The sequence below is a fragment of the Scomber japonicus genome, chromosome 22 (genome assembly GCF_027409825.1).
Source record: "Scomber japonicus isolate fScoJap1 chromosome 22, fScoJap1.pri, whole genome shotgun sequence".
Classification (NCBI taxonomy): domain Eukaryota; kingdom Metazoa; phylum Chordata; class Actinopteri; order Scombriformes; family Scombridae; genus Scomber; species Scomber japonicus.
In genome coordinates this window covers 16,162,238-16,397,574 of record NC_070599.1, presented here as the reverse complement: position 1 = coordinate 16,397,574, position 235,337 = coordinate 16,162,238, and the positions used below count along the sequence as shown (strand labels likewise).

Sequence of the window (235,337 nt, the reverse complement as noted above, 5' to 3'; positions counted from 1 at the left end):
AAATGCTATTTTATGTCATGTTACAGGCCAAAAAGTGTAATAAAGGAGGCTGAGATGGTGGTTTTGTGTATGCACTAACCTTCAAGTGGCACTCAAGTTAATATGAACATGTTTTACTTGTTTAACCACAAACAAAACCTCAGCACAGCCAACACAGTGAAGGTTTTGTCGATTTAGTGTTTGAGGAAAGAACGAAGTGAAGGAAATCCCCTTCTATCCTATTAGAGTGAGAGTGAGAAGGTTTTAGTCTCTGATGGATCAAACGTACCGAGAAGAACTAACAAGTTTATGACACTTCAGGTGAATACTGTATTCTAGTGTCCATCTAAGTCCCTTCCTCATTGTCCCTTTGACAAAAAAAGACACCTTACAGACTACAAGGCACCCAGAAAGCACTTTATTTCAATAGATGCAAATGTGACGACAGTATATAAAAAGAATGAGTGTCATTCTCTGATAGTCTAAGAATAAATTGTTATGTCAGGAATCAATTTAAATCAGCCTCAACTTGTATTCACTCATTTTTTGACTCAGTTCCACTTAATCTCATGTATATATCTGCTCAGTGTTATGAGGCAGCATGTTGAGAGCAATATAAGGTAACTGGCAAGGGCATAAGCATAGCCTTCTCAGTAGAAATTAGTTATGCTTTCAAGGAATAAAGGTGTGGCCAGGTGCTTTTTCTTGGTCACTGGCACTCTTCTTGCCGAGCTGGTTGCTGCCTGCGGGCTGAGATTGTTTTACCCTCATGTCCATATGCAACGTACAGAACGGCAGAGATGTTCCAGGTTTATCTCAAAATGGCCCAAATTGCATCAACTGAAGTTACACTGAAGTCCAGTGTTGGGGAGTAACTTGTTAGATGAAATGACGTTATGTAGTTTAATAACAAAATAAATGTAACTGTAATTTGTTACAGTTACTGAGACATAATGTGTCATTAAATTAGTTATGAAAATGTTGATGGTTACAAAGGGGGTTACATCTGAAATTAGACCTGAAAGATTTGGCTCAGTAGGGTTTTTTCCTAATTTTTAAATATTCAACATGTTACTGAATACATATATTGCTGTTTTTAATTCTTTGAAATCAATGTTTTTTTTATATTTTGTAAATAAATCAGGACCTGGGCTTAAATTGTGTCACAGTAACAATTCAATCCATGCCAGAGTTTAGACTTTTTAAATAAAATATCTTTATTTTATATTCCAAACTCTTCATGAACTAATAAACACATTTTCTAATGAGGGATAAATCTTGCTTTATAAGAAATGATCTCCCTTATAAATCATGTCAGTATCCATGAAAAACACCTGAACTTTGATTTTGGTGCTTAATGGGAACACTTACCCTAACAGTGGAAAACATTAGTTAGAAAATTAGAAAAGTACTCAAATGTAATAAGTTACATTACTTTGATTAAGTAATTGAAATAGTTACATTACTTATTACATTTTCAAATAGGAAGACTAGTAATCTGTAACCTTCCCAATCCTGTCAAAGTCACACCCAAAAGCAGGATTTGCAGGGACATGCAGAAAGATAGCTGACATGCAGCTGGAAACCAAAACTTTGGTCATGTTATCAAGAGGAAAAACCTGAGCCAGCATTGAAAATGAATTCAAATCTGCAGACATAAGAAGAGTATGCACACATACCCAAGGCCAAGGCATTATAGTTTCTAATATTAAACACTTCATATTCTAAAAATGGTTGTAATGGGCTTCCTGACCGAACTCTTTTCTTTGTGTCCATTAAACTGTGTAACACACTAATGGATGTGGCTACTTTCCCCATGAGATGTTTTATTGCTGTTTATTAGCTCTCTGGCCTGGACTCACTGAGGCTTATTGAGGGCGGTTCACTGGTTGGAGGGATTTGTCCTGGTGGAAATTTACCCAGATGAGTTCTCAGAGAGAGTCCGAGCCTGCCTGTTAGAAATCCCCCAGGAAACAGTCCACATAACAGCAGGCACGTTTTCTAAAGCCCAATCCTGTACTGTGAACTGCAACAGGGACTCACATGTAGATGAGCCTTTTATTGCACTGATAAACCATTCAAATGATATTTAAAGCATATGTGCACACATAATTATAAGTAAAAGGATGACAACTTTCACATATTCTGTCATTGTGCAAAAGAAGCTATTTAATCTTATAGCATGAGGAAAAGTCTCAATATTACACTGAATTCAGTTCTTGTGCAACATGCCATCACTATATTTTCCCATGTTCCTTATCATAATTTAACTCTTAAGAGCACATGTAGTGTTGATGTACCTGAGTTGCTCAATGTTTGCTCCAAATCTACACGATATCAAACTAAATTAAATTGTATGAACAAAATTTGTCAGCACAGTGTAAGTTAAAATGCGTATTAATTTCACATTCTGCATTATTATTGCACCAGTTTGGTTGTCCTGTGTGCCAAAGGTGAGGTGAAAACACTCTAAAGGGCGGCCAGTTTATCTGGGCTTTCTCCATCATTCTTCTGCCTCATTTAGTTATGTAGAATTCATCAAAATGGGCATTTTAGCTAAGTTCCAACTTGAATATGAGCAAAATCTGTTATTTGGACTGACATGAAATGTACTGAAGTTGATCTTTAACAGTCTGTCAGTGTAATAAAAAGTTATAACTCCAACTTTTGCACGTATATTCAGCATAGCCTCAAATTCTCAGAGTGAGTCTTTCATTCATTCAGTATGTGCATGATCACATACGCACATACAGATTTACACCTGTGGATGTGGGTGAAGGGCAGACATGCTTCAGTGGGACATTGTCTCTAATTTTAAATCGACTGTGTGGATGATTAACAGCAGGGCAGCTGGGTTTTCTTTTACCTGGAGTTATAGGGTTAGACCCTCATGACATCAAAGAGGAAATATTGGATTTTATTTAAGTGTAGACTAATTAGTAGCCTTTTTGTCACTGTTTATAATGAAGAGGCTCATATAATTAGGACTTTTTGCCTTATTTCCCTCTTTGTTTCTCATTTCATGAACTGAACACTGGGAATTATGCAATCACATTAAACAACTCTTTCTCCAAACTAGAAATGAGGTTGCCATGCCTTCACAGACTCAATTGGTCCCCTCTGTGCATTCATACACTTGTTCCTCTCCATGTAAGGTGTCCCTGCCAGTCTGCTGGTGGGCCGAGTATGATTATGAGCCAACACAGTAGCTTCCTGTGTACCCATGAAGTGGCTCAGATATCAGGGACTGAACCACGCCTCAAGTGCCATCGTGATATCAGACACTTTCAGCCAGAGGTACAAACTAGATGTCAAGTGGAAAGTAGCATTGTCATAATACTGACATCATACCTTGTGAATTTTTTGCCTCCCTGGTAATGTAATCCCTCTGTGCCCCACTGGCCAAGAGACAGGAATAGCAGGACTGTGAATGTGCAGCAATGTTGAAGACTGAAAAAGAAAGAGTCACGAGAAGGTTACAAGGGTGACCTGAAGTCAAAGTAGGCCATCCATAATAAGAAAATACTTAATCTGATGTAAGATGTCCATTTAAATGTTTTGCAGAATTTTAGATGTACATGTCCTTTAAATGTAGTGGAGCAAAATTAGCTGTACAGAGCAGATTGGCCATTAATTATACTGGGTTGGTGCTTTGATCCGACGCTCCTCCTGGCTATATGTTAAAGGGCCCTTGAGCAAGATAATCAAACGCCAAATCCCTCCTCAGAAAGAACAGAAAAATGCTCCATAGGACGAGAAAACTTTTGGACAAATAATTTAAAAATGTAACAGTCTCATAGAATTGAAGTAATCAAGTAAAATGCCCAAATCTCAACATTTTTGTTAGATTAAAAAAATGGAGAAGTGTTTAAACTAACCCTAACCCTAACCCTAACCCTTTAATTTAACTATTAATAACATGATTTATTTATTAGACCATTTAAAAAGTCTTCATCACCGCTTTAAAGAAGGAGAAAACACCTCAGAATGACCTTTTTACACATTCAGTGAATAAGGGATGTGTCTTGATTGGATGTCTGATACAACAGGTGGTGACGATAACTTTCAATCAAACATTACCGCTCCTGAATTCATCAATCTGAAGTCCTGAAGGCTTCCATATGTACTGTATGATTGTTCTGACACGTTGCATCAACTTTAAATATATTGGTTAAGGAAAATTATATGTTTTCTAAGCTGTTGGGTTACTTCTCAGCTTGAATCACAGGTTACCAACCATTGCGGCTCGTGACCATTAATAAGCAACCTTACCTCTCAGGCTGCAGGTGTTGATGTGTATAACAGTTGAATGTAATGTAAGATATGCTAAAAGGCTGAAAAAAATATGCATGACTCAAGTTGATTTGTCTTTCCCAGGCAACTTGTTTTATGTGAATCGTCAAGCGCCTGTATTGCATCAGGAAAAACAAAAACATCATAAACAGTCTACGAAAGGGTTTATTGTCATTGCCTCATGGACTTCGGACTTAGTATTTTAGTGCAGTCCTTTTGATCATTTGGTTTTTGCTTGTTTATATATTTGGGTTATGTAAGTATTTCCTTCCTCCTGTGTTAATATGCTTCCTCCACACCTGCCCTGCATCAGGTTTATTAGTCCTACCTTGCCCTCAGTGTTTTTCCGTATAGCCTCTTCACACCTGTCATGTATCATTCTCGTATCAGTCAGCCCGGCCCTGTCTGTCTCCAGTGTCCTCCCAGTCTGTACCTGTGCCCCATTCCCTCGTTAGTTCTGTTAGTATTTAAGTCTTTCTAGTTTTTTCGTCAGTTTTTGTCAAGTTCTTCTCTGTTGCTTTCTGCTCTGCACTTTTTGGTTTTATTATAAATCCAAATAATAAAGACATTTTTTTCTGCAGCCTTGCATTTGGGTCCACGTGCTCTTTTCTTGGCTGTCAATGACATTTATGAGTTCTCGGAGCTCAAAACTCTAGTCACACACCCATCTAATGACATCTAAATCCAGGTTTATTTGATTTTTAAATTGCCTCCATACCTTTTGAGACTAATATATTAAAGCAGGAACTTTTAAAAAATGGCATGGTCTTCCACCTATGCAGTCCTTGTCCACTTATCATGTCTAAACAAATTGTAATGAAGTTATTGCAGGATCAAGCCAGCCTGAGTGTATGTTTACTGCTCCCCACCAGGACTCACTGTCCACTCTCCAACTCCTCTTGTCTCCTCCCTCATCTCACAGACCTCCAGACATTCCCACACCCAGGGTTTGTTGATTCTCTGTTGATGTTGGCATGCTTGTGTGGAGCCAGGACCGGGACTGACTGGCTGAGGTCGCTTTGGCCAGTTTCGCTGTCCTCATTGTGCTCCTCTCTCTAAGTGCAGTAATGTCACCTTTTTTTCTTTTTTTTTTGAATCTCTACGTCATCAAGAGAAATTCCTGCATATTTATTGTTATCAGTGATTACATTAAACTGCACACTGGAAGGGGCGTGACCCATGACTGTTTCCTACATACCATGCAAACTAGCTGATAAAACTGGATTTAGTAAATAGACAATCAGAGGGCAAAGAGCAGCAGACTGTCTTTACTGCTGTCTTTTTATTCAAATGCTTTAATTTAAAGTTTCAAAGTCTCTTATATAATAAACTCCTTATTTTACTCATATCACAGAGGAAAGGAGGGAAGCAGTGAAGTTTAGAAAATAGGGTTGAAATTTTAAGGCTGGTAAGGAAACTGCATATGAGAGGAAAAAGTTGTGATGCCTTCATTTAATGCCTATCATTTCATTATTTTACCCCCAAACAATCATAGTTCCCAAAAAAATGTAGATATTGAAGTCTTTTGATATTCTTCAGCAGTATTCACCAATAAAATGTGCTTTCTCAGCTCAAGTACACTTTATTTGGTTGTAGCTGATAGGAAGCAAATGCATCTGTATTGCTCTGTGTCCGTGTGTCTACAATAAATATATATTATTAAATGTGCAATTTGAATGTAAATATGTGATTTTAAAGTTGGCTTAACCAAACTAAATACCATTAATTTAAAAGCTGAGGTGACACTGACACTGAGATGATGAATACTGATTTAGTTACTGACTCATTTGTGGAATAAGACGTTGGTTCTTCAGTCATTTACATATAACTAAAGGCTAAAACTACATACACAGCTTCATCGGAGACAGGTCTTAACTCAGCTTTGAATATGTTGTTTTCCTTTCAGATTTTCCTTCACATGACTTGCTTTATCCTACTGGACATAAATCCCTCAGCTCCATGCATACAAAGTAGAGCCGATGGATTTGTGTCACTCAGCTCTGTTACGCTTTGTCCATATTCATGTGCGAGCTGCCATTAAGCAGTGATGTAAAATGAGAAATATGACATGATGTCTTGTTGGTAATCTGAGCGTTGAATGTCACGTCTCCGAGTCAGTGAGGCGGGTACTGTCAGCATTTTTTAAGCAATTCATGTTTTTGTTTGTGTGATTTAAACTCAATAATCAGATATAAAGATGGAAGCATGAACCGTTAAAAAGAAAACTATTGCAAACAAGTAAAGGAATGTGGCCAACATTTCTGAAAATACTTATTTGATTGCTATCTGACTTTTCCCAACTTCCCCTGTTGCTGTTTCCATTTGAGGCAAGACAGCGGACTGCCCACCCTAGAGACATATTTAATCAGATTTAGATATAAATAGATAGGAGAGTGGATCAGTTCTCTTATCTGAGTCTTGGTATTCCCCCAAATGTCAAATTATTCCTTTTTAAGTCAAGTCAGTGTACTTATAGATCATGTGTAAAGTAACACATGTTGACCAAAGAGGTTAAAAGTACAGCTAAATAAGTAACAGGGTACAAATTGAGCTTGAAAATTAATTGATTTTGGACTCTTTGGCTCACACTCTTGTACACAAACTGCTCACAGACCTGCTGAATGTGCCTGACTGTCAACTTTGTGGCGTGGCTTGAGCCATTCGTAGTGTGGTTCATATAATAACAGGGTGTTGGACGCTGCTGAGTTATCAGTTACGTGTGTCTGGGTTGAAATTTGTGTTTGTTTGGCCGACGGTTAGAGCATGACTGTTGCTTTTGAATGATGCTGCGGTTGTGGGCGTGATGAAGAGATCTCATCCAGAGATGAGATAAGAAAAGTAAAAGGGGAGCACAGGCATGCTGTTGTAGGAGCAGCAGGTTAATAAAAAGCATATTAACGTTATCATCATCATCAGTTGTTGCTGTATCGCCGTCCATCTCTGTCTGAACTATTCCAGTCCGTGCCGGCCAGTTCTGCTTCAGTGTCCTGCATTTCTCTTTTGCCTCCTCTCTGTTTTGTCAGTCAAGCTTGAAAAGAGGGGATAAAGCAGACAGGAGGGGCTCACTTTTGGGAAGGGGGTACATTTCTAAATAATGGCCTCACCACAGGGTCTAAATGAGTTCACAAGGCGAATAATAAGAATTTTGCGCTGGAACGACTGTTCTTTTGACCTGTTGTCTTTCTTTCGCCTTCCTCCCCTCTCTATTTTTGAGGAACCTCCTTCAAGTCTCAGTACATGTGTGTTTGTCCACCACACCATTAAAAAGCACTTCTTTGCCTCTCTCGGGATTCTTTCAGAGTGGCTACGATTTGCATTAGAAGTGGCTGAGAATGGGCCCCCTTCCCGTTTTCCTCCCTTTGTCCCACCATTCTTTTATTCCTGATTCTTCTCACTTATGCGCCTTCCTCGCTTTGTGCTGTGCATTATATAAGAGAGCTACGTAACACCGGCCAATCAGTCAGCCAAGATGGTCACAGTGCTGGGCACATGCTTTTTTTTCACTCAGCAACATAAATTTCCTTCCTGTTCTGGAAATATGTGAATGCAAACATCAGATCTGTGAGAAACTTTTGAATTTAAAAGCAAAACATGGAGCAGATGATTTCCTCTAAAAGCTCATTTGTTTGTCCACTAACCTGATTCACCTGGCCGCATACACAACCCTCACTCTTGCTGAGGCTGCTACTGAAAAAGGGTAAAAATGAGGCCACTCAAGCAGTATTAATCTGTACTCCCAGGGACGTTAGGCTTTAGCTTTGAGCTACAGCTTTGGACTATTTGGTGTCTCTCAAGACATACTGTGTCTATATTTACCTGGGTGCAGCTCTGCAACAGGCTTTTAACTCGAAAGTTAGGTAACAATTACCACGAAGTCGCTCCATGGCAACAAAAGATTATGGGCTTAACCTGGACCTAGGCTAACAGGCGCTGGTCCAGATTGTGTACTGTTTATGCAGCTGTAATGTTCTCAGTGTCCACAGGGGGTTCTGACCTTTGACCCTGTCTCGATGTGCAACAATCCTGTTAGATCTGGCTGTCTGGCTGCATGGGCACAGCAAGAGGTAATTAATTTAGAAAGAGTCTGATTCTGCAGAAGTTCTTCACCTAGATAATCAGAGTTAATGAGTGCGTGTGAGGGCAAATAACGCTGGCGAAGTTCACATCTGGAGACAGTTTTTAACTTAGTTAATTAGTTAAGATCAAGTTGTCAGATTTAATATAAACCATTGTGCAAAAGAGCTCGTCAGAAAGGTTTTTAATGTTGACAGTTACACAGAATTGAAATAACTTGACTTCCCCTGAGAGGTCACACAAGTCATGAACAAATCCAAGAATGAAAACTTCATCAAATCGTAAACAATTTAATATAATTAATTAATATACTGTATCATTGGCTTCTGTTGTGATGTCACAAACATCTGATATACAGCCTGCTAAAAAAGCTGGGAAGCATATAAAAGAAACAAAAAGGATTATTTACATTTACAGTTTAATTCACATTTGGTCCCACTGCACGCTCCAGAAGGGAAATTACAAAATCAAGCAATTATTTTAACAACAAATTCAACCAAAACAAATAAAATCAGGCAATACACACAAACTTTCAGCCACAGTAAATCATATACACTAATGGAGTAAGGAGTAAAGTAAGTAAGACTTCTCTCTACAATTGATGTGAAACGAAAGCATCAGAAAGTTTCATAGAGAAGTTTCCCTGAATGTGAAAATTGTGGAACGGATGAAGTGCAGAAATGCGTCTCGGCCCTCGTGAAAGTGCAGCCGGGTGATCTTCTCCATTTTCACAATCCACCATCCTCCTGCAACAGGTCAGAAGTCATGTGGTTATTTAAGGTTTTGGACAGGAAGCAAGCTCTCAGATGACTTACAGAGCTGATTACAAATGTGAGCTGTGTGTTAATGTGTACACAGTTGTTGATACGATACACATGTGGATACGTCTACATTTCTTTAGAAAACTTCTAATCCTGTACTAAATTGTAGTTATAGGCTACGCAAAGCCCTGTTTTGTAAGTGTCATGTCCTTCAAATCAACATATGTCAAATTAATTATTCTGGTCTCCATGACTACCATACTAATGTACATATACTGTATGTGTTGAAGTCCATTTGCAACTCTGCAAAAAAAATTACATTTTTAGCAATCCTCCTCACTATACGTTCAACCATGTGCTAAATCTGAGCTTAATCTTCAACCTGTATGTGCAAATGTTTCTGTTAAAAAGTACATACAGTTCTAATCTATTTTCACTAGGCCAGTTTACTTATTGTCCCTGTGAGAAGAATTGGGGTTAAAATCAGGCATCATATTGTGTTTATCTAGTAAATTAACACATTTGTTATAGTGCATGGGAAGGAATTTGAATATATGAAAAAGTTTAACAGGAGAAGCAAACTTTCTTGGCGGTATAAGAGAGTGAAGTATCAAAAAATACTACATCCTAGTGACATCTGAGGTTTTGATTTTAGATCTCTGTATCTAATGTCCCCGAATACATTTGACCAAGTACCATGGTCTTACTATGGGACAGATAATGTGGTGCTTTTGCAAGTCCTATGGTTCACACTATAGTATGCACCATGGTACATTAATTAGGTACAACTTTCTATACATACCATAGTAAGCAGAAGGATATTTACTATGGTACAACTACCATGTACTGCTATGGTACACTGTTGTATGTACTATAGTTTACCACAGTATGTACCATGGAGACATTTCTTATTGGTTTGGATTTTATGTGTGTACAATCACTGATTGTGATCAAATAAAACATGAATTCATTGAAGGAATAATACAGCATTTTGGGACATATGATAATTCACTTTCTTGCCAAGTGTTAGATGAGAAGATTGATACTACTCTCATGTCTCTATGCTAAATTTGGTATACAATGCCAGCAGCTGGTTAGCTTAAAGACTGAAAAAGGCGGGAAACAGTTGTCCGAAACTGCCGAAATGCACCGTCCAGCACCTCCAAACTCACTTGAGTCTAGTTTGTTTAACCCACACAAAAAACTAAAGTGTAAAAATTAAAATGCAATGGTTTTTAAACTTTTGTCAAACTGCTGAACTATTTCGTTAAACAACCTTAATTCCTAGTAGGAGCAACCATCCAGTTTAGTGCTGCTACTCCATTTGCCACAGTCCCATTTAAACACTTCCTTGCACATTTTATCAACAAAGGATCAAAATTACACACAGCAAACATTTTCCTTTTCCTGTTTCCCTTCATTGGAAGACCTGACAGAATCCCATAATTGCAATCAAAACAGCAATAAACAGTACTGTAGGAAGCTAGTGTAAGGCCGAGCTAAAGAATAGCTGGCTCACCTCCACCAGCCAAACCAGTCACTCCAGATCATGTTGGTTCATGTTGGCTCACTGCAGCTGGATAACATTGTTTCATATTGTTTTGCTCCTCCTTTTTATTAACTGTTTTATTATCTGGTGAGGTTTCATGACCTCCAGGGATTAGACACCTCATTAAAAACTCTGCGTGTGCTTGCATTCCCTCATATCCTCCAACCTTAGTTTACTTTTTTGGAGTTTTAAAGAGTTTTAGAGGGTTTGTTAACTTACATCATCGCTGTCCCGACAGTCCCCACAGAGGCATCCCAAGCAGCCGTTGACCACCTGGATGCCACAGAGCACCGTCTGTATCACACCCATGGCCAGCAGTATGGAGAACAGAACAACGTGCCACATTACTGCATTCTTAGGGAACACGCAATCTGACCAGATATCCTGGTCCAAGAGGTAGCTGGTGTTACCCCTGTGAGGCAAAACAAAAGAGGAGCATTAGCTTATACGGGACAGCATTAATACAGCTTTTTGGGGTGAAGCAGGTCCAGTTTGGAGTGCAGGAGGAAGTCATGTGATGACTGAGTTGAAGAAAAATGTGTCAGTAAGGAGGTAAATGGAACAAGTGAGGAGTGGAGAAAGAAAGCACATGGAAAGCAGAAAGGAGAGGAAGTGAGAAAAAAAGTTCTTGATGGAAAAAAAAAGTTTTGTTGAAGAAGACATGTATTCATCATTGCATCATGACTTTGGGAAATAAGCTGGCTCTGTCCACCTTTTGTTATAATATTGGAATCCACCCAATGCTTCTTTTAAGCACACATAAGTGGCCACAAAGTTGGGACATTTTCAACAATGCCATACAACACAGCATTACAACTTTATTGGCTAATAAAAGTCATGGGATATGATCAGGAGGTCCAGACACCTTGTGGTTAGATTGCTTTGTCATATTATTAGCAGTTTGACACTGATAGATAATATTCTGGGTTCAAGGTTAGAGCTACAAATAACAAATATATTAATCTCAGCAGCATCTCTCTCAAACTCTAGATTCTTTTTTTTATGAATCAATACATTTTTGTCCAGAAAATGCCAGAAAATGATGAAATATGCCTATTACAATTGGCTTGTTTGTGTCCAATAAACAAGCCGAAACTCAAAGATATTCAATCGACAACGACATAAAGCAACAAATCTTCACACTTGAGGGGCTGAAACAAGCAAATGATTAGCATTGTTGCTTAATAAATGTCTCAAAACCACTAGATAGTAAGACAGTAGAAAGGGAGTGTGTAAGAGCAATACTTGGAAAAAGGGAAACAGAAAAAGGGGAAGCTGAAGTTTAATGTAGGGAGGACAAGCTGAAGTTCAATATTAATATAGCGCACCATGTATTGTGTAACCAAACTTGTTTCCCTTCCTGTAAACACCGGTGCCCTTTAAACTGCTGTAATCATGGACTTCATAGCCAACATATTAACAACATGCTCATATATATTACCTTGTTCTCCCAATCACCTGTTGGCCCATCATCAGATGAGTCACTTTTTCCTGTCTTCATATGCAACAAGGCTTACCTCAGTAAGCATATCTTAATGTTTTAGGACACAAAGTATTTACTACATCAACTGTCCCTCCGCTTAAAGTTTTTATAAGGTATGAAAACTCAAGTCTGTAGCTAAATACGGCCTCTAAGCAAAGGACATTGTCATTTAAGGTTTTACATTTGTCACATTTTGAAATAAAGTTATAAAAGCAGAAAAGCAGAAAAGGACTTTGGAGGAACTGTAGTAGTTTTCTGCCAAAATATCATTAAAAAGACAGAGCAGGTTCAGTCTGCCACCTACTGGAATATAATGGTATTACATTGTTTTGTTTTTACAAGAACTGAAATCGTTGTGCAGCTCTAACAAAGATAAGAAAGATAAATATAACTGAATATAAGATAGCACAGATAACAAAGGAGTGTAGAGACAGCAGTATACCTCAAAGAACAAGGAAGGACTGCAGTGGGCGATGACCTATTTTTAGTTTGTTTAATAAAAGGCTGCAGCAGCATTATCTACATGCCTAAAAAGAGTACATTTAAATGACTCATGTTGGAGGAAACACTCACGTGCCGAGGTTTTCAAAGGGGTATTCCCATTTGCCACTTGCCACTTCACACTTTGGTCCAATAGCCATACCAGCCGAGGCAACGCTGGTGCAGTAAATCGCTCCAACCAGGCCGAAAGCAGAGGAGAACACCGAGTTCAGCATCTAAGGCAGAAATGGGAACACATTTTGAAATCATTTTGCTTATTCTTTTTATTTGGATTATTTTTTCCTGTAAATGTTTATTTTTTAACATGTTGTTTTGAGGATTGTCAATATTTTCTTGTAAAATGTCAAACTTTGACTTGACGTGATTAAGAGCAGGCACAAACACAATTACATGCAACCTGGTTTCATTAGTAAAATGATCTGAAATCATAATTGAATTAAATACACTTTTAGTGTGTTGAAACTTTGGAAGTGGTAAAAAGAATAGACATACTGTTACTTTGCTAATAAGAAAAAGTATTTTTGGCTCACATATTCTTAAAATACCAGTAATACCTGATATACCATACCATAAACCTTTGTAAAATAAATAAAAATATAAGCTAAGAATAAAAATCTTGCTCAGGATCCGCTTACTAGCCTTTTCCATTTGCATTTCTTCCATTGAGTTTGCTCAGTTGTCATGGGGATTAAATAAACATTATGCTCAGATATATAGGTACTGATCTCTCTTCATGACAGCTAATCAATCTGAAAGCTCCAGAAAAAGCAAGTAAGTGGACACTGAGTTAATGTTTTAATTCTTACAAGGTCGAGAATGAACTTTCATGCTCAACAAAAATCAAAAATCTCTAAATGTAGAAAGTTAAAACTATATTTCCTTAAGAAAAACATATTAGTCATGCAAGAAGTAAAGGCAGATTACACAGTTTTTCCTTTGCTGTCCGAAATGGCTCAACAACCCGCCAATTAACAGTCTGGTGGTTGCTGATAATTCAACAGACACAATTTTTCACTCTGCTATTGCAGTGAAAGTGCACTGTACATTAATAATGTTCTATAGTAATAAATTAAATAAGTGAACCGTAGTGTATTGCAAATAAAACACTTGTTAATTGTCTTTGAAATGACGTCTTTGCCTTTTACCACCCATCATTATCTAAGTACAGTGGGTGTAAATCTTTCAAATTACTCACCCTGCAACGGTTCCCACAGCAACCTGTTCCACAGCAACCCTTGCCCCCGGCCCTGATAGCTGAGCAGCTCGGGCACAGCATCTGAAAAATTGGGACGAGGAAGTGTTGACTCATTAATCAAGGAAGAAGTTTAGTTTAAAGTTTGATTGATTGAACTTTTGAATATTATAAATGCAACTTTGAGCTTATCAAAAGCATTGTATATGTATGTATGTATGGGGTGCGTGTGTTTGGTGTGTTATCTTATCTCTTTAGCCAAATATTTGTGAATCATGCAGTGAATTTTTACTGTCTTGTCCCAAAAGGCAATGGCACCCATACACAGTCAGACAAGGTAAAGAGGAGAGTTCAAACTTCCTTGTCACTGTTTCCACCCGCGATATCACGGTCATAAAGACTTACCCTTCAACAAGGCTCAAAGTTCACTGTGGTGCCCTTATTAGATTATGTGTTTATGAATTAGGAAGTACGTTTATCTATAAATGGTCAGCGCCATCACAGTTTACCTAAAATTTCTCTTCATGGAAAAACCTAATTTTAACACCATGAGAATCTGTCACACAAACACTGATCTTTATTTAAAGTCAAATGGGGAAGCAGCATAGTGTAAAAATATTCCTTTACTAGTAAAAGACTAAAAAGTATGTACGCGTTATCGGCAACATGTATCAAAAGGGAAATGTACTCCACTCAGAAAAATGGCCGAGGTGTAACTAATTGGATCTGTTTTATATACAATATGTTAGGTAGTTTAATAGCTATAACAATAAACACACATACATATTTTCAAGGTTTCATCAAATGTTTTGTGTCTAAAAGCTTAGTTTAATAACTTTAATTGACATATAAATGTAGCGATGAATAGAAAATAATACATTTTCCTTTCAGTGAGGTATTAGTTGTACAAAGTGGCAGTAAAAGTACCTCAGTGTTATACTCACTATTAAAGTAAATGTCCTTTTCTTGTTTTAAGTTTGTTACAGAGGCAACATTTTGCTTTTCGGATGTTTAATATTCAATTTCAAGATGACCTTTTGTATGACTGCATCATAAATCAAATGGAAAATCCTCAATAACAAAGTTTTATTGGTGTGGACTTAAACTGATATAACTACCCACCACACATTTAAGTACAGTTTAAGAGTTACTTAAATGAAAAATATATATGGCAGTGAAATACTTATACTCCACGTGAAGGTAAGACATAGTTATTCCTTAAAATGTACACACTCAATAAAAAGAAAAAACAAATAAACTTTACAGGTTTACACAGAGCTGAGTTAATGGCAGAAAAACTCAATAAAAAATGCAATAAAACAGCAAACCAGACTTTGTAGATGTACACAGATGAGAATTACTCACAAAGAGGCCTCCTCCGATGATCCCCCCCATGAGCCAAGCCTGGAGGGTGATTTGGTCATTATCCAGACTGTTCCCATCGGGGAAGAACAGCAGCAGGTTGGCGATCATGCAGATGAAGGCTGAAGGCAGGAGGATCAGGCCTATCAGGCGGGAACACTTCCCAGTACAACACATGGTTTTTATCTTTCTTTCTTTCTTTCTTTCTTTCTTTTTGTCTCTCTTTCTCCTCTCCTCTTTGGAGTGTCTTCTTCAAAAGGAAGTCGGTGAAAAGCAGGTGAAACTATAAAAAAAAAGGAGGAGGAGGCGAACGACAGCGGGACCGCTCACCAATGACAAGCTCGAGCTCTCAACACTGAGAAAGTCAAACACGACCAGTGACAGTTATAGCAGGAAGGAGACAGGGAACAAAGGCCACGGGTTGGTGTGGCCGCCTCCGGTCCCATATCAGACCTGCGTATCTACTTATAGGTTTAGATAAAGATTTTTTTTTTTTATTGCTTCCTTTAGCAGTGTTGCAGTCAAAATGTAGGACAAAAAGGAAACCTAAACCAAGCATACACAAATGAGAGGGGTACATGTGTGTGTGTTTGTGCTTCAGGGCTCTATGTTTTACCTGGATGCCCTTTGATACCTGCGGATGATGATACCAGACTGTTTGTTCTATTTATGGCCTAAACAAACAGTACAGAGGGCTTGGCTTACAGGACAAGCTTAATATGAACTAAAAATACAGAAACTGACCTCGTGTTTTAGTGTATGATGTAATTAGATGAGCTCATTGGGTTGATTTTTAGCATCACGAGTAGGAATGTGCAAATATTTGCTTTATCTGAAACCAATACACTAAAATTGATGTTATGTTTAGAGGCAGCTCATTTTAGCGTTAACCCTCCTGTAGTCTTGCTGTTGACCGTGCAACTTTTGTGCTTCCAGGTCAATTTTGACTGGTTTGACTGTTAATAAATTATAAGTATAAATTATCACCCAATTCTGTGATAGACATTTTTATCCAACTTATTACTACAGGTTTTACACTTTGGAGATGATGGTCGATAGGCCTCATTTAAATGAAATAATTTATTAGTTAAAAAAGCAGAAAACATTTAAACTAAATTCAAGATCAGAGGAAAACATCTTGATGGATTATCACAAACTGGTATATATCACAAAGTTCAGTCAGGATACTGTTCTGAAACCATTTTAAATGTTTGAATGGCAGCACTTAATCACACCTGTTGTCCTCCTGGGTCAAAACTGACCTTATTTAACTGTTCATAATAAAGCATAAAGTACTAATGGCCAGTTCAATGAGAGTAGTGATGATCATACTTGCAAATAATGTAGTATGGAACCATCCATGTAATTTTTAGGCAATTAGATGAAATAAATCCATATCTGATATAAAAAAACAACAACAAATGTGATCCGAGGACAACAGTTGGGGTAAGTGCTCTGCAGATATTCAGTATTATCATTTATAAATTTGTTGTTGTGATGACATGAACACATCATTTTACCATTCCACAAAAATATACTGTCCAACAAAATGAGTTACTGCACTTTTCATCACACATATTAACATATTGATCTTGTGTTATAGAAGAGTACTGTTTAATTAATTGAACATTAGTTTGATTATTTCATTTGTGTTTTTTCGTATCATACGTTCCTCATTAATGTTGTGATCATTATTTTTTTAAGCACATCATCCAGCCTTGGATACAAAACATATCACAGTGATAAGTTGACAAAGTAATGATTTGAAAATATGATTCACAATGCTCGATACCAAAACACCAAAGCAAGCCTCGGACCCTCTGGTGTCTCTAATTCCAGTTTGGTATTTGGCACCACAAATATACACTTAAAGGATGCATGCTTTAAAGGTGGCTCCTGCATCTTAATACTTTCAGTATTTCTGGTGAACATTTAACTGTAATTATTCTAAATGTTCTTCATGTTAGTTGAGAAAATATATATATAAAGAATTGCTTTGGAGGAATAATTTTTACTTTCACTTTAATGGCAGTGTTTTTGTGATGTAATTGTGTAAACATACTCTTCCTGTTCAGCGACAACCTCTTTATCAAAACATCAGATCTCAGAAATCCTTATCTCTTCTTTAAAGTCTCGTTGTAGTGCTGCAGTTTAGTCATATGACAAATCGTTCAGGGAGAGAAAACTTAAATAATCTGAAATGGCAGGTAAGTGAGTTTTATACATTTTTGAATATGTATTTGATATCGATATTCACTGATAATACCTGTGTTTATACTTATATGAACAATGCCTAATGTTACTAAAATAGGAAATAATATTCTAACGTCACTCAAATTAGGAGCAAAGCACTACGTTAGAGATTATTTATTTTCATTCTTCATTTAATTTGCATATTGTTTTTTAAATAAAACTTTTAGAGAGTTTAAACAGAGATCAACAAAAGAGCTCACACTTGCTTTCACTTTTGGATTGAGCATGTAAACATTTTAAAGGAGGATATTATGAAGACATTGTACTTGCTTCTGTATTAAAGATGGTGATTATGATTATTATTCTATACCTGAAATCTCATTAATAATTGAGAACAACAAACATTAATTAAAATAAGTGAGGACTTGCGAGAAAAAATAAAAAAATAACAATGCTGTGTCTCCATGTCCCTCGCCTTTTCTTCCCTCAACTATCACCTTTGTCTTTTTTTTTCTCCTCACTCCTCATACTTGTTCTTTTGCCTCTTCTCTTTTTTTCCTTTCAGTTTCTGGTTTCTGATATAAGTGAACAGCAGATTCTCAAATCAATCAATCAATTCAAGTTCTTTAATCTAACCCTTTTTTCCATTTAGATTATTATTATTACTACAATATTATGAATTAAAATGTTCTTTTACGGCACTTATTAATTCAGTTTATGCACTTTATCCTATTTATTTAGCACCTTGCACTCATATTGGACATATTATTTGCATAAGTCTACAATGCAGCAGTTTTGAGAAGAGATTTAAACTAATCTGAGTTTTGCTCTCTAGCCCACTCTGAAAGCCGCCCCGTCATGGTAACTTTTGGTACCGTTTGGAGGATTCAACTGAACCCCCAAACATCCAGACCCCGACGATTATCAGGTGAGTGTTTGAGTCTGTAAATCTGTTAAATATTTTTAACAAATATGGTGAATACGTCTCATAATATATCATAAATACCAATTACTCAAATTATAGTATCACATCCTATAAAAGAAATGACAGATAACTACACAGTTTCAGTCAGTTTTTAGGTTCATATGGTTTGGAAAAATATTTATGTAAAAACTACCTTTGACTTTTTCATCCTATATTTAATATACAGGGGCCACCAACTGGGATCTTACTACTGTAAAAAAATGTTTTAAAACAACCATCACAGTAAAATGTTGTAATTTCTTGTGAAAACATTATTAGTGGTAATAGTAATGTAATTCATTCCATATAAATATGCACTTTTCTTTCATATAAATAACAGCTTTTAACCCAAGTGCAATCTTTCCACACGCCTTTAAAATGACTGACAGAGTGCCCCTACCCCCCTGATAGTGTATGATGCTTTAAATTAGGACCCATGGCAAACATGAACTGCATATTGTAATGCTTGTGAAAATTCAATAAAGAGTATAAAAAAGCAAACATGAACTCAATGAATAGTTCCAGTTGGAGAGGCAGAATTTTAGGTGCTTTTGACCAAGGACCTCAATACATTGGTAATTTTCAAAAGCACTAATTAAATGAGAAAAGAACAACTTTATGAAGATGTTTCATGAAGTCGCTATGAAACATCTTCATTGATAAAGTCATGAAAAATGGGGAAGGTGGAATAAAATACCTGTCAGGTATGATAAAAGGTACACCTGTGGGCTCTGCAGGTACCCCAGATGGTAGGATTAGGGTCAAAGGTGAAAGTTTCAACTTTCTCTAATTAGGTTTAAGTTGCTGATTTAAAACTGAGGTTGTTGTTTTGCTTTGTCTCTCCCTTTTAGTTTGTGGCACAGTAGGTAGGGTCATCATAATTGTGGCTCGAACGGTCTTTGGTCAGTATCCTCTTTGTCAAACACATGTATAACTTTCAACAACCTTCAGCTGTCCTGCACCTTAACACTTCCTGTCGCTGCAGGTGCGGCATATTTAAAGGACTGCCCTCAGCAGCCAAACATCCCCATCTACCTTTTAGGGCTGGCTTTGGTACACCTGATCATCATACAGTATATGACCTTCCCTTGTGAGAGAGACACAGGCCAGCCACAGCAGCGCCCTGGTTTTGTCAAATCCTGTGTGCTGTTTTTAGCATGCCTGTTTCTGCTTATGTGGATGCTGGCAGGTAAGGATGAAAAAATGCACTAACTTTTTTTAATAAAAAGTTTTTCTAGAAAACACAAACTTCTGTTCAGTCTTTTATATCATGGATGCTCCATCTTTAAGACAATACTGATATTTTTTCCCAAAAAGGACAACAGATTCAAACTTGTCTGTTTTTATCTTCTGTCCCTCATCTCCACCTACATACAGGAAGCGTTTGGGTGTTTTCCGTCTACCAGCCCAACTATGATCCTGCAGCTGCTGATGGTCTTTACTGCAATAAGACTCTGTACACCTTTGCTTTCTGGACTGTAGTGTGGGAGTTTTTTTCACTGTTCGTCGCGCTGGCCAAATTCTGCAAAGGGCTGCTGTGTTACATGGTAATGACTCCTGTACCAACACAGAGAGAGTTTTATGGGAATGTTTAAAACATGGATGTAGAAGAACTGTTAATTATCTACATGATTAACTGTGAACTTAAAAAAATGTGAAGTAGGTTTCACTATACTCACCGAAAGTGGAAATCAGTTTTATTTTATCACATTTTATTGTAAGAAATGCTAATTCTCTATACATACAGTAGGTGTCAGGTTTGATCTGAAGTAGATATCATTGTTTCCTTCAATCTTTGCATTAAGTGGTAACACTGCTATTATTCTATATTTATCTTATTGTCAATGAATCTGATAAAAAAATTATAAAGTATATTTCACTATACTCTTTGAAATTTTTTTTGATCACACTTTGTTGTGTGGGATGATTATTTTAGCTGCGGGTAACGTGGGTATTGGGTGTTGGTGACCTGGACAAGATATTTTCAAATGTACTATTTCCAATGGGAAAAGGTCACAAAAGTCAAAAAACAAGAAAGAATCCACTCATTGCCTATGGAGATGATGTATTCATATTCCCTGTATTTCTGTTTGTATCTTAATAAAGAGACAGAAAAATGAATATGGATGGTCATTAAATCTTTGCTAAAACAACAAAGCTAATGGTGGCCTAAGACTTTTGCACAGGACTGTGTATTACAGATTTATATAATTGCAGATTATTTTACGCAAAGATTGTGTATATTTTATTAGGGCCCAAGCACTACAGTGCGAAGGCCCTATTGTTTTTCGTTCGATTATTATTAGGGCCCGAGCGCTGACCAGCGCGAAGCCCTATTGTATCTGTCAAGATTATTATTATTATTATTTTTCTTTTTCTTGCACGACGACGGCCTTTTTGCCCCCCTGAACGTGCCCCGATACTCACCAAAGTTTGCACGCAAGCCAGACCTGGCGAAAATTTCGATATTTTATGGTTTGCACAAATGGGCATGCCAAAATGGCTCTCTAGCGCCACCTGCAAAATCAATAAAAGCGAGCCCCTCGTGACAGATTGATATAGAGAAACGAAACTTGGTACACATGTTCAACATGTCAAGACGCACCAAAAAGTCTCTTGGACACATACCCTAACACCAACAGGAAGTCGGCCATTTTGAATCAAAATATTGATTTTAATGCAAATTGTGGCATCATATTTGAATGCACTACTCCTAGAGTTTTCTTCCATTCCACTTCAAATTCACACAGAGTCATCTTGAGACATTGGAGATGAAAATTTATCAAAAGGTTTTTCCCCCCGTCATTCCTGGTTGCCGTGGTGATGCGGCGAATTTCGATGCTTCGCCATGAAATTTCAAACCCTCATAACTTGACTCCACATTGTCTGAGCTTTTCCACATTTCAGATGCCTGTTCAGTGTCCTGCTCTGAACACATGTACAGTCTCGTATTTAGTGACAGTCATAGCGCCCCCTACTGGCAACAGGAAGTCACTTGCTTCATTCTTTCACTAATTACTCCCATAATCTTCATCCCACCCACTTCAAATTCACACAGGATCATCTTGAGACATTGGAGATGAATACTTATCAAAAGCTTTTTCCCTCGTCATTCCTGGTTGCCGTGGTGACGTGGCGAATTTCGATCCTTCGCCATGAAAATTCAAACCCTCATAACTTGACTCCACATGGTCTGAGCTTTTCCAAATTTAATATGCTTGTTCAGTGTCCCCGTCTGAACACATGTACAGTCTCATATTTAGTGACAGTCATAGCGCCCCCTACTGGCAACAGGAAGTCACTTGCTTCATTCTTTCACTAATTACTCCCATAATTGTAAGTATTTACACCTGAAATTGACTCAGCTGAGACATAAGACCTTGGTGATGCTACATTCTGCAACTCGTGACCCATCATCAAATACTGTTGCCATGACAACGCATTCAACGCCATGAAATACGATTACAGTTTTCAGAGGCAAAGGATGCCTCCACGGTAACGAAACTCAACACACACGTCTGGAGTGGGGTCATTTCACATCCTATATACTTCAATGGGATGGCCGTGACTAAATGGCTCAATAGCGCCCCCTTGAATATTTCATAATTGAACCTCAGACTTCCCGATTGACATAGAAGAATGAAATTCGGTAGGTTTATGTATCATCTCCAGACGCACAAAACCGCCATTTGGACCCATACCCTAAGTCCAACAGGAAGTCAGCCATCTTGGGAAAAATGCTCAATTTTGGTGAGTTTTGTGGTCATTTCCAGGCCTCATATTTGAACCAACTACTCCTAGGGATTTCATCCCATCCACTTCAAATTCACACCGAGTCATCTTGAGACATTGGAGATGACAAGTTATCAAAAGCTTTTTTATGACTTCTTCCTGTTGGGCGTGGCTGTGCAAACAATTTCGATGCTTCGCCATAAAGCAGGAAGTCCTTATAACTCCTACAGACATTGTCCCACCTACACCAAATTGATCACACATGTAGAGGGTCCCGCCCTGAACACATCTATGCATCAATACTGCTTCATATACACAGCGCCACCTACTGGACACAGGAAGTCAGCCTCATATGACAAACATTATCCGATTTACATGAAATTTAGAGGATGTGTTCTCTACATCATACACTGCAACATGACATGTAATTGGTGGATGATCTCTAGCGCCACCTAGTGGACACATGCAATGTGACTTAGCCCCATCACACAGTGTTCATTACAAGCCCCGGTGCCAAGACGTCTACGTGCCCGCTGTGTCTGCCATGTGACTGCAGCATGCACCGACATGCGCGTACAAGGCGGTACATGGGGGCGCGAGGGCCCGTTCATCACTGCTTGCAGTTTTAATTAGGGCCCGAGCGCTGACCAGCGCGAAGCCCTATTGTTTTTGCCATGATTATTATTATTATTATTTTTTTTCTCTCCCGACGACGGCCTTTTTGCCCCCCTGAACGTGCCCCGAAACTCACCACAGTCTGCACGCAAGCCAGACCCGGCGAAAATTTCGATATTTTGTGGTTTGCACAAATGGGCGTGCCAAAATGGCTCTCTAGCGCCCCCTACAAAATCAATAAAAGCGAGCCCCTCGTGACAGATTGACATAGAGAAACGAAACTTGGTACACATGTTCAACATGTCAAGACGCACCAAAAAGTCTCTTGGACACATACCCTAACACCAACAGGAAGTCGGCCATTTTGAATCAAAATATTGATTTTAATGCAAATTGTGGCATCATATTTGAACGCACTACTCCTACAGTTTTCTTCCCATCCACTTCAAATTCACACAGAGTCATCTTGAGACATTGGAGATGACAAGTTATCAAAAGCTTTTTCCCCCGTCATTCCTGGTTGCCGTGGTGACGCGGCGAATTTCGATCCTTCGCCATGAAAATTCAAACCCTCATAACTTGACTTCACATGGTCTGAGTTTTACCAAATTTCACATGCTTGTTCAAGGTCCTAGTCTGAACACATGTACAGTCTCATATTTAGTGACAGTCATAGCGCCACCTACTGGCAACAGGAAGTCACTTGCTTCATTCTTTCACTAATTACTCCCATAATCTTCATCCCATCCACTTCAAATTCACACAGGATCATCTTGAGACATTGGAGATGACAAGTTATCAAAAGCTTTTTCCCTCGTCATTCCTGGTTGCCGTGGTGACGCGACGAATTTCGATCCTTCGCCATGAAAATTCAAACCCTCATAACTTGACTCCACATGGTCTGAGCTTCTCCGAATTTCAGATGCTTGTTCAGTGTCCCACTCTGAACAAATGTACAGTCTCATATTTTGTGACAGTCATAGCGCCCCCTACTGGCAACAGGAAGTCACTTGCTTCATTCTTTCACTAATTACTCCCATAATCTTAAGTATTTCCACCTGAAATCGACTCAGCTGAGACATAAGACCTTGGTGATGCTACATTCTGCAACTCGTGACCCATCATCAAATACTGTTGCCATGACAACGCATTCAACGCCATGAAATACGATTACACTTTTCAGGGGCAAAGGATGCCTCCACGGTAACGAAACTCAACACACACGTCTGGAGTGTGGTCATTTAACATCCTATATACTTCAATGGGATGGCCGTGACTAAATGGCTCAATAGCGCCCCCTTGAATATTTCAAAATTGAACCTCAGACTTCCCCATTGACATAGAAGAATGAAATTCGGTAGGTTTATGTATCATCTCCAGACGCACAAAAACGCCATTTGGACCCATACCCTAAGACCAACAGGAAGTCGGCCATCTTGGGAAAAATGCTCAATTTTGGTGAGTGTTTTGGTCATTTCCACGCCTCACATTTGAACGAACTACTCCTAGAGATTTAATCCCATCCACTTCAAATTCACACAGAGTCAGCTTGAGACATTGGAGATGACAAGTTATCAAAAGCTTTTTTATGACTTCTTCCTGTTGGGCGTGGCTGTGCGGACAATTTCAATGCTTCGCCATAAGTAAGGAAGTCCTTATAACTCCTACAGACATTGTCCTGTCTACACCAAATTCATCACGCATGTAGAGGGTCCCGCCCTGAACACATCTATGCATCAATACTGTGTCAAATACACAGCGCCACCTACTGGACACAGGAAGTCAGCCTCATATGACAAACATTATCCAATTTACATGAAATTTACAGGATGTGTTCTCCACATCATACACTGCAACATGACATATAATTGGTGGGTGATCTCTAGTGCCACCTAGTGGACACATGCAATGTGACTTAGCCCCATCACACAACATTCATTACAAGCCCAGGTGCCAAGACGTCTACGTGCCCGCTGTGTCTACCGTGTGACTGCAGCACGCACCGACATGCGAGTACGGGGCGGTGCATGGGGGCGCGAGGGCCCGTTCATCACTGCTTGCAGTTTTAATTAGGGCCCGAGCGCTGACAAGCGCGAAGCCCTATTGTATCTGTCCGGATTATTCATTTTTTTTTTCTTCTGACAAAGTAACGGCCTTTTTGCCCCCCTAAACGTGCCTTAAAAGTCACCAAAGTTTGCATGCAAGCCAGACCCGGCGAAAAATTTGATATTTTATGGTTTGCATAAATGGGCGAGGCAAAATGGCTCTCTAGCGCCCCCTGCAAAATCAAGAAAATCGAGCCCCTCGCCACAGATTGACATAGAGAAACGAAACTTGGTACACATGTTCATCATGTCAAGACGCACCAAAAAGTCTCTTGGACACATACTCTAACACCAACAGGAAGTCGGCCATTTTGAATCAAAATATTGATTTTAATGCTGAATCTGGCATCATATTTGAACAAACTAGTCCTAGAGATTTCATCCCATCCACTTGAAATTCACACAGAGTCATCTTGAGACATTGGAGAAGAAAAGTTATCAAAAGCTTTTTTGTCCGTCATTCCTGGTTGCCGTGGTGACGCGGCGAATTTCGATGCTTCGCCATGAAATTTCAAACCCTCATAACTTGACTCCACATGGTCTGAGCTTTCCCAAATTTGAGATGCTTGTTCAGTGTCCCGGTCTGAACACATGTACAGTCTCATATTTAGTGACAGTCATAGCGCCACCTACTGGCAACAGGAAGTCACTTGCGTCATTTGTTCATTAATTACTCCCATAATCTTAAGTATTTCCACCTGAAATTCACTCAGCTGAGACATAAGACCTTGGTGATGCTACATTCTGCAACTCATGACCCATCATCAAATACTGTTGCCATGACAACGCATTCAACGCCATGAAAATACGATTACAGTTTTCAGAGGCAAAGGATGCCTCCACGGTAACGAAACTCAACACACACGTCTGGAGTGGGGTCATTTAACATCCTATATACTTCAATGGGATGGGCGTGGCTAAACGGCTCAATAGCGCCCCCTTGAATATTTCAAAATTGAACCCCAGCCTTCCCGATTGACATAGAAGAATGAAATTCGGTAGGTTTATGTATCATCTCCAGACGCACAAAAACGCCATTAGACCCATACCCTAAGTCCAACAGGAAGTCGGCCATCTTGGCTCAATGCTCAATTTTGGTGAGTGTTGTGGTCATTTCCACGCATCATACTTGAACGAACTAGTCCTAGGGATTTCATCCCATCCTCTTCAAATTCACACAGAATCATCTTGAGACATTGGAAATGAAAAGTTATCAAAAGCTTTTTCGTCCGTCATTCCTGGTTGCCATGGTGACATGGCGAATTTCGATGTCTCGCCATGACATTTCAAACCCTCATAACTTGACTCCACATGGTCTGAGCTTTTCCAAACTTAATATGCTTGTTCAGCGTCCTGGTCTGAACACATGTACAGTCTCATATTTAGTGACAGTCATAGCGCCACCTACTGGCAACAGGAAGTCACTTGCTTCAGTCGTTCACTAATTACTCCCATAATCTTAAGTATTTATACCTGAAATTAACTCAGCTGAGACATAACACCAGTTATCAAAAGCTTTTTTATGACTTCTTCCTGTTGGGCGTGGCTGTGCAGACAATTTCGATGCTTCGCCATTAGGCAGGAAGTCCTTATAACTCCTACAGACATTGTCCTGTCTACACCAAATTCATCATGCATGTAGAGGGTCCCGCCCTGAACACATCTATGCATCAATACTGTGTCAAATACACAGCGCTACCTACTGGACACAGGAAGTCAGCCTCATATGACAAACATTATCCGATTTACATGAAATTTACAGGGTGTGTTCTCCACATCACACACTGCAACATGACATGTAATTGGTGGGTGATCTCTAGCGCCACCTAGTGGACACATGCAATGTGACTTAGCCCCATCACACAGTGTTCATTACAAGCCCCGGTGCCAAGACTTCTACGTGCCCGCTGTGTCTGCCATGTGACTGCAGTATGCACCGACATGCGCGTACAAGGCGGTGCATGGGGCGCGAGGGCCCGTTCATCACTGCTTGCAGTTTTAATTAGGGCCCGAGCGCTGACCAGCGCGAAGCCCTATTGTATCTGTCCGGATTATTAGGGCCCGAGCGCTGACCAGCGCGAAGCCCTATTGTATCTGTCCGAAGCCCTATTGTATCTGTCCGGATTATTCTTTTTTTTTTTCTTCTGACAAAGTAACGGCCTTTTTGCCCCCCTGAACGTGCCTTAAAAGTCACCAAAGTTTCCACGCAAGCCAGACCCGGCGAAAAATTTGATATTTTATGGTTTGCATAAACGGGCGTGGCAAAATGGCTCTGTAGCGCCCCCTACAAAATCAAGAAAATCGAGCCCCTCGCCACAGATTGACATAGAGAAACGAAACTTGGTACACATGTTTAACATGTCAGGACGCACCAAAAAGTCTCTTGGACACATACCCTAACTCCAACAGGAAGTCGGCCATTTTGAATCAAATTATTGATTTTAATGCTGAATCTGGCATCATATTTGAACAAACTAGTCCTACAGATTTCATCCCATCCACTTCAAATTCACACAGAGTCATCTTGAGACATTGGAGATGAAAAGTTATCAAAAGCTTTTTTGCCCGTCATTCCTGGTTGCCGTGGTGACGCGGCGAATTTCGATGCTTCGCCATGAAATTTCAAACCCTCATAACTTGACTCCACATGGTCTGAGCTTTTCCAAATTTAATATGCTTGTTCAGTGTCCCGGTCTGAACACATGTACAGTCTCATATTTAGTGACAGTCATAGCGCCACCTACTGGCAACAGGAAGTCACTTGCGTCATTTGTTCATTAATTACTTCCATAATCTTAAGTATTTCCACCTGAAATTCACTCAGCTGAGACATAAGACCTTGGTGATGCTACATTCTGCAACTCATGACCCATCATCAAATACTGTTGCCATGACAACGCATTCAACGCCATGAAAATACGATTACAGTTTTCAGAGGCAAAGGATGCCTCCACGGTAACGAAACTCAACACACACGTCTGGAGTGGGGTCATTTAACATCCTATATACTTCAATGGGATGGGCGTGACTAAATGGCTCAATAGCGCCCCCTTGAATATTTCAAAATTGAACCTCAGCCTTCCCGATTGACATAGAAGAATGAAATTCGGTAGGTTCATGTATCATTTCCAGACGCACAAAAACGCCATTTGGACCCATACCCTAAGTCCAACAGGAAGTCGGCCATCTTGGGAAAAATGCTCAATTTTGGTGCATTTTTTGGTCATTTCCACGCATCATATTTTAACGAACTACTCCTAGGGATTTCATCCCATCCTCTTCAAATTCACACAGAATCATCTTGAGACATTGGAGATGACAAGTTATCAAAAGCTTTTTGCCCCGCCATTCCTGGTTGCCGTGGTGAAGCGGCGAATTTCGATGCTTCGCCATGAAATTTCAAACCCTCATAACTTGACTCCACATGGTCTCAGCTTTTCCAAATTTAATATGCTTGTTCAGCATCCTGGTCTGAACACATGTACAGTCTGATATTTACTGACAGTCATAGCGCCACCTACTGGCAACAGGAAGTCACTTGCTTCATTCTTTCACTAATTACTCCCATAATCATAAGTATTTACAACTGAAATTGACAAAGCTGAGACATGAGACCTTGGTGATGCTACATTCTCCGACCGAGACACAGCCCGACATGCGTGGGGGCGCGAGGGCCCGTTCATCACTGCTTGCAGTTTTAATTAGGGCCCGAGCGCTGACCAGCGCGAAGCCCTATTGTTTTTGCCATGATTATTATTAGGGCCCAAGCACTACAGTGCGAAGGCCCTATTGTAATCGTAGAGATTATTATTATAGTTCCTATAAAGTAAACGCCTTTTTGACAGCCTAAACGTGCCCGAAAAGTCACCAAAATGTGCAATCATGTTCGGCCCGGCGAAAAATTTGATATTTTATGGTTTGCATGAATGGGCGTGGCAAAATGGCTCTGTAGCGCCCCCTAGAAAATTCAAAAAAGCGAGCCCCACTGCTGAGATTGTCCTAGACAACCGAAATTCGCTACACATATGTATCGTGTAAAGACGCACAAAAAAGTCTCTTGGACCCATACCCTCACTCCTACAGGAAGTCGGCCATTTTGTATTGAATATGCGTTTTTGCCGCGATTTCGGCGATTTCCACGCATCGCATTTGAGCGAACTCCTCCTAGAGATTTAATCCGACCGACTTCAAATTCACTCAGAAACATCTTGAGACATTGGAGATGAAAAGTTATCAAAAACTTTCTGATTAGGGATCCGGTTTGGCCGTGGCGGCGCCGACAATTTCCTTAACCATTCGATCCTTCGCCATGAAATTTCAAACCCTCATAACTTGACTCCACATGGTCTGAGCTTTTCCAAATTTAATGTGCTTGTTCAGTGTCCCGGTCTGAACACATGTACACTCTCATATTAAGTGACAGTCATAGCGCCACCTACTGGCAACAGGAAGTCACTTGCTTCAGTCTTTCACTGATTACTCCCATAATCTTAAGTATTTATACATGACATTAACTCAGCTGAGACATAAGACCTTGGTGATGCTACATTCTGCAACTCATGACCCATCATCAAATACCGTTGCCATGACAACACATTCAACGCCATGAAAATACGATTACAGTTTTCAGGGGCAAAGGATGCCTCCACGGTGACGAAACTCAACACACACATCTGGAGTGCGATCATTTAACATCCTATATACTTCAATGGTATGGGCGTGGCTTAACGGCTCAATAGCGCCCCCTTGAATATTTCAAAATTGAACCTCAGCCTTCCCGATTGACATAGAAGAATGAAACTCGGTAGGTTTATGTATCATTTCCAGACGCACAAAAACGCCCTTGGACCCATACCCTAAGTCCAACAGGAAGTCGGCCATCTTGGGAAAAATGCTATATTTTGCTGAGTTTTTTGGTCATTTCCAGTCCTCATATTTGAACGAACTAGTCCCAGAGATTTCATCCCATCCACTTCAAATTCACACAGAGTCATCTTGAGACATTGGAGATGACAAGTTATCAAAAGCTTTTTTATGAATTCTTCCTGTTGGGCGTGGCTGTGCAAACAATTTCGATGCTTCGCCATAAAGCAGGAAGTCAGTATAACTCCTACAGACATTGTCCCGTCTACACCAAATTGAACACGCATGTAGAGGGTCCCGCCCTGAACACATCTATGCATCAATACTGCTTCATATACACAACGCCACCTACTGGACACAGGAAGTCAGCCTCATATGACAAACATTATCCTATTTACATGAAATTTACAGGATGTGTTCTCCACATCACACACTGCAACATGATATATAATTGGTGGGTGATCTCTAGCGCCACCTAGTGGACACATGCAATGTGACTTAGCCCCATCCCACAACGTTCATTGCAAGCCCGGGTGCCAAGACGTCTACGTGCCCGCTGTGTCTGCCGTGTAACTGCAGCACGCACCGACATGCGCGTACGGGCGGTGCGTGGGGGGGCTTGGGCCCGATCATCGCTGCTTGCAGCTTTAATTCTTCTTCTTTTTCTCTCACAACGACGGCCTTTTTGCCCCCCTGAACGTGCCTTAAAAGTCACCAAAGTTTGCACGCAAGCCAGACCTGGCGAAAATTTCGATATTTTATGGTCTGCACAAATGGGCGTGTCAAAATGGCTCTCTAGCGCCCCCTACAAAATCAATAAAAGCGAGCCCCTCGTGACAGATTGACATAGAGAAACGAAACTTGGTACACATGTTCAACATGTCAATACGCACCAAAAAGTCTCTTGGACACATACCCTAACACCAACAGGAAGTCGGCCATTTTGAATCGAAATATTGATTTTAATGCAAATTGTGGCATCATATTTGAACGCACTACTCCTACAGTTTTCTTCCCATCCACTTCAAATTCGCACAGAGTCATCTTGAGACATTGGAGATGAAAAGTTATCAAAAGGTTTTTCCCCCGTCATTCCTGGTTGCCGTGGTGACGCGGCGAATTTCGATCCTTCGCCATGAAATTTCAAACCCTCATAACTTGACTCCACATTGTCTGAGCTTTTCCAAATTTCAGATGCCTGTTCAGTGTCCCAGTCTGAACAAATGTACAGTCTCATATTTAGTGACAGTCATAGCGCCCCCTGCTGGCAACAGGAAGTCACTTGCTTCATTGTTTCACTAATTACTCCCATAATCTTCATCCCATCCACTTCAAATTCACACAGGATCATCTTGAGACATTGGAGATGAAAAGTCATCAAAAGCTTTTTCCCTCGTCATTCCTGGTTGCCGTGGTGACGCGGCGAATTTCGATCCTTCGCCATGAAAATTCAAACCCTCATAACTTGACTCCACATGGTCTGAGCTTTTCCAAATTTAATATGCTTGTTCAGTGTCCCAGTCTGAACAAATGTACAGTCTCATATTTAGTGACAGTCATAGCGCCCCCTACTGGCAACAGGAAGTCACTTGCTTCATTCTTTCACTAATTACTCCCATAATATTAAGTATTTCCACCTGAAATTGACTCAGCTGAGACATAAGACCTTGGTGATGCTACATTCTGCAACTCGTGACCCATCATCAAATACTGTTGCCATGACAACGCATTCAACGCCATGAAATACGATTACACTTTTCAGGGGCAAAGGATGCCTCCACGGTAACGAAACTCAACACACACGTCTGGAGTGGTTTCATTTAACATCCTATATACTTCAATGGGATGGCCGTGACTAAATGGCTCAATAGCGCCCCCTTGAATATTTCAAAATTGAACCTCAGACTTCCCGATTGACATAGAAGAATGAAACTCGCTAGGTTTATGTATCATCTCCAGACGCACAAAAACGCCATTTGGACCCATACCCTAAGTCCAACAGGAATTCGGCCATCTTGGGAAAAATGCTATATTTTGGTGAGTGTTTTGGTCATTTCCACGCCTCATATTTGAACGCACTAGTCCTAGAGATTTCATCCCATCCACTTCACATTCGCACAGAGTCAGCTTGAGACATTGGAGATGACAAGTTATCAAAAGCTTTTTTATGACTTCTTCCTGTTGGGCGTGGCTGTGCAAACAATTTCGATGCTTCGCCATGAAGCAGGAAGTCCATATAACTCCTACAGACATTGTCCCGTCTACACCAAATTGATCACACATGTAGAGGGTCCCGCCCTGAACACATCTATGCATCAATACTGTGTCAAATACACAGCGCCACCTACTGGACACAGGAAGTCAGCCTCACATGACAAACATTATCCGATTTACATGAAATTTACAGGATGTGTTCTCCACATCACACACTGCAACATGACATATAATTGGTGGGTGATCTCTAGCGCCACCTAGTGGACACATGCAATGTGACTTAGCCCCATCACACAACATTCATTACAAGCCCGAGTGCCAAGACGTCTACGTACCCGCTGTGTCTGCCGTGTGACTGCAGCATGCACCGACATGCGCGTACAAGGCGGTGCATGGGGGCGCGAGGGCCCGTTCATCACTGCTTGCAGTTTTAATTATTATTATAGTTCCTATAAAGTAAACGCGTTTTTGCCCCCCTGAACGTGCCCCAAAAGTCACCAAAATGTGCAATCATGTTCGGCCCGGCGAAAAATTTGATATTTTATGGTTTGCATAAATGGGCGTAGCAAAATGGCTCTGTAGCGCCCCCTACAAAATTAAAAAAAGCGAGCCCCACCCCTGAGATTGTCCTAGACAAACGAAATTCAGTACACATATGTATCGTGTAAAGACGCACAAAAAAGTCTCTTGTACCCATACCCTCACTCCTACAGGAAGTCTGCCATTTTGTATCGAATATGCGTTTTTGGCGATTTCCACGCCTCGCATTTGAGCGAACTCGTCCTAGGGATTTAATCCGACCGACTTCAAATTCACTCAGAACCATCTTGAGACATTGGAGATGAAAAGTTATCAAAAACTTTCTGATTAGGGATCCGGTTTGGCCGTGGCGGCGCCGACAATTTCCTTCACCATTCGATCCTTCGCCATGAAATTTCAAACCCTCATAACTTGACTCCACATGGTCTGAGCTTTTCCAAATTTAATATGCTTGTTCAGCGTCCCGGTCTGAACACATGTACAGTCTCATATTTAGTGACAGTCATAGCGCCACCTACTGGCAACAGGAAGTCACTTGCTTCAGTCTTTCACTGATTACTCCCATAATCTTAAGTATTTATACCTGAAATTAACTCAGCTGAGACATAAGACCTTGGTGATGCTACATTCTGCAACTCATGACCCATCATCAAATACTATTGGCATGACAACGCATTCAACGCCATGAAAATACGATTACAGTTTTCAGAGGCAAAGGATGCGTCCATGGTAATGAAACTCAACACACACGTCTGGAGTGGGGTCATTTAACATCCTATATACTTCAATTGGATGGGCGTGGCTAAACGGCTCAATAGCGCCCCCTTGAATATTTCAAAATTGAACCTCAGCCTTCCCGATTGACATAGAAGAATGAAATTCGGTAGGTTTATGTATCATCTCCAGACGCACAAAAACGCCATTTGGACCCATACCCTAAGTCCAACAGGAAGTCGGCCATCTTGGGAAAAATATTCAATTTTGGAGAGTTTTTTGGTCATTTCCAGGCCTCATATTTTAACGAACAGATTGACATACAGAAACGAAACTCGGTACACATGTTCATCATGTCAAGACGCACAAAAAAGTCTAGGGGTTCCATGACGTCACTCCAACAGGAAGTCGGCCATTTTGAATCAAAGTATTGATTTTAATGCAAATTGTGGCATCATATTTGAACGAACTCGTCCTAGAGTTTTCATCCCATCCATTTCAAATTCACACACAATCATCTTCAGACATTGGAGATGAAAAGTTATGAAAAGCTTTTTCGCCCGTCTTTCCTGGTTGCCGTGGTGACGCGGCGAATTTCGATGCTTCGCCATGAAATTTCAAACCCTCATAACTTGACTCCACGTGGTCTCAGCTTTTCCAAATTTCAGATGCTTGTTCAGCCTCCTGGTCTGAACACATGTACAGTCTCATATTTAGTGACTGTCATAGCGCCACCTACTGGCAACAGGAAGTCACTTGCTTCATTCTTTCACTAATTACTCCCATAATCTTAAGTATTTACACCTGAAATTGACTCAGCTAAGACATAACGCCAGTCATCAAAAGCTTTTTTATGACTTCTTCCTGTTGGGCGTGGCTGTGCAAACAATTTCGATGCTTCGCCATAAAGCAGGAAGTCCTTATAACTCCTACAGACATTGTCCCACCTACACCAAATTGATCACACATGTAGAGGGTCCAGCCCTGAACACATCTATGCATCAATACTGCTTCATATACACAGCGCCACCTACTGGACACAGGAAGTCAGCCTCATATGACAAACATTATCTGATTTACATGAAATTTACAGGATGTGTTCTCCACATCACACACTGCAACATGACATGTAATTGGTGGGTGATCTCTAGCGCCGCCTCGTGGACACATGCAATGTGACTTAGCCCCATCACACAATGTTCATTACGAGCCCGGGTGCCAAGAAGTCTACGTGCCCGCTGTGTCTGCCGTGTAACTGCAGCACGCACCGACATGCGCGTACGGGGCGGTGCGTGGGGGGGCTTGGGCCCGATCATCGCTGCTTGCAGCTTTAATTAGGGCCCGAGCGCTGACCAGCGCGAAGCCCTATTGTTTTTGCCATGATTATTATTCTTCTTCTTCTCCCAAAACAACGCCCTTTTTGCCCCCCTGAACGTGCCTTAAAAGTCACCAAAGTTTGCACGCAAGCCAGACCCGGCGAAAATTTTGATATTTTATGGTTTGCAGAAATGGGCGTGGCAAAATGGCTCTCTAGCGCCCCCTATTGAATATAAAAATGTGAGAGATTGACGTACATGAACGAAATTTGGTATATATATGTATCATGTCCAGACGCACAAAAAAGTCACTGGGGCCCATGACGTCACTCCAACAGGAAGTCGGCCATTTTGAAAAATATGTGCGATTTTGGCGTTTTCCACTCCTCGTACATTAACGAACTAGTCCTAGAGATTTCATCTCATCCACTTCAAATTCACACAGAGTCATCTTGAGACATTGGAGATGAAAAGTTATCAAAAGCTTTTTCGCCAGTCATTCCTGGTTGCCGTGGTGACGCGGCGAAATTCGATCCTTCGCCATGAAATTTCAAACCCTCATAACTTGACTCCACATGGTCTCAGCTTTTCCAAATTTAATATACTTGTTCAGCGTCCTGATCTGAACACATGTACAGTCTCATATTTAGTGACAGTCATAGCGCCCCCTACTGGCAACAGGAAGTCACTTGCGTCATTTGTTCATTAATTACTCCCATAATCTTAAGTATTTCCACCTGAAATTGACTCAGCTGAGACATGAGACCTTGGTGATGCTACATTCTGCAACTCATGACCCATCATCAAATACCGTTGCCATGACAACACATTCAACGCCATGAAAATACGATTACAGTTTTCAGGGGCAAAGGATGCCTCCACGGTAACGAAACTCAACACACACGTCTGGAGTGGGGTCATTTAACATCCTATGTACTTCAATGGGATGGACGAGACTAAACAGCTCAATAGCGCCCCCTTGAATATTTCAAAATTGAACCTCAGCCTTCCCGATTGACATAGAAGAATGAAATTCGGTAGGTTTATGTATCATCTCCAGACGCACAAAAACACCATTTGGACCCATACACTAAGTCCAACAGGAAGTCGGCCATCTTGGAAAAATGCTCAATTCTGTTGAGTTTTTTGATGATTTCAAGGCCACATATTTTAACGAACTAGTCCTAGGGATTTCATCCCATCCACTTCAAATTCACACAGAGTCATCTTGACACATTGGAGATGAAAAGTTATCAAAAGCTTTTTCGCCCGCCATTCCTGGTTGCCGTGGTGAAGTGGCGAATTTCGATGCTTCGCCATGAAATTTCAAACCCTCACAACTTGACTCCACATGGTCTGAGCTTTTCCAAATTTCAGATGCTTGTTCAGGGTCCTGCTCTGAACACATGTACAGTCTCATATTTAGTGACAGTCATAGCGCCACCTACTGGCAACAGGAAGTCACTTGCTTCATTCTTTCACTAATTACTCCCATAATCTTAAGTATTTACACCTGAAATTGACTCAGCTAAGACATAACACCAGTTATCAAAATGTTTTTTATGACTTCTTCCTGTTGGGCGTGGCTGTGCAGACAATTTCGATGCTTCGCCATTAGGCAGGAAGTCCTTATAACTCCTACAGGCATTGTCTGATCTACACCAAATTCATCATGCATGTAGAGGGTCCCGCCCTGAACACATCTACGCATCAATACTGTGTCAAATACACAGCACCACCTACTGGACACAGAAAGTAAGCCTCACATGATAAACATTATCCTATTTACATGAAATTTACAGGATGTGTTCTCTTCATCATACACTGCAACATGACATGTAATTGGTGGGTGATCTCTAGCGCCACCTAGTGGACACATGCAATGTGACTTAGCCCCATCACACAGTGTTCATTACAAGCCCCAGTGCCAAGACGTCTACGTGCCCGCTGTGTCTGCCATGTGACTGCAGCATGCACCGACATGCGCGTACAATGCGGTGCGTGGGGGCGCGAGGGCCCGTTCATCACTGCTTGCAGTTTTAATTATTATTTTTCTTCTCCCACAACAACGGCCTTTTTGACCCCCTGAACGTGCTCGAAAAGTCACCAAAGTTTGCACGCCAGCCAGACCTGGCGAAAATTTTGATATTTTATGGTCTGCACAAATGGGCGTGGCAAAATGGCTCTCTAGCGCCACCTGCAAAATCAAGAACATCGAGCCCCTCGCGACAGATTGACATAGAGAAACGAAACTCGGTACACATGTTCATCATGTCAATACGCACAAAAAAGTCTATGGGTTCCATGACGTCACTCCAACAGGAAGTCGGCCATTTTGAATCAAAATATTGATTTTAATGCAAATTGTGGCATCATATTTGAACAAACTACTCCTAGAGTTTTCATCCCATCCACTTCAAATTCACACAGAATCATCTTGAGACATTGGAGATGAAAAGTTATCAAAAGCTTTTTCCCCCGTCATTCCTGGTTGCCGTGGTGACGCGGCGAATTTCGATGCGTCGCCATGAAATTTCAAACCCTCATAACTTGACTCCACATGGTCTCAGCTTTTCCAAATTTAATATGCTTGTTCAGCGTCCCGGTCTGAACACATGTACAGTCTCATATTTAGTGACAGTCATAGCGCCACCTAGTGGCAACAGGAAGTCACTTGCGTCATTTGTTCATTAATTACTCCCATAATCTTAAGTATTTATACCTGAAATTAACTCAGCTGAGACATAAGACCTTGGTGATGCTATATTCTGCAACTCATGACCCATCATCAAATACTGTTGCCATGACAACGCATTCAACGCCATGAAAATACGATTACAGTTTTCAGAGGCAAAGGATGCCTCCACGGTAACGAAACTCAACACACACGTCTGGAGTGGGTTCATTTAACATCCTATATACTTCAATGGGATGGGCGTGACTAAATGGCTCAATAGCGCCCCCTTGAATATTTCAAAATTGAACCTCAGACTTCCCCATTGACATAGAAGAATCAAATTCGGTAGGTTTATGTATCATCTCCAGACGCACAAAAACGCCATTTGGACCCATACCCTAAGACCAACAGGAAGTCGGCCATCTTGGGAAAAATGCTCAATTTTGGTGAGTGTTTTGGTCATTTCCAGGCCTCATATTTGAACACACTAGTCCTAGAGATTTCATCCCATCCACTTCAAATTCACACAGAGTCAGCTTGAGACATTGGAGATGACAAGTTATCAAAAGCTTTTTTATGACTTCTTCCTGTTGGGCGTGGCTGTGCAAACAATTTCGATGCTTCGCCATGAAGCAGGAAGTCCTTATAACTCCTACAGGCATTGTCTGATCTACACCAAATTCATCATGCATGTAGAGGGTCCCGCCCTGAACACATCTATGCATCAATACTGCTTCATATACACAGCGCCACCTACTGGACACAGGAAGTCAGCCTCATATGACAAACATTATCCGATTTACATGAAATTTAGAAGATGTGTTCTCTACATCATACACTGCAACATGACATGTAATTGGTGGGTGATCTCTAGCGCCACCTAGTGGACACATGCAATGTGACTTAGCCCCATCACACAGTGTTCATTACAAGCCCCGGTGCCAAGACGTCTACGTGCCCGCTGTGTCTGCCATGTGACTGCAGCATGCACCGACATGCGCGTAGAAGGCGGTGCGTGGGGGCGCGAGGGCCCGTTCATCACTGCTTGCAGTTTTAATTAGGGCCCAAGCACTACAGTGCGAAGGCCCTATTGTAATCGTACCGATTATTATTATTATCGTTCTGCCTAAACAAACGCGTTTTTGCCCCCCTAAACGTGCCCAAAAAGTCACCAAAATGTGCAATCATGTTCGGCCCGGCGAAAAATTTGATATTTTAAGGTCCGCCAAAATGGCGGTGGCAAAATGGCTCTGTAGCGCCCCCTAGAAAATTTAAAAAAGCGAGCCCCACCCCTGAGATTGTCCTAGACAAACGAAATTCGGTACACATATGTATCGTGTCAAGACACACAAAAAAGTCTCTTGGACCCATACCCTCACTCCTACAGGAAGTCGGCCATTTTGTATCGAATCTGCGTTTTTGCCGCGATTTCGGCGATTTCCACGCATCGCATTTGAGCGAACTCGTCCTAGGGATTTAATCCGACCGACTTCAAATTCACTCAGAAACATCTTGAGACATTGGAGATGAAAAGTTATCAAAAACTTTCTGATTAGGGATCCGGTTTGGCCGTGGCGGCGCCGACAATTTCCTTCACCATTCGATCCTTCGCCATGAAATTTCAAACCCTCATAACTTGACTCCACATGGTCTCAGCTTTTCCAAATTTAATATGCTTGTACAGTGTCCCGGTCTGAACACATGTACAGTCTCATATTTAGTGACAGTCATAGCGCCACCTACTGGCAACAGGAAGTCACTTGCTTCAGTCTTTCACTGATTACTCCCATAATCTTAAGTATTTATACCTGAAATTAACTCAGCTGAGACATAAGACCTTGGTGATGCTACATTCTGCAACTCATGACCCATCATCAAATACCGTTGCCATGACAACACATTCAACGCCATGAAAATACGATTACAGTTTTTAGGGGCAAAGGATGCGTCCACGGTAATGAAACTCAACACACACGTCTGGAGTGGGTTCATTCAACATCCTATATACTTCAATGGGATGGGTGTGACTAAACGGCTCAATAGCGCCCCCTTGAATATTTCAAAATTGAACCTCAGCCTTCCCGATTGACATAGAAGAATGAAATTCGGTAGGTTTATGTATCATCTCCAGACGCACAAAAACGCCATTTGGACCCATACCCTAAGTCCAACAGGAAGTCGGCCATCTTGGGAAAAATGCTATATTTTGGTTAATTTTTTTGTCATTTCCAGGCATCATATTTGAACAAACTAGTCCTACAGATTTCATCCCATCCACTTCAAATTCGCACAGAGTCATCTTGAGACATTGGAGATGAAAAGTTATCAAAAGCTTTTTCACCCGTCATTCCTGGTTGCCGTGGTGACGCGGCGAATTTCGATGCCTCGCCATGAAATTTCAAACCCTCATAACTTGACTCCACATGGTCTGAGCTTTTCCAAATCCACCAAAGCAAGCCAGACTTGCCCAAAAATTTCATATTTTATGGTTTTTGTAAATGGGCGTGGCAAAATGGCTCTGTAGCGCCCCCTTGAGAAATGAAAAACATCGATCCCCTCGCCACAGATTGACATAGAGAAACGAAACTTGGTACACATGTTCATCATGTCAAGACGCACAAAAAAGTCTGGGGTGCCCATGACGTCACTCCAACAGGAAGTCGGCCATTTTGAATCAAAGTATTGATTTTAATGCCGATTGTGGCATCATATTTGAACGAACTAGTCCTAGAGATTTCATCCCATCCACTTCAAATTCACACATAGTCATCTTGAGACATTGGAGATGAAAAGTTATCAAAAGCTTTTTTGTCCGTCATTCCTGGTTGCCGTGGTGACGTGGCGATTTTCGATGTCTCGCCATGAAATTTCAAACCCTCATAACTTGACTCCACATGGTCTGAGCTTTTCCAAATTTAATATGCTTGTTCAGCGTCCTGCTCTGAACACATGTACAGTCTCATATTTAGTGACAGTCATAGCGCCACCTACTAGCAAGAGGAAGTCACTTGCTTCATTCTTTCACTAATTACTCCCATAATCTTAAGTATTTACACCTGAAATTGACTCAGCTGAGACATAACGCCAGTCATCAAAATCTTTTTTATGACTTCTTCCTGTTAAGCATGGCTGTGCAAACAATTTCGATGCTTCGCCATAAAGCAGGAAGTCGTTATAACTCCTACAGACATTGTCCCACCTACACCAAATTGATCACACATGTAGAGGGTCCCGCCCTGAACACATCTATGCATCAATACTGCTTCATATACACAGCGCCACCTAGTGGACACAGGAAGTCAGCCTCATATGACAAACATTATCCGATTTACATGAAATTTACAGGATGTGTTCTCCACATCACACACTGCAACATGACATATAATTGGTGGGTGATCTCTAGCGCCACCTAGTGGACACATGCGATATGACTTAGCCCCATCACACAACGTTCAATACAAGCCCGGGTGCCAAGACGTCTACGTGCCCGCTGCGTCTGCCGTGTAACTGCAGCACGCACCGACATGCGCGTACGGGGCGGTGCATGGGGGGGCTTGGGCCCGATCATCGCTGCTTGCAGCTTTAATTAGGGCCCGAGCGCTGACCAGCGCGAAGCCCTATTGTTTTTGCCATGATTATTAGGGCCCGAGCGCTGACCAGCGCGAAGCCCTATTGTTTTTGCCATGATTATTATTATTCTTCTTTTTCTTCTTGCACGACGACGGCCTTTTTGCCCCCCTGAACGTGCCCCGAAACTCACCAAAGTTTGCACGCAAGCCAGACCCGGCGAAAATTTCGATATTTTATGGTTTGCACAAATGGGCGTGGCAAAATGGCTCTCTAGCGCCCCCTACAAAATCAATAAAAGCGAGCCCCTCGTGACAGATTGACATAGAGAAACGAAACTTGGTACACATGTTCAACATGTCAAGACGCACCAAAAAGTCTCTTGGACACATACCCTAACACCAACAGGAAGTCGGCCATTTTGAATCAAATATTGATTTTAATGCAAATTGTGGCATCATATTTGAACGCACTACTCCTAGAGTTTTCTTCCCATCCACTTCAAATTCACACAGAGTCATCTTGAGACATTGGAGATGAAAAGTTATCAAAAGCTTTTTCCCACGTCATTCCTGGTTGCCGTGGTGACGTGGCGAATTTCGATCCTTCGCCATGAAATTTCAAACCCTCATAACTTCACTCCACATGGTCTGAGCTTTTCCAAATTTAATATGCTTGTACAGTGTCCCCGTCTGAACACATGTACAGTCTCATATTTAGTGACAGTCATAGCGCCACCTACTGGCGACAGGAAGTCACTTGCTTCATTCTTTCACTAATTACTCCCATAATCTTCATCCCATCCACTTCAAATTCACACAGGATCATCTTGAGACATTGGAGATGAAAAGTTATCAAAAGCTTTTTCCCTCGTCATTCCTGGTTGCCGTGGTGACGTGGCGAATTTCGATCCTTCGCCATGAAAATTCAAACCCTCATAACTTGACTCCACATGGTCTGAGCTTTTCCAAATTTAATATGCTTGTACAGTGTCCCCGTCTGAACATATGTACAGTCTCATATTTAGTGACAGTCATAGCGCCCCCTACTGGCAACAGGAAGTCACTTGCTTCATTCTTTCACTAATTACTCCCATAATCTTAAGTATTTACACCTGAAATTGACTCAGCTGAGACATAAGACCTTGGTGATGCTACATTCTGCAACTCGTGACCCATCATCAAATACTGTTGCCATGACAACGCATTCAACGCCATGAAATACGATTACACTTTTCAGGGGCAAAGGATGCCTCCATGGTAACGAAACTCAACACACACGTCTGGAGTGGGGTCATTTAACATCCTATATACTTCAATGGGATGGCCGTGACTAAATGGCTCAATAGCGCCCCCTTGAATATTTCAAAATTGAACCTCAGACTTCCCGATTGACATAGAAGAATGAAATTCGGTAGGTTTATGTATCATCTCCAGACGCACAAAAATGCCATTTGGACCCATACCCTAAGTCCAACAGGAAGTCGGCCATCTTGGGAAAAATGCTCAATTTTGGTGAGTGTTTTGGTCATTTCCACGCCTCATATTTGAACGAACTACTCCTAGAGATTTCATCCCATCCACTTCAAATTCACACAGAGTCATCTTGAGACATTGGAGATGACAAGTTATCAAAATCTTTTTTATGACTTCTTCCTGTTGGGCGTGGCTGTGCAGACAATTTCGATGCTTCGCCATAAAGCAGGAAGTCCTTATAACTCCTACAGGCATTGTCTGATCTACACCAAATTAATCATGCATGTAGAGGGTCCCGCCCTGAACACATCTATGCATCAATACTGTGTCAAATACACAGCACCACCTACTGGACACAGGAAGTCAGCCTCATATGACAAACATTTTCCGATTTACATGAAATTTACAGGATGTGTTCTCCACATCATACACTGCAACATGACATGTAATTGGTGGGTGATCTCTAGCCCCACCTAGTGGACACATGCAATGTGACTTAGCCCCATCACACAGTGTTCATTACAAGCCCCGGTGCCAAGACGTCTACGTGCCCGCTGTGTCTGCCGTGTGACTGCAGCATGCACCGACATGCGCGTACAAGGCGGTGCATGGGGGCGCGAGGGCCCGTTCATCACTGCTTGCAGTTTTAATTATTCTTTTTTTTCTTCTCTCCCAACAACGGGCTTTTTGCCCCCCTGAACGTGCCTTAAAAGTCACCAAAGTTTGCACGCAAGCCAGACTTGGCGAAAATTTTGATATTTTATGGTTTGCATAAATGGCCGAGGCAAAATGGCTCTCTAGCGCCCCCTGCAAAATCAATAAAAGCGAGCCCCTCGTGACAGATTGACATAGAGAAACGAAACTTGGTACACATGTTCATCATGCCAAGACGCACCAAAAAGTCTCTTGGACACATACCCTAACACCAACAGGAAGTCGGCCATTTTGAATCAAAATATTGATTTTAATGCAAATTGTGGCATCATATTTGAACATACTACTCCTACAGTTTTCTTCCCATCCACTTCAAATTCACACACAATCATCTTGAGACAATGAAGATGAAAAGTTATCCAAAGCTTTTTCCCCTGTCATTCCTGGTTGCCGTGGTGACGCGGTGAATTTCGATGCTTCGCCATGAAATTTCAAACCCTCATAACTTGGCTCCACATGGTCTGAGCTTTTCCAAATTTCAGATGCTTGTTCAGTGTCCTGGTCTGAACACATGTGCAGTCTCATATTTAGTGACAGTCATAGCGCCACCTAGTGGCGACAGGAAGTGACTTGCTTAATTCGTTCACTAATTACTCCCATAATCTTAAATATTTACACCTGAAATTTACTCAGCTGAGACATAAGACCTTGGTGATGCTACATTCTGCAACTCATGACCCATCATCAAATACCGTTGCCATGACAACGCATTCAACGCCATGAAAATACGATTACAGTTTTCAGGGGCAAAGGATGCCTCCACGGTATCGAAACTCAACACACACGTCTGGAGTGGGGTCCTTTAACATCCTATATACTTCAATGGGATGGGCGTGACTAAATGGCTCAATAGCGCCCCCTTGAATATTTCAAAATTGAACCTCAGCCTTCCCGATTGACATAGAAGAATGAAATTCGGTAGGTTTATGTATCATCTCAAGACGCACAAAAACGCCATTTGGACCTATACCCTAAGTCCAACAGGAAGTCGGCCATCTTGGGAAAAATTCTCAATTTTGGTGCATTTTTTGGTCATTTCCACGCATCATATTTGAACTAACTAGTCCTAGAGATTTCATCCCATCCCCTTCAAATTCACACAGAATCATCTTGAGACATTGGAGATGAAAAGTTATCAAAAGCTTTTTCCCCCGTCATTCCTGGTTGCCATGGTGACACAGCGAATTTCGATGCTTCGCCATGAAATTTCAAACCCTCATAACTTGACTCCACATGGTCTGAGCTTTACCAAATTTAATATGCTTGTTCAGCGTCCTGGTCTGAACACATGTACACTCTCATATTTAGTGGCAGCCATAGCGCCACCTACTGGCAACAGGAAGTCACTTGCGTCATTTGTACATTAATTACTCCCATAATGTTAAGTATTTCCACCTGAAATTGACTCAGCTGAGACATAACACCAGTTATCAAAATCTTTTTTATGACTTCTTCCTGTTGGGCGTGGCTGTGCGGACAATTTCGATGCTTCGCCATTAAGCAGGAAGTCCTTATAACTCCTACAGGCATTGTCTGATCTACACCAAATTCATCATGCATGTAGAGGGTCCCGCCCTGAACACATCTACGCATCAATACTGCGTCAAATAGACAGCGCCACCTACTGGACACAGGAAGTCAGCCTCATATGACAAACATTATCCGATTTATATGAAATTTACAGGATGTGTTCTCTACATCATACACTGCAACATGACATGTAATTGGTGGGTGATCTCTAGCGCCACCTACTGGACACATGCAATGTGACTTAGCCCCATCACACAGTGTTCATTACAAGCCCCGGTGCCAAGACGTCTACGTGCCCGCTGTGTCTGCCGTGTGACTGCAGCATGCACCGACATGCGCGTACAAGGCGGTGCGTGGGGGCGCGAGGGCCCGTTCATCACTGCTTGCAGTTTTAATTATTATTATTATTTTTATTTTTCTTGCACGACGACGGCCTTTTTGCCCCCCTGAACGTGCCCCGATACTCACCAAAGTTTGCACGCAAGCCAGACCCGGCGAAAATTTCGATATTTTATGGTTTGCACAAATGGGCGTGACAAAATGGCTCTCTAGCGCCCCCTACAAAATCAATAAAAGCGAGCCCCTCGTGACAGATTGACATAGAGAAACGAAACTTGGTACACATGTTCAACATGTCAAGACGCACCAAAAAGTCTCTTGGACACATACCCTAACACCAACAGGAAGTCGGCCATTTTGAATCAAAATATTGATTTTAATGCAAATTGTGGCATCATATTTGAATGCACTACTCCTAGAAATTTCATCCCATCCACTTCAAATTCACACAGAGTCATCTTGAGACATTGGAGATGAAAAGTTATCAAAAGGTTTTTCCCCCCGTCATTCCTGGTTGCCGTGGTGATGCGGCGAATTTCGATGCTTCGCCATGAAATTTCAAACCCTCATAACTTGACTCCACATTGTCTGAGCTTTTCCAAATTTCAGATGCCTGTTCAGGGTCCTGCTCTGAACACATGTACAGTCTCATATTTAGTGACAGTCATAGCGCCCCCTACTGGCAACAGGAAGTCACTTGCTTCATTCTTTCACTAATTACTCCCATAATCTTCATTCCATCCACTTCAAATTCACACAGGATCATCTTGAGACATTGGAGATGAAAAGTTATCAAAAGCTTTTTCCCTCGTCATTCCTGGTTGCCGTGGTGACGTGGCGAATTTCGATCCTTCGCCATGAAAATTCAAACCCTCATAACTTGACTCCACATGGTCTGAGCTTTTCCAAATTTAATATGCTTGTTCAGTGTCCTGGTCTGAACACATGTACAGTCTCATATTTAGTGACAGTCATAGCGCCACCTACTGGCAACAGGAAGTCACTTGCTTCATTCTTTCACTAATTACTCCCATAATCTTAAGTATTTACACCTGAAATTGACTCAGCTGAGACATAAGACTTTGGTGATGCTACATTCTGCAACTCGTGACCCATCATCAAATACTGTTGCCATGACAACGCATTCAACGCCATGAAATACGATTACAGTTTTCAGAGGCAAAGGATGCCTCCACGGTAACGAAACTCAACACACACGTCTGGAGTGGGGTCATTTAACATCCTATATACTTCAATGGGATGGCCGTGACTAAATGGCTCAATAGCGCCCCCTTGAATATTTCATAATTGAACCTCAGACTTCCCGATTGACATAGAAGAATGAAATTCGGTAGGTTTATGTATCATCTCCAGACGCACAAAAACGCCATTTGGACCCATACCCTAAGTCCAACAGGAAGTCGGCCATCTTGGGAAAAATGCTCAATTTTGGTGAGTTTTGTGGTCATTTCCAGGCCTCATATTTGAACGCACTATTCCTAGAGATTTCATCCCATCCACTTCAAATTCACACAGAGTCATCTTGAGACATTGGAGATGAAAAGTTATCAAAAGCTTTTTTATGACTTCTTCCTGTTGGGCGTGGCTGTGCAAACAATTTCGATGCTTCGCCATGAAGCAGGAAGTCCTTATAACTCCTACAGACATTGTCCCACCTACACCAAATTGCTCACGCATGTAGAGGGTCCCGCCCTGAACACATCTATGCATCAATACTGCTTCATATACACAGCGCCACCTACTGGACACAGGAAGTCTGCCTCATATGACAAACATTATCCGATTTACATGAAATTTAGAGGATGTGTTCTCTACATCATACACTGCAACATGACATGTAATTGGTGGGTGATCTCTAGCGCCACCTAGTGGACACATGCAATGTGCCTTAGCCCCATCACACAGTGTTCATTACAAGCCCCGGTGCCAAGACGTCTACGTGCCCGCTGTGTCTGCCATGTGACTGCAGCATGCACCGACATGCGCGTACAAGGCGGTGCGTGGGGGCGCGAGGGCCCGTTCATCACTGCTTGCAGTTTTAATTAGGGCCCGAGCGCTGACCAGCGCGAAGCCCTATTGTTTTTGCCATGATTATTAGGGCCCGAGCGCTGACCAGCGCGAAGCCCTATTGTATCTGTCAAGATTATTATTATTTTTCTTCTCCCACAACAACGGCCTTTTTGACCCCCTGAACGTGCTCGAAAAGTCACCAAAGTTTGCACGCAAGCCAGACCCGGCGAAAATTTTGATATTTTATGGTCTGCACAAATGGGCGTGGCAAAATGGCTCTCTAGCGCCACCTGCAAAATCAAGAACATCGAGCCCCTCGCGACAGATTGACATAGAGAAACGAAAGTCGGTACACATGTTCATCATGTCAAGACGCACAAAAAAGTCTATGGGTTCCATGACGTCACTCCAACAGGAAGTCGGCCATTTTGAATCAAAATATTGATTTTAATGCAAATTGTGGCATCATATTTGAGCGAACTAGTCCTAGAGATTTCATCCCATCCACTTCAAATTCACACAGAGTCATCTTGAGACATTGGAGATGAAAAGTTATCAAAAGCTTTTTCCCACGTCATTCCTGGTTGCCGTGGTGACGCGGCGAATTTCGATGCTTCGCCATGAAATTTCAAACCCTCATAACTTGACTCCACATGGTCTGAGCTTTCCCAAATTTAATATGCTTGTTCAGCGTCCTGGTCTGAACACATATACAGTCTCATATTTAGTGACAGCCATAGCACCCCCTACTGGCAACAGGAAGTCACTTACGTCATTTGTTTATTAATTACTCCCATAATCTTAAGTATTTCCACCTGAAATTGACTCAGCTGAGACATAAGACCTTGGTGATGCTACATTCTGCAACTCGTGACCCATCATCAAATACTGTTGCCATGACAACGCATTCAACGCCATGAAAATACGATTACAGTTTTCAGAGGCAAAGGATGCCTTTACGGTAACGAAACTCAACACACACGTCTGGAGTGGGTTCATTGAACGTCCTATATACTTCAATGGGATGGGCGTGGCTAAACGGCTCAATAGCGCCCCCTTGAATATTTCAAAATTGAACCTCAGCCTTCCCGATTGACATAGAAGAATGAAATTCGGTAGGTTTATGTATCATCTCCAGACGCACAAAAACGCCATTTAGACCCATACCCTAAGTCCAACAGGAAGTCGGCCATCTATGGAAAAATGCTCAATTTTGGTGAGTGTTTTGGTCATTTCCACGCATCATACTTGAACGAACTAGTCCTAGGGATTTCATCCCATCCACTTCAAATTCACACAAAATCATCTTGAGACATTGGAGATGAAAAGTTATCAAAAGCTTTTTCGTCCGTCATTCCTGGTTGCCATGGTGACATGGCGAATTTCGATGTCTCGCCATGAAATTTCAAACCCTCATAACTTGACTCCACATAGTCTGAGCTTTTCGAAATTTAATATGCTTGTTCAGCGTCCTGGTCTGAACACATGTACAGTCTCATATTTAGTGACAGTCATAGCGCCACCTACTGGCAACAGGAAGTCACTTGCTTCATTCTTTCACTAATTACTCCCATAATCTTAAGTATTTACACCTGAATTTGACTCAGCTGAGACATAACACCTTGGTGATGCTACATTCTGCAACTCGTGACCCATCATCAAATACTGTTGCCATGACAACGCATTCAACGCCATGAAATACGATTACAGTTTTCAGGGGCAAAGGATGCCTCCACGGTAACGAAACTCAACACACACGTCTGGAGTGGGGTCATTTCACATCCTATATACTTCAATGGGATGGCCGTGACTAAACGGCTCAATAGCGCCCCCTTGAATATTTCATAATTGAACCTCAGACTTCCCGATTGACATAGAAGAATGAAATTCGGTAGGTTTATGTATCATCTCCAGACGCACAAAAACGCCATTTGGACCCATACCCTAAGTCCAACAGGAAGTCGGCCATCTTGGGAAAAATGCTCAATTTTGGTGAGTTTTGTGGTCATTTCCAGGCCTCATATTTGAACGCACTAGTCCTAGAGATTTCAACCCATCCACTTCAAATTCACACAGAGTCAGCTTGAGACATTGGAGATGACAAGTTATCAAACTCTTTTTTATGACTTCTTCCTGTTGGGCGTGGCTGTGCAAACAATTTCGATGCTTCGCCATGAAGCAGGAAGTCCTTATAACTCCTACAGACATTGTCCCACCTACACCAAATTGCTCACACATGTAGAGGGTCCCGCCCTGAACACATCTATGCATCAATACTGCTTCATATACACAGCGCCACCTACTGGACACAGGAAGTCAGCCTCATATGACAAACATTATCCGATTTACATGAAATTTAGAGGATGTGTTCTCTACATCATACACTGCAACATGACATGTAATTGGTTGGTGATCTCTAGCGCCACCTAGTGGACACATGCAATGTGACTTAGCCCCATCACACAGTGTTCATTACAAGCCCCGGTGCCAAGACGTCTACGTGCCCGCTGTGTCTGCCATGTGACTGCAGCATGCACCGACATGCGCGTACAAGGCGGTGCGTGGGGGCGCGAGGGCCCGTTCATCACTGCTTGCAGTTTTAATTATTAGGGCCCGAGCGCTGACCAGCGCGAAGCCCTATTGTTTTTGCCATGATTATTAGGGCCCGAGCGCTGACCAGCGCGAAGCCCTATTGTTTTTGCCATGATTATTATTATTATTATTATTTTTTTTCTCTCCCGACGACGGCCTTTTTGCCCCCCTGAACGTGCCCCGAAACTCACCAAAGTCTGCACGCAAGCCAGACCCGGCGAAAATTTCGATATTTTATGGTTTGCACAAATGGGCGTGCCAAAATGGCTCTCTAGCGCCCCCTACAAAATCAATAAAAGCGAGCCCCTCGTGACAGATTGACATAGAGAAACGAAACTTGGTACACATGTTCAACATGTCAAGACGCACCAAAAAGTCTCTTGGACACATACCCTAACACCAACAGGAAGTCGGCCATTTTGAATCAAAATATTGATTTTAATGCAAATTGTGGCATCATATTTGAACGCACTACTCCTACAGTTTTCTTCCCATCCACTTCAAATTCACACAGAGTCATCTTGAGACATTGGAGATGACAAGTTATCAAAAGCTTTTTCCCCCGTCATTCCTGGTTGCCGTGGTGACGCAGCGAATTTCGATCCTTCGCCATGAAAATTCAAACCCTCATAACTTGACTTCACATGGTCTGAGCTTTACCAAATTTCACATGCTTGTTCAGGGTCCTGCTCTGAACACATGTACAGTCTCATATTTAGTGACAGTCATAGCGCCACCTACTGGCAACAGGAAGTCACTTGCTTCATTCTTTCACTAATTACTCCCATAATCTTCATCCCATCCACTTCAAATTCACACAGGATCATCTTGAGACATTGGAGATGAAAAGTTATCAAAAGCTTTTTCCCTCGTCATTCCTGGTTGCCGTGGTGACGCGACGAATTTCGATCCTTCGCCATGAAAATTCAAACCCTCATAACTTGACTCCACATGGTCTGAGCTTCTCCGAATTTCAGACGCTTGTTCAGTGTCCCAGTCTGAACACATGTGCAGTCTCATATTTTGTGACAGTCATAGCGCCCCCTACTGGCAACAGGAAGTCACTTGCTTCATTCTTTCACTAATTACTCCCATAATCTTAAGTATTTCCACCTGAAATCGACTCAGCTGAGACATAAGACCTTGGTGATGCTATATTCTGCAACTCGTGACCCATCATCAAATACTGTTGCCATGACAACGCATTCAACGCCATGAAATACGATTACACTTTTCAGGGGCAAAGGATGCCTCCACGGTAACGAAACTCAACACACACGTCTGGAGTGTGGTCATTTAACATCCTATATACTTCAATGGGATGGCCGTGACTAAATGGCTCAATAGCGCCCCCTTGAATATTTCAAAATTGAACCTCAGACTTCCCGATTGACGTAGAAGAATGAAACTCGGTAGGTTTATGTATCATCTCCAGAAGCACAAAAACGCCATTTGGACCCATACCCTAAGTCCAACAGGAAGTCGGCCATCTTGGGAAGAATGCTCAATTTTGGTGCATTTTTGGGTCATTTCCAGGCCTCATATTTGAACGCACTAGTCCTAGGGATTCCATCCCATCCACTTCAAATTCACACAGAATCATCTTGAGACATTGGAGATGAAAAGTTATCAAAAGCTTTTTTATGACTTCTTCCTGTTGGGCGTGGCTGTGCAAACAATTTCGATTCTTCGCCATGAAGCAGGAAGTCTTTATAACTCCTACAGACATTGTCCTGTCTACACCAAATTGATCACGCATGTAGAGGGTCCCGCCCTGAACACATCTATGCATCAATACTGCTTCATATACACAGCGCCACCTACTGGACACAGGAAGTCAGCCTCACATGACAAACATTATCCGATTTACATGAAATTTACAGGATGTGTTCTCCACAGCACACACTGCAACATGACATGTAATTGGTGGGTGATCTCTAGCGCCACCTCGTGGACACATGCAATTTGACTTAGCCCCATCACACAACATTCATTACAAGCCCAGGTGCCAAGACGTCTACGTGCCCGCTGTGTCTGCCGTGTGACTGCAGCACGCACCGACATGCGAGTACGGGGCGGTGCATGGGGGCGCGAGGGCCCGTTCATCACTGCTTGCAGTTTTAATTAGGGCCCGAGCGCTGACCAGCGCGAAGCCCTATTGTTTTTGCCATGATTATTATTCTTCTTCTTCTCCCAAAACAACGCCCTTTTTGCCCCCCTGAACGTGCCTTAAAAGTCATCAAAGTTTGCACGCAAGCCAGACCCGGCGAAAATTTTGATATTTTATGGTTTGCACAAATGGGCGTGGCAAAATGGCTCTCTAGCGCCCCCTACAAAATCAATAAAAGCGAGCCCCTCGAGACAGATTGACATAGAGAAACGAAATTCGGTACACATGTTCATCATGTCAAGACGCACGAAAAAGTCTCTTGGACCCATACCCTAACACCAACAGGAAGTCGGCCATTTTGAATCAAAATATTGATTTTAATGCCAAATTTGCTATCATATTTGAACAAACTAGTACTAGAGATTTCATCCCATCCACTTCAAATTCACACAGAGTCATCTTGAGACATTGGAGATGAAAAGTTATCAAAAGCTTTTTCCCTCGTCATTCCTGGTTGCCGTGGTGACGTGGCGAATTTCGATCCTTCGCCATGAAAATTCAAACCCTCATAACTTGACTCCACATGGTCTCAGCTTTTCCAAATTTAATATGCTTGTTCAGCGTCCTGGTCTGAACACATGTACAGTCTCATATTTAGTGACAGTCATAGCGCCACCTACTGGCAACAGGAAGTCACTTGCGTTATTTGTTCATTAATTACTCCCATAATCTTAAGTATTTCCACCTGAAATTCACTCAGCTGAGACATAAGACCTTGGTGATGCTACATTCTGCAACTCATGACCCATCATCAAATACTGTTGCCATGACAACGCATTCAACGCCATGAAAATACGATTACAGTTTTTAGAGGCAAAGGATGCCTCCATGGTAACGAAACTTAACACACACGTCTGGAGTTGGTTCATTTAACATCCTATATACTTCAATGGGATGGGCGTGACTAAATGGCTCAATAGCGCCCCCTTGAATATTTCAAAATTGAACCTCTGCCTTCCCGATTGACATAGAAGAATGAAATTCGGTAGGTTTATGTATCATCTCCAGACGCACAAAAACACCATTTGGAGCCATACCCTAAGTTCAACAGGAAGTCGGCCATCTTGGGAAACATGCTGAATTTTGGTGCATTTTTTGGTCATTTCCACGCATCACATTTGAACGAACTAGTCCTAGGGATTTCATCCCATCCACTTCCAATTTACACACAGTCATCTTGAGACATTGGAGATGACAAGTTATCAAAAGCTTTTTCCTCCGTCATTCCTGGTTGCCATGTTGACATGGCGAATTTCGATGTCTCGCCATGAAATTTCAAACCCTCATAACTTGACTCCACATGGTCTGAGCTTTTCCAAATTTCATATGCTTGTTCAGTGTCCCGGTCTGAACACATGTACAGTCTCATATTTAGTGACAGTCATAGCGCCACCTACTGGTAACAGGAAGTCACTTGCTTCAGTCTTTCACTGATTACTCCCATAATCTTAAGTATTTACACCTGAAATTGACTCAGCTAAGACATAACGCGAGTCATCAAAATCTTTTTTAAGACTTCTTCTTGTTGGGCGTGGCTGTGCGGACAATTTCGATGCTTCACCATGAGGCAGGAAGTCCTTATAACTCCTACAGACATTGTCCTGTCTACACCAAATTCATCATGCATGTAGAGGGTCCCGCCCTGAACACATCTATGCATCCATACTGTGTGAAATACACAGCGCCACCTACTGAACACAGGAAGTCAGCCTCACATGACAAACATTATCCTATTTACATGAAATTTACAGGATGTGTTCTCCACATCATACACTGCAACATGACATCTAATTGGTGGGTGATCTCTAGCTCCACCTAGTGGACACATGCAATGTGAGTTAGCCCCATCACACAACGTTCATTACAAGCCCAGGTGCCAAGACCTCTACGTGCCCGCTGTGTCTGCCGTGTGACTGCAGCACGCACCGACATGCGAGTACGGGGCGGTGCATGGGGGCGCGAGGGCCCGTTCATCACTGCTTGCAGTTTTAATTATTATTATTTTTTTTTTTCTCTCCCGACGACGGCCTTTTTGCCCCCCTGAACGTGCCCCGAAACTCACCAAAGTTAGCACGCAAGCCAGACCCGGCGAAAATTTCGATATTTTATGGTTTGCACAAATGGGCGTGCCAAAATGGCTCTCTAGCGCCCCCTACAAAATCAATAAAAGCGAGCCCCTCGTGACAGATTGACATAGAGAAACGAAACTTGGTACACATGTTCAACATGTCAAGACGCACCAAAAAGTCTCTTGGACACATACCCTAACACCAACAGGAAGTCGGCCATTTTCAATCAAAATATTGATTTTAATGCAAATTGTGGCATCATATTTGAACGCACTACTCCTACAGTTTTCTTCCCATCCACTTCAAATTCACACAGAGTCATCTTGAGACATTGGAGATGACAAGTTATCAAAAGCTTTTTCCCCCGTCATTCCTGGTTGCCGTGGTGACGCGGCGAATTTCGATCCTTCGCCAAGAAAATTCAAACCCTCATAACTTGCCTTCACATGGTCTCAGCTTTACCAAATTTCACATGCTTGTTCAGGGTCCCAGTCTGAACACATGTACAGTCTCATATTTAGTGACAGTCATAGCGCCACCTACTGGCAACAGGAAGTCACTTGCTTCATTCTTTCACTAATTACTCCCATAATCTTCATCCCATCCACTTCAAATTCACACAGAGTCATCTTGAGACATTGGAGATGACAAGTTATCAAAAGCTTTTTCCCCCGTCATTCCTGGTTGCCGTGGTGACGCGGCGAATTTCGATCCTTCGCCATGAAAATTCAAACCCTCATAACTTGACTCCACATGGTCTGAGCTTCTCCGAATTTCAGATGCTTGTTCAGTGTCCCAGTCTGAACACATGTGCAGTCTCATATTTTGTGACAGTCATAGCGCCCCCTACTGGCAACAGGAAGTCACTTGCTTCATTCTTTCACTAATTACTCCCATAATCTTAAGTATTTCCACCTGAAATTGACTCAGCTGAGACATAAGACCTTGGTGATGCTACATTCTGCAACTCGTGACCCATCATCAAATACTGTTGCCATGACAACGCATTCAACGCCATGAAATACGATTACACTTTTCAGGGGCAAAGGATGCCTCCACGGTAACGAAACTCAACACACACGTCTGGAGTGTGGTCATTTAACATCCTATATACTTCAATGGGATGGCCGTGACTAAATGGCTCAATAGCGCCCCCTTGAATATTTCAAAATTGAACCTCAGACTTCCCCATTGACATAGAAGAATGAAATTCGGTAGGTTTATGTATCATCTCCAGACGCACAAAAATGCCATTTGGACCCATACCCTAAGACCAACAGGAAGTCGGCCATCTTGGGAAAAATGCTCAATTTTGATGAGTGTTTTGGTCATTTCCAGGCCTCATATTTGAACGCACTAGTCCTAGAGATTTCATCCCATCCACTTCACATTCGCACAGACTCATCTTGAGACATTGGAGATGACAAGTTATCAAAAGCTTTTTTATGACTTCTTCCTGTTGGGCGTGGCTGTGCAAACAATTTCGATGCTTCGCCATAAAGCAGGAAGTCCTTATAACTCCTACAGACATTGTCCCACCTACACCAAATTGATCACACATGTAGAGGGTCCCGCCCTGAACACATCTATGCATCAATACAGCTTCATATACACAGCGCCACCTACTGGACACAGGAAGTCAGCCTCATATGACAAACATTATCCGATTTACATGAAATTTAGAGGATGTGTTCTCCACATCACACACTGCAACATGACATGTAATTGGTGGGTGATCTCTAGCGCCACCTAGTGGACACATGCAATGTGACTTAGCCCCATCACACCATGTTCATTACAAGCCCAGGTGCCAAGACGTCTACGTGCCCGCTGTGTCTTCCGTGTGACTGCAGCACGCACCGACATGCGAGTACGGGGCGGTGCATGGGGGCGCGAGGGCCCGTTCATCACTGCTTGCAGTTTTAATTATTATTTTTTTTCTCTCCCGATGACGGCCTTTTTGCCCCCCTGAACGTGCCTTAAAAGTCACCAAAGTTTGCACGCAAGCCAGACCCGGCGAAAATTTTGATATTTTATGGTTTGCAGAAATGGGCGTGGCAAAATGGCTCTCTAGCGCCCCCTACAAAATCAATAAAAGCGAGCCCCTCGTGACAGATTGACATAGAGAAACGAAACTTGGTACACATATTCATCATGTCAAGACGCACGAAAAAGTCTCTTGGACACATACCCTAACACCAACAGGAAGTCGGCCATTTTGAATCAAAATATTGATTTTAATGCAAATTGTGGCATCATATTTGAACAAACTACTCCTACAGTTTTCTTCCCATCCACTTCAAATTCACACAGAATCATCTTGACACATTGGAGATGCAAAATTATCAAAAGCTTTTTCCCACGTCATTCCTGGTTGCCGTGGTGACGCGGCGAATTTCGATGCTTCGCCATGAAATTTCAAACCCTCATAACTTGACTCCACATGCTCTGAGCTTTCCCAAATTTCAGATGCTTGTTCAGCGTCCTGGTCTGAACACATGTACAGTCTCATATTTAGTGACAGTCATAGCGCCACCTAGTGGCGACAGGAAGTCACTTGCTTCATTCTTTCACTAAGTACTCCCATAATCTTCATCCCATCCACTTCAAATTCACACAGGATCATCTTGAGACATTGGAGATGAATAGTTATCAAAAGCTTTTTCCCTCGTCATTCCTGGTTGCCGTGGTGACGTGGCGAATTTCGATCCTTCGCCATGAAAATTCAAACCCTCATAACTTGACTCCACATGGTCTGAGCTTTTCCAAATTTAATATGCTTGTACAGTGTCCCCGTCTGAACACATGTACAGTCTCATATTTAGTGACAGTCATAGCGCCCCCTACTGGCAACAGGAAGTCACTTGCTTCATTCTTTCACTAATTACTCCCATAATCTTAAGTATTTACACCTGAAATTGACTCAGCTGAGACATAAGACCTTGGTGATGCTACATTCTGCAACTCGTGACCCATCATCAAATACTGTTGCCATGACAACGCATTCAACGCCATGAAATACGATTACAGTTTTCAGAGGCAAAGGATGCCTCCACGGTAACGAAACTCAACACACACGTCTGGAGTGGGGTCATTTCACATCCTATATACTTCAATGGGATGGCCGTGACTAAATGGCTCAATAGCGCCCCCTTGAATATTTCATAATTGAACCTCAGACTTCCCGATTGACATAGAAGAATGAAATTCGGTAGGTTTATGTATCATCTCCAGACGCACAAAAACGCCATTTGGACCCATACCCTAAGTCCAACAGGAAGTCGGCCATCTTGGGAAAAATGCTCAATTTTGGTGAGTTTTGTGGTCATTTCCAGGCCTCATATTTGAACGCACTAGTCCTAGAGATTTCATCCCATCCACTTCAAATTCACACAGAGTCAGCTTGAGACATTGGAGATGAAAAGTTATCAAAAGCTTTTTTATGACTTCTTCCTGTTGGGCGTGGCTGTGCAAACCATTTCGATGCTTCGCCATGAAGCAGGAAGTCCTTATAACTCCTACAGACATTGTCCCGTCTACACCAAATTCATCACACATGTAGAGGGTCCTGCCCTGAACACATCTATGCATCAATACTGCGTCAAATACACAGCGCCACCTACTGGACACAGGAAGTCAGCCTCATATGACAAACATTATCCGATTTACATGAAATTTACAGGATGTGTTCTCCACATCACACACTGCAACATGACATGTCATTGGTGGGTCATCTCTAGCGCCACCTAGTGGACACATGCAATGTGACTTAGCCCCATCACACAACATTCATTACGAGCCCGGGTGCCAAGACGTCTACGTGCCCGCTGTGTCTGCCATGTGCCTGCAGCACGCACCGGCATGCGCGTACGAGGCGGTGCATGGGGGCGCGAGGGCCCGTTCATCACTGCTTGCAGTTTTAATTCTTCTTCTTCTCCCACAACAATGGCCTTTTTGCCCCCCTGAACGTGCCTTAAAAGTCACCAAAGTTTGCACGCAAGCCAGACCCGGCGAAAATTTTGATATTTTATGGTTTGCAGAAATGGGCGTGGCAAAATGGCTCTCTAGCGCCCCCTATTGAATATAAAAATGTGAGAGATTGACGTACATGAACGAAATTTGGTATATATATGTATCATGTCCAGACGCACAAAAAAGTCACTTGGGCCCATGACGTCACTCCAACAGGAAGTCGGCCATTTTGAAAAATATGTGCGATTTTGGCGTTTTCCACTCCTCGTACTTTAACGAACTAGTCCTAGAGATTTCATCCCATCCACTTCAAATTCACACAGAGTCATCTTGAGACATTGGAGATGAAAAGTTATCAAAAGCTTTTTCGCCGGTCATTCCTGGTTGCCGTGGTGAAGCGGCGAATTTCGATGCTTCGCCATGAACTTTCAAACCCTCATAACTTGACTCCACATGGTCTCAGCTTTTCCAAATTTAATATACTTGTTCAGCGTCCTGATCTGAACACATGTACAGTCTCATATTTAGTGACAGTCATAGCGCCCCCTACTGGCAACAGGAAGTCACTTGCGTCATTTGTTCATTAATTACTCCCATAATCTTAAGTATTTCCACCTGAAATTGACTCAGCTGAGACATGAGACCTTGGTGATGCTACATTCTGCAACTCATGACCCATCATCAAATACCGTTGCCATGACAACACATTCAACGCCATGAAAATGTGACGTGACTAAACAGCTCAATAGCGCCCCCTTGAATATTTCAAAATTGAACCTCAGCCTTCCCGATTGACATAGAAGAATGAAATTCGGTAGGTTTATGTATCATCTCCAGACGCACAAAAACACCATTTGGACCCATACACTAAGTCCAACAGGAAGTCGGCCATCTTGGAAAAATGCTCAATTCTGTTGAGTTTTTTCATGATTTCAAGGCCACATATTTTAACGAACTAGTCCTAGGGATTTCATCCCATCCACTTCAAATTCACACAGAGTCATCTTGAGACATTGGAGATGAAAAGTTATCAAAAGCTTTTTCGCCCGCCATTCCTGGTTGCCGTGGTGAAGTGGCGAATTTCGATGCTTCGCCATGAAATTTCAAACCCTCACAACTTGACTCCACATGGTCTGAGCTTTTCCAAATTTCATATGCTTGTTCAGTGTCCCGGTCTGAACACATGTACAGTCTCATATTTAGTGACAGTCATAGCGCCACCTACTGGCAACAGGAAGTCACTTGCTTCATTCTTTCACTAATTACTCCCATAATCTTAAGTATTTACACCTGAAATTGAATCAGCTAAGACATAACGCCAGTTATCAAAATCTTTTTTATGACTTCTTCCTGTTGGGCGTGACTGTGCGGACAATTTCGATGCTTCGCCATTAGGCAGGAAGTCCTTATAACTCCTACAGACATTGTCCTGTCTACACCAAATTCATCACGCATGTAGAGGGTCCCGCCCTGAACACATCTATGCATCAATACTGTGTCAAATACACAGCGCCACCTACTGGACACAGGAAGTCAGCCTCATATGACAAACATTATCCGATTTACATGAAATGTACAGGATGTGTTCTCCACATCACACACTGCAACATGACATGTAATTGGTGGGTGATCTCTAGCGCCACCAAGTGGACACATGCAATGTGACTTAGCCCCATCACACAATATTCATTACAAGCCCAGGTGCCAAGAAGTCTACGTGCCCGCCGTGTCTGCCATGTAACTGCAGCATGCACCGACATGTGCGTACGGCGCGGTGCGTGGGGGCGCGAGGGCCCGTTCATCACTGCTTGCAGTTTTAATTTTATTTATTTTTGTCACTTTCACCATTACGCAGCTACTGTCAAGGGACCAATAAAGATACATCACCTTATATTATATGCCATTCTAAGTCTCTTCCACTAGAGGTCACTTCACTCTACACACTGCACCTTTAATCAATTTGAAGTAAAATCTGCTTGAGACACAGGTGTAATTCTTAACTTTGGGAATTTAGGAGGGAATTTCTTGCTTTTTTCTTTTTGGAGAACTTTACTTGAATTCAACTAAATGAATTCATGCAGTGTTACTTGGATCATGTTTTAACTCATTATTGCATTTTTTCTTATGGTAGCTTTATATTCTGTGTGATGCTCTGCTTTCTTAATAGTTACATCCTGAATACATTTAACTGTAATTATTCTAAATGTTCTTCATGTTAGTTGAGAAAATATAAAATATAGAATTGCTTTGGAGGAATAATTTTTACTTTCACTTTAATGGCAGTGTTTTTGTGATGTAATCATGTAAACATTTTCTTCCTGTTCAGTGACAACCTCTTTATCAAAACATCAGATCTCAGAAATCCTTATCTCTTCTTTAAAGTCTCGTTGTAGTGCTGCAGTTTAGTCATATGACAAATCGTTCAGGGAGAGAAAATTTAAATAATCTGAAATGGCAGGTAAGTGAGTTTTATACATTTTTGAATATGTATTTGATATCGATATTCACTGATAATACCTGTGTTTATACTTATATGAACAATGCCTAATGTTACTAAAATAAGAAATAATATTCTAACGTCAAATTAAGAGCAAAGCAGTAAGTCAGTGATTAATTCTTTTCATTTTTCATTTCATTTGCATATTGTTGAGTCTAAATCAGCTGTACACAGTTCCTCTTTTTAAATAAAACTTTTAGAGAGTTTAAACAGAGATCAACAAAAGAGCTCACACTTGCTTTCACTTTTGGATTGAGCATGAAAACATTTTAAAGGATGATATTATGAAGACATTGTACTTGCTTCTGTATTAAAGATGGTGATTATGATTATTATTCTGTACCTGAAATCTCATTAATAATTGAGAACAACAAACATTAATTAAAATAAGTGAGGACTTGCTATAAAAAAATAATAATAACAATGCTGTGTCTCCATGTCCCTCCCCTTTTCTTCCCTCAACTATCACCTTTGTCTTTTTTTTTCTCCTCACTCCTCATACTTGTTCTTTTGCCTCTTCTCTTTTCTTCCTTTCAGTTTCTTGTTTCTGATATAAGTGTCAGTGTGATTATTAACAGCAGATTCTTAAATCAATCAATCAATTCAAGTTCTTTAATCTAACCCTTTTTTCCATTTAGATTATTATTATTACTACAATATTATGAATTAAAATGTTCTTTTACGGCACTTATAAATTCATTTTATGCACTTTATCCTGTTTATTTAGCACCTTGCACTCATATTGGCCATATTATTTGCATAAGTCTACAATGCAGCAGTTTTGAGAAGAGATTTAAACTAATCTGAGTTTTACTCTCTAGCCCCTTCTGAAAGCCGCCCCGTCATGGTAACTTTTGGTACCGTTTGGAGGATTCAACTCAACCCCCAAATATCCAGACCCCGATTATCAGGTGAGTGTTTGAGTCTGTAAATCTGTACAATATTTTTAACAGATATGGTGAATATGTCTCATAATATATCATAAATACCAATTACTCAAATTATAGTATCACATCCTATAAAAGAAATGACAGATAACTACACAGTTTCAGTCAGTTTTTAGGTTCATATGGTTTACCTCTAATAATGCTTTCTTTTGAAAGCATTATTAGAGGTAATAGTAATGTAATTCATTCCATATAAATATGCACTTTTCTTTCATATAAATAACAGCTTTTAACTCAAGTGCAATCTTTCCACAAAGCCTTTAAAATGACTGACAGAGTGCCCCTACCCCCCTGATAGTGTATGATACTTTAAATTAGGACCCATGGCAAACATGAACTGCATATTGTAATGCTTGTGAAAATTCAATAAAGAGTATAAAAAAGCAAACATGAACTCAATGAATAGGTCCAGCTGGAGAGGCAGGTACTTTTGACCAAGGACCTCAATACATTGGTAATTTTCAAAAGCACTAATTAAATGAGAAAAGAACAACTTTATGAAGATGTTTCATGAAGTCGCTATGAAACATCTTCATTGATAAAGTCATGAAAAATGGGGAAGGTGGAATAAAATACCTGTCAGGTATAATAAAGGTACACCTGTGGACTCTGCAGGTACCCCTGATGGTAGGATTAAGGTCAAAGGTGAAAGTTTCAACTTTCTCTAATTAGGTTTAAGTTGCTGATTTAAAACTGAGGTTGTTGTTTTGCTTTGTCTCTCCCTTTTAGTTTCTGCCACAGTAGTTAATGTCATCATAATTGTGGCTCAAACGGTCTTTGGTCAGTATCCTCTTTGTCAAACACATGTATAACTTTCAACAACCTTCAGCTGTCCTGCACCTTAACACTTCCTGTCGCTGCAGGTGCGGTGTATTTTAAGGACTGCCCTCAGCAGCCAAACATCCCCAACTTCCTGTTAGGGCTGGCTTTGGTACACCTGATCATCATACAGTATAAGACCTTCCCTTGTGAGATCCAGTTCCAGCCATACGAGCGCCCTGGTTTTGTCAAACCCTGTCTGCTGTTTTTAGCATGCCTGTTTAAGCTTATGTGGATCCTGGCAGGTAAGGATGAAACTTTTTTTAATAAAGTTTTTCTAGAAAACACAAAATTCTGTTCAGTCTTTTATATTCTGGATGCTCCATCTTTAAGACAATACTGATATTTTTTCCCAAAAAGGACAACAGATTCAAACTTGTCTGTTTTTATCTTCTGTCCCTCATCTCCACCTACATACAGGAAGCGTTTGGGTGTTGTCCGTCTACCAGCCCAACTATGATCCTGCAGCTGCTGATGGTCTTTACTGCAATAAGACTCTGTACACCTTTGCTTTCTGGACTGTAGTGTGGGAGGTATTTGCACTGTTCAACAGGCTGGCCAAATTCTGCAAAGGGCTGCTCTGTTACATGGTAGTGACTCCTGTACCAACACAGAGAGAGTTTTATGCGAATGTTTAAAACATGGATGTAGAAGAACTGTTAATTATCTACATGATTAACTGTGAACTTAAAAAAAATGTGAAGTAGGTTTTCACTATACTCACTGAATGTGGAAATCAGTTTTATTTTATCACACTTTATTGTAAGAAATGCTAATTCTCTATACATACAGTAGGTGTCAGGTTTGATCTGAAGTAGATATCATTGTTTCCTTCAATCTTTGCATTAAGTGGTAACGCTGCTATTATTCTATATTTATCTTATTATCAATGAATCTCATAAAAAGAGCAACAATGTGTTAGTCTGTTTCTTAGTGCTTATACATTTCCTTCAGTCTTTCGGACACAAACCAGGCCAAAAATATAGTTTCATCCTTTAAATTAAGCAATTTCCCAAAGTAACTGGCACTGTAGACTTCATCAAATGTTGGTCAACCAGGAGTGAACTGTACATTTGTAGTAAATATTTTCAGCTGTGGATAACACTGTTTGTTCCTGGTGTTGGGTGTTATTTCCTTAATGGTACCTAAAAAATATAGAACATTTCTATCATTCAGTCTTTATGGTAGCATGATGTATGTGGGATTGACTCAGAATAAACCACTGTGCCAATGTTCATCAGATTATCCATTTTCTGTTATTCATTTGTTGTTTTTGGAAAAAGTCTTCATTTTCAAATGAATTATAATTATTTATTATAATTAATGAAGGTTTGCAAACTATAAGATTTTTGCTGTATATTGATTGTAAATTATCTTTTATTTGTCATATTTGTTTATTTTACATGTGCATGTTATATTAAATAAAATTGTGGATTAACATGTTACCACTTCATGAATATTGTGTCCTACATTAATGCAATTTCTATTTCAGCATTGCAGATATTTATATCATAATATAAAACATCATATTGTTATACTGTGGTACCTTCAATGTTGCAGCCAAGTTATTCTGGTTAAAGTTAATTTGGATGCAGAGACGTTTTGTCATCGTCATCGCCAATCCCTTTTCTCGCGAGACACGTTGTTGAAGCACAGCTGTTCCCATCCGATCAGTGGTCTCACTGGAGTCCCAAACTGGTGGATGACGCTCCGTCCAGACAGCCAATACCGTGTAGGTAAACAATGCGCGCGGCCAGCTGGTCTCGCTCCGGTCAGCAAACTTGAGTCCAAATCAGTTTTTAAAACATTAACAGGACCGTCACCCATTTATCCATCACATGACGCTCCAGCTTGTAAGGGTGACATAGTCCAAAAACTGCCCACCGTCTTCATCTGCAATGACAGGCAAGTCCACCTCTCTCCACCTCAACCACGTTTATCATTATTGCAGGCTTTTACATTTCATTTGACACCTGATGTACTGAATGTTAACCAGCCTTCATTTGTGAACTTATGGTGGTTTATCTACCGCTTAGATAAGGTAAAAGAGCTCGTTTCCAAGTGCCTGCAGGCCCGGGACATGGCATACTGCCCCTACAGCCGCTTCCCTGTCGGTGCTGCCATACTGACAACAGATGGCGCTATAATCACAGGTAATAACCCAGCTGATGACTTCTGGCTTCCTGTGGTTTAAAGGACGGGTTCACATTTTTTTCAAGGCTGTCTTCAAATGAACATTAAAATAAGTTGTAATCATTCCTCCTGTTTATATTGACCGTTTGAAGATGCACTTACATATTAAGTGATAGGAACCAAAATCCACAGTGGGTCCACATCAATGCATTCAAGATTTTATCATGACACTAATATGAAGTTTCAGTCATTCAAATTAGTCAAATTAAGTAGATATCGTTAAACATCGCTGTCTTTATAGTACGAAAGTCCCTTTATTGTTAAAGACTGTAAATGTGTCATATATCCACTTAGTATGATTAACTCAGACTGCTGAAGCCTCATATAAGCTTCAGATCAACTTTTAGATCGATGCCCACTTTTGATTTTGACCCCTTATCACTTACATTGAAAGCACATTTGAAGGGGATCTTTTAATATTGAGTATGATCAGGAGTAAAACCTCTGTAATTGTTAATATGGACACCTGACTGTTGTTTTAAGACACATTTGAAAAACTACCAAACTATCCTTTAAATGTAAGAGCCTTGAGTATTTCTGTATCTTCAGGCTGTAATGTGGAGAACGCTTCCTACGGTCTGACAGTGTGTGCTGAGCGGACGGCCATCCAGAGGGCCGTGGTGGAGGGACACAGGCAATTCACTGCCATCGCTGTCACATGGTGAGAAAGCCAGTAAAATGACAATGATGAGACTTTAACACACAGCAAATATTCTTATCTATTCCCTCTGTCCTTTCCCGTCTGTATAGTGACATCAAAGACCGCTTCGTCGGGCCGTGTGGAGCATGTCGACAGGTTCTTATGGAGGTGAGACGCCTTTTTTTATGATCAGGGCAAACAATCATTATCTCCTGATGAAAATGACTCACTGTAAAACATTGTAGCTTATCAAGATATGTAAGCCAATAATTGCATCCTAAAAATCTTACTTTCTTTAAACGAGATTTCAAAATGTACAGTGAGAATATTTCAATTTGTCTCCAATATTAATCTGCTAGTTTAAAGAACTTTCAAGGACATTTTAAACTTGTTTTAAGAAAAATAAACTTTAATAATTGAATTACATACAAAAAGTTATTCCATAAAAGTAGATTTTTTTTGTGTTTTACAGGCATGTTAAACATTACATGTTTCAAATAACCTAGCACAGTAACATCTGACAGCTTTCCTGGAGAGGGTCAGTATATTAGATTATTATTTTGAAGCGAGGTATCCCAAATGAATATGGTTTTACTGTCTTTTCCCTCTCACAGTGTTTTGGAAGATCTTTAAAATAACTCCAATAGGCTACAAATAGTCTCTTTTTCAATAGGAGGAGGATGATAATCAGTCATGAAGATTATAATAAAGCAAAATGAGTCCATTAGCTACAACCTATGTTTAATAAGTGGTACCTATAGCTCAGCTTGTTGGAGCAAATATATACATGTACTTATTCTATATGGCTCACATGTCTGTATTTACCCTTGTGCATCTCTCTCTCTTCTTCATCAGTTTGGATCAGAGTGGATTGTATACCTGACCAAGCCGGACGGATCTTACAAACAGACCAGCCTTAATGAACTGTTGCCACTCGCCTTTACCCCAGCTCACCTGAACAACTGATGAAGCATCAACAGCATCATCGGACGTAGCTTTTTCTTGAGTATTTTTGTGCTTTTTTTGCTGCGATGTCTGTTGAATTGTGTTTATGGCAATACTGCACATTTGGTAAACAATAAAACATTTTTTCTCAACAACATAAATTTGAATTTTTTGTTGTTATTATTATTATTATTATTATTATTATTATCATTATTATTATCATCATTCGAGTAAAGTTAAACTTTATTTGTATACAGTGTTGGGAAGTAACTAGTTACATTTAATTAGTTAGATATGACAGTGTTACATAATTTAATTATAGAATATAAGTAACTGTAATCTGTTATTGAGAAAATAAAAGTGTAGTTAAATTACAGATACTTAGGAAAATGTTGATGATTACAAATGGGGTACATCTTAAGTCAGACCTTTAAGATTTTGCTCAGGAGGGTTTTTACCTTATTTATTAATTTATAAATGTTACTATATATATTGCTGTTGTTAATATTTTTAAAATATATTTTGTAAATAAATCATGATGTGGGCTTATTTGGAGCATACATGGACTTAAATGGTATCACAGTACCAATGGAGCCCATGCCAGACTTTTGACTTTATTCATGAAATATCTTTATTTTATATTACAAAATCTACATGAACTAATGAATACATTAGAGATAAATCTTGTTTTATAAGAAATTATTTGCTTTATACATCAGCAATTTTTTAATATTCTGTATTATTTTGAGCCATTGCTACGAAATTTCGTTTGGATGTGCACTGTATAGTTTATAATCTAAATGACTAAAATCTGTCTTATTTGATTATCTATCTTATATCATTATCAATGGAAAAACACCTGAACTTAGATTTTGGTGCTTAATGGGTACACTTACCTACCCTAACAGCAAAAAATATTAATTAGAAAATCAAAAAGGTATCAAAAAGTAATCAAATGTAGTAAGTTACATTATTTTGATTAATTGAAACAGTTACATTACTTATTATATTTTTAATAAAGTAACTTTTAATCTGTAAACTATTACATTTCCAAAATAACCTTCCCAACCCTGTTTGTGTAACACATTTAAAACAACCTCAGTTGACCAAAGGGCTGAACAAGCGAAACAAATTATTATTATTATTATTATTATTATTATTATTATTATTATTATTATTATTATTATTATTATCATCGTATATGAATATGATGATGATTATTATTGATATTATTATTGTCATCAGTATTATGATTATTTACTAGAAAGCTCTAAAGTGACGTAACGTATCGCTCGTCACATGATGAGAGTGGGCGGCTCTGTCGTCTGTTTCCGGAAACATGGAGGCCGTGCTAAGTGATGTGGTAGCTCCTGAAGACCTTTTAGTAAGTTTTTCACGTCATTAAACCTCTTCTTCCTCACACAAAAACATACACAAGCCCGCGACAGACTCACACTGACTTTATCACGGCATCTCTTCACTTCATAAAAGCTGAAAGTTTGATTTAAAGGCGACGTGACTGAGCGTAACATGACGCGTCATCTAGCCTGCTAATGCTAATGATCATGTTTTTGATCAATAACTCATCACAGGGTCGTCGTCATTGACTTTGACAGACTTATTTATGACTTATGGCAACCACAGAGTCAGAATAAGGTGTAATATTGTGACATTGATATTAAAAAACCCTCGCTATTACCTAGTTAGTGTCTCATCTACGCAATGACACGCACTTACTTGAATATACTAATGTCATGGCAACATGTTTCTGTTTTACTTTCATTGTCTGATTATGTTATTGTTGAGTATTAAACAAATATATTATTCTGCTTTGTTTTGACAGAAATTTGAGAAGAAGTACAACAATGAGCTGGTGAAGGGAGCTGTGTCCAAAGAAACAAAGTTTGAATATGCTTGGTGTCTGATCAGGAGCAAATACACAGATGATATCAGGAAGGGAACTGTTCTCTTGGGAGGTGAGTTAATTTATTAAAAAATGTTTTATTAGAGTATTTTATTATTGTGTAAAATGGCTAGATTCCTACTTGTAAACATAACATCACAACATCCTACTTTTTACATAAAGGGCAAACTGTAGTTAATTTATGTCCTTTTATTTAGTGTAAAGTGATGTAATGGATTGTTTTTCTGGTCATGTAAATTGTAGTTTTCAGTAGGCGTAATAACTAATGATTTACTCAATTAATATATGTTGTTTGGGCTATAAATAGTCACTATTTACTGAGGCTGAACGATTTAAAAAAACAAAACAATAGTGATTAGTTTGACTGATATTACAAATGCGATTTTGATAAAATTGTGATTATAATTATCGAGCCCTACTATTCACTATTTCCCAAAGCTGAAGGTGATTCAGTTTATTATCAAAGAAGAATTAATGAACCAGAAAACATTCACTTTTGAGAAAATGGAGATTTCTCAAGTTCAAGTTCAAGTTTCAAGTTTATTTTATTTATAAAGTACTTTCAAACAGACTTTGCACCAAAGTGCTTCACAAACACACACATAGAAGCATAAAAGGATCAAAATATAAACAAAATTTAAGTACAAATTTAAAACCCAAAGAAATTTAAACAGATTAAACACAATTAAAATCCAGAGAATAAAAGTGAGTCTTACTCTTTTTAGGTCGGAGGGTGAGAGGAAGATATTTTTCTTCTTGAAACAATGAATCAGTTATCAAAATATTTGCAGATTTAATGTTCTTTCAATCACAGAATTGCTGCAGCTCAAGTCTGTTTTCTGCTTTAAAATTACAATCATCATTTTACTCTGTATGGAGATTTACTTTAGAGTAAAAGTCAGACTCTAGACATCTATAGAGCATATTATTGTTAGCGCTGCAGCTAACAATTATTTTAATAGGTTGATTTGTTGACTAAATGTCAGGTCTGTAAAATCATGTTTTCTGAAAGCTACTCACAGATAGTCCAAAACCAAATTCACTCTGATATCACAGAGTACTAAAATCAAACAAAACATATTTACATTTGTGGAGCTGGAGCTTGCAAAATGTTCCCATTCTGTTGAAATCATGGATTATCATTTATTGCTGCTGATTCATATTGTGTTGATTAACAAATCATTAAATCGTGCATTTGTTTAAGCCCATGTTTGGTTGATGTGTACATTTATTTTTTAAAGGGTATTTTTGGTATAATTAATGCTGAAGAATGATTACATGAAGGATTTGAATTCAACACATTTTTTATTAATAGTTACATGCACAGAACAGCAGAAACTTGAATTTGAATGGTGTTATTATGGAGTACATGGCAGCTTTAGTGATGATTGCTGTAATAAATTAGCTTGTATTTTTTAATAATTCCTTGTTGTTGTTTTGTCTTGTAGAGCTTGTTCAGAAAGCATCGAAGGAAGACTCCCGCGACTTCCTGTTCTACCTTGCAGTGGCCAACTACAGACTCAAAGTGAGTGACATTTTCAGAGATGAGTACATGAAAATTGTTATATTGGTAGGTTTTTACATGAACACTTTAATAAATAAACAACATTGTGCTTCCTCCAGGAATATGAAAAGGCGCTGAAATACATCCGAACTCTTCTAAAGAACGAGCCGGGGAACAAGCAGGCTCTGGAGATGGAGAAACTCATCGACAAGGCTCTAAAGAAAGGTAACACTCACCCAGGTCCAGTTATTTGACACTGCTGTTTGAGCGAATAAATCCAGACTGCTGACACTCACATGTTGTCATTTAGATGGCTTGGTCGGCATGGCGATCGTCGGGGGAATCGGTCTCGGCGTGGCCGGCCTAGCGGGCCTCATCGGCTTGGCCGTGTCGAAGGGAGCTGCCAAATCCTAACCTGGACATCAGCAGGCGTGTCTTTATTTTGCTGGACTGATACATTGACCCTCTGCCCGCTTAATTAACATTTAAACGTGTGGAAACAAGCTTGAAGGACGAAACACTTTTTGGTTTGAAGTTTAATTAAAGTACCCCAACACATTAAAGGGTTTGAATAATGCCGGTGTGAATAACCTGTTTGCATATTTTAACAGGGTTGACATTCACCATTCATATGACATCATTTAGCTGTCTACTCACACTATAGCATGGCACTTTCTCTGTATTTGTGTAAATAAATAACAATAGATGAGGTGCAGCTCAATTTTATGTAATTTCTTAGTTATGCACCTTTGCCTAAACTTTCTAAGTTGACATTTACATTTTGTAAAAAGAAAAATGATTTCTGAAAGTGCAGTTGTGGTTCTGTAAATGTCTGTTAAATTATTTTTGACATTTAAAAAATGCATTGTTAAGGAAAGTGTTACTGGTGCAGTTGGATGTGTAGCTTGTAATGCCAAAAAGCGATAGTGTATAATTAGTTTGCTGGCGAGGTTGGAGTGACTCATCCTCCAACATACTGCTGTAAGATGTACTGTACGTCCAGCTGTGGAGGCAACAAAGACACATGTTTGTGCTGGTTGTAAATTGAAGGTAAGGAAGGGAAAACAATTATTGGAAATTAATACATTATTTTCATGTGAAGCGCATTTCTGAACATTTACCTGTGCTACATTTAATGGGTTGTGTTTTGCATATTGTTAAATAAAATGATTTTGAACAGACAGGAAGTGAGTGCGGAGCTGCTGAATGATGACCTCAATGGCTTTATGTTTCACACACTCAGGTTTGTATCTCTTCACTGATCTCCGTTGCAAGAGAGACAATCAGGCATAATTAGAAAGTTAAAAATCTGCCGGTTCAATGAGGTGATCCAAGTTTTAAAGTCCTTTTTTGGTTCATTCAGTTTATATGAATTACTGCAAAGCTGTATTCCCAAGAGTTCAGTATTTACTCCTTAGGTATCAGGAATGGTCCTTTATCAGCTTTATCAACAAAATACTGTTTAGTTCCCTTTTTTTTCTTTGTCTCATGAAGACCAGCCCACTTCATAAAATACAGTGGTGAAAAAACAATCTCTGCTTAGAGAACCAGAGTTACACACATAACCTTCCATGTTTAAAATAACAAATAAAATGCATTATTAAATAAATACAGAGAAAAATGTAATACAAACACATAATTGTGAAATAAACCTGCTTCTCTTTGCAATACTTCTCTTTCTGTCTTTCAGCATTTTCCCCCTCTTTACTTGACTGACAGACAAAGCTTTTATAATGAAGAGGCATTGTAAACATAAAGATAATTGGAATTAATTAAAAATAATGATCTCCAATAAACAATATCATTGAAAAACTGGACCTAATAACACTTCATAATAGTAAGCTGAGTTTTAAATAAAATATTGGATAATGTCATAATTTCATGCTTATATATTTTGTCTATATATTCCTAGAATAATTATTTCATAATGTCTTATTTTTTTTATTATAAGATTAAGATTTTATATTGTGATTTAAAAAAAGATCTTTCATTTTTGAGTTGCTCCAAATTAAGTTTTAAAGTAAGACATTATAACTGAATGTTCTAATATTTATGAGATCCAACCAATTAGACTTCCGAATCATTACAGATCCCCTCCAGACATCATCACACATATAAAAATACTCTTTTAAAATACTGTTTTTAATAATAATTTGCATCTGATATGGTTTTCCGCACACTGAAGCACTATCAGCTTCCAGACAGGTTGTGATGTTCCTGCTCATAGGTCCTTTAACTCAGATTTAAGTCAAAGAGGCAAAGAGAAACTTTCCTCCTTTACTGTGAAAACCACTTTATAGTGTCAAACTCTGCACAATAAAATTCAAACATCCAACTGAAGTAACAACCAAAACACATTTTCTTAGCGGAGAGGGACTTTAACTTGCTGTCTATAGTCTACATTGGTTTCTCAGCAGCACACGTTCAGTACATGGCAGACTGTACTCTTGGTTTGAGGGGGCAGGAGAACAGAACAGGACAGACAGTAAAACAACTGAGTCATCCACCTGAAATATAGATAAGTGTCTCTTGTGTTTGTGCTTGTCATGAATTAACAGGAAACTTTCCATGTATGTCAAAACCCATTTATCAAAGTCATGTTTATAAGAATGTTTTATTGACGTTGAACAAAGTCCATTATCCTAGAATCCCATTCTTATCACTGTCATTTATTGACTATTAAATTTACAATTAGGTTTTGGTGGATATTGTGAAAGAGAATGTGTTATAATCATTAGCTAAGTGTATAGCACAGAGATTTTTGTTTGAACAACAAAAAAAAGGAAAAAAAACGTGCCTGGCCTTATTCACTCCATCGGTCATCCTCTCATCTCGTCTCAAGACTCGGCACCTTTGTACGACAGGAAGACTTATGGAGGCTATCAGTAGTGTGTGGTGTTATCAGCCTCGTGGGATGTTACTCATTAACTCACCTGACAGGACCGAAACTTCCCAGGGAACATATTAGTGAAAACAATAATCTTTGGTGTGAAAGAGGTGATTGAGTGAAGAAAGAAAAAACAGCAGATATTAGGGTTTGATAACAACCCCCCTACCGAAAAATGAATCTAATAACTAAAACAGAAGAGCAGAACATGAATTCAAAAATTAAATATCTGACCAAAGCTGGTGATGTCTGAATACTCGTCCCATGCTTAATTTAAAGAACCTTTAACAGCAGTGTAATTCAGATCAGCTTCAGTGAGTTTCAGTTAAGAGGGCCAATGTTCGTTGAGTATCCGCACACACACATTGGTGAGGGATATTAATGTGTAATCACCACGACTGTCTGGGAACACGAAGCGTTGGCTGAGTTACACCCTGTATACATGTCATAAAAGTAATTTGAAGTTACTGTATAATCCAGAGAGAGAGAGAGAGAGCAGACATTTATGTTACCGTTCAGTGACAATAAATTTAGAGTTTCATCACACTTTTATGCGCAGGCTTTGATTAATTCCTTTCCTCTTTTCATTGTACTGATCTCACGTCTGGTTTTATTTGCATCAGGGCTTACAGATAGAAAGAAGAAAACTACTTTAAAAGTACATTAATATCCATTTACTTGTAAGATGACTTCTGGATCTGACTGCACACAAAAATAATCTTTTAGGTAACACAAATAGAGAAAAGGCAGTATTTTAGAAGCCCAAAAAAGATCTGAGCGGCTTTTGCAGGGTCCAGATTCTGTCATGTATGTGTAACGCTGACATGACTTCTTACCACAACAGCATCATTTCATCTCTAAAGATCTAATGAAATCAAGTTCAAACTGCCTATTGACAACATATTATAAACTCTCATCCACTAAACCATTTGGCCTAGATAAATGTGACGGTGGAAACTTAATTAATCAGCTTCGTATCTGATCAACAGTGACGCAGCAATAACACAAATAACCCCAATACTGTCACCAGATTATGATTTGAATGTTGCTAAAGTCTGATTGGTGCATGGGACTTTGTGACGTCACATTTTCCAACCAAGCCCCACGACTATAAACTAAAAAAAACAAGGACAGAGACATCTCTCAAATGAAATAACTAAAACTATTCTTTTGGCTGGAAATTGTGTGTTGGTGAGAGAAACCGTCGCTCACAGTAATACTCATGTTGAGAAAATATGTTTTCAGGGTCTTTAAGGATCTTTTCAGGAGAGGAGAAAAGCATAACATGTAGAAAATATTCAGAATATGATCAGAAACATAGAATGATTTCTATATAAGGAAATATGTGTGAGAGTTAGTACACTTAAAGTACAGTTAGTACAGTTAAAAGTATATTGAATTAGCTTTTAATAAGCTTTTAAAATCTAATTAAATGTTTTCCTACATCATGCCTATGTTGTAAGTTGCATTATCAATTACTATCAACCAATTTGTGCATTTTAAGAGATCTAGACTATAAATTAACAAAATCTTTGAAAACACTTTTTTTCCTCTTGTGAATAAACCAGAGCACACAAACATGCTTCAGTATAATCACTTTCTGTGCAGTCATCCTTGTCTCTCCTCATCACGTGCCCATCCAACCTCTCTTTAATGTGTTTTTCTTAGAAAGCTCAGGAAGAAGTTGCTTTTTTTCCAGGTAACACATTTTAAAAAATCACATAAAGTTTTGTTTTCACAGACAAAACCTATACATCTTAAAACATACAATAACACAAACACGGCCGAAGCAAGTGCGCAGTAAAAACGGGCTTTGTAAACGGTTAGGCCATAAAATGAGGCGCTTATTGCGGGGCAGGGTCCACTTTTCAGAGGACCTCGGGTGGAAGTGAAGCAGATGAAGCAGGGCACTGAGTTTAGATGTCTGCTTTTCCTTCACTTAACAAGTGGTTAAAACAAAGCTGACCCTCAAAATAACACCTGATTTCTATATTTGTGAACCTGGACCATTTTTACTTGACTGGAATAGCAAAAATGAGACTTAAAATATCAAAACAGATTGTTAAAGGATATATTTTATCTTATTGTCAACAAATCCCATGTGTAGAGCCAAACCAACATTTAATTGATCAAGTATTGTATGTGTATCCAAACCTTGATATATCTTAAACTGAAGTTCACACCCAGATAGCAGATGTGCTGTTGCCCACATCCAGCTCACACCTGACACTTTTGGCCCACATACACTGTGGAACGATGGCACTTGGGTGGTCCGCTCCCGCTTCCCAGATCTGGACCACAAGCAAGCCATAGATATACCATATGTCAACTAAAAAAAGATAGTTAAACCAGAATTGACCCACATCCTGAATACATATACCTGAGAGTACCGCTTCTTACCAAAAAAGGTAAATTGGGATATTTGGGCCATATTTGCTATTTTACATGTGGGCCACTCCAGGCTCACATCCATTTTTTCCCCGGGCCAGAACAAGGCAAGTAGAGCTGTGTCATTACCTGAAGTGGCCCATTTCCATATGCTATCTGGGCATGCACAGCCAGTATTTGTGATCAGGTGCTGGTCAGTCGCAGGAACATCTTATGTAGAGGTCAACCACCTGCACACCTAATTGACTTGACTGTGACTTTATTAGGCGCAAACAATGCATTTCGTCAGGTTCAGATTCACTCAGCAAAATGACATGTGTACGATATCTGAATAAGTACATATGGGTCACATGACTTATTATTACAGTCTTCTTCTTGATATATCTTCACAGAGTAGTTCTGTTCAATTTTCAAAAAAGAGGAAACTGTTTTTGAAGACTTAACTCAAGCAGCAACAGCCATGCTAACACTTCTGTAAGCGCAGCAGTGCTTTGAGGTAAACGCTAACGTTAGCATGCAAAGATTCAAGAGTCAGGAAACATCATTGTCTGTCACATACAAGCTAACGTTTACCACTGTGCGATACTTTTTATTTGAATGAGACATTATCAACATGGTATTAATCAAAAATATAACCATTCAATTTATTGTGTGTATACTAGAAAAACATTAAATCATTAAAGGCTTAATTTTCCTCTTTTTATTTTCTATTCATACACATCAGTAGTCACCTTTGACCAGGTGCAATGAGATTGATCAATACAATTTTGAGAATATATACACTTTATCTATCAAGAATAAATCACATAGTCACAATAATTTAACTAGAAGGAGTAAAAAGTATTTTATTTCAACTTTATGGCAACAGTGTATATTGTGAGAGCTCCAGGCAACGCAAAATGGGAAGCTCGGTCACTATGACCTGGCTGTGAACACACCACGAAACCTTATCGAGACTGAAAATGATGGTGAACAGAACTAGATGATACGGGCATGTACTGATGTTACTGCTGATCATGGTGGAAGGTAAGATAAGGGAATATATAACAACCCACTGATTTTTGAACAGCTAAGCAGGAATGAAACTAACAGGTATATAAGACAGAATAGATTTGGTTTTAGCTGCTCCATGGAGCGGCTCTGTATATATTTGTATATATTTTTGACAGTTGACAATTTGTCTGTAGTAATTTATAGTAAATAAACAGTGTGGTTAGAGAACCTGAAGGTATCTGGCCCAGCTGAAGGTTTTACAATACCATCTTCAATTTGTATGTTAGTATGCTACAGCTGGGGCTGATGGGAATGTCTTACATTTAGTAACCCAGTAAGATGCATCCATTGTGGTCCAAGAATATCACACATTTTCAAATTTGTACAAATTTTCATGGCAGACCATCCAATAGTTGTTGACATATTCAGCGGCCCAACATCACCATCCGTGGTGCACTACAGTTTTGCATCTTTGATTTAATCTATTAAGCAAAAAGTAGTTCTTTCACATTTAAGGGATGATAAACATACTTCAAGACAAAAAGAAATTACATTTTAAAAATCTGGTGTGCAATCATGTATACGAGGTACTTTATAGTGTATAATAGGTATGAGTTGTCTCAATAACTGCATTGTGTTTTATGTTGAAATTTTGATTAAATTGTACAACTGTCTGTGCAACTGATTAACATTCGGCAAACTTTAATTTGCTCTCACTTCCTTACCAAAAACTAATGAACAGCTCAAGTCAGGTTTACTGTTAGTGAGCTGAAGTCTATTTTTGGATCCTTATTCTTCACCTTTATACAAATGAGTTGGGCAGTTTACAAATCTCCTCACTGTTAAACCTGAAGGCTTGTCTGACATTAGGCTAAGATTTATCTCAATATTATCAGTTAGGTGAACACTGTGTGACCTGGATTTGGTAACGCTGTGGCCCAGCTAACAAGAGGATTATTAATCAAGACACACAAACACAGAGGCTACAGGATGAACTAGATAACTTTAGACCATTGTTATTTGCTTGTGGCTGAGACATTTAGTCCTCAAATGAAACCAGTTACAATTTGGAAACCTTCCAGACATCCTGGGTGTGACACTCAATTATTGTGACCTTGTGTCTTATGGCCTTGAGATCATTTAAAACATAAGCATACAATAAAATTAACATTTTGCAGCTGGCTCTGTTACAACAGCTTAAGCCCAAACTGTATAAACTTTTAGGGATTAAGACACATATAACATCTTCTTGAAGCAACATCACAAAAAAAAACAAGTTATAGATAGCTTATAATGTTAGATTGTTCTTCAAATCGCACCAATTATCAAAATCTGCTCATAATTATGACCAAACCTTTATAATCTAATATGTTTTAAAAGAAGATACATGCTCAGAAAAGTCTTCTAAACATGACTTAAAACATACACAGTTCAGTGTCATTAAGAGCGACAGATGACCATTGGACCTTGGGTGATCCGATAAACACCTGTTCAGTTTCAGGGGTGTAAAATGCAAAAAAAAAAAAAATGTGTGAGAGGCGAGAGGGGTGGAGAGAAAGCAAGTCATATAAATCATTATAGATATCTGCTGAGGTGGACACATCTCACAGTGGCAGACCAGACATCGCACTCTCAGAGATCCACAGACTTTCTGTCACACCAAAATCAAATATTCTGACTTTTATGAAAAGTTTTATTGAATTATAAAAACCAAGATCTGGATATACTTTTCTTTTTGCCTTTTGGACCGAGGAGGGGTCATGGATCCAATTGTGGAAGTAGTGGCTTTGTTGCTGGGGTTCATCGGCTGGGTGATGGTAGGGGTTGCCCTGCCGAACCGTTACTGGAGAACCTCCACCGTTGATGGCAATGTCATCACCACCTCCACCATCTATGAAAACTTGTGGATGTCCTGTGCGACAGATTCGACAGGGGTGCACAACTGCAGGGAGTTCCCGTCGCTGCTCGCCTTGAGTGGTATGTTGACCTAAAAAAATCTAATACTTATGCTGAAAGACGATAAGATTTTCTTTCAAATATCTGACCTACAAAACAATAATTGTAGATAATTTTAAGTGTAAAAAAGTTGAAAGTAGCTAAATTACATTAAATGCTGATTTTCCTTGACAAGAAAATATGCATATGCAATGATACATGACTGTTAAAGGAACATTTCAAGATTTTAAAAGTTTAAATATTGTCCCTTTAATGCTGTTAAACTCATTTCTAGACTTGTTTACAGGCAAAAATGTAATCTTTTAAACTGGGCATTATCTCATGACCCTTGTGACAGTGAACTGATATTGAATTCGATGAATTATTTCCTTCTCGTGTACAGGTTACGTCCAGGCATCGCGTGCGTTGATGATCACGTCAGTAGTACTTGGCACCTTTGGACTGCTGGGGGCCCTGATAGGAATACAGTGCTCTAAGGCTGGAGGAGAAAACTACACCCTCAAAGGGAGGATTGCTGGCACTGCTGGAGTCCTTTTCATACTTCAAGGTAACAAAAGACAAATGAAGTGCATTCAAAAAGTCGAAAAAGGCGTATCTTAGGATGAAGTAAATCAGTGAAGGAAAACACATTTTTAAGGTAGAAATGTATCTGTTTTTAGCTTGTAGTGTTTCTGTCTGAATTATAATGACTCTCTAATATATTACCCTAAAGGAACTTAATAATAAATTATGAGCAATTTATTACACATTCAAATAATTCCTGCTGGTTTCCTGTGACACTGGCTCTGAATCTGGTAGCTTCCTCACTGCAATGATTAAAAGTACTTTTTTTCTTCTTCTACTAAAAGGTGTGTGCACAATGGTCGCAGTGTCCTGGTACGCCTTCAACATCACGCAGGAATTCTTTAACCCTCTCTATCCTGGCATTAGGTGAGTTGGTGGTGTTTGTGTAGAGGGGGGGGGGGACTGGAAATTACCCAAAAGACCATGAGTGTTAGCTGACCGCACTCTGCTGTGTGTCTGTCGCAGGTATGAAATAGGAGAAGGATTGTACATTGGCTGGTGCTCTGCTGTGCTCGCCATCGCCGGAGGAGCTGTTCTCACCTGTTCCTGCAAACTGGGCACAGAGGAAAAATAGTAAGTTCATACTAACATAATCTCTCCCTATCCAAAAAAAGTAAAATAATGTGGATTTAGCAGCTTTTGTGCATGGAAAAATAATACAATTTGATGTGATTAAAGAGATAAAATAATAGACATGATAATTTATTCAGGCTATCATATTAAAAAGGATGTGTATAAATAAAACAAGGTGGAGTAATACCAACATATAAAGTCATTTCTAAGTCAATAGACGGGTTAAAAATAAATACAGAAGGATTGCGCTTAAATAAATGCAAGAAAAATAATGTGTAAGTAACATTTACATGAGGAATATTCAAAGGAGGACTCTTTACTTCAGTTTCCATGGTTTTATTCAAATCATCTCGGATATACACACACACACATTGAAAACGTGTATGTTTTGCAACCTTGAGAACTTTAAGAAAACTGTTAAGAGAACGCATCATGGCTCTTTGGCGCCTCGTCGTGGTAAAACTTAGTGAATCAACCAAGCAGGATGTAACAGGAGCTTTCAGCAGATAAGATCATCTTAGCTTGTTGCATGTTCCCGTCCATTGTTGACACTTTTTATTGAGGCTCTATTTAATGTGTCATATGCAAAATAAATAAGGTCGTAATAAACCAGTCAGTTAATCAGATTACCTGTCAACAGACACATCCTGGTTAAAGCCACTATGTGCAGGATGTAAAGAATTTGAACATTTCTTCCTTTGGCACCCCCTAGTGGAAGAATAAAAAAAGACACTTTCACTGGAATTGCACAGAGATTCAAATGACACTTCTCACACTTAAAAATGATATTTTAACATATCCCAGCACAAAAAAACACTGGTTTAAATTATAAAGTAATTGGCTGGATTCCATTCAGCTGCTTCAGTTTTAGGACCCTGCTATTGTGCGTCACTGTCACACCTTCAGGACATAATGGGACCTCTTAACTAGAACGAGACATCATTAGTGGCATAAGGAACTCCTATGCGTTTGTCACTTTAAATTTCAATAACCTGTCTGAAAGGTGCTATACATATACAATTTGATTGATTGATAAATGTGTGTATTATTACTGATGTTTTTGTTTAACTGTCTTATTTTGCAGCCCTATGCCTTATCAAGCCAGGGGAACCGTATACTCTGGAGCAGACATGGCTAGAAGCGTAGCCGCCAGTACTTACGGCCGAAACGCCTACGTTTGAGCACGGAGGGAAAAACGAACTTTTGTCGGTGGCAATGGACATTTAGCACCTTTACATTTAAGCTAAGGGAGCTTTTCGTCCACAACTATCAATGAGGGAAATGTCCGTCACACTGGATGTCTACTAATGAATGTAATATAGCACCACTGAACTGTATATATAACTACAATCAATCAAATATGTATCCTGTACAAATGATTAATCAGCTGCTTATTCTAAATATTAGGGACAGCTACTATTTTCAGCTAGTGCAGATGATCCATTAATGATTAATTTGCCTCAGTGGACAAAAGTAGATGTAGAAAGGAGAGCTGGAGAAGGATTTTTAAAATTGTCCCTAATACTTTAGCATTAAGTTGTACAAACATACTGTATGCTTGCAGTGATTTTTATTTATGTTTCCCTCGTCATGTCAGCACTTAATACATTTATAGTCACTTGTTTTCAAAGAAATCTATAAATCCGATGATCTGCGTGGGATTATTACACACTTCTATTTTAAGTGGAAGGTCAAAATGTGACGATCCAGATGTTTGTTTGTGTTGTTTGGTACTGTTTTATAGTCGTGTAAGAGGACGGTGGATGAGTTATCTTTGTGTTGATGTTTCTTGTTCTTTTTTTTTTTTTTTTTTTTTACAATTGTGCACAATAAAACATTTTATGCTTAACATCCTAGCTTGTTTTGTTCTTCCTCTTTTCAGTAAAGTATCGACTACGTTCTGTTATAGGAAAGTCATGAAGATGGGGGCGTTATAAAAATGTATTTCCATTTCCAACAAGCTTTGACTGTTAAGATAGGGCTTTGTCTTTTTCTGTGTATAAAATTTACACTAGTTTTGACTTTGTGATTAAAAAAAAGTCACATTGAGATGAAACTGGTTGTGAAACAAATATAGACATTGGAAAAAGTTTTAAATAAAAGTGTCAACAAAAACAAGTTAATGTGAAGCAGGATTAAATAACATTTTGCTGGGGACCCCTGGGACCCCGGACTCCACTTTGAGAGTAGTATCAGGACTGAAAAAGGTAGATCTGTGCATCCCTACTCTTTTTGTCATTCATGTTAATACCAAATACAATATTATGTCTTCTGAGAGGGGAAATAGTTGGATTTTGGTTGATAGGAAGTCCTGTGAACCCCCCAAGCATGTCACAGAGCCAGTCAATGGAGAAAGCTTAGTAACAGTGCAAGCTGTCAGTCCATGCAGGGACATGTGGGAGTGCCTCTAGTGTTAAAATAGTCTCTCCAATGAGAGCTGCACACGTCTTTAGACGAACACGGATGTACACTGAGTGGACCAACCACGGAAATGTAGGACAGAAAAGCGACACCAGACAGCAAGGTTTCGTTTTACAAAGTGTGCAAGCTCGTCAGCTGTTCAACTGCTCCATCATCATTTTGTGTGGAGGGTGCTTTAAGTTCAAGTGAAGCCCAAATGATCCGCGGCTCAGTAAAGGAAGGGCAGGTTAAAAAAAAAGAAGGAGGGGGAACCTTTGAGCTGAGTGTCTTCTTTTCCACCCGGAGTACAGTCAGACCAGGACCGTAAATACACCATCGTAGCTGCAGGAGGAAGCGATGAGGACCTAACAAATATTATCGCTGTTTCAATGACACAAATCAGCGGTTTTCGCCCGACGTAAGAAAAGCAGAAGAGTTAAAGGTAGCTGGTATCAGAGTGTGAATCGTTTTATCTATGGAGTCGTGCCGGCGGGGCGGAGTCAGCGGGGTCCTGTGCTCCCTGTCACTGCTGTGTGTGATCCTAGACCTCCAGCTGGACGGTGAGACCTCCTTTAAAGTCAGATATGCTGTTTTAGAAAGACTTCTCAAACGCTAGTGTTGTTTTTAGACGTTTCTACAATGTTTCTGTCTGTGTAAAGGTTTAAAAAAAGAAAGTGTTCATGAAAGCTAACACGCCCTTCCTCAGACTTCCTCAGAAATGAAACTGAATTTGCATATTGTGCTATTATTCTTATGAATGCACTTTCACACAATGAGTATAACTTTAATAACTATGTGTAAGCAGCCTTTACAGTGTGTTAAAGAGTTGGGGAGCTAGTTAAAGGTGTGTGTGTGTTGACAGAGGCGTTGCCAGGATTGACAGATCATTTTTAATCATTGATTAATTATCATAAATCACGAATTAGTCAAACAGTTTTAGTAATTAGATAATCACAGTGGAGAGAAACGAACTAAGATCCTTTACTAGGGCAAAAAATACCAATACAGCAGTGCGAAAATACTCTATTGCAAGTAAAAGTCCTGCAGGAAAAATGATTGTATTGTGAGTGATGTAGTTAAAGTATTACAGTATAAGTACATAGTAAGATTTTTGTATTAGAGCTGCAGTGATTAGTTCATTAGATAATCATTTTATTCAATAAAAATGTCAAAATGTTCTGATTTGAGCTTCTCAAACATAAATATTTTTGGTTTCTTTAGTTTTCTGTGACAGTAAACTAAATATCTTTGGGTTGTGGACTGTTGGTCGGGACAAAACACTTGAGGAAGTCACTTTGGACTTTTGGAAACTGACATTTTTCACTGACATATTTATTGACATTTTACAGACCAACGACAACTCAATGAAGTTGTCAGTTGCAGCCCTAATATTTATTATTTTCTTACATTTTTAGACCAAACATTTTCAATTAATGAAATATAATCACAAAGACAGACTGATCAGTAATGATAATAATGACATGTTTTGGCTTATCACTATTTAAATGTTTAGATTTGATTTAAAACTTGTATCACACACATATTGGTGTAATTGGATGTATAAGCACATGCATATAAAATCTGGGGCTGAAACTAAAGATTATTTTCATTTGACTCATCTGCTGCTTATTTTCTTCAGTGAGCATTTGATCTATAAAATATCAGAAGTTAGTGAAAGATGACATCTTCAGTGATCTTGACCCCCCCCCCCCCAAAAAAAAATCAGTTTTTAATGTTATGAATGTCTATGAAAAGCATTATCATATTTAAGAAATTAACTTTTGGCACTGAGTTGCGACCATATTTGAGGTTCTGGTGATGTAGGAATGTAATATAATAAGTACATGATCTGCTTTTATCATTACGGCGCTCATCCTTTTGGCAGCGGTATACATCTGTCATGGCTGAATTAACACTGTTTATATGCTACAGGTGTTTTGGGGGCAACTCATGTCGAGATCGAGCACCACTTGGAGATGGGCCGTAAACTTCTGGCAGCCGGTCAGCTGGCTGAAGCCTTGTCCCACTATCACTCTGCTGTGGGTAAGGTGACACACACACACACACACACACACACACACACATTTATATTCTCTCCGCTGGCTGACATTTTCAGGGCACAGTATCCGTGCTGAGTGTTTTATCATATGTGTGTTCAAATAAAGTGTTATTCCATTATTTTCCAGAGGGAGACTCTAAGAATTACCTGACGTACTACAAGCGAGCCGCGGTGTTCCTGGCGATGGGAAAATCCAAATCTGCTCTGCCAGATCTGACCAGAGCCATCCAGCTCAAGCCTGACTTCCTTGCTGTGAGTTCACCTGATCACAAGTAGAAAGAATATATTGTATTAAAAGTCATTATTCTGTGTCCATGTGCACCTCTTGGGTCACTCCTCTGCTCTCCCTCACCTCCTCCTCCTCCTCCTCCTCCTCATGTCATCTCATCTCTTCATTTCCAGGCCAGGCTCCAGAGAGGGAATATCCTTTTAAAGCAGGGCAACACGCAGGAGGCCAAGGAGGACTTTGAAGTAGTGGTAAGTTCACTGATCCTGTATGCTGACTAGTTGTTTCCTTCATAGAAGTGAATCACATAGAAGTTGATAAATCCGCTTTTTTTTTTTTTTTTAGCTGTATCGCTCTCCAGACCACGAAGAGGCTCAGGATCAGCTGATGAGAGCAAACGAGCTGGAGGAGCTGCAGGAGGAGGCCCATGCTGCATACCACCAGGGGGACTACAGCGCAACCATCTCCGTGCTGGAGCGAGTCATTGAGGTACGTATGAGCTCGGCGGTGGGATTTACCTGTGATCTCTCTCACTGCAGAATCCTAGGGGTAGAGAGTAATTCAGGAATTTTATTAGACAGGCTAGAAAACTGAGTGGGATTTTCTGGCATAGTACTAAACTGGTTTGAATCCTACTTAAAAGACAGGGGTTACTTCATGTTTATAGGACGTTACACAACTGAGTGGACAAAAAAGACCTGTGGAGTTCCCCAAGACTCCATTCTGGGTCCTCCGCTTTTCAACACCTACATGCTCCCACTAGCTCACATTATGGAAATCAACAAAATATATTATGCAGACATTTACATAACCTTACCACCAGGGGACTGTGGTCCAATATAAGTGTGTGTTGTGTAAGTGCATTGAACAAACCAACGATTGGATGTGCCAGAATATTCTTCAATGAAACAAAGATAAAACTGAAGTTATTGTTTTTGGAGCCAAGGAGGAACAATCTAAAGCAGGGGTGTCAAACATGCGGCCCGTGGGCCAGAACCGGCTCGCCGAGGGGTCCACTTCGGCCCACTTTCCTTCCCTGTCTTTTTTTTCTTCCTTCCTTCCATCTGTCCTTCCTTCCTTCCTTCCTTCCTTCCTTCCATCTTTCCTTCCTGTCTTTTTCTCCTTCCTTCCTTCCATCTGTTCTTCCTTCCTTCCTTCCTTCCATCTTTCCTTCCTGTCTTCTTCTCCTTCCTTCCTTCCATCTGTCCTTCCTTCGTTACTTCCTTCCATCTTTCCATCCTTCCATCTGTCCTTCCTCCCTTCCTTTCTTCCATCTTTCCTTCCTGTCTTCTTTTCCAATCTTTCCTTTCTTCCTTCTTCACTTTTATTCTTTCCTTCCTTCCACCTGTCCTTTCTTCCTTCTCCTTATCTTTCCTTCTCACCTTCCTTCCTTTCTGCCTTCCTTCTTTTCCTTCCTTTCTTCCTTCTTCTTAATAATCTGGCCCACATGAGATCAAATTGGGCTGTTTGTGGCCCTCGAATGAAAATGAGTTTGACACCCCTGATCTAAAGCATTCAGTAGACTACAGTCGACCACTGTAACAGTATCTTTACAGATCTCCCTAAAAAAATCAATCAGACAGTCGCTGCTACTTGAGTCCTCAATAAGACTAAGAAAGGTGATCACATCACTACAGTTCTCAGATCTTTACACTGGCGCCCTGTCTGTCGACCAATTGATTTTAAAATACTGCTGATGGTTTATAAAGCACTAAATGTTTCAAGGCTAGAATACATTTCTGATATATGTTGTAATATCATCCAGACCTCTCAGTTCATCTGGGACACCACTGCCGGTTCCATTATTTAAAATATTTTAGCTGATACAGCTCCTCCATCATGTAGTTAAATATGTCCTCCAATAGCAGGAAGGATTATGAAGTGCTTCCTGACTCTCTTTCCTGTCAAATTAGGATTTAAACATTTAAAACAATCTTTTAAGAGGGAGAATCATTCTCTGAGAGTTCCTGCTTTTACGTTTGTCAGTTCATTCTTTTTAATAGTTTCCATCTTTCCTCAGCTCTCTCCATGGGATCCGGAGTCACGGGAGCTTCGTGCGGACTGTTACATCCGGATGGGGGATCCGCAGAAAGCCATTCAGGATCTAACGCCGACCACGAGACTACGCAACGACAACCGCGCGGCTTTCCTGAAGCTCAGCTTGCTACACTACAGCCTGGGAGAACACCACGATTCACTCAAGTGAGCTGCCTTGCTGGAATAAACAAACTACTTCTAAGTGGCATGCAAATTCAGCTGATTTTCATCTTGAGAGCAGCCTTGGCACTCACCATGTTGATTTAGCGATACCTTTGTAATGGATATCTGTCCTTTTCTGTGCAGCCACATCCGTGAGTGTTTGAAACTGGACCAGGATGACAAGGAGTGTTTCAGCCACTACAAGCTGGTGAAAAAGCTCAGTAAGCAGCTGGACTCTGCAGAGGAGCTTATTCAGGAGGAGAGGTCAGTGTCTAGAAACTGATGGTGCTTTTGTAACTTATCATCCTCCTGGGACCAGAGTGTGTGCTTCAAAACAGTTTGAAAACAAATAAATTATTTTGAAGATGCTCAATAGTGGAATCTTGGCACATACTGCACCTTATTATTCACAACCTGAATGTCTTCCTGGCTCTTAGTATCTTGTTTCCTGACTCTCAACAAAACAACAACAGGGAAACATTTTTGGTTTTACTCATCTATTATGTTCTCTTATTGCAATTAGGTATCAGGATGCTATTGAGAAGTATGAATCAGTGATGAAGACAGAGCCGAATGTCCTGCACTACACCAACCTGGCCAAAGAGAGGATCTGCCACAGCCTCTTGAAGGTGAGAGTGATCGAGTGATCATCCCTTTTATATTTGACGCTCTGGAGCAGGAATTATAGCCAAGTTTAAAAAGACATTATTATTTCAGCTGGCATCAAATTTTCCAGTCCCATTGCTCTGCTGCTTCACAGTAAAGTGTTTTTCCTCCTCGTCATTCTTGACAATTGTAGGATAAACTGGCTCATGAGGCGATCGACGCATGCTCAGAGGCCCACCAGAGAGATCCACGCAACACCAACGTCCTCCGAGACCGAGCAGAGGCTTACATCCTCAACCAGGACTACGAGAAAGGTAGTGGCACCCACCTTGTTCAACCACAGTTAACTATAATAAACAGCACCGAAGACATTAGCATACACACATGGTATATTAATGTAATCTTTTTCATTTTAACCCCATCTTCAGCTGTGGCCGACTACCAGGAGGCGAAAGAGTTTGACAGCGAAAGTAACGAAATTAGAGAAGGGTTGGATAGAGCACAGAAGCTACTCAAGGTCTCTCGCAAGCGGGACTACTATAAGATCCTCGGTGTGGGAAGGTAACCGGTCCAACTAGTTTTTAATCACAAACATTGACACTGCTTTACTATCAACACTAAATTCCATGCATTGTAGATCATGTCATAGAAACACATTCCATAAACTTTGAATGTGTTTTATCCTCAGGAGCGCCAACAAGCAGGAGATCATCAAGGCGTACAGGAAACTGGCACAGCAGTGGCACCCCGATAACTTCCAGTTGGAGTCAGAGAAGAAGGAGGCGGAAAAGAAATTTATCGACATTGCGTCGGCTAAAGAGGTCCTCACCGACCCAGGTCAGGAGCTGAGATGGTTACATGTACACGGGACACCGCTTACGTTGTGGTTTTAGGCATTTGGGAGACGTGTATTCAGAATAAACTTTGTAAACATTTAGCATTATAGAAGTATCAAAAATATGTTATGCTAATGAATCATTTAAAATAATAGTTAACATTTTTTTTTCAAAGTTGCAAAGTTCGGGAAGTGTATACAGTAAATATAAAAGCAGCCAGTTAGCGTAGCTTAGCACAAACGGTGGGGAAGTGCTAGCTTTTAGGTAATAGTTAACATTTTTGGCTGTATTTTTTTTCAGTTCAGGAAGTGTATACAGTAGAAATGAAAACAGCCCGTTAGCGTAGCTTAGCACAAAGACTGTAAACGGTGGGAAAGTGCTAGCTGGTTAGCTTCACAGATGCCCTTAGATGGATTTTGTTAGTTTCAGACAAAGCTAGGCTCTCTACTTCCAGCCATGTTAAACATAAAGATACAAGAGTGGTGTCGATCTTCTTGTCTAACTCTCAGCAGGAAAGCAAATGAGCATTTATGAGAGGAAAACTGGCTTATTCATGTTCCTCCAACTGTCTTTCCAGAAATGCGGCAGAAGTTTGACGCGGGCGAGGATCCACTGGACCCGGAGAACCAGCAGGGCGGAGGCGGAGGACAGGGTCAACCCTGGCCATTTCACTTCAACCCCTTCGAGTCCGGCGGCAGCTTCCACTTCAAGTTCCAGTACAACTAGGTGGGGGGAAGACTTTAAGAACATGGGGGGGAGGCGGGGGACAACGGGGGAGGAAGATTGATGAAGGAACGCTGGAGTCTTCTTCACAACTCGTGCTTCAGCTTGGACGCAGTTTTGTGAGTTATTTGATCATTTTCACTTTTAATGCAGTGTAAGCACAGCACAGTGGAGGCTTGTGCTGAACTGTGAAAAAAAACTGGACTTCTGACCACAATAACGAAGGACCCTAACTGTGGCTACTGTTTGAATAACTTCTCGCTGTGGTTGAAGAAAATAAAAAGTCTTCGCTTCCTTTAGGAATGGGAAGGTGGTGGTTGAAAGCAGTCAATGTGGGACAGTTTCTCTTTCGGGATGTCTGCTCTTATTACTCATTTCTTTCTTTGTGCCATTCTTTGAACTTTTTACCTGGGGAATCTTTGTTTTTTTTTTCCTTTTTCTTTTCTTCTAAATGCAGTAACGTTTCCTCGGGACATTACATAGGAGGACTGTCAGTTGGTTTCTGCTCACAGTATTCTTTAAAAAGTGGGAATCTAAAAAACAAAAAAAGGAATCACGTTTACTGATCATCTTCCTTCTATTTTTGATCATGTCGAACCTTTTCTCCGTACTTTGAGAACAAAGATTTTTTATATTTGACCATCAAGAGACACATTTTGTTGAGCTTTTACATGGATGGGTAAGTAGGTAAGACTTAAGCACTATTACATGAAACGTGTGGGTGTAAAAGTTTTGAAAATCCTATGGATCTTAAATCATCGTAGCCGCTCTCTGTGATTGGTTTTCTATACAGCTATATAATTTGAATAATGTGTGAATTCTGTATTTGGGTGGATATATTATATTTTCAACAATATCTTAACAGCTGCATACATGGATGTAACTTAATTTGTATTGTTGAGTCTATAAGAGCATAACATGGAGGAAAAAAATATTATAATATTCTGGATAAAAGCATCACAACTAATGACTGAATCAAGAGTTGGAAGCATAAACTCTTCCTGTTTTCACTCCTTTTAAAGCACTTTTACCCTTTTTTTTTGTTTTTAAGTTTTCTACACTCCTGAAATGTTACTGCAAACACTCTACAAACCAAGCGTGTCTTTAATAGATGTCCCAAGAGCCTCATTTGTGTACTTGAATTATTACAAATATCACACATAACAAGGTGTGTATGCAAAATGTTACTGTATTAAATGAAAGTAGCGGCACGGTACATTGGTGCAGGTCTGTATACAAAATCAATTCAAATAGAAAAAATACTTGATTAATGCTCCACTTCCTGAAGCATACTGTATAAAATTTAATAAGGAAATGTGTGTATAACTTTTGAATAGGTCAAACTGAAAATTGAAATTATTAAATTGCAGATAAAAATGTGCAACTTTGTAAAAAAATGAGGCTCCAATTTGGTTGCCATGGTGAAGGCACACAACAGTATAACCATAAATAAATGAAAACTGGTATTCTCGCTAAAGGTTTTGTTTTGAGCACAAATTAAGTTATTTTGTCAGGTAATGGTTCTGAATTTTAACCGAATGTGACAGGCTCTTTGTTTTTCAATAAACTGTTTCTGAGTTTCTTTTTAGGGTGTTTTTTTTTTTTTTTTTTTTTGTCATTAGTGGCATCAGTTCTTCCGTTGCCAAACTGAATCAGCTGACATGCTCAAATGTATTAAAAATATTGAAACAAGTGAGTTTGTCTGAATTTTTTTATACCGTCACTTCACCAGATTTCTTGATGATTATTTGGCACTTTGCATATTAATATTTACACTTATAAATAAGCCAAAATAGGAGAAATATCAAACTTAACTATAACTTAAGTCACTGACAAACACAAAGTCTCAAATACAGGAATTTATTTCAAAATGTTAAAGAAAGAGGTTTACTGTACACAACACTGAGACACCTTATTCACACTCATCTAGCACACACACATACACACACGCAGACACACACGTGCTGTATTGTACAGCCGTCACTGCAGAAGGAGACTTCCTCACATATGAAGGGAATGGCTAAATCCAGAACACTGACGCACTGACTTCTGCGTCCATAGCGGAGAAGTGACTGATAAAAATCCACATAGTCAAAGCCGTCCGTTCTCCTCTGAGCTCTGCCGCAGCCGTGCAACATCAGGCTGAGTGGGATTCAGGCACGCTTGAACGCTGCTCCTCTGGGCAGGTGAGGCGTCATCAATGGTCAGCTCCGTACCCTTGTGTGTCTTCCAGACTGTCGGCCTCCACCTCGATGGAGACCACGTGGTGACCGGGGATCATGGCCAGACCTAAGACTCTGGGTTCACCCTGGGAGAAAGTATCTGGTGAAAAAATGTAATAAAAAAGACATTAAAGTAAATTTTCTTTGGTTACACACACAATTCCACACATGTACCAACAAGATATTACTCAGATTCTTCTATTTTAGATCAAATTTTGCAGCTGAAAGTTCAAATAAAGTAATAAAAAAGCACAACAATGACAGAGACTTCTTCTTCACAGCCGCCCCCTCCCTCTGAAACTCTCCCCAAACACATCCAACACTGCTCTGACTCATCTGTGTTTAATAATAAATAATAATAACTTTATTTTGGAACAAAAGTGCCTTTTCAACAATGATTTAAAATTGTCCAGAGTTGGTGCTTGGCGAATATTAGGAGGGAGTGTAGGAGCTACCACACTGAAGGCCCTGCTCCCGAAGGTTTGCCTTCTGGTGCGGGGGATGGACAGGAGGCCCAAGTCGGCGGAGCGCAGGTCCCGTGAAGGGTGGTAAACATGGAGGAGGTCCATTAGGTACTGGGGTGCAACGGCATGAAGCGATTTATAGGTGAGGAGAAGAAGTTTAAAAGTGATGCGGAACTTAATTGGAAGCCAGTGCAGCTGTTTGAGTGTGTGTGGGGGGGGTGGGGGGGTGGGGGGGAGGCGTGATGTGCTGCCAGGGTTTAGTTCGAGTGAGAACCCTGGCAGCTGAGTTTTGGACGTGTTGGAGCCTGTCCAGCGTTTTATTGGGGACCCCATACAAGATGGCATTACAATAGTCCAGACGTGAGGTGATGAATGCATGTATGAGAGTCTCGGCAACTGAGTCAGAGAGTGAAGGACGGAGTCTTGAAATGTTCCTTAGGTGGAAGGAGGCGGATTTGGTGACAGATTTAATGTGTGTGTCATATGAGAGTGTGGAGTCCAAAATAACACCAAGACTGCTCACCTCCGAGGACAGCGAGATGCAGGAGCCATCAACTTGTGTTTGTGTTCAAAACATTAATCACAGCTCACATTTTCAGACCTGCTTTTAATGTGTGATTAATATCAAGTGTTTGACCTTCTGCTTCAGTGTGTTGTTTGTTTTGCCCCTCTCTTATATGTTAATGGAGCGGATATTATCGTGGCTGTTTGTTCCTCTCTGGTCTTCACCTACCTGTCGATTTGAGGAATTCCTGAGCTGAGCCGAGGATGACGTTGCAGTCCCGGTCTGTGCAAAGAAAAAGCCCCACCAGAGTCCGTCCGTCTGTCATGCGGATCCTCATGTTCTTGTTCAGGAGCCCCTCTAGTTTCAGCATGGCCTGGGACGGCGAGGACACTTCAGGCTGCTCCTGGTTCGAGGACAGAAAGGTGCAACAGATTTTACTTTCACCGAGTTTAATGCTGAAACAATCAATCTTATCCTCATTGATTAGCTGATCAATAAACAACACTTTATTGTCTATTACCTCATTTTGAAGAGTTGATTGATATTTTTCATTTTATATCATTATGAATTAAACACATGAGGTTTTTGGCTGCTGGTCAGATCAGATGAGCAATATTGAGACTTTGGACTCTGATGAAGACATTAACAGTGTCACTTTACAAATGTCTTCCTATGCTAGAAGTAGAGTGTCTAGTAACATGTAGTCGTGTTACATAATGTATTTACAAAATAAATGTAACTGTAATATGTTACAGTTACTAAGAAAAAATAAGTAATTAAATGAGTTACTTCTGAAGGGGATTACATCTGAAGTCAGACCTTTAAGATATTGCTTTTCTCATCATTTAATTGTTTAACATGTTTTTAATTCCTTGAAATCAATATATTCTGTAAATAAATCATGACTGAGCTTATTTGGAGCACACATGGGTTTAAATGCTGTGACAGTACCTATTAATCCCACGTCAGACTTTTGACTTTATTCATCAAATATTTTTATTTTATATTCCAAAATCTACATGAACTAAATGAATACATTTTCAAATGAGAGATAAATCTTGCTTTATTATAAATGGTCTCCCTTATAGATCATGTCAGTGTCCATTTAAAACACCTGAACTTAGATTTTGGTGCTTAATGGGTAACTTACACTAACAGTGGAAAACATTGGTTAGAAAATTAAAAAGGTAATCGCATATAATAAAATGCATTATTTTAATTAAGTAATTGAAACAGTTACATTACTTATTAAATGTTAAATAGGGTAACTAACTAGTAATCTATAACCTATTACATTTCCACAGCAACCTGGCTAGAAGCTATGCATTAAAAGGTATGTTTCTTAGGCCAATATAGTAAATAACCGATGCTTATCTTAAAAAATGATGAGTCTGTAATTACTGTCTGATAAATGATGTTTAAACAGGTGACAGAAGAGCAGCTACAGCTAATTTAACACAAAGCTAACACTGAAGCCATGTTTAAAGATTAAATACAGCGAGCTTTTAATAACCTGACCATGTTTTCTTCACTTATATTACACCCAAAACAACACGAGCAACGATTAAAACACTACAAGTTTAAATAAATAAATACATACACGAGACGAGGGACCATTTTCAGCGATCATCGTTGCCATTCCTCCTCTTCCTCTTCTTCTTCTTCTACTACATTTACTGTCGGAGGGATTTCAGGGGAGGACCAGCTGGACCGGAAACGGTGATTTTTGCTCGTTTGTTGTTTTTAAAGGGGTCATAATATATTTTGGGGTCGGGTTATTACACGAAAAGTATAAAATAGTTATAAGTTATAACACTGACAGCATATATGTGGTTAACAGCGGAGGCAGCTAATAGTGGTGAGGAACATTATATTAAATGTTATTATCATTAAAGCTGACCTGCTGTGTGGTTTCAGCAACATTATGACAACCTACTCAAAGCTGCAGGACACTTGTTGACTCCGCTATCAAATGTATTATTTTAATGCACTTTTTGAAATATTGTACGGCATCTGAGACTGTGTTAAATGCTGCTTAACACCGCCCTCTGTGGTCACAAGTGGTAATTACAGGTGAGACAGCTGCATTTAAGGACATTTTTTAAAGTCTTATCTGTCTTAAAACAACAATCAGGAGCCTAAATTAACATTGTAATATGTTTTCTTAGCCATAGTCTTTCCGCGTGTTCATACTGACTATTACAAGACTGAATGAGTGATGGGGGCCAAAATCCACAGCCCCCATCCCGTTATCTGAAGCTAATATGAAGCTCCCAAATGAGTCAAATCAACTATATATTCTTCAATGTAACAGTCTTTTTAATGCCAAAGTCCTCTTTTTGTTACTATACTTTCACTACAGTTCAACAGGGAAACACAAAGAGGGAATTTGATGCTAAAATGACTGTAATTGTGGCAGATATCCACTTGATATGACTAACTCAGACTGCTGAAGCCTCATATAAGCTTCAGATCAACTTTTAAATGCATTTTTGTGCAAAATTGTGTGAATTTTGACCTCCATCACTTACATCAAAAGGACATTTGAAGGGGATATTTTAACAGCCAGTATGAACAGGAAGTTACAGTGAAAGAAAAAAACCTACACTGTTCACATGGACACCTGACTGTTGTTTTAAGACACACTTGAAAAACTGTAAACCTGTCCTTTAAAGGCATCAACATACATTAGTTAGTTCCTACACATGCCAACACACCACCGAACAGTCTCACCATGATTTTTTAAGTGTCATTTCTATAGTAGAACTCTCAGGTCTGAAATGCTGAGTGAGCTAATGAACTATTGATTTGACCCTGAAACTAAAGTTGTCAGTGTTAATAGGCCAAATCAATTAATACTTTTGATTCAGATGTACTCCTTCTCTCTACAGACTCATATGACCCATATGATCACAGACCGTGTGATCTCCGCGCTGCAGAGTGCATGTGCCCCCTCTCGGCTCTGTCAGTTACCGGGAAAATGACTTTGGAGAGGCCTGGTGGAAGAATAAACGGTGTGAGGAGGAGGACTGACCACACAATACGCGAGCAACAGGTGGAGGTGAGCAGTATATTCCACATTCATTTTTTATGGTTTTGTTGACTTTTAATCCTTTCAAAATAAAGCAATGTCTACTTGTAACACCTTAGTTACACACATCTGCCATTTGTCAGTACATATCTTTGCATGTAGAAGCAAAATTATTATTCATTTTACAAGAAGTAGCTGTCTTGTATCTGTTGTGGACAAGTCAGCTGAGTTTAGGAGGTTTGTTATACACGCAGCAGAGTTGACTTGGGGTCCTGCAACTGTACATTTACTCTACAAAGCATAGTAAAGTAAAAAAAATGCAAGACTGTCGAATAAGCAACTCCTCCAGAAGCTGCACCTCTCAAGGGAAATATCCATTAAATGATTCATGCATGCCTAAACACAAGAAGAATACATCATACTTGCATTTAAAACACTTTGGCAGGATGTGTGAGGTGTGAAAGAATGGGAGGACACGGATCAATGTGAGCTAACTTCCTCTACTCCTTCTACTCCTTAGTAGTCCCCTTTTTTTCTCCACAGGCCCCTTGTGAAGCATTATCGGCTCTCTGGGCTGCCTCGATTCAGACGGCTCAGCTCTCTGAATGGAGAACAGGAGCTGGTGTCTTCCTCTGTGTGTTGTGTCACACTGCATAAAATGTGGGTTAGCTAGAGCGCAGCACCCAGGGGAGGCGCTTCTCCCTCTCATCCTCGGCATATCTGGGGTGGGAGGGAGGTTAGAGGGTGGTGGTGTGTGTGTGTGTGTGGGGGGGGGGGGGGGGGGTTAATCTCAGCACAGCACAGGACAGCACAGACAGTAGTGCAGTGTGTCAGGGCCTGCAGCATATGAGAGTCCTGGCTAGTTTCATCCTTTTTTTTTTGCACAGTCATGGCTGTAAATACCTCACACACACACATAATCACACACACACACACACACACATGGATGCTGTTGGTGAGGGTATGTAAACTACACACACACACACACAGCGCAGCCCAGCCGTCCAATCTGGCAACAGCAGTCTCCTCAGTGGCCAGAGGCTTAGTAGGGGGCTCCAGTCACACACTCGGATGCACTTTCCCTTGCACAGACACACACACACACACACACACACTCACACACACACACACACACATCTCCTCCTCCTGTGTGTCTTGCATTGCCGCCGTGTCTCTCTTCTTGGCAGATGTGGCCATTGGATCAGGCACTAACAAATTCCTCTCGCCTCATTTGTGGGCGCGGGGAAGCCGAGCTGGAGCGACTCAGACACCTGTTGCAGCAGGGGGGGGGGGGGAGAGAGAGAGGGAGAGAGAGAGAGAGAGAGAGAGAGAGAGAGAGAGAGAAGAGGCGTAATTGAAATGCTTGTTTACGTACACGATATCCAGTTATTGGTGTGAAAGCCACAGATGTCAGGGTTCACACATACAGACAGAACGAGGAGAGGATAGGGAAAAACAAATCGGATGCTTTACGCCGCGTTGCGGCCGCGTGCCACACGCTCTAGATGACTCAATCAAAGCCCCTCACTCTCTGTCACCCCCCCTCCCACCCCCACCTACTGCTCTTCTCACTGTTTCTAATCAAATAAGGCGACATATATTAACATTTAAATCCAACACACTCCTTCTATCAATGTTCAGTTATCATGTTTAATGCCACTATTGCCTGGTTACACTAGTATGGAAAAGCTCTCAAATTAAGGCTCAGAATTTATAATAATTAGGCTTACAGTGAGTCCAGGCTCGTTAAGCCCCTCGTTAAGCCCAGCTGTGTCCAATAAAGTAATTGTGTCGCCCGTGCACTTGACTCAGAGTATTAACATCTGATTTATTATACTTTTATATGAGTTGATTGGACAATATTCAGCAGATAAGTTTGTGAAAGAGGCACTCTGGCTTTTGACTTCAGGTCATTTGAGAATTGTGACACTTTATTTGTTAGAGACTTCCTCTTTGTTGTGTTCTCAGGTGTAACAGGAGCTTTAATGGAGTCAGGACCCTGAACGTCCCAGACAAGGATGAGGACCCCAAGCTTTTCACCCTCTTCTTCCTTCTCTGCTTCCACTAAAAAAAAAAGGTAATTTCCACACAAAGACAGATTTTTTGACGTGTCACAGTAGGAAAATCACATTAAGGCCGTGACAGATGGAGAGCCCGGTATGCACACACAATACCACATGAACCTGAAGCACCATTCACCTGAGATTTTTTCCCTCCTGTCACTTGTCAGAATATCAACAGGTGTCTTGACCCCTTGGCCTTTTGACATTAGTGCTAACCTCTTAGGTCACCTCAGGCTGCTTGTATGACATTAACAACACAGACTGTATTTCTTCTTTGAGGTTTCAGCTGCATCTCATCATTCCTCAGTTTGCTCCGAGGGGGCCAAAAGGAAAGGCACAGCTGAATGCTCCAAAAAAAAGCAAATAAGTGCATCATGTTTTAAGATTTTTTTTTTTTTTTTTACTATTTACTGTTTCCTACATCGGTAACTTATTTAAAAACAGAAAAGCTGTCACCTCTGCCTGCAAAATACTGATTTATTTCCTTCTGTCTCATGCAGCTGCTCTGTTGCTGCTTTTATCTTCCTTTTCAAACAGTTTTTACAGCGAATAAATGCAATAAAATGACTTCAAGCTGCAAAAAAAAGAGACCCTAGGGATTTGTTTAACTATATAGAGTTTTTTTTTAACTTATTCTTTTTTTTATGCCTAAAATGGTCCAGAAGCTCAGTCGGATGCAGATGTTTTAATACAGTGCAGCCCATTTTTTCCATATTTTTTTTTTTTTTTACCTAGAGCAGCACCACTGCTTCTCCTGTCTGACCCCCCCCCCCTCCCACTGTTACGTCGAGAGGTTTGAATGCGAAAAGGCAAATCAAAATTCCTTTTGTCAAAACAAAAAAGTGCCCCCGAGCAGCCGCTGAGGGGCTGGCTGGGGTCTAGGGATTCCCATGGCCTTACTGCCATCCAGTTGACACTGCCTGCTGCTCCAGAGAGGGCCGATATTACAGTGAAGCGTTCACTAAATAGCTCCTGTTTGCTTTCAAACGTGTGCAGGGGAGACAGATTGTGAGCCCTGAGCTGTTTAATAAGACCATTTCAAAGTGGGGGGCTGTAGTTTGAATACTGTGAATTGTTTTCATCCCCACCACAAGTAGTTAATTTTTAAGCAATACAATCTGATGTAAGTCTGGGCATGGCTGCGGCAGATTTTCCCAACCCCCCTCTCTCTCTCTCAATCCCTCCCCAGCTCTCTCTCTCTCTCTCTCTCTTACACACACACACACACACACACACACACACACACAACCCTGCTGCTGAGGCTCCAAAATAATTTTTTATACAACGGTGGGGGCTCTGGAGAATATAAGGTGGCCATATTTGATAGATTTGTGTGTCGGGCTCTGCAATGCAGAAAGCGAGAGTTGTTGCGTGTGATCTTTTGCAAAGTGACAGTGACACCCAGGCGAGTGTGTCGGATTCGTGACTGATCCGGACTTGGGGAGGGAAAGAGGAAAAAAGATAGAGAGAGAGAGAGAGAGAGAGAGAGAGAGAGAGAGAGAGAAAAGAGGAGGTGGTAGTGGTGGAGGTGGAGGGTGGATGTGTGGATGAGGTTGGGGAGGAAGAGGGGGGGGGGCAGACAGAAAAGAAACAAACAAGTAACAATGTAACTTACATGCAGTCACACACCCCTTTTTTCTTGTAACAATGTGTACGTTTTTAAGGAGGGAGGGGGCGCTCAGAGGGAGAAAGAGAGACGGAGAGAGACTGAGAAAGGAGGAGGGGGGTGCGTTCTGAAATAATATAGTCAGCCATTTTTTATGTAAGGGGATTTTTTCTTATTGGGGGGGTTGTTAAAAAATAAATATAAGAGGGCGGCCATCTTTGTTGCTCTGCCTAGTGTAAAATATTCCAAAACGCCCCCCACTTTTTTCTGTGCCGATTTGAATATTAAATAAATATCATATATTCGGAGCAAGAATACGCTTTTTTGAATACAAGGACGGATCCAATGACAGGATTATAATGTCCTCTCCTCTCCGGTCCTGTGAGGAAGACGAGGGCATGGTGGTTAATTCCGAGGGAGGAGATTTTGATGAAGAAGACGACGACGGAGACCTAGACGAGAACGTAAGCGACATAAACTCGCCGGCGGCTCCTCGGGAAACTGCAACACCAGCCCCGCCAGGTACAGTAAAAAACTGGCGGACAAAAAAAAGTCGGGAGCGCGCACAAGCAAATACCAAAAAAAAAACAACAACCAAAACACTCTCTCTGTTTTTTTTAGTCGTGTTACAAAATGTGGAAGAAAAATGGCATGCTGGAAGTAGACGAAACCCGCAGTTTGTGTTGCCCCCATAATCTGTGCTTCTCCAGGTCCTGTGTGGTACAGTAGAGGAGCAGAGGAGTCGGGTGCGCGCTTTGCAAAATAGATACTTACTAAAGCCTTGATTTTTTTCTTTTCTTTTTTTTTTTTAAGAGGTGGCACATGTTTAACCACCTTTTAAAAAAACACTATTCATCAGTAAGGTTATATGTCATAGTCCCGTATTTGCAGCTGTAAGAGCGGTTGAGGAAGAAAAGAGGGAAAAAAAAAAAAAACAACAGACGAGAGCGCGCTTGCAAAAACAGAAACTCCAGTCCAGTTTGTAACAAAATGCATAAAAAAATCTCTCTCTTCCCCCCTCTCTCTCTCTCTCTCTCTCAATCTGCCAGATGTGTTTCTGTGTTGTTTCACATGTTTCCATTCTGCCTACTCCACTTCCTCTTCACCTCCAAAGCGCATCCCAACAAAGTTTAAACTTAACTTGGCACAGCAGGATTTTTTCGTTGCGCTTCAACCACAATAAAAAAAAAAAAAAAAGAAAAGTTGCAGCTTGTGTTTTGTCTCTTAAATCCCATCTGACAGGTCCTAGACATTCATGACATGTAAATGAGCTCGGTCTGCGGGGGTAATAAGGTCACCCTGAAGGGTAAAAAAAAAAAAAAAGCTCACGTCGAGAAACACTGGCATAAACATGGACTCCTCTGGCCGTAGGCTACATTTGATACCCATGTCGAGAGGAGATGCTGCGCTGTGCTGTGCTGTGCTGTGCTGCGCTGTGCTGTGGAGACATGAAAGCCGGGTGATGGTGTGAAAAATTGTGGGAGATAGAAACTTGCCCCCTCTAAGCCTCTTTTTGTCGCTATGACAGGTCAATATAGGACACTGCTGCAGCTGCATGCCTCTCACTTATAACGGGACAGAAAGGTGTGACTGTATTCCTTTTTTTTTTTTTTTTTTTTTTTAGCCCCCTCTGGTAGCTTTGCATACCTGGTCCATAATTATCTGAATAACAATTTGCATTACGCGTCTTACTCCTCAGATCTGGAGGTTATTGCTGCAGCAGTATGTAGTAGCTAGCAGTATTGATCATGTCAGGGAGGAGGGGGGGGGGGGGGAGAGGAGAGAAAAGGTGACTGTTTGAGTGTATTTTGCATTCTGGATGTTTCTGTGACAGTGAAGTTGTTGCAGTGAAACTCAAGGGTGCAGAAAGTGGTGCTTGGTTAACCACACACACACACACACACACACACACACGCACAGTGCTACAGTAGACATTAAAAATAGTGCTGCAGCCTTAAGGTTGCAGTTTATTCATAACAGGAACTAGTGACATAAGGTTTGGATGCAATGCAGATGTGACAGAAAGACGTAAAAGTCACAGTGCAGATGTGACAAGAGAGGGGGGGGGATCATTAGCCTATGCGTAATTTTCCAAATGTAAATATCATCCATTGCTTTGCCTTAAACACTTTTTATCAGCTCGACTCCAAAGCTGCCGCCATGCCGTGCCAGACAGATACATTATTGTCGGGTTTCCAGTCGAGGACTTTAACCCCCCCCCCCCGTCCCACGACCTCTAACAGCGGGCACAGCGGTGGTCGAGGTCCCGGTGTGGGGGAACGTGCAGGGCGGGAAGGAGTCGTTCCAGTTCACCGAGCCGTCCCGCTGGCGGCCTTTGAATCACCGAGTACTGCGTGCGTGCTGCTGCCGACCCCGGCGTGCTTTCAGCGGCTGCACGCTGCACCGATACGCGGGAAGCGGGGTTGGCTGGTTTTGGTTGGACGGGGTGGGAGTGAGGAGAAGGCGGCGGTGGTGGTGGTGGTGGTGGGGAGGGGAGTGTGTGTTTCTGCCGCTGGTGGGAGCGCGCACCAACAAAAGGCAGGCAGACAATAAAAACGGACAAAAACGCAGCCGATCAAACAGGCTGTTTGCATGGAGGAGACCGCAGCCCATATTTTGGTTATGCTTTAACGCTTTGCTGCATTTTCTCTGAAGCTGAGGTTGCAGCTGTCTTTCTTGTGTGTGTATGAGAGAGAGAGACTCTTTTTTTTTTTAAAACTCCAGGCCAGGTCAGATTGCAGGTTAAATTGCTTTCCCTGAGGTTGTGATATTGCCCAGGTACCAGGGGGAATAACTGACCTAATATTTTCACATCATTTATTCCCTGAAAGCAGTCATGTATTTTAGATGCACTGAGGCTGAGAGTCCTCTATGCAATAAGATAAGCGAAGGGTTTAAACTCTTTGTGTTTCCCTTAAATCAAAAGCTTTTAAATATAGATAATCACCAGATTTGTATTGTTATTACACATCAGGATAAACCAATTATCCTCATGCTATGCAGTCGCCAACACCAGCTGTCAAATCTCTTTAAAGCGCCACTGACAAACTGTATCTAATTCAGCATGTGTCACAATTCAGACAAGGTCAGAGGTCACCGAAGCCACCTTGGGGTATCATACAGCTTCTGTTGTGCACAATTATGTTCAGCAGGGGGATTAGCTGGAAGCCTTTTGAGAAGATTATTGTTCATTTGATTCTGATAGCTGTCTTTCTTTCACGCTCCGTTTGACCTGTCTCTCCTCTGCGCTTCCTTCCAAGACGAAGAGGCGGAAATATCCGACAGGGAAGTCCCGTGCAGGAAGAAAGGACGGCCGAAGAAAAAGAAGGACGCCAAGAAGAAAGACAAAGAGGGGAAACCCGTCAAAGCAAAGAAGCGCAAGAAGATTGTAAGTTTGTACAGCTGTCACGCTCAGGATTTGTCACTTTTGCTGTGTCTTCATAATCAGATGTCTTCCTCTTCTGTTCAGGACAGTGATGTAGAGAGAGACTCGGACAGAGAAAGAGACTACGGTGAGAACTCAGACAGCGTCGCCAGCGACTATGGGTCTGGTGAGAAAAAGAAAAAGAGGAAACATAAAGAAAGGAAGGAGAAGAAAACCAAGAAGAAGAAAAAAGACGATGGAGATCGAGACAGCAGTCAGGAGGAAACAACGAAGGTAAAGAATTCAATCTTGTCCTTTCTTTAAAGCTTAAACATATAAAAGTTGATGACCTTCCTCATCTTACTGCTTTTTATTGGTTTCTACTCAGCAACCTATAGAGCAGAAGACCTCATCCCAGCTGGCAAAGGAGTGGGGTCTGGAGGATGTTGATCATACCTTCACTGAGGAAGACTACAGGGAACTCACCAACTACAAAGCCTTCAGCCAGTTCATGAGGTACGACTGTCTAAATTGTCAGATTGTGTGGATGTGGTTTACTGGATGTAGCTGGGTAAAAGATTTTTTTTAAGAGGTAACTGAACTCGAAGACACAAATAATATTTCTTTAAGCTTTAAGTTTTCATATCTTCAAGTGTTTTTTTAAGTCTTGATTCAAATTTTTAAATGTCCCATAGTGTTTTTCAGAAGTTGTTAAATATACTTTTGAAGACTTGAGACATTTGCAAATATTTCAGGGATTAAAAGGAAGGTTTTTACAGCAGACCGTGTAAGATGGTGAGTCTGTGCTCCAGGCCTCTGCAGTCCGTCAGATCTAAAATTCAAAATTCAACAGAGAAGCCGGTGTGCTCCTGCAGAGAGAGCGTATCCCACAGTGTCTAAATGTACTCATGGACGTGTGTGCAAGGTTAATGTCAATGTCTAACTCTTAAGGCAGGTCTAGTTTGGAAAGCAAGTATACTCATATGAATACTTGTCATGTTTTCTGCATTGAGAGCAAGCATGTATGCATACCTGACTAATGTGAAACCAGACATTACGTGTGCTTTCTCAGCATACAGTACAGCAGCTCTGCTCAGTCACTGAATACATGATTTATAACAGTATTAGCCGAAAGCAACTTTAGAGATGCCTTTAAAAATACTTTGAAAATAATCATAGAGACTTTTGCTATGTTCTGCTCTCACTGATCAAAGACCTACTTTAACATCTCTATTAATAAGCAAGTGTTGTCTAGTTGCCACTTTGTTCTCCACCCCTGTTTTCATTTCTTCTACATTAGGTACAGCTGTTTTCCTGTTTCTATTTAAGTTTGTGTAAAGTTTCAAGTCCAGGTCCACCAACGTTTCACTTGAGCTTTGTTTCTGTGGTGGAGGGGGGGGGGGTTAGGGTTGGGTTAGGATGGTGGGGGGAGAGCGTATTTCAGTTGTACTTATTATTGTTCATAATACAATGAGCTGTATTCGTGGCAATTGACCCACTTGACCTGTCTCTGGCCAGGTTTTGTGCTGCACTGCTGCGATAACTTTACTTACCGTACGCTCTGTAGGTTTTAAAGTGGTGAAACAAACTTGTAAATGTAATAGATAGTTGGGGGGGGGGGGGGGGGGGGGGGGGGTGAAGGGGTCCTCTCCAGGAAAAAGCAACAACTGTAATTTAAAACAAATTTCCTGCATTTCTACAACACCTCACATCTTGGATTAAGTCAAGAAGCACGCACCTGTACTAGTTTACATTAGTAAAATTAGTATGAAAAGTAAGAATGCATCAAGACCTGTTTATAATTGGGTGGATCAGAACGATTTCATATTTGAAAGTATCTTTATAAAACCATCCATCCATCCATCCATCCATCCATCTTCTTGCCGCTTATCCGGGGTCGGGTCGCGGGGGCAGCAGCGTAATGTTTATAAAACATTACGTGAAAGTTTCAGAGCAACAGAGACACACAGCATCCCCATAACCATAGTAACTCCCTCTCACTCCTGCCAACGTGCGCACAGTGCGAGAGGAGATGGAGAGACGCTGTGCTGCTGCCAGAAGAACGGCTGACTGAGATTACTCTGAGCAGCATGCATGGGAATACATAACAATATAATAGATTTGTGTTTATTTATCACTTTTCCCCCGATGGTGTGAATAACTGGCTGCTGTTGCACTGTGCTGCTCCGTCTTGCCTGTCTGTGTCTTCTTTCTGTGCCACGACGTTATCAGTCATGAATTTGTTTGTTCACTGTGTGAGAAGATGATGTGTGGTTTGAGAGCTTTGCATGAGTCTCACAGTCAATGCGTGAGAGTTGGCAGCCATGCAAGCCTCTTATTCTCACACACAGCAGTCTCTGTCTACATTGACTTCACCATTCATAGCACAAAATGCAGCCATGGCATAGTAACATAGATACAGATGGCATGGGTTGGGCACAGCAGAAGTACTATGACTTGCATTTGTCTTCTTTTGGGATCCTGGCCAGCAATGCTAGCCATGCAGCAGCGTTGTCAATGTGTCAGTGTCAGCCTGACCCTCTGTGGCTCACCTGCTTTGACTCTGATAACAGGAAGTTATCCATAATGCCCGCTGACTGTATCTGTTGGCACATAATTTGGCAGTCCCGACTCTTTCACTGCCTGTAGAAGAAAACTAAACTCTTTTCAGTGCTTCTGCCAAATGACTGCAGTTACCACAGAGAGCTATAGACAAACATTTCCTATGACTAATTCCTGGAAGACATGGAAGTATGATTAATGCTCATATGCTGAAAAAGTGCATGTCGCCTACATAGTTTATCTCTCCACAACATTTCAGTGATCGTAACCTCTCTCTCTCTCGTTCTCTCTCACTCGTTCTCTCTCTCTCTCATAGGCCCATGATAGCCAAGAAGAACCCTAAGATCCCCATGTCAAAGATGATGACCATCCTGGGGGCTAAATGGAGGGAGTTCAGCTCCAACAACCCCTTTAAGGGCAACGCTGCCGCCGTCGCTGCGGCTGCTGCAGCCGCCGCCATTGCTGTCGCCGAGCAGGTCTCTGCAGCAACCGCCTCGCCTGAGCCGCCACCGCAACCGCCGCCAATCCGGAAGGCCAAGACTAAAGAGGGCAAAGGTGAGTAGGGTTGACTGTGGACCATGCTTTGGTTGCAGCATCGGTGACTGCACGCAATCCAGTGGTTTCATTTCATAGGAGGAGATTTTCTAGTAGTGATTGTTGACCTCAGACTCTGTCTCTAACACATGCTGACCAGCTGTTGTTTGCTTGTGTTGTAGTTTACATGCAAGTCAATAAATGAAGTGTACTATTTGTCCACAACTTCCTGCTCACTCTTACTTTTTCGCTTATCTTTCCTTTCTTTTGTGTCCAATGTTGCATGCTCTTGCTGTCTGTCCAGGCCCAGGCTACAAGAAGCGTAGTAAAAGTCCTCGAGTCCCAGACAAGAAAAAGGCTTCGGCTGTAGCCAAGGCAAAAAAGATGGCACCCATTCGTATCAAACTATCACCCATAGGTGCCAAGAGGAAGAAGAGCTGCTCAGTGAGTAAAACGTTCATAGCGTGCTGAAAACAGTGGGGTCTTTCGATATATATCACCAAGATATGTTGCTTTCACTCACTCCCTTGACTCTCTCTCGTTGTCTGTCAGAGCGAGGACATGGACGAGGATGAGTCTGAGCAGGAGGACTCCAGCGTCCACAGCTCCTCGGTTCGATCTGACAGCTCTGGCCGTGTGAAAAAGAACAAGCGAGGACGGCCGGCCAAGAAGAAGAAGAAAAGTGAGTACAGCCCGCTCATTAAATATACTATACATGACATAATTATAGATGACGTTTGGTATTTTACTTGTAGACATATGTCCGTCCTTTGTCTTCTGTCTTTCTAACCACATTTCTGTCGTATGCTGCAGTCCCAGGTGGTGAAGAGGAAGGTGACGGCTATGAGACTGACCATCAGGACTACTGCGAGGTGTGTCAGCAGGGTGGCGAGATCATCCTGTGTGACACTTGTCCCCGAGCTTACCACCTCGTCTGCCTTGAGCCTGAGCTCGACAAGGCCCCCGAGGGCAAGTGGAGCTGCCCGCACTGCGTAAGTCCAGCTACATGAGAATGTGTCTGTTCCAGCTTCATTTGAAGATTTATCTCAAAGCTACACGGCTAAACCCGAGAGAAAAAGAAAACAGTTAAAAGTGGAGTCTATTTATACTTGCTTGGAGGACCACATGAATAGAGGTTTAGTAGTTGCAAATCTCAGCAGAGCTGCTCTCACAGTACAAACACAATCACGCTCAGGCACCTGAAGCGGTGGTAGTGTGGGTGTTAATCCATTCAGTAATGTCACAAATAAAAACTGAATGCTCATTTTTTTGGTTACCTTGACACTGTTTTTTTTCTGTGATGCAAAACGACTTAGATTCGTCAGCATAATTAGACTGAACGTGATCAGCACTTCAGCAAAGATGGCCTGAAACTGCTGAATAGACGGCTAGTTTAGAAAAGTAGTCATGCAAAGTTTAACATTTGCTTGCTTGCCCAGACTAACGCCAACGTCTACCAGATCACATTTGTTCATCATTGATTTTTATACCCAATAATGCCCTTTACTCATTAACAGCTGTTGTTGCTCAAATGGTAGAATACAAATATGACTTGAGTGTTACTAACTGGTGTTGTATAAGTCAGGTTGTTCTTTTTTAATTAGGCAACTATCAATCATTACCTGATTACAGCCATTTGTGAGGATTTGCTGCTTTTATTAGTCTTATGTGATAGTAAACTGAATATCTTTGGGTTTTGGACTGGTTGTCTGACAAACCAGGCCGTTTGAAGACATCACCTTGGTTTAAAGAAGCTACATTTTTTACTTGTTCATGGATGTTTAGAGAAAAAAGTTGCCAGATTAGATGATACAATTGAAATGATCATTACTTGCAGCTCTACTTTATTCACTCTGGGTTGTTTCAGTGGAAGGAATGCATTATTTTTGGAGAAATTCCACATTCATCACTCACATTGGAGATGTTTGGTTTTGTCACATCAGCCGTGGTTACAAGGGAAGGACAACTGCTGCTCCTTCACTCTCTGCTCTAGATTTAACCTCTTGCTTTGTTTTCTAACTACTCTCAGTCATGGTTACTTAAAATAAACAAGAAATCATAGCCATCACCTGGATTCACCTTAACAGTAAAATGAATCAAAGAAGAAGTTATTAGTTCACTCTTTTGGGATCTTTATGTAGTCAGGATTCTCGTGTTTCCCTCTCGGTCACGCAGGAAAAAGAGGGAATCCAGTGGGAAGCAAAAGACGAGGACTTTGAGGATTTCGAGGAGGACAGCGAGGACAGAGTCATTTCAGAGGTCGGGGTTGGGATCCCCATCGGCGCGGAGGAGGAGGATGACGACCACATGGAGTTCTGTCGAGTGTGTAAAGATGGAGGTGAACTGTTGTGCTGTGACACCTGCACATCCTCGTATCACATCCACTGTCTAAACCCTCCGCTGCCAGAGATCCCCAACGGAGAGTGGTTGTGTCCGCGATGCACGGTTAGTAACTCTTCTCTTCTCTGTTTTATTTCATCACTGATTAAAAGAGCCTCTACCTTTTTTTATTTACAGTTTTCTGATTTATTCATTGACTGTTTTTTTCTTGTTTCTGTTGCTGTATTAAACTGTGAAGTCTTAAAAAAAGCATGTGTGCTCAGTCAAGCTACTGCATATAAATTATGCCCCTCAACGGTGGATATGGTTGGATGAAATCTACAAATATATCACATCACTTTAGTTTTTAGTTTCATAAGATATTAAAGTCAGTCACACACTTTAGAAGACAATTTCACCTCATTTAAGTCAGCATATTATCACTGAAGCTGTTATAGCAAGGTCTGATTCATCACCTTATTCCCCCTCTAGTGTCCACCAATCAAAGGGCGCGTCCAGAAGATCCTCCACTGGCGGTGGGGTGAACCTCCGCCTCCCATTCCTGTGCCCCTGGCTCCTGATGCCCCACCCGACGCCCCGCTGCCACCGCCTATGAAGGGCAGAGCCGAGAGGGAGTTCTTTGTCAAGTTGACCGGACAGTCCTACTGGCACTGTACATGGATCACTGAGCTGCAGGTGAGACAATGAGTGCAAAGTGACATTAAAATCCCAGAATTATATGGCGAGAGAGTTCAAGAAGAAACTCAAGAATACAAAGATGGAGTATCTTAAAATTAGAGATGGGATTATCATCAACTCAGAAATATGAATATTTATTTCCCCAGGCAGTTTAACTTTCACTGCACTTTAAATGTTACTGCCATTTGGACATCTTGGGATTCAATGCAAGAACCATCTGTGCTCAAAAAATATTATTTTTTCCAATTTCTCACTAATTTTGCTTATTTCTTGAGATACTTGATTCCTCTCAGGTCTTTAAAAATCTATCAAATGAAACAATCCAGGACAGAATAGTTCTCATTTCTCATTTCCACTCTAAACCCATAACCTATGATAAAGGGTCCCAAGTATATATATTTTATTTCATTTTAACAAGCCAGAGACAGAAAATGTGCTTTAGCCATTAGATGTTATGTTTATCTTACAAATGTTCGAGAATATAAAATGCAAATGACTTTGAAGTTTGGCAGAAGCATTTAGTGTCTTACTTCTCCTTTTATGTACTTCTTCCCTCCAGCTGGAGATCTTCCACTCAGTGATGTACAGAAACTACCAGAGGAAGACGGACATGGACGAGCCTCCGAGCCTGGACTACGGGTCAGGCGGGGAGGACGAAAATGGAGTGGGAAAGAGCGAGAAGCGGAGGGCGAAAGACCCCCAGTATGCCATCATGGAGGACAAGTATTATAGATATGGCATTAAGCCTGAATGGATGATGATCCACCGCATCATCAACCACAGGTAAGGGTCTGAGTAAAAGTGAATTCATATTGCAATCTGGAGTTAGCCAATGTCATTTATTTGCAATATATTTGTAAATGCAGATTACAGATGCTCAATTTGCTGTTTGCTGTTTCACTTATTGCACTGTACTGTATGTGTCTTTATGTCAGTGTGGACAAGAAGGGGATGTACCACTACCTGGTCAAGTGGAGAGACCTGACCTATGACCAGTGTACCTGGGAGAGAGACGACATGGAGATCCCCGACTTTGTCATTTACAAGACCAATTACTGGAGACACAGGTAGGAGAATTAACTGTATATAAAGATGGATGAAGTGTTTCCACCTCTTACCACTATGCAAAAGTGAAGCCAAATGATCTCTTTTCTGGGAGCTGCCATCTTGCTTATGTGACATTATTTGGAGACAGAGTCTGCACAGTTTAGAGTTACACTGTCCTGCTTCCTGACAGAGGTTTGAGAGCTGCTAGCAAGGCTGTCAATCATGATGTCACACCCCATTGTTATATCGTCAACTTACTTGTTAAAAGCAAACTCATTGGTAGGACCAATGACTGAATATGTCAGCTGTCAATGGCTTAATTATAGGAATAAAACACCCTAATTTCGATACTAGATGTTATTATATTCATAGATTTTTAAGCATCTAAAACTTTAATGTGGAGGTATGCTTTTGTTTATTTTCTTGCTCTCCTGATTAATTCATTAACACAGTCACATCTGTATTGCTGTTTAACAGAGACAACATAATGAAGGAGGACCCAGACAAACCCAGGAAGATGAGGAGCAAGAGCCAGGAGGGTGAAGATGAATCTCCTGCCTCACCGGTCACTGATGTGAGTTTGACTCAAAGTCTGCATTTCTATTTCCAGCAGATGATTTTTTAAATGAAACCAATGTTTATTTTAATTCATTCCTTTACTACTTTACTATTTGCATACAACTGTGTACCAATCACATCTCTCATCTCTCTTCTCTCCTTTGTTTTTTCCAGCCAACGATAAAATACGAGGAGCAGCCAGACTTCGTTACATCGACAGGCGGTACACTGCACCTGTACCAGCTGGAGGGTCTGAACTGGCTTCGGTTTTCCTGGGCTCAGGGCACAGACACCATCCTAGCAGATGAGATGGGGCTGGGCAAGACCATCCAGACCATCGTCTTTCTTTATTCACTCTTTAAAGAGGTGATGGTTCTGTTATTGTCTCGTTCCACCGTCTTACTGAGGTTGAAGTTGAGGTTGAAACGTTAATGTGAATGTTCCTTCTCTCCTTCAGGGTCACACTAAGGGTCCGTTTCTGGTCAGCGCCCCGCTCTCCACCATCATCAACTGGGAGAGGGAGTTTGAGATGTGGGCGCCCGACTTCTACGTGGTGACGTACACGGGAGACAAGGACAGCCGAGCCATCATCAGAGAGAACGAGTTCTCATTTGATGACACGGCTGTCAAAGGAGGAAAGAAAACCTTCAAGCTGAGGGTGAGGAGCGAAGAGTGAAGATGTTTAAACTAAAGCAGTTGTCAGAGATTTTTTTACCCAGTGATTTGATGTGATGGAAGGAAGTGGATCACACATTTGTTTGTCCTTCTCCTTCCTGCAGAGAGAAGCTCCTATTAAATTCCATGTGCTGCTGACGTCCTACGAGTTGGTGACCATCGACCAGACGGCGCTGAAGTCTATCGACTGGGCCTGTCTGGTGGTAGATGAGGCTCACCGCCTGAAGAATAACCAGTCCAAGGTACAATAGCCATCTCTTCAATTAGTTTTTAAACTTTGTAGACTTGTGATTTGTTTGGGGTAGAACATTTTAAATTTGAAAACCATGTCGGTGCTCTCTGGTGGACAAACTATGTTAAGACAATACTGTTTCTAAATTAACTTTTTATTATCTTTAACACATTTTTGCCATTACTATTCCATTAATAAAAATTAATTACTTATTTTATTCTACAAGAATCATTTTGATTACCATTGCAATACCTTTTAATTATATAGAGATTTATTTATGCTGCTTTTATTTATTTTTGACTGCTATGCTTGTTTGGTTGTGTGTACTGGTTCTCTCTTCACGGATGAAGAACTAATAGAAAAATAACATTGTTTGAACTGAATTTGATTAATCTGCTCAGTATCAGTAATGCCTTCCAGGTACACTACATACACTAAACACAAGCAATAAACCTCTCAGACAATTAGAACTCAATAAACACTAGTACTAATCTGCAGTCTGTTGATCAATTGTACTAATTGTACTATACACAGATCTCGTCATATATATCAGTTATTAGATAAAACAAGCCATGCAGATATATCAGTTAGGAGATAGTATGGCTTTTATCGATGTGATTTTATATGTATTTCATATAATTTATAGGAATATAAATGTTGAAATAATTATTATATTGATAGTGACAACCAAAATGGCAATACAAATGTTGAGGAATGCACAGTTATTTATTTCAAGATTGTCTGATGTAGCAATTCCATCCTTTGGGAAAAATATTGATGTACATACAGTAAATATAACAGACGTTGTATAACTTTGTCTCCAGTTTTTCAGGCGTCTGAACGACTATAAGATCGACCACAAGCTGCTGCTGACAGGAACTCCACTACAGAACAACCTGGAGGAGCTTTTTCACCTGCTCAACTTCCTCACCCCCAACCGCTTCAAGTAAGACTTCTCTCTTCTTCTTTTCTCTCTCACACACACTCTTATTTCCTGCAATCCTTCACTGAGTCCCCCTCTCTCTCTCTCTTCCTTTGTGCAGTAACCTAGAGGGCTTCCTTGAAGAGTTCGCTGACATCTCCAAGGAAGACCAGATCAAAAAGCTCCATGACCTGCTGGGGCCTCACATGCTGCGGAGGCTGAAGGCCGACGTTTTCAAGAATATGCCCGCCAAGACTGAGCTGATTGTCAGAGTGGAGCTGAGCCCGATGCAGAAGTACGGAACCGGGGGGAGGGTTGATGTGGTTGTAAATGAACATGTACTGGATGAGAGAAACTAGGCAGTAAACTCTCTCCTCTTTCTCAACATCTGTGGCCACTAATCATTCTTTTGAGCAAAATATTTGTCAACCAGTTGTTGTGTCGTCAACAAATACACCCAGTTGTTATTGTGAAGATGCTTGGTGGTTAGTTGGTGGTGAACAATGGAAGACTTTAATACTTCCCAGTCCTCAGTAAGCATGGTGATTTCTGGGTGGCGTCTATGCTACATTATTAAGTGACAGGGTTTTTTATTTATTTCTATGTTACAAAAAACATTGTTTCAACTGATTTTCAATGACCATATAAGGAGATTTGACACATGTGACCTAGGCATCTGAAGACCTGCAAATCACCCAAATCATACTTAATCGGTTGTGATTGTTTGAATTTGGAAGAGCACAGTGGCTGCTACTGGATGTCAGCATTGGAATAGAAAATAATTGTCACAATTAATTAAAATCAGCAACCACAACACTAAAAATAGCATTGGAATACAAAAATGAATTTAGTGATTCAATTAAAAATAACTTGATTTTAAGCTGATTAATGAACCAATACAGACCTTTTATATTTCCAACAACCAGTGCAATTGTGTGTACGAATGTAGATATTGGCTTTTGCATTTCTATATATTGTATATTATAAATGTAACAAGTGATACTAAAGTAGAAAGTGAAAATCCCTATACAACAATAAGATATATAATTAAAAAAATTTCATGTCTTTGTGTTTGAAAAAAGGAAATACTACAAGCTGATCCTGACCAAGAACTTTGAGGCTCTGAACTCTAAAGGGGGAGGAAACCAGGTCTCCCTGCTCAACATCATGATGGACCTAAAGAAGTGTTGCAACCATCCCTACCTCTTCCCGGTCGCCTCCATGGTGAGAACAGACGACTTGGGTCCTTGACCATTAAAATACAGCTGAGCAAAGTTTTACAGGAATATGAGGACAAAAAGATCAGTAAACACTTTCTTGTTTTAAATTCAAATAATGTGCTGTTGTGTTTGATCACACAGACAGTTTAAATCCTTCATTCACTGCTAGAATTTCACTTCTTTTTAAACAATTTGCTTGCATTATTTCTCAATTGCATAACAGTGACACCCTGTGGTGATGTAAGGTTGTATCATATTTGTACTTTTATTAAGTCATCATCAGTGCAGCCAGTTAAAGACTATTTGTGTTTTATTCTCCATGTGGTTTTGTTTATGTGCGTTTGTAGGAAGCCCAAAAAACACCGAGCGGTGCTTACGAAGGGTCGGCCCTAACTAAGTCTTCTGGGAAACTGACGCTGTTGCAGAAGATGCTGAGGAAACTGAAAGAGCAGGGGCACCGAGTACTGGTCTTCTCTCAGGTACACACTCACACGGACACACACACACAACAGATGGTCACCTCTCGTCACAGATGTTCAATGAGTCCCATGATGCCTCCAGACGGGCTCAAGGACAGCAGGCTGTGATTGCAGCTGTGTGTGTATGTGTGTGGGTAATGAAGTATAGATAAAAATATACACACATGAGCAGCTTTCTGACTCTTCTTTCTGTTTGTAGATGACTAAAATGTTGGACTTACTAGAAGATTTCTTGGACTATGAAGGTTATAAGTATGAAAGAATTGATGGCGGCATCACAGGAGCGCTTAGACAGGAGGCCATCGACCGCTTCAATGGTGAGTTTTGGATGTGCAGTTGGTCATCCATGTCCTTTATTGACCTCTGTTGGTGATACTCTGGCATACATTATACATTCCTTATGTTGTATTGAAACAAAGTTGCAGTGAATTGACAGAAATAAGATAGTAAACAGAAACAGCCTACTGAATAAGGCATAAATCATAAAGGAATGGCTATTGAAGAGGAGTTAAATGACCATGCAGAATATTGTAAAATGAGACATTATGAAAAATCTGTAATGTTTTCATGTAAAACTTCACTCTATTCACACTATTATGCTAAAACCCACAGGGAAATGGAGATTAAACATCCTTAGCTTCCATAATACAGCAGATTTCAGAGTGAGTGTGTGGGTGGGGTGTAGTTATGAAAGAGATTTGATCCAATTAAATTGAATTAGATCAAGATACTGTTGAGAGACATAAAGCAGCACAGGACTGTTTTCCTCCACTCAGACCTCCCTCACAAGCGTTGTTAGATTGTGAGGGAGTAAATGCAGAGCAAATTTTTACAAGTAGTTCAAGAGCAGCCATAAAAAATGTTACACATTTTACAGAATGAGAAAAGGAAGGGTTTGATATAAAAACATGATGGATTTTTGGCATATTTAGTAATAACTTGGAAAAATACATATCACACTGGAAGAAATATTTTTTACTTTACTGCATCTTTGGGAGTTTGTTGGCAATTAATAACAATAAATTATACATTATGAATAATAGCCAAAGGTGTTACCTAAGGTCAACATTGAAATGTAAAAACCTTTTTGTAAACACATGAGGAATTCTGTTTTTCTATTTCAGATTCTGATTATGCAGAAGTTATTAGTAAATGTTTATCTAAATGAACACCATAAAACCTGTATTCTTGTGTGTTATTTTTCTTTATCAAAAAAGATTGATAACATACGTTTTGCTTAGTCTTTATTAAACAATGACCATGCATAAAAAAACATAAATCTCAAAATGAAGAGGTGATTTATGCCAGATATAGCTATCACCTGATTTCCATCTGCAGTCCCTGGGCAGGGACACACATAACAATCAGCAGACACTAAAAGTGTTAATAGTGTTGTATGTAAAATTAATTTACATACAACACTATTAAATAGTCTTTATCACACCAACAATTATACAGACAAATCTAAAAATACATATCAATTGCTCAGTATTGTTTTTTGCACCCTTAATATTGTATTATTGGGGATTGGGATTGATACCATAAGAAAATATCATATCTTTTTAGTCCCTGGCATCAATAGTATTCTGTCGTTAAAGTTATTCTTATTATCGTCTGTTTGTCTGTGTCTCTCTTTCTCCAGCTCCTGGTGCTTGTCAGTTTTGTTTCCTGCTCTCCACCAGAGCCGGAGGATTAGGCATCAACTTGGCCACAGCAGACACCGTCGTCATCTTCGACTCTGACTGGAACCCTCACAACGACATACAGGTACTGTAGACTGGCAGGTTTTGGAAGATGATTAACAACTTCATAAACGTCCCTGTATCAAAAAACGTATAAGTTCCTTGTCTTTGTCCCTATCTGTTCAGGCGTTCAGTCGAGCTCACCGCATCGGGCAGGCCAACAAAGTGATGATCTACCGCTTTGTGACGCGAGCCAGCGTGGAGGAGCGCATCACCCAGGTGGCCAAGAGGAAGATGATGCTGACCCACCTGGTGGTCCGGCCGGGCCTGGGATCCAAGGCTGGCTCAATGTCCAAGCAGGAACTGGACGACATCCTCAAATTTGGAACAGAAGAGCTTTTCAAGGATGAAGTAGAAGGTAACAACATTTAGTGTTCAATGTGGAAATTAAAAGTCAAGTGAAATTAGGATTTTCAGTAAAATATAATAATTTGGAGCTTTGGAGGTTTGAAGTTTGGGTCAAAGTTGGTAACGTTTGGCAGGCTGCTTCTCCTGAATGAGATTACTTTGTCAAACGCACTCACTCTAATATCTTTTCATCTTGACAAACTTGGCCAGAGAACATAATCGGCTTATCCTTGTTTTATTGATGATATAAATGATGATGATACGACAGAACAGGACAAATCATTTTTCACTTCTCAGGTATGAAGAACTCTTCAGGGGATAAAGTTGAGGATGAAGGTAGCGTGATCCACTATGACAGCACCGCCATCGAGAGGCTGCTCGACCGAAGCCAAGACGCCACGGACGACACGGACGTCCAGAACATGAACGAGTACCTCAGCTCCTTTAAAGTGGCCCAGTACATGGTCCGAGAGGAGGATAAGGTGAGAGACAGAGGGAAGAAAAGAGGAGGAACAGAATAGCACAAATACTACCAAAGATTTCATCTCTTAAATGACCTTTTTAGATTTTTTTTTACTGTCCGAATAATCTGCTCACATCCTGACATCCCCAATTTCTGGGTAAAGCAAGTCAAAACTCTTGCATTGGAGTTCCTTATTTAATTTAGAGGAACATGTCAGTGCATGTTAATAATAGAGTCGAGTGATATGGTGATCCATCTATACCTTATTATACTGTGTATCTGCTTAGGTCAACCTTGCTTTATGAGGATTGATGTTACCTTGCGAGGCAGCTGGATTTGCAACATCACCAGATCACACAAATCCAGCTGCCTGGAGATAACAATGATAGATAGATAGTTCATCCAATCACCTCCCAAGAATTTTGCCCTTTTCCAGCAGCTTCCATGGACCACATCTTAGGTAGTTCTGTGTAACAAACCATCTGGTGCATCAGGTTGCAATTGTTGCACCACAGTGATGAAATGCCTTGATTTGCCAAGTATTTCAGTGTCTGGATCAGCCAGAAACAGACATTCCCATCTGGTTATTTTATCTACAAATTTATAAACGGTCTCTCTATTGAGTGTCCAGAAAATGTAGTGTATCACCATACCCCCTGTGTCTTTATAGTACTTTATAGTGGTGTAGTGCAAGATATAATATCTGTCTCTTTCAATTCAATTCAATTCAATTCAAAACACTTTATTTGTCCCCAAGGGGCAATTTAAAAGGCACGGGAAGCAGCATCATTAAAAAAGGACAAACAGAACATCAGACAACATAAAATGATATAAAGTGCTATAGTCAGTATTTTCAGCGACCGTCACAGTCAAAGTGCTCTGTGCTTCATGCTAAAGTGCTAAAGTGCTGTGTGCTATGTGCATTCAGTCAGTCAAAGGGCAATGATATTGGGACAGGGAGGGGTCAGTGTTCAGGAGCTGGACTGCTGTGGGGACAAAGGTAGCCCTCCTCCTTTGTGTTCTGCAGCGTGGAGCCACTCAAGCACTGAGTGTAGAGTGTGTAAGGGGTCGTGTAGGATCCTGTGAGCAGTTCGGATTATTTGTTGGTCACAGAAAGCAGACAGAGCTCTAACAGGGTGTCCAATGATTTTAGAGCAGACTTTGGTGATGCAAGATGTGTCCGACCTTGCAGGCTGATGTAATAAAACCAGAAAGAGAATGCTAGGATGCTCTCAATGAAGGAGTGGTAAAAGGTCAGGAGAATGAGAAGGAGTCTTTATTCACTCCAAACGATCTCAGCTTCCTGAGCAGATATTGTCTCTGGTGGCACTTTTTCAGGATCTCTTCACTGTTGGAGGAAAACCTCAGAAGGCCGTACCTGTACTCCTCCACCACCTCCACAGGCTCCCCCCAGATGGTGGTAGTGAAGGCCTCTGCCAGTTTTCTCTGCTTGCTGGAGAATGTCACAATCACCTCTTTAGTCTTTGTTGAGTTCAGCTGGAGACAGGCGCCCTCATACCAGGTGATAAAGTCCTGAAGAACAGAGCTATGGTGTAGGTTGAGGGTAGAGAGCAGAGATAGCAGGACTGTGTCGTCAACAAATTTAACCAGGTGATAATTTGGCTGGGTGGACCTGCAGTCATCGGTGTAGAGGATGTAAAGCAGAGGCGATAGGACACAGCCCTGCGGGGAGCCGGTGGAGGTGTGGAGGATGCCACAGTAGGAGACATTAACAAGCACCCTCTGTGACTGGTTGGTTAAAAAGTCAGTAATCCACATGGTGAGCTGGTGATCCAAATTGAACCGGGTTAGATGTGTGGCTGCATGATATTGAATGCAGAAGAGAAGTCCGCAAACAGGATCCTGGCGGTGGTGTTGGGGGTCTCCAGATGTTTGTGGATGGTCTCCAAGATGAATATCTTGGTGTCGTCCACTCCCCTGCCGGCCCTGTATGTGAACTGCAGTGGGTCCATCAATGGCTCAACAGAGTTGGTGATGGAGTTTTTGACAATCCTCTCCATCGCCTTCATCACCAAGGAGGTCAGGGGCACGGGCCTCAGGTCATTTAGTACCTTGGTGGGGCCCTTCTTGGGGATGGGGATGACCATGGAATGTTTCCACTTCTTGAGCGCTGTGCTGCAGCGCATGGATGTCTGGAACAGCTGCTGGAATACCTCCCCCAGCTGCTTAGCACAGTGCTTCAGGGTCCACCCACAGATGTTGTCGAGTGCTTGTTTTAGTTCTTTAGTGACCTAGGGTTTATTGTTAGGGAATATTGTAATGGTTTTGGTTGGGATTATACTGTCCACACAAAAGGAGATGTATGCTGTCACTGTGTCCACCTGCTCATCAATGTTGCTAGACAATTCCGGTCAGTGGTTTCAAAACAGCCCTGTAGTCTGTCAATACTGTCTGGAGTCCGTTGTTTGATTTTCTTAGTTATTTTGTCTGACTTCTTGACTACAGGTAGATAAGCCAGAGAAAGCCAAATACTATTATGGTGTGCAGAGCCTGGGGGGACCCTTTCCAAATTGTGTGGTACAGTCAGTATACTGATCAAACCCTTTAAGGGATTTGTCAAGTGAACAGGGGGTTAAGATCATCTGTAAGGAATTTGGGAGGATCTGGAGAAACTGATTCTAACCTGTTCAGAGTGTTCTTGACATGCTCAGTAGCAACAGAAGCTTTTGCTTTGGTTTGGATGTAAACCAGGATGATAAAAATTTTAGCTGCTAAATGCTCTGATATGTTCACAAGCTAGTCGCTAACTTTGTTAGTTTGCCATGTGATGCTGGGCAGGTATCAGCGTTCTGTTTTTAATCTAGTGCACTGGTTATTTGTTATTTATTATACACAATGTTTTATTTATATTTTTTTAGCCTGTGTCTGTGATTTATTTATTATAGCTTTTATATATATATATATATATATATATATATATCAAAAGTGCAGCAACATAGATTTTGTAGTATCACAACTGGTAGCGGTTACCAGTTGTGATACTACAAAATCTATTCAATACAATCTAAATCTAAATACCTTGGAGACATCTTATCTTTGTGCAGACATCTGCAAATACAACATAAATATATTACCAATACAAGTGTGATCATTGCAACATCTTTAATCTTTGTTCTGAGGCCAAGTGCTACTACACTGAGCACAGTCTCTTTCTTTGCTCTCCAACATGCTTAGAAAACAACACTTTATCTTTTCTTACCTGTGCGTACTTATCTTGTGCTCCAGATCGAGGAGATCGAGCGGGAGATCATCAAACAGGAGGAGAACGTGGATCCAGATTACTGGGAGAAACTGTTGCGGCATCACTACGAGCAGCAACAAGAGGACCTGGCCAGCAAACTGGGGAAAGGCAAGAGGAACCGCAAGCCCGTCAACTATAACGACGCAGCGCAGGAAGACCAAGGTAGGGAGTGGGTTTGGATCTAGTGGTCTCTTGGGTAGAGTAAACTCATCTGAGCTGTGTTATGTCTTAGACACCTCAGTATTACAATCATGAAATAAAAGAGCAGTTTAAGATTCTTTTGGGTAATCCAGGATTTAAAAGTGAAGCCTGATTCGGTATTTATTGCTAAGATTTATTATTTTTAATCTTGTGATTTTAGATGACATGTCTTGTGTTTGAGTTATTGCTTGCACAGTGGAAGTGAATGGGCCTGGCCTATTGACAAACCACCATGTGCTGTTTCAGAGTGGCATGCTGACATTTCAGATAACCAGTCCGAGTACTCGGTGGGCTCCGAGGAGGAGGACGAGGACTTTGACGATCGGCCAGAGGGTAAGGAGAGATTTAAAAAAAAAAAAAAAAAAAGAAAGAAAGAAAGAGAGAGACATCAAACAGAGTTGCTCACGAACAATGAAAGTCGGCTGCTTTAGTGAACCACACGAACACACACACACTCGGGCCTGTGTTGAATTACTGGTCGAAATTGATTTAGTTGTTACAGTTGCCTGGCACAGTCGAACGCATCTGTTTGCCAAGAAATGCAAACCGCCATCCACCTTCAGACAGCTGGAGCTCAAAAGCAACTATAAATGTCAAGGGAAAGATAGATTTATACTTTCCGCACTGTGTTCCTAATCTTACTTTCACGAGATTAGAAAATCTGAGAATGTGAGAAATTATACTCACCTCTTTTCCGTTTTCTGCCCCCTTTTTACCTGCAGGTCGAAGGCAGTCACGTCGCCAGTTGAGGAATGAGAAGGACAAACCTCTGCCTCCTCTTCTGGCCAGAGTTGGAGGCAACCTTGAGGTCTGTAAATCTCGCTGGAACTTGTCCTCCTTTCATTTTGCGTGTGTTTTTTTTAAATTACGATATTGCTAGAGCCTGTCAACTTTATTTTAAGTTTAACTCGCACCCCCAGTTATTTTTCTAACAATCTAGCAATGTCTGATTGGAGATGGCAGCAAGGCTATTACATCTCCAACAAGCTCATCTATCATCCTGATAATGGTAGACGTGATTATAATGGCCTGCAATGTTCGAGCTAGTTTATTTTAGTATTAGGCACTTAGACCGATTCACAAAGGCCTTGGGATGTTTGAGAAACACTCTGCAGGAAAAAGAAAAATGAACCTTAAATTTTCTCATCCTGACATTTTCATTTACAGTCTAACAGAAGAATAACCATACACAGACACATTTTAAGAAAAGGACAGACAGTGCCAGTTTCACTCCATAATATCTAAAATACGCTGTAATTTCCATTGATAGGTGCTGGGCTTTAACACACGCCAGAGAAAGGCTTTCCTGAACGCAGTGATGCGCTGGGGGATGCCATCTCAAGACGCCTTTTCCTCTCAGTGGCTTGTCAGAGACCTCAGGGGCAAGACTGAGAAAGAATTCAAGTAAGAAACGAATACAAAGAAAAATGTTTAACAGAAACTTTTATTATTCCTCTCCTTTAACCACAGCTTCCTATCCCCTTCCTCCTCTCCACCAGAGCTTACGTGTCTCTTTTTATGCGTCACTTGTGCGAGCCGGTGGCCGATGGGGCCGAGACGTTCGCAGACGGCGTCCCGCGGGAGGGGTTGTGTCGGCAGCCGGTCCTCACTCGAATCGGCGTCATGTCCCTCGTCAAGAAGAAGGTCAGCCTGACAAATGCGCAGAGTTATATAAATGGTGTCTAAATAGGGTGTCAACAAATCTTTAATTCAACAAACTACAAAGACAATATCGTTTTGTGGTCTTAAATAAAACGCCAGAGCATGAATTATGTTTTTCTAGTTCATGCTTCATTATGTTTTTCTAGTGAAGAAATCCACCATTACATCTTGAAAGATGTTCTGATTGCCGACTACTTTCAGTTTGCCAGCTTATTTTAGTTTATCCAAACATCTTAAATCCAGTCTGCAGTCCAACTTGTTGAAACCTGCTGACATCCTGATTTGCTATCTATGCTAGGGGGGATGTATGATATACTGCCAGGCAAAAAAGGGCATGTGGGTGGTGAGTTTAAGTAAGGTACTATTAGGTAAGTCGGGTGTGTGCCAAGTTTTTTTTTTTTTTCTTTTTGTTTAGTGTTTTGATGTTTTGTGTGCAGATCCAGGAATTTGAACACATCAACGGGCGGTGGAGTCTTCCAGAGCTCAAGCCAGAAGTCAGCATAGAGAAATCCTCCTCCAGGGCTTCCTCTCCTGCCGTGAAGACCGCCACTCCCACTCCTGATGCCAGCTATAACACCACGCCATGCACCTCTAAGCCAGGTAACCAAATACACACAATCACACTGCCCAAATCCAGCAGGGGGCACTCCATGTACTGTAAAGGGCACCAGATCGTGTTCATTTTGATGTGATCTAGTTTTATGTGTGTGTTTGTGTGTGTGTACGTGTATTTTAATGCATTTTGATTTGTCCATGCATGTGCAGCAACTCCTGCTCCAGCAGACAAGCTAGAAAAGAATGGGAAAGAGGGAGAGAAGGAGGAGAAAGAGGAAGGTGAGGCCTCGTCGGAGAAAGAGAAAGCAAAGGAGAAAGACAAAGATGAAGGGAAAGAGGTTGACGGCAACAAGGCCGCTGACCCTGAAGAGGTGGGACATGTCTCTCTAAATAAAGTTTTTTTCTTTTCTTTTTTTTGCATATTTCAACCCATTTACCACAAAGCTCTGTCCTTTTTCTTTTTTTTTGAGGTGTACCACAGTGTGTTTTATATATCTTCCCCTTTTGAGGAGCCATACGTTTTGTATGGTGTGATGTAGCCAGTTATAACTACCTGAAATGCACTTTAAAGCTGATATTTTCAACACAGGCTTTCATCATAAAACAGTAAAACACAGCAAAGGCCAGCTTGTTGACTGATGACAAGTTTGGCTTCTTCCCTTTAGCTTTCCTCATCACAAAATGCATCTCCTGGTCAAAAAACTGAAGGCAAAGACGAGAGCGACGTGAAAGAGGAGGAGAAGAAAGAAACAACTGACGCTCCACCCGCCACAACAGAGGAGAAAAAAACACAGGAGGAGAGCAAAGGGGAATCAAAACAAACAACTAAGCAAGACACGGAGGTCAAAGAAGAGAAGTCAGGTGAAAAACAAAAAAAGGAAACTTGATGAGCTGATAAGGCACAGCTTCACCTTTGCCTCTCAGCAACAGATGAGGCACATTTTAACGATGTGTTTGTTTAACATTCGTCATGATTTTCTTACCAGATGCAGAAAAGACAAGCGAGGAGAAGGACAAAGAAAAAGAAAAGCGAGAGGAGACGCCCGCCGCAACGGAAGCAACAGACGCCAAGGATAAGAGCGAGGCTGCTGACATGAAGAAAGGTACATCTCACAATCTGAAGAGCCTCAAGAAACAGCTATTTTTTACTATATGATGCCTTTGCTTGTCTTTCTCAATAACAGAGGAGGTCAAAGGGGAAAAGGATGCTGGGAAAGAAATCAAAGCAGCTAAGGAGGAGGTGCCCAAAGGTAATGGGAGGCCCCCCATTGAGCGACCTCGCTTCATGTTCAACATCGCTGATGGAGGCTTCACTGGTTAGTGCCGACGTACCGTCATCCATCTGTAAAGAGAGAATGTCCAAATCTAGCAGTCAGGTTGAAGTATGCTTGAAAGATTGATTTATAGATTAGGTAGGACTCCACGTTATGAAATTTCCTCTGATGTCACGGTTCTTCAACAAGAGCCGTGAAGAAGATCGCTGACGAATCAAAACATCAAAACATTGAGTGCTAATAAAAGCTCCAAAAAAGATCCAGACAGATAAGGACAGTTCAGTTATATTTTGTACTTTAATATCTCAAGCAAAGACTCCAACCCTGATTATTTGATATAGACTGGGCAGGAAATTGTATAAATGATTTAAAAACATAGCTGTAGTTGTATCAGAGGCAGTAAAATTGAGAAGGCTTTTCTTAAATAATAAAACTACAAAATGCATGAAAGATGAGGACAGAAAAGTGAAAAGGTAAGTAGTCCAAGTAATAAATTCACCGCTAAAACCTTTTGCTTTTCAGGGCTTCTGCACAAAGTCAGCAATGAATTAAAATCCATCTTCCCCTTGATCACAAAGCCAGAAAAGCTCTGCGCGCCATGAAAACACCTGCAGCCAGGTTTTAGCTAGCTAAGCACTTTTGAGACCGACTTCATTTTTTTTACTTTCTGCTGGCTTCATCCCCACAGAGCTTCACACTCTCTGGCAGAACGAGGAGCGGGCTGCCATCTCCTCAGGGAAGATGAACGAGATCTGGCACCGCCGACACGACTTCTGGCTTCTGGCGGGAATCGTGATGTATCCTTGACAGCAGTTGCCCGGGCGATGACCCCAGCGTGTTTATTTTTCTGTCGGCCGGCAGAAGCCCAGTGTAATAAGTCAACAAGCCAGCCAGAGCTCAGTAAACAGCAAACTGTGTCTGCTGGAAGCTGATGTAGTGGGTCATTTAGTTCATGTTGTTCCCTCTATTATGTTAATTAAGGGCGTGTAGCATTCATATAAAACTGTTTTCATTACTCTGCAATTTACACTAACGTAAGGGAAGTTATATTTCTCATTTCACAAGCTGCCTGAAAACTATTTTGTGCCCAAAAATAAACTCCCATTTTGAATTTAAAGTGGGTGAAGATAGAAACATATCAATGTCAGTTTTTAGCTAAAGTTAATTCTAATGTGGTTTAGCTATACGTTGTTACATGAAAACCCTCAATGCTTGGTTTCACTGTAATGGTGCAAGGTAGGAAGATGACTTCACTGTGATGAAAAGCTCAGTACCACTTGCTTTTTTGTGTCAAATATGGAACTGGAGCCAGGAGATTAGCTTAGCTTAGTTTAGCATAAACACTGGAAAAAGAGCGGCTAGCTTGGCTGTGCCTGAAGCTCAAAAATACACCAGCACATCTAAAGCTCCCTAATTAAGACGTATCTCAAAATATAAAAGTACAAAACGTACAACAATTTCTACTTTTATGGGGAGTTAATTGCTATTTATGCTACATGTGCTATTAAATAGCTCTTGCAGGCTCAGTAACTTTTTGGATTATTTTCAAAACCACAAATTGTTGGTTTTACATGTGGGTTCATGTACAGATGAAATAAACGAGGCGCAACGTGTTAATTGTCGAGTTTTAGAGATATCTTTTTAACTTGTTTCCACCTGCTTCCAGCTTTAATGCTAAGCTAGGCTAATTGCATCCTGGCTCCAATCTCAGATTTAAAATGAGAGTGGTATCAAACTTCTAATCTAATTCCCAGCAACAAAGAGAATAATATTTTCCAAAATGTTGAACTATTCCTCAAAGTTCATGCAGTTCATAACTTTTTCACTACTACAAAAAAAAATCTCCCTGTTTAGCTTCATTGTCACATTATGATGTTTGGTTGGAAAGTCGGCCCACTGGCTGTTCAACACTTTTTCTTTACTGGTGTTTCATGACCCTTGACCCCTGCGTCAGTCACGGCTACGCTCGGTGGCAGGACATCCAGAACGATCCACAGTTTGCCATCGTCAACGAGCCTTTCAAGTCACAGGCGAATAAGGGCAACTTCCTGGAGATGAAGAACAAGTTCCTGGCACGGCGCTTCAAGGTAGGACGAGACGCTGCTACAGCTTCAACTTGACTCAGTAAACATACACAAGATTAATTTGTCCCTTTTTATTTTACGGTGAGGCCTCTTATATAGGGCGGGAAATTGACAATATGCTTGATTTTTTTTCTTCTCTTTTCAATATCTCACTGTGACAAATTAAACATGTTTTTTAAATCATTTTTAACAAAGAAAGCAAATGTTCTCAAATGTCATCAATAGCCTGAACTAAATGAACCACATGATAATTAAAAATTATAAATCCATACATTCGAACCTGCAACTTTAGGTACTTCGCAGCGTCTTCGATCACCTGACTTCTTCGGTGGGTCGGATGACAGATGCCCCTAGACCCACTTATTGGGTGGATGGTATTGCTGACCGCTGCATTTCTGGAACAGCTCTCATCCTGTTTTTGAGCGGCTCACATGTTTCAGATCCTGCCCTCAACATCCTCATTTACTGTATCCCCTTCTGTCTCGCTCTCTTGACTCCTCGTCATCTCTCTTGCTAAAATTGCCTGCCGTCACTGTTAATTTGCTGTCGAAACAACACAAAAGTAAATTCTTTCACAAAATAACAAGTGGTAATTGGTTGTGCAACACGATAACGTCTTTTGCAACGCATTTGCAACAAATAACCTTTATTTTCCAGGAACACACACACGCACACAACTGAATCACAGTATGAAGCTTAATTTCCCATGAAATACTTGCTTAACTGTCGCCATGCCAACAGAGTCATTGAAATATTGCTTAAAAACATCATAAAGAGAATATGAGAAATGCTTGGAGCAGTATAATGAGAGTAAGGGGCAAAATCAATAATACATGTATCATTTTTGCAAGAAAAAGGGGAGATTACTTTTCTACATATGTTTAAATGACACATTTTTCAGTTTTCCTTTGATGTGATCTAAAATCACATCATTTCTTAATGATAATATCTTGAACATGAGTTGATGTGTTAAGCTGTTATATTAAGGACATGCTGAGTAGTTCATGTTCAGATTTTTATTGTAAGGGGATTTAGTTTTTTTGTCTTTAGATTCATTGCGATGCATGACTTCTTATCCTGAGCTTAAGTTATAAATAGTGTCTGAAAAAGGTTCAAACGGACTAAAATGGTAGTTTGGTGTGCTGACTTGATAAATTTCTGAAGCACCTGCATAAACTTCAAAGTCTTATTCACACCTGCTATAAATACACCAATTGTACATTCAAATAAATCACACGGAAATACTTAAAAGCTTAAAAGTTTCACCCTCCCTCATTTGATGTCTCATACTTTATAGTCACCCTTTTTACCCAAATGAAACATGAAAGTAGAGAAATGAATATTTCAATTATTAAGACAGCAGCGGAGTCCAAATTTTATGTTAGGTCCTAATTTTAAGAAGGTTTTAAGTATTACGTATGTTGACACTGTGAAATAGACATAATTAAATTAACAACACCTTATTTATGAGTGCGGCTATGGATGGGAATTAACAACACAATGCACAAGAGAAATGTAGGATCTTCTCAGAGCTGCTGAACATTAAGTGGTTCATGTTGGTGAGATCAAACACAAACCATTTCAATTAGTGTCTGTTCTTGTTTATTGTTTGACTTTTTAAAAACTTTGCAATCATAGCTTACATATAAAAATAAAAAAGAAGTCAGGAAAGAAAGCTGTTTGGTAGATGTTATCAGTTGTTTAGGTACTTCCTTTATTTCTTTTAGTTTAGCACATGTAAGTTAAACAAGGTTTTGTTTTAATAAATGGACATTTGTGAATGAAAAATGAAAACATTTACAATGATATTAATCTGTTGGTCCTTATACTTATAAACAATCTTAAACAATGAGCTCATTGTAGGAAATAACACCAAGTCTCATTCAGAAAGAGATCAATTATTCTGGTTTAACAAAAAGCTACAGTTGACATTAGCATCAAAGCACAACATAAAAACCTGATTACAGTATATTGTCATTACACAGGTAAAATGATTTGTTGTTAAGCCTAGGGGATTTAATTATCATCCTCTCTATAAACAGTCTTTATCAGCAGCACGCCACTCTCGTGTGTTCCTATTTTTACTCTTTGTCTCTCTGGCGTCTGACAACTTGCGCCCATGGCAATTATATTTTGAATCCAAAGCCGCAATTTGATGACAGTGGCAATTTCCTGCAGGTACAGAATTATAAATTATATTGATTTTACTGCAAAAACAGTAACATTGACTAATATGTAGTTTGTTATCAGGACACATTTAAGGCTTAAACAGTAAGCAAGCACTTAGGAAATGTGGACTCACCTATGTTATGTCTCGCACCTCAATTTCAACATGTTATGCTCTGAAGCATTACAGATCAGCTGGGGGGGGGGGTAATATGTGCAAAGTTCAAGTTTTGGAGTTCAAAATGTGCAAAAATACCAACATATAACACAGTAGATGGACAAATATTAATTTCGTTGACATGAATACATTTATTTCTATACTTTCTCCTGTCTTTCCATGACTCCATCTCCCTCCGTCCTGCAGCTGTTGGAGCAGGCGCTGGTGATAGAGGAGCAGCTCCGACGTGCAGCCTACCTGAACATGACCCAGGACCCCAGCCACCCGGCCATGGCGCTCAACGCACGCTTCACTGAGGTGGAGTGCCTGGCTGAGTCGCACCAGCACCTCAGCAAGGAGTCACTGGCGGGCAACAAGCCAGCCAATGCTGTCCTGCACAAAGGTCGGCGGAGATGGGGTGATGCCTGCAAAAAAAACAACAAAAAAACACATTTTTTGTCTGTTCAGTTAACAAAAACAAAACAAATGCAAAGTGAGTGAAAGAAAAGACACAACACGTTTTAGGGGGAAAATAAAACACCAGTCTGATTTGGAAAAAGTGGGAGAGATTGGAAGTCAGATAATCACAAGCACACAACGAAAGAGAGCTCGACATTTCACCAGCAGCGTTGTGCAATCGCGGTCTTTCCTGCCGCAGTGACTCTATCGTTCTGCCTGGAGCTGACTTTAGCAAAGCCGAGCAGATAAGCTTACACGATGTTAAGTGATAGCTCCAAACATTTCCTCACTGGCTCGTTGGCAAGTCTGTCCATGTTTATATAGTTTTGTCGAAAGGAAAACATGCTCGGCACACTACTGTTCTTGTTGCCGTCTCTTATTTCCTCATGTAACGGCACTGAACTTAACGAGAGAGCTCTGAATTGACTCTGAGAGTCTGAAATCAGTCTTCCATGTAGGGATGTGATGACAGAGAGGCAAGAGAGTAAAGCATGGGAACAGCAAACTTCTGTTAAAATAGAAAGATGTGTGCTATATGTGATTATGTCAGACCCAAAGCTCTGTCCAAACTTTTAAACAGACTGCACATTGAATTTGAAAATGTTAATAATGAAGTTGCTGAATCCCTGCCATGACTTTGGGTGAGACACAAAGGCACATTTTTGTGAATTAAGTATCAAAATAAAGCATCCACAAGTTAATAAAAAAGCCAAAACAAACTAGGGTAAAAGCTAAAATAATAAAACATGGAGTAGAAATAGTTGTTTTTAATAGAGAATGTGTTGAAGGTGATGTTTATTGTTGTTATTGCAGTGCTGAACCAGTTGGAGGAGCTCCTGAGCGACATGAAGGCTGACGTGACCCGGCTACCGGCCACACTGTCCAGAGTCCCACCCATCGCCGCCCGCCTGCAAATGTCCGAGAGGAGCATCCTCAGCAGACTGGCCAGCAAGGGCACCGAGACGCACACACCCCCGGTCAGCAGCCTGCTTTTTAAAACACAACACAATACACACACACACGCACACACACAAATAGCCACACTCACAAGTCGAAACCTGCTCGAACTGCCTGCGCTTACTGGAAAAATAATACATGGAGGGCGGCCAATGAAAATAAAGAGCCCATTATCTTGTCACCCACCTGCGCTTTTCTGCGCTGCACAGCTGCTTAGTCAGCAGATTTTTTTTGCCAGGTTACATAACTTCAAAGCGGTTCTTTGTAGTTTTTTTTATATGCCTTTTTAAAGAAAGAAATATATATATATATATAAATTAATCTCACATGTACACAATTCCTAAAAAAAACCCTCTCTCTGTGCAGCCCATCCCTCCAGGACCTTACGCCACCCCTCAGAACTACGGAGCCCCCTTCACCCCCGCCCCCCCGAGCGCCCTACACATGGGAGGGGCCAACTACAGTCAGATGCCGCCAGGATCCTTCATATCAGGTCAGTGCACGGCGCTGCAATGACATTAACATCTTCTATGACATGAAATAACGGAGCGGTCAGCAGATGGACCCTGTGGTAGGTCCGTCATTACAAAATAAGAGGTTATTACTTTAATATGTCAGACTAAATTAGCAGCGAATATGTGTAAATTTATGCCCTAGACGTCTGGAATTTCCCTTTTTTATGTAAAAGCACAGCCATAAAAGAAATTGCTCTTTTAGATTTTAATATTTCAATCATCATCATTTTTAATTTGAGGTGTGTGTTATCTAACTTTGAAACCACTTTAGAGGAATTCTTCTTCTTTTTTTGCAACTTCATAGTTCAAACAGTACAAAGCGTCTCTGTCTGTGAATGTGTGGAAAACTTGTGTGAGTGTGCGGGAGAGATGTGAATGTATTTACAGCCCACAATAATAAAGATCATAACGTGATAAGGCATCAATAATCACAGTGTTCAAGGTAATTTACAGAATAAGAAGGATACCAATTTGTTTGATATGTTTGACACTTGGCAAGTGGATGATAAATGTCAGATTTATGCCTCTTCATTGAGGTGTTTTTTACGGTCTCTCTGTAGTTGCCTCTGGCACAGGAACTGATTTATAGCCGCCGGAGAATTCAACCCGTCGATCGTCACAACAGTGCTGCAACATTAAGTTTTGCACATTGTAAGGTCATGTTGTGAATTCATTATATAACCAAAGTAACACTGTGTACATTATTTGATTTATTTGGTGATCTTGGCAAAGATTTGCAGCATATAAGTCAACGTATGTATGTTTAAAGGTGCATTACACCACCTTTATGCATGCATTTCAGTTTACTTGTCATGAGGAGTACTTCTTAGCCTGTTAGCATGTAGCATATAATATAGAGACTATAGTCAGTATAGCTACTGTCTTCTGTGGCTCTAAGAGGAGCTTTGTCAAGCCTGAAAAAATAACCCTGATTATGTCATAGGGATGCCATCAATAGGAAGTAGCATTTTGTAGAGTTTGACTCATACTAGAAACAGAAAAATCAGGATATCCTGCCCTCTGAATCACAGATTTCAACTATTTTTAACATGTTTCTTGCGAATTGCCCAACTTTGTGAGAGTATATCAAATCCTCTTATTCCACTTTGTGAGAGCAATGATTTCATATTCAGATCATCGAGCCTTTCTTCAAGTTGCTCTGCATTTTCTTTACCATCCATAATCTCAACCAGCATCAGAAACTCGTCTATATGTTGTATTTCTGTAGCTTCAGTGCAGCAGAGAGGACACCCCCAACCAAGAAGCACAAATCAGGCTTTTTTAGAAATCTGGACTTGATTACTTGGCAACCTGCACTGATGGTCAAACCAAAATGTTGCTCTCTATTTAAAGATAGCATCCGAGGAATTCCATCTTTATATGGTTATGTTGTTGTGGGAAAAAACATTTAGCAAAAGCAAATTAAAAAAAAAAAGAAAAGAAGAATGTCCAGGCTTCATCAAAACCGAGTGCTGACTCTGGGAGTTTGAGAAACATTTTTTTTGATGCCCTATTTTTAGCTTTGTAATCAAACACAGCTCAATTTAACTCTTAAATTTCACTATAATCCTTAAATGTGAGGAGTAAAGAGCTACCTGATGGCTTCTAAAGCAGGACTGTTTTAAGCACTTGGAACAGACACTTCAGTTCCCCCGAGCAGCTTAGTTGTGAAACCCTCAAAATCCGTATCGGAAAAAAAACATCTGTGGCAGAGTTTCTGATGTGGCTGCCAGATAGACACCTGAAATAGACATTACCCAAATCAAATACAAACGTGCTGCTCTGCTATATTAAGGCGTTTTCATCTCTTAACATGTCCAACCTCGAAAACCTCAATACTCAGTGCTCAGCAGTAACGACACATTGTGCAACAGCGAAGCACAGTCTGGAGTGCTATCAAACCTGTCTGAGGAGTAGTATTTTTCATTTTCAAGCATGTTTATTTTCTCCTGTGAAGTCATATTGCGGCTCATTATTTATTGGGTTAAAAGCTTTAAAATTAAAATCGTAAAGGAAAAATGTTTTGGGTTCCTCGTGTCCAACTCTCCTCGCCTGCAGTCTGTCAGAGCATACTGGCAGTTTGTGAATTTATTTTCTCATAATTAGATTGGTAACAGCATATGCTCACCAGACGCACACTCTCCGCTCTGCGTGTGCATTCGTGTTTGGAGATGTTTAGATAGCAGAGATGTGGCAGAGATAACTGGTAAAACCTGATATTTCCCAATAGCTCTACCCTAAAAAACCACAACACCCAGCTCTCTCAGTGCTGCGCCTGACTCTCACTCAGTGTATCTTGATTTATGTAATTGTAGACTGAGACATCTGTCAAAGGCATTGCATTTTAGAGAGCCAGGGCCTATCTCTGAAAATGTCATTATGCTCAGCCTGTCTGAATCCGGCCATGCCAAGAAAACATTCGGACTTTGTACCAAGGTATTTTGAGAGGGGCAGAAACCGCAGAAGCCGTTTGGTTGTGTAAACGTCGTGTTGTGACTTGTGAACTGACGGGAGGGCTGGGCTGAACGCCGCGCTGTGCAGAAATAGTCGCGCACGAGTTGTGTTGCCCCGTGGGTTCGCTTGCGGGGGCCTCGCAGCAAGCAGCTGAGGTGAGTGCAGGCCGAGCTGATCCGAGTGCAGTCTGAGGCAGGGCACAAGTACGCAGCAAATGAGGCCACATTTGTGGTCTTGATTGGGGTCGAGCTGGTTCCTGACCTTTTTAGACTCAGCCATAGAGGGAAAAAAGTCAGCAGGAGAAACGGACCGAGTTAAAACAACAAAATGCTCTGATTTGGCGACCTCTGAGCCCGACTCGTTTTAATAGCCCTCTCCTGAGAGAAGCTCCAATCTCACTGCCTCACTTGAGTACACAAAACATGTCCAAAAATATGCATGTCTGCCGTGGCACTTTTTAACTACACATCTACTACTTTAGCTGCACTCTGTGAACCTCAAAACAAAATGCGATGATTCACCAAAGGCTCCAGTGGAGGATTGTTTTGTGCTGCAACACACACAGTGGTTTCTCAGCATTTGCTCAATGCTTTGAATTGCATTTTGGAAAACCTGTTTCATCCATCATTACAGGCATGAGGAAGCTACACATCTGCACTAAAAGGAGTCCCACACTCTAGACAATACTTCATCTTTTAGTGGCATAGAAGTAGGGAGATTTCCCTTCACGTGGAGCACATGGGTTCAAGCCCTCATGTCTGCAAGCACCTGCCCTGCTGAAGTGTCCCTGAGCAGTGCGCTGAACCCCCTCCCCTGCCAGCTCCAGTAGCTCCCCCCTGACCTCTGACCTCCCTACACAGGAGGGACACACTATAAGAGAATTCCCTACGGGGATCAGTAAAGTGTCACATTATCCTGCTCCCCCCTCCCCCCCTCTCCAAGTCTCCACTACAGTCTGCCGCTTGTCTGCCCCCACAGAAGCCGCCGCCGCTGCTGGGGCCACCGGGGGAGCTGCTGGGGGAGCTGCCGGAGGGCCAACCGCCGCCGGCGTTTGCCAGAAGACCAAGGAGCACGATGTGGGGCAGCGGCAGCGAGTGGTGGACCTCTGGAAGGACGGCAAGTCAGAGGGGGCCATCGGCCTGGAGCTGAGGATGCCCAAGTCCACGGTGCACAGCATCATCGTCAAGTATCGGCTCAGCAACACCGTGGAGAATCTGCCGCGCAATGGGCGACCAAAGAAACCCTGAAGGGAAGTGGTGGAGACTCACTTTTTGGATAAAACATGCACAATCCTGGAATGTAACAAAAATGGAGAGTGAAAAAAAGACAATAAAAAGCTGAAAAAGGAGAGACGAAGTGAAGGCCAAGATGGGACGGATGGAGAAAGAGCACTTTTGACACTGCAGGAATGTGAGGAATATAAAGGGAGACAGAAACCCGAGCAGAGAGGAGAGTCGAGACTGCAGAAGCAAAACTCTACTGGATAAATCGAACAAAGACAGGAGGCAAGAAAGATGTGGCGGCACTGTGATCCATAAAAGAAAACAAGCAATCAACTGCAGCTAAGAGAGAGAGGGAAGGGGGGAGACATGTCCAAAATAAGAAGGGAGAGGTGAAAAAATGGCCCCAAGATCAAGCACTAATGATGCGTGGGGGGAGAAATGAGGCAAAGAGACAGAAGTAAGAGAGATGACCTGTCTGGAACAAAGAAATCCTCAAGCAAGGAGAAAAAGCGGGGAGGAGGAGGGAGAGGGGCAGTATGTTAATGCAATCACAGGTTTTCAGGAATTCAGAGAGAAATTCTCAAACAAAAGAGGATTTTTTTTTCTTTATTCCACTGACAGATTCTTTCTTTTTTTGTTTCTCCTTCTGTGCCGAAAAGATTTCCCCGCGGATCAATTCTTCATCCGCCGACTGCCTGAACAAGCCTGTCGCCTCGCTCTGACCCTGTACTCCCTCATTCCTCCACAATCCTCCACTCCTCTGTCTCGCTCTCTCAGTCTTTTACACACAGACACATACACACACACACACACAGATATACACATATATATTTACACTGTGGACCTCACACACAACCTGAAAACCTACAAAGAACTTAATTTATCTGCCGAGCGTAAGCAGATAAAACGCCGACTCAAAATAGAAAGGGATGAACTTACAAAAAAGGAAAGGGAATGAAGAGAGGAGTTAAAACACTATTTTAAAACACTACTTTCCCTGAACTCTGTTGCCATGGCATTCCTAAGCCCAATCACGCGTAGAAGCAAGAAGCATAGACATAAAAAACTGCAACGTTGCCTTTAGTCCAACTTTCAATCCGTAGCAACATTGCTGTGACCCAATCTGATGGGCTGGCATTGAGTTATGTACTGTATTACAAAGCATATTTACTATTGCACCTTTTGTGAAGGGGGGGGGGGCAGGGGGGGGTTACTATCCATCCATTGAAGAATTTACATTTCCTGTTTTTTTTTAAGCCTCATCACAGCAAAAAAACAGTATTTATGAGCAGCTCTTCTCCAAAGCTAAAGACTGTAATCTGTCATCGAAGGGGGGGGGAGGGGGGGGACTCACTTTGAAGCCCGAGAAGAAATTTTTCGTTCCTCGAGCTTCTTTATTGTGACAGCGTGATGGACTCCAAGCTGGAAAATGTCCCCTGATCCCCCCAGAAAATAAAACACTCTGGACTCTGTCATCGTTTTTTCCAGCTCAGTGTGTGTGTGTGTGTGTGTGTCTGTGTCTGTGTCTGTGTCTGTGCGTGTGTGTGTGTGTGCGTGTGTGTGTGTGTGTGTGCGTGCAGTAGAGCTGTACATCAGTGTGACATCCCCAAGTACTGTAGGGAGCAGGATGAACTCTACTTCCTCGTTTGTGGAACAAAAGAAAAGTGGACCATCCGTTACACAGTCCATACTTTTCTTTTGGAGTATTTTTAAGCTAATATACTGAGTGGGATGTAAAGGCAGTGAAGTGGAGTACAAGCATGGCCTGCAATGAGAATATACTGTATGTGTGTGTAGACTGAAAATGCAGGTGTGTTTCTGCTCTGTATGTGTGTGTGTGTGTGGTAGCACTGCCATTTCTATTAAACTAGAGCCAAGTATCATTAACAACATAGCGATATCGGTGCCGATACAATACCTGAAGGGTTTTTTTACTGATTCCAAAACAACTTTTTTTGGATACCTTACTTTCAGGATTATAGTTTTTCTACAAAACCCATTTTTCTATTGAACAAATAAGCAAAGCTTCCTAAACGCATCAGTGTTTTTAATTTTGTTTTCACGCAAATCAGCCAGGCAAGAATTGACCCTAAATACAGACTTGATATAGCAACATTTAAGCTGCACTAATGAATATTTTAATGTGAACAAAAGATCAACTTATTATGTGTAATGTAGAAGATGTCGCTCTTTGTCAAACCCACAGATAATAATCCTCTATTTCTGCAGTTCCCCTCAACTCTATGGAGCGTGTTAGCATCTCTCAGCTCATTAATTTTGTTTTACGGCCCGTCACTTTACTATTTTGATTCATTTCACTGCTCATCAACCTTCCAGCTGCAGGCAGCTGTTTTTAAGCAAAAAAGCTCAGATAAACCACTGTAAACTATCTTTCCAGCAACGTTAGCAACTAGCTGGTGAACATAGTTGAGCGTTTAGCAGCTAAAGAGACAGACATTTCCCTCAGGAGATGGTGGAGACCAAAACAGGAGTGAATATTGAGTTTAGATTCATCAGCCAGCCAGAGACATAATTAAAAATGAATGTTAATGTTGCTCCATGTGTGTTGGATGTGTATAGCGGTGTAAATAGGCATCTGTTTGGCTCAGTGTTGTGCTTACTGTTTGATGTGCCAAAACAAACACTGAATGCATATTTAAATCAGAAAATACCTGATCCAAATGAAGTATTTCCATGTTAACTTTCCATAGCTTACAGTTTTCAATACCACATACTATACTATAAGTTCATTTTGATCAGAATCCAAACATGTGCGTGCATACAGAGGAGCGTAGACATGCATGCAAGTCACTTGAACCTGATGATTTTACCACCAGTTGAACGATTTTCTACTCCTCAGACCGACTGAAAACTCCTGCAACACATGGATTTATGAAACCCCTTTCAAGTCCCAGTTGGACCGACTCTTAATTCTAAAATCAAGCCTGTGTTTTTTAAGTTTCTTAACAGTTGACAGTCCAGAGACACAGGGTTGTTCCTGATGAAAGCTTTTGGCATTGATACACTCACGCAAAGCTTTTCAGCAAGCAAATATGCTGTGTTTTCTGCCAAGATGGCAGCGCTCGCTTCTATCAGATAGTAGGCAGGACCCACAGGGGAGAGACTCGGGCTGACATGTTGGCTGGGAATGTTTTTTATGGGTGTTTTGGACCTGAGATGCCTCATCTAGTGTGATCCCAGAGTTTTAAGCCTTGTAGAGGAGTTTTAAGAATTCTTAGAGATATGTCCAAGTGTGTCCTGCTGGATTTATCATATTACTGTAAGTCCAAATAACTCACTGCCAACCTTATTTGGGACTAGATAATGTTTACAGTGTTCTCCTGCTACTGTGAAGATGCAGGCAGGCTGGCAAGAGATTTGTATGAAAAAAACGTGAGAGAGGAGGATTTGGACTGAGGTGAAGTATTTCACAGTGAATCTGGCAGCTGAGTGAAATGTACTATGTTGGACGTCACAGAGGGAATCTTTTATCTGGTATAATAACAAGATATTAGTTTCATTCCTCCACCCGTTTTTTATCTCTATTTTTACCTCATGTGACTTTTTAGAGTCTGGTGCCGAGGTCTTGTGAGACCAATACAAATGTCAGTATTTAAAATTATTATGTTCAAGATTTCCGTCCTGGTTGATTTGGTGCCACCTGTGAACAGGTGCTAGCAGCGAGTGTGATTCAATACTGAAGTCAAATATTTCTGAGCAGGTTTTTTGTCCAAAATGCAACAAGAGAACAAAGCACCTGTTTCAATCATCTGACTTAACGACAGATACAAATATATTAAGTTTTGTGTAAATGAAGCCACCTCCGACACAGTGTAAAGAAAGTGAATCATAAACAGTGATCACCATTGAGATAAAATTACGGGTATGCTGGATTACATGCATGCTTCATTTACTGTGAGTAGGTCGGAAATTTGAATCCAGCGCTGGAAAGGCCAACATTAACCATGAAATCTAATACATATTACTGAATAGAATTGCTATTATAAAAAAAAACTACAGGCTTGATTTCATTAAAAACTTAAAGACTTAAGAAAAATCTCATCATTATATAACCACTTAATTTTTTATTAGAAATGTAGATGGTAAACATCTGATAAGTGTAAAGAATTAGCGCTGATCGGGTCATTTTACAGTTGGTGCCCTCTGGTGGACAAACTATGTAATGATGCCGCTTTTATACGAACTCAGTCACATCTTTGGCATTTCTGTACTGCCGTTTCTTGCAGTTATATTTACTATGGCGACATATCGGTCAGGCAATTTATTTTTTTCGTCTCCCCTTCCAGAAAAATGCCTTTTATTTTTTCTTCTCTCCTTTTTTTTCTCTCTCTCTCTCACACACACACTCTCTCTCTCTCTCCCCCTCTCTATTCTGGTTCTTTTTTTTTTCTTTTTTTTTTTGGCCACGCACCCGTAGTTTCTTTTGCTCTTTCACCCAGTCTTTACCTCGATTTGTTTTGCTTCTTATCAGATTTAGTCTGCCCCACTACACTCACACACACACTTACTGACTCTGTCTCTCTTCTTTCCCCACATCCCCTGTGTTGGCCTCCACTGGCAAAACGCCATATGTTTTCCCATAAGTGGTCCCCCTCTCTGATTCTAGACACACACAGTCACACAGCCCAGACCAGACCCCCCCCTTCTTTCAGAAAGTCTTCAGCTCAATATGCTCCTTATCACATCTTTGATCTGCACAGGGGTGTTATGACAGTTTATCTTTCCCCGTGGCGCGAGTGAGAGAAGAGCGCTGTTGGTCTATTCCTGGCTTTGTTTTGAAAGGAGCGCTAAACTCGCCGTTCCACTCCCCAAGCAGATTCAGGATAGCGCTCAAATGTGGGAAGCTCTGATCCCTTTGCTGGCCAGCTGTGCAGTCGTGTAGAAAGAAGTTAATTTTCATGCATGTGTGCAGTCGTGTGTGTGTTTGTGTGTGAGAGAGAGAGAGAGAGAGAGAAAGAATGAATGTGTGCTTATACTCATTTGCAGCCTCACTTTCGCCAGGTCAACAGTTATGAACTCTGGGGGTTTATCATTAGTGTAAACATTATACTGTATATGTAATATGATATATTGATGTACTGTATTATGCAAGTTTGCTCATTAAAAAGATTATCGAAGCATTATCAAGCACATCTTGTTTACTCATGGAAAGTATATATGTGTTGTTATAAATGTCTAACTTTGAATGTTTCATGATGTTGTGAAATGAATGAGGATATGTTGGTTGACTTGATCATAAATAGACCAAAGTGGAGATGACTGGCAGGCTTTTTATTAGCATTAGTTTTTCTTGCTGTTGCAGTTTCTCCAAACTAAACCCAAATTTCCTATAAACAACATTGCTTCATGTCACAAAGAGGATGTTACTGCTCGTTACCCCCGCCTGAGCCTCCACTAAAGATTTCGCTTTTGCTTTCAGGAATAGGATAAACACATTTGAAGCGTTTTTTCCATTTATTAAACATAAGGCTCATCATTCCCACAATTTATTAAAACAAGCAGATTTATTTTTGTCCTGGATTTTTATATCCACAAGTATCTAAAAAGACACCCTTCATTTGAACATAAACAAGCAGAAGTCTTCCAGTCAGGGTCATAGCAACCATTAAGATGCTCTACAGTTCAAAACCTGCACATTGTGGGTGTTTTAAATGCTAATTTGTTATTTTTATACTCAGAATATTCAAATATGACCACTTTGAAGCTAGCTAAATAAAATCCATTTTAAAAATATCACTATTTACCCACCATTATTTAATTCAGCATTTCAAACAGATGAATCACATTTATAGATCATTTCCTTTTGGCTGTTAATGCTGAAACATGCATTTTTATAATTAGATATTTTTTTAAACAGTTTTTAATATTAAAGAGAAAACTGACAAGAAGTAAACCTAACAGCACAAATAATGACTCAATACTCTTCTCCACTTTTGAACCCAATGATGTTGCTTACCATGTTGGTGGACAGCAAGTGCTTTTAATCTCTATGTGAAAGTGTTATCAGCTGGAATACACTGTTGTATCAGAATTAATGTGAAAATGATGTATTGATGTTAAAGATCTCGCTCCTGATGTTTTAAGATACATAAAATACTAAAATAATTTGTGTCTGATTTGTTTTTTCCACCAAAAAAAAAAGTTAAAATAAGTTTAAATGCTGGATAAAAGATGTCTCCTGCTTCTTTCTCAGCGTTTGTGTACTGGAGGCTTCAAGTTTCACACTCGTGCAAATTGAATACTGGAGCACGATTGGCTTCAAAGTGATCATGATGTCATAAATCATGCTCATGGGAACACCCTTAAGATCTGTTTTTTTGTGATCAGAGGAAAATTTCACACCTTCAGCAGATTAATGGGAGTCAAACTCTCAACTCAATTTTTGGGTGGATTGTGACTTTAACTGTAAATGTAGCAGCTCTAATCATTTAAATAATGTGAAACGGTGAACGTATTTGGGTTTATTCAGGGTCACGAGACAATTTTCTGCTGCTGGTCAAGAAAAAACCAGAATAAATACGTGTTAGATGCTGACTCATCAGAACTGAACCTGAACTCTGGCCTCTCTCTCTCTCTCTCCCTCTCTGCAGTGCTGAACGGGCCTCCCATGTCTGTAAAGAAAGAGCGGGAAGTCGAGCTGCTAGTCAACCGACGGGAGCAGCGCAGCGGAGAGGTCATCTGTATCGACGACTAGAATACACGCACACATGCACAAACACACGCTCTCTCACACACCCACACACACACACTGAAACCCATCTGCTGCAAACGTATCTCTAATTCCTCCTCCAAGAAAGTTTGAGCTCCGGTGGTAAACGCTCGTTAAACTCCACCTTCGAACCACACATCCAGTATTAAAACTAAAACTGACTGACTGACTGAGGGTGTACTTATTGACTTATTGTTGACTAGTGATTGTAGTAGCTTCGGTTGACACACACACACACACACACAGAAAGATATGTACATGTCTCCACTACATAAATCTCTAAACCTTTACCCAGCTGACTGGTACTCTCCAAAAACTTTAATCGCACACACACACACGCACATGTGCACTTAATCTCCATGGACAAACACACACACACACACACACACACACACACAAACCTACATACAGTCCATATATTGTCTCATAACTTCTTGTGACCTTTTCTTGTCTGCCTCAAACCATTATACTCCTCATAAACGGCCTCCTCAAACAGGCCGCCTCCTCCTCTAGGGATGTTTCTAACCTCTACACACACACACTAACACACATACATGCTGACAGTACACACACAGACACACACAGACACACAACGTTCACTTCACCTCAATCCTAGACCCTTTAGATCTCTCCTCCTCCTTTCCCGGGCCCTTAAACCTTTTGACAGGAAGCTGCATGTGAAATTAAACTCATTTTTACACTCCACCCCCCTGAAGCATGCTCTAATCACAATAATGCTGTCTCGTGGAAAGGAATGAAAAAAAAAAGAAAAAGAAAAATTGGTATCAAGCTGTGCCTACAGTCATTTCTAATCCTCAGAGAGGCTGAACCCCTCCCGCCCCTCCTCCTCCCCTCCCTGATTTGTCAGTCCAAGCAGCTCCAAGCACAGCTCCAGCTTTTTTTTGTTTTGCTTATTTCAATGGTACATGTTCACATAAAGACACGCAACAGGATATGGGAATCATATTCAGGACTCGTTTGACAACAAAGTATTTGCCGCCATCCTATCCCCCCCCCAAATGATGGTTGGTTCCAGTTTGTGTACAGCTCTGAGGTATTTTTGGGAGATTTTTTTTTTTCCAGAAAAGGCCTCTCGTGCTATTTTTCAGAAAAACCTCCTATGAATGTTTATAACCTTTCATAAACAAGTCAGTGTTATTAAAACCTATTGATCCCCCTGAGCCTCCCCTCCTCCCTTCCTCCCTTCCTCCCCTCTCTCTCCTTCCCTCCATCACTCTCTCAATCTATCTTTTCTCCTGTTTTATGTTTTCCAAGTTTCTATTTCTTTCTACAAAAAAATAAAAAATAAAATCCTGTGATATACTTTGCATATTTAAACAGCTCCATTCGTGTTCTCTTGTGTTTTTACTCTCGCGACTTTATGAGTATTGTTGTCGTCGATGTTGCCGTTGTTCTCGCTGTTGCTATTCGAGAAAGAGCTTCTACCAAAAGAGACATTTTTTTGTAAACGAGGAACTATGGAAAAATGATGATACCGTATGTGCGACACACGATGCACCTCTTTGCAATGTTTTGTCCTATAATTACAAGAGAACGAAGAAGTTGAGCTAACTTCAGAAGTAGATATATTACGAGAGAAAAACTCATTCTTCTTGCTTACATTTTAGATTTGGGGCTTGCAAATGATATATACATATATAGATCATAGGCCATATGTAACCCTAAATGCTTCCATGAGCAAAAAGAAAAAATGTATACTATCTAACCCCCCCAGTAAAAGCACTCTGATAATATCTGGAAAATCAGAGGCTGGAAATCCATTTTATAAACTCTGCATCATTTAAAAAACGCCTTAATTAACATAGCAAAACAAATGTAAAGTCATCAAAATGAATTAAGAACCTGATGTCAACCTTTAAATCCTCATCAAGAGTAGTCCGTTTTAAGTTAATTATATATATATATTAAAAAAAAAATAAGATAGCTAGTAGTTAATTTATCTCATAACCCCCACCCTGGATATTTTACCCAGGAAATAGTCTGTTTTTAAAAATTACGTTTCATACAAAAGTTTTGCAACCCCCGAACTAAAATGTTTTGCGTCTAAAAAAAAAAAAAAAAAGCACTTAGTTGTTTTTTTTTTGTTTGTTTTTTGTTTTTTTCCACGTTTACTTTTTCGTTCTCTTTCCAGAATTTTTGTGTTGATTTCTGGGTATCTTGTGTCACTGTGTATTTAGTGGTGCCGATTAAATGAGGAGTGGCAGTGAAAACATGTCAAGGATGACGCATCTCTTTTTTTTTTTTTTCCTTTCTTTTGTTTTGTTTGTAATAAAACTGAATGAAATTATAAAAAAAAAAAATCACTGTGTGGAGTTTTATTTTAGATGGTGTTATTTAGCGCTGGGTATCACTACTGATTTTCTGAATTTTATTTTGAAGGTCCCAATTTGATCTGAGTTCCAATTCAATTAGGGACATTTCAGTTATATTAAAATACCAATTTTGCTTGGATATAAAAGATATTCTCAGAGAACTATAAATGGTACAATGAACTCTCTAACCTGGTTGTTCACATAATGACCCCAAAAGCAGTTCCATAAATGTACTTTTTATCTAACATGACAAACACACTACAGCAGTCAACACAATATAGTGCAACTCTACAGACTCAACAGTCAGTGAAGTATTGAGTGACCAGATAAAAATAGTACAAGTGCTTTCTTTAGTAGCAGAGGGTGTGGTGCAGAGACGGTATGCGTCATGTGGACATGAGTGTGTTATTACTGTTGGTGTCAGGATTATATCTGTATGTTATATCTCTAATGTAACCGGACGTCTGCCCTCAGTGGAACAGCTCCCGCCATGTTTTTTGAGGTTGTTGTGAGAAGAACCAAAAGGCTAGCAAAGTGAGATTAATGGGGGTTAAAGCTTCACACATCCACAGGAAAAAGGCAAATACCAAAAGATTTAGCCCAGGATTTAACAAATTGATATCAGATCATTCAAATTAGGATAGGTTTAAACTGGAAAATCAATTTTTTAAACCTAGCTCTAGCGTTTGTATTTCACACGCATCCATTTATTAGCCATGTTAGCAGTTTGGTTTTAGGGATCAGTGTCGATGCACGTTGGTCCAGACTGACTATCAACTATTAGATATAAAAGCATGTATCATTTTATTAAAACTTTTCAATTGAATTTTTATATTATTTATGATTAAATCCCTAATTTCATTTAATTTTTAGTGAAATTACATTTTTAAGTTAGTATAATTTAATCTGTTTAATTTATTGATAAAATTCTAAAATTATTTTATTATAGAATTAGAATAGAACACTATTTAAATTTAAAATACTTTGATTTATTTTATTTTATTTTTTCAAATAAAATGATCATTGAAATAATTAGATTTAAATAAAATATCCAATTTTATTTTATTCAATTTATTTCATAATGCGATGTCATTTTTAAAATGTATATTCATTTGCATTCTTTATATCTCATATCTAATTTTCTCTAATTCAGTGCAGTTTCTTTTTTCACTCTTGTGTACTGATAAATCTTTTATTTCACATTTACTGACACAACCCACTACTCTAGACATATTGAGTAAACTTTTGTTGAAACATGATAAAATTAATACGTTGTCACCATAGTAACAGGGTAAACCCCATCCTTTCTTTAGCTTAAGTATTCTGTCAGGAAAAACAGCTCTCAGCAGCATCGTTAATGTGTAATGCCGCGTATGAGGAAAATCTTGAAACTTTTCTATGAACCTCAGTTGGGTGGAACTCCTGATGGAGATAAAATAAGACACCTCAGCAACTAAATACTGCAGCTGCTCCGCTGTCATGGCTACAGAAAGATGAAAATGTAGGAGGCTGTGAGAACGACACAGTGACTCAGTTTCTCCTTTTCACGGCCCTTTATCACACTTTCCTCTGTCTCCCACACACACACACACACACACACACACACACACACACACACTGACTCACATACAGTACACATAACAACAACCTAAAAGAGCAGATGGTTTGTGATTCATGATGACTAAAGGTGAGGAGCCGTCCTGCTCTGTTATTCACAACAGATTGATACCACACAGTTAACTGCTTACTGATGGAGACACTGATAGTCTCATTATCTTTAATACACTCATTATATCGGGTGAATGTTCTTATTTACTATACATTCATTTGACTTTTGAGTTTCAGGCATGTGGCTGACATTTTTATGTGGAGAAAATTACAAACAGAGCTTTAGTGTCTTCAGGCCACCGCAGAAGCTGATAATGTACTTAAATGTCAAAATACAGGAAAGAATTACACTGATATTGTTGAAAATGTGTTTAAAGCAGTTAAAGTCTCTCCTCAGAGGCTATCAACCAGTACTTTCTGCAATATAAGAAGTAAAACATGAACATTACCTCTATATTACTACAATAAATAAACATTACACTTGCAGATTTGACAGATTTTGGAGTAAAATCTCATGACAACTTAAAAGTAAGGCTGAGTTATATGATTTAATATCTACTGTATGTTCTGATAAATGGTTAAATTCATGTCGATTACGATAAATGTAACAATAAGTGTGTAAGTGTATGAGTAAGCATGAAATGTTTGGCTGGAGTATTGTCTTTGATGATTCATAAACTGGGGCTCTGAACCCCCTCCCCTCCAACCCCAGAGGGATCGCAAGAAAATTAAAGGGATGAGGCAGAAAAATGCTTTGTTTTGTTTTTTTTAAATACGGGTTACTTTTAACTCTTTAGTGCCTCTAAAAATGCTTCAAATTCAACAATCAGAAAGGGAAACTCAATCTTTGGTTGAACTGCTCACAGCTTGTTGCCTGCGCTGAGGACCTGACACGACCTGTGATGAGGTGTCACCAGGGTTGGGAACCCATGAATTACAATATGACCAGTTCAAGTGTGTGGTTAGATTTTATTGGTTGTTACATTCTCAGTTTAAATGCGGAAGTCACAAAATGTATTTACTGGAAAGTGCAGTTTATGTTGTTAATTTGATCAATTAACAATTTACAGCCATACTTTACAATGTGTTTACAAGTGCTTTTAAATGGCAAATGGACGCCTTTCTGCACTTCCGACCACTCACCCACACACACTTACACACCGATGGCACAGCCTTTGGGTGCAAATTTGGAGTTCAGTATCTTGCCCAAGGACACCTCCACATGTGGACTGGAGGAGCCTGGAATCAAACGTCCAATATTTGGTTTAGTGGACGACCCGCTCTATCTCAGTATAAAGGTTATTATTACCAATAACTTACATATCATTGTGTCATTAAACGATTTATTAAAACAGTTCTTTTTTAGCCACTAGGGGGCAGCACAACAAGCTATAAACATACCTAATTAGTTATTATATCTAATCTGTTAGTGAAGACTTGATGATTACACAGACATAAAATGACATTAACATTTATTTGGATTCATGCTTGTGTCTAGAATAACAGTCCAGTATTTGGTCTTTCTGTGGCTCTATTTTAGTTCCTGGGAAAAAATGGCTGGTTCTGAAGTGCTTCACTATGATTATTGGCTAACATTGCAAACTGTATCAAGCTGAGGTTGTTTCTCGCAGGTTTATTACAGCTTGTGTCCACTAAGATGGATGAAGAGTTGATGAGTAGCGATAGTGAACCGAGCAGTAAAGTTGTGGGCTTAAAAAATTACAAGTGACGTCTTTCATATTATACATAATTATTTGAACCATTGTAAATATAAAAATACTGAATAATGCAGCTTTACATGTATTAAATATCCCATCCAATCTATCCCAGAAAGACATTTTTATCACATTTTAAAGACTTTGCACTTTATACTCACCTTCACCTTCTCGTTTTTGGAGACACACGAAAGAGAAATTGGAAGTATGGCTTCTCAAAAACAACCAAAATAGTTTATTCAACACTTATGATGAGTGAGTTGAGAAATTTGAGAAAAAAAAAAAAACACATCGTGGCATTGCATACATCATCATTTTACAGAGAACTTCTTCACAAGATTTTCCGTGGGGGTGATAAACTTTGACATTTCAAAAAATAGGAATTGGGGCAGGGAAGTGTGTAAGAGCATGTGAATGTGTGTGTGGTAAGTTTGGCGCGGGAGGAACGAGGCATGTTTTTCCTCAAAGACTTTCAGCTATGTGGTTCAGGTTCAGATTCAGGAAGTGAAAATTTAGATGGCTGCTTGTGTGCGTGTGTGTGTGTGTGTGTGTGTGTGTGTGTGTGCGTGTGTGTGTGTGTGTGTGTGTGTGTGTGCAGAGGACACTCAGGGGATTCAATGTGTGTGTGTGTGTGTGTGCGGTCTAATCGGTGCTGACAGGGAAATATGAGGTGCACAGGGATGGTGGGCACTGGGTGCATGAGTGAGACATTAAAGGGAAGAGGAAATTGATGAGGAAATCAAACAGGATATAATGTCTACACTTTAAATTCTGATATTTTCCATTTAAAACATGAATGTTTGGCTCCAATTAAAAACACTAGGTTCGCTACAGTAAAGTGCTGAGGACAAACCAATGTGGTCTATCCACAAAAACTACTTATAAACAAGAGTGGGAGTGCTGAAACCCACTGCTAGAAATACACACTGTTTGTATTGTAGCAGGGAGTATTACAGAAGGCAGCAGGGCTATATGAAAAAGTGGAAGGCATTTTGTTTCCAAAGAGAATAAAATAAAGAAGTCACAGTTTTACACAATCATGTGACTCAAAAACCAGTCAGAACAAAAACAGGAGCCTGATTGATATAGGCCTACTTAAAAAAAAAAAAATGTTTTTTTTTCATGGATGCATATCTTTTTGGATTTTAAACTTTTAAATCTTAAATGTAAGGTTTAATATTGGGATTTTTCTATCTCAGACAAAACCTACTACTTAATTTCTGAGTTTATCAAGATGTAGCAATAGTATAATCTGGGATTGCTCCATTTATATAGAATTGCAAAGTATCCTCTTTACCAGCTGTGCTTTGGTGTTTATTCAACTGATTTGGTCTTCGAATAAACTTTTAAAAAACGTTTTTAGGAATTAAAAAAGGCTACAAGGTCTCTAGTCATGCTGGCAGCTCTGCATGGCAGAACTAACAGTGTACTGAAAGATAACATTAGCAAGCTACCATGCAGTAACAATTTTAACAATGTTTACGATCTTAGTTTTACATGTTAGCATGCTAATATTTTCTAATTAGCACTATAAACCAAAAGTAGGCGGCTATAACAGGCCGTGTTGTCACCGTTTTTATGTGTAAATTAGCACCATAAAAAAGGCAACAATGGCTGACTTACTGTGTGACTTTAGCTATTTGAACAAGTGTACAGCTAGCAGCTCTGTGAGGCTGTACTTTGATACAACAGTGCTAAATGTCAGCATGCTCACATTGAAAATGCTAACATGAGGTTTAGCACTGACTATTTCCCACTGCAGCTTAATATGTTAACTTGCTCACATTTGCCAATTACCTAAACGTTAGCTTACTAAATTTTCAAAATATACCTCCTGATGAAGCTAAATGAAAAGTTACAGGGTCACCACAATTATTACAGTTCACCTGATGAGGGCATGATTGTCTGCACCAAATTTTAATTGTAAACCAAAATAGCAAAATTATTCACTCAAAGCCACAAAAGTAAACCTATTGGTGGCACTCAAAGAAACAAGAGGGGATTATCATCTTCTGGGTACCATGAATGTCTGCACACAATTTAATGAATTCATCCAATAGTTGTGGATATTTCAATTTGGACCATATAGTAGTGGATCAACCAGCCAAATGACACATTGCCACCCTTAGTGTTGCTTAAAACATGCTAGTTATATTCAATCATTACTTAAAATTTACAGTGTTACTGGTGAGTAAATAATTTATGCAAATATAAATACACTCCTTCCCACTTGTTTTGCTCCAGACAAGATATAAAAACAATTTAAGTATCTATATGTCACAGAATCAGAAAATCCCAATGCTCCTTAGAGTACAAAACATGTGTAATATTTAATAGCAACTTCTGCTTACACTGTAACTTTGGACGTACTGCACAAGGGCTTTGAAAACAATCATGTGATGATTTACAAAAAGACTTGAGTGTTAATGTGTCACCCAAAAAAAAAAAGAAAAAAAAAGACAAAAGCAGAAAGGAGAGAAGAGGCTATATTCAAAGCTCAATTATTTACTAAAACTTGCACCTACTTTTCAAAAGTAAAGCCAAGCAGACTACACTGAAGCCTCATTCATAAAAATATCTTATGATCAAATTTGACCTTTAGAAAAAGAGTAAAAATTCACTTCCATGTTATTTAAAAATCTTAAAATGTTCCCTGTTGTATGCCAGCTCCTAATAAAATATGTGTGAAGTAGATACATGGTATTTAAAGAAGATGCTTACTTAAATGTTACTTCACGCACATAAACTCACAAAAACGGTGCAGTATAAAAAATATGAATGACAACTCATGTAGGCAGTTTATCTGTTGCTCGCTGATGTGCTCTCAGCTTCTTGAGGCACTGGTGATATAAAAGTGGAAGGTGCATGCACAGCTTTATAGACAGTCTTATAAAGAGAGTGTAAGCACAATTTATTACATGAAACCAAGGCTAAGAGGAACATCCAAGTATTTTTTTCTTTTATATGAAGCCCTTTATCTACAGAACAGCTTCCATCACATCTGTTCTCTCGGCAGACATTCTTAGAGGCATTTCGTCCACTTCAAGTCTTGGTTTTAATCCAAAGTCTGTATTTTTGCGTTCCAAAACAGCACCGCTTTCCAGAGAAAGATTCCACAACAACTTCCACAAATGTCAGGTTTGTCTTTCAAATTAACATCTTTGGGAAGAGGCGGTAGCAGGATGTGATGCACCAACTGCTTATGACTTTTATACTGTGTAGAAAAAACAGTCTCATCCCTGTAAAAACAAGTGAATTTTGTTGCACTCAGATGAGTTAATGTACTTTTTAAAAAGTTTCCATCCCAGAACACATCTGCACTGAGCTTCAGTTGACTTTAAAGATGCTGAAGACGTGAGGCGAAGCGGAGGGATTGCCCACAGTGTGGAGTTTGAACGACGGGCCTGTGATGGCGTGCAGCTCTGTGCCTTTGTCCAGTCGCAGGAGGCCCGACACTTGGCAGGGCTTCAGGAAGTGGAAGGGGTGCGGCCCGGCGGAGGGAGTCGTCCCATAGCCCTCCATGCACTGCAGCTTCTGAGGCCTCTGACCGCTGGTCACAACGTCCAGCTTCACATACTGAGATTCCTGCTCATTGAACAATACCTAAGAAACAGAGAGAAGATGAAGAGACTTCCATCTTGTCAAGAGAGATCAACGGAGGCACCAGCAGAACGTGTTTATTTGAAACTATTCAAATAGAAAACTAACCAGACAGCCTCAGGGTTTCCGAAGTCCCGCTATTGTGTTTTTTTCCCCTTTTTTGGCTAGATTTTCTCCAGACCTCTGTCAACTTGACAAGACCGAGGTCTGGCTACATGAGATTACCCGAAACCTGATATCCACTGCTCCAAAAAACATGATGCATACTTCTACAGTATGTCTGATGTTTGCAGAAAATAAAGACTGCCTTTTTAAAATCTCAGGAGTAAGGATGAAATTAATCTTTATCAATTCAACTCAGAAGTGAGGAAAACAAATTTAAGACCTAAATCAAACCAATCCCTTCTTTCATTAAGTTTGTAATGTTTAGAAATCCAGATGAAAACTGCACATTAATAAAAAAAACACTTTACATACACTTGTACACACTTTCTCCTGGTTTTGGATATTCCTTTCAAAATTTTCAATGCCAGTGCCAATAAGATATTTGATATATCTCCACTACTAATACCAAAACAGTGGTTTTTGTTCCAATACCTCACACAAAAGCCCTTTTATTATTTCTCAGAATAAGCCAGGCTTCTCTTGTTAACAAAAGTCTAAATATGGTGTAAAATGGGCAAAATTATGATTTAAATCTGGAAATACTATAAACAAGACCAAGAATCATCATTGTCAAATGGTGGTTAATACTCAAAAGTATTACAGTTGGATTGCTTGGGCCTAGGATCAGTGTACAATGGTGGTCAATGGGGCATACTACCAATGGGTCAAAGGGAAACATTAGTTACCCTAATGCCCTCTGGGTGCCAGTACAGATGCAGAAGGGGCGCTTTGGGAAAAGCCTGATTCCCTCAATTATAACCGCCTTAAGCGTAGCCCTGGCTAAACACACACAAGTGTGCACTGTTGTCTGTCACTCTATATTGCTATTGTTGTATTGTTGTTGTCTGGTATGTACAGTAGTGAGGAAAGGAATTTCCCCTTGGGGACAATAAAGTCTAAAGTCTTAAGGCTGAGCGGTGGCGCCGTATCCAGCCCTTACATTACATCTATGATTATAACCTCATAAAGTTGATACGGCAAACTTGTTAGCAAACTGTTTACACATTAGCATTATTGGGAAAGACACATTTCCACATTTTCACCAACTCCTGAGGGAAATATCTATTTAGCTGCTTCACCAGCTAGTTGCTAACTTTGTCTCTTTGCTGTTTGCTGATAGAAAGGTAGTCTACAATCAGCTTATTAGAGCCTCCTTCCAGAAAATGACCAGTGTGACTGCACAAAACTTTAAAATCAAAACAATGAGCTGAAAGACACTAAAAGCTTTGGTGGATCTGCCACTACAAGTGACATTTTTTCACATACCAGTATTCATTTGATATAAAAATGTTGATTAATGCAGATTTAAAGTGGCATGTAGGGATTGATGGTGTAATTCAGAGTTTGTTTTGTACTTCCTTACTGTTACCAAACTACAACTCCCAGCGGCAGAGACGTACCTGGCAGAACAGGAAGTAGACGCCTGCCTTCTCCACGGTGAAGGTACCTTGCTCCTTGTTGTACCTCACCGCTTTGCTCATATTCAACGTCCTCTCTTCCCAGCCCTTTATCACACCACCGTCTCCCACTGACACACACACATATACATCCAAGGTTATTCATGTCTTAAACAAAATATTTGCAGATCATCATCTGTCCTCCAATTTTATGAGTCTTACCTTGCTGAGAGGAGACTTTAGTTACTGGTGGAAAGTGAAAGAGACGTTGAAAGAGAAAGGAAAGGGAAAGTCAATTAAGATTTTATGAGTGCAATCGTATAGGGGTATATGATTGAAACCACTTCAGCAGATGCTACATGAGACGGCTATAAGGGATCTGCCAAGCCACTTACTCTCAAAATGAGACGCCGCTTTCTTTCCGTTTCCATTCCTCCCTCGCAGCGTCCCCCCTTCGGAAGGCAAGGAAGAGGCAGAATATGAGTTTAAACAGCAAAAAGAAATACGTCTGTGGTTTTTTTTTGATAAAACAATCATTCCCATCTGTATCTGTCAAATAACATGGTGTGTTAATTTGCAGCCATTTAGATTCAACCTGGCTGGTTTTAACGCGATTAGCAGATGGGTAAAGGATTTCCTTTCACATGCTTCAATATATTTCCTCAAACTTATTTTCAGTCAGAAGCGTGTGCCTCTTTCAGTTTTTTTTTTCCTGTGGGGGCTAATCTTAGAGCCAGCTGGTCACAGTCATCTAGAAAATACAGAGAAAGAAGAGGAGAGAGATGTATTTGAGAGTTGTGTGTGTGTTTGGGGGAGATAAAGAGAAGATGGACAGGACTAAAGCATTAAAAGTAGCCTGAGAGACACAAACTAAAGAGCCTGAATGCTAAATAAGAGAAATTAAGTGCCGGAAAAAGAAAGTCAAAAAGGTCTTTTGGCTGCTCTGTGACCCAAAAGATTCGATTAAGAACAGAGTGAAGCAACAGATATGGCCCCTACTCAGATAGATACAATAAATAAAACACAACGCTAAAAGGCCAGAGCTGAAGAATGCCTGCTCTTGTTACTCACTAAAGGTTTATTTTAGCTTTGCAATCTGGCCTGCAGGGAGCGATTTCAAACACACATACAACTGGAATACTGTATGTCTTAACTGTGAAATACATACTTTATGTTTCAGTATGGAGCAGCCAAACACCCCCGCCATCGTATAGGAATATTAAGTCTGTGCTAAAATAACTCGCAGGTGGGTGACCCTGTAGGTTTAGGATTTGCTATGGGCGAGCGTAAAGCCCTCAGGCTGGCCAGATTTTCCTGACTTATGCTGTCAGTCATCGTGAGAGAACATAACAGCAGTGTCCTGCTGGCGGTCAACTTTCCACAAACCAGAAAAAGCTGTTTTTTTTCCTACAGTGGTAGCTATGAATTTCTAAACACTGTTTAATGCCTTTTGGAAGACAAAGCAAGCTATCAGTTACCAAAGGAACTGAAAAAAGCTAATACCTGCAGGATATCAATATAGAACTGTTTTGGCGAGACCTGCAGTTCCCTAAATGAATCCTTTTGTCAAATTTGGATATTCGTCTCCTCGACTGAAATCCAACATAAAAGTGCGTAAGGGTTCACCATCGGACAAAATGTGAACAATCAAGCAATCCTGTGACGGTGACGCAAGCATGTGGCTATAAATACCACAATGATAGGTCATCAAATATCCCTGCTTTCACAACAAATCATAGCTGTGTCAGTCGTGTGCTTGGGGGGTTGGGGAATCAATTTCATTGCCCAAAAGCGTGCAACAAGGCCTCGCTCCCGCGCCAGCTGGTTTTCTGGGCTCCGAGGCCGTTCCGGTCAGACCTGTAATTTCTGAAACAGTCATCCAGCTGCCTACTTTTTCCTGTGTCAACTTTTAGCAGCGGTATAGTGCCTGTGGGCCCGCTAGACCCGACCAAAGTGGCATGTGGGCCAAGACTGGCCAGCGTTTGTGTTAAATGTTCTTCCCAAAAAAACAACAGAGTGCAGTGGGTAAGAAGATTGTGTCTGTGGTGATCTAGACAGCTGAAAAGCACAAATTTCTGTATGATGTTGGTGTTCTGATTTGCAGTACCATCTCTCTTCACTCTCTGCCCCACCAGCAGCTCTCTCTTCTCCAGAATGAGCTGAACAATGGCCTTCCTCTGTGTATTGACCTGTTGAAAGAGAGAGAGAGAAAAAACCACACTATTAACAAATGTCCAATAAGTTTATTAGGACTCTGCTCTGGCAGATCCCACACAGCCACAGACTCTGCGCCTCTTCCAGCCAGCCAGCCACATAAACAGGCTTGTCTTTTCCAGTATCCTGCCCCTGCTGCCATGCTAGCTTTAGAATAGGTCTACCACTTCCTCAGAGACTGGTTGCGACACCTAATGCGTGTTTTTAGTGCTTTGCATTCCTCTGGTCTTTCCTCCCTTTCTGAGTAAGAAATGAATTTTGTCAAGCAAGCAAACTTTAAAATCCTTGGCTGGGGGCCCACTGAATGACCGAAGGAGGCCTATATGAAGTAAGAAGAGAAGTGGCGCAGGAAAAGTGTGTTTAAATTTAGTGCTACTGTGAAAATAGAGGCACTGAGTTGCTCTTCACTCTCCAGACGTTCACTCACTGGCTCTCATCAGGAGTTGGCTAACGGTCAAATGGACAGAACGGGGCCCCTTGGGAAACGCTCCAGCATCAACACTCCACGTGTCCAATTTTGAGGTGTTTGTGTGTATGAGTGTGTGAGGAGGAAACTGTCTGTCTGTCTATGTGTGTGTGTGTGTGTGTGTGTGTGTGTGTGTGGGTTTGTGTGTTTGTGCAGGTCTGTCAACATGATCCACAGCCAATCTGATCCCCTGATCTCAAATCCAGTGCAACCTGGTTTTGTAAACTTGAAACCAGAGGAATTTCCATCAGGTCCTTTGGCTGCTTGTGGAAAAGAATTTGCTTCGTGATGCAACCTCATGCTGCAAGTGCAAGAAGTTTTTAAAAACTCTGAGCTGATTTCTACAAATGTTACTGCTGTCCTGTGCATGAGAAGTGGCTCTGCTTGTCGCAAATGATTTACACTTGCCACACTTTATCATCCAGCCCGGGTTCACGCCTCAATCCTCGGTTGCAGCCATTCGGGTGCTCACATGCCAAATAGTTGAGGCTTTCCAGTAAATTGAGATAAAACTGGAACACAACTGGCAACAGAGTAATTAAACATGGCGGGGAAAACAGAGGGGGGGCTGTACACGAAAATAAGCAGTAACTCTACAACTTGCTTATTTGTAAGCAATAAAAGTGCCAAGCAGAGAAATGGTGCAACAGAATAGAAAACGTGCAAGTTAGGGGTAGACAGAGGGAGGAGGAGGGGGGGGGGGGGTGGAGGGGGTTAAATATGGACTTGCATTTTTTCATATACCCCCCGCGAAGATCTCAGTAACCGCAGGCACAAAAGAAGTTACATAAGGAACACTTATTTAAAACGCACAGGCGAGTAAATATTATTGTTGGTAAGACTATGCATGCCATTCATAGGGGGAGGAAGGGGGGGGGGGGGTGTTTGCAGGCTTGATTGGTTTTTAATACAAACCTGCTCCAGTCGGTCCTGCAGGATCTTGAAGGACTGCGACAGGTCTCGCGTCTGTCGCCAAGTCCACGCCGTGAACAGCGCACTGCATGCGGCCAGAGACAGAGCCACCAGAGCCAGAGAAGCCCAGACGACCCGCAGTTTGCGCACTCGCCTCCTCTGCAGAATCCGATGCATGTTGGTGCGGACTGCACTGCTACTCACCGCCGCAGACCATCCGAAATCCACACTTCAACTCCATTCCAGCAGAGCATGAAGTCCCTCCAAATGCATTTCTGTCCGAATGTCCATTTTGATGAGACAGCCTACAACTAAACACCCACTGCTTTTTTTTTTTTTTTTTTTTTTTTTTTTTTTTTAAACACGGGCTGTTTTAATTTTCAGTTCATCTGACAGGTTTTAAATCAGCAAAAACATCAGATCCTTCCTCCACACAGATCAGATCAAAGCCACCATCCTCCGTGTGTGTCTCCAAATACAAGAAAAGTGTGCACGCTGCAACTCGAGCACATCAACTGTTGCATCCTTCTTCTTGCGATTCGTTGACTCAGCTCTCTTGTCTTCCCTTTAAACTGCTTGCTGGGGGGTCACTCTATTAGACAGACAGACTGCACACATACACACACTCTCACACACAGACACGCACGCACACACGCACGCACACACACACACATACACAAACAGAGACTTTGGCTTGAACTTTCCGTGCGCCCTCGGCCAGGACTGATGTTATGATACCAGCTGGCATCCGCCATGAAAATCCACGAGGTGTGCGCAAGAAAAAACACCTCACGAGGCGCATCGGGGCTTCCTCTGCTTCTCAAATCACTTTCATCAACTTGCATGCCATGGAAATATGTGCCATTGAGGCGTGTAGTTCCGAGTGTGATCACACGGTGGCTGTAGTGTATTGGTTAAGATGCACCAGGCTGCTCTGCTGGTGTGCTTATAGTTAAATCTACTGTGCCATCAACAGGTGAACGCCAGGATGATGCCTTCCACCCCATTTACCAGCCAATTTATTGTCAAAGAGAAAAGCACTCACACAAGCTTGATTTAATAATAATACTACTACTAATACTACTACTACTACTACTACTACTACTAATACTAATAATAATAATATTAATAATAATAACAATACTACTAATAATGATGATAATAATAATGATGATGATGATAATGATAATAATAATAATAATGATGATGATAATAATAATAATAATGATGATGATGAAGCTGATAATAATAATAATAATAATAATAATATAATGATGATGCATTTTATTCATAGATGCCTTTCAAAGCACTCCTTATTGTACCTTATTGGGAAATGAACCCCTCCATAATCTGAATAGACAACTGATGAATGAATCCCTCCAAAAACATTTATAAGTGAATCTAAAAAATGATTTTCAGTGTTTTATGAACCAAATTAAATCCATTTGAGAGCCAGACTGCTTCAAGAAGAAAAATCTTTTCGCCTTAATGTTTCTAAAACATGTTTCCCAACCCGTTTTGCTTCTGATCCCTGAACACAAAGCAGTATAATTTTGTGACTCCTCAGTGAGTTGTGAACAGCTGAAGTGATTTTTATCTCTCAGATGGTGTCATTTGAATCCATCTTACAGCCCAAGGATGTAAAAGTTTACAGTATTTAACAAGAATCAAGCAGAATTTGGTGAAAAGTCTTTTGTGTAGTAGAATTAAGTTTTTAACAATCCTCTGAAAAGCAGCAAGGGCGTAACACGTTTTTTTAGGGGTATTGGGGCAGATTCTTTGTTGGGCCCCATGCACTGATGACTTGAAGCCATGTCATATAAATCATATACTGTATATGTATATAGTGACATAAATGTACCTTTCTGTGCAGGTTTTTATAGTTATATTGCAGTTTTATTACATCTATACACATTTCTGACAGTTTCATTGTTTTTAATTCATACAATAGTAAATATTTTTCCAATGTTTTATTAATTTGACTGTTTATATGTAGATAGTATGTATATATTTTATAAATCCTTATTTTAGTACAGAGCACAAAAAACACTGTCTGGATTGAGGAGACATGTAGTGTTAGTGCGACCCCTGGAGGTCAAAAGCAATTGCATACTGCCAGTGCTGTTTACCTTTAACAAGCATAATTTTATTTTCTTATGTTTGTACTTTTTTTCAATCTATTCATAGTTGATTCACTTTTTAGTTATGCTCCTGAACTGGTAAACTGGATCAATCCACATTCACAAATACAGATACAAATTCACACATCACTTTATTCAATTACAGTCTGACAGGTTTTATTTCTCTGAGCAGCTACGTTGTAGATTCACAGTAAAAGAAAGGGTGACAATAATAAAAAACTCTACTGTTATGGAACAAACTTTGATATTAACATGCAAGCTCTTAATCTGATGTGAAAATCCTATGAATCCACTTTTGCTGATGTTGATGTCTTAACTTCATCTGATGGCTTTTCTGATCCTATCCAGATTGAGCAGTTTGATTTGATCTTGATGAAGCCCTTTCTAAAAACTCAATGGATGAAATTTACAATGCATGGTGTTTACTTTTTGGATTCACAAGATATTCTTCTTTTTTTTTAACCATTTCAGAACCTGACAAAATCTGACATTGGATCACAATATGACACAAAAAAAACATACACTTCAACTGGCAGAAAACATCAATGACTGTGCATGACATGTGATATAACACGGATATCAGTACAGACCACACTGCAAATATCCTACCATATGAATATGAACTTGTATGGTACAATGGATAACATACTTCCTTCCTCAAAACTAAACTAAAAACATTACCAAATATGTGGAAGTGAGCCTAATACAACATCATCATGGTTCTCTTGTCTACTTATATTGACTGTTACACCGTTTAGTGATTACATACACATCCTGCACAATAAAATCTGAAATATTTAACTGTTTTTTTCAAGGTTGTGTGATTTATTGCAGAGATCTCAGCAGGAGTCAGGGCTGAACTTTGATGTGATCCATGTTAGGAACAGAGTTACAAGTTGTATAATTTATAGCTCTGGCTCTGGTATTCTGATGGGAAGTTGCAGACAAGGGAGGATATAAATATCTCTCCATGTTCCCTTGGACACTGCATTGACTTTTGGGGCATTCAAATGTATTTTTCCACATCGATGTCCCAAAAAATAAAAACTCTTACAAAATCATTTCATAAACAAAGTATAAACTGATAATCATACTGCATAAGTACCAAAGAAGGGTCAGTGGTTCTTACTTGTTTAGAGTGAAAGAAAACAAACTAAATATAACCCACAACTCAAGACTGTTCTCATTAAATAGCTGGAAATGATACAATAACCCCCTTTTTAAAAATCAGACTGGATATAAAACAGAAGTGCAGACCAGAATTGTGCCACTCTCGTTTTAGCAGGACAGGTTCAAAGACGCAGGCTTGAGCCTGGTCCAAGATTTTTCTTTCCTTTTTTAAAATTCCACCAGATGGATTGTTTTTGTCTGATTCTAGGTTTCATCGACTGCTTTGAAACCAGCCCCATGAGTTGCTGTTTGGCTGCACGGAAGGAGGTTTCTTGGTTGAGTCCAACAGTTTTGCTTACGTGCACAATTTTATCACGAGAACTCTCTACAGACGTACACAGCGTAAAAAGAAGAAACTAGTGCAACTTTGTGCTTCACAACAGCACCTCATCTGGAAGACAAGGGGAGGGATGACTGACTCTTTGGTTGCTGTTGCCATGGTCATATCTTTAAAGGGTACAATACACAATCATAACTTTAAAGGGATACAAGATCAGAAACTCACTGTTTTATATTGTATATTAAGACTAATTTCCTTCAAAATCCCAAACATCACCACATACACATCCAAAAAACATCATATCCATATCTTCTACACTGTTTGTCACACTTTAGTTTGTTGTGCCATTGACATATAAAAGGTATTCTGGTCATAACATATCACAAAGGAAAATCACAAAACATAAAAATATCAGTGCCTTGGTTATGTACAAATTAAATGTATTGCACAGGCCCCATTCCAATACTTAAAACTGCATCTTTAACTCTTGAAATCATAAGGCAATTGACCATTTGCTAATCCTGTCCCCAAACAGTCATTGTCCAGTGATAGCTTACCAGCTGTAAGTAGGTTCAGAAGGCCTTTCAAGCTTTGGACTTTTCCACATGTTGACGCAGTGCACATGCTAACTATAGCTAGGAGCTATACTCCATATAAAGAGTTTGGAATGTCATGTCTTTTGTTTTAGCTTTACCAAAACCAGAAACACACTTAAACACTGCATTTTCTGATCTAACATATAGTAAGCCGCAAGCTTTGCATCCCCTGCTAACCATAGAGGTGTTATGCTAGGTTTTTTAGTATTATATTATGTTATAACATGTTGTATTCATTTTACACTTGTTTTAGAGCAAGATTTGGAAACATCATAGCCAACTAACCAATGAACTAATGCTAGCTAACTAGAAATGTGAAGCTTGCTTTTGTTTACTGCTGTGTGAAATAAAACCCCTTTGATTTTATTTGATAGTCTGAGTATATTTTTCTGCCACCGTTGTCACTGTAAACTGTTCATGTGCTATTTTAAAAATGGAAAGTTTGACAGGTGTAGCAAAAGTAAGTAAGGTGGGTGGGGCTTAGCAAACTGTCTAATAATATTATATATTATGTTAGTGTTTTGAGAAATAAGCACAAGTGTGATTGTCAAGTTTTGGAACAGGGCCTCTGAGTGTTGCATTGAGTGAGTCGACCTCATGGTTGCAAAGGTCAAGAGGTCATGAGCACACTGTTGGGTTAGGGTTGGGCCAGGTGCTCCAGAGCTTCTCCATTGCAGCTCATATATTGGTAGCCCATGTCAGCTGTGACGTTGGTACAGCCCTGACTAAGATAGAAGTCCAGAGATGATTTGTTCCAGTCGCCACAGGTGAAGTTGAGCTGTGTACAGCCGGCGGCCATTCCCAACTATGAGACAGCAGGAGAACAGACATGACTACTGCTGCTCTGGGAGTTCAACTAACAAAAATGACCCCATATGCATAAAAAGAGAACAAGTTGCAGTTAAATGATAGACTCCAGTTTTACTCACCTGTGCTACTTTACTCATGAGTGCTTTACCAATGCCCTTTCCTGAAAGACAAACCATGCATATTAAAGCTTTTTTTTAATTATTATCACAAATTATATCTATCACACAAAAACAATTACATTAAATGGCAATGATGTGAATATCATCAGTTCTACTGCATGTTTGAAACAGTGTACTCTACCTCTGAACTCAGGCGTCACGTACAAGTCCTGCATGTACACAGCTCTGCCCTTCCACGAGCTGTAGGAAAAGAAGTAAAGTGCATATCCTATCTTTGTATGGCCTGAAAAGCAAACAACAGAACATGTCAAGTCAGTGCAAGAGTTTCATAGTTTTTTTATACCATTTTTTTGTTAAATTGGTATATTTATTTTACTAAATTGTGCAGTTTTAGTAATGTTTTATATCATATTCTCATTCTTGCACATAATCTCCTAAATATGTAGATGAGCTCATCTCTAGTATTACTTGAACAGTCACTCCTGATTGATATTGCACAGTGAAATGAAAATGCAACCTGGCTGGTTTAGACAAACTGAGCTTTAGTGAAAGTTCAGTCAGGAAGACTATGTTTTGAATTCTCAGGTCTATAATTTTATTTCTCAAACCATCTGTCATTTCATGCTGCCCTTATGCATGTTCCTCCTCCTCTTCATTATCTCTCAGTCTTTGCAAAATCATCACTTCATCAACCACATCAGTTTTATCTCAGCAGAAGTCACAAGCTACAATCACCAGTGCTGATGTCCCTCGATTCAAAATGTCTCTGTAGAATCTATGCACCAGACTTTTGACAAGACTTAATCATCAATATCATCTACGTATGAAAGTCAAATGTTTATTCATTATGCACAATTTGATCACTTCAAGGAGAAATCATTAATTTTTGTTTAAACCTCAAGTAAAGGTTTAAAAAGGTTGGTCAATTGATATTGATATGGTTGCAGTATTAACAAACGGGTCAAACACACATACACAGACAGCCATTCCTCAGCATGGAGTCAGATATCAAAGTGCAGCAAGCAGCGGTGAGTGTATGGAAAAAAGGGCTGTGTCATGGAAGAAAAAGGCAGAGCTGGGCAGCAGAGCGTATGTTAATTTTCTCATTACTGCCTTCTGAGGAAAAGTGGTGTGTTAGCTTTGTTATGTAAGTGGTGTGTAAGGAGAGAGGCCACATCAGCACAAATATAACTAATAGAAAACAGGAAGCAGAACCAATAAATACGTGTTTATGGACCAGGTTACTTACTGGCAAGTGTTAACGTGCAGCCACTTAAAGCTACTAGTGTTGCACAATTGCATATTTTTTAGACTGTTGACGTGGCTAATTTGGGGGAAAAACATGTTGAAATGATTAAATTAGCCCTTCACACATTAATTATGTAATGATAATGGTTTTGTTATTAATGACTGAGGTACCTGATTTACTGACAATCTTTATTTACATAATGAAACTAATATCTCTTATCACATTGTGGATATTGCAAATTAGATGTGATTTCAACTTATTTTATTTGCATGGTAGACAGAAATTACCTTTTCCACATTTTCAGTGCTGGGGTGCTGGTTAGTAACAGCTAAGCTTTACCTACTGTGATGTAGTTTTCCTATCCAACATTAGCAGCTATAAAGCTAAACTGGAGAGGTTTGTGGACTGGCGTGATGAGCATTGTTTACTTCTAAATGTTTTGAAAAAGTTGTGTTTGATAGCGGACCAACTGGAGTTCGTAGTCTATGTTTCCATATAAGGCCATGACATCAGACTGGATTAACCTCTTATAGAGCCCTGGAATACAATGTTGTTGTTGGGCTCCTAATGAGCCAAACAAAACATGGTAATAGCTGAAATTAGATGATTAATGGATTGACAGAAAAAAACAATGTTGATAATGTGTTCCCATGTTTGATGTTGATTCAGCTCAATGCTCAATCTGAGACAATTTTCTTGAACTTATCCTCCATTTCTTATCACATAGTAGTAGCATGTGATCATTTTGAATGAATCACAGCAGATTTATAAAGTGCTACAAAACTCATCTTCCCATCTTCACCCAAACTTCCAGCTTTGTTTTAATTGAACTCAATTAAAAAAAAGTGCCATGAGATAAGGTTTGTTGTTATTTAAATAAAAATTGAACTCAATTAAAATGTGTGATATCAGGGCAATAACAGGCCTTGAAGTGGTAGTTCCTTCTCACCGTCTTTGGTTTTGTGCTGGTCAGGAACCTCAGCGATGATCCCATGGAAGAACGGGTTCTTGGAGAAGCCGTCTTGCTCCAAGTCTGCAAGTGAAATACAAAGACACTTAGTAGCCATCTTTTAAGAGTCTTTATCTCACCACACTGTTAGTGAGTGCTAGTGTATGTGTAATAGGATCATGATAGAAGTTGACTTTTCCTCTCTGGTTTATGAAGGTCAAATACATCTAAAAGTAAGGTCAAGGCAGAGAAAGAGACTACAGAAACTGAACTTTTAATAGATAATTAACATGTGGTCTAATTTTAGTTTTATTGACATACATTACCTTTTTGTGTCAGTTTCACGTGATCTGTGGCTTTCTCATATTCAGCCAATTCCTGGGAAGAAATAAGAGAGAAATAAAAATAATATCATTCAGCTAATCTCTTATTCAACATCTTAAATATCATAATAGTGTGGCTCTTTAAAACGCCAGTGATGCATGAGTGCGTCTGCCTTCAAATAAAGACGCATTTCATTCAATAATGTCTCAATAATATAATAACAATAATAACGTGTATGCAGTGATCCACTGACGTAAGGCTGTGACTCATTTAGGCTACTAAATGTCTTCCGAGTCAAGTACCACTGCTCTACACGCGCACATGTGTCCGCTCACCATGATCATCCGCAAGATGTCCTTGCAGTCCTCCACGTTGGTTGTGCGAATAGTGTAATCCATGTTTAGTCAGTGCAGTGTGAGACTAATAGTGTTATGGGGTCCTGTCTTTTGTGGATCCGAAAAGACAAAACATGAAGCAGTCCTGCAGGAAGTCCCGAATAGAGGGCTATAACCTCTTCAAACTGAAAGAAAACTGAGCTGAGAGCGCCCTCCTCCAGGAAGTAGGTAACCGGGGTTATCAGCGCCCCCTGTTGGACTCAGAGGCGCATTAAACTATTATGAGACTTCTGTTATGATGTGTTATATGATGTTGTAAACTGGAATTTAATGGCTTTATCACTGTTTCTCAAATCATTTAATTCTTTGATCACTTTAATCTTTAATTCATTACAGACATATTAATGTATCTACATCTGTATGCATCCTGTTCCAGCAGGAGCCATGTTAATCCTCTAGGGGGCTCTATTGGCACAAATTAGCTGTGTACTTTATACATTTACCTTTTATTCCTATAAAATCCACATTTTCCTAGTGTGCTGTAATACAACCCCTCCTAGGCTTGTTTTGTGACTGTTAGTTTGTGAGAATTTGATTAAATCTTAAAGTATTTTGGAGAATGCATTATCAAAGGACACAGACCCCACCACAACACATGGCTCCAAGCTTAGGTTTAAAAAAAGGAAGAGCAGTTTCAGCACTTTAGTCATACATATTCACAAAGCAATCAATATTTATGACTGCAAATGAATCACTTATTAGAAAGTAATTTGTCCTTTGTAGATTTCATGTCTGGTCCTCTGGAGCTCTGTTAAAGGAGGAGAGTGCTAATCTACAACCTGTACTGTTTAATAGCTTATAACATTATGGCTTCATAAAGGATGGGTTATAACAGAGTTGGCCCTAATATGTGGTCCCTCTCACAAACTTTATTTATTGGGAAATTAACCCCTCCATAATCTGTGTAGACAAGTGGGGGGACAAAACTGTTGAATGAATCCTTCCAAAAGAATTTATAAATGAATCTAAAAGTTTAAAATGATTTTCAGTGTTTTATGAACCAAATTGAATCCATCTGAGAGCCAAACTACTTTAAGAAGGAACATCTTTTTGCCTTAATGTTTCTAAAACATGTTTCCCAACACAGAGCATATATAAAGCATTTATAATGTATACCATAGTAAGGTTCATTTCCAATTTTATACATTTTACTGCGTATATATAGATAGTATGTATATATTTTATAAATCCTTATTTTACCATATATACTGTACTGAGCACAAAAAACATTTGGATTGAAGAGACATGGACATGTAGTGTTAGTGCAACCCCTGTAGGTCGAAAGCAATTGCATAGTACCTGCGCTTTTTACCTTTAACAAGCATAATTTAATTTTCTTATGTTTGTACTTCTTTTTTAGTCATATTTAATTCACTTTTTAATTATGGTTTTGAAAATCTGATAAAGTAGAATTATATATCCAACCTCTGTTTGTTCTTGCATGTCTTTTCTATAGTAAATATCCAAACATGGTTACGATAGAACAAATAACTTTTTTTATTCACACAAACTTTTCTAACAAGTTCTACACTGTAAGACAAAAAATACTGTTTATTCACATGTCTACAACTTTCATCATTAATTCCAGATGATGCAATCTTTTGCTAGTTTTTTTTCGTTTTTTAGCATTATATGATGTATGTAGCCATCATATGCATTTTACTGCATTCTTGTTTTCAAGCAAGATTTGGAAACATCATAGCCAACTAACCAATAAACTAATGTTAGCTAACTAGAAATGAGAAACCTGCTTTTGTTTACTGCTGTGTGAAATAAAACCCCTTTGATTTGATAATTTGAGCAGTAAATCTGCCACCATCATCACTGTAAACTGTTCATGTGCCGTTTCAAGAATCAAAAGTTTGACAGGTGTAGCAAAAGTAAATAAAGTGGGTGTAATATTATATATTATATTAGCGTTTTGAGAAATAAGCACAACTGTGATTGTCAAGTTTTGGAACAGGGCCTCTGAGTGTTGCATTGAGTGAGTCGACCTCATGGTTGCAAAGGTCAAGAGGTCATGAGCCCACTGTTGGGTTAGGGTTGGGCCAGGCGCTCCAGAGCTTCTCCATTGCAGCTCATATATTGGTAGCCCATATCAGCTGTGACGTTGGTGCAGCCCTGACTAAGGTAAAAGTCCAGAGATGATTTGTTCCAGTCGAGAACGGTGAAGTTGAACTGTGTACAGCCGGCGGCCATTCCCAACTAGAAGACAGCAGAAGGATAGACATGAGTACTGCTGCTCTGGAAATTTCCAGTTATGGCATATTATGCATCATTTTTCATGTTTAACTAACAAAAATGACCTCATATGCAGAGAACAGGTTGCAGTTAAATGATAGACTTATGTTTTACTCACCTGTGCTACCTTGCTCATGAGTGCTTTACCAATGCCCTTCCCTGAAAGATAAACCATGCATATTAAAGCTTATTTTCTCTAGGCTATTATCACAAATTATATCTATCCAAAAAAAGATGACATTAAATGGCAATGATGTGAATATCATCAGTTCTACTGCATTGTACTGTACCTCTGAATTCAGGCATTACGTATAAGTCCTCCATGTACACAGCTCTGCCCTTCCACGAGCTGTAGGAAAAGAAGTAAATTGCATATCCTATCTTCGTATGGCCTGAAATTAAACAGTAGAAAATGTCAAGTCAGTGCAACAGTTTCAGTTTTTTTATACCATTTTTTTTGTTAAAATTGAATATTTATTTTACTAAATTGTGCAGTTTTAGTAATGTTTTATATCTTGTTCTCATTCTTGCACATACTCTCCTAAATATGTAGATGAGCTCATCTCTAGTATTACTTGAACAGTCACTCCTGATTGATATTGCACAGTGAAATGAAAATGCAACCTGGCTGGTTTGGACAAACTGAGCTTTAGTGAAAGTTCAATCAGGAAGACTATGTTTTGAATTCTCAGGTCTGTAATTTCATTTCTCAAACCATCTGTCATTTCATGCTGTCCTTATGCATGTTCCTCCACCTCTCCATTATCTCTCAGTCTTTGCAGAATCATCACTTCATCAACCACACCAGCCTTATCTAAGCAGAAGTCACAAGCTACAATCACCAGTGCTGATGTTCCTCGATTCAAAATGTCTCTGTAGAGTCTATGCACCAATATCATCTACGTATGAAAGTCAAATGTTTATTCATTACGCACAATTGGATCACTTCAAGGAGTAATCATTAACCTATCTTTTTTTTTTTACTTCAAATAAAACCTCTTCAGGTTGGTATAATTGATATTGATAAGGTTGCAGCATTAACAAACACTATATTTTTAAACAAAGCTTGCATTTATTTCAGTCATGGGGTATGTAGGTATAAGCTGGTCAAACACACATACACAGACAGCCACTCTTCAGCATGGAGTCAGATATCAAAGTCCAGGAGCAGTGAACAGCGAGCAGCAGTGAGTGTATGGAAAAAAGGGCTGCGTCATGGAAGAAAAAGGCAGAGCTGGGCAGCAAAGAGTTTGTTAATTTCTCATTTCTCCCTTCTGAGGAGATGTGGTGCGTTAGCTTTGTTATGTAAGTGGTGCTTAAGGAGAGAGACCACATCAGCACTTTAGGAAACAGAACTAATAAATACCTGTTTATGGACCAAGTTACTTACTGGCAACTGGCTCCTTAACGTGCAGCCACTTAAAGCTATTTGAGTTGCACAATTGCATATTTGCAGATTGTTAATGTGTTAGTTAGCCCTTCAGACATTAATTATGTGATGATAACATTTTTGTTATTACTGACTGAGGTACCTGATTTACTGACAATCTTTATGAACAATGAAGGTCACCCTGACTAACGACAGTCTCATTCTACTGAGCCACCTCAGGCTTCTATTATTAAGGACAATATCCACCATAAACCGGCATCTAGATAGTCTTCCTATCAAACATTAGCAGCTATAAAGCTGAAGTGGACAGGTTTGTGGACTGGTGTCATGAGCATTGTATACTTGTAAATGTTTTTGAGTTGTGTTTGATAGCGGACCAACTGGACCACACAGACCTATGTAGTTCTGTTTCCATATACGGCCATGACATCAGACTGGATTAACCTCTTATAGAGCCCTGGGATACAATTTTGTTGTTGGGCTCCTAATGAGCCAAACTATACATGGTAATACTCTAAAGCTGAAATGAGATGATTAATGGATTGACAATTTTGATAACTGTTGTGTTCCCATGTTTGATGTTGCTGCAGCTTGAACTTTTTCCTGTGTTTCTCATCACATAGTAGTAGCATAACATAACTCATTTCCCCATCTTCCCCTACACTTCCAGCTTTGTTGCTCAGTAATGTTCACACTTCACCCTATCTAGAGCTCCCAGATCTAATAAAACAAATCTATTGTCTCTATTACAGTAAGTGCCTTCCCTATTTGTTATCAGTATGTACTGCACTGGTATAAATTACATTGTAAACTGGGAATAATTACTGTCAAGTGTGAGCTTGGCCAGATTCACAGTATAGTTAAAGTATACTGTAGCTCCTACATCAGTAGTTGACGCAGCAAATTAGCTTGAAGTATAAAATAAAATGAGTACAGTCTAGACCGGCTCTATGGGAAAAGTGCCATGAGATAAGGTTTGTTGTTATTTAAATAAAAATTGAACTCAATTAAAGTGTGTGATATCAGGGCAATAGCAGGCCTTGAAGCGACAATTCCTTCTCACCTTCTTTGGTTTTGTGCTGTTCAGGAACCTCAGCGATGATCCCATGGAAGAACGGGTTCTTGGAGAAGCCGTCTTGCTCCAAGTCTGCAAGTGAAATACAAAGACACTTAGTAGCCATCTTTTATGAGTCTTTATCTCACCACACTGTTAGTGAGTGCTAGTGTATGTGTAATAGGATTGTGATAAAAGTGACTTTTCCTCTCTGGTTTATGAAGGTCAAATACATCTAAAAGTAAGGTCAAGGTAGAGAAAGAGACTACAGAAACTGAACTTTTAATAGATCATTTTAACATGTGAGCTAATATTAGTTTTATCATATAATTACCTTTTTGTGTCACTTTCACATGATCTGTGACTTTCTCATATTCAGCCAATTCCTGGGAAGAAATAAAAAATAATATCATTCAGCTAATCTCTTATTCAACATCTTAAATATCATAATAGTGTGGCTCTTTAAAACGCCAGTGAGTGCGTCTGCCTTCAAATAAAGACGCATTTCATTCAATATGTCTCAATAATATAATAACAATAATAACGTGTAAACAGACTGATCCACTGACGTCACAGTGTGACTCATTTAGGCTACTAAATGTCTTCCGAGTCAAGTATCACTACTCTACACGCGCACATGTGTCCGCTCACCATGATCATCCGCGCTATGTCCTTGCAGTCCTCTACATTGGTTGTGCGAATAGTGTAATCCATGTTTAGTCAGTGCAGTGTGAGACTACTAGTGTTGTCTGTTGCTGGTCTGTTGTGGATCCGGAAAGACACAACGTCAAGCTGTCCTGCAGGACACCCGAGCAGAGGGCTATAACCTCTTCAAACTGAAAGGAAAGTGAGCTGAGAGCGCCCTCCTCCAGGAAGTGACCGGGGTTATCAGCTCCCCAAGTGGACTCAGAGGCGCATTAAATTATTATGACACTTCCGTTATGATGTGTTACATGCTGTTGTAAACTGAATTTAATGGCTTTATCACTGTTTCAGTTCTTTTTGGACAAATTGTAATTTATCTACATATCCGCATTAGTACCCAGAGGCTCCTGGGCACTGAAGCTCATGCTGATTGGATAATGCTGCTGTCAGGCAGAAAGCTTATAACTCCATATTTTGTTTTGGACATACAAGGTTTCTGGGTCATGCCTGGTATCGTATTTCTGTTTAGCACAACAAAAAATAAATAAATAATTGCACACATTTTTTTTCTCTCCCATCATTGAGGGTCCCTTTCTGTTGAAGGACCCTTGACCACTTGCCCACATTGTCCTTATGGTAGATTCGGCCTTGAATATTTGTATGCATCCTGTTCCATCAGGAGCCATATTAATCCTCTAGAGGGCTCTATTGACAAAAAATAGCAGTGTGCTTTATGCATTTACCATTTTATCCCTATAAAATCCACATTTCCCTAGTGTGCTGTAATACAACCCCGCCTTTGCTTGTTTTGTGTCTGTTAGTTTGTGGTAATGTGATTAAATAAATATTTATTTTGGAGGATGCACCGTCAAAGGAATTAACTAAATGTACTAAAACTAGATTTTTACAAAGGGCCCCTCCACAACACATGGCCTCAAGCTTAGGTTAAAAAAAGCAAGAGCAGTTTCAGCACTTTAGTCATACATATTCACAAAGCAATCAATATTTATGATTGCAAATGATCCTCTTATTAGAAAGTAAGAAGTGATGATCCACTGGAGCTCTGTTCAAAGGTGGAGAGTTCTCATACTGTAAGAGGATATAAACCATCTACAATATGTACTGTTTAAAGGCTTATAACGGATAAAGCATATTTTTTAATAACAATGTAAAAGTCTTCATAAAGGATGGGTTATTACAGAGTGGTCCCTAAGTAGCTATAGGGTCTGTCTACAATAAAAAATATTGTCGACTACTTTTCTTACAAACTGTCTGGATGTGTGTGTGTCTTTGTGATTTTGTGATAAAAGTCAATACTAAGAATGATTTCAGATTGTTCATAGTCCCAGTAGACCTAATCAGAAATGTCCTGAAAGATCATGTCTAATTGATCTAATCATAACCAATGTTCCTCACATATAAACAGCTACTTCTGTATTTGCAAATTACATTAGTGGCCACTGTGTTGTTGCCACATATCTCAAAACCAAGCCACATATTATAAAGTGTGACGTGCAACATATTATAGAACAAAGGTTGTTTTCATGACTGATTTTACTATAATTGGGAGAAAAATAACCTTATCTCTGTTGTAAAATATGCCTTCTATGATGGTTTTACTGAAATTGTCGACAAGCATTCTCCCCTTAGAAAGTACAGAATAAAAGGCTGAAACAATGCATGGTTCACTTCAGATTTATCCAACTCACATCACAGGCACAAAATGTCATAGGCAAAAGCCAGGAGATCAGGTCTTGATTCAGACTGGCTGCCGTTCAGGTGACTGCGCCAAAACTGATCATTTCTTTGCCAAAACTTCGAAAAATCCAAACAATCCCCTGAAATTTTGGAAGACTATTAAATGCATAGCTGGAAATAAAAGTGGCATAAAGCTTCCTCTATGCATTGCTAAGGACTCACATAAAATGTCTGATAAGGCCACAATGCTTGGTTGTTTTAATGTGCATTTCATTGCCTCTGGTTCCTGGTTCAATTCTCTCAAATTTTTCTCGAGAATTCCCCTTACTGATTCTTTCTGATGGTAGTGTTGCTATAAGTCAACCTTTTAGTTTGAATCCAGTTACAGTCTCAGAGGTCCATAAAGCCTCAAATGTTTAGCCAATAGATAATGAGCAAGTCCTGATAACTTAGAACCTCACTTTCCTAAGCTAGCAGCTGATTTTATCGTACCACCTTTGACTCGTCTTTTTAATCTCTCCCTGGACACTAAGAAAATTCCTCTTATATGGAAATATTCCTTTGTTCTTCCCCTGTTGAAAGGAAGAAACAATTATAGGCCCATATCACACCACTGAAAGAGTTCATATCTACTAAAAATATCTTACCTGAATTTCAATTAGAGTAGTGAATGACTTTATTGATTCCTTAATCAAAAGGCATCACTGTGCAGCAATTTCAATTATTATTTATTGAAGATCTTCAACACAGTGGATCAAGCAATATTGAAGCAAAGACTTTCATCAGGCAGATCTCAGTGTGTGCAGGCAAAAGGTATCACAAAATGTTTCCAATGTAAATTTACACATTTATGCTGATGACACTGTGATATACTGTTCTGCATCTAAACCACACCAGGCTCTTTGTCAGCTACAACTTGCTTTCAAAACTCTATATCGTAGATGGTGTGATTTTAAACTTGATTTAAATACTGACACCACAAAATTTATATTGTTTTCAAATGCAAAATCATAGCCACTGGACATATCACCACTTTTCAGGGGCTCTGAAATTGAGTCTGTATCTCAATACAGATATCTAGGACTTGTAATAGATTACTCTCTCTGTTTTAAGCCCCATATTCAGCAATTGGTGAAAAAACTCAGGTTGAAATTGGGCTTTTATTCTAGGGTTTATTTTAGGGTTGGGCCAGGTGCTCCAAAGCCTCTCCTTCACAGGCCATATAGTGATAGCCAAAGTCAGCCGAGATGTCGGAACAGCCCTGCCTGAAGTAAAACTCCTGAGATAATTTGTTTTGCTCAAGAGCAATGAAGTCGAGTTGGGTACAGCCAGCAGCCAGGCCCAGCTATAAAACAACAGGACAGACATGAGTACTGTTAATCTGGATCTTTTCAGTAATTTACAGGATCTCCAGGGCATATTATACATTATTTTATGTAATGTTTATATTGCCCAATGTGCAAATGAATTCATCTGTGTGAAGTGAGAACAGGTTTAAAGTACATGGTGTTAAAGTTAAATGATGACTCATGTTTCTCACCTGTGCTACCTTGCTCATGAGTGCTTTACCGATTCCCTTCCCTGAAAGACAAACCATGCTTTATATTATATTAACACTTTCTCCAGGTTACAAATTATATCTATCACACAAAACCAGTGTACTGTACCTCTGAACTCAGGCATCACATACAAGTTCTCCATGAACACAGCTCTGCCCTTCCATGATGTGTAGGAATAGAAGTAAAGTGCATATCCTATTTTTGTATGGCCTGAAATCAAACCGTCAACAATGTCAATGCAACAGTTTTCCAATAATCAGATGGTGGACTCATGTGATAAGCATATCAGAGTGGTACAGGCCTAAAATTGGTGGTTTCCTTCTCACCGTCTTTGGTTTTGTGCTTTTCAGGAACCTCAGCAATGATTCCATGAAAGAACGGGTTCTTGGAGAAGCCGTCTTGCTCCAAGTCTGCAAGTGAAATAGAGAGACACTGCCAATTTACATGCAATATGCACTGATAGCATCTGTATGTTTGGAGTCTTTACCTCACTAAAGGAATAAAGCATCACCAGTTTATGGATCTACATGTTTGTGCTTTCATCAAAAATTGTGACACTGTATTGTCATAATAATTGTGGTGTTAGTGTGTTTTAGAGGGAAGAACAGAGTTATATGTATTGAATGCAATTTTTCACTCAGGCTTTACTCAGTTTATTTAATTAACTAATCATTTATAGATGCCTTACAGCATTTTGTGATATGTTAACACAGTATTAATAAACATTAACAAAGGTATATAATGTTTTGTTCATGATTAGTTCGAAATTAACTAATATCTTAAAAATGACCACTTGTTCTTATTAAATGTTACCAAATATACACAGTACATGTACACATAGAGTACCTGTGTGTGCCTTGGTGCTAATAATATCTGCCATCATTTTAGAATATGGTCGAATATGTTAGAATATGTTAGTTTTGTTGACTTACATTACCTTTCTGTGTGATTTTCACATAGTCTGAGAGTTTGTCATGTTCAGCCAATTCCTGAGGAAAAATCATATATCATATCATCATATATACATCATATATATATTTTTATAAAATAGCCAAATTTCCAAATGTCAAACATAATTGTAGGCTATAGTTTTTTTTTAAATGTCAGTGATGCAGTGATCAGTCATACACTTCAGGTGCAATACTATTTAAATTAAAGTAAGTCCATCAGTCAAGTACAGCTGCTCTGCACACCTGGATTTACGCAGGTGTCCGCTCACCATGATCATCCGCGCTATGTCCTTGCAGTCCTCCACGTTGGCTGCACGAATAGTGTAATCCATGTCTAGTCCATGTGATGTGATGCTCACAGGTGCTGAGGTGTCCTGGTCTGTAGTGGATCTGGAAAAACACAACATGAAGCTGTCCTACAGGAAGTCTTGAAACAGGATGTCAATAGTTTTTTGCCTTGGAGGGCGAAGTCAGAACACACCTTACTCTACTCGTTGTCTTCATTGGTTGACATGAATAGTGAGACTGTTCTTTGTCAGGATTGGAATATCAGTGATGATGACTTTGGTGGCAATGTTCCAGCAGGGGGCATTTTAATCCTCTAGAGGGCTCCATTAACAAAAATTAGCTGTGGCCTTTTTATCTCCCTATAAAATTCACATATTCCCAGACACCAACCAGTATGCTGGAATACTCCCAAGGTTGTTTTGTGATAATGTGATTAAATACACATTTATTTTGGAGGACACACCATCAAAGGAATGAACACAATGTACTAAAACTAGATTTTGGCACAGGGCTCCTCTATGAAAAAAGGAGGAGCAGTTGCAGCACTTTAGTCATGCATATTCACAATAGTCACACATTTACAAGCACACAAGGAATTGAAATGAGCTGCAGAGCTTCTGGACCCAAATCCACTGATTATTAACTTCCACAACTGCAGACTGTGTAGATTTCGCACTAATATTTGTGGTTATTTTTCTTACAAACTCAAAGATGTATTGGGGTCTCAGGATGACACTGTTAGTCACTTATTCAGTCTGCTGGTTTGATATTTCAGCCCATAAAGAGAAATCAAGAGAGAAAAAAGCCATGAAATTTGATAAGAACAGATTCATGATGCCCAGTGGATGATTTTGCAGACCTCCTTTTGACCTTTCATGCAGTGTCAGTCAGGTCAATTTCCCCCTGACTTACTGCTTTCAAAAGTCCATAAATTATTTTTGCAGCTATTGGCCATGTAAATCCAATGACATGTGCTGTGGATATTCAAGAACCCCAGATGATTGATCCACATGTCAGATTTGCTGACCCACAGATCTTTCATCTAGGGCCACAATTAGGCCATGTATTTCCATTTGGTTAACAGAAATATCTAAATCTGTTTTTCAGATTAGAATGATGTTTAATGAGCACATTCATGGCCCCCACAGGAAAAACCTTTAGTATTTAAGCACTTTATAAGCTATATTTCCTGTGTATGCAAGATAAGTCATAATTTTTATGGCAGATTGACATGAAGTTTTGCTGAACATTCAACATTCAAGGGAATAAACTTAAGTATGAATCTATTAAACAAAATCTTTTCCTCATAAATGTTATATTTTACCTTACATAAAAAAGAGCAACATCATCACTATGTTTGCCCCATCCAACACTTAAATGTTGTAGTGTGTAATAAATATTTCAGCCTGTAGAGGCCCCCGGTGAGACTTTAGACTTCTTAATGTGTCTCCGGGTGCAGTTTGAAGCTCTGCTCATCTGCCTTGTTTAAATCAATTTACAGATGTATGTGGGAGCAGTACAAATACAGCAGTGTACTATCTCCACTGCTAAAGCACAAATACGTATTAGTCTGGTGTAAGTTTAGAAATAAAGTAGTGTAGTTTAAGCTGTTTGGCTGTCTCATGGAAATCTACCTAGTAAAATACCTCTATTTAATTTCTTTCTTCTTCTCTTTTATTTAAAACACGGCTTCTCAGCACAAACTGAAGACTATTTTTATTCATAATGAGGCTGATAAAGTACTGTTGGCCTCTTGTGTGTATGTGTGGGCGATTGTGTGTGTGTGTGTCTGTCTGTGTGTGTTGTGTGAACAGTTGTTTCATCATACTCTTTCATCATATGATTTATGCTTTTTTTCCCCTATGGATCATTAAAAAAAATTCACAGAAGGTGTCAGTGCCAAAGAGGTTATATTTAGTTCAAATAGCCTGTGATGACGCACGCTGTGGTCATGTCATCAAACTGTGAACTTCAGAGCCAAGAATAAAAAATGATCTTATGAATTTACACTGTGACACAGACATAACGGCAAGTCCCCAACAAGGACAGAGCCGGGTTAGAGGAACTGAGAATGCCTCGGTAAGAGAAGTAATGCACCACACAAAAGATGACCACACAAATGACCGAATGATTAAATCCCAAATATCTCTAAAGAACTGTGTCTGAATGGATTTAAAGTGGATTAAGAACATTTAAAATGGATTAAGAAGATTAAGATGGATTAAGCTAAAAAGGCGCCTGTTTGATTCCTCCGAGCATACAGTTTAAGGGATTGAAAAGTGACATTACTCATAAAAGAGGGGCGGTTCTTTCAACAGGTTACCTCATTCTTAAATACTAGCTGCTCGGTGGTGAGCTTCAACAGGCCTGTCAGCAAACTTAGTCACCGCCAACAGCCCAGGGGCAAAGGGAACGCAAACGAAGCCCCTCATCAATTTACTACAGATACACAAGAAACTCAGCAACACACAAGTCAAGTCAAGTCATACAAAGATAACACAAGGACACAAGCAGAAAAAACCCTACAGCATTAATATTATCACCAGTGTTGAAAGTACATTTACTCAAGTGCTGGACTAAAGTACAATTTTGAGTTACTTGTACTGTACAGTTCTCACTCATACTTCTCATATTTATTTATTTGACAGCAGTTTTTCAGGTTCTACTAAAATAAAGAATTACAAATGTCTATAATGTGCGTCATCACAGGCTATTTGAACTAAATATAACCTCTCTGGCACTGACACACACAAACAATAACCTACACAGAGGCCTATAAATATGCATATATACTCCCTCGCATTTTCTCCCTGTCTGGCATGATATTCTTTCAGTTGCCTTCATCAGTCTGTACTGACGCAGCTTATACTTATTAAGAGTGGTTGTAGTGTTGTTTGTGTATTTCAGTTGTATTCATGCGTATACTGTGGCGGTTCTGTTCATGTTCTTAAGAAGAGGATTATGTGTTTCTGGGTTTTTGGTTTTCTGTTCCTTCTTTTCCATCCAGTCTTCTACAAACGTGCCCTGAATCGAGCTTTGTTAGCTCTGCCCTGCTCTGTGCTTTCCCCACCTGCACCTTTGTGTGTGTATTCCATATATGGATTCTTTTACTTTTAGTACTAGTGTATTTTATCAGTAACATTTTGAATACAGGAGTATTATGTGTAACAAGGTGTTTTTATATTGTGGTATGTCTACTTTTACTTCATCATCATAATTTTCCTTCATATCCTGATATTTTGTAATGTCAGTCAATGATGGCAAAGTTCAGCTTACTAGTTGAAAAAACTGAAAACAAAAAGCAACCACTGAATATATCATCTGATGACTCTGCAGCCCCTCTTGGTTTTAAAGAGCTTCATATTGAGTTTTAACCCTGTCTGAATGCAATCGTATTGTTTTGGTCCACTCTCACTGCTGTCATAGCATTGTTTTCAGCTGATTATAGAGGAAAGACTATAAAAGCCGATTGTACACTACCTGCTCAGCATTTGCAATGGCAAACAAGTACACATTAAGTGACTAGCTGGAGAGCATTGTGGAGCATTTAGTAGCTAAGAGCCTCCTAATATTTCCCTCCAGAGTTGGTAGAGACAACAGAGTAAAAACGGAGAGTGAATATTGGATTTACAGAATACACAAATTTTACTTTCTGAGAATAAGATGAGGAGTTTGTTACCACGTTCCTTTATAGTGTGATTATCTGTCAGGATGTAGCTTACCAATAGGAAAAAGCCTAAAAAGTCCAGTGTTGAATTAACTCCCACAGAATTGATATCAAAGGTTTTTCAGAGTGTATATAGCTCTATGCTCTCCAGAGATAAACACTTTCAAAATGGTTAAACATTTAACACTATGTTCTTTCTTTAACTCACAAAATAGAGTTAAAGTAACACTAACACAAATAACAGTGCTCTGAGTTATATTTTTACTATTTGGGTATTGTTTATTTTTATTCCCATAAGTGTCAAGCTATCATCTCCAAAAAAAACTTAACTTGTCAATGATAAAGTTGGCAGCTAACTTAGCTATAATAGACTGTTAGCTCACATGGACAAATGTACTGTTCAGTTATGGCAAAGAAACGAGGCTTTCTAAAGCGTATATTCTCCGTAGATGTGTCCTTGTACATACTGCGGTTCACAGCATCAATTTATAATTGTTTTAAGGAAGTTTGAACTTTTGAATTGCTCTTAGGCGGAAAATGGCGCTGACTCGTCATCTTGTCTGAAACATAAACATATTATAAGAGCTGGACAGTGTGCCGCCGCTCAGCCTTAGCGCCAATTTCTCCCAGTGGCCCTAAAAATGTCATTAAAATAATATTGCAGTGAAAAATCCCCCTGCAGCCCAAAAAGGAGTTTCCCCATAGACCACCATTGTAAAAATCTTTAAAATTATTAGAAAGACATCTTGAACAGCAAACAAGGTCAATTATAACTATTTATATTATACATTTTTGATCTGTATTTTATATTTTTTTAAAAATGGACACATTCAGCCAGCTGAGCAATTCTTATAGGACTCAATGGGCACCATTTGTGGCCCAGTATCCTAACCCTAACCCTTTATAATAAATCCATGGTCTCAAACTGAAGAACTGAAGTGTATAGGTGAGGTAAGGTGGAGCTTAATTACAACTCTGCAGTGTTGGGCTAACTCTAAAACAACTCCAACACTGAACACCATTTAATTCAAAGGCCTAAGGTGATAAAATTACACTTTGACAGTGAAAATCAACCCTGAACTAAATGTTTAACCCTGACATTTCATCACATTTTTGCTGTGTAACCTCAGTTAACAGCTGATTTTTCAAACAGTGTTTATAAACATATTATCTCTCTTTTCTAAGGCCACAGGTTAATCTTCACTGTGAGACCCTCTGGTTAAAGAATAATGTAATGATTCTCAGTGAAACCAGACTTCGCAAAGACTGCAGCTGGTTTAGCCATGTGTGAAGTCTGGTTCGAACTAATAAATGAAGAATGACTCAGGGGATAACTATCTAAGAGAGGCTCACTATAAAGATTTTCTTTTAACGCACAGTCTTTTGGCTGTAGTTTAATGTACTAACATGCTCATAATGGAGCTCACCTCACCGCCTTTGGTTATTTGTGTGTTTAATCTACACACAAGTCGTAGAATAAATAGGAGGAGGCAGTTGCTTGAGGCTAAAAATAAATTTGTGAGAGATTTGTCACAGTACATGGCATTCTGTAGAGCACAGGGTGGGGAGGAAATGAGCAGGGAAAGGGGGATTTTGTTAGGCTGGATTCAAATGCTCTGCAGCCAGCTTTCTCCTGAACATAAGGCCTATGTGGCTATTAATAGCTCCAGCAAGACGGTGTGGCTCTTTAAGGCTGACTAATGGCTGCTTTCAATCGACGCAAGCAGAAAAGCCAGAGCATTGCCACCGTTTTCATCAGCAGCCTCTCTGGCCTTGCTGATGACGTGCGCGAGAGATCCCTGACCGTTTTTACAGACGCAATTCAGAAGCAGCTCGAAGCAGAAACATTGTAGACGATATTAGTCAGATTGTGAGTAAGAGAAGAGGTAGACCTCTCACTGGGATGTACGCATCTGACAAATGTTACAAAAACAGTGGGAAAGTATGTTTAGTATGCAAGGAGGGAGAAATACTTTGTGTCTTTGGTTGTCATATTTTACAGAAGATTGTTGTAGAAGGAATCAAAAACCATTTGATGAATCTAGTTTATTCCTGGGCCTTTTACCCTTATAAGAACAACACCTCTAAAACTCACTTATATTGTTATATTTCATGTGCCTAATTCATAATTACATTTTCCCTTGTGTTCATTTTTTATGCTAGGCTAAGCTGATGACTCCAGCATTAAGAATACAGATAAGCGTATTTGCCAAAAATTAATGTAATGTATTCCATGATCTTTTTAAAATGACTAAGAACATGTAAGACCAGTTCAGTCAGACAATAATAAGTAAGATATTGAAAGGTATAATGTAAAGCAAAAAATAGGAAACAGGGAGAGACAAATAAGAAAAAATAATAACCTCACATTTTGATGATTATTGGCTTTATTGTTAAAAAATGCTCTTTCTAGCTTTAACATGATCCTTCAAATTCTCTTTTTTTGTACCAGCTGCTCAAACGAAGCACAGTTGTTGTCAATTTTACAATAATACACTGGTAATCTTTACTAAGGCTCTCCAATGACTGTTGTCTTTTCAAATGAATATATTTCTTATTTGTCACTTCCATCATAATAATGCTGTCATTGCAAAAGTCTAATAAGTCTAAACTCTAATTACAAGCTTGGAAACTGCTTATAAAAGTGCTACACTTGTAAATCCAAGGTTATGTCACTTCAATTCAGCACTAATGAATAGATGGCTTATTACATAACAGCGACATTATTCACACCTCCTATTAAATACAAAATATGGCGTTCTGTGCGTCACTTTTAGAGGGTCAGTTTGGAAAAAAGGTTTACAGCCAAGTTTCTGCTAGCGTCATTAAAACATTGTACTGGCTCTCTAATAAAGTGGTTGACATTTAAAACTGGCACCCTCAGATTATCTAACATGTTGTGTTGCTCTAATGTTGATCGTAGACTTCCACAAATAGAAAAATAGGCCTGTGAGAGAAAAAGATGCTGATACATATTAGAGAAATAGAGTTTGAGGACTTGAAATGTTAAATATTTATATGAGAAACTGTTAATTCTAGAGACAGCAGTCATTTCATTTTAAAGTCATAATGACCCAATCTTAATTCTTCAGTTATTTTGCATATTGGACCTAAAAGCTATCTAATTACTTTTGAATTAGTCTCTTTTGCTGTTATCACAGTCTGAATCTCGGACAAAGTGCTGTCGGGATCCAGCACACATAACGGCAGCTCCTTCAAGCCCGCACAGGAATCCGCCTCCTCTTCCTGTTTAGTCTAGCCTCTGATTGGTCCCTGAGCTAAGGAGCATTTCCACAACAAGGTAGTCATCACCGCATTTATCAATTCCTTTAAATAAAGGAGTGACAAAAAGTCAATTGAGGCCAGTGAAATACAGTCAAAACAAAACAGGAATCAATGTTCAGAACTTCCTGTGTCCCTCCAGCGGCTTCCATAAATGCCATTTTTGGTCATTATTTTTGCTTTTGAAGTACATGCCCTCCATAATTAGGTTCTGCACCATGAGATTAGTGTGTTTTTGTACATGAATACAAAGATCAACAAAGCACAGCCCAGCGCAGCACTGTGATAAGAGCTATTTAAGTGGCTGGACGCCTTCAATTCTGCTTATCATGAGTTGACTCTGGGGATACAGGCACATTTTTGATTTATTCAAGGCTGTTACATAATCCGCCTCCCCCCTTGCAAGAATGGCAATAGTTGCAGCATAGTCACAACAGTTATCCAAGTCTCTCGTAACCGTAATGACATTGTACAAACATGAAAAAGAGGCACATGAGTCTCATGATTTGAGGAATTCCCCCAGACAAACCCTTTCCTCCTGTCTGGTCTGCTCGTGTTATACTTAAACCCAACTCAGCCTGACAAAGGGGAAAAAAAGGGAAATTAGCTCATCTGCAGGCTGACGCAACCCTCACTTTAAGATAACTAGAAGAGAAAAAAGCAGACACCATGTCATTCTCTCTGCCCTGCTGCTTAACATTCCTTATTAGGACATCTGCAGCTGGTTGTGTGTGTAGAAGCACAGGGTAGTCGGGTTGGCAGATGTTGCTTTTTTGTTTTCTCTGTGTGTGTTTTTCATGGTCAGCCCGCCTCACATAACTTCCCTCAGACGGGACTGAGTCATGTGATTCCTGTAATGCTCAGGTCACTTGGCCACTTGCTCACCACGGGACTCTGGCTGATGGGGATGTGCAGTAGAACATTAAACAATACCACTGCAGGTACATTGTCAAGATAAACAGACAACTCTTTTTCCCGTAAGGACTGGGCAGTTCTTCATTCAGCACACAGCTAAATATTCTTGGTACATTTACGGCTCCAGCTTCATTGTCTGTAAGCCAGTGGCAAACATCCAATCTTTGCCATCAATCTGGGATAAATTACTCATTGTCATCTGCAACAACACAAAAAGTGTAATTTACAAGCCTCATATTTCTATTTCACTGATAACCAACATGAAGTAACTCTGTTAACCCTCTAGCTTCTGTTTTTTATCCCAGATCTGTGCTCAGTAAAAAGTGCATTTAATGTTGCACCTATAGCATTAAAGGTATATTATGCAGGATTTGTCAGTTGGTGTTTGTAAAGAAACAGTATTTAAAATTAAAGCCACTCCTCCCCAGCTCAACCAGAGCAAGCTGAGAGCAGAGCGAGGGATAGCAGTGGTTGTCAAGCGAGCTAGAGAGTCAATGAAGAGAGCGAGCGGAGCTGGCGAGAAATAAATAAAATGTTATTTTCTCATTTTTTCTGTTGTTATGTTGTTTCTGTTATGTTCTAAAGCACAAATAAACACACAGACCTACTGCTCTTTATATAGCCATGACACAGAGACAAAGAACGGAGTGGTGCAGAGGCAAGAGATGAAGACAGCGATGTAACCTGGTCGTGATGCTACAAGTTCCAACCCCACATTTGAGCGCTATTATTGGCTGGAGGCTACACACCCACTACCCAAAAGCTGACACCCAGAAGCATTCCCAAACACAGCAAAATAATAAGAAAATTAAAAGATAAAGGCAGAGGTCAGGGTGATGATTGAGAGGGATTACTTTTGTATTTTTGTTCTTTAGGAAAATCCCGCATAGTAAACTTTTAAGGGCAGGTCAAAGCTGAGGTCAACTATGTTTACAGATAACAATGACTTACGCATAAATCTGTTGTCACTGTACACAAGCATTACTTTTGAACTGTTTTAAAGCTATTACTCCCAATTTATCCTAAGGGGGTATTGTAAAAATGTAGTGCTGTCTTGCATGTTTGCACACAGGTAAGCACATGGATGAGCACTTCCTGATAAAGACTGATTAAACTCTCTAAACTTTCTAAAAGCGTCCACGTTTGTTTGTTGATGCTGATATGAGAAGCTTGAAGCAGGAAGTAAAGTTAGAGCTAGGCTTTTCCCAGGGACAAAACTAAAAAGGGTCAATAAATAGAAGTTAGATTGAAAGTCTGCAGCCATGCTAGCAGCTCTGTTAGCCTCAGCAGTGCATTAAGCTAAATGTTAAAATTAGCATTGTCATTAACATTTGTAGATGTTTACCATGTTCACCACCTTATTTGTACATGTTGGCATGCTAATGCCTGCTTGTAGGGACAACTATATACAGTTAAGTAATGCCACATACCACAGCATTGCTAGCTTGGAATGCCTGTCCCAAGATGGGCCCTTAAAATACACATTAAAATACGCAACAACAGAATAAAAAGTGAACTGTGGGACACTAAGCCAAAAATAGGAGGTTTGATGGGTTGGGAAGGATTCCCAAGTCAACAACTCTTCAATCATTGGTTTTGCAAGTATTGGTCATAAACCCAAAATATTGGACAAATCAAAATCTTGACCTGGATTAAATGAAGGTGTCACCATTGGGGAACTTAAATGTCTGAGAGAATAAAAAAACTCTTTCATTCCTTCTGCCATCTCTCAATTGATCACTGTGAGGAAAAGGTGACTTAAACACACCCAAATCCCAGATTCCACGAAAACTTACAAAATTTATGCATGAACTGAAATAGTTTGTTTTAATTTGTTCCCTCTGCTTTCTTTTGTATTTATTGGATGTTTTTATGTCAGACAACTAATTGCCATTTGGGGACAAATAATGTAATTGATTGATTGAATAACGTTTTAGTCTGGAACAACACAGTAGACCAACTGACTGACATCCCCAAAACTTATTATGCATTTTGCATTTTATTGATCAAAAATGTTGCATCATGATTCATATGCAGGGCCTTAAAATACAGTTAGTTACAATGTATAATGATGAAAAACCTTTACAAAAGAATTTGACATTTTTAATACCTATTGTCTCTGCTGTGTTTGCCTAGTCAACACCCACCTATATTTACAGACAGCAAACAATAAACAAACAGAAAGCTGCACATTAGTCCCCTGCTCCAAAAATTCCTGTATTTCCACTCACGAAAAAACCCTGCAGCTTGTGATATGCACGTAGTGTATCTAAACTCCAAACACACAGAAGCAGGGAGCACATAAGCTTCTGTAGCAACATCCTGAGGAAATCGCCTCTCCCTTAAAGCTTTACTGTAAGGAGGCATCAAAGCTTGGGCTGCAGCCAGTCAGATTAAGTAGCTTTTTAAGTGGCAATAAATGAGGATGTCAAACCATTTAAAATCTATGAATTCACTAATAATTAAAGTTTGCTGAAACTTCCAAATGATAAAGCCTGTTTGTCCCTTTCTCCTTCTTGAGTAATTTCCTTTTCGATTTGATTCTTGTACATTTGGGCGAATAACAGGAAAACCTGACAAGGAGGCCAACAGATACAATGAACCCCCACTGACGACTTCTCTTTTGAGTAACTGAGCCATTTCCTTCTATGAAACCAGAGTCCTGTTGTACTTGTTCAGGAAGGTGTGACCACGGGAGTGGATGAAGACTTGGATTTACGACATGATTTAATCTGGTCACTTTCTCTAGAAGAGCCTATTTGCAAAGCATCAATCAAGTAACAATGGCAGTGTTACGCTCATTTTCTTCCTCTTTCACAATACTTTGGTGATTTTGTTCCCTTTAAAGCCAGTTAAGTCACACACATCCGATAAATACTAACTTCTATGATCCACTAACTCACTGGAACTGCAGCATGTGTGAGAAAAGGAGTTTGTTTTCCACCAAACTTCGTTAGAAAAATTCACAATCATGCTGACAATCAAAACGCTCAGAAATGACAAATTATGTAACACACCTCAGCTGCCATTATGAGATTTGGGCCATACCTTACAGTGACACACTTCTCACACAGGACACTACTATCATGTTCTCTAGTAAATATTTGAGAACAGCACAGACCGTGTAAAACTACAGTTACCAATCCTGTTTTCATATCTTCACGCCTCATCCAACTTCCCCTAATAGGTCAGTGTTCTGTAAGCATACTGGTATGTTGGTGTGTTCATGCATTCAAGTAAACAACTTGAAAACTGGTGTGACTAGAAATGATGAGGTTTGCAAAATGAGAGTACAGTAACGTGCGGCTCTAATGTTGGCCAATGGCTCCAGCGTGCGAGATTTTATAAGAGATAATGATGATTTTCCTCAACTGCCGCTGGAGTATTTATTCATGCATGCCATTTCTGTCACTGTTAGTCAATATGTTTGAGGGTTGTCTGTAGAAAAGGGACTGAATCTGGCTCATCATGACTGTAATTTTATTCATTTTCTCTTTTGTTTTTACTCATTTAGGAGGGTTTTTTTATGGAAACAATAAAGAATACAATGGCAGTGTCTTACAATGAGTTATAAAGAAGTAACAAAAAACAGATGATAGTCTATACCACAAGATTAAAATGAAACAGAAATATCATTATAAAGTTGCTTAACAAGCTAAATCTACAATCTATATTTAACATTGCTGAAAATTCCTGTTTTTATTGCATTTTTTATTGTAATTGTTTTATTTCTCTATGTTCTTTATATCTGTTTTCTCTATGCTGAAATATGTATGCTGAAACTGCACATATATTTTATGGTACTGTATTTTGTGAGGCACTTTTAAACTCTGGTTTTAAAAGAAATAAAGTTTATTTAGTTTCTTACTAACTGAATGAGACCAATACCACCATGAGCCTAAAGGGTTAAAAAAAAAACCTAAACCATCAGTAGTCACTTCGTATGGCAATGATACTTTGTGCACTGTAAACATGTCAGTATCATTTTTTATCGTCTTGATATATGGGCAACCCATATTTGTCCCAGTATGTTTGCTGTTGCAGTATTTGCTGATATAAATAGCTGATGGGAATTTAAAGTAGGCTGTTACACCAAAAGGGTCAATAATAAATATTAACATCAGCCTGCAAAAATGCTAACATGTTGATACTTAGCAGCTGTAATGTATACCACAAGTTAGCGTTCTGATATTTGCTAATTAGCACTAATCACACAGCGAAGTAGCAGAAAGGTTAAAGGCAAGTCATTACATTTCATCCAAAAGAGGACATGAATGTCTGCACCAAATTTAATAACAATCAATCCAATATTTGTTGGGATATATCAGTCTGGATAGAAATTATTGATAATTCTGACAATAAACAAAATAAGGTAAAAGCTCACAATGTTCTTTATATAGCACTGGATGTACTGGGACAGACTGAAATGTACTTTTAGCTTCAATGGTACCCAGAGATAGCAGACTGGAATGCAGCCTTCTTTATTGACAAGCTTAGCTGCTGTACTGCAGATACACATCAGAACATGCCTATGACATTTGATTTACAGCACTTTAGCAAAAGGGAACTGGGCATTAAAACGCTTTTACTATGAATGGATGGAAGTTTACTTCCCAAGAAACTGTTTTTCAACCAGAGCAGAGGTCACAACCCTGTAAATATGATATGTGACTGTTCCAAGAAGAAAAGTGTTCCAGATAGCTCAGTAAACCTGATTCTTTGAAAAGGCTCTTGGTCTTAAAAGGCTCTTTGTTTCACTTAGTTAGAATATATCTTCTGGTATGTGTCACTTATTGCCTCTCTTAGTGTGAAATGAAAACTATTCACATCAACAAGCGTCCTCAGCGACTCGCTCCTGTCTCGTTAACAGTACACTGTATTTTTGTTCTTAAAAAAATCCCCAAATTTCTCCCTGATTCATTCATGCTTCATTGTGTTATGAAGTGTTGTAATGTGCTTTGTTGGACTGCCAATTTTCCTTCAATCTGTCCCTTCCAGTTTTTAAGATTGTTTCCCCCCGCTGTGACCTGTGATAACCTCCTGTAAGGGTTGCAAACTTGCTGGTTTAAGTCACAGGTAGCAGTAAGGACATTAAAATGAATAGAGAGTCACTCTCTGAACAGTTGGGTGTGTCTGCAGTTGTGTCCACACCACAGCTCATACTAAGAACATAATGTGTTGTTGCTACTGTCTTTTTGTAAGCTAAGTTGGAGGGGAGGATCTTAAAAAGCCTTTGCTCTTTCAGCCTTAGAGAATAATATTGATGATTGATGATGAGGTACACTGCCAATTGCGTGAAAATGTTTTTTTATATGAATTAAACATAAAAAATCAAATAAGTAAGGAGCTTATTGTATGTTTGCACTCAAGAAATGGTACTGTTACTATTACTTTCTTAATTTATGCACATTCTAATAGCCTTGCACCTATGTGGTGGACTTATAATTACTCTCCTTCAACTCTCACTAGTCGCACCATCTGAATACCTCTAATGCAACATGCCAGATGCTCTCACATGCCCAAGAACCGCAGCTGCACCCCTGCCTCTGCAACGGTTTTGGATGCTGACTCTGTTCTTGCTGTTCCCGTTGTGAGGTACGTAGGGAGGGTGGGTGCCTGTCTGAGATGGTCCATTATGTCACCGGAGCCCCAAGAATAGTTCCAGTGTGTCTTGTGAGGCACTGAGGCGGTTGTGACGTCCAGAACTTTAACTGTTGTTGGGCCAAACCCAGAAGAAACAGGGGCCCTACTGTTTCCCCATGTCAGGCACACCCAGCCTCATGCACACACACACACACACACACACACACACACACACACACACACACACACACACACACACACACACACAGACGTGTACACACATGGAAGCGTTTAAGGTTTTCCTCTGCCACTGTTCAAAATGCCCCCAGAATAAACAGTTGAAGCAGATCTGAACCAGTGAGGCCAGTGATCCCCATTAGAGAGGGGCTGTGACGCAATGTGTTGCCTGTGAAAAGTAGTGGGTTTCAGATGTTTGTTAGTTACATGTTTTTGTAGGTGATGTGAAACTTTCAGTTGGTGAAGCGCAGTGTCTTGTGAAACTATGCTCAGTGATATAAACAGCTTAGATTAAAAACATTTTCCTCACCCATGTAATCATTCAATAATTCTGTGTTTACTCACACATTCACACATTCCCTGTTTCCCATATTCCCATATTAATTTACTTACTAAATATTTCTTCTGTTTATTCTGTTTTGTCTGTCAATGTTCTCATTCATCCAAGTCATAGTTATCTCTGGGATAATTGAATCGAAAGCAACTGGACTTATTATATGTCTGTGAAGTCACCTCTTGTCCAAGGGGCTTCTTCAGTTCTTAGTCTGGACTAGTCTGACTCGTATGACTAGCCCAGACTAGTCATAACTGAGGAAGCCCCTTAGACAAGTCCAGTTGCTTTCGATTCAATTTTCCCAGAGATAAATTTCTGTTTTGTGGTACTTGTATTTTCTTTTACTTTCAATTTGGTAAGAAAAATGTGTGGACAAAGCAAAAAGATAATTCAATTTTTATATTAAATATGTTCTGTTTTTTTTTTTTTTTTTTTTAACGACTCCCTCTGGAGATGTTCCAGACACATCCAACTGATAGAAGAGGGGGATTACATATCTCGTCTGACCTGATAACGCCTTGGGAACTCCCAGGAGGATATGGAGGGCGTTGCCAGGGTGACGGATGTCTAGGTTTCCTGATTCAGTCTGATGCTACTGTGACGGACAGATGGATGGATGGATGGATGAATGGATGTTTCTGAACAGTGCCCTTTCATGGCAAACTCTGTGAAGTCAGACATTTTTCAAACTAACATAACTGTATTTTAAACTCCCAAATATGTACAAAGAATTTGGGTATATGCATTTCAAATAGCAAGATATAAAATATGAGGTTTCCATTTGAGGTCAGGATAAGGCTGGATTTAAATATTTCACTGAGTAACCATCATATAGAAAAGCTTTGATGAAGAGTGAATACAGAATATATAGCCTACAGGTGAAGGAAAAAAACAACAAAAGAAAGGGGTCAAATATGTACAGTGTGTGAATAAATGAGTAAATCCTTCCTAAACTCCTTGACTTGAGTGCCGCATTTGACACTTTGGATCTCACTATCACCTCAGAGTGCCTCCACACCACCAATGAACTCTCAGACTGTACATTTAAGTGGTTTCAGTCCTACCTTTCTGAGAGGATGCAGGTCTAGATCACTCCCTGTAACATCTGGTGCTCCACAAGGATTACATTGTTCCCCTTTGAAGGTGTCATCAACAGACATGGGTTGTATTTTCATTGTTATGCTGATGATACCCAGCTGTACATTGAAACTGCCCAAACCCTTCTGAAGCCATGTCACACCTCAGCACCTTACGTCTTTAGGAGATATAGGAATGGATGAGCACAAATTTCAGCAGCAAAACTCAAGCTCTACTCATTGGCACTCCACCCTTTAGGACTGACTACAAAGTCCTGCTACTCACATGCAAATCCATCAGCAGAAATGCACCTCCCTACCTACAGGAACTGATCATACCACAAACCTCCACACCTAAACTCACACTCTCAGATCCGCCAGCAGCTTGCTATTGCAGACCCCCCCATACTAAGCCACACACCACGGTGAATCAAGACTTCTGCTCTGTGGTCCAGCCTTCCTGTCCATCTGAGGGCAGCACAGACCCTAGTCTCTCTCTTTTTTTAAAGCCTAAAAAACTTTCAATTAAAGTCAAGATGAAACAGCATTTCGAGTATCTAATTTCCATATCATGACACATTTCCAAGTGAAACTGGATAGTCAGTATGTAGCATTGGTGGGAATTTAATTAAGATGCTGAAAAGTGGGCATACCATAATGAATCTTGGCTCTGTGCTTCTTGAAGTTGAAGACTGATTGATGGGTTGAAACTAGTTGGCACAAGTCTATGTAAGCAAATGTCCTATTTTGTTTTACAGGAAGAAAACATGATTAGATTGTGATATTATAATACAAAGAAATGTATGGATTTTGTATTTCTTTTGGCATATATTGTTAAATAAGGTTACAATATGGTCAGGGATATGATTTAAAAGTATTAAAAAGGTATTCTTCATTTCAACACAATTTTCTTCAAGTTATGTGTTTTATGTCATTAATACCTCACCACTTTGAGTTTCACTATGTCAGACAAGCCAATCATTTTTAATTTAAAACACTGATGCCAGTAAAAAAGAAACAAGGCTTGGTTAATCGTTGACCCATCCTGTCATATTACAGTAAGTCCAGATCTTCTCTTATAAATCACCATACTTATGCACTTTCCTCCCTCAGACCTCCCTCTGCCCACTCACACCAGCCAGCCAGCCTCCTCACAGCCCATAGACGCAAGCCACTCAGCTCGTCCATGAGTGTGTGACGTGCCCGCGCCTACGCTGTATTAAAACGTGTGTCCCTCTGGGCCTTTTATTCAGTCAACTCATACGCGTCGACCGGATAAAGCAGAGCATGATTCAGTCTCAGTACACACAACGCCTCGCTGTTACTTATATGTGCTTGACGGACTCCGAGCTCAACAGATAAACCTGACAGAGAGGAGAGGGAAGTGGATGATCTGACAACGACGGAGAAGTTAATCGATTATTTTGTCTCGTTTACTGACAGTCAGAAACAGTTTTTGGGAAAAGGTGCATGGTATCAGACGCCGACCTGACGGGACTCTGCGGTTCACCTGAGACGCACGACGACATCGTTTGCATGAAACTGTGGCCAGGTAAGACCCATTTTAAAAAAAGAAACCATAGAGGATACTTAAAATGCATCGCTTATAATTTTATTATTATTATTATTTTATGTTTTATTCGTGTCGGTAAACTGTTGAAGTAATGTAACTTTTTGCATGTTTGTCCTCCACCAAACGTTTCGGGTCTCGCTGAACCACTTTCTAAAAACTGTCAATTTAATGTTTCCTCGCTTATTCCTGTGATATTTATTGCATATCACAACCACTTAAAGCAATCAGTCTCTGATGGTTAGGACTTAAATGAACTCACGTTTGTTTGTTTGTTTGTTTGTTTTTTGTTTTTACAATCGTTTACTTTTTGCTCCATCAATTGATTTTTTTTCTTCATTGAGTCTGCAAGTTAGAAGACGTGAGTGTCAAGCCTCTTAAGTTGTAGGATTCACCCTTTAAATAAAGTATAGATGCTTTCTTGGTTGACTAGCCTCTTAGTGTATTTGTATTCTTGCTGTTTATTTAGTGTAAAGTTTGGAGTAGTACTCTCTCCATACACACTATTGGCAAGTGTTTAGGCAAATATGTCCTATCCTTTTTATAAAAACAGCAACACCACGATACTGTTTGACAGCTCTTTGCACCAATCATACAGTTAATTCAAATCTGATGCTGATGCTTCTTTTTTTTTTTTTTAAATACCTGGATCCAAACTTGAAATTTTTGATTGAGCTTGTCCAGTAATAGGGAAAGCAGTGTTGTACAGTAGTCGTGGTTGAATGCAAAATAGGTGTTGGTGTGCCGTGTGTGTATCTAAATGAACGTCATCACTGATAATACTTCTGCATATCTGTAGCCCATGCATGAAGCTGCGTGCAAGTAAACTATCAAAATCAACGTCATCACTGTCAATACTTCTGCATGTCTGTAACCCATGCATGTAATTGTATGTGTGTATGTCCTGGGGAATCAGCCTAGGCTCTAGGTCAACATGCATCTCTTTTGTGATGTGACACACTCACAGAGGCATGCCATTGTTTTTAGGAGAAATATTTAGGGGGGGAATGCAAAGCTGTTTCCTGCGAAGGGGCTTGACTAACAATGGCCGCCACTTTGGAACAGTCGGCGGTTTTCTCTACAACTCACTTCTGAGGAGGGAGCTCGGATGTTGAAAGAATGGCAAAGAAAAGAGAAAGGGGAAAAAATAAAGTGTAACACAATGGAGAACAGGCAGTTCTGTGGGTTTGTAGGGTGGGAGACAATGGGAGGCCAGATGTCTTGGTTGCATAAGCCTTGAATTAGCAAGGTCACAGAAGTCTTTAGGTCTGTCCTAGAATTAATAGTATGGTATGAAGGTGGTGTGATAGCACTTGGCATAGGGTTGAGTTCAAAGACGGACTGTAGCTTTGGTTGCCTTTGTGCTACAGAAATCTTTCATTTATTTCATCAGTATGCTTTTACGTCTCTAACGGGCTCAGTGCTTTGAGGACAAAGCCCAAACCAGACCCGACTGTAAATATTTAATGGCTAGTGTCTGTGGTAAATGAATATTCCTCACTGAATGCGTCACTTTCGTAACTGATCCTGTTTGGTGGCCTTTTGTTTTTCCACGCTGTGGTACAAAATGTGCTGACTTGACGTCTTTTTCTTTTTTTTTTCCTCATCAAGGAGACTTTTGGAGTTGAAACACTCCTTCATACATAAGAAAATTCAGTGTCCTGGATGTACTTTTTTCTACACCTTATTTAACTCTGAACAAAGCTTTATCCTCTGTCCTGCTGTATTATTCATGCATCTTTTGAGAGGGATCCACTAACGTCACTCTCTTTATCTGCCTCATTTCAGATAAAAGCAGTGGATGCAACTACGCTCCATTTATAGAAGAAAGGTGGAAGAGTGGGAGAAGCCCTGAAGAGGACCAGCTGACCATCAGCAGTCACACCTCAGCGAAAACGTCCCCCAAATCCAGCCTGAAAATGTCGCTCAGCACTTTCCACCTCATGCAGACCCTCAAGAACTCCCCTGCTGCGCTGCGTCGCCGCTTTCGCCGTGACCGGACGGAGTCTCTGTCCCACGGTGACCCCCTTTTCAAGGTCCACTATCTGGGAACGGAGAAAATCTTCTCTCTGGATCGAGAGCAGGCCCAGGACGCTATTAGCCACTTGCTGGAGGGTATTGCTAACGGGAAGAAGCTGAGCAAGGATCACGCCCTGGTGGTGCGTCCAAGATACGTTGAGGTCAAGGAACTGAGTACGGGTCGGCAGCTCACAAAGACATACCTGCAGGACATTGCATACTGCGCTGCAGATGCCAACCGACCCAATGTCTTCCTGTACATCTGCAAGCATCAAGGGCAGCAGCTGCAGTGTCGGGTGTTCTGGTGCAGCCGGGCCGAGCGGGCGCGAGATATGACGGCCTGTCTGGCGCACTCATTCCAGCGAGCGCTGAGCGACTGGCAGCAGGACGGCTCGGCCACATTGCTGCCAGGAGAAATGAAGGGGAAACGTGAAAACGAGTCATCCAACACTGCTGCCAACAAGAGCTCTACGCTTCCTGCCAGTCTGGGAAAAGGTGAGCTATCACTACCTGTCTTAAACCATGAAGGAAGGGTTGTAAATCCAGAAAGCTCTCATGCTTTATGGCTGTTGGACCATTTCCTTGATTTGTTCATCTTATCACTCTCTCCTGTCTTGTTCAAGTTGTTTAGAAAGATAAGATTTCTTAAGCTCCTGCTGACCACAAGCACATTTAATGAAAGTAATGAAAACAAAGAGCTAAAGTCGACGTTAGTAAATGAATAACCTCACTGGAACACTTTCAAGTCAAGGTTGACGAACTACTCGGGCTGGTTGGATGTTCATAATTAACATTCAAACACCAATGTGAGCTTTTCATTTGCAGCTGCCAAGCTAACATGACTGACCCCCAGTTTCTCTTTTGCTTTTCAGTTCAGTGGAAGAAGAGAGGCTCTGTGTCACGCAGCCCCCTCAGGGCCATCACTAGGAGAGGATCTGACTGCGACAGCTGGAACTGAGCCCCTGCTTTAACCCTTCAAACACGGGCCCATGTAAACCTGATGACAACCTCAAGGATGACAGCACTGACGGGAGGGAGGGAACAATTACAAGACAGACAGGAAGGACAGATGGGAAGAAACTGGGAAGGGGGGAAAGTCCATATTTGGATGCATGAGGATTCTGCTTGTGAGAGGATGTTGCCGTAATCAGTGAGTGTATGGACTTGACGGTGTTTTGACGCAGCAAAGTTTTGCAAGAGTAGCGTCCACAACGCAAGATGTTGTTGACCGTGCCTTTGTTCATGTGACAACCTCTATGTGAGGACTTGTGACTGGCTGCGAGTCATTTGATGACCGGACTGGTTCATCTCTATGGCTTCTTTATTTTTGGTTGGCTTGTTTGTTTAAGTAGCTGTTATATGAAGCCACCAAATGTTTGGCCAGTTGGAAAGAGACAATCAAACCAACAAACCTTGGGATGTTGGCAAAACTGGAAAAAGACAAGTCTTTATTTTTGAGGACTTTTTAAAAATGTTTTATTTTCTGACATTTGTGACAGGTCATGATGTTTTTTTTAACCCTGTGGCACTAGCAAGCATCCTTCTCTTTATTTTTGATTATGATGGAGAAAACCACACTCATGACCCCATGTTTTGAAATTCAGAGAGAAAAACAAGCATGTCCTACAGAAGTAAAACTGATGATAGTCTGTGTTGTACATTAATGCAGCTACTTACAGTTCGTCATTTCTGAGCACTTTCTAAATTTGAGTTTCCAGCTGTTAAATTCCACATCTGAACACATCAAAGTTCCTTTTTCAGCAGGAATATCTACTCAAATCAAAGGTTTGATCATTTCTTACTTCATTTTAAGAGGTCATTACTTTCCATTAATTTTATGACAGGCCCAGCTGCATTATAAATGAAAAAACAGACCCTTGTGGAACTTGCAGGGTAAACAAAATCCTCCCCTTATGCACACAGCAGCATCCTGCAAAAAAAAAAAAAAAAAAAAATCCAAACAGATCCTGACTGTCCACAGCGATAAATCATTTGCATTTATGTGGAAAAAAACACTCAGCCACAACTTGCTTATGTTCGAACAGTGGGAACGCTGTGTTCCCTTTTTGCGGAGCCTCTTTGCGTGGAATGCGCCATCATGCACCTGCATTCCAATTTAGGGGAAACCTGAGGTCAAGAATTTTCTCAAAATCCCCCCATATGGCCCCCTCCCCTTATCCAACCATGACTTTGCATACTGAGTGGCCTCATTAGTAAATGCTACAGTGTGCTTTTAACTCTGAGCCCCGACTTGTTCACATTACCAAAGCCATAAAAGGTGCCCTAACTGCTTAAGTGACGGTTATAGGCATTGATATGTGCAGTATTGCATAACTTGCTCTCATGATGGCGATTCATGTCGTAAGGTTTACAAATGTTACACAGAGAGATGTGAGGATTAGTGGTGCACCCATTTCTAATTTTTGTATTTTCTGACCAAAATTAAGCTAGAGAATTTTTAATTTTCTTTTTTACAAGGAAAGGTGCTTGTTTTTGACTGATGTGCCACTAGGTTTTTATCAGTTAATCTTAAAGTTTTGTACTCGTGATGTATCTTTCCAATTACAAACGGCACAGCCCTGATCTCAGAAAAGGGGCTCTACTGCCTGCTTTAAGGTGTATTTTATCAATGTACTGTTTTTATGTCAGTATGTACATATTTAATTAATATGTATTTTATGAAATATTAAAACTTTTTATACGACATGTTTTTTGTTTGGTTTTTCACGTGTCCTATGCATGTTGTTCTCATACTGCTGTAACTTTCAACTAGACAAATATTTAAGCCTTTTAACTTTTGCAGCTTTGACCCTGACGGTGAACGAGATGCATGATAAACGAGCCTGCTTTCAGGATTGAACGCTCAAGTCTTAAAATGTTATGTTTGGCACAAGAAAAACAGAATTCCTGTGTGGGAGAGGGAGAGCGAGGGATTGAAGGGTTTGGGGTGGCAGGGCAAGATATTCAGAGAGGTCCTGGGATTTTTAATCTCAGTCATGTGACTGATTTCCCAGGGTCTGATAACATGTGAGTACCTTTCCAACTGTAGTAAAGACGCAGCTCCTTTGGGATACTGCAGCCTTGACACAAATACACTGTGTGCAGCAGGAGTGGTGTGACAAGAGCTCCCTTCAGACATTTTTGTTTGTACATGTTACATAAACACACATTGTGAGTTAGGTTTTGCACACAGGTATACTCATTCGATCTCTTTGCAACGTGTGATTTTTACTAAACCAATAAACTCCCCACGGCACAAAAAAATCTGTGAAACGAAACAAGAGTTCTGATGAGTTAATACATATTTGAACCGATGATCTGTCTCTTTTTTTCTACAACACATCCGATAAAAATGTGCCAAGAAGGATATTTACGATCACTCCTCTCCAGTAGAGTCCTGCTCTGTGGGGCTGCTCTCTCTTTGCCGCTGTAACTCCAGCAGGGACTGAACGTGGAGACGCCTCAGAGGCTTCACCTCCTCCACCACTGAAAGGAGAAAAGTATCATCAAATACTTTCACTGATGCCTGAAAATGAAGCGTGGAGTCAGGGAAGTCAGTCGGTCTGAATCTTTCACATTGTGGCTAAACAGCATCACCTGCTGGCCTGAATAATAATAACATTGTATTAATATCCAGTGATAAATTAATTGTAGCAATTCAAGTTCTTATCTAATACTTCAGCACTGAAAGCACAAATTGTCCTTTCTTAGTGTCAATGTGATAGAAATAATAAAACTAATGAAATCCTCTTGTTATAATCCATAATTTCATGAGATAAAATCTACCTTTGTCATAGTGCAACTCATCCCGGTTCCCGTAAACCACATACATCTCCAGGAAGTTGAGGAGAGCTCCTGTGACAAGGAAGCGGTCGGGGAGGGGAAGACTTTTGATGTAACGCATGTCTAGGGCGAAAGGGTTGGAAGGCGAGGGGACGGTGCACAGACAGACCAGCTCACTGACGACATCCCACACACGAATACCTGGAGGGGGGAAAAAAGGACAGAAAATCTTTTTTTTAATCCAACAAAAAGTACATAGAGCTTTTTTCCACAACCAAATCCACACTAAACATTGGAAGGTTAAACTCGAGCGAGGACATCTGCATCTGATTTAGTTCATGGAAAATGGTGTAATTATTGAATCTGTGCAGTGAAACAATAACTTTCTCCTTTTTGGATTCCACACATTGTTTCCATACCTCGTGTTTGCCAGTCGGAGATGGACTTGAGTTTCATGGGCGTGTCCTTGACCATCGAGTCTGTGCCTCCGATGTTGACCAGGCGCTCATGATTGGATCGTATCCAGGCGTGTGGACGTCCGTACTTGACATAGCCAGCCACTAAAAACAGAGTGCAGTTCACCTCCTACAGAGGGACAAACTTAATGAGCAAGTGAAATTCACAGTGTTTGGCCATAGAGGTAGGCCAGAAACTGTTATAATGTGTCTTACACTTTAAAATATCTCTCAAATATTAACTGGTAGTTGTTCAAAGGTTTCCCTCTTAGAAAGCACTTACGGGCACTGCTATCTCTCTTTCACTGGGAGATGCTGGGAGAAGATGTTCCTCACTGCTGGTGTCCCTGAGAGCACAAAATGCAATCAATGTGTGTTTGTGTGACTCAAGTCTGCACGCAAGCAGGTTTATTTATTTTTCTGCTCTGCATGAGCTTATTTTATGAGATTAAGATGGCCAAATAGAGCTGGCACAAGCCAATAGGAGAGTTTTACATGTGCAACTATATCTCAGGGCTTTTAAAGTGTTTTGCTCAAGGCCTCATCAGTGATATTTTCTTTACAAGTAGAGTACAACAGTGTGTCCAATAGAAAAATATGTAAAAAGTGGATATTAAGAAATCCTTCTCACATATACAACACTAAGGAGGATAAATCAAAAAATGAGAACTTGTGTAACATGTAGATTATTTTCATTATCTGATATTTTTTCAGTAAATTGTTTGATCTAGTTTAAAAATATAAAACATCTTAAAAAGTGTAATGCAAACAAAAAGGATAGAAGCACAACATGACATCTTAAAATTCACATTTTTTTCTAATCAAATGTCAAATAAGCAGAAAATCACTTTGGAGTAGCTGCAATCAGATAATGCTTGGCTTGTTTTGCTTGATAAATGACATCACTGATTAATGTTCTTCCAATCGATGAATTGATTTTCAGAATTAGCCACATGATTGTTTGACCAGGAAACTTTCTGCTCATCTTGCATACCCCTGCACCTCCTGATGAGAACATGTGTACACTACACTACAGTTCAGATTTTCAATTGGAAAATAAAAACACACAAAAGTGGCATCATTCACCTGGCAGTCTGTGGTTGTGTCTTGGTGTGTGTGTGCGGCTGAGGGGCTTGTGGGCCCGGAGGTTCCCCAGGCAGGGGAGAACTGGTCCGGCTGGCCAGGCTGGGAGAGCTGCTGCTGGGGGAGACATCACTGCTGTTACAGCTGCTTGTGGAGGAGTAGGAGGAAGCTCTGGACACCACGAAGCCCGGTGAGCGCCAACCCTGTAGGGTAGTAATTATAACGATATGATGAGAAATATGTGAAGAAAGAGTAAGTCTACCAAGATGACAGGATCCAAATTACACTCCTTATTCCATATTCTCATTTTGTGCAGTATCATAGTCCAAAAATCTGCAAACTATTTAAGTGAAAAATTGTGTCATTTAATCAGTTTATTTTCTTTTTTCCAAGGTGCAAAAGCTGTGTGTTTACTGAGATGTGCTCATTTGTGTCTTCTCACCAGATCCTCATTAACGACTGTCAGCAGCAATTCCTCTTTCCCTCTTAGCCAAGGCTGGAAGTACTTAAAACCCTGTCAGAGAAAGAAAAAAACAGACTGTTTGCAAGAGTGTGTTTAATCTCCTCTGCAAATTCATTTGAAGGATTCGTCTGGTCAGACCTGTAGTGATCCAAGTAAAGCGAGGTCACTCAGGAAGTGCTGCAGCTTCCTCCTCTGCTCCCTCTCTCTTTTCTGTTCACACACACAGACACAAAGAGGAAATATAGAAGATAAAAATGAATGTTAATAATCTTCATGTAAGATTAAAAGGCCTGACCTAAAAGTCAATGACATTTTTGATAAATAATTGTTAGATATTTGGATATAATGACTAATAGGATAAAGGAAAATAATAGATCTAGAGCCCAACCGTTACTGGATTTTTTGGGCTATTGCCAATCCCAATATTAGAGATTTTAAAAATTCTGATGTTGAGATCTGCTGATAATCTTATGCACTATATATACATAAACGCAAATTTTTTTGCAATGATCCCTCAAATGTAGTCAAAGACATGTAATGGAGGCATGATATTTTCCAGTGTAACAATAAACGTATACATATCATTTTGCGTATCTGACAATATTGATATATCAATATTGATACACCAGTATATCTGTCGGGCTCTAAACAGAGTTAGTAAGTTCAGAAAATGACATAACTTTACTGTAATGTGGCCTTTAAAACCAGGAAGACTTACTACTACTTATGCCATATCATGATAGTATGTCAAATCTAAGATGATATCTCGTCTCATATCACAATAAATTGATATATTGTCCAGCCCTACTCCATCACCTTAGGGAGCCATACAGGTGATGCAACCCAATCAGCCCCCTCCCAGTCTAGTATCCTAGCAACACATGCAACGCCTCCCCACAGCATCCCAGCATCTCTACAGACAATAAAAACCTTCATGCATTTGTTTTCTAAATAGGACACACTGACATTAAAAACCCATCCTGACTCGTTTAAAATAAAACGACTCGGTTGTAATGTTGATTTAGAGTCCTGCAGCTGATGAGAGAGCACATAATGAAGGAAACAGGACTTACACTGACGCTGCTCATCTTGTAAAATTGCAGACAACGTCCCCTATTTCCAAATCGGTCATGGCGTAAAAAAGCCACTGAGGCCCACACTAAAACATTATAGCATGCATTTTAATAGGACTTCCTTTCTGGTTAGCTGCTAAAACGATACAGAGACCACCAAAGGTTTTGTCCTCGTCGGGTGTTGCCTTTTGGATTTTTCACTGTCGCTTGTAGCTTAGGTCTGCTTTAGTGCTGGCTCTGTGAGGCCCCTAGCGGCCATACTGGCGTACTACACCTGAAAGCTCTCATCATCTATCACCTCGCTTATGTGGCAAAACATTTTAAATGCCATAAGCATACGTTTTCTAAATAGTAACACTCATATTTTTCCTGAAAGAGTATATTTAAAGGAATAGTGCAACATTTTGGGGGCTTTTTGCACCTAATATATGTAGAAGACGATGTTTAGGTCTAGTTCAGCATAAAGGCAAGCTCATTTGTGCCATTTTCCTAATTAGTCGTTGCATTCAGTTTAACCTAATTACATATAACTAATTTGTGAGCTTTAAATGTGCTGTCAGTTTTAATGCCGGTGGCAAGAAAGCACTAAACATATCTCCCAATTGTTTAAAAAGTACATACAGTTTAAGAAATAGGCATAATTTGCTGTCAAATTTGACAAGCAAGCTATTATGTAACAGCTTTTTCCACCATTCTCTAAACAGGAACAGTAATTTATCTTGTTTAGGGATCTGGAGATTTTATTTCTGTTTGTCTTAATTATTGTGACTTTCTTTTGTTGGTAGCGGTAAGGCAGCTACGTTTTTCCTGCAGCAATCTTTAAAAAGTATCAACAGTGACTACTTCACTGTCTACGAGTCAAAACAAAGCGTGAAATATTGGAGCATTTTTCACTGGAATGAACAGATGTTTGACTTTCTTGCCAATAATCTCCAATGTCAGACACAATTTACTGTGATGTTTGTTAGTCTGTGAGACTCCAGACACATTTGACATTTGCACAAAACATGACAAAAATAATCACTTTATTCAGTGAGGGTCAACATTGGGAACATTCACATTTAAACAACACATCAGTGCTTTGAAATCAACAGTGTGTGCAAAATGAGCATTTATAGTGTAGCCAAAAAAACAAAGCATTTTAAAAGTATTTTGTCATTTTGTATAAAGATTGATCTTCACAGAAGACAAAAGATAGTTCAGCCTAATAAAGGTTGTTGGAGCTAAAGTGAAGGAAGAAGGTCCTGATTTCTTTGGGTGAGATGGTCACAGTGAAAGCCTCGTTGCCACATGTCTGACAGCTTCTGCTCTCTGAGAAGAACAGAAAAAAAACTGTGTAAGGGATGAGGATATAATTTCAGATAATATGCATATCAGTGTAAATCTATTGTAAGACCTCAGACATCATCAGAAGAATATAATCAAATATTCCCTGTTCTCCTGTTAACACCGATGTCTCACTTTGTTCAACGTTATCTGCAGTCTTCCACTTCCACCTCTGCAGGCTGCCGATATCCCAGGTTCCTGTGAGAGAGCGCTCCTCCATCCCTTTCACTTCCCCTATCCCCCGCAGAACATCCTGTGTGCACACAGTAAGTGACCATCAAAAGAGAAAGAGGTCATGTAAACTCTATTTTAAAATGATGACAATACAAGGTTCTCCTCTAGCTATGATGTGACAGTAATATTAGGACTTTAAGTTGTATTTTTATGAACACCTTCAAGTTTATGGTGACTGGCTTAGAAAGCTCGGGGTCTTCTCCCTCCTCAAAGAGATGCATGATTCTCATCAGGACCCGATCGTAGTCTGGCTCCGAGTGCAAATCCTTACCTACAGTAAATGTGTGTCGTAAAAAACATACATTACACAGCTGACAAACAAAAGTCTATAAAATACCTGAAGGCTCCTTCCGGGAAATATCAATAAGGACCTTAAAACGTGAAGGAACAGCTGACCTGAGTGTACGTGGCTGAGGTGAACGTCGTGATTAGAGCTGTAGTTCCAGCCGGGGATACTGAGGCTGAGCAGGTGGAGGTTGGGCGGCAGTACCACTGAACGTACGGGGGAACGTCCTCTAGGCTCCTTCTGCCAGGGCTTCTCTAAATGTACAGGAGAGGAGTCAAATATCACAGACTGAACAGAGACAGTCAAAGTGCAGCATGAGTGGTCAAAAAAAAAACCATTTGTTGGAATTTTAAGGGAGAGTAAAAAGAGTCTGTATATAAATGAGCTGATTGTGGTTCATGCCTTTGTTTCTGTAAATAATCGCCCAGCTGAAGAATCCTTAAAAAGTCTTTAAATCTACAAATACCAGAAAGTTATTCAGGTGTAGCCCAAACAACTATGTGACACTTTTCATCTAAAATGCAAATGCTGGTTCAGAAAATGTGTAAAAATTCAGCTTTTGAGTCTTGAAATAAGCACTCACGAGGTTGGTCGATGGGCATGATGACAGGTCTGTGCTGCAGCTCTATTGCCTCCCTCTGGTAAAGCTTGGAGGTGGCGCTTTTAGAGCCCAGCATCATCCACAGGGTGGGCTGCACGACCGTGCTGTCGTTGAGGGTCAGGTTGTAGCCCAGGTTCCAGGCTAAGTTGTTCCAAAGGCGTCGATGGAGCATGACCTGGGAGAAACACACTGGATGTTAAATGTATTTCAGATGGCTAACTGAAGCAGGGGAGGGTTTGTTCTCCACAGCTTTTTCTCTCTTTACCTCTAGTTCTCCGTTGGCTTGGCTAGACACACCGTGGGCTCTGTCGCTGACCAGCACCAGTCTGCTGAGCTCATCCTCGATGTATGCAGCACGGACCATGGGGAAGTAGTTCTGTAAAGTGAATATCATATCAATTATTGTATTGTGTTCAAGTAGTTCAAATCACCCAAATTCCTTTTCAGTCCAAAGCCAACAAGTCCAGTTTATCCCAAGTCTTACTCTTGCTAAAGTGTTGTAAACGAACGTCCTGTACGGCCTCTTCATCATCTGGTAGCCATTGTCATCTGTGTACAGGGTCTTATTGTTCTTCATAGAAGAGCTGCTCCTGAGGACCACCTCTGTGTTGATGTGGAGGGGGCCCACTCTGTAGGTTTGCTCCAGCCTACTACACTGCACTTTGCTCCCGACGCACTCTGGAACACGGGTGGTGATAGAGAAGGCGTAGTCCTTATCGCTCTCCTCTCTAGAAGACGGAGCATGTCAAATTGGGAATGTGAGTAGACAGGAATATAATAATAATAATAATAATAATAATACATTTTATTTGTATAGCGCTTTTTTTGATACTCAAAGACACTTTACAGAAGCAGATATGACGGCACAGCAGAGTTTGGGTAAAAGGACAATAGTTTGACGGGGAAGTGTGATGTTACTTTTACCCACCTGTAGAAGTATTGTCTGATCTCAGTTACTATCTTCCCCGGGATGATCTCCATTTCCACAGCCTTGTAGGCCCGCACTGCTGAACCACGGGTGCTGAACATGTAGTTATCAGATATAGGCCCTGCTTTTATATCTCCATTTGCGTGATACTCCCAGAAATCCTGGGTCATCCTTACTCTCCTTTTCTCTTCTCTACAAAGGAGGTCAGATGTTCACATGATGAAAAGAAAAAAGCATGAGAGTGTTTTAAAATGTAAAAGAGTCACACAAGTGGGATTGTAGGTATGACTGGTAGATGCATGTAGTAATTAAAAACAGTGTGTATTATAAACTGACTTAAATCTTACAGATACGTGATGCTGTGCAGCAGATTTGTATCCTGGTCAAACATGAGCTCGTAACATTCATTCAGAACTGGCAGAAGCCTCCTCCCTGTTTTCGTCCAGTCCCGGATGCTGCGTCTCTCAAACGTGATCCCTCTAGCTTCATAAGTCCGATCACACTTGGACTTCCCACTGCATGGTTTTTCAGAAAACTTAATCAGGTATTTCCTGTGCTGAAGACCTCCCAGGCTCACCATAATGAAAAGGTCATAGGTCACATTGGACAATGCTGACTTCTGGATCTATAACAGACCGAGGAATTTATTATTACACAATATATTAATCAATTTTCTATTTCTGACAAAATGATAAATGCTTATTTGTCACTATATAAACATATATAACTGTTAGCATTCAACTTAATTTTCTGTCATTTCCTAATGACAAACAGCACAGGATAGGATACTCGAAGGATTCAATATTTAAAGACCACAAGAGTCAAATATTTTTGCAAGTCAAAATTGACAAAAGTGAAACAAACCTGCGCAGGTACAGGTAGTCCATTGTCATCAAAGACAGCTGCGACAGGGAACGCAACAGTGGTGTTGATGATAGTGGTGATGTTCCATGCTAACGGGTTGTAAACGATGACATGTTGCTCCAAAGTCTGATGAGCATCTGGAGTTAAAAGATAAGTGAGCAATTTATTTAAAAAGCGTCCTGAATGTCCTTTTTTACAACTATTGATGCTAGTCTTTTAGCTACAACTCAATCATCTATCTTCAAGATCTGCCTACTAGCACATTTAAAACTCAAATAGGTTGCAGTCCCCTTGCAAAGCACCTTTTCTGTGGTAGCTGCTGCCGAGGATACCGAGTGGATCAAGGTTGTGGGGCAGCAGGAAGAGTGCAGCCAGGAGCTCCTCCACTCCCATCATAGCCTGCATCAGGTGCTGCAGGTACATGTCAGCCACCTTGGGCGACTCAGTGCCAGTGATCCCATCGTGGTGCTGGACCTATAAACATTTAAACTTGAACATTTTCTCATCTTAAATCGTACATTTCTAATTTGACCATGAACAATATGTCATTTGTTGTATGTCATGTGAAATTTCTTGACACATTACCTCAGAGACGGCCCAACGCAGAGCTCTCAGTTTGTCCAGAGCCCAGTCTTTAGCCACAGGACCATCGGGGAAACTAATGCGGTACCGCATGAAAAGACTCTCTGCTGCATGTAGCTGGGAACTGGCTCGTCGCGCCACCCCTTTCAGGACATTCCTGGAGGCGTAAAACCCTGTCCACGCCTGGTCGAGTTCTAGCAGATAAAACATGTTAGCCATAGTGGATTCAGTTGACAAGAATATTACTGTGAAGTAAAATAAGGTTTCTCACCAGTGGAATAAGGTAGAAAATCTTCACTATCGCGGACTTCCCAGGTGAGATTTGATTGGTGGATGGCTTGGAAGTATTTACTAAGAGTAGCGTACTGGACTGTCACCCCAAACTCTTTGCTGTTCTGGTTGATGTACTTGATTAAAGGGTCCATGTTGTTGAACTGCACCGACGAGTTGTAGAACTGTTTGTCACAACCCTGAAACACAAGGACAATTTACTGCTTTACTTTGTCTTACATCATACTGAACTGAATATCTTTGAGTTTTGGGAAAAAAGGACATTCAATGACATCACCTTGGGCTCCCGGAAATTGTAATGTGTCATAGTTTTTTTTATGTTTTCTAGACCAAAACTGTAATCTAAAAAAATGACAGGAAGATTATTATATAATGTAGCTTACCCATGGCCAGAGCACGTGGTTCGTCTTAAACCATGAAGCTCTCTGCTTGATGTTCTCCACCATGGTCTTGGCATAGGCGTGTACTGTCTCCTTAGTGACGGGCAGACTCATGTTGGGGTAGACTCCATCTTTAGGGGGGTTGGGGAACAAGGCAACACCGTTCCAATAGAAACCAGAGCTGAGGCATAAGAGTATATTTCCTTTTAATGAGAAATCTGATGTTTGTCGATTAACAACTTAATAAATATGGATATAGAATATGTCAAGAACTAAAGTCACACATGATTTACAGTGGAATTCAATTCTACCCATGGTAGCATAAGAGTTTGGGTAGAAGGACAATTATGTAAAGACAAACATTAAAAACACAGTATACACAGATGTGAGAGAGAGATGCTACCTGTTGGAGAATGGCAGGTAAGATGGGGTGCAATAGCTAAACTGGTCCATGGTGTGAGTGAAGATCTGCTGGCGCTCCTTCAGAGAGGGAGAACCTCTCCACACAAATTGTAGTTTCTGTACAAAAAAATGAATACACATACAACCATTTCATGCTTAAATATATAGATTACATGACAATTCAAACGATTTTTTGATCAAGCTGCATTAAAACAGCTTGAAAAGTAATTATAGGAATGAGACATCACATAATACCTTCTGTATCTGCATGGCTTCCTTGAGGTCATAGTCAATGCGAGAGATGAGGTGAGCATTAAACCCCGCCAGGGCAAAGAGGACCGGCGTGGTGGCAGAGGCTCCAAATGGATCCACGTGCCACGAGAACTGAGGACGCACCCCGAATGTCTCGTAGAGGAAACCATGGCCCTCTGAAACAGCAGGAAGGCTCTGTTTTACTTTACAGAACTCATCGCTAGAACTGAGGATTAAAAAGGATAAACAGGAAATGTGTAGCTCTACCTGTCAGTTGCAGTATCTGATCATCTAGGTCAGTTACAGCCTCATCGTGCATCACTTGGCCCCCGATGATGAACTCAAGTCGACCCTCTTTCACAAGCTGTCGTACCTAGAAGGCAACCAACCAATAACATGTTCAATATTTATGTTGTATGTGAAGAAGTACATTGGAAGTACTTCTCAGCCTCTAAAAACAGATAATTAATGTTTTCCCCATTAATGTTGACTGTTTCCAAAAGCCCAAGGAAATTATCTCAAATGTCTTGTTTTTTTCCCGACCAACAATCCATAACTCAAAGATATCCAATTTACTATTACGTAAACCTAGAGAAACAGCTAATTCTCCAATTTCGTGGTCTATAACCCAAAGATATTCTTTTTACTGTCATAAAAGAATGAAGAAACCAGAAAATATACATATCAGAGAAGCTGGATCCAGAGAATTATTATTATCATATTCATTTGTCTTTAAAAAAACTTACTTAATCAAAATTGTTGCTGATACATTTAATAGTCTGTAACTAACCGATTAACTGACAACTTGTTGGAGCTCTACGTAATGTCTTCTGTGCCTCTAAAAGAACTTTCTAAAGTCTGAGAGAACAATGATGATATCGTCATGGGTATTATGGGCTTTAAATTTCACCTTATTTGGATAGAAAGCCTGTGTTAAAAACTGGAGCAGTGGATTTGAAAGACATTTGCCAGGCAGAGACGAAGGATATCAATGTGCATATTAATATCAAACGTAGCATTCTACATTTTTTGGAGCTTACATGAGGATTTTCCAGCCTATGCTGCTTTGATTTGAACCACTCTTTTTGTAATCTCCCATCAACATCATTTATCTCAAAGTTTATTGGCACTACTTTGTAACATTCATGGGTATAGCTTAAAGGAATAACAAAACCAGTACCAATCCAAGTACCTTTAAAGTGATACTGATACCAATTTAATACTTAATTCAATATCCATCATGTGAATAGAAGCATTAAATTGCATTAAATGCCACCACTCCTCCACATCTGAATGAGGAAGTCCATACAAATAGTGATATTTCTGCAAAAATATAATTTGCAGGTATCATTTGATGGGAGACGTTTTGAAACTACTTGGTATCGATTTATTTCAGTCGATACCTTAAAGGTATTGTGTACCGATGCACAGCACTTTAATCCTTTGTCCTTACTTGTTTCTTATGGGAGTCTGAGGCCACAGTTTCCCACCACAGTCGAAAGAACTCCTGCTCCACAGCGATAAACGTGCGGTCTTTAGCCTTTGACAGCTCCTCAGTCACACTGGTGTACACATTGGCTGCATAGGCATGCATACTCTCCTAGAGAAGATACATTTGTATTCAGTTTTATAATATAAAACACTAAAAACTAACATTTCTCACTCACACACTAAAACACTAAAAATATTTATCCACATTATACAAGTAACAGTTCATATGGACACCTGACTATTATTTTAAGACAAAATTTGAATCTATCCTTTAACAACTTCATTATGAAAAGTAGAAACCTACTTGGATAGTGTACACCCAGCCAACATCCATGTGACTGTGTGGAATTACAAAGGTCTGAATTGGCTCGTTTTCGCCTGTCACTCCATACGAGAAAATGTAGCAAAGAAAATACACAATGACGGCTAAAAACCTCATTTTTATATCCTACATGAGAGGATAATATCGCCAAATTTACTTCCTACTGCACACAAACTTCCTTATTTTTGTTGTGCTGCAGGCTGCACTGCAGCATGTGACTTTTCTCGCGAGACTTGTACGCGACGGAGTTATAATGATCTCGCGCATACCATGAAGACATGCGAGGTTTTGGTGGTGACCTTTACGCCGGAAGCGACTTTTGTAAACACGGCTTGACACTTGGAGGTGAGAGTTTGTCCTCCTATGTAGCAGGAAAAATGTCAAAAAACGCTAAGATAGTGTTAGTATTTGGAGGTTTTGTAACCGCTGTTGCTGCTGCGTTTTACCCGATATTCTTCTACCCGCTGACGCACAATAGAGAGTACAGTAAGTAACATCTTACACAATCCAGGAGCTCACTATGAAACCAAATGTAATGTAATGAGGGATTTTTACCGCCAGAAACATCTACTGTACATGTCTTATGTCTCTAAAACATCTATCAAAAGCTTGTCCAAATGTCCAAATAAATTAAAATAAATAAAAAATAAATGTGTGACGTTCAAGCAAGCCAAAAGTCTTTTAGGTTTGTTTATTTGTTTACCCCAAATGTTTCCTTTCCACTTCTTCTGAAAACCATAAAAGAACGAAGACAAACAAAAGTGATGCCAGGAAAATCCAATTAAAGAGTTGGAGTTTTACCATGTGTTGTACAACCTCTCTACTTATTGTTCAAATGAATGTGGAAAACAACTCCTTATTCCCGGTTAGACTTACTCACAGTGCAAAACAATACAATCTAGGTACTTTAATTAAGTAAAATGAGTTACACTATAAGTTACAAACACTCAGATACAAGTAAAAGATCTGCATTCAAAGCTTTACATAAATAAAAGTACAATAAATGAATGAAATGTAACTTGAACCTTTGAGAACCCCAAAAATTGTACTTGAATTCTGCACACCACCGCAAAGGAGAACCACAAACTGATCATGTTATGTTGAAAAATTGCTCATGACATTGATTTTATTTTATTTTTTTTACCACAAGCATCTTTAGCTGAATATACTGTATTGCTTTCTTTATTTTAGGAGATGTTCAAAAGGTGAACCGGGCAGGAATCAACCAGGCCGATGTGCAGCCCGTGGGTAAGATTAGAGTATATTATGATTATTATCATTATTGTTATTATTATTAGAGTATATTGTCCTAATTTCTACAAACACAATAACTCTGGGAAATGTTTGTCTTGTGGTGTTGGGCATTATCTTTTCTGCAGCTGATAGCCACCACATTTTAATTCCCTAAAATGTATACAAAAGTTAAACCAAATTTAAGACTCTCATTGTTGCACTGTCCTATACAACGAGTTGTTCACACACAGTAAATATAGTAGACTGTTGAACTGATCTCGTGCAATATAACATAACATTGTAGTGCCATAGTGCACAACGTTGAAATAATTTGTTCTTATGTTTTGGCTCAAGGTGTGAAGGTATGGTCGGATCCATTTAAGCCTACGGACAAATGATGACCAGCTGACCCTTCCTGCCGATTCCAGGCACTGGTGGACATTTGGAGTGGCAAACACCTTCTTTTGATGAGTGCATGGTGGGTGTGTGAGTGAATGATAGCGAGACTGGGTTTATTATGTTTATTGAGTGTTTAATTATGTGAATAAAGTGTGGAAATCTTAGGAAAATGGGATTTTTTGATAATGTATTGTCAAGAGGTATAGAATATTATGTCAAAGTGTGATAAACAAGAGGCAATGAATATATATTATTTTTTCCCCTCTTCATTCCTTTAAACTTCCAAAAAAATGTGAGATGCTTTTTCGTTTTTGTCCACAAGGTGGCACTCTATTCCTGTCTGTTGATAGAAAAGGCCCTGGAGTGTGTAAGGTCTTGTTTGTGCATCTTAGATATTTTGGAAAAACTTTTGTATGTCCAAAAAGCCTTGCTCTGGTATGCAAGCTGAAGGAAATTATAATAAAATACAGTGGTTTGTTTACCCATCCTAGTCACAATGAATCACTCTTGACATTTTATTTTGATTAAGTTGATGCGAGAGCCTTAAAAACGGTTCAGCAGATGAGGGACAATGTCCAGTAATGTGCGGTATCATCTTCCAAAATGGAAACAGTAGAGACCGAGTTATTCCAGGACACATCACTCTGTATTATCATTTCCCTGTCACGGACACAGGGTTTAACTGGTGAAATGGCATGTGACTCTTAGCTCTCTAGTGTTTTGCCCATAGGCTCGAAGGACGGGGCAGAGCTCCATGGCCGTCTTGTTCAAAATCCTAGTCGATGCGATCCAGACTCCCTTTACGAGTCCACGGGTGCCGTAAAAGCAGAGAATTCCAAACTACCATTTTTTTCCCTGTACTTTTGTGGTTTCCTGACATTCACCAGCATCCCCTTTCAGAGTTTGGTCCATCAAAGTCCTTTTGGAGGAAAGATAGATTAAGAAAGAGATTAAGGAAGAACTAAAGCATGTGTTTATGGTCACTCAGAGATGGTGCATTTTTAAAGTTGCCCTTAAATCTTTCACAGTCCTCGATGTAGCCTGTACTTTCGGACTTTTAGGACCGTTCGGGAGGCCCGCTGCCAGCAAAACTGACTGCACGGGCCAGCAACGGCCACTCTCCTTCTCAACCCCCCAATCAACAAGCCCCATTGTTTATGAGAGGTTGTTATTGTTGGGCTGCATTCAGAAACAAGAGAAAACTCAAGAGCCCGGCTGTGCAGAGGCGTCCAAAGTAAAGAGAGCAAGGGGTGAGGGGGTGGTTAAGGAAAAACGAAAAGCAGAAATTCCTCTCATTCCCCGCTGGTGTTTTCCAGATTCCTCAAGCGACAGCTCCTCGGCTGTGTGAGTGAAGTAAGCGAGCAGAGGGGAAATTGAAGCGAACGGCGAGAGGAAGAGAACCACATTCTTGAGGGGACGCGTCACCTACACACAGAATAGAAAGACACTCAATCTCTGTTACTTTGCCTGGCAAAGTATGTAACAGGTTGTGCAGCATGGCCCTCGGCTTTTAAAGTCCTCCCTTGCCATGAGTTAGTGTTTGAGCCACTGTGACGCTTCGACTTCTCATTTCAAACACGTACTTGTGCCTTTCATCCGTTTTTTTTGTGTTTTTTTTCTGAAGCGGGCCTCAAGTCTGCACCACGCTTTTATGGTTCTGTGTTGTCTAGTCCCTCTTTATGTGGCTCTTGTCCCATTCATCTGGATATGTAGACAGACACCCATCACCATAAAACATTGAATAGGGTCACAGCGCACTATAAACCAACATGAACTCAACAATGTCGCCTCCGCACCACTTTTACTATCCTACTATTAACCCATCACACAAATCTCTCCCCTCCATTGAGGAAGTTTTTGGAGAGTGGTGGCACATCGTCGCTCTGAACAGTTTGTCGGGCGTGTGTTCAAGAGCAGCAGATAATTGGCCAAGGTTTTCTAACTAATTGCCATGGGAACAAGGGGTTGACAGACAGGCCACGGGGTTGGAGGAACAGCAGAGTGCATTTGCAAAGGGGTGGGGTGTAAAATACGAGCAAGAGTCTACGTCATGTGGGGGGAAATAGAAACAAAAAATAAGTGGATAAAAACAAGACGTTTGGAGAGCTCTAAGAGGCTATTGCTGACACACTCTGTAATTGAAGACAGAAAACTGTGGCATTCATTACGGTTTGAAGGAGGATTTCTTTTTTTATGTGCATTTTTTAGAAGACAATTTTTTATAGGAAAACATTCCTATTACGCTGAGTTGCTGGCTCAAAGGTAAAGATCAAAGTAAAACGGGGAAAGCCTCACGTTCATAACTCAGTCTTTTTTCGTTTCGGTTTGATGAACCAATGTCTCAGCACATAGTGTCTTCTTCGGGGTGAAAGGCTGTAATCATCTAACTGACATATAGTGTACAGCATAGGTGATTCAAAGCAATGAACTCACCATCCATCCATCAAGAGGCCCTCCAACATTAATATGTCAACGTCATAATAAATAGCAAATACAAAATGGAAAAACGGTTTTAAAAAATCACAAATTAAAAAAACATCTGGATGCTGTCATTGACGTTAGGCAAATGGGACTACAGAAAAACACATACATATGCATCTGTCAAGCAAAGATTCAACTGAAATACATACATATTACTAATACACTAGCTAGTTTGGCTTTGAACAGCAGGAAATTCCAAAATTGCAGATAAAGACGAAAAGAGGAAGAAAATGAAACTGCTTTTGGTTTATTTTAATACTTTAAAACTGAAAGAAGATCCCTTAGTCATGAGGAAAAAATGGGCAGAATTGAGGCTCCTCCAGTGCAGTACAAGCAACACCATGACACAAAGTGCTAACGTAAAAGGTCAATGCTGATGTAGAGGTCAATTTGTCTCGTCTATATTGCTGATTAATGTCATTAAACAGTAATTTAACCTTTAACCGGCTCATAAAGCATTTAGAAGTGCTTTTTTTTCTTGTTATGATGTGTCTTTTTGTGATTTAATATGCAGGGGTACAAGATATATAAGATGCTATGGTCGTCATCCTACATCTTTATTATAGCTGTATATTTAGTGTAGTAAACTGAAGCAATTACCCGTTTTCTCCAAAGATGTCGCCAAAATAGAGAAACAAGAACCTCATATTATGGCTTTAAAACAAATTCAGAACATACACACAAGCGCAAACGCACACCAGTTGGGTTTTTCTCCCACAAAACAAGCAGAGTCTACATTTCACATCTCAAATACACTGCTTAGCCTTGTAAAACAATGTACCGGAGTGCTGTCCACATTCTTGGGTCAGCAGGCGCACGGCTGTGGAAACAGATAGTATGAGTCTGAAGCAATGTCTAGGAAAAAAGGCACCGGCCAGGCTCACAGCAGGCAGGCGAGGCAAACTGCCCCAGTGACAGTGTGGTCTGGACCGAGCTAGTGTTACATTTAATGCGTGCGTGAGCATGTGTGCATGTGTCATTCAGGAAAGAAAGCGAAGACGTTCAGCTAAAAGGAACCCAGTATCCCCCCGAGACTAAACTGTGGTTGTGGAGCTTACTGGAACTCCAAACATCGTGTGTGTGCTTTTGTATTATGTTCATATTTGCCTGAAGCAGGACCGCAAATAGATAATTATGGTTTGTTTTAGGTTGCATCTCCGTTGCACAGTCGTGAAGGCATTGCAGTTCATTGCTGTGGTATGTGAATTGTTAGTTGAAGCCATGCGCTTGCAAAGACAATGGTAAAGTTTAGATGATGCAATGATGGTTTATCTGGTCTTTCTTCTTGCCGGCCGGTGTAATTTAGACTCTTACAGGAACTTGTAGTCATAAACAGTTTGTGTTGTTGTTTGGCCACCCAGCAATGCACTTTAGAAAACATGCTGTGTGTAATTTAGAGTTAACATTCTATAACGTGGTAATTAGCACAATTTAGCCATGCTAGCACTGAGGCTCTAGAGAGGACAATGTTGGCCTGCTGGTCCTCTATCTTGATCCAGATTGAAATATTTCAGCAACTACTGGATGGATTCCTATTATATTTTTGTAAAGACAGTTAAGCTCTTCAGTGGATGGATCCCACACACTTTGGCTGACATAGTTTTGTTTAAAGTGAAATTCCCCAGCTATCTATTAGTTCGATTGCCATGACATGTGGCGTACAGATTCATGCAACCTTCAAGATGAATTGTAATTACTTTGGTGATAAAAATTGGGGCCAAAATTTCTATTTGGTTCATGACTAAATACCCTCACCTCTAATGATCAAATGCTAGCATGCTAACAGACTAATAGCACACAGCAAACATGGTTAATAACATTACCTGCTACACATTTTCCACATGCTATAAATTACCCTAATAAAGGTGTAGAAACACAGTGAAATAAAGACATTTTTTCACATTTTTTAATTGAGCATTACCTGCTAACTAGCATCGCTGTGCCTAAGTACAATGTCATAGAGACGCTAGCATGGCTGTAGACTCTGAGAGTAATGGAAAAGTTTAACAACAGTATTGCATTTGTCCAAGTACTAGAGTCAAATGAAGTATTTTTTTCTTTAAAGCAAAAAAAAATGTTGATACGCGAACTTAAAAGTGCACTTCTGACAAATTACTGCAAAAGCAGGATGTTAGCACTGTTTTCCATCACTTATAGAAGACTTCTTTTTTTAAATGGAAAATGTTGTCCAGCCAAAAGAAACAGACCTCTATCCAGTCAATAATTGTGACAAAGACCTAAAAAAAAAACATGCAAAGAGCAACAAAATTAAAGGAACATCAAGCGGTCTCCACAGACTAAACTCAATGAGGCCATCTGTCTTCACGTTCTTCAGGCAGCCGGTGAATGTGATTAGGCAACACCTCTGAATGAGGTGAGTAGGAAATTCTCAAATGTGGCTTGAAGAGTGCCAAAAGCCTGTCGCTTGGCTCATGTTCTCATATGGATCTGTAGAGGAAATGTTTAAGCAATTAAGTTGGAGTTTAAGGTTGGAAAAGAGGTATTATTTCCTCCTTATTTTTTTTTTCAGTGGAGAGGAAAATCTTTGTTATGGACAAACCTCATCATACAGACCATCTTTCCTCTTTTAACGTGTTGTGCCCCGTTCCACTGATTCTATGGAACCCAAATTTCGAAAACCACAATTGCATTTAACTCAGGATTGTTTGATTAACTGACTCCTACAAAACCACACACACGCCACATTGCCTCCACACACACATACATACACACGCACACTGATTGAAATATTATTGTCAACCATCCTAAACACACACCATTACGGCAGCAGTGTCTGAGCTTGTGCGAGGCTCGGCCGTCAATCACGTTATATAGCAGGTTTCCGTTTTACAGTCCCATTATAATCTTAAAAATTTCTTATGCACTAAAACAGTGGGGCGACTGTTGATTTAGGCAGCGTTACTGACAAAAAGGGCCAGAGCTGCAAGCAATCACGGTGCTCCTCCAAACCTCTCAGAAAGGCTAAGAAAAGAGGGGCGCAGTGAGAGAGGGAGAGTGATTTATAAGGCACCTTAATACTTGACACATTCATTCGTGAATATAAGTCTGTGGCCTATCAAAGCCATCGCTTACATTAAAAACCATGGAAAGCTCTTTTAAACAGCTTTTTTTTTTTAAATCCTCGACGGGCCAGTTTTCATTCATATTTTCTGGCACAGCGTTTCACTCTCCCCTCAGTCTGATGGACTACATCAAAATAAACAGCTTATCCCCAAGACAGCATTTAAAAATTATATTGTAGTGAACAATACAGAAGGAATGCAATTTCACAGAGCGGCTTAACAACATGTAATGCAATAAGGATTGATAAAAATGTGTAATATTATGATCTAATGTGCCATTCTGAGTCTTATTTTAGTTGGACCAGGCATGCAAGTGGACTGAATGATTCACAGTGTTGAAAATACTCACAATACCCTGCTATTTTCATGCAACTAGATGAACTGTATCCTGTTATTAGTGGTTTACACGCAGAGCAAATTAATTCAATCAGTCAGAACTGTATCTTATGGCACACCAGCAGCTGTTTAGAATGAAATAGTTTTAACGCATATGGAGCATCCGCAGTGGTGCGTGATGAGTCATATTTGGTGTATGTTTTCATTATTGGTGTAAATGGCGTGTGGGTGCACAGACACGATCAGCTTCTTTTCCTCGTGGGTTTTCATTAGAGCCTTGAGGATGACAACAGAATATATGACTTGGCTCCGGACGGGAATTCTGGGAAAGTCATGGAATTTTGGACGCCTTGACGGAACACAGGCTGTCCGCTCTTGGCCCGTTCCCCAAGAGCGAGGAGGAGGAGGAGGAGGAGGAATCCTGCTGCAGTGTGTGTGTGTGTGTGTGTGTGGTGAGCCTTAAGGACATCCTAAGGGAGCTGACCCAGAACAATGACAGGTTTACAGCGCAGCACCAGGCAGGTGGGCTCACATGTGGCTAATATTAAACAGGGACCGGGATTGGTCTGAGTGCTACAACAGATTTGTCAAAACTGGATTGTCTTGATGATTAGTAAGGCAAAGTTATCTGTACTTCTGCCTAGGCAGGAGTTTTATCTGCTCATTGCATTTACTTTCCTGACGTAGTCCAAAAGTCCTTTAGGCTCTTAAGAATAAAATCCACTTGGAGTCTGTCAGTCTTTTGTATTTTGGAACAAATATGTTTTTTAGATTTCTTGCTGATGGAAAACATTCATAGTTGTTCCAATAATCTTTAGAATTTTTCTCTAAAAACCTAAAGGTATGTTTCACATTATGTCTTGCAGACTTGCAGACTTGAGATTCAAGACAGACATCAGTCACAAAAATGAAAGCTTGGACTTGACTGCAATAAGATATGATTTACTGAAGACTCATCCCTTATGATTTGAGTTGAAACTTGAAGGCGAAAACATTCAAAGTCTCAAGAACAATAAAAACAGGATAGCAATAGGCCAAAAAAGTCCACATTAAGTTGACATTATGAGACTTCAATTGACTTGCTTGACTTGGACTTGTTACTGGACTTGGACATGTCCATAAGGACTTGAGACATGTTGAGGCTCAGGACTTGAGGCTTATCTTCTACTTGGGTTAGGGTTGTCCCAAAGGTTACTAGACTTAAAAGACTTGAGACATAACTTGGACTTGTGTCAAATACCTTAAACTGGACTTGGACTTGTGTTGAGATATTTGTGACTCAACTTAGACTTAACTTTAAATACTTGAGATTCAACGAGTCTTACTATGACAAAACTTGAGACATAACTTGGACTTGGTTTTTAATTACCTTGACTTGTCTTAATTAACTTAAAACTTGAATTAACTACTTTAGGATTTGAGACTTCATTTAACCTTCACTTTAACCAGACTTGAGACTAGGCTTGAGTCTTTCTTTTACAAAACTTGAGACTGCACTTATACTTATTTTTAATGACATGAGATTTTACTTAAAAAGAATCAAAACTAGCCCTGATTTCTTTGTCAGGTTTTCAGAATATTTAAGCTGCTGCGGACAGAGTCGTAAATTTCAAGTAAAGAAATTGTATTATTGTATCCTTCTGGATAGCTTTAAAGCCTTGGAAAGGATTTTCTTTCCACAACTGCTCAAGAACTTCATTATTCCCTACATTTGTTCGCTTCAGCTGTACGTGCAATGGAGGGTCAGAAATAAACCTTGGTCATGTCATGTGCATAACCCTAAACCTAACCACAGGATTAAATAGCGCCCATATGCACTGATGTCAGTAGGAAATTTGCAAAAGCAATTGAATTGCATGCGTGAACCTCATCCTGATATTCTGTCCAAAGGGTATACTTCTCCTGTTTAATGCCATCCACAGACGAAAGCCACCCCAAGATGAAAGCCGACTCGTATCCCACCTGAGCTACAAATGATCTCTCCCTTTGGGCCATGATCTTACTTTGTGGTCTCCCTTTTCCCTGCTCACTGCTCTCCTCATCCATCCATTCCTCCATCCCTGCTCCATTCAGAGCAAGAGAACAAACCACATGTTTCAGGGAGGAATCCTGAACGGGCAGCATCCCAGACCAAAGTACCTCCAGCGCTCCTGCCCCCTGGCATCACTTAGTTCTACCCTGTCATTAAGGACAGGATTGGATGATTTGTGTTGGAACGCAGCCCTTTGTTAGAATAGGATGGGTGCAGAGAGGAGGGCGGGGGGTTGGGGGGGACAGAGGAATGATGTCATCTCAGGTTGGCGCTGGATGTGAGCCGGGACCTGCGGTGGCAGGAATGGTGTTGCCTCTGGGGGCTGTGGGAAAAGAGGATGCATGTGAGTGTGAGGATGCTGGAATGATGCTGAACAAGATTGTGTGTAACTTGGTATGTGTGTGTATCTGGGTGAGTAAATATGTCTCTTATTTTATTTTGTTTTGTACTGTGGGTATGCACGCTGGTGCACGAATTTTACAGTTTGTGTGTGTGTGGGTGTGCTAGTCTGTGTGCAGAGGCATGTGGTCGGAAAAGTATAGGCTGTTTTATGTTGCGTTCGCTCTTTGTTTCAGTGTTTCTTTAGTGGGTGGATGGTTGAATGAATCATTTGGACAGAGGCTGAGGTATCAGAAAGAGTGGTTTGGCTTGGGGGCAAGCGGGGGAAGACAAGAGAGAAGGAAAACCAACTTGTACTTGTGGCTTCTGGATTCCTAATGCACACTACTGCACAGTGATGTCTGCCTTTCTTCCGCTACCTACAGTATGTAGTGTGGAACATATCATATGCACCACAGACAGCGAGGGCTGAAAGTAATTAGCCAAAGCACTTCTATTCAAGTAAAATACTGCACTATGTGTATTTCATTTAACTTCATCCTAAAGGATAATTACAGTTTACTGAGTTATATTTTTGTACTTCTGAACATTTTTGCTATCGCTTATAATGACATTGTACTCACCAAGTTAATTTCTGAGATACTGAAACATGAAACCATCACTTAAAAGACACCTGACAGGATTTGGTTGTCTAGCTTGGTGACATAGGGACTAGGAACTACAGCTAAGCGCTAACACACTAGCTAGCTGTGTCAGTCTCAATATTACCTCCAAATTTCTCTGTACCAGTCCATTTACTCTCCACTGGCATGTTTGCTAACTGTCAAGCTAGCTTGGATGCTAAAGGGACAATAAGTTCAACTGTCTTCAAGTTGTTTTTGGTTAGCAGGTTAAACAAAAGCTGATGGTACAACATAGCGTTTTGCCAAGTTCAGCACTATCACTAGCAATTTCAGCGTACAAACCTTTAGTTCAGTGGTTTCCAACCTATTCCAACAAAATAAATGTGAGGGGTCGCAAGATTATAAATGAGTTGGGAATTAAGAAAAAACATCATGCAATATTTCTGCAAAATTATGTTTATTTTTTAAAATGTTTTCCCAATCTTTGCTATTTTCTTGTAAAACACTGGGCTGTTTTTGCTTCTCCAGGCCTAAAATAATATTATTCAGACGAAACTATTTTAAAAAAGGAGTATTGGTCTTTGGTTAAACTGGTAATAACTCAAAGACTTTGTTCTAGTGGACACAAGCCTAAAAGATTTGGATTCTGTAAATAAAATATGACATATCAACTTAATTGGATTTACCACTTACACATAAAAAACTCCACAGTACATTTGTTATGTCTTTATGTATTGTGCCTTGCAATGAAAATCATGTGATGCATCTTTGGCCAACTACCATGATGTTTTTTTAATGGCTTTGAGATGAAACGCGTCATTGAAGTATAAGTTCCTTTTATCGACCGTGCATATTTTTAATGTCAGTCACATTAAACTGTGACAAATGACTTACATTACATTTTAATGGATAACCTTTCTCACATAAACATTAAAAAAAAAACATACATTTGTTAAGACATTCCATCGAGCCAGTGGTTATATATGCACACTTCGCATATTAGCACATTCATTTCAAATGTAAACTGCCAAGGAAGTGGGCTTGCTGTGCACTCACAATGTTATTTCACATATTTATTGCAACTTTTATTATCTCTGCCTCCAATAATATTTAGATGGAAGGCGACTGATAGCAGCAGAGTTCCAATAACAGAGATTAAGTGCTCTGGGGGTGATTGTGCAGCGTTTTTGAGGAGAGAGGCATCTGCCTAAGTAAACTCAGCCCCAACACTGAGGAATTGCGCTCTGGAACGTGGTGGTGTAACCGGAGCATGGGTTTGGGAATAGCCCAAGGGAACTGGGCTCAGTTTTCCAAAAGCCTCTATCTCCCGCGATATGTAGTGTGATTTGAGGAGAGGCAAGGGTTTTGTGTGTGTGTGTGTCTGTGTGTGTGTGTGTGTGTGTGTGTCTGTGTGTGTGTAACAGGGGAAGTGGATGGAGGGCTTACAGAACGGCTAAGTCAGGAAAACAAGTCTCAGGAAACCCTATACCTCACTCTGGCACCAACACAGACGTCCTTTCTTTCTCTTCCTCTGTCTCACCCTTTCTCTCTTTTCTGTCTGTCTCTCTCTTTCTCTCTCTCAGCATGCCTGTCTTGCTGCATCTGCATCCCTCCCACCCTGTCTGCCTGCCTGTACTGGAGAAAAGAGGAGTGAAAGCAACAGCAGCCAGAGCAACAACAGAAGAAAAGCTACGCTTGACACTTAGTGCTGTTAAAGAAACAGCGATGACCTTGTCGGGAGTTCAAACCCCCTCATGCCAAGCATCTCTCTTGAGATTTTTTTCCCCCTTTCTTTGCAGATTTTTGGTGCTTTTTTTTACAACATATTAATAATGCAATTTTCAAAAACAACAAAATTATCGAGGAAACTCAGACAATAATGAAAACATGACACTGAAATATGACAATTAAATTACTACTTGGCCTGTGAGAAAAAGGGGAAAGAAAACAAACATGAAATGCAAGATGAGGGAGAAAAAAAGGTGCTGGGTAACATAAATTACAACAATGAAAACATCCTCCAGTTTCATGATAAAGTGCATTCAAGCATCAACTAGATTTCTCTGCAGTATCAGATACCGTGTAATAAGTGCATCACTATTCATTTTCAAGAAAATTGTAGAAAGTGTGCCAATTTTTCCAAAATACAGCTTGACAAATCAATATCAACTCAAACTCCCCTTACTTACTTGTTCTGAGGCTATTGACCTTATCACATATTCTTCATCTTCATTTTCAGACTTGTTTCTTATATTTTCTAAAGCAAGGGATAAAGTTATTGCTTTTAGCTCCACTTTCCACCGCTTAGCTTTTGTTTTCATGGGCTATAGACAACATTAAAGGTACACTATGTATGTTTTTGTTGTTGACGTATCTTAACGTAGAGAGATGCCAAAGTCTTCGGTTACCTAGCTACCATCAAAAAGCCCAACAACACTACAGAGATATTCACTTCTCATGTTTTTAAGTGCCTCGCTCACTAGCTAGCAACCTTCCGATACGTTAGCATTAGCTGAGACAGAAGAACAATTATTTCTGTTCTTCAAATATTTCTTAATTTCTGTTTCTTTTGCTTTGTTAATTTGGTGTCTTGCTACAGCCCCCTTTTTCTTTCTCTAATGTCTTGCCTCATCTGTTTTTCTGTCTTGCATATGACTCAGTTCAATTAAAATATGCTTTGTATGCTCTCAAACCACTAATTAAGATCACACTGGCTATCCCTCTCTCCCTCTCTTTGTCCTCCTTTTGCCTCTCAAGCACACATTCACACACTTCCCCTGTCTGCGCTCCCTTATCTTATCCCTTTTCCACTATCCCTGAAGCCCTTGTCTGTCCCTGTCACCCTCCTTTCCTTTCTCAAAAACACTCTCCTCATCCTTTCCCACCGTTTCCCACTCCTTTCTCTATCTTTTCTCCTCGTCCTGCCCCTCAAATCTCTGTCCCCCCACCCACCCCTCTTTCCACGTCCCAAGACTCCTTCACCTCACCTCCCACAGTAAACACACCTTCTGAAAACCCAACCCAATTATTTCTCTTCCCGTTTTTTTTTCTCCCATTTGATTACTGCCATCTTTTTTCCCTTCCCTGATCTTTGGTTCTCTCCCGGCACTTCTCTCTCTGTTTTCCTACATCTATCATTATCAGCCTCTGTTTCCGCGTCTCTCTCCGTCTCTCCGCCTTATCAGCTTGTCCTCTCTCTGCTCTCCCCCGCAGTTCTTCCCTCTGTTTCCCCTCTCTTCTCCTCTTGCTCTATCCTTTCCGTTCCTGCTCTTTCTGTCCTCAGCGTGTCTGCGGGGGCAGCGAGTGGTCAGGCTTGCCTGCAGGCATCAACAGCAAAGGGCCACTGCCTCAGGCTCTGTGTGTGTGTGTGTGTGTGTGTGTTAGACTGATTGGCACAATGCCCAGACCCACCTCCTGTGGTGAAACTCACTCCTTTTCTTCTTAGCAGTCTGGACTGATGCCCAGACTGACCCTCACAAACACATGCACGCAGATACAGGCGTGCAAACACATTCACAGATAGACTGACTGGCACACAGATGTTGGCCGTTACTACATACAGAGGAAGATCCAGAGGGCAGAAAATCACAAATTCCTCATTCGTGTCTATATGAATGCATTTATACATGTTACTTGACTATTTTCCTGTTCCTGTAGGCATGCATTGTGCCCACAGTGTGTGCATGTGTGTGTTGCCTTGGCAGCCACTGTGTGTGTGCATGTCACACACAATAGGCCTGACTTCCACTAACTCCCCCTCTACAAACTGCTTGTATATCATTCAATTTAGGATGTTTGCATTAGATTAAAATGTGTATACAAGAAAGTGTTCTCCTTTACAATAAAGGAAATTCCACCCTTGAATATATAACATCAGTCTGTGCTGTTCAAAGCTTTCCAGGTGTTATTGTCTGATTAAGTGTTTTTTTCCCTACTTTTCACTTACCACCCTCATTTATTTTAATTTAATAGACTTTAATGTTCATTCTTGACCTTATAAACAGCAGTTGAAAAAACAATCTCATCATAAGATCTATTGAGTAGCTGTTCTGGAGCTCTCCATCACGTTACATGATCTTCATCAGCTTATGGAGTTCGCCCAGCTTATGATCTTATTATTTTTTTCTCGGAGCACTTGAAAGGCTTTTTGTTTATGTTCATACTGGCTTAAAGGCAGAGGCTCGAAGTTCATTCTTGATTTTGAAAACAGCTAACTTTAACTTATGTTTGTGATTTCCTATATTTCCCAGAATGCCTACCTGCAGAGAATAGCCATAGGACATGCAGGTATAGGTAAAGTTTTTTCCCAATCTGGTGACTACATTTAGGGTATTATCAGTTGAAATCTAACTCTCTCTCAAAAACAACCTAAATGAAATGTACTATAACGTGAGACCGAAGTGGATAGTTAATGATGTTCACAGTTAGGGGCTACTGACAAATTATTATGGGCAGGTGAGGTGAAAAAATGGGGAGCATTACTTATTTTCTGTAGTCTGTGTTTTTAGGAGAGAATCTTTTAACCTTTTTTCACCCCAGATTTACATTTTATTTTATTCTTCCCATGTGAGATTCATTTTAAAATAAAATAAAACAAAAAAGATCAAATTATTGCATCAAAAAGATGTCTTTTGTGTGTGCCAAGCGCCATAAACATGTGTTTTGACATGGTCTTTCTCTTCAAACAAAGATGACTAACGTGAGTTTTGGAAAACAGAATAGATTCTTTATAGTTATTAGTGTTTGAGTGTTATCCAGAGAACGCGTCAATTTTTACCACCATCACTGTGTTTTCTATCATGACAGAAAGTAAAACTACAGTTGAGCTCTTTGAAAATATCTTGACTGATCTCCATTTTGTTATGCTTTCCATAAATATATGAATTATACAAATCAGAGGGAGTGTCCAAAAAATATATTAATACTGATCTGCCCCCCTCCACCCCAATCATTTTTATACAGTCCCTTAACTTCCAGGATTTAATGGAGGAAAGTTTTTCTATCAAACATCATTGTCTACAAATATAGTGATATGTTACTGACAATTCCCTTTAATTTACATGTTTTTCTAAACATTTATATAAGTGTCTAAAGTGGATTTTTTTGTTTCAAATTCATGTGAAAGGCAGCAGGAACTTGTACAGCGATGACTTTAAACTGGAAGCCTCGGAGGAGCAGTTTGTGTTTTATCAGCCGTCTGGCACAACTTGCACAGCTGTGTCACTCTTTCCATGTCATGGTCAACTAGCGTGTGGCTGCTGGCCTCCGCACTCCCATATCGACTCCTTGAGGCCTTTTGAGCCAGACTCTAAAATTTGAAAAACTGTGTTATTTATTCTTGCTGTCTGTTGCGGTCTTGGTGTCGCTTTGTGTCCCCATGTTTTAATGATGCTTTTATTTTCTCTTAATGACTCCCTACTCATTTACAACTCCTCAAAGCAGTAGGCACAAGAGTAATAGATTAATAAACAGGGTAATAGATAGCTAGATTGAGAGCTATAGCACAACTTGTCCCAGATCCTTTCACCAGATGTAACACAAGCGAAGGCCAATAGCAACCCCAGCTGCTCGTTCTCTGACACTTGGATGCCAGCTCCTCTGTGGTTTCAGCCAATGAGCTCACCCTTCTTGAAAATAACAGCAGTGACATCACTGTTTTGGCCCATCACTGCTCCCACCCAGTCAGGAATCAGAGGTAACCCGCAGTGGAGGGACGAAGAGAGGCTAAAAATGGACGGAAAGAAAAAGAGAAAATGGTAAAAGACAGGAAGGTGGTTTTTATTTAAAGGTAATAAGGTTGGTTTATAGGCAGGAGAAAGGGGGAAGAGAGGGTGAGGCCGGATTGAGCACAGACAACAAAGACACATACGGTATATAAATAGATTCACGTTTTTTCTGTTGGGTTTTTTTTATTTTTTATATCCTTTTAACTCAACTTTCTCTTTTTCACCCTCACCCCTTTTCCCCTCGAAGTCGTCAACTGACGTACCAGCTGCCGTTAATGACACCTCCTCGTGTTGATCTCCCCGACCTTTCAACTTTGACCTCTGCACGAACAACCCTCCCTCCCCGCACACATAAACATGTTACGATTTAATGGCCAGTAACCCTCATTCAGACCACCTGACACACAATTACAAACGACATAAGAACGCGCGTGCACAAGAAAAGATGCCTAACAAGCTAACAGGACTCTCATTTCGTGATTGATGTCCAGTGTCTTTGATTACAGAGGCGACTGAGCCACACAGCATTGTCTCACCTGGCTTCAGAGGCTCATATTTGACCATTTTGCAGGCTTGTGAGGACGCTTCCGGGACATACGTGATTTGAAACTCCGGCCCCTGCGGTCACAACCTCATTTCATTAACCTTGAGAGGGTTAAGGTCACCCTTTCCTTCCAGTGATGTCATGTTCGGTGATGGGGTTTAGAGGGGGGTGGGTGCCTCAGGGGGGTTTATGTGTATGGGTGTGTGTGTGTGTGTGTGTGTGGAGTCGATGGTGGAACAGAGGAGGAGGACGAGGGGGATCCTATTTGTTTGTTTTGCCCTCCAGACGTGTCCGAGAGCAGATTAAGGGATTTAGCTGGGAGGGGGAGTAAGGGGTTTGTGGTGGCACAGGAGGGGCTTAAACTCCTCACACATCTACATGCCTGGTTGATGATCGCACACACACACAAACACGCTCAAGGAGGTCAAAGAAATTCAAAAAGTTGTTCTTTTGTCTCAGATAAAAGCCATGGCAACGAAGGAGGGAGGGATGGAGGGATGCAAGGGGGGATGGAGGGATGGACAACAACTTGAAATGGTGGCGGAGAGAAGAATATGACAAGTCATGTGTTTACACAGTGATACCTCTTCCAGCCGTCTGATCTTCTCTTGTTTTAGTGCTAATCCCGTCCTTAAGCACCAACAGAATTAGGGAACCAAAATCTTGTAGCTTTGCCAGCTCTGGCACGCAACAGCCCTCTGAATGAACAGTGGCTTCTCTATAAGCAAGTAGCAACATTAATATCACCAAACTCCTCAATGCTAATGCAGTTTTGGGTTGTATTTATTATGATTTACACTTTTTTTTGTAAGTGCATATTCTATAAAGTACTATATTTAGACTATAGTACTTAGTCATATTTTCATTTAATGATACTTTATACTTTTACTCAACTACTTTTCAGAAAGCAATAATGCAGTACCTGATTGCTATAGTTACTCGCTACTTTACTAAACATATAACCAATTTAAGTATGAGATGCATTGTTATAGAATAAACTCACCCATACTATTATAAAGTATAATATAAATACTACATTTCAGCCAGCTACAACATTAATATTCATGGGTGATAATAGTCCCATAATAAGATATATAATTATATAACGCTCTAAAATGCATAATGCATAATGTGTACTTGATGATGATAATTCAGGCACTTTTTATTTTATAATATTTCAACTTAAGTAAAAATTTGAATACACTAATTTTGAATACATTAAATACTTACATTTTGACATTGTGGTATTGTTGCTTTTGCTTAAGTTAAAGATCTGAAGAGTCTTCCATCAATCAAAACAAATAATTTTATCATTTCTATAAAATAAACAAAAACCCTGATTGTTGAAGTGTACAAAATGTGGCCAATTTTTTTTTAAACATGCTAATCTATATTCTCTACAGCCCAAAGTGATATTTTCAAACTGACAAACACTAAAGATATTAAATTTGTAATAATATGAGGAGCTAGAAGCAGTGAATGTTTCAATTTTTACCCAATAAATCGCTTAAATTACTAATCGATTATCATGTCATTGTCATGTTGCTTTTCTGTACAGTAGATCGTTTCAGCACTGAAAGCCACCAAACTTCATTTAACACCAGCCTGCCACGCGCATGTGTAATTTTGATGGAGTTAAGAGGAAGGAGGTGGGATTGGGGATTCAGGGGGGTGGGGGCTGGGGGTGCAGTGGGGGTACAAACTACATACAAACGAATGAACGCCAAGCTCAAATTCAACCGCAGGTCGCCGGAGCTGGGCCCGGGGCCTACCGTGGTGTGGCTCTTTTGTAATGTATATCAAGTTCACCAAGGGCCTTTTCATCTGACAGGCCATTGTTAAGGGAGGCTAGCCGGCGTCCACTCCCCTCTTAACCCCACCCACCCGACACGGGAGCAGGTTGGCTCGCAATTGTTTTATGGAAATGTACGCGGGCCTGGCCGGGTGTCTGCCAGGCGAGGACAGAGGGGAGGGAGGTGGGGGGGATTCAGTCAGTGTATGCGTGTGTATGATTTTGTGTGTGTGTGTGTGTGTGTGTGTGTAGGTGGGTGGTGGCGGTGGTGGTGGGGTGTGTGACGCCGACCTCAGCGAACGCCCCTGACCCTGAGCAGATGGTGAGGCAGGGTCTCTCTGCTGAGCCAGAATTAATAGCGTGTGCCATGTCACATTGTCTGAGACAGCCCTGCCTAAAACTGTGCCCCCCCCCCACTCACCCCCCACTCTCCATTTCTATCCTGATTTTTGCACCCCACCCCTCTCCCTCCCTCCATCTCCCTCTCTTACCCACCATGCATCTATCACATCTTCTCCATCTCTCTCTGCTTCTTCCCCTTTATCCTTGTCCTCCCTTTTCCTCTAGTTTTCTACTTCTTCTATTTTTTTCATTTTTACCTCCCATACATCACATCACTTGTCTCTAACCCCCTCCACCCCCCCCACCCCCCATACCCTTCCAATCCCTCACTATATCCACAATCTCCAACCAGCTACCCCACAGAGTGCTTACTCTTCCAGGCACTCGTTTGCTCATTCATTCACTCATTCATTTATTCACGTGCGCCTCATTCATCCCTCTCTTTATCAGACACTCATTCACAGGTTTGCCCACTCGCCGAGGCTTTATTGGAGGACAATTAAGGCACCTGCGTTTCTAAAGCTCCCCCGCTGAATGCCTGCCACCCCATTTCCTCACCCGTCTGTTCACACTACTACTACTGTTCACTCACTCACTTGTTTCTTGAATCCGGCCTCGCTCACTCGCTCATGTACGGAGCTGCTGCTGGCTTGGCCCAATCATTTCATGTCACGTAGTCGAGCCACATTAATTCAGATAGATCTGAAAACACCCCCCCCCCCCTCCCCTTCCCTCTTGGTCTTTCATTTAAACTGAACCAGCACTTTTGACCATTGAGAATTGAGCTTTTCGAGAATGCTCCCCAAAGAGCTTATCTCATATTGAAACATGGAAGGAGGGGAGTATTTGTAAAGCCATGATCTATGATTGTCATGCGATGCATTTTTGATGATCTTTTCTTACTGGTGCACAAAGTTGAACAAAAAAATATTTCCTCAATAAAAAAAAAGCCATTTGGGAGATATGGTGCAAAACTGATGGTGCAAAAGTGCAGGTGCAGGCTCAAGTGGCCTGCTCGTAGCCAAAAACTGGAATTGGCTACTTCAATGCTGACGACAATGATTTATAAAATTATCTTACAACATGTGAATCTCAATGACCTTTTTTTTTTTTTAGCTTGATCAGCTTTAGGATGTGGCCTTTCATTGGTTCTTTTGTCACGTCTTCGGAAGATGAAGTTTGCTCAATCGCCTCAATTGTATTACTCACAGTCATGTGTCTTAAGATAGAATTACAGTCATGCAATAAAATTGTATTGAGTTTTTAATATGTAAGAACACAGAAACCACAAATCTGTGCAGCTGAATGTGTGTGAAATACAAAATCATATCACACACAACACAGAATTTCACAATGTAATTAAACACAACACAGTAAAGAGCCAAGGCAAGTGCAGATGGAGTTTACTTCATTATCACAGTGACAATGGTGCAAAATACTGTTTCCAAGCTCAAGATTGAGCATTCATGTGTAACTGACTGACTCATAATGTTAAATAAATAACAAAATGAGTAAATCTTTAATTTGATCGGAAGAGGGAGAGAAAAAAAGAGATTGTAGATGACAAAAAAATAATCAGAAAGCAGATTGATTTACCTGCCAAGTGTTTAATGAACAATTAACCAATGTTAACAAGAGTTAGTCCCACTTGCTTTGTGCTAAATGTGAATTTGCTAACAATGACAATGCTAAGATCCTGATGTGTAGCAGGTATAATGTTCATGTTCAACGTCTTAGCTTAGCATGTTATGGTGTTAGCATTTGCTAATCAGCATTAACATAGAGTAGAGCTGAGGTTAAGATAATTAGTTTTGCAGGGATTTTTTTTAAACCAAAGTATTGGATAAATTAAGATTTTGACCCAATGTTGGTGGTACTTTATTGTTATTTCTGCCATATGTACAGGACACATAGAGGATCCAAATGCTGATTCTCTCAGACTCCAGTGTTGGTCTGCACAAGAATAAAACACAAGAACAAGGGTTAAAAATACAAAAGATAAAACAAAAATGCTAAAGAAACTAAGAATTTAAATATTTATAAGGGAAACTAAGCTTGGGGTTGGGGTAGTCTGGGGACAATAACAAGAAACAGACCAAGAACAAAAAAACAGCAATGATATCAAGTATAGTGCAATAGAGCTGAAGATGTGCCAGTAATATGCCATCAACAGGACGTATAATTAGCATCAATGTGTAGTGTTTATGTACAGAGTGACTTATACTGAGTGGAGGTGTGTGTGTGTGTGTGTGTGTGTGTGTGTGTGTGTGTGTGTGTGTGTGAGGCTCGTGACATGGAGGAGGATACGAGAGTCTGTACCAAATTTCATGGTTGTGGAAACATTTCACTCAATCTGATCTGTGACACTAGAGGAAATGTCAGTAGAACACCAACGTCATTAGGATTCATCCCCTGGAGATCATAAATGTCTGTACAAGATTTCACATCAATCCCTCCCTTAGTTGTTGAGATAATAATATTATAATAAAAGATAATAATGATACTTTCAATTTCTGCTCTCTGATTAAAGTTGGCCATATCTATAAATTTCCACTTTTTTAAACAAATAGTCGCTGCCACTGACACTAAAGTGTGTCATGCTGTATTTGCGTCTGTGTGCACCAGAAACACATGACTAAACATGACTCACAACCTCATCATGTGTTCCAGTTCTGTGTGTGTGCGTGTGTCTGTGTGTGTGTGGATGTCCACTATCTAGTCCGTGGGTGTGGATCCATCACAAATATTTGCAGGGCCTCCATCTCTCTCTCTCTCTCTCTCTCTCTCTCTCTCTCTCTCTCCCTCTCTTGCTCTCTCTTGCTCTCGCTCTCCTGGAGCCGTAGGGTAGCTGCCTGGAATGGGACAGAGGGTCAGGGGTATGTTCCACTCACCCTCCACCTCCCCTCCCACGCCTCCAACTTGGTACTCCCCCTTCCCACTACCCACTATAAGTCCCATCCTAATCACTAGCCCTCTTCCTGCTCCGCTACGCCCACCTCCCTCCTCCCCTCCTCCCCACCTCCATATCGGCCCCTAGACAGACAGCCTGGGAGATGGAGGAGGAGGAGAGGAGGAGGAGGGGGGCACAGGGGGTCACGGCCTCAGCGGTGCAGTCACTTGGCCAAAGACTGTGTGTGTGTATGTGTGTGTGTGTGTGTGTCTGTGTTTGTGACAGAGACATGCTCAATGTGTGGGAATGTGTGTTTATCCTGCACTGTATCACACAATTTTTCTTAGTTTTGCTTACTAGGCAGAGGCTTCAAAAATGTTTCTTGGTGTGTGTCCATGTGTAAATATATGTGTGTGTGTGTGCGTGTGTGTGCAGAAAAGAGAGAGAGTGGGCGTTAAAGAGGCAAAGGTCAAGGTTTGAGAGGTTCACTTGGCCGAGGCTTGTTTCCTCCAAACCCCCACCAGCCAAATATGCCGCGGTTAACAAACTGAAGCTGTCTATCTAAACACTATCTCCTAAACAATTGCAATAGCAGCCCACAAAAAACACTTATATAAATACACAATATATCATGTTGTACAAGTTCACGAGTGCACGAGGTACAGGAAAACTGAAACCAAACTTACATGAATATTAGTTTAATAATCAGAGGGACAATTTCTATTTTTCATTTCACCAAAACAAATCACCCGAGAGTCCTCAAGAAACAAAAATGTATTTCTTTGGGTTTGGGTTCAGCTGACCAGAAGTGCTTTGTACCCATTAATAACTGTCCATCAATCTTTTTGTCATGATATAATATAGCCTGTCACTCGCTCTTGTTAAAAAAACATTAACATTCTGTGTTGTAATATTATCAGGCTGCTTCTGCTATGAGCCTTCACCAGCTTTGGCTTACAAGTCTTAACTGACAAGGGCAACAGGCCAAACTAAACGAGTTATGCTCTTAGTTTACTGGATGTGAATATCCCAGAAGAGTTTTCACAAAGTGGAGAGCTTTACTTTTGTTGGAAGGTTCCATTGTTATGACATTTTTGACCCTGTTCCTGATTAGTCTCTTAAGGGTTTGAGTTTTGGAGGAGTTTTCTCTCTTTTCTGGGACAAAACCTCTCTGAAATTGCTGGCCCGAAGCCCAGCTGACCGCGATACTGAATCTTCAGGCTCAGAAGATGATGTTTCAACCATATCCTGACAACAAACAAAATAACTCGTGTTGCGGTTTAGAGGATTTTTTGCAGCCTATAGCTTCCATAAATCATGCTTTGGATTTGCAGAAGGGGTCAAGAGGACTGTTTTTGGGGGCTGCAACAGATCTCTTCGGGCTGCATGCGTCGACTCAGATTTTCCGAGGTGGAACATAGATGTCACTCACAGTAACACGCGTCCAATGAAGCACTCCAGAAGCGAAAGTGACTGGATGCATCACAGCTGAGTCACCAGAGAAAGCACTGATGGAATGAAAAAAAAAACCAAAACAAAGACAAATCAACTCAGATTTCCTCTTCGCATGCTTCATGATTAACTCGCCTCTTTGGTATCGCGCTTGCTTGTCTGATGTTGTTAAACTTCTCTTGAAGATTGCCCGCAACAGCTCAGGCTGACATATAAAATGATTGATTTCGATCGTCAGAGATTTCATACTAGATTTTTATGCTGATTCAAACGGGGGAGAGTTTGATGAGTGTACATTTATTACAAAACCATGTTAGAGAAAGGAAAAAAAAAAAAGAAAAAGTCATGTTTTTGAGTTCCTGTGCCTGTCCTCTCCTCAATGGCTGGCTACACTTGAGGAACAGGGGTTTATTCTCGATACACTGATTAAGCGATCGCTGCTGAGGGATTGGACAGCATTACACATTTGCTTTCCCCCAGCTGGACTGAGAATTGGAACCAGCAACCTTAATGAAGCCTGTTTGGATGTTTTTATAGGTTCCCAATGCTCCAAAAGTTCCTAATAGAGAAAGTAAGCTATCAGACTTGACCACATTTTATTAGGACACTATATAAGAGTTCCACAGTTTGGGGGAAATAAGCTCATTTGCTTTTTTTTTATGAGGGTGAGATGAAAAGTTTGATATTGTTCTAATGTGTTTGTATCAAGTGCAGAGCTGGAGGGACTGCAAAGAGGGAAAAACAACAAGCATGGCTCAGTCTAGAGTTTAAAAATGACACATACAGCTACACCAAATAACACTTTTAAGGCATACATATCTAATTCATGCATACGCAGCACTGTAAAAATGACAGTTTGTGCTTTTTAGGATGAGTTAGGTGCTGTAACTAATTCTTGACCAACAAGAGCTGATTAATTTTTTTTAAGCACTTGTGCAACATGCGTGGGTGTAACATGAGTTGCCAGATACAGTCATAGATTTAGGTAAAGGTCTCCTACACAAAGACACTAAATCTAGCAACCTCACTGTTGATAAAACACTCTGTGGTCACCATCACTACACCCAGGTGTTGCCCAACAAGAAATAGTTACACCACACACAGGAACACAGGAAGTCCCTCTTAAACTACTTTTACATACATTTTTGTATGTGAGTGAATGAGATGCAACATATGAGTCATAATTGGTGAGCTATATATAAGTGTTGGTTGGTGTTAGATTAAAAGTCAGGGGCAGCCAGCAACATAAAGACAGAAACAGGGCCTGACAACTTCACAGCAACAACATTATCTCCACAAAATTGTCCTCAATAGCACTCAAACCTTTGGACAAAATGTCATTTTTACAACTGTATTAGATTGCCCCCCCAATACAAATACAACATGTTACTTAGAGCTTTAGAGGAAAAGCGTTGGAAATGCCAATAGGTGGATTTTGTTTGCTTTGAACAAAGCTGTCGCCCGTTCCCAGTCTTAATGCTAAGCTAAGCTAACTAGCTGCTGGTTGTAGATTCAGACTTACCGCACAGACGTGAGAGCGGTATCAATCTCCTCATCTAAATCCCTGCAATAAAAAGGGAATAAACGTACAGTATTTCCCAAAAATATTGAGTTAATCCTGCAATGATATGAGATCAATTTTAGCAAAGAAAGCAAATATCTTTGCCAAAATGTTAAACTTTTCCTTAAGATTGGATCAACCTTAGACTATTGATATCCATATTTAAAGTCTAGATATTATCGTGAGGAATAGTAAAATAATATATAATTTTGAAAATGTAGCTCTAAAATCATATCCTCATAAGGCTTTAGTACAATTTAACATTATTCTCTTCCAGTAAACCTTTATTATACAATGTGTTTCATATTCAGGATGTGAAAATATATGGTTGTATTCCCACAAATGTGGGATTTCACTTCATTTAAGCCCATTGACATATTTCATGTCCAAAATTCCCGTCTGACAATGTCACATGTTTTTCAGGGGACAGTCTCCATGCATAAATAAAGACATCAAGCTGTTTTTATGCTTTCCATAACATAATGCATTCAACACATTTTAAGAGCTCGTGATCAGCTCTGCTTTTTTAATCAAACTAAAATACCCTGAGGCAAACTCTGACTCAAAAAGATGGCGACGAGATACGCAGCCAATGTCAAGCCCAGACAGCCACTCATAACTTTTTATGATAAGGTTTCCCTCAAGTGAAAACGAGAACCAAATCTGCCGTGCACAATCCCCAGCAGGATGATCTAAAAAAGTGCTACGGTTGCAAAAGCTGACATCTCTCCCTTGGTAACAGAGGAACATGGTGGTTTTTGGGTTTTGTATCTATGCATGCTTGTTGTTACTGCTGATAACTATCTCACTAATGGATTTATGGGTCTTTGCAATTGTGTCATGCTTTGGAAGGCTCATAATGTAGTTGCATTACAACAGTACGAACGGCTGTAAAAATGCATGTGTGGATGGATTGCTCTTCATTATAAAGTGGGAGTGTTATCAGTGATCAGACAAACTGAGCAGATCATAAAGGCTCTCTTGAAAGCCATAAACTGACGGATTGTGTTTCTAAAGGTAGACTGTACACAGGCACTGCGGTATAAGTCAATCATATCATGTTGCTTATTTTCCAGTGTTATGCAGAGGCTCAGAGCTGCCAAATAGTGTGCCTGTGCGGGTTCTCACCCCACATACATTTTGGCAGCTTGAACTCACAGTGAACCGAACCGGTCCAGGAAAGGGGAAACGTCTCTTTCCTCACGCCTCTGATTCCCCTCTCTTTCAAAAGAGTGGGCTTGCAAAACAGGCGCATAGTTCCCTTGACTGTCTGCAAACTTATCACCCTGTCATTTTTTTTTTCTCCCCGTCCCTGTGATGTCTTTGGGATCTGATTGTAATGACAGTCATGTGATAAAAGTGGGAGGCTTTGAGCAGGGGCCGAGAGGGGAGTAAAGGCGTGCCCCTCTGGGACCCGTCGTCCTCTCCATTTGTCAAACTGTCTGCCCTCTTCCACCCCTGGGTTTTCCCGTGTGGCCAGAGAGCACGACAGACGGATATAACGGACAGACAGGGACGCCCTTCCCTCTGCTGTGAACTCAGACTCACACGAGCCAGATTTGATGAATTTGTAACCTTTAGTCTTGTGATGTTCACTGATCAGGGGAATGTGATATTATTAAGTGGCTCCGATTGCTGCTTGGCTCGAAAAAGGCAGAGTTTGAATACGTGCGAGTCGTACAAGATGCCGATTTCTGATTTCCAGTCTGTATCCGTTTGGCGATCGGCCGATCCTTCATGACCAAGTTTATCAGTCTGCCTGTCTGACATTTGACCCAGTGTCTCTCGACCTACCTTTTTCTGTCTGTCACTGGTTCTCGCTTTGACTGTGTCTTAGTGCGTCTGCTCATTTCAGGAAGTTTCACCACCCTCGAGCTGTATCAAATGACTTTGAGTCAAAGAGCTGCTAATCAGGAAACTCGCACTGCACTTCCTTAATTGGCTCGCTTTCTCCTTGTTCTGTTTTCTCTCTTCAACTCTGCAGATAAAAATAATTCACCCTAACTTCCCCCTCCTCTTTTTTTTTTGTCTTTATAATTATAAGTGCTAGTAGTGCTTCAGCTTAGCGGGATAAGCTGGATATGAAAATTGCCTGGACTAGAGAACAAAACTTGTTAATTTCACAGTGTCAGTTTAGCACTCAAATGAGAGAAATTAGGAGACAGCAGTCACAAATAGTTGCTGTATTCGCTGACCCCTTGATATAAGATGACATGCAATACATTTGACACATTGACTCACATGTGTAGTTAACGGTATGTAGGGCACACAGAGATAACCGACGGGATGATCTAATGGTGAGTGTCGCTTCCACAGGGGATCTTTCTTTCTTTCTATCTCAAATCTCTCTTTCCTTCTGAGCCATGAGCTTAAGCAGTCAAGTGAGTGGATTTATAGACCTGAGGCTTATGGCTTAGTCATGATTGCTTGAATTGGCTCGCTCTCTATCGTAATAAATGGCCTTACCCCTAATGAGAAAACGGGACATAATGGAGGATTGAGAGACTTTCAGAATCTCAAAACACTGATTTAAATAAAAGTGTTTTGTGTTTATTTATTGCTTATGAACGCATTTTCCAAAAAATTAAGGGAGGAAAGTGTTCAACAGGCCTAAAAATGACAAACAGAGCCCCAGGGTCAACTTTTAAGGACGTGTATGAGTGGCCTTTAAAGCATTTTTGTGTTTAACACCCGCGCAAAAAGGTCAAAGTTCAAATCCTGCTGTTGTTAAAGTGCTAACACAGCTCCTCTAAATTTAAAATGTCCTCAAACACCCCCCCCCCCACCCCAAAACGGCCCCCCGCCTTCTTCTCCTTTTCTATCTTGCTCCCATTTTCTCTGAAAAGTCCTTGCACTTGTGTAGCCTCTCTGTTTTTTTGTGTGTGTTCAGCTGTAAAATGATCTAAGTGTGCGGAAATCTCTTCTATCAGTTTGTGTTCAGCTGTAAAACATTTAAGGATACTTTATGTTTCCCCCGTTCAACTCCGAGTGTAACTGGAGGTTCTCTGCCGACTGTAAAAACGAGAGGGAAAGGAAAAATGGTTGAGGGCAGGATGAGGTCCTCGTCTCTGTGTCTTCATAGTGCGGGCCGGGAGCCAGGCACACTCTCATGCAAAACCTCATCCCAGCAACTTTTTTTTTCTCCTCCTCCTCCTCCCCATTTCTCTTTGGCAGAACAGTGAAGCTCCATAAAAATGAATTATGCATCTGAAAAATATGAAATTTATACAGATTTATACAATGTACACTGGGGGAGATTGCATCTGCTACTTTATACAGAAACGTGGTTTGATGTGGTTGTGCACTGACACTAAGGGGTCATCTGTTATGACCAGAGGTGGGTAAAAATGTTATTAGAAGTATAGTTGAATTGCTTGATTTGTTCTTGATTTATATTTCCAGAAACTTTGGGGAAATGTGCTTGTTTGCTTTCTTGCTGAGAGTTAGATGAGAAAACTGATACCACTCATGTCTGTAGGCTAAATAAGAAGCTGGAGCCAGTTGCCACTTAGCTTAGCTTAGCATGAGGAGTGAAAACAGGGGGAAATAGCTAGCACATCTGTGTCCAAAGGTGACAAAATCCACCTCTAATGCACACTAATAAACATGTTATATCTTGTTTCTTTAATCTGTTCAAAACACACATTTAAATATAACAATTTTCTTATTTCTTGGCAGGGACTGGCAACTTCCTGTGGGCAACAAAAAAAGCATGTTTCTCAAGAATTTCCAACTAACCAACCAGTTAGTTCCACATATTTCATAAAAAATGAAAAAATGAAGCTTGTAGTCAAAACTGCAAAACACTCATTTTATATGAGTTTTTTTTTTGTATGTCTTTTTTCACTCAGCCAACAGCCTGTTTTGTTCCTTACAAAACAGCCACAGGCACATCACACACACAACATCTAACAAATGAGTGCATTGACTTACCCGCGGTGTGGTCTCTAAGCCTTCACTTTTTCTTTTGAAGTCAGGAAAAACTCCCTCTAGAAGTCACTTGTAAGGTGAACAAAGATGCCAAACAGATTTAAATGAAAGCTGTAAGAGACAACCAACACACAAGGGTTTGGAGACCTACATGAAGGTTTACGGCTCTCTGACCCCTCCCAAATGAATAAGAATGACCTGACCTGTTTGTTGGGGTTGTAGGGGGTGGTGGTGGTGGTGGTAGTGATATAACACGCAAACCTTTGCAAATGCACTTTAGCTGGGGGAAAAAACCAAAAGAGGCGCAAACAGAGAAAGCTAATAAAGCCTATGCCACAATTCCAAGCATGATCATTTTAAATAATAGCCTCCCTTGTACTTTGACTGAGATTTGGGCTGTGAGGAGGGTGGTCATGGGACTCCCCAATGTGATGGCAGGCACTAATCTGCCCTGTATGGGTCATTCACATGTGTTCACACCATTGTTTCCACATTCTAAACAGGAACTGCAATGTTACCCAAGGGAAAAGTAGTTTTGGTGTGCAAAAAAAAAACCCTCCATTAAATCCTCATCTTACTTGAAGAATGGGTTCACAATGTTTTAAAATTGTCCTGAAACTGCCATAATCATCTCTTTTGTTCATATTGGCCATTAGAAGATCCCTTCATATTGCAATTACAATGTAAGTGATGGGGGCCAAAATCCACAAGCCTCCTTCTGTGGAAAAGTTGATCTGAAGCTAATATGAAGCTTCAGTTGTCCAAATGAGTCAAATCAGGAGGATATATTTCAACGTCACAGTCTTTTTAGTGCCAAAGTCCTTCTTTTTGTTACTATACTTCCATTACAGCTCAGCACGGAAACACAAAGAGGTAATTTGATACTAAAAAGACTGTAAATGTGTCAGATATCCACTTGATATGACTAACTCAGACTGCTGAAGCCTCATATAAGCTTCAGATACATGTTTAAGCACAAAATGACTGTGTGGACTCACTGTGGTTTGTTGTCCCCGATGCCATAAACTTAAAGGGCATTTGAAGGGGATTTTTAAAATACAAACAAACAAACAAAAACAAAACAAAAAATCCCTTTAAAAGATCACTTTTTTCAGTTTTGCTGCTGAATTTTTCACTTTCTGATACATGTGGGCGGGTGTTACAGGGCTGCATCACCATTGGCCAATTACTTTTGGGGAGGATAGGTCAATGGTTCGAAGTGGAACAAGTGGTATGACTTAAACTACCCCCACCACCAACAACCAACTTGTTCCGTTTCTGGAAACTGGCACTACTAATAGAGGAAACTGAAAAATTATGAACTGAAACTGAAACATTAAGAAAAATCAAAAAAGTTGACCGTAAAAGAGAAATGCCAATCAGTCACAGACAGTGTTGGGGAGTAACTCAATAAATGTAACTGTAATCTGTCACAGTTACTGAGAAAAAAAAGTACTTAGTAAAATATTGTTGATTACAAAGGAGGTTACATCTGGAGTCAGACCTTTAAGCTTTTACCCAAGAGGAGGGTGTTCCCTCATTTTTTAATATTCAACATATATTGCTGTTTTTAATTCTTTGAAAATCATGTTTTTTTTAAATATATTTTGTAAATAAATCATGACGTGGGCTTAAATTGTGTCATACTACCAATTATACCCGTGACTTTTGACTTTTTAAAATAAAATATCTTTATTTTATATTCCAAAATCTATATATGTATAAATGAATACATTTTCAAATGAGAGATAAATCTTGCTTAATAAGAAATGATCTCCCTTATAAATCATGAAAAACACCTGAACATAGATTTTGTTGCTTAATAGGTAACTTACCCTAACACTGGAAAAAATGTGTTTGAAGTACTCAAAAAGTAATCAAATGTAATAAGTTACATTATTTTAATTTAGTAATTGAAATAGTTACATGACTTAATACATTTTAAATAAGGTAACTAGTAATCTGTAACCTATTATCAAAGCAACCTTCCCAACTCTGCTGACAGAAAAGTGAGAATACCCCAATAATTTTTTTGTTAACATTCATTTATTTTTTGGTTTTATTCTTGGGAGACTTTATTCAACTATCATGACTCAAATTTAACCCTATCACCTGATTGTTGTTTTAAGACAGACTTCGTGAACCCATCCTTTAAAGTCAACGTGTCTTTGCAGTCTCATCACTTCTCACGCTTGCTTTCTGTACAGTATTTAGGGGCTTATTATGACATTAAAATGACATTTTTGGCTTTAAGTACATGCAGCTGTTCATGTTAAATGCTTCAGACACTACAACCAAAAATCTGTGTGAGCCTGGGAAAACTAGCGCTTTTTTTTCTTTCTTTCTCCCCTCACCCCCACCCAAACCGATGGCTGCTGTAATTTATTACCCGGTAAACACGTGGGAATAGTATTTCAGTGCCACAAGATAAACAACCACTCCGTTCCACGCACATCTCGCGAGAGAGGGCGCTCCCAATATGCTCGCCTATTGTGAGAGTTTTCCAAATCTCGCGTGATCTCGGAAGTTTCCCACGCCTGTTGTTGTGGCGTCTGCCCTTTTTCGCTCTCTCTCTCTCTCTCCCTCTC

The 235,337-nt window shown here is 40.3% G+C and overlaps 15 protein-coding genes across 19 annotated transcripts; 7 read left to right on the top strand and 8 right to left on the bottom strand.

The window, feature by feature from the left end:
• Positions 1 to 8,831: 8,831 nt before the first annotated feature.
• tm4sf5 (transmembrane 4 L six family member 5) lies at positions 8,832 to 15,576 on the bottom strand. Its single transcript, XM_053343612.1, has 5 exons — positions 15,198 to 15,576; positions 13,836 to 13,916; positions 12,713 to 12,855; positions 10,876 to 11,068; positions 8,832 to 9,092 (listed from the first exon to the last, which is right to left on the bottom strand). Exons 1-5 carry the CDS (start codon positions 15,369 to 15,371, stop codon positions 9,075 to 9,077), a joined length of 609 nt encoding a protein of 202 aa, XP_053199587.1. The 5' UTR covers positions 15,372 to 15,576; the 3' UTR covers positions 8,832 to 9,074.
• A 47,935-nt stretch (positions 15,577 to 63,511) lies between these two features.
• zgc:103586 lies at positions 63,512 to 65,782 on the top strand. The gene is made up of 5 exons (XM_053343406.1): positions 63,512 to 63,754; positions 63,886 to 64,002; positions 64,592 to 64,703; positions 64,793 to 64,850; positions 65,538 to 65,782. The coding sequence occupies exons 1-5, from the start codon at positions 63,748 to 63,750 to the stop codon at positions 65,646 to 65,648; spliced, it is 405 nt and encodes a 134-aa protein (XP_053199381.1). The 5' UTR covers positions 63,512 to 63,747; the 3' UTR covers positions 65,649 to 65,782.
• A 1,164-nt stretch (positions 65,783 to 66,946) lies between these two features.
• On the top strand, positions 66,947 to 70,242 carry fis1 (fission, mitochondrial 1). The gene is made up of 5 exons (XM_053343405.1): positions 66,947 to 67,011; positions 67,471 to 67,603; positions 69,000 to 69,076; positions 69,175 to 69,280; positions 69,366 to 70,242. Exons 1-5 carry the CDS (start codon positions 66,967 to 66,969, stop codon positions 69,467 to 69,469), a joined length of 465 nt encoding a protein of 154 aa, XP_053199380.1. The 5' UTR covers positions 66,947 to 66,966; the 3' UTR covers positions 69,470 to 70,242.
• Positions 70,243 to 76,944: 6,702 nt separating this feature from the next.
• cldn15a (claudin 15a) lies at positions 76,945 to 80,259 on the top strand. Its single transcript, XM_053343350.1, has 5 exons — positions 76,945 to 77,300; positions 77,662 to 77,826; positions 78,128 to 78,209; positions 78,309 to 78,416; positions 79,501 to 80,259. Exons 1-5 carry the CDS (start codon positions 77,084 to 77,086, stop codon positions 79,595 to 79,597), a joined length of 669 nt encoding a protein of 222 aa, XP_053199325.1. The 5' UTR covers positions 76,945 to 77,083; the 3' UTR covers positions 79,598 to 80,259.
• Positions 80,260 to 80,922: 663 nt separating this feature from the next.
• dnajc3b (DnaJ (Hsp40) homolog, subfamily C, member 3b) lies at positions 80,923 to 87,468 on the top strand. The gene is made up of 12 exons (XM_053343418.1): positions 80,923 to 81,376; positions 82,749 to 82,859; positions 83,003 to 83,127; positions 83,278 to 83,352; positions 83,447 to 83,590; positions 85,122 to 85,303; positions 85,445 to 85,564; positions 85,824 to 85,929; positions 86,100 to 86,220; positions 86,335 to 86,467; positions 86,595 to 86,743; positions 87,320 to 87,468. Exons 1-12 carry the CDS (start codon positions 81,292 to 81,294, stop codon positions 87,466 to 87,468), a joined length of 1,500 nt encoding a protein of 499 aa, XP_053199393.1. The 5' UTR covers positions 80,923 to 81,291.
• A 1,841-nt stretch (positions 87,469 to 89,309) lies between these two features.
• naa38 (N-alpha-acetyltransferase 38, NatC auxiliary subunit) lies at positions 89,310 to 92,344 on the bottom strand. The gene is made up of 3 exons (XM_053343425.1): positions 92,257 to 92,344; positions 90,885 to 91,059; positions 89,310 to 89,787 (listed from the first exon to the last, which is right to left on the bottom strand). The coding sequence occupies exons 1-3, from the start codon at positions 92,293 to 92,295 to the stop codon at positions 89,663 to 89,665; spliced, it is 339 nt and encodes a 112-aa protein (XP_053199400.1). The 5' UTR covers positions 92,296 to 92,344; the 3' UTR covers positions 89,310 to 89,662.
• A 4,981-nt stretch (positions 92,345 to 97,325) lies between these two features.
• chd3 (chromodomain helicase DNA binding protein 3) lies at positions 97,326 to 139,228 on the top strand. Of its 5 annotated transcripts, none has more exons than XM_053343413.1 (40): positions 97,326 to 97,878; positions 100,617 to 100,744; positions 100,826 to 101,014; positions 101,109 to 101,236; positions 103,599 to 103,837; positions 104,121 to 104,260; positions 104,369 to 104,498; positions 104,630 to 104,808; positions 105,992 to 106,261; positions 106,628 to 106,831; positions 107,394 to 107,617; positions 107,770 to 107,901; positions 108,359 to 108,455; positions 108,614 to 108,805; positions 108,897 to 109,097; positions 109,219 to 109,356; positions 110,171 to 110,292; positions 110,390 to 110,563; positions 111,351 to 111,492; positions 111,836 to 111,967; positions 112,167 to 112,284; positions 113,610 to 113,734; positions 113,836 to 114,067; positions 114,355 to 114,539; positions 117,767 to 117,944; positions 118,230 to 118,316; positions 118,706 to 118,791; positions 119,254 to 119,387; positions 119,483 to 119,627; positions 120,083 to 120,245; positions 120,411 to 120,571; positions 120,866 to 121,061; positions 121,187 to 121,303; positions 121,385 to 121,516; positions 122,163 to 122,271; positions 123,429 to 123,561; positions 126,089 to 126,374; positions 127,154 to 127,317; positions 127,664 to 127,790; positions 138,101 to 139,228. In XM_053343413.1, the coding sequence occupies exons 1-40, from the start codon at positions 97,716 to 97,718 to the stop codon at positions 138,202 to 138,204; spliced, it is 6,306 nt and encodes a 2,101-aa protein (XP_053199388.1). In that variant the 5' UTR covers positions 97,326 to 97,715; the 3' UTR covers positions 138,205 to 139,228. The 5 variants fall into 5 exon arrangements, with proteins under 5 accessions (XP_053199388.1, XP_053199385.1, XP_053199387.1 ...); XM_053343410.1 differs by lacking the exon at positions 138,101 to 139,228 and adding an exon at positions 131,245 to 131,549 and having other exon boundaries at positions 118,251 to 118,316; XM_053343412.1 differs by lacking the exon at positions 138,101 to 139,228 and adding an exon at positions 131,245 to 131,549 and having other exon boundaries at positions 126,089 to 126,284.
• Positions 139,229 to 147,201: 7,973 nt separating this feature from the next.
• On the bottom strand, positions 147,202 to 153,376 carry tnfsf12 (TNF superfamily member 12). Its single transcript, XM_053343421.1, has 6 exons — positions 152,633 to 153,376; positions 151,145 to 151,226; positions 149,433 to 149,489; positions 149,260 to 149,283; positions 149,041 to 149,168; positions 147,202 to 147,478 (listed from the first exon to the last, which is right to left on the bottom strand). Exons 1-6 carry the CDS (start codon positions 152,804 to 152,806, stop codon positions 147,203 to 147,205), a joined length of 741 nt encoding a protein of 246 aa, XP_053199396.1. The 5' UTR covers positions 152,807 to 153,376; the 3' UTR covers position 147,202.
• Positions 153,377 to 157,210: 3,834 nt separating this feature from the next.
• On the bottom strand, positions 157,211 to 160,725 carry LOC128383833 (thialysine N-epsilon-acetyltransferase-like). Its single transcript, XM_053343423.1, has 6 exons — positions 160,603 to 160,725; positions 160,270 to 160,321; positions 159,944 to 160,027; positions 157,927 to 158,028; positions 157,746 to 157,786; positions 157,211 to 157,621 (listed from the first exon to the last, which is right to left on the bottom strand). The coding sequence occupies exons 1-6, from the start codon at positions 160,663 to 160,665 to the stop codon at positions 157,454 to 157,456; spliced, it is 510 nt and encodes a 169-aa protein (XP_053199398.1). The 5' UTR covers positions 160,666 to 160,725; the 3' UTR covers positions 157,211 to 157,453.
• A 1,839-nt stretch (positions 160,726 to 162,564) lies between these two features.
• sat2a.1 (spermidine/spermine N1-acetyltransferase family member 2a, tandem duplicate 1) lies at positions 162,565 to 166,178 on the bottom strand. Its single transcript, XM_053343422.1, has 6 exons — positions 165,999 to 166,178; positions 165,682 to 165,733; positions 165,357 to 165,440; positions 163,194 to 163,295; positions 163,022 to 163,062; positions 162,565 to 162,867 (listed from the first exon to the last, which is right to left on the bottom strand). The coding sequence occupies exons 1-6, from the start codon at positions 166,059 to 166,061 to the stop codon at positions 162,700 to 162,702; spliced, it is 510 nt and encodes a 169-aa protein (XP_053199397.1). The 5' UTR covers positions 166,062 to 166,178; the 3' UTR covers positions 162,565 to 162,699.
• A 2,689-nt stretch (positions 166,179 to 168,867) lies between these two features.
• Positions 168,868 to 170,571, bottom strand: LOC128383834 (thialysine N-epsilon-acetyltransferase-like). Its single transcript, XM_053343424.1, has 6 exons — positions 170,469 to 170,571; positions 170,187 to 170,238; positions 169,576 to 169,659; positions 169,358 to 169,459; positions 169,231 to 169,271; positions 168,868 to 169,035 (listed from the first exon to the last, which is right to left on the bottom strand). Exons 1-6 carry the CDS (start codon positions 170,529 to 170,531, stop codon positions 168,868 to 168,870), a joined length of 510 nt encoding a protein of 169 aa, XP_053199399.1. The 5' UTR covers positions 170,532 to 170,571.
• A 16,281-nt stretch (positions 170,572 to 186,852) lies between these two features.
• On the top strand, positions 186,853 to 191,462 carry si:dkey-19b23.8 (low density lipoprotein receptor adapter protein 1). The gene is made up of 3 exons (XM_053343420.1): positions 186,853 to 187,133; positions 188,940 to 189,665; positions 190,043 to 191,462. The coding sequence occupies exons 1-3, from the start codon at positions 187,052 to 187,054 to the stop codon at positions 190,126 to 190,128; spliced, it is 894 nt and encodes a 297-aa protein (XP_053199395.1). The 5' UTR covers positions 186,853 to 187,051; the 3' UTR covers positions 190,129 to 191,462.
• A 1,084-nt stretch (positions 191,463 to 192,546) lies between these two features.
• On the bottom strand, positions 192,547 to 196,042 carry si:dkey-19b23.7 (uncharacterized). Its single transcript, XM_053343097.1, has 7 exons — positions 196,028 to 196,042; positions 194,934 to 195,005; positions 194,495 to 194,694; positions 193,692 to 193,755; positions 193,373 to 193,538; positions 192,957 to 193,154; positions 192,547 to 192,656 (listed from the first exon to the last, which is right to left on the bottom strand). The coding sequence occupies exons 1-7, from the start codon at positions 196,040 to 196,042 to the stop codon at positions 192,547 to 192,549; spliced, it is 825 nt and encodes a 274-aa protein (XP_053199072.1).
• A 1,011-nt stretch (positions 196,043 to 197,053) lies between these two features.
• Positions 197,054 to 204,185, bottom strand: man2b2 (mannosidase, alpha, class 2B, member 2). The gene is made up of 19 exons (XM_053343414.1): positions 203,969 to 204,185; positions 203,627 to 203,773; positions 202,441 to 202,546; positions 202,177 to 202,349; positions 201,923 to 202,038; positions 201,523 to 201,700; positions 201,120 to 201,318; positions 200,852 to 201,042; positions 200,569 to 200,740; positions 200,267 to 200,403; positions 199,750 to 200,027; positions 199,403 to 199,594; positions 198,959 to 199,202; positions 198,740 to 198,850; positions 198,457 to 198,649; positions 197,984 to 198,127; positions 197,746 to 197,858; positions 197,489 to 197,606; positions 197,054 to 197,338 (listed from the first exon to the last, which is right to left on the bottom strand). Exons 1-19 carry the CDS (start codon positions 204,101 to 204,103, stop codon positions 197,232 to 197,234), a joined length of 3,054 nt encoding a protein of 1,017 aa, XP_053199389.1. The 5' UTR covers positions 204,104 to 204,185; the 3' UTR covers positions 197,054 to 197,231.
• Positions 204,186 to 204,283: 98 nt separating this feature from the next.
• Positions 204,284 to 205,790, top strand: smim20 (small integral membrane protein 20). The gene is made up of 3 exons (XM_053343426.1): positions 204,284 to 204,472; positions 205,178 to 205,234; positions 205,574 to 205,790. The coding sequence occupies exons 1-3, from the start codon at positions 204,364 to 204,366 to the stop codon at positions 205,615 to 205,617; spliced, it is 210 nt and encodes a 69-aa protein (XP_053199401.1). The 5' UTR covers positions 204,284 to 204,363; the 3' UTR covers positions 205,618 to 205,790.
• The last annotated feature ends 29,547 nt before the right edge of the window (positions 205,791 to 235,337 follow it).

What these genes read in the sequence shown, in the direction of transcription:
- fis1 (XM_053343405.1), top strand. Translation starts at nt 66,967, where the DNA reads ATGGAGGCCGTGCTAAGTGATGTGGTAGCTCCTGAAGACCTTTTA. An exon ending in TGGCCAACTACAGACTCAAA is followed by an intron (nt 69,077 to 69,174) that starts GTGAGTGACATT and finishes TGCTTCCTCCAG; the next exon opens with GAATATGAAAAGGCGCTGAA. An exon ending in CGACAAGGCTCTAAAGAAAG is followed by an intron (nt 69,281 to 69,365) that starts GTAACACTCACC and finishes GTTGTCATTTAG; the next exon opens with ATGGCTTGGTCGGCATGGCG.
- LOC128383833 (XM_053343423.1), bottom strand. Translation starts at nt 160,665, where the DNA reads ATGGATTACACTATTCGCACAACCAACGTGGAGGACTGCAAGGACATC. An exon ending in CGTGAAACTGACACAAAAAG is followed by an intron (nt 160,028 to 160,269) that starts GTAATGTATGTC and finishes TTTCACTTGCAG; the next exon opens with ACTTGGAGCAAGACGGCTTC. An exon ending in CCAGCACAAAACCAAAGACG is followed by an intron (nt 158,029 to 159,943) that starts GTGAGAAGGAAC and finishes TTTGCTTTTCAG; the next exon opens with GCCATACAAAGATAGGATAT.
- LOC128383834 (XM_053343424.1), bottom strand. Translation starts at nt 170,531, where the DNA reads ATGGATTACACTATTCGTGCAGCCAACGTGGAGGACTGCAAGGACATA. An exon ending in AAAGCACAAAACCAAAGACG is followed by an intron (nt 169,460 to 169,575) that starts GTGAGAAGGAAA and finishes GTTTGATTTCAG; the next exon opens with GCCATACAAAAATAGGATAT. An exon ending in TGTGATGCCTGAGTTCAGAG is followed by an intron (nt 169,272 to 169,357) that starts GTACAGTACACT and finishes TTTGTCTTTCAG; the next exon opens with GGAAGGGAATCGGTAAAGCA.
- chd3 (XM_053343409.1), top strand. Translation starts at nt 97,716, where the DNA reads ATGTCCTCTCCTCTCCGGTCCTGTGAGGAAGACGAGGGCATGGTGGTT. An exon ending in GGCCAAGAAGAAGAAGAAAA is followed by an intron (nt 104,499 to 104,629) that starts GTGAGTACAGCC and finishes CGTATGCTGCAG; the next exon opens with TCCCAGGTGGTGAAGAGGAA. An exon ending in TTTATTCACTCTTTAAAGAG is followed by an intron (nt 108,806 to 108,896) that starts GTGATGGTTCTG and finishes TCTCTCCTTCAG; the next exon opens with GGTCACACTAAGGGTCCGTT.
- naa38 (XM_053343425.1), bottom strand. Translation starts at nt 92,295, where the DNA reads ATGGCAACGATGATCGCTGAAAATGGTCCCTCGTCTCGT. An exon ending in AAAATGGTCCCTCGTCTCGT is followed by an intron (nt 91,060 to 92,256) that starts GTATGTATTTAT and finishes TCCTCGAACCAG; the next exon opens with GAGCAGCCTGAAGTGTCCTC. An exon ending in GGAATTCCTCAAATCGACAG is followed by an intron (nt 89,788 to 90,884) that starts GTAGGTGAAGAC and finishes TTTTTTCACCAG; the next exon opens with ATACTTTCTCCCAGGGTGAA.
- man2b2 (XM_053343414.1), bottom strand. Translation starts at nt 204,103, where the DNA reads ATGAGGTTTTTAGCCGTCATTGTGTATTTTCTTTGCTACATTTTCTCG. An exon ending in CAGCAGCTACCACAGAAAAG is followed by an intron (nt 200,404 to 200,568) that starts GTGCTTTGCAAG and finishes TTTTAACTCCAG; the next exon opens with ATGCTCATCAGACTTTGGAG. An exon ending in CTGCACAGCATCACGTATCT is followed by an intron (nt 199,595 to 199,749) that starts GTAAGATTTAAG and finishes CCTCCTTTGTAG; the next exon opens with AGAAGAGAAAAGGAGAGTAA.
- sat2a.1 (XM_053343422.1), bottom strand. Translation starts at nt 166,061, where the DNA reads ATGGATTACACTATTCGCACAACCAATGTAGAGGACTGCAAGGACATA. An exon ending in TGTGAAAGTGACACAAAAAG is followed by an intron (nt 165,441 to 165,681) that starts GTAATTATATGA and finishes TTTCACTTGCAG; the next exon opens with ACTTGGAGCAAGACGGCTTC. An exon ending in ACAGCACAAAACCAAAGAAG is followed by an intron (nt 163,296 to 165,356) that starts GTGAGAAGGAAT and finishes GTTTAATTTCAG; the next exon opens with GCCATACGAAGATAGGATAT.
- si:dkey-19b23.7 (XM_053343097.1), bottom strand. An exon ending in CAGTCGTTAATGAGGATCTG is followed by an intron (nt 194,695 to 194,933) that starts GTGAGAAGACAC and finishes ACTACCCTACAG; the next exon opens with GGTTGGCGCTCACCGGGCTT. An exon ending in TGAGTTGCACTATGACAAAG is followed by an intron (nt 192,657 to 192,956) that starts GTAGATTTTATC and finishes TTCTCCTTTCAG; the next exon opens with TGGTGGAGGAGGTGAAGCCT.
- dnajc3b (XM_053343418.1), top strand. Translation starts at nt 81,292, where the DNA reads ATGGAGTCGTGCCGGCGGGGCGGAGTCAGCGGGGTCCTGTGCTCCCTG. An exon ending in AGGAGGACTTTGAAGTAGTG is followed by an intron (nt 83,353 to 83,446) that starts GTAAGTTCACTG and finishes TTTTTTTTTTAG; the next exon opens with CTGTATCGCTCTCCAGACCA. An exon ending in AGAGGTCCTCACCGACCCAG is followed by an intron (nt 86,744 to 87,319) that starts GTCAGGAGCTGA and finishes CTGTCTTTCCAG; the next exon opens with AAATGCGGCAGAAGTTTGAC.
- smim20 (XM_053343426.1), top strand. Translation starts at nt 204,364, where the DNA reads ATGTCAAAAAACGCTAAGATAGTGTTAGTATTTGGAGGTTTTGTAACC. An exon ending in GACGCACAATAGAGAGTACA is followed by an intron (nt 204,473 to 205,177) that starts GTAAGTAACATC and finishes TCTTTATTTTAG; the next exon opens with GAGATGTTCAAAAGGTGAAC. An exon ending in GGCCGATGTGCAGCCCGTGG is followed by an intron (nt 205,235 to 205,573) that starts GTAAGATTAGAG and finishes TTTTGGCTCAAG; the next exon opens with GTGTGAAGGTATGGTCGGAT.
- cldn15a (XM_053343350.1), top strand. Translation starts at nt 77,084, where the DNA reads ATGGATCCAATTGTGGAAGTAGTGGCTTTGTTGCTGGGGTTCATCGGC. An exon ending in AGTCCTTTTCATACTTCAAG is followed by an intron (nt 77,827 to 78,127) that starts GTAACAAAAGAC and finishes TTCTACTAAAAG; the next exon opens with GTGTGTGCACAATGGTCGCA. An exon ending in CTGGGCACAGAGGAAAAATA is followed by an intron (nt 78,417 to 79,500) that starts GTAAGTTCATAC and finishes CTTATTTTGCAG; the next exon opens with CCCTATGCCTTATCAAGCCA.
- zgc:103586 (XM_053343406.1), top strand. An exon ending in AGATGGCGCTATAATCACAG is followed by an intron (nt 64,003 to 64,591) that starts GTAATAACCCAG and finishes CTGTATCTTCAG; the next exon opens with GCTGTAATGTGGAGAACGCT. An exon ending in ACTGCCATCGCTGTCACATG is followed by an intron (nt 64,704 to 64,792) that starts GTGAGAAAGCCA and finishes CCGTCTGTATAG; the next exon opens with TGACATCAAAGACCGCTTCG.
- si:dkey-19b23.8 (XM_053343420.1), top strand. Translation starts at nt 187,052, where the DNA reads ATGGTATCAGACGCCGACCTGACGGGACTCTGCGGTTCACCTGAGACG. An exon ending in TTGCATGAAACTGTGGCCAG is followed by an intron (nt 187,134 to 188,939) that starts GTAAGACCCATT and finishes GCCTCATTTCAG; the next exon opens with ATAAAAGCAGTGGATGCAAC. An exon ending in TCCTGCCAGTCTGGGAAAAG is followed by an intron (nt 189,666 to 190,042) that starts GTGAGCTATCAC and finishes TTTGCTTTTCAG; the next exon opens with TTCAGTGGAAGAAGAGAGGC.
- tm4sf5 (XM_053343612.1), bottom strand. Translation starts at nt 15,371, where the DNA reads ATGTGTTGTACTGGGAAGTGTTCCCGCCTGATAGGCCTGATCCTCCTG. An exon ending in GCTGTGGGAACCGTTGCAGG is followed by an intron (nt 12,856 to 13,835) that starts GTGAGTAATTTG and finishes TTTCTGCCTTAG; the next exon opens with ATGCTGAACTCGGTGTTCTC. An exon ending in CCCTTTGAAAACCTCGGCAC is followed by an intron (nt 11,069 to 12,712) that starts GTGAGTGTTTCC and finishes TTTGCCTCACAG; the next exon opens with GGGTAACACCAGCTACCTCT.
- tnfsf12 (XM_053343421.1), bottom strand. Translation starts at nt 152,806, where the DNA reads ATGCATCGGATTCTGCAGAGGAGGCGAGTGCGCAAACTGCGGGTCGTC. An exon ending in GCAGAGAGTGAAGAGAGATG is followed by an intron (nt 149,490 to 151,144) that starts GTACTGCAAATC and finishes TGCCTTCCGAAG; the next exon opens with GGGGGACGCTGCGAGGGAGG. An exon ending in AGCGGCGTCTCATTTTGAGA is followed by an intron (nt 149,284 to 149,432) that starts GTAAGTGGCTTG and finishes ACTTTCCACCAG; the next exon opens with TAACTAAAGTCTCCTCTCAG.